Source organism: Kogia breviceps, chromosome 4 (assembly GCF_026419965.1).
Source record: "Kogia breviceps isolate mKogBre1 chromosome 4, mKogBre1 haplotype 1, whole genome shotgun sequence".
Taxonomy (NCBI): domain Eukaryota; kingdom Metazoa; phylum Chordata; class Mammalia; order Artiodactyla; family Physeteridae; genus Kogia; species Kogia breviceps.
The window spans coordinates 110335186-110559608 of NC_081313.1; the positions used below are offsets into that span (position 1 = coordinate 110335186).

At 40.5% G+C, this 224423-nt stretch overlaps 7 protein-coding genes across 24 annotated transcripts; 3 read left to right on the forward strand and 4 right to left on the reverse strand.

Moving 5' to 3' along the window:
- The first annotated feature begins 27500 nt into the window (after positions 1 to 27500).
- SOWAHA (sosondowah ankyrin repeat domain family member A) lies at positions 27501 to 31122 on the forward strand. Its single transcript, XM_059061912.2, has one exon. The coding sequence runs from the start codon at positions 27900 to 27902 to the stop codon at positions 29607 to 29609; it is 1710 nt and encodes a 569-aa protein (XP_058917895.1). The 5' UTR covers positions 27501 to 27899; the 3' UTR covers positions 29610 to 31122.
- Positions 31123 to 33270: 2148 nt separating this feature from the next.
- SHROOM1 (shroom family member 1) lies at positions 33271 to 44700 on the reverse strand. 7 transcript variants are annotated; one of them, XM_067031624.1, is made up of 10 exons: positions 44067 to 44700; positions 43487 to 43644; positions 41126 to 41277; positions 39026 to 40036; positions 38879 to 38934; positions 38445 to 38654; positions 37687 to 38244; positions 37457 to 37598; positions 37104 to 37376; positions 33271 to 33575 (listed from the first exon to the last, which is right to left on the reverse strand). In XM_067031624.1, the coding sequence occupies exons 4-10, from the start codon at positions 39992 to 39994 to the stop codon at positions 33456 to 33458; spliced, it is 2328 nt and encodes a 775-aa protein (XP_066887725.1). In that variant the 5' UTR covers positions 39995 to 40036; positions 41126 to 41277; positions 43487 to 43644; positions 44067 to 44700; the 3' UTR covers positions 33271 to 33455. The 7 variants fall into 7 exon arrangements, with proteins under 7 accessions (XP_066887725.1, XP_066887727.1, XP_066887720.1 ...); XM_067031626.1 differs by lacking the exon at positions 33271 to 33575 and adding an exon at positions 36328 to 36983 and having other exon boundaries at positions 37687 to 37803; XM_067031619.1 differs by lacking the exon at positions 33271 to 33575 and adding an exon at positions 36328 to 36983.
- On the forward strand, positions 43425 to 77470 carry LEAP2 (liver enriched antimicrobial peptide 2). 4 transcript variants are annotated; one of them, XR_010840228.1, is made up of 3 exons: positions 43425 to 43774; positions 47568 to 47790; positions 76738 to 76800. XR_010840228.1 is itself a non-coding variant. In XM_059062367.2 (3 exons), exons 1-3 carry the CDS (start codon positions 76472 to 76474, stop codon positions 77218 to 77220), a joined length of 234 nt encoding a protein of 77 aa, XP_058918350.2. In that variant the 3' UTR covers positions 77221 to 77470. The 4 variants fall into 4 exon arrangements, 1 of the variants encoding a protein (XP_058918350.2); XR_010840230.1 differs by having other exon boundaries at positions 47689 to 47790; XR_010840229.1 differs by lacking the exon at positions 76738 to 76800 and adding an exon at positions 49879 to 49985.
- Positions 65167 to 67771, reverse strand: GDF9 (growth differentiation factor 9). Its single transcript, XM_059059930.2, has 2 exons — positions 67347 to 67771; positions 65167 to 66211 (listed from the first exon to the last, which is right to left on the reverse strand). Exons 1-2 carry the CDS (start codon positions 67741 to 67743, stop codon positions 65241 to 65243), a joined length of 1368 nt encoding a protein of 455 aa, XP_058915913.1. The 5' UTR covers positions 67744 to 67771; the 3' UTR covers positions 65167 to 65240.
- On the forward strand, positions 70041 to 71327 carry UQCRQ (ubiquinol-cytochrome c reductase complex III subunit VII). 2 transcript variants are annotated; one of them, XM_059059980.2, is made up of 3 exons: positions 70041 to 70141; positions 70310 to 70477; positions 71128 to 71327. In XM_059059980.2, the coding sequence occupies exons 2-3, from the start codon at positions 70324 to 70326 to the stop codon at positions 71220 to 71222; spliced, it is 249 nt and encodes an 82-aa protein (XP_058915963.1). In that variant the 5' UTR covers positions 70041 to 70141; positions 70310 to 70323; the 3' UTR covers positions 71223 to 71327. The 2 variants fall into 2 exon arrangements, with proteins under 2 accessions (XP_058915963.1, XP_058915962.1); XM_059059979.2 differs by having other exon boundaries at positions 70043 to 70150.
- A 596-nt stretch (positions 77471 to 78066) lies between the features above and the next one.
- On the reverse strand, positions 78067 to 183547 carry AFF4 (ALF transcription elongation factor 4). 7 transcript variants are annotated; one of them, XM_067031616.1, is made up of 23 exons: positions 182710 to 183099; positions 168400 to 168453; positions 143310 to 143401; positions 142714 to 142840; positions 139499 to 140293; positions 137564 to 137608; positions 133571 to 133657; positions 115135 to 115171; positions 113409 to 113457; positions 110891 to 110945; positions 110403 to 110440; positions 109820 to 109982; positions 108248 to 109165; positions 104895 to 104983; positions 103824 to 104064; positions 99577 to 99671; positions 98905 to 98968; positions 98659 to 98795; positions 97606 to 97677; positions 89098 to 89191; positions 88189 to 88232; positions 86595 to 86815; positions 78067 to 83883 (listed from the first exon to the last, which is right to left on the reverse strand). In XM_067031616.1, exons 4-23 carry the CDS (start codon positions 142834 to 142836, stop codon positions 83756 to 83758), a joined length of 3495 nt encoding a protein of 1164 aa, XP_066887717.1. In that variant the 5' UTR covers positions 142837 to 142840; positions 143310 to 143401; positions 168400 to 168453; positions 182710 to 183099; the 3' UTR covers positions 78067 to 83755. The 7 variants fall into 7 exon arrangements, with proteins under 7 accessions (XP_066887717.1, XP_066887718.1, XP_058915889.1 ...); XM_067031617.1 differs by having other exon boundaries at positions 142714 to 142859; XM_059059906.2 differs by lacking the exon at positions 168400 to 168453 and having other exon boundaries at positions 142714 to 142859; positions 182710 to 183102.
- A 20192-nt stretch (positions 183548 to 203739) lies between these two features.
- On the reverse strand, positions 203740 to 220663 carry ZCCHC10 (zinc finger CCHC-type containing 10). Of its 2 annotated transcripts, XM_059059982.2 has the most exons (4): positions 220546 to 220663; positions 209614 to 209775; positions 205236 to 205277; positions 203740 to 204583 (listed from the first exon to the last, which is right to left on the reverse strand). In XM_059059982.2, the coding sequence occupies exons 1-4, from the start codon at positions 220584 to 220586 to the stop codon at positions 204316 to 204318; spliced, it is 513 nt and encodes a 170-aa protein (XP_058915965.1). In that variant the 5' UTR covers positions 220587 to 220663; the 3' UTR covers positions 203740 to 204315. The 2 variants fall into 2 exon arrangements, 1 of the variants encoding a protein (XP_058915965.1); XR_010840226.1 differs by lacking the exons at positions 203740 to 204583; positions 205236 to 205277; positions 209614 to 209775 and adding an exon at positions 215311 to 215637 and having other exon boundaries at positions 220546 to 220612.
- Positions 220664 to 224423: the final 3760 nt, after the last annotated feature.

Here is a 224423-nt window from a genome sequence, read left to right on the forward strand (position 1 = left end):
GCTCTAGTCCTTTTCACTGACTATATCAAATCCAGCCCCAAATTCTCTGAAACCCTCTTTTTCTTTCCCTTCCCTCTGCCTTTCTCTCTGAAACAACCCAGCCTATCCCTCTGACTCAGGAAATTGTCCTGGCTGAAGGTGCCCATAGACCATATCTGGACTTGGCACACCTGGCTTTTCACCCTGAAGTGGCTTTCCCCTCCCTTCTCTCCAGGGCAAACACTCACTAAGGTGAACTGACATCCCACTGGTCCTTTCTGACTCAGTGTGTTCACTTTGTTCCTCCCTATCGTGGTGTTTCACACGTTGTACTGTAGTTATCTACAGGAAATGGGCGAAGCTGTGGTTAACGGAGCTGAGCCTACGGCAGACCGCGTGGGTTAGAACCCTGCCTCCATCCCTTGCTAGCTTTTTTACCTTAGGCAATTTACTCACCTGTGCCTCCCTTTCCTCATCCTAAAATTGAGAATAATTATAGTACCTCTGCCACATGATTGAACACAATAAAACAAGCAAAAGTCTTTAAACTATACTTGAAATAAAATGCTTAATAAAATCTCCCTCTCTAGACTACAAAGGCCCCAATGTCACAACCCAGAGAGAGGGAGAGAGAGTGTATGTGTGTGGTCAATCAATGTTGAGTTGATTGTCCTAGACCAGATCTGCTGTTTCCTTTTTCTTTCCTGTAACTGGCAGGAAATCTGTCCCAACTACCATTTTATGCATCACAACTCTCTGGGATCTGCCCTAAATTATCTTTAAAATGGTCTTTTCCTCCCAGTTGGACATATTTCAAAATGATCTACCTCTAGCAGCCCCAGCTGCTGGCTGTGAGAAGGAAAAGCCCAGATTACAGCAGACTTCCTTCTCTTTGGATATGTTCACTCTGCTAGGAAAATTTACATCTACTCGTGAAACCCCAAATTTCTTTTTCTTTCTTCGTCTTCTCCATCTCCATCTCCTTCCTGTTCCTCTTCTTCTCCTCCCCCCTTCTTCTTCCTCTTCTCCTCCTATCTGCCCCCATCTTCTCCAATGCTGCTGCTGGTCAGAATTACTGAAGTAGGGAGAGTTACCTGTGGGGACACAAAGGTGAATACAACAATCATTTCTCACAGGAGGCAAAGTGTTATTTCTCATGGCAGCGTTTCCTAGTGTTCCTTATACACCTAGGAGGACTTCATAACTGTTACACACACACACACACACACACACACACACACACACACACACACAGTAGTCCCATAGTTAGATAACTGTATTATGGAAAACTTAGTTCCATACAGGAAAAGGTTTCTGTAGAAGTTCTCAGAGCTTTTGTTAAGGTAATATGCATTGTCATTATCTTAGAGGTAAAGGAAATATGCAGCCTTCCTCAAACTTAGTTGATCACTCCCCTGCCCACACCCCACATACACACCTAGCATCACACTGAAACTGAACTTGACAGGCCTCACTGTTGCTTGTCTTTTACTTTTGTTTATAGTTTCTTTTGTCATGCAAAAGTTCAAAATGTTGATGTTGTAAAGTTTACCTCTTATTTCCTTTATGGTTTTCACCATAAAATCTCCTTTAAAAAAATCCTTCCCTGTCTCAGATTCATAGCGATATTCTCTTTGTATCTTCTTATAAAATGTTAAAAAATTTTTTTCACCTTTAGGCCCACCAGTGATTTGTTTATGTGCATGCCAAACCAATTGTTTCATCATCACTGATATACAATGCAAATAGTATCAGAGGCTAAATTTCTATGTGTGTATGTGTGTAGGCCTGTGGCTCAGTTAGGATAAGATTTAGTTGCTTCAACAAGATAGAAGCTTCTTTCTTTTGCACATTATCCAGATAGGCAGTCTTGGTGATGTGACATTGAGTCCATACCTCCTATGTTACTTTGCTTTGAAAAGCCCTGACCTCATGGTCCCATGTGGTGAAATCAGCATTCCAGACAGCAGGAGGGAATGAAGGTAATAAAGAGAAAATGAGCAAAGACTCTCAGATGGTTCCAGAAACTGCCACATGGCACGTCTGCTTATATCCTATTGGCCACAGCTGAGAAATGGGGTCTTTATTTTGGCCATCACGTGAAAAGCTAAAAATTCCATAAAATGTTAGAAAAGTAGACATTGGTAGATAGTCGCAATCTCTGCTATAGCCTGTTTTTGAACGATTTATTCTGTTCAGTAAGATGCCTGAAATTTTTTTCTAATGCTTTAATTTTTTAGTTTATTTACTAGAAAATTAAAATATTAAAAAATGACAAGCAAGGAAATAATCAGTTATATACACCTTTCAAAATCAACCACAGAAATGACCATTACGTTACATCATTCCAGAAAGCTCTCTATGCATATTTACAGACAGGAGAAAATATCATAGAGATATTTTGTAAGAATTGGACAATAATACAGGTGCCATTTTAATTAAAAGTATTAAATTTAATTTTACTTGAATTTAAAAGTTGAAGTGAAACTGAAGGAATAGTTGAACTTCAAGTAATGCTTCTTGACCACAAGAGATATTACTTCCTAAAAGTAATACCTCTGAGGTATACCTCAGAGTAATACCTCTGTAATACCTCTGAGGGTAAACAAAAATTGTGAAAAACATGAAGAAGTTAGAGTCAATTTTTTTAAATTATGCATTTTAATTGCATGTTTGGGTATGTGTGTGTGCATTAGCTCTCATGATTCTTTCCATCTTTCCACCTCCCTTGACCCTGCCTCCTCACTTTTGTTACTTATTATTGTTACGTTGTCCAAATTTATGATAATCGTATTCTGGGGGAGTCCCCTGGTGGTTCAGCAGTTAAGACTCCGCATTCCCAATGCAGGGGGCCCGGGTTCCATCCCTGGTCAGGGACCTAGATCCCGCATGCTGCAACTAAAGTTCCCGCATGCCACAGTGAAGGTCCTGCACACTGCAACTAAGACTCGGCTCAGACAAATAAATACATAAACATTAAAAGAAAATAATCAGGGACTTCCCTGGTGGCGCAGTGGTTGAGAATGCGTCTGCCAGTTCAGGGGACATGGGTTCAATCCCTGGTCTGGGAGGATCCCACGTGCTGCGGAGCAACTAAGCCCATGTACCACAACTACAGAGCCTGTGTTCTAGAGCCGGCGCCACAACTGCTGAAGCCCGTGTGCCTAGAGCTCGTGCTCTGCAACAAGAGAAGCCACCGCAATGAGAGATCCGTGCACTGCAGCAGGGAGTGGTCCCCCGCTCACCACAGCTAGAGAGGGCCCATGCACAGCAATGAGGACCCAACACAGCCAAAAATAAATAAAATAAAATTTTTTAAAAAAAGAAAAAGAAAATAATCATATTCTGTTCTAGTTTCTTGGTATACATTCTAGGCTTAATAAATTCCATGCTTATCTCTGGTCCTTCTATCAAGGATTCTGCATTTGTAAGGTCTTTATTTCAATTCTTCTCTTTGCGGTACACAGGCCTCTCACTGCTGTGGCCTCTCCCGTTGCAGAGCACAGACTCCGGACGCTCAGGCTCAGCAGCCATGGCTCTCGGGCCCAACCGCTCCGCGGCATGTGGGATCTTCCGGGACTGGGGCACGAACCCGTGTCCCCTGCATTGGCAGGCGGACTCTCAACCACTGCGCCACCAGGGAAGCCCTGGGTGGGAAGCCCTGGGTGGGAAGCCCTGGGTGGGAAGCCCTGGGTGAGAAGCCCTCAATTCTTCTCTTAATGGGTTGAATTTCATTGTTAAGCTGTTTTCTCAAGAAGCATTCTGGATGTTTAAGCACGTCTGTCTGTTGCTTTTACACTGGAACCATATCTTGGCTGGATAAAATATACTTGGGTCTCACCTTCTTTCCCATAGAATGTAGTAGGTTTTGCTCCTTTTTCTTCTGGGAAAAAGTCTGAGGCCAGCCTAAATTTACCCCATTGTGGGTGGCCTTTTTTTCCTACTTGCATGTCTAAAGAAGTAACTCGTCTTTTTTTTTTAGTTCAATAACTTAACTAAAACATAGCTTAGTAATAAGCATGCTAAACAAAGCTTTTCTGGAACATAATGTCTTTCAACCTGCAGTTTTAGTTTTGCTTTTTCTGCATTAAACATCTTTTTTAGCTCTATTTTTGGTTTCTCTTCTTCAGTGATATCAATTAATCCTTATATTGGATCATCTTTGTCTGTATTCCATTTCTATTAATTCTATTTCTTAAATCTCTTTACCTTGTTTAGCTGCCCCAATTCAGTAATTTGAGCTTCAGTAGGGTCAGTTCTCTTTCTTGTTAGTTCTTATTTATTTGTTCTATAATGATGATGTTTTTGTCCTCAGTTTGTTTCCTTTCCATCAATTCTCTGGTTTTATCATCCCATCTTTGAGCCTCCAGTTTAATAAATTCATGTTCTTATTAAGTTGCTTTATATATGAAGCAGTTGTAAGAAATTTCCTTTTGTGGGGGAGGGGAGGAGCCCTTGTCTTTTGCCCACTGTTTTCCCTCTATTTATCATTTATAATTTACTGCCGTGTGTTTGCATCCATTTCTTTTCATCTTGGTTTGCTGGCTCTGTCCAGAACTTCTTTATGCTGCTATAACATGATGGCTGGAGAGGGGTGCTTACTGACCATCTACCCAGGTTTGAGACCAGTCTGTTTTTCCCTCTGACCTAAGCTGGGGATTTAGAGCTTGTACACTTTTTGGTAGTCTGAATGGGAGGAGGGGAAAGAGGAGCACTCAGCCAAAGCAGGGTGCAGTCTTTGCTGGAATAGCTGTGCATGCTCCTGTCCTGAGGTTCTGATTAATATCCAGCACAAGGCTCAAGTCACCTGATTGGGGATGGAGAGGGGGACACCATACACCTTTTCCAAGGAAGGAGGATAACTCAGGCTTTGGATCAGTTTCTCAAGTTAGAGTGTTATTCTGGAGACTTTATTTCCACTGGCTGCTGAGTCAGCTCCATGGATCGTGCTCTAAGCTTCCCTCATTTCTCCCCAGCACACTTTGTAACACTGCTCATTCAGAAAAGGAAGAACATAAGCGCATGACTCATATCTGTTTCTTTTCAGATTCAGGAGCACTGGGGAGGATGTTCAAGATTTTGTCAATCTCTGAGCGTTGAGGACAGGGTAGAGAGCAGAGATGTGCTGTACCACTCCTTGCCGCTCCAAAATCTTCTGTATTTTTCTTCGGATGCCAAATTTGAAGTTTACTGTATGGGAGCTGATAGTAAATTTCCCCTGTGATTTTTATCTACTTTATTTTATTTTGTTAGGAATTGAGAAAGAGAAATCCTGTAGGGAGAATTTCATTCACTGTCTCCATCTAGAAGTGCCCCTACACATTTTTAAAGCAGCATTGGCCATCTCTGACTTTCACATCTGACTTGTTATCAAGGTCTGTGAAATGATCCAAAGCAAGAGCATCCAAGGAGCCTCCTGGGTCCTAGGCACTGAGTTCACAAGTCCCAAGTTGTCTCAATCAGGCAGGCAAACTCTCCCATTTTGCAAAACATGACTCTTAAAAGCCAGATTTAGGAATTATAGTCAAATGGCAGTACTGCCAGGTTGACGCCTAGACCAGGAGTCCTGGCCTGATGGAAAAGCTCTCCCAGAGAGAAGGAACCATGTTCCAATTTCTTCGGAGACCGGTCAGGGTTTGCACCTAGGCTGGATGCAGGAGCTGTGTGGCACAGGGAGAACAACCAGCAGAAAGCAGCCCTTCCCTGGCCTCACGGGTTTCTGGCTGTCCTCTGCCTCAACTTCCACAGTGGAGACTGCATGCTGCAGATGGGACAGGAAGCAGGTCAAAACTGAGGCCTCCCTGCCTTCCACCAGAGCATGTGGCATGGGTGTCTCATACACAAAGTACTACGAATGCCTTGGATAGCCCTGGAGATTGCCTTTTAAAACAGAAGAGCCTCCCGTAGCACATGAGTCCCTGAGTCCCCTGAGAGAGTCCCCAAGACCATGGTTCCCAGGAACACATCCTGGGAGGTTTTGTAGATCCTGAAGCTTATAGAATTTGGAAGGCTTTCTTTGAGAAAAAGAATACACAATTATAGGGCTTCCCTGGTGGCGCAGTGGTTGAGAGTCCGCCTGCCGATGCAGGGGACACGGGTTCGTGCCCCGGTCCGGGAGGGTCCCACATGCCGCAGAGCGGCTGGCCCGTAAGCCATGGCCGCTGTGCCTGCGCGTCCGGAGCCTGTGCTCCGCAGCGGGAGAGGCCACAGCGGTGAGAGGCCACAGCGGTGAGAGGCCCACGTACTGCAAAAAAAAGAAAAAAAAAAAAAGAATACACAATTATAAATACAAGATTGGGTATGGAAGTAATTATTTATTTAGAATGAGAAAAGAACAGGACTTGTAAGGTACCCATGCAAGTGAGAGGCCTGGAATCTTAAGCTTCGTGTGTCTCAGGAGATCCAGGGTGTCCTTAGTAAACGGGCCACAGAGACACCCATGGGTGCCTAGTCCCTGAGTCTACAGCGACTTCTGAAGCAACCCCCATGGCCCAGAGCTGCCCAATGCAGAGGAAACCCCACTCCAAACCTGGCCTGGAGGGCCCAAGGAAAGGGGTTGATACCAACTTTACAAGGGACTCCATGTGACTTGTCAGAAGATCCTGCCCGTGGCTCTGCCCCCAGCCCACCCCCTCCCCCCAATAGGCACAGGTCACCCTACGGTGGTAGGTTTTCAGCTCCTCCAAGGTGGTTGTGATCAAAAAGAATTCTCTGGGGAAAAAATATGTGGACTGTCCAGTAACTAGAGAGCTACAATCTATACAAATGGAAGACTTAAGCTGCTCACAGATGGAGAGGCCAGGTGATGTGCAGCTGGTGGCCAGACCATTTCAGCATGTTCTCCATCCCTGCAGCCATGAACAGGTTGGATACAAGCAGGTGAGAGGCAGCTCCACATGGTGACAAGCTAGGCAGAGATGAGGAAGTTAAAATGTTTTGCTGTTTTGGAAAAATATGACTTTCAAAGACCATGTGGGAAGTGGAGAGAGAAAGAATGCTTCACTCTGGCCAAGGTGCCAAAGGAAGCCTTCAGGAAAGCAGACAGTTAACTCAGGAGAAGCAAATGGCAGGGCATGGCTTAAAGTGGGAGAGGTCTGCAGAGCAACAACTTTCAAATTGGGCCCAGAGGGACCATGAGGAAAGTGGGGAAGAGAAGGGCTCTAGCCCCTCCCCTAAATGGCTCCATTCTATCTGGTTTATATATTGGGTTTTCAGTTCAACAAAGGATTCTTCTGCAGCTAAAAATAAGTCTGAGAAACACATCTCTGGGGGGAATTTATTCAGACAAAATGGGTCTAGAAAAGGCTGCTGGTGATGGGATCCAAGGAAACAATTGAGTATGAGTTAAGATAGCTGAGAAGTAGAGTTTTACCTGGAACCAAGGGATTGGCCAGGGAGATTGGAAAAATGAATCCAAAGGAGCTGAGAGAAATTACTATAACTTGAATTAGGAGTAGAAATAAGAGTAAATTAGCAATAAAGAAAACACACACAGAAGGATGGGGCCAGCTGACTGAGGAATGAAAATAGGACAAAGGACTTGATTAATGCATAGAACCTAATCCATATGAACCGATGACCAAGAGGCCAAGGCCCCATAACTCAGCTGTTTGGTTCTGACTGCTCTTTTACTAGGTATTCATACCCTGCTTGCAGGGTGGGGCAGGTTGGGCTGGGGGGAGGGGACAAGACAGAAGATTTTAAGAAAGCAGGCAAAGGTTTAAGGGGATACTCCTCCAATCCATTCCATTGCTCTTGTCTTTCGTCAGGAAGAAAATCTTTCCCAGATGGCCCCCTAAAAACTCCCCCTGGGGTCTCATTGACCCCAGAAATGAGTCACAGAGCCACACAGAGGTTTTGGGATTGCCAAAGGTTGGCTCACACTAATGTAATATGTGTTGGCTGTATTGTTGAGAATATTTAAATCTGTTGTAGAAGGCAAGAAAAACAACAACAACAACAACAAAAGCCATGCAAAATTCATAAAACCTGTTAAGTACGGATAGTAAGTTGGTAACTTGTGAGACATGCCAGACATAGAATAAATGAAACATGAATGTTGAACATAGATAAGAAGGATACAAGAACACAGGAGTGTTATTTGTAGCTAGAAAGGGATGGAAAAAGCAAGTTATAAGGTAAGGATCATGTTAATTCCAGATTGATAGCTGTCGTCCCCAAATTAGCCCCCTTGGTGATGCCCATTATGATCCCATTCTGGCTCCCCGTGTGCTCTTCCCCAGCTGCCCAGAGGGTCATCCGCGTGCTATGGTTGTAGCCAGGGGTACTTGCCTGTGTTTCTCTGGTAGAGCATGTGTTGGCTCCAGGCACCTTTGTTCAATCTCAACTCTGGTTCTCATAACCACACTGTCAGTGGGGAAGGATGCTGGGGGAGAGAGAGAGAGAAGATGTGAACACTGTGGAACACAGGATTCAGACAGTGTGCTCCTTCCACTCCGCACACACGGTACCCTAGGTGAATTCACCTACCCCACTTCTTTCCCCTTGTTTGTTACTGCAAGCTTTAAATTGCATCCTTAAGCTGGGTAATTTGACCATCTTAAATTGGTCTATGAGCCCTTCTGTTCATGACCTCCGGAGAGCTTGCCCAATAGAGCACTTGGAAGCTACACGGAGTAAAGATAATTTCCCACATGACAAACAATAATGATTCATCCCCAAGTGCTGAGTGCATTGCTATCTAAACAAAATTGTAGTCCTGTTAGAAAGAAGGGGAGAATGGCTAAAGTCAGGTGTCTGAAGCCACAAGAGTTCACTTAGTCTGGCCTTCTGACTCCAGGTCAGATACACTGAGTTCATTTGAGATAGAGTCCATTTTTCTGATAAATTGCAGATACGGGGCCTTTATAATTTATTGTCATCTATGAAATCCTCTTGGAGGGAAGGACTTGTTCACCTCTCAGGGTCCTGCTGGTCCAGGCTATTAGATTTTATAAGTTCCTAGACTGGCTAAATACTGAGGTCATTTCATCATTCACACAATAAAGATTCCCTGAGCACTTCCTGTGTGTCATGGGCATGAGGATAATAAGGCACAATTACTGCCTCCCAGAGTTCAGAGTTCAATAGGAAAGCAAACAAAACAAGTGTTTATGAAAATAATATACAGCCAAACTTGGCCACCCCTTTAAGAATCTGCCCTCAGCAAAGCAAAACTTGTTGGGAATCCATTTAAAGGCACAAGCACCAGCATCATGAAACCCAAAGCCTGTGCCACCTCGTGCCAGCAACATGCTCCAGTTTCTCACTGCCAACCTCTGCCTTGTTCCCATTTATATTTGTCTCACTCACCTGGCTTGCCCGTTGTGACATGAGCGTTAGTTTTCTGTTGTCCTCCAGAACCCTGTGTCCTGGCTAACACCATTGTTCCTGCTCTCCTTGGCTTGGCAATCCTACTGAAGGCCTGCTAATGGACACCTGATGGCTCAGTCTGGCTCCTGCCCTCCCAGCATGCTCTCTGCCTGGGCAGATACTGCACTCTCAGCCCAGGCTTCCTAGTGGGACTCGTGGTACCCCATGCCAGGGATCCAGAGGAGGATGCGAGGACGGAGAGGGAAGGAGAAGTCTTCCCGGGATGACATTCAGACACACGAATTTGTTCTGGTCACGGCAGCTACTAACACAAAGAATGAGCCCACCCTAGACAAGCACACTCTCTAGGAATGAAGCTAGGGCCTTGGGGAGCTTCATTAGCTTTTCCAGGCCTCCACTGAGAGGATGACAGCAAAAAACCCATCTGCTTTCTCAGCATGCTCCTGCACTGCTTGGAATTGTACAAGAGGAAAAAAGTATCGCAAGTCTTGCTGCCTGACAGCACTAGCTCCTGATGGTTCCATGCTCAGCAGACCGCCCAGAGCTGCTTAGAAATCCTGTGCCTGTACCTAGTCACCACCCTGGCCCATTCCCCATGGCAGCCGCTCCAAATAGCAATCACTCTTCCCCACTCCATCCCCCTTCACACTCAGCTCACACTCTGACCTTTTCTTTACAAAGCAAATCCATTTATTCAGTCAACAAACATTAACTAAAGGTCTACTGTGTGCTAGAGCCGTGGGGACTAATCAGGTGTGGTTCCTGCCCTCTCAGGACAGTGGAGTCAGAGAAACACAGGGGCAGACGACAGGCTACACCGCAAGGGAGGCTGCTGGTCAGTTCCAAGGACCTACCGCAGCCCCAGCCTCCAGCGTTCACCCAGCCCAACACATGTGTCTGCCAGTCATGCCTGGACCACCTTCTCTCTGGAATCCAAGAAAGTAGGCCCCCAACTCTTCCGTGGGGCATTCCCTTTTATATTGTCAGCTATTCCTTCCTTTTCTCACATCTTAAATCTCTCCTCCCTCCCTTCTCTTAACCTCTTTTCAGCGAACACCCAGAAGTCTCCTCATCTAAAAAAGCCTGTCTTGGGGCTTCCCTGGTGGCGCAGTGGTTAAGAATCCTCCTGCCAATGCAGGGGACACGGGTTCAAGCCCTGGTCCGGGAAGATCCCACATGCCATGGAGCAACTAAGCCCATGTGCCACAACTACTGAGCCCGCGAGCCACAACTACTGAAGCCTGTGTGCCTAGAGCCTGTGCTCCGCAACAAGAGAAGCCACCGCAGTGAGAAGCCTGCTCACCACAATGAAGTGTAGCCCCGCTCGCCGCAACTAGAGAAAGCTCACATGCAGCAACAAAGACCCAACGCAGCCAAATATAAAAACAAATAAATAAATTTATTAAAAAAGAAAATAAAAAAGCCTGTCTTGACCTTGCTCCCGCCTCGTGCCTCCTGCTTACTCTCTCCTTCCCTTTCCTGACCAACATCTGGAAGGAACAGTCTACTTTTCAACTCACTCATGTGTCTTTTGTCTCCTGTCAGTCTGTCTTTCGTCTCCACATCTCCAAGGAAACTGTTCTTGTAGAGGCCACCACTGACCTCTTAATGGCCAAATCCAGTGGCTTCTTTTCCATTCTGATCTTACTCTTCCCCCACTGCGCTGGGCTCCTGTTACTTTCTCTGTGATATTGTATATTCTCATGGAGAAAAAGAGCCAAATATATCAGAAGTACATAAAAAGGAAAGAGTGGGAGGCCCCTGTCCCAGCCTCCCACTCCATTCCCTGGGTTGATGCATGGCTTTCCAAATATTTGCCCAGGTATAAACAAAAGTAGAATTCACGCACATTTAAAGTTTGGATTTTAAGAAAGACAAACAACAAAAAAAAAAACATGAGAAACTGTTATGTCTCATTCTACAAGCTCCATCCCAGCACTGATTTCCCACAGTGGGCCTGGCTCTAGCCCCCCAAACTTGTGAGAAGTTTTCTTTTTACCCCTTGGCACTTCACAAGAGCCAAGCTCCTGGGTATCTCCACTGCATCTGGACTTTGAATCCATCAGGTCTGTGGCTTGAGTCTCTGGGTTTATGTTCTGTTTCTGGTCCATGGAAAAGTTTATCTTGTTTCAGTGCAGCTCCAACTTCTGAATTTTCTCCTCCTGTACCTTATCTATCATTGCGTTGGGCTTCAAAGCATGAACTCTCAGTGCAAGTTCTCTTGCTTAATGAGTGATCCTGTTGAAGTACAAGTTAGATCCTGTCACTGCTATGCTCATCAACCTGTAATGGCTCCCACCTCCCTCAGAGTAAAAGCCCAAGTCCTTATTCTGCCCTGCAAGGTTGTATGTGATATAAGCCCTCCACTACTTTTCCGACCTCTTCTCTTGCTCTCTGTGAGCCAATTACACTAGACTCCTCATCATCCCTAGAGCACGCCTAGCCCATTCCTTTCCCTACCTGGTATGCTCCTCCCCCAGATACCTATGTGGCTTGCTTCCTTATTCTTTGAGTCTTTTCTCAGTGATGCCTTCCCTGGCCACCTTATGTGAAATCTCAGCCCTTCCTATATCTCATATCTCTCTTCCCTGCTTTGTTTTTTTTCCTCTCTCTTTTGCCACCTCCTAATACACCAAGTATTTCATTTTTCTTATTTGTCATCTGTATTCCCCATATACTGTGAGCTCCATGAGGACAGGGATTTTTGACTGTTTTGCTCACTAATTAATCCCCAGTGCCCGGAACAGTCCCTGGACACTTAGTAGTCCCTCAATAAATGTTGGTTGAATGAATAAAGTGGCTAGGTTCATTTAACAAATATCACGCATGCACTTTGCTCCTGGTCAGTACATACGTCTCTTCTTCGTTCGTGTTCCAAAGGGATGGCCACACTACAATTTAGCCATTTCCCTATGTCCTTATTTCTTGAAACCCTTTCCTCCCTTGGCTTTCCTGCCTCTCCTCCTGCCTCTCTGTCCATTCTTTCCTCTTCCCCTCCATGGATTGCTCTTTACCTGCCCCTTCAGGACTCAGATTCCCCAGGGTTCCACCCGCTCGTTCCTGCTCTTCTACACCTTCTCCCTAGATGGGCTCACCCACACCCTCATGTCATCCATCATCTAGAAGCTCATGACTCACTCCTGTGTCTCCAGCCCAGACATCCTCTTGAGCTCCAGATCCTCATTCCCAGCTACCTTCCAAGTGACACACAAACACCTCTTAACTTAAAACCTCAACTTGTCCAAACACAACTTGCACCTTCCCCTTCTTTAATCTTCCTGTCGCAACAAACAGTGACACTATTTTCCTCTTCTCACAAGACAGAAACTGTGGAATGATCTTTGAATACTCATATTCCTTCATCTCTGTTTGTAGGGTCACCAATTCCTGATTTTGCCTTAGAAACATCTCCTCAACCAGGCTCTCTTCTCCACCCTTCATCACTGCCCTAGTCCAGAGCTTTTCATCTCCTGTGGGCTCTAGCAGTGGCTCCCTCATTGGTCTCTCTGACCCGGCTCTCTCCAGTTGATCACCAACATTGCCACCAGACAGCTTGCTAGGAGCCACACTGGCCACACATTGACTCCTGGCTGCCCACTGAGAACTTCTCTGAAACAGGATTACAACCCTGAACAAGGCAGATGAGCTCCTGCCTTCAAGGGGCTCAGAGTCTGAAGACAGGCACTGAACAAGCAATGACTGTAGATAGGGATGTGTGGTGATGGGGAAAGTACAGACTGTGAGGGGAGCAAATAAGAGGGCACCTGATCTAGCAAAGGATCCAAGGAGACCATGTCGAGGAAGGGGTCGAGATGGAAGATGAACAGGAGTTAACCAGGCACAAAGTCTGTGTGGGCTGTGAGGTGGGGAAGGAAAATATCCCAAGATTATGAAAGAGAATTTAGAGAAAGAGAGACCCATTCCAGGAACTGAGAGGAGCTAAAGCTCAGAAGAAGAGTGCTGAGGGACAATGCCGAGCCTCTCAGTCCATGTTTACCATCTCCTTCCAATTTACAATAATTGTAAGGAAATTTTTAATGTATATTTCTTTCTGCTACATTACAGAAAAGAAGAGGAGAAGATATCTGCAAAGAAAGGATTTCTCCTTGAGGAGGAGGGGGGAGGAGGAGGAGACCACACACAAGAAAAATGTCAGAATGGTATTAGACATCTCATTAGCAACATTGGTTGCTTAGAAGAAAATGGAACAATAGTTCTCAGGGAGAACTATTTTCAACCCAGAACTCTATAACAATCGAAGCTGTCAATTCAATGAAAGGGAGAATAAAGAAGTGTTCAGACATTTAAAAAGGTATAATGCTTACCTCGTGTTGAGTGTGAGAGAAAGGAGATATAAGATCCATGAGGTTAAGTAAAATTCCTGTCTTCAATTTGATTTAGAAGTTTTAGTATGAATTTATGATGTATTTTTTCTCTTTAAAAAATGTATTTCCAGCCCTGTCTACTGAAAAGAGCTTAAAAAAATGACCAATCCAGTAACAATGAGAAATTGTTTACTCCAGGTCTAGGATAGGAAAATATACAAGATGAAACTGAAACATCTTATTTCAGACATCAAAGAAGAATGAAGTCAAGAGGGTTAGGAGCCAACTGAACAAAGTCTCCACTGGCAAATAAGAGAAAATGTGAGCATTGTTAACTGTAATAACTGGAACGAATTGAAACTCATCAAATACATTTAAATTCATGACTAAAAATTGTAAAGCTCACAGGTTGTCTTTGGAAGATGCTAGGGACCCATTATTTTGACAAATGGTAAAGAACGGGAATTTATTCAACCTTTCCCATAGAAACCTCAGGGTAACTAAATAATAAATGAGGGGAAATTTCTCCCTAATATAGAAACCTTCCAGCTAGTAAATGAAGGAGTGACAAAATATCACCATGTTGTAATCCCCAATAAAATAATGGATCTAGGCAAGGATCATCAATAGCTGCTCACTCACGTTATAAAAGAGAGAAAGGCAGACATGATGTGCCTCCTTTTGGAAGCACAGGCTACCATCCATGAAGGTGCCTCCACAATAACCAAGCTTGAATCTGCTCAAGACTCTAGATTTAATTACTAATCCACAGAAAGTACAGGAGGTAAAGGACTATGTCGAATGTCACAACAGGAATGCAAGGAGCAAAATCCAGATTGTGGGAAACTTTACAAGAAAAACAAAAAAGTTCTTTTTCAACAAATAAATTGTAAGGAAAAAAGAGACAGGGGAACCGTAGATTAAACAAGACTCAAGAGACAGACATATCAAACAACTGTAATTGGATTCAATTCAAACCAGCAAACATTTATATACATCAGGAAAATTTGAACACTGACTGATTATTTGATGATGCTAAGAAATTATAGCCTATTTTTAGGTGTGTTAATGGTATAGTGATTATGGTTTTTAAAAGAGCCCTTACCTGGGAATTCCCTGGCAGTCCAGTGGTTAGGACTCCGCACTCTCACTTCTGAGGGCACGGGTTTGATCCCTGGTCAGGGAACTAGGATCCCACAAGCTGCACGACATGGCTGGGGAAAAAAAAAAAAAAAAAGAGCCCTTACCTTTCAAGATATATACTTAAATATTTACTGGTGATATGATATCTGGAATTTGCTTCAAAATAATCTGGGAGTGGTAGGAAGTAACTAGGAATATAAGTGAAATAAGATTGACCATCAGTTGACAATTACTGGAGCTGGTTGATGGGTATATGAGGGTTCATTATTTTATTTTCTCTCCTTTTATACGTGTTTGAAGTTTTCCACAACAAAAAGATAAGAAAAAATTACTGCTTAAGCATCTTTTCTTAGGACGTTACTTTATACCATGCTTCAGCAGGTACCAAGAGAAAGAGAAAGATATGACATTCAGAAACAGTGCATCCAAGCCAGGACAGCAGTCAAGGAGAGTCCCGGGATAAGGGCTGACAGCTGTACAGTAAGCCTGGAGCCACCAGCCAGACTGACCAGAGGGCTCTCAGAGAGAGGTTGCAGGGAGTGATCCAATAGGATAGAGAGTATGACTGATATCCTGGGAAACCCACAGAATGCAAAAAAAAAAAAAAAAAAAAGAAGAAGAAGAAAGGCAATTATACTCCCAGGAAAGCAAACAAACAAACAAAAATAGACAAAAAGGCAGGACTCAAATATGAAGCAAGATAAAACATAGCACAGAGGTAAGTTTCAGTGAATGGGTTTTCACGGTTATTATAAAATAAAAAGTGTTTTGCCTTTTAGAATCAACTTAGAAAGCACTTATGGAAGATTTCACTATGGTTAAATGGAATATAAATGTCTTCAAAGTGCAAATGTATAAGTCAAGGTATAGGCAAGGAATGGCTGGGCAATGGAAGGCAGATAGTAGGGTGGGAGCGCTAATGTTCCCATCTTACAAAGTGGTAAGTTAGGGGTAAATCTGCCCTAGATTGATAAAGAAAGAAATTAGGGCTTAAGTATATTTTTTGAGGTTTCAGAACAGACCTGAGAAGGAACTAGGAATAATCTGGGGATGGAGAAGGGAGACAAAAAGTAATAGAAGTCAATTAAACCCTTATTTATTATATTAAGACATTCAAGATTGATAAATCAGGAGACTTCAGTACAAGCATAATACCTGGGATATGGATGTAACCACCAGAAGTACCAAAACTTAGAACTAGCCGAAAGAGTTTCTGTAGGGAGAAGGCCTGGGGATGGGGTATGCCATGTCAGGGTACAAGTGCTTCCTGTTATAAGCTCTTCTGTGCATGTGTTGCGTTGATTAGAAGCTATATCGTAGAGAGTCTTGCAAGCCATTTAAAATAGTTTAGCGTTTTACAAAGACAGCCAAGTGATGTGATTAGATCTGTGTTCTAAATGGCTTGCTCTGGCTGCAGATAGAGAATGGAATGGAGATGAGGCCGACTGGGAGCCAAGGACATTGAGTGCAAGGGGACGAGAGGACCATTGCAGACATCTAGACTGGAGATGATGGCAGCCTGGCATAGGAATGGAGAGAGCTGGATGGATTGAAGAAGTACTAAAGAGGGTGAGGAAGAATCATGCTGCATGCCCGGCGGGGTGGTTGATGGTCCCTTTTATTGGGGAGGGACAGGAGGGTTAGGGAAGAAGATAACCAGTTCAGCTTAGACACATTGGTTTGAGTTATTGGGGTTGTGTGAGGCCCTTAATAGTCTGGCCCCAATCACCTTCTCCAGTCTGTGTCTGCACTCATTCACCTCCATTCTCATCACCACCATCCCCATTCTCTGGCTACCCTGAGCTTCCTGCTATTTCACAAACATACTATATGCCTTTGCTTATGCTGATGCCTCTCCTGAGAATGCCTACCTCTCCCTTCTCAGCCTGCAGAGTTCCTGGTCATTAGCTCAAATATCTTGTCTTCTCAGGAAGATTTTAGCTTCTCCCAAGGAGAAGTGCTCCCTCCCCTGGGTGCCCCAGGAGGCTAGGAGATCTCTGTCTGGCCCTAAGCACATCCTCCCATAGATCTCCATTTATAAGTCTATTTATATGTCTATCTTCCCCACCAGGCTACAATTTATAGTATAGAGGAACTGTCATTTATTATCTTTATATTTTTATCTCTTAAACTAGAAGTATGAAGATATTTCGTCTTCTTTGCCAGCGCTCTTAGCTTGGTGATAACGACATGGAATGCCACACTGCAGATGACTCCAAAGGAATACAGGCACTGCAAGGTGGTGGCGGTTTCTGGGAAAGTGAAAGTCTGTCATGGGTGGAGGAGACAGAACCCAGGAGTTCAGTGAATGAACTAACAAGAAACACACCTCCCCAGCAGAGTGAAAATACCCTGCTGGTCTACCATCTTGCCACATAAAATACCTCACAGAATGAGGAGCCTTCCTCTGGGTCTGGATACCTTTATACTGTCAAGGAATTTTTGCTCCCAAAATTTGATGTACACATCAGGACTCTCCAACATGCAGCTACAGCCATGGGTTTTAGTTGAGACATGCCTAGGCCAGATCTTGTCATAGCCTTGGGTTATCTGAGACCTAGGGACCTGAGGAATGCTACTTCAGGATGGAATCTTCCATTCCAGTAATATTTGGATAAATCTCCTATGTCCTCCTATCCTTCTGTATTAGTTTTCTGGAGCTGCCATAACAAATTATCACGAACTGGGTAGATTAAAACTGCAGAAATTTGTTCTCTCACAGCTCTGGAGAGCAAAAGTCTAAAAATCAAGGTGTCGGGAATTCTCCAGTGGTCTGGTCCAGTGGTTAGGACCCCGCGCTTTCACTGCTGAGGGCACAGGTTCAGTCTCTGGTCGGGGAACTAAGATCTCACAAGCTGCGTGGCATGGCCAGATAAAATTAAAAATAAATAAATAAATAAAATCAATAAATAAATCAAATAAATAAATAAAATCAAGGTGTCATTAGTCTGTAGCCCCCCCCAAGGCTCTAGGGGAGCCTTGACTTGACAATCCTTCCTTGACTCTTCCAGCTTCTGGGGGCTGCAGGCAATCCTTGGCTTCCTTGGCTGCATCACTCCAATCTCTGCTTCTGTCTTCACATAGCCTTCTCGTCTTCTGTGACTTCTGTCTTTTATAACGACACTTGTCACTGGATTTAACACCTACCTGGATAATCCAGGATGTTCTCGTCTTGGGATCCTTAATTTAATTACATCTGTGAAGACACTTTTTCCATATACAGTCACATTCATGGGTTCTGGGATGTAGACATATCTTTGGCGGGGGGGTCCACTATTCAACCCACTACATCTTCTGAAAGGAAAATAACAAAGAGGACATCCAATTTGTTAACTTTGAGATGTAAACAATTTGTCTTAATGGAGACATACACAATGTTCTTTAAAAATTTAGACTGAATAGTGAAAAACTACCACAGAGAAGCAGCAGCAAAAAAGCCCAATCCTAAACAACAACATGAACATGACTGTTTTTGTCTTCTCTGTCACAGCCACACAGAAGGCTCTGTGCAGACTGTGGTCTTATTGTCTCTGCCCTGGAAACTTTCTAAGGCCCAGTATGTTGAGCTCCGAGAACATTAGGACATCGTGACATTTTGCCAAAAATTTTCCACTTAAAAAGGAAAGGATTATTTCGTCCAGGAAATTCTATCATCTCTGCCAAAGAAGAGAAGATGAAAGAGGAAGGAGAGAGGAAGGAACACGGCGCCATGTGTGAAGAGCCAACTTGCAGACTCCATCCTTTTTCCACTGAGAGAGAAACCCTCAATAGTTTGTGTTTCAGAGACTGGATGGGAAAGCAGAAGTTTTCCTCTGGCTGAGCTCCCCAAGCTCCTCTGTATTTTTGTTCCTTGCTTTTGCTCCAGCCATTCTATGTGGAATTGAAGTCCTGCAGGGTCAGCATAGATGTTTCTGTTGCTTACTATGCTGTGCTCACCTCCATTTGATCAACATCTGAGAAGGTAACCAGAAGTTTACATTTAGAAAAGTCCAGGAAGGCAGACCTCTCCATGGCCTCACTCCTAGCTCTTGAAATTATGGGGCTATTGAACCACGGTAACCTGTTGTAACATATCCAAGCTGTTTACTGACACCATTTTTGAGAAGGAACAAAGTGATGAGAGTCACTACCTCATGACAAATCGTTACTGTTTTGTCATTATCAGTAGTTATTGAACATATTGAATAACTACTGAATAGTTACTGTAGACAATGCCCTCTAGCCCATTCTGAAAAAGAAAAATCAAAGCAAAGAAAGTCACTATTAGTGAAAAACTGTTGCCATTTTATCATTATCAATATTAATTCAACATAGAGCTATATCTTAACTGATGAGGACACAGCATCTTGCTCCTGGGAGCTCGAGCCATTGTGGGAATAGGTAGATGAAAAGAGACCTATATCATCCTTGTTTTCAGTTAGCGCTGCTAGTATTTTATTGATGCTTAATCCAATAAGTAAAACCAGTACTGCCAATGACTTCTTCCCCAGACCACACAGCCTCAGAGTTACAGTTCATCTTACTGTTTCTTGCTCGTTGTTCAGTGTCACTAATTATTACTCTGAGGGCTGTTAATAAAACTGTTCAGGGTTTCCCTGGTGGTGCAGTAGTTGAGAGTCCGCCTGCCGATGCAGGGGACACGGGTTCGTGCCCCGGTCCGGGAAGATCCCACATGCCGCGTAGGGGCTGGGCCCGAGAGCCATGGCCGCTGAGCCTGCACGTCTGGAGCCTGTGCTCCGCAACGGGAGAGGCCACGGCAGTGAGAGGCCCGCGTACCGCAAAAAAAAAAAACAAAAAAAAAACCTGTTCAATATTTACTTGGCTGATAGTCTCAAAGTGGCAAGCAAGCAGATCTTCTGAGGACCCGGAACTAGCCCTTTACTGCCTGCCCACATCACCTCTTGCTGTTCCCTCTGTTACACAGACCTCAGCTAGACTCCTCCCTGCAACACATTCCCTTTAGAAGGGAGGGTCTCCATCAACATATAACTCTCAGTCTTTTCATATAACTTACTTCAAATTATTGTATTTTGAGCGCTCTGTTAATGAGCTTTTAGAAACGTTGAATAGGAAGTTGGATAAGTTGATATCTAAGGATTCTTTCTCCCTTTACCCATGTTGCCACATGGAAGGCAAGATAAACACAGTATGCTAGTGCAACAAGAGTTTAGGGAAGAGTTGAGCTATTTCCACCTGTCCATCTCTAAAGCCAGATGCTGTTGGTAGATTTCACATATCCAAATATTTGGTGCTGTCAACTCCAAGCCCATCTGAATGGGTAACCATAATAGAATGGAAGGCCAGCCTCTGGGTTGCTGATTTGTCCACCCTGACCCAAGCAGGGACTCTACTTTACAATTAAGGAAAATGTTTAAAACTACATTTTGCAGTCCTCTCAAACTAAGCCGTCCTAATGTAGACATTGACCCAGGTGAAAGCCCCAAAAGGTCTCTCCGGGGGTTTAAAAATATATATAATTTTTTAAGTCAAAACTCGTCTATGAGAATAAAACAGGCCAAGAAGCGATGACTAAAGGCAGCAAAGGGCATCCTCTTGTGCTACACCTGACCAGGACACAGCCCTCCAAGTCTTCAGGGACCAAGTCTCCTGTTCCCTATCAAGCAACCAAGCAACAGTCTGAGGAGTCAGTTAAGCCTGCAAAATGAATCACAGATATGAAAACTCAGTTTATAAAAGAGGCAAAGGATCTGACATTTGTCACCAAGATTTAGACATAAAGACAGTCCCTTTGACCTCAGAGAGGACTGGCTTAACAAGTCACAGGCATGAGAAAAAAGAGGCCCTCTTGCTTCCCCTGGGCTGGTAAGCAAGAACAAAACATGATTTGTTCCTGAAGTCAGGACTGCAAAAGCTTGATATCCGGACAAAGTCCCTTTACAGCCATTCTGGGTAGCCCATCCCCCTCTGTCCCTGGCACCCCTGCCTGGTGGGGACCCAGACACTCCTCTTCCTTACAGGCATTGGTGAGTCTGCAGGGGGCAGAAGAGACAGGCTGTGGTGGACTAAGCCTAATGGAAGGGGCCTATTCACACCACCATGACAGGGACAAGACAGTTGGAAACATAAAGCCTCCACTACGGTTTTCTATGAGGCTCAGGCATGGGTTTCAGAGCAGATTGTGGGTTGGAACAGGCAATGCAATATAACATAATATAACAATGTAACATAACATAATATCATAGTTATGAAGGGTTTTAATTTTGTATATTTTTTTAAATGTGCCTTTAAAAATGCAAAGGGCCATCTTCCCTGACCTCCTCCAAATTTAAGTTACTGAGATAGAAAAAAAATGTCCTTGTTGCTTTCTCCCATGTTCAAAACACATTATAGAATTTTACCCTTGCTATAAATATACATTTTACGTTTGATTTTCTGAATGTTTACTGGCAAACTTCTGGGTCACTGGAAGAATTGATTCAATGGCCTCACTGGCAGCAGGGCACCAAAATTTAAAAGCAGCCTGGGGAACTGGATGTCATTGGCATCCTCATCCTAATGTCTCTTCAAACTATAAACTAATCATTTAAAATATTAAAGCAGAGTACGTTCACATGCACAAGTATAAAGGTTTAAGCTAGATTTTTATTTGACGACTTCTTCCCTACTTTATTTATTAAACATACAGAACATCAGTTTTAAGTACTGGTGATCCAGTTCTGCACAGTGAATGAGCATGAGCTTTGGAATCAGACAGGCTGGGGTTCGAGTTTGGGCTCGGCCAAGTATTAACTGTGACCTTGGGCACATTTCTTTGTATAGCTCAGAGCCTGAAGCCTGTTAAGCATTATCAGTAAACTTTGCTTGTACCAGCAATTCAGTACAAGCAAAGTATTTTATTTATTTATTTATTTTGCGGTACGCGGGCCTCTCACTGTTGTGGCCTCTCCCGTTGCGGAGCACAGGCTCCAGACGCGCAGGCTCAGCGGCCATGGCTCACGGGACCAGGCGCTCCGCGGCATGTGGGATCTTCCCGGACCGGGGCACGAACCCGCGTCCCCTGCATCAGCAGGCGGACTCTCAACCACTGCGCCACCAGGGAAGCCCCAAGCAAAGTATTTAATCTCTTGACTATTCTTAGTGATCATAGTCAGAATGAGTTCAAACCACAAAAATCAAAAATGATCTTTAACAGGGGAATCTTCTCCCTCATCCCCTTGGAGAGAGCGGGCAGTAAAAAAATTCCAAGTTGATTGAGGCTCCACTACCTATGAGATCATGGAAATGATTTTTCCAAGGGACTCAACAATTTGTCCTGAAAAAGCTAAGAAAATAAAATATAAAAAGTAGCTATTGACATGAAAATGGCAATGAAGGAAATGTGACTTTAAAAATGAAAACAGGCAATATAATGCAAGTTCTCCTCCTGAAACTTCTTTGTCACCCATACCTGTCTTTCTGCCCTAGCTGGATGACCCTCACCATCTCTCGCAGGGACCCTGTCATCACCTCTCCAGAGCCCCCTCCTCCACCCATTCACCACATCAGCACTGTTTACAACAGGCTAAGGGAGCATCAGTTATGGAACAATTAGTGGTCTAATTCTATCTGTGTAGAACGGTATATATGGCTGTTTATATATATATGGATGTAAATAGAAAACCTCAGAAAATAAACCAAAAAATATTAAGAGTGGTTCTCTCTAACATGTGATCTGTTCTTTCCATATTTTGGAAACTACTGGGAATTGGGAAAACATCATTATTAATGTTATAATCAGGAAATAATTAAAGCTACTTTTTAAAAAGAAAAAAGAAGAAAGGTTTCCATGGCATTCTACTGCAAACAGGATAAAGTCCAAACTAGCATATAAGGTCCTCCATCCATGACCCCAGATTACTTTTCAAACATTATCTTCTTCTGTGTCTCTGACACATACCCTAAATAGAAAACACACTAGACACTCTTTACCCTGAATTCAGCCTTCATAGTCCAACTTCCAAGCCCTCCCCTATCTTGTTCTCACAGCCTGTCTCTTGAAGATTTTCCCAGGTGCCTCTCTTAGAATCTACCTGCTAGAAAGCACATAGAGCATTCACTACATCTGGACATGTAACACAATTAGTTGTGCTTTTCTCTCCACTAAGCAGTAAGCTGTTCAAAGGAAGGTTGTGTCTTCTTCCCAGAAGACTTGGATCACTGCCTTGCACCCAAAGATAGCCAATAGATGTTCATTGAAATAAACTACAGAAGAGTAAAGAGGATAATACACCTGGAGCAGTTGCAGAAGAACTGACCGGGGTGGGATTTGACTTGGATTTAAAGAAGGGGTAATATTTAAAGAGAAATGATAGCTGATTACATTTATAATTCTATGGTAAAAACACAAGGACTTTTCCCAAGGACATTGTTGTCATTCTGTTGTAGACTGCTTGATGCTACAGGGTAAACTGATGCTAAAAGTTTTTTAAAAGGGAGATGTACCTTTGTATTTTTCACTTATATTCTTAAGCTAAAAGGATACAATATTTGCAATTAAAAACTAGTTGTCTAAAAATGAAAGTGTCATCAGAAAATAAAATTAAAGGACAAATGACAAAGTGGGAAAATATTTACAAACATATATAATAAAGGGTTAATAACTACATATCAACAAGAAAATATGGGTAAATGGGGAAAAGGGCAAGTCACAAAAGAACAAAGACAATAAATACAAGGGGAAAAGTTTAACTTCATTAGTAATAAAATAAATGGAAATTAGAATGAGATACAAATTTTTTGACTTTCAAAATGACAAACAAAAAGATACTACTCAATGTCAGTGAGGGAAACACCAGGGAATTTCATGGGGCTGTAACTTTTCTGGAAAACAACTTAGCAAAAAGTTTCCAAGAGTTTTAAAAATAATTAATTCCCTTTGACCTAGTAATTCTACTTGTAGGATTCTATCCTAAGGAATTAATCAGAAATGTGCACAAAGTTTTATATACAAGCAACACCATCTGTAAGAATTAAAAACCAGAAACAATGTAGACTATTAAATGTAAGAAAACAATTAAAGTGTATTACTTTGGAGATATGTCTATTTAGGTCTTCTGCACATTTTTGGATTGGGTAGAAGACCTAAATAGACATTTCTACAAAGGAGATATACAGATTGCCAACAAACACATGAAAGAATGCTCAACATCACTAATCATTAGAGAAATGCAAATCAAAACTACAATGAGATATCATCTCACACTGGTCAGAATGGCCATCATCAAAAAATCTAGAAACAATAAATGCTGGAGAGGGTGTGGAGAAAAGGGAACCCTCTTGCACTGTTGGTGGGAATGTAAATTGATACAGCCACTATGGAGAACAGTATGGAGGTTCCTTAAAAAACTAAAAATAGAACTACCATACGACCCAGCAATCCCACTACTGGGCATATACCCGGAGAAAACCATAATTCAAGAAGAGTCATGTACCAAAACGTTCACTGCAGCTCTATTTACAATAGCCAGGACATGGAAGCAACCTAAGTGTCCATTAACAGATGAATGGATAAAGAAGATGTGGCACACATATACAATGGAATATTACTCAGCCATAAAAAGAAACGAAATTGAGTTATTTGTAGTGAGGTGGATGGACCTAGAGTCTGTCATACAGAGTGAAGTAAGTTGGAAAGAGAAAAACAAATAACGTATGCTAACACATATATATGGGATCTAAGAAAAAAAAAAGAAAAGGTCATGAAGAACCTAAGATGGGAATAAAGACACAGACCTACTAGAGCACGGACTTGAGGATATAGGGAGGGGGAAGGGTAAGCTGTGACAAAGTGAGAGAGTGGCATGGACATATATGCACTACCAAACATAAAATAGATAGCTAGTGGGAAGTAGCCGCATAGCACAGGGAGATCAGCTAGGTGGTTTGTCACCACCTAGAGGGGTGGAATAGGGAGGGTGGGAGGGAGGGAGACGCAAGAAGGAAGAGATATGGGAACATATGTATATGTATAACTGATTCACTTTGTTATAAAGCAGAAACTAACACACCATTGTAAAGCAATTATACTCCAATAAAGATGTTTAAAAAAATAAAAAATAAAGTGTATTACTATATATACGTGATCCTGTCATTTTAAAAATCATATATTTTTTAAAGAATAGTTACTGTCTTTGGGGCAAATGCTCACAATATAGTATAAAACGAGGTTACAAAGAAGATTAAATTGAATGCATTCTGGAAACAGAACTGAAGACAGAAATTGGGCTTGCCTGTTGGCGCAGTGGTTAAGAATCCGCCTGCCAATGCAGGGCACAAGGGTTCGAGCCCTGGTCCAGAAAGATCCCACATGCTGCGGAGCAACTAAGCCCATGTGCTACAACTACTGAGACTGCACTCAAAAGCCCGCGAGCCACAACTACTGAAGCCCGCGTGCCTAGAGCCTGTGGTCTGCAACAAGAGAAGCCACTGCAATGAGAAGCCCGCGCACCACAACGAAGAGTAGCCCCTGCTCACTGCAGCTAGAGAAAATCCATGAGTAGCAATGAAGACCCAACGCAGCCAAAAAAAAAAAAAAAAAAAAACCAAAAACAGAAATTACCTCTGGGAAATGGGATTGGAGAGAGGGGGACCTTTCACACGTTCTCTCTCTCTTTTTGTTTTTTTTAATATAAATTTATTTATTTATTTTTATTTTTGGCTACTTTGGGTCTTTGTTGCTGCACGCGGGCTTTTCTCTAGTTGTGGCGAACAGGGGCTACTCTTCGTTGTGGTGCGCGGGCTTCTCGTTGGGGGGCTTCTCTTATCGCAGAGCACGGGATCAAGGCGCACGGGCTTCAGTGTGTGGCACTCGGGCTCAGTAGTTGTGGCTCGTGGGCTCTAGAGCGCAGGCTCAGTAGTTGTGGCACACGGGCTTAGTTGCTCCACAGCATGTGGGATCTTCCCGCGCCAGGGCTCGAACCCGTGTCCCCTGCATTGGCAGGCAGATTCTTATCCACTGGGTCACCAGGGAAGACCGTTCTCTCTCTCTCTCTCTTTTTTTTTTTCAATGAGTAAGAATAATAGTAGTGGCTATACTACTACCAATAATTTGAACGTTTACTGTGGGCCTAGCATTGTTCGGAGTGCTTTATGTTTACCTTCTCACAGAATCCTCACAACAACTTGTTGAGGTAAGTGTAATTATTGTCATTCTCCCCTTTCACAGGTAAGAAAATTGAGGCACGGAGAGGTCAAGCAAGTAGCTCAATGTAGAGCTAAGACTCAAGTGTGGCATTTTGGGTGGGATGAATTGGGAGATTGGGATTGACATATATACACTACTGATACTATGCATCAACTAGATAACTAATGAGAACCTAATGTATAGCACAGGGAACTCTACTCAGTGCTCCGTGGTGACTTAAATGGGAAGGAAATCCAGAAAAGAGGGGATATATGTGTACGTATAGCTGATTCATTTTGCTGTACACTAGAAACTAACACAACATTGTGAAGCAACTATATGCCAATAAAAATTAATTTTTAAAAAAAGTGCAAGGGCTTCCCTGGTGGCGCAGTGGTTGAGAGTCCGCCTGCCGATGCAGGGGACACGGGTTCGTGCCCCGGTCCGGGAAGATCCCACATGCTGCGGAGCGGCTGGGCCCGTGAGCCATGGCCACTGAGCCTGCGCGTCCGGAGCCTGTGCTCCGCAACGAGAGAGGCCACAACAGTGAGAGGGCCACGTACCGCAAAAAAAAAAAAAAAAAAAAAGTGCAAGAGAGCAAGATTCCAGAGTCTTGCTCTCTTCAAATACTACGGTGCCTCTGATTATATATTTGGAGTACTGTGTTTGTAAATTAAGAAATTGATCCCACCTTTGCCCTGGCTGGTCCCTCTGCTGAAAGTAGAAGCTGAAAAAGCTTCTTCTCCTACGTAGCTACTTAAGTCTCTGATCTCTTCAAGTCTTTGCTTAATTGTGGCCTTCACAGTGAGTCTTACCCCCTAAACACAGGGTTCAAACTTGCAACCTGCCCCTCTATTTTACTCTGCTTTATTTTTTCCATAGTATTTCTCTAGCATATTATACAATTTTCAGATTACCATATCACTTCTCTCTGTCCCTCCCCACCTTCCCCCCAGCCCACTATGGGAGCTCCATTAGGTCAGGGGTTTTTATCTGTTTTGCTAATCAATGTACCACAGTCTGAAAAAGTACTGGCACAAACTAGGTGAGCAACAAATACTTGTGGAGTAAGTGAACTTTTAAAAACATAGCATGATTCCAATTTTAGTTTCGTATTTTAAAGCATAAACATGTATATGCATGTGTATGGGGGAGGGAGAAGAAAAATAGTCAAAATGTTAATGGTGATTTCAAGTGATATTTTTCCTTCTTTATGTTTTCCTGTGGTTTTATTCCCCAAACTCAATGTGAAAATGTATTATTTTATCATAAGAAAATTCTAAACCTCGGGTGACATGCATTGCCACGCACAGCAAATTGTCTTTACTGCAAGTTGCATGAAGCCGTTTTCCTATGTGAAACGCAATCAACAATTCAAGAGGTATTGATGATCTTTAAATAAATTATTGCTTTTAAGCAATCGCCCGGTATTTTGTGGTGGTTAAATATTTCTGGAAGGAATAAAAATCCTTGCCTCGCCTGTCGACCGCGGCAACCCTAGGGAACACACCCACCTAGCAACCCGGAGCCGAGCCTGGCACTGCGCCTTTAATTCCCGAGTTGGGAGGGGCGGTGGAGAATTTCCGCTCCCCCACTCCCACCGCGTCCCTGGTGGCAGCTGTCACCGGTAAGGCGAGCACCGCGCACGGGGGATGGAGCCCAGCGCCCATTGGACAGAATATAAAGGCAGAAACCTACCCCCGAAGACTGGGAGCCCGGCGGGGCGGCGGCGGGGGTCGCGCGCCGCGGCCCCCAGCTCCTTTTTCCAGGAGACTCCCGGGCCCCGCGGCGCAGGCATGACCGAGGTCCAGCTTCAGGGACACGCCCGTTACGCCTCGTTGAAAACGATCAGGTGAGCCTAGCCGAGGCGGACGTGACTCCTGGAACCCCGGCTCCAGTGCGTCCCAGCTGGCGCCGCGACGTCCACCTGCCCAGCAACCGGGAACAGCTGGTCGGTGGGAGGGGGAGGCCCGGGTTCCCCTGCGACCGGACTGACCATGGCGCTGGCCGCGGTTGCGGCCGCTGCGGCCGCCGGGGTGAGCCAGGCGGCAGTGCTGGGCTTTCTGCAGGAGAACGGCGGAAAGGTGCGCAACTCTGAGCTGCTGAGCCGCTTCAAGCCGCTGCTGGATGCCGGCGACCCACGCGGCCGCGCCGCCCGCAGGGACCGTTTCAAGCAGTTTGTCAACGACGTGGCCGTGGTAAAGGAGCTCGACGGCGTCAAATTTGTGGTGCTGAGGAAGAAGCCGCGGCTCCGGGAGGGACCAGAGCCCCTTCCCTCCTGCCTCCCGAGCACCCCGGGGGCATCAGCCCCGCCGTCGAAGATCACCTCCATCTCACAGGGCGAACCCGCTGCTTCGAGGGCTCCATCCTTGGCCTCGGCGCAGAGGGCAGTGGAACCACCTGAGGACCCGGCTCCGCCATCAGAGCCACAGGACACCCCCGGGGATCAGGCCTCTGAGCCCACTCAGCTGACTAAGGGGCTGCTGTTAGTCCCAGCCCGGCAGTCAGGGATGCCCTCGGACCCCCAGGTTACAGCCTTTGAGCTGGCTCAGCCCTCCGAGGGACTCTCTGCAGACATGGCCTCACCGTCCACGGCACCGTCGGAGGCAGCTTTGCCCCATGCAGAACCGCCAGACCCGGAACCTGCGCCTGGGCTGACAAAAGGGCCGCCACCACCACCTCCGCGCGCGCTGCCGCAAAAGCCCTGCATGCTGCCGGTGCGCTGCGTCCCGGGCCCCGCGGCGCTCCGGATCCGGGCGGAGGAACAGGGCCTGCGTCGGCAGCTGTCGGAGGAGCCCAGCCCACGGAGCTCCCCGCTGCTGCTGCGGCGGCTCTCAGTAGAGGAGTCCGGCCTGGGCCTCAGCCTGGGCCCCGGCCGCTCCCCGCACCTGAGGCGCCTGTCGCGCGCCGGCCCTCGCCTGCTGAGCCCGGACACGGAGGAGGTGCCCGCCGCACCGCCGCCGTCCGCCGTCCCCCTGGAGCCGGCCGAACACGAGTGGCTAGTGCGGACTGCCGGGGGCCGTTGGACCCACCAGCTGCACGGGCTGCTGCTGCGCGACCTCGGCCTGGCGACCAAACGCGACTTCATGTCTGGTTTCACGGCCCTGCATTGGGCCGCCAAGAGTGGCGACCTCGAGATGGTGCAGCAGCTGGTGGAGATCGCGCGGCGTGGAGGCGCGCGGGTCGACGTGAACGCGCGCTCACACGGTGGCTACACGCCGCTGCACCTGGCGGCTCTGCATGGCCACGAGGATGCAGCGGTGCTGCTGGTGGTCCGCTTGGGTGCGCAGGTGCACGTGCGTGACCACAGCGGGCGGCGCGCTTACCAGTACCTGCCGTCCGGCGCCTCGTACGCGCTGCGCCGCCTACTTGGCGACCCCGGCCTGCGAAGCTCTACCGAGCCCGATGCGACCGGTGGTGGTAGTGGCAGTTTTGCGGCCCGGGGTCCGGTGCAGGTGGCCGCCACCATCCTCAGTTCCACCACCAGCGCGTTTCTGGGCGTCCTGGCCGACGACCTGATGCTCCAGGATCTGGCTCGAGGCATGAGGAAGTCAGGCTCCTTAAGCAAATTTTTGGGTGCCTCGCCCATGGCTCCTCGTAAAAAGACAAAAACCCGCAGTAGTGTGCAGGTCTTTTCAGAAATCTCCCGTCGACCCACTCCGGGGCCCTTGGCTGGTCTAGTTCCCAGCCTACCCCCAGCAACCTGACAGTTCCTGAGGCTACGGCTTAGTTGCTCTAATCAGGCCTGCCTCTCACAGTCTAAGCCTGCCCAAGACGGCGGTCCAACACCTTTGGCTCCATCTTGTTTCCAACTTTGTCCACTGCAGCCTGTTTTACCCAAGTGGGCCTACGCCTCCAGCTTCTGTATGAAGCTTGATCTTTCTCCAGAGATGGGATTCAAGATCTCAGTGAGAGCCTCCTATGAAGAACTACAGAAGTCAGGATTGAACTTGGGAGGAAATTTGAAATTTAGGATCAAAGGTTAAGGGGAAGCAGCTGGTCTGGCCCCTGAATGATTTAACCCGATGCCTCTGCATCTATATACTCCCAAGCCAGAATTAGAGCTTTGTGTGACAATGGATTGTCAGCTTTAAGATATGTAGTGCTCTTGTAATTTGATGCTTTTATCCTGTTTTTAAATTGAAATGAGGTAAAACAACTTTCATAAAAAAACCTTTTGAAAGTATATTTTTCCAAAATGCTCAGACATTTTCAATCTTTTGCTAAATATTTTGGAATTCTATTAAAAACAAAAAAGATGATCAAGATCTAAAGGAAATTAGTCCCAACCAACAAAAACCTTGAATGGTTATCTACCTCATTTTAAGGCAATCAAGATTCCAGAGAGTCTTGAACACAGAATGTGACCATTGTGAATGTAATTCATTTCAGTTGTACTGAGAATGCTAAATATTAGGAAACAAGTACATCTTGGGAGTAAAAGTGATTTAACAATGAGAGAAAAGAGACACTTTGGCAAATACTTTTAATTTGTGGTTGTCTTTATGGTGAAATATAAACATGTCTTTGGCACTGGTGGCTGGCTACTTTGATATGGCATGAATATTTAATTTTTTAAAGTGTGATTTATTTGTGAATTGCACCATTGTGCCATGTTTCTGAATCTGTGGCTTTCAAATCCGGCTGAGCTTTTCAGTGCAGTAGGTGAACATTCAAAGAAAAAAAGTCATAGCATAACACTAGAAAAATCACTGGTTAAATAGTAACAGATACAATTAAGGAGCAACTATTTTATATGAAAGTTCTGTACAAGCAAAAGGTACGTGATATCCATTTTAAAAAGCCATCTGAAAGCAAACAACTTATTCCAAAATAGCAAATGCAGAATCTCTTTGCTCAGTGACCTTAGAGAGGGGTGGCTTGATTCATCTGTATCTTTGCTCCTATTTGTAATTGAGAAGGTTTTAAGTATTGCCAAGATTTCTCAGGTTCAACACAGTGTAATTAAAATGGCTCTTTTCCCATTTTAAAGATGTGGAATCTATTTGCTCAACCAACCTTTTTATACCATATTGTAATAATGCTCTGCTTTTGCAAATTGGGTTTGCATGTCATTAGTTATACTAAATAGTTTTTGTGGCACAGGGTACTGGGGCTCGCCTCCCATATATGTATCAGTGAGGCCTCTGAAATTATTTAAGGCAGTCTTTCATGGAATGTTTTGATTTAAGCAATGAAATAAAGTCTCCCATTTTGTTCCTGCTTGTGTGATGATGTACTTCCCTTAAACATTCTACAGCACTTGCTACTGTATTTTGCTTTTCTTTTCACTTCTTTTCTTCTCATCCTTCTGCCTCTTTGAAGCATTCTACTATTGAAAGAATTTGGATTTCTCTGCAAAATAAAGGAGTCAACCGAACATGGATATGGTAGCCAAAAACTGTAGGTAAATGTAGGCCCGGAACTGACCTCTTCCACCTTCCTTGCTTGGAATTCTAGCTAAGCTGCATAAATTATTTCAAAATGAAAATTAAAGTCTTCTGCCTCTGCAAAAACAAACAAACAAAAAGACAGGAGACAATAATTAAAGCAATCTCAGTAGCTGAAGGTCTAGGACAGGATAAAATATTAAGAGATTTTTCATGGTAAAAGAGAGGCTTGACTGAGATGGGTAACAAAGGTCACACACACAGGTATGACCAGCTCTGAGAAAGACAAAATGTAAACCAGCAAAGTAGTAAAAACAATAACTAATGTTTATGGCACACTTAAATCAGAGGAGGGTTCTTGAACTGCCAGAAGAATCTTTGTGTTTCAGAAGAATCTTTGTGTGCTGCAAGCCTGCCCAGTGAAGTAAAAACATTTGGCAAGGGTTTAGGATCAATAAGCCTAAAACTCAGGTGTTAGAAACCACTGCTTTTTCCTTGCAGGCTAAAACTTTCTGAAACTGTAAGTCAGTAGGAAATTACAGTTGATATGCATATGGAAAGTTTTCAAGAACAATATCTAACAGGAGGTACACCTGTGGAAGGATATTTCCAACAAATGACAAAAAAATAGTTGTTCATTGGTTAAGGTAATTTACCTGGTTAAAATTATCACAGGGAAGAGAATCACTCCTCTTAATGGGGGAAGAGTTAATCGCTGATGTAGATGTGTATGAGTCATGTCCACAGCAAGCTTTTTATTTTTATTTTTATTTTTATTGTTTGGCTGCACCGGGTCTTTGTTGCTGCGCGTGGGCTTTCTCTAGTTGCAGTGAGCGGGGGGGGGGGGGGGGGGGGGGCTACTTTTTCATTGCGGTGGCTTCTCTTGTTGAGGAGCACGGGCTCCAGGCGCGCAGGCTTCGGTAGTTGTGGCTCACGGGCTCTAGGCATGCAGGCTTCCATAGTTGTGGCGCACGGGCTTAGCTGCTCCGGGGCATGTGGGATCTTCCCATAACAGGGCTCGAACCCATGTCCCCTGCATTGTCTGGCGGATTCTTAACCACTGCGCCACCAGGGGAGGCCCCACAGCAAGCTTTTTAATACAATTGTACATTTCCTCTAAGGAGGATGGAAGCTGTTCTTTTTTTAAAAAAAATATTTATTTTGGCTGCACTGGGTCTTAGTTGCAGCACATGGGATCTTTAGTTGTGGCATGCAGACTCTCAGTTGCAGCCTGCATGTGGGATCTAGCTCCCCGACCAGGGATCGAACCTGGGTCCCCTGCACTGGGATCTTGGAGTCTTACCCACTGGACCACCAGGGAAGTCCCTGGAGGTTGTTCTTGAGCATGTGTTACTTACCTAATGGAGACCAGGGTATGGGTAACAGACATATGACCTGTGTTTACTGAGTGCCAGGCACAGTTGTAAACACTTTGCAGGTATTAACTACCACCTTACAAGGTATGCACTGTTAGTATCTTGATTTTTAAAGTGAGGAAACTGAAGCTTAGAGAAACTGTAAGTAACATGTACAGGCCTCACAGCTAGTAATTCTCAGAGTCAGGATGGCATCCTGTTGCTCTTTTCCATTACAGTGTCCTGTTGCAGAAAAGCAAGGTGGTCTCATCTCAGCTCTTTATTCATTTAATGACCTTAGGCAAGTCACCCAAGTCTCCAAGCTCCATCTCCCTCTCTGTGAAACTGGCAGTACATATCCTACAGGCTGTGGAGAGGAAGGAACACAGGGAATGAGAAGGTAAAGTCGTCTGTGAACTGCAACACCATCCTGAAATATTACCAGGAGTGCCGAGTTGGTCCCAAAGGGATATCTGGCTGCATTCCAAAACCAAATATCTCTGATTCGTGACGTTGTTCTACATGATCACCATTCTTTTACCATGTTAGTATCTGTATATATAAACAACAACATTGACTCTACTAGGAAAAATGTTTCCCCACAAAAGGAAAATATCGCTTTATTTAAAATATCACAATGCCGTTCTTAATGCACTTTCCTCTAGCATCCCTGCCCCACAACTTCCAGTCTTAAACAAGCAGTCATTCAGCCTTCTGGACTGAAAGCACCCTTCCACACACAGTTTTAAAGCTGGGCCTACCCAGGACCCATATTTCCCCCCTTTTCTTTGCCTTTTCCTGGAAGAAATTATTTGACCTTTTTAAATGGTTTAATAAATAGACTCTGTCGCTCTCCAGATAGTTTTTTGCCTTGAACCTCTATGGCTGGCGTCACCTTTCCAGAACTGCCACACCTCTGGACTTGAACCTGTGGAGCAGAGATGAACTCAGATATTACTGCAGGAAAGAGGAAATAAGGAAGAGATAGTGAGAGAGGGAGGAGGAGGAGAGAGAGAGAGATGTCTGGACCTCTCCTCAAGAAGGGGAGGAAAAAGTCCTCCTAGTGAGAAGTCAGTGCTGACTTAAGTTTCAAAGACAACAGGTAAACACCCAGCATGACTGTCTGTCTAAACTGTAGCTAGGCTGTGACAGTAACGCTACGGGGTCGTTGGGAAGACTGCTTTACAGCATTTCACCTCTTCTCTCTGCGGTCCTCAACCACATTTGACCTAAATGTCCTCATAAGCTTCTGAATTACACGTGACTGAACAGCAAGATAATTTGTTCCCGTGAGGATTCCTGAGGTTCACGCCAGCCTCTCGCCGAAGTACGTGGTGTGAGGAGCAGGCTGCTCCAGCCAGACTGCGCGTCGCTTTGGGCACCACGGAACCTTGCTTCCCTACTGTTTCCAATTTACAGTCAGAAGGTAAAAAGTGCACTAATTGCATCCATATTAGGAACGGCGGGGGGGGGGGGGGGCGATGAGGCGAGTAGGAGAGGCGGGAGGCCCCGGGGCTGCCAGTTGCCAGGCAACAACCGCGCTCTGCTCAATCGGGGCGGGGCGCTGCAGGCCTCAGGGCTGGGGGCGGGACCAGCAGGCGGCGGGGCGCAGGCTGCTTGGGGAGGTGCGGACAGAAACCCCAACAGAGACCCAAGAAAGCCTCTTTTCCACCGTGGGGAACTACGTAAGGCTCTTTTTGATACTGATCCTCGAGATCAACACCCCCAGCCTCCCCCTCCCCACTCCTCATTAGCCAACGACTTTCGAACTTTCGAAGGCCTAGTGGCAAAGGAAAGGGAGCCAACCTTCCCATAACTGGCGGGCCAGGATTTCTTTCTGACAGACACAAAGGCTTAGCTCCAGCCTTCAGGTCCAACAGGGACACTGCTCAGGACAAGGCAACGTCCCTGTGGCTAGCCCAGAGGGCCTGGTAGCTGGGGAGGCTGCGGGTGGTAAAGCGTGGCTAGAAGCTTTCATCATGAGGAAAATAGTGCCCTCTGCTGGCCGTGTCCAGGAGGGTGGAATTCACCGGACTTCTGGTACTGGCCCCCACCCCACCCCTAGTCTTAGTCTGTGGTGCCAATATCGAACACCTATGCTGAGCTCATTCTTGCCCTCTGACGGAATAACGTGGTGTGGAAGGGAGATAAACTGGGGCAGGAAGGAGAGAGGCAAAATGGAAGGACAGGCGCAGGAGTTGTGGCCCTACTTTTGTGGGCTCTCTCGATCTGGTAGAGACAAGCACAGAAGCCTCATATTTCCCCATGGCAAAAACCAGCAAAGAACCAAAGTGCAGTTTAACCAGACAATGGCAGACGCTGCTTCTCATGCCCATCCCGGGCTGGGAGTGTTTTGTCTGAAATACACAATTTCCACTGGCCTAATGGACGACGTTAAGTGTGTTTCTATGTATATCACAATGGGAGAATGCAATGGGGGCTGTACAGGGCAAAAGCCAGAAATAAGTAGATTCCATCCAGAACGCGTCTTGAAGCGAGCTGCCCTGCTAGGCAGAGGATCTTAGAGCGGAGGCCCCGCCCACAGCGTTCAAAGGAGAAAAGCAAAGCATAATGTTAGAATCAGCAGGAGCCCCATATGTTTTTTATAAAAAGGCACAATGTGAGCATTGTTCTGTGCTCAATAGCGCGACTGTTTATAACTAATGCTTTTGGTATGAATACGACCATTTAAAATTCCCAACCAGTTGCACTTAGTGACAATATGCATCAGAAAACGAGCCCAGAAGCAGAGATTTCTCACTTTGAGGTCTGCTGGCTTTAGATACACATACACATGCCTATCAATGTGCCCAGCTTCCAAAAATACACTGAACATTTACATGAACAATGTTCTTGTCCCTGGCCTTAGCAGCTACAAACACTAAGACAGATTTTCAATGTATATTTGAGAACTGAAAATTGATTCTATGTACACAGGAATGACACACAAACAGAGGGGTGTGTCCTGTTTCATACCACTCTAGCCCTTAACTCCCAACCTCCCAACCGTAGCCCATCCCCAAACTGGCATCTCCAGAACACAAGAAAAGCTGCCTCTGCATCTCCTCAGCACCACCCCCACAATAATAGGTCTCCAGGTCCCCCGTGACTCACCTTCAGCTCCCATCCCCCCAACTGCCCTCCTTAAGCCTGGGTGACCTACTGGGGACTCCAAAGGAAAGGCGGATAAATTCAGTTTATCCAATTATCCAACATAATTGGAAGAGGAAGAAAGTTCTTTCTGGGTCTTGGAATGAATGTCCCCAAATGTCCAAGTGTACTTGACATTCACCAGGGTTTTTAGGCAGCAAAGCATCTGAATCCATTTTCCATTTGGGGAAGTTCCCTATCCCTTGAGTCTTGAAGGGAGGCAGTCCCCCACTTCCACTATACTACTCATGTCGGGGGCTTGGGTAAAAACCAGCAAAAGAGACCTGGCCTCAGCCAATCAGGCCTAGGCTTTCGTGGTAATAATGCAGTCACCAGAATAGTTAGGGACTACTGGTGACAACATCTGCTTGGCCCCTCCAGTTTTCAAGCCTGTTTCTTCAGTCTTTCTAGGGATCCCCAGGCCTGAGTGATGTCCTCCAACAAATCTCTCTTCTGCTCTAGTCTGGCAGGTGTCTGTAGTTTGCAAACAAGATCCCTCCTCCAAGCCAGGCTCCAGGTGATACGCACACTTCTCACATCAATTTTTTATTGAGAGGAAAAAAGTGGCCCTTTTGCATCTTAAGTTGGAGTGCTCCTCTGACTTGTCTCCTCTCCCTCCAACCAACACTGACCGAAAAGGGGGAATACTGCAGACTTTAAAATTCATAAGTTAATTACCAAATAATCCGCAAGACTTGGGCAAGGCCACATGAGAACACTCGGAAAAAGTACCTCAGGAGGGCCGGGCCTTGGGTCCTCCCCACCCCAAGGGAAAAGCACCGAATAAACCAGAGTCATCCCACTCACATGGGTGAGAGGCAGGGACAATGCTCCTCACCCTCACCCCCTGTAACTAGATGAGGGGAGGGGGGAAGGGCGGTTTATCCGGAGGACGGGTGGCCGGCGGCCAGGCCGGCCTGGGAGTCGCAGGACGACGGTCAAGGTTGGTCCTGACTGTGTCCAGTTGGTCCTGAAGGAGGCGGACCCGCTCGTCCACGCTGCGCTGCTGAGCCAGGACAGCGGCCTTGCCGACCAACAGGGCGCGATAGGCGCGCAGCTTGTCGGCGGGCAGTGCGCGCGCCAGCACCTCGCGCAGGGCCCGCTCGCGCCGCGCCACATGCTGCTTCAACTCCTTGGCGTCTTCCTGCTGCCGCTGCAGGAGCCCCAGTCGCTGCAGCAGAGAGGCCTGGAGCCGCGGGGCGTGGGCGCCGTGAGCGGGGCGAGGGTGCCGCCACTCCCGGGAGGCTTCCAGCCGGAGCCCTCAAGGCCCTCACCGCCCCTCCCTCCCCCAGCCCAAACCCGTTACCTGCTCGTCAGGGTCGCCGTCTGCGCCCGCCCGGGCCAGGGCACGGTGCACGCGGTCCAGGCGACTGCCCAGCAGCAGCAGGAGGCCAAGCACGCGCTCTAGGTCTGCCATGAACCGGCTGAACCGCTCGAGCTCGTGGGGTGCACAGGCCTGGCCGACCGCGGCCTCCAGAGCAGCCCCGCGCCTGGCCCAAGCCTGGGCCGCTCCCTGCAGCTGCTTCTGCTCTGCCTGAAGCTCCCGTAGCGTCTTTTGGAGGAGGTCCGCCAGCTCCACCTGCAGGGAGGGCATGGGTACTTAAGTCTGGAGGCAGGGCCCTGACTTAGCCCAGCCTCTAATAGTCCCTCCACACTCACTTTCTTGGCTTGGATGCTGTTATTTGGCTCGGGGAGACCCGGGCCGCATGGCTCGTCAGGCACAGTGTGGGTGGTAAGGTTTTCAAGGCTTGTCTCCTCCTGAGAAGCTGGCAGGCGCTGGGTGGAGTTAAGTAGGTAAGAGCTGGGGACAAAACCAGAGTTTCTTAGGTCGTCCTGCCCCAGGCTGCAGGGGCTTAGAATCCCCTGAGTCCCTGGTACCCCTCACTCACCCTGACTCAGAAGTACCAGCTGCTTCCTCTCCAGCCTCTCCACAGGCTGGTGTCATTGCAGCCCAGACCTCAGCTAAAGGAATCAGCCCATCCAGCAGGCCCAGGGATGGCTCTGGGCTGGGATAGGAGGTGAGAGTGTCACTCAGAGAGGGATCCAATCTGGCCAGCTCCTGAACCAGCTCCTCAAGACGTGGACTGGGCCATGTTGACCTGGAACCAGTCTGGCCAGTGCCCCAATCCAGGGCAGTGTGGTCAGAAGGCCCTGGGGTATCATTGCCTGGAGGTCTCAGGGCATCACCTGGGAGAGGTTTGAGGGGGTCAGTCTCTGCAGCTGTGGGGGGATCAGTGGTCAGCAGTCCAGTGGGGTCCAAGCTTGCAGTCCCAGGGGGACTACAGCATGTAGGCCTGGAGACACTCACAGAACTGTTTACCCCCTGCCAACAGTCATCCGCCCCTGCAGTCTCTGGGTGCTCGTGGAGGGGCTGCTCTGAGGGGATTATAGCCTGGTCAGCCCTCTGACCCAAGCCAGCTCCGTACTGCTGGTCAGAGGCATGGACACTGGAAGTGGAAGAGACACTAAATCAGAAAAAGCTCTAGCCAAAGATAAATGGTGGCCTCCAAGGGCCATCCACCTCCCCCACCTCACCACCCTGGCTCCCAACCACCAGCCAGGAGAGGGTTCCCTGCTCCTCCAGCATTTTGTAGATGTGTGTAGGAAGGGGGTATCTCACTCTGCTTGAAAGCCTGAGGGAATTCACCTGTTTGGGAGCCCCAGGGGAGCATGGGAGTCTGCAGGTAATCTCATTCTGACCAGTGGGGCTTCTTCCAGGAAAACTTCATCATCAGGAAGGGATGGGAGCCGGGCAGACACAATGCAGTTCTCTGAGGCCCTCTGCTCACAGTCAGAGGGACTGCTCTGGGGGCCCTCTGAAGAACACACCACTGCAACTTCCTTCTGAGTCAGGAACCTGGAAGCAGGGACCCCACACTGACCACAGGGACCAGGAAGGAAGATTCTGGTTCTGCACCAGAGAGACAGTAGGTTGTTGGGGGTGGGATTAGGGTAAGTGGTTTGCAAAAGACAGAAGGCTCAAACTGAGGGTGAGTGGGAGGCCCTCTTCTTTCTTGAGCAAGAGCTATGAAAGCTGCCTACCCCCAGCTTTCAGTCCCCAGAGTGGGCCATGTCTCTCACCTGGAAAATTTGGTCTGAAACAACGGTCTGGGGGTTTCTGCTCCTTGGGGAACAGCCTGGAAAGGCAAGCAGTTGGATGAAATGTTGCTCAAGTTTTCAAGCTTCTGGATGCCCCCAAGCCAAGCTTGCAGCCCCTATCTTCCATACCTGGGCAATGGGCATGACCCCTCCTGGACTTCCCCAGGGGGACAAGACTTCCCCCGAAGCGCTCCGACTCCGACCGGCAGGCCTATAGGCATTGCTGAGCCTCAAGGACCGGGGTTTCGGGTCCTCTATGCTTCGGGGCTGGGTCGCAGGCAGCCATCTGATCTGGTGACCTTCGAACTCTGCCAGCGTCCGCTGCTGCCATTCCCGGCGCTCCGGCCTGGCGAGGCCAGAGCTGGAGCGGGCCTCCCCCGAGCATTCCCCAACCAACCCACCGCCCCGACCCACGCGATCCAGCTTTCCCGGCTCTGAGAAGCACCACTTCCGCTGCTGGTTGGCGAGGCGTCCCCTGCCGGCGGTTCCCGGCGCGGGAGTCCCGGGGCGCGCCGGCTCCGCTTGCCCGCCGGGGTGGCTGAGCAAGGCGGAGCGCGGGTGCGCGGCGGAGGGCCGCGCGGGGGCCGCGGGCCGCAGGCGGGCGGGCAGGCTCATGCGGAGCTCCTTGCGCTGGAAGGACGTCTCCCGGAGCACTCGCCGCTGCGCGCCCTGCAGCCGCTGGCGGTAGGCGGCCCGCGACGCGGGCGGACTGGGCGGCTCGGCTGCCCGCGCCGCGGCCTCCGCCTCGGCCGCCAGCGCGTACAGCAGCGGGGTGGTCTGGCGGCTGAGCGGCCCCGGGGTTCCCCGGATCTCGGGGGGACGAGGCCCACTGCGTGCGGCGGCCGCGGGCCGGGGCTGCGGGGAGGTACGAAGCCCGGCGTTGGGGGCCGGGCCGCCCCACACCACGCGCACGTAGTCCCAGTCCAGGTAGGGAAGTTGGTGGGTCGCCGGCGACGGCGTGCGCGGCTCAGGACCGCCTGAGGCGGCGGAGAAAGAGCTGTAGGCCGAGTCGACGCGCGCGGACAGCCGCCGCAGGTCCAGGCTGCGAGTGGACGAGGCCGGCGAGGCGCAGTCGCCTCCAGGACCCAGAGCCTCCATGGCTGCACGGACGCGGGCAGAGGCTGGCCAGCTCTGTGGGGCCTGGAAAAGCATAGACGGGGTGGTGGGTGAGGCGGTCCGGGTTAGAGTTAGGACAACCTTCTGTCACCTCCAACACGGACATGCTTACACATCCCCTTCCTAGTCTCACGACCCTTATTAGCGCTGGGACACACACCGCCCCCCCCAACCTCCCTAGTCTGGAATGGCAAGGGCAGTAGGACCAGGGGAACAACTCTGGAGATTGAGGGCCTTAGCTCAGTCGAAGGAACTGGCGACTAGCGCATCCCCCGCTGGGGCTCTTCTGGCCCGTAGCCCCGGCCTCTACCCTGGCACCTCCTGGAGCTCCGAGAATGTACCCATGCTCCTGCCCTCCCCAACCCTGTCCCACCCTGGCTGCTTCCTGGCTGCTTTGTTAGCTTCTCCATGTGATCTTTCCCTGATAAACAATGGTCAAGAACGATCTGAGATCACAGGGGAGACAAGAAAGGATGGGGAAAGACCCAGGTCAGGTGGCAGGGGCAGCTTCACAGCCTTCCTCCCTCCCTCTGGGCCAGTTATGTTCCAGGTGCTTTGAATAAATATTTATCTTGAACCGCACAACTGCTGTCTGCATTTTACAGATGAGGACACTGAAGTTCTGAAGGGGGAATGATTTGCCCAGAGGCACACAGCTGGTAAGAGGCAGAGAGCCCTGCCTGGAATCTGGGCCTGCCTCCAAACTTACTGCAGCCAGAATCAATTTCCTAGAAGCAAACCCTGCTGAAAGGCAGTTCACCTCCAGCCCCCAAGGGCCTGAGCCTCCAACAAAGCCCAGCCTCCACTATGGGAAACAATCGCCCCCCACCCCTTCAAAATACTGGCAGATTCCAGGATAATATGGCCCCTGCTTGGGAACCTCTCTGCCTTTTGTCTAGGAATGACGGGCTCACCCCCTCTTTGTCCTGCCACTCTTGCTCCTCCTATAGGGCTCAGCTTAGAGGTCTCCTGACCCTCTGGAATCCCTACAGTGTCCTGAGCTTCCTGCATCACAGCACTCATCGCCCTGCATTGTGATTGTTGGCTTGCTTTGATTCCCTCTCCCCATTCCCACCCCTGAGCTTCCTGAGGACAGGCCCTGCACTTACTCACCTCTGTACCCTCGGTGCCTGGCACGTAGTCGATGTTAAGTATTTGTTGAATGACAAGGAAAGGAGCAGCCTTTCAGGGAGTAGATAGGGGTGGCTTTGGTTGAGAAGGTTGAGGGCTTCTTTTCTTCTACCCACTTTTCTCTCCCTATTAGTCTTTTTGAGAAAGGGGACAGAATGGGTGAGGCAGTTGCCACCCATGGACACTGACCAGGTTACTCAGGTTATTAGGAACCAAAAGAGCAGGCAAGCACAGCTTGGAACAGGAATGGCCAGAAATCAATACTTCCCCAGTGGAAGGAGGGGGAGCAAGGGGAGGAGCTAGGTGGGTGTGCCTGGGTCAGGGGTGAAAGCAGCTTTGAGTCTTGGGAACTGAGGGTTCCCTATGGGCTATAGGGACTTTGGGGGTGGGGTGGGGGGCGGGCTTGCCTTTCCTGAGCTGCTTGGTTGGGACTGCAGAGGAGGGTGGCCCACAGTTGGGTGGAAACTGAAAAACAGACTTATGTGAGCCTCTAGACACTTTTTGGAGCTCAGGATCACCCTCTACCCCATTCCCTGAGACCCCAGATGCTACAGATTGCTGGATAGGGCAGGTAGGGAGGTTAGTGGTGGGAGGATATGATGTTTCCTAAAAGGGCGAAGCGGTACCTCCAACATTCCCAGGAGGGGATCTCAGCTGACCTGGTACCAGAACATCTTGACATCACCCACCTGGAGGCATCTTTGTGCCCACTAAGGCCAGCCCTGCAGGCTGGTCTTCACTCAGGCTTGGGGACCATTTTTGCAAAGTAGTTTATACTCCCTGAACTTCAGAAAGACAAGAAGCTACTCTGAGTAGCAGCCCCTGGGAGGACAGTCACCTCCTCCTGGTAACACCCCCTAGCCACCCAGACAATAGCTCTTTCTCTTCCTATCCTTCTGAGCCCAGCTTGGGAGCACTGTTTATGCTGGCTCATGCCACCCATTCTTGACTTTCGCTGCACCTATAGGCATGGGTAACTGTTCTAATACAAAGATGTTTCCTCAAAAAAGGCCTTGACAATTCTATCTTATTTGTGAGTTACTGACTGATAAAGGATTCCGAGTTCACCAAATAAAAACAGCTCAAATGGACAACTAGAATGTGTGTGCATTTTCTTATTGTCCTTAACTTGTCTCGAGGATGCTTTTGCAGTGGTTACCCAAGCACCTGATACCCATGCAGGATGCTCACACTGTGCCCTTTGTAGAACCTGTTATGCCAGAAGGGTCCAGCTCCTTTAGTGTGTTTTGGGGCCTCAGCCCAAAAAGCAAAGAGTTTTCACACTTGTCTGGCTGCAGTTCTTGCAGTTCAGCCAGTCCTTGTGGCTGGGAGTAGCCAAACCCCAGGAGCCCTAGCACCAGCATTAGTGTCAACTGTGGGCTGGGCTGCAGAGCCAGTGCCTGCATTGAATATAAGTCCAGAGGCTAGAACTCAAAGAACCTTTTGCCAAGCCCCGTCAGAGCAGGGGGAGCAGCAGGGAATTTCTGCTAGAAAACCACCAGATTGGTGTCATGTGGTATTGGGGTCATTTGCGATAAACTTATCACCTGAATCAAAGAACAAGAGAGGAAAAGGAGACAAGGATGACTTCCGTGTTCAGAGCTAGGGGCTGGGGAGGTGGAGGTGCCGGTCCCAGGAATGAGGAAGCTGAGACGGGGACTAGCCAAGGGATCCAGTACTCAGTCTGGGGCCTGTGGACTTTGCAGTGTTTGTGGCAAGTCTGGCAAGCAGGTGGTAAGTTGAGATCTGTGTCTGGACCTCAGGAGAAAGATTGGACCAGGCAGGAAAGCAGACCCAGGTTTTTAATTAGAGGTTCTTGGGGAAATCCACGAAGACAGCTTCCAGTGGGTAAAATCACACAAAGGCAACGGAAGCAGATCTAGGTAAGGTGACCAGAAAGGCAGACAACCTCAAATGATCAACAGTGATCAGGAATTAAATCATATCTTTCCCAAAGTCCACCTCACATCTGACCTCTCATGAAGAGGTTGTCCAGGCCACCCCACCTGGATGCTACAGCAGGGAGACTGCCGCGCTGCCTGCACGGCAGTCTCCCTCACGGACTGAGTTTCTAGGTCCTGGGCCGTGTCTTGAATTCCACCACTCCAGACCAGGTCTAGAAGGGCAGGCATTTTGGTAAGTTCCGTGGCTCTCCCAGTTCCCTCCGGCACCCCATTCTCCCGGCTTGTCAACACCACAGTTCACGTCGCGAAGCGTCTGCTCTCAGCTCTCTCCCGCCCACACAGAGTCTCCGTAGACTCTAGCTCTGTGCCACCGTCAGGAAACGCGGGATGCTGGCGGCACTTGGGGAGAGGAAACCGCGGTCGAAATCGTACTACATACCTGGGGCTTCAAGCTGAGTCGAGGCGCTCCAGGGAGGAAAGAGGCGCAGGCCTGGCGGCCACAGGGGGCGACAAAGTCACGCGGTGCGGCTGTGGAGCGAGGCCTCGGGGACGCTGGGAGAGCGGATGGCCCCTTGCTGGCGCATTTCTCGGCCTTTCCTGTTGGTTGGGTTCACCGTCGGGGAAGGAGAGCTCAGAACGCGCGCAGGGGACCGCGCGATTGTGGACCGGAGAGGCCAGGATTCCCCAGTGGCTGCGCGGTCGAAAGGCGGGAGCCGGAGGTTGCAGGGTGAGCCCCACTGCGTGCTCGGGTCCCCCGGGCGCGCTCCCCAGCAGCTCCCGCTGTTGCCGGCTCTGCGCCCCCCACCCCTCTGCGAAGGGGCCAAGCGCGCAGGGCCTTGACTCGCGCAGACCAGACCCCGCGCGGAGCCCAACCCCTCCGGACCCAACGACGCGCGGGCTGCTCCGCGGCGCCCCAGCCACCTCACCCGCTCCTAGCGGCGGGGCTCGCCCTACCGCCCCGGGAAGGGCGATTCCGCTGCCCACTCCTGGCCGTCCGGCCCCCCGGCCTCACCGAGTACCTGAGCTCCAACCCGAGACGCGCTCCTGGGCGCCCGCGGCCGCGCGGTGACATCAGAGTCCCGGCCTCGGGCTCCCGACCCCACCTCCAGGCTCCGGCTGCCGCGGGGGAGGCGCCACGTCCGGCTCCCGGGGGCGGGAGCGCGGAGCTGCGGCGCTGCCCCGGGAGCCGCCCGCCCCTTCGTAGTGTCCGCTTGCCGGCCTAGACCTGGGTACAGGGGTTGGACGCTCGTTCCCCCGCCGGGCACAGACCTCTTGCTCCAGCTGAAGAAGCTGGAAAGTAGGGGAAGGGCCACCAAGGCGCTCGCCCGCCCGCCCGCCTCCTCCCAGCGCGTTCTTACCGCCGGTAGCGCGCGGGCCCGAGCTCCAAGGGTCCAGACCACACCTTCTGTGGCAAAGCCCAGGCCGGGTGCCCAGACGGGCACCCCATTCCTTTCAGAAAGTTTGGCCAAGTAAGCAGACCCGCCACTGTCCTTGTCCCTCTGAGTACAGTTCGGATGCTAAGGCATCATCCCTTGACCAACTGTCCCTCCAGATACTCCATTTCCAAAACTCTTCCAGCTCTTTGATTCCCAGCGTGGGCTCTTTTTCTCCCATGTTTGCCCGTTTTCTTTTCATTTCTCCCACTATCCCACATAGTCTGGGCCCTTCCGGCCAGCCACCTGAAAGGGGAGGGAGAGGAAGGAAGGAGAGGGGAGGCTTTGCTGACGTGTGTGTTCACTCCCGCTACCCTCAGTGGGTCCTTTAGGTGCTGGACTATGCTTATCCCCTGTGGCCTCGATAGGGTTTACGCCAGCCAGAGTCTGGCTCTTGAGGTTTTCACCTTTGGGGATCTCCACGCTCCAAAGAATGCTCTGAATTCATCTGCCACTGTGCATTCCTCACTGCTCTGTCCTCAGCCTTCCTTGCCCCCGCTTTCCAAACCTTTATCCTATGGATACTGGCTCTGCCAAGAAATGCTCCTTCACTGGAAGGGGCTGGGGGCCTTTTGCTGGGCCTTCAGTGCTCGTCTGACTTGAGCCCCAGCTATTGCTGTGGCTGCCTTCACTCTCCCACAGAAGCAGCATGCCTGGGGGCAGGGACCATATCCCCCTATCTTGGCATCCTCGGCTGACAAGGTTTGTTGTGGTAATAACCAGGACCCAGAAACCCAGACCGGGGGTCAAGGCTGCCGCTTTCTGGGGGCACTAAGAGCCTGGGGAACCCTGAATGCTTGGGTCTTCTAGGGGATGGAGGCAGCAGGCACCTGAGCCTGGCTTCTGATTGGCACCCTCCTGGCTCTGGTTCTTCTTCAAACACCATCCTGACCCAGGCATCAGCTTCAGCTGGAGCTGGAGCTCTGGACTCTTAAGGCAATGGCTCAGAACTTCTTGGCTTTGAATACCTGCCCTTTTAAGATCTCGATCCGCATGGTTGGTCTCAGAGCAGAATTACAATGGAGGGGACACAAGCCAGCAACCAAAAACCAATTCAAAATAGTTCAAGATTTTAATTTATATTTTTTTAAAGTATATTTCTTGACAACCATGAAGTGGACACATCAATTCTTGTTAACCCGCTCGTCCTCCCGCCCCCTTATTTCTGTTGCACACGCTACAGAAACTCTCTGCCTAACTCCTCCAAAACTGAAATCCCACCCACCCACTTCTCGGCTTGCCTCTTCTTCCCGTCTGAGAAAGAGAAAGCAGCCCCTGACATCTGGATGTTGGCCTGGGACTATCAGCTAGACCTTGGTGTTGTAGAAGTTGATCTGACATTCACAGCCAAGGCCTTGGAGTTCTCCTGTTGCACATAAGCAATTTCACAGGACATCAACATCGGACAAGGCCATCTGTAACCATGATGGGTCAAGACAAAAACAAGACCATTCTGTAATTATATCCAAACACAGACAAACCATGAATGTTGTCCAAGTCCCAAAAATGACCAAATGTCTTTCTATCCTTGATAATACGCGAGTGCTGTTTCCTTGCCAATTGCAGCTTTAACTTTGCTTTAGTTATTCCTTTTTCTAGATAAGATTTAAGGTACCCCATCATAGAATTACTCTTGCTTCCTGACAGCATCAAACACTGAGAAAAGTCCTGCTTCTTTAATTCTCTCCAAAATCACTAATACAAGCCCAAATCCTGTAAGTCCTCTCTAATGCCCTCTTACCAAGATGCTCCATGGTTCCCCATCCTGTGTTCCCCTCACTGCAACAAGTAATATACTCCATTCTTTTCAACTATAGGTGTGTTCCTCAGGGTCTTTGACTGGAGGGCATTTCATTATTGCAAAAGCCCAAAGAACCTTAGAGGAGAGGAAGGGGATGAAACTGCTGCAAAGTTGGAGTCTCCTTTAGTGGTGGCAGTAGTTGGGAAGCAGGGGCCATGGAGAAGATGGACACATGCACATATTAATCATGTTTTTCTACTACATAAAAAGACATGCCTGTGCCCCTCAGTATCTCAGTACTTTCTCACGCCTGGGAGAGTTCAGCTAACATTATACGGGTCAGAGAACCACCACCCAACCTAGCCTTTCCTCAATTTCACAAGCAAAATAATTGTAAATGGGAAAGCCACTAAGTTTGGGGGTAGTTTGTTAAACAGTAATAGATAACTGTAACAGGGTATGTAAATTTTCAAATTTGGTTAATCTCAAATTTCTTACAACGAGTTTGTACCAATTTGTATTCCCATTAATATATATGAGAGTGCCCATTTTCCTACATCCTCACTAACACAGTACATTATCAGACTTTTGACGTCTGGAATATGAAAGGTGAAAATAATATGTTTTAATTTACATTTCTTTTTTATATATAAAATTGCATATCATTTTGTACATTTAAAAGCCATTTGTATTAACATCTGTGATCTGTCAACTTTCTTTGCCCATTTTTCTATCAAATTATTGGTCTTTTTTATTGACTTGTAAGATCTCTTTATATATTAAGGCAATTAACTTTTTTTTTAACATGTGGCAAATATTTTCCCAAGTTTGTGTCTTTTGAATTTGTTTGTGGTAGCAGTGAATTTATAACCTGTGGTTGAGGCAAAAGATGTTTCTTTCTTGTAGACAGTAAATACATAGCTGTCTTGATAATTCAGAGACTGTCATGTATAGGTTAAAATACACTAAAGGCCAGAAATCATTCAACAAATCATGTTGTCTATTTTTGGAGATCCAACAAAGCACGAATCACTGTTTTTACACAAGTGTCTACTTAAATTGTAAGTGTTCCCTTAGAGCAAGTTTGTTTGCTTTTTAATTATGCACTGAATTCACCACACTTGTTCCTATAAGTAGGAAGGCAGCCACAAGAAAAAGTACAGGGAGAATGGAGCACCCCCTCTTCTATGGGGCCATCTGGCAGGAAGGCCTCTGGGCGAGCCTGAGTAGGAACTGGATGTCCCAGGGATTGAACCAAAGTTCCCTTTGAGATCAGAAGTTCCCGGGGAGGAATGCTGGGCCGTCACATTCCTACTGAGTACACATATATCACCTTTTCCCTACAGACACTGGGTGACTTCTCAGCCTCTGTTTGATTTGGCCATAAGAACTCAGCTTTTCTTCTCTAGCCTGGTCCCAAGCTCCAGGCCTGGGACCATTCCATCCTCCTGGTCTTCCCTCATTCAGATGTTACCAACACATCCCTGGCCAAGAGACATTCAAGGAGATAGCTGGATGCAGGCCTCTCTCCTCTTCTACCTACTCCAGTGGACTCAAGACACGTAACTGGTAAGTAACCAAGTGAGCTTTTCCACTTTGCTTTGCTGGCCTCCCAGGACCCAGATGAAAAATGTCTCTTACACTTCATTTTGGTCCCCAAGAATAAACTCAAGACTATGAACAAGACCCCCAATAGCATCCCCAGAGAGGGCAACAGCTGGCTCAAGCCCAGGAATGGCCAAACTGCCCCTTCTGTGTTCAGGCACTAACAAAGGGATGAGATGGTCTCCAAAGGCCCCTCTCCTAAAACTGCCTTCTGTTTGAGCTAAATCCACCAGGTCTCTGCTCACCAAGGAGTCATCTGATCAGCATTAGCAACGGGAGGCCACTCTAACTCTAGAGCTCTGGGCCTCGGGCTGCACACAGAAGCATTAGTGCAGGATTGGGTCACAGCATGCCACATGTACGTGGGATAGATTTTGGTCATTAGCTATGGAAGCAGATAATGCACGTTCTTAACATTCACTGAGAAAATCTTGCTGATTTTAACTGATGTGTCTGGTCAGTTACTCACATGGAAGAGACTTTGTTCTAAAACCTGAGGGTGCATATGTCTGTCATCCATCATGGTTCATGAGGTTTTGGGACCCTGCCAGGAGTGAATGTGACAACACACACACACATACACACACACGCAGTCTAGTTGGCAGTTTTTTGTGCTTCAAGGGAAGCATTAAGAGAAGTTTTAAAAAGGAGGACAGGGAGCTGTATCCCGGGTATAAGAAAACCAGCAGTGAGAAAGCGAGCGTGAGTCCACAACCTGGCAGACCTAAGTATGAATGCCAGTATGACCCTGGAGATATCCCAACCTTCCTGAACCCTCATCTCCTCATCTGTAAAATAGATACTACTATATGTTTGGCAGGTAAAGATGAAATGAGATTTCATCAAATATACTCAACAGTGGGCTCACAGGAGACCATCAATAAGTGGTGTTAGTTGTAATTCCTCACTTCAGCTTCTCTTGTAGGGAAGACAATCTTGACTAAATCCCAGCCTCAATTTTATCTCTAAGGATTGGTTTATACACCAGAGGTCTCCAATGGGTGTTGGTCCTCTCCTAAGCTTTGTTTACTGCTCCCCCAGACAGGGCCGCGGTGGGCATCTGAACTCTTCCTTCCTGGGGGAACCCACATTGTGTAGGTCTTGGGGAGACAGAGCCCCTCCTCCCACTTGAAAGCCAGCTTGCCACAGTGCAAGCCTTCAGACCTGGCTTGACCAATGTTATGCTCCTGCCAGGGACTGGGACTCTCATGTGAGTGACATAGTGATGCAGGGACAGGTGAGAAACCATCAGGAGTTGGGGGGGGGGTGTGGTGGTGGTCCTAACCTGTCTACTGATCTTGCTATCCAGCCTCCTTTGGTTCCTGTCTATTTTCATAGGCTGGTCCTCCTGCCTTTTAGTCAGTTCTGTGGGCCACCAGACCTCCTTCCAATGCATCCCTTTTTTGAGTTGCAAGAGCTGGTTGCTGCTGCCTGAACCTAAGAAGTTTCTGATATCGAGCCAAGACACCTTTTAATACTGGGATGCTAGTGTTAGACTGGAGGAAAATCTGGGAAGACTTGGATGTTCAGAGGTACTCTTTCCTTGGAAGAAGCAACTGCTAGGCAAGAGGGCAAGAGCTGCTCTGCTCCTCCCATAGCTGCTCTGGGGCTAAGGGGATGCAGTCCCTGCCCTTTGATGTGTCAGGAGATCCTCTAACAAGGCTTACACAAGCTCAAAACTAGCAACTCAGGAAACAGGATAAAGCAGCACAGGAGAAATACAAGGCAGGCAAGTTCCTAGTTCAAAGTCATACATTTGCTATGAAAATTAAAACAAGATTTCCCTTAATAAACGTAAAATCAAAGATAAGAAAATTTGGAGATCAGTTGCTTTTTCCTATTCCTACACTAAAGAGAGTTGACCTGGATTCTACCTGTTTTTTTTTTTTTTTTTTTTTTTAAACACTAGCATGAACCAAAAGACTAAGCTGATGTCAGGACAAGGTGGGCCTGGCTGGAGACTCTGAAGCATAGGCTCCCGTCCCATAGCCGCCCCCCCATAGAGGGTTAGGCATATGCTGAAGCTTCTTCTTTTCTTCCCTTTCCTACTAGCAAACATCCATGGGAAGAACCCGTCGTGACACTGAGTTATACAACCCTTGAGCCAAGTGCCACCTCCTCAGTGAAACATCCTTGTTATCCCTAGGCAGAGTTCATTGTTCCCTGCTGCACCTAACATTATATTGTAGAATATATACTCATTTACTTGTGTGTCTGCCCCATAAGACAGATTGTGAACTCTTGAAGGAAATGACCATGCCTGGCAGTACCAAGCTCAGAACTACTATCAGTGATTGTTGAATGAATGCTAGTGGGAGACCAGACCCCACGTGAACATCTGAGTCACTCCTCTATTCTGTGAATTCACAGCTGGTAGCAACATCCTAAGGATGGCCTTGGTCCCCAAGACTCAGTGATTAGAGTGTGTGTGCACGCTTTAAAGTTTACCTACGATTCTTGTTTCACTTTCTCCTGTTGGTGGTTTTAACAAAACGATGTCACTTACCATATTAGAAGGGGCTACTTTCTTTTCAGAGTAGACTGCTTCAGTCACTCACTTGAGCACAGCAAACAGAGGTCTGGGAGCTGCTGTCATGGATGGAAGCAAGGATTTCTAAGAGTTCATTTGGGTTTTCAAATCCTTTGCACTGGTTCTTAGAAGTAGATTAATAATCTTTACTAGTGATGGCAATAAGTCCTAGTTCACAGTCTGTGAACAGAGGTTCTTTTGGAAAATGTAGTAAGTGCCTGAAAAGAATTAAAAATGAAGCCAAACTGCAACCCTCTGGTCTTCCTGGAGCAGTGAGGGCTTTATCTAAATTAGCTTCACCTTAGCATGCTAAACAGCTTACAATTCAACAATAAAAAGACAATCCAGTTTTTTTAATGGGTAAAGGAATTGAAAAGACATCTCCCCAAGAAGATATACAAATGACCAATAAGCACATGAAAAGATACTCAACATCAAATACAAATCAAAACCACGAGGTACCACTTCACATCCACTAGAATGGCTATAATCAAAAAGACAGACATTAAGTGTTATCAAGTATATAGAGAAATTGGAATCTTCATGCCCTGCTTCTGGGAATGTAAAATGGTGCAGCTGCTTTGGAAACATTTTGTCAATTCATCAAACAATTAAACATAGTTACCATATGAGCCAGCAAGTCCACTCTTAGGTATATAACCAAGAGAATTGAAAACATATGTTTCATGCAAAAAACATGTACATGAATGTTTATAGCAGCATTATTCATAATAGCCAGAAAGTGGTAACAACCCATATGGCCATCAACAGATGAATGGATAAACAAAACGTTCCATATCCATTATATGGCATATTCTTTAGCCATAAAAAGAAATTAAGTACTGATACATGCTACAACAAGCATGGACCTTGAAAACATTATGCTAAGGGGAAGAAACCAGACAAAAAGACCATGTATTGGGACTTCCCTGGTGGTTCAGTGGCTAAGACTCGGTGCTCCCAATGCAGGGGGCCTGGGTTCTATACCTGGTCAGGGACCTAGATCCCACATGCCGCAACTAAGAGTTCACATGCTGCAACTAAAGATCTCACGTGCCACAACTAAGACCTGGAGCAACCAAGTTAAAAAAACAAACCACAAAATGTCTAAAAGAGGCAAATCCATAGAGACAGAAGACAGATTGGTGGCTGCTAGAGGAGGAGTGGGTGTGGGGTGTGCGTATTAATTGATATGAAGTTCTGTTTGGGGACCATGAAAATATTCTGGAATTACTATAGATATTGGTGATAGTTGCACCACCTTGTGAGTATACTAAAAATCACTAAAGTGTACACTTTGAAGTGATGAATTTTAGGGTATGTGAATTTTTCTCTCTGTATGTGTATGTACTACGGCTGCACAATGTACGCATAGAGTTAACAGTTGTTGCTGACATTGGCCCATTCTTGCTCAAGATCTTCATATATAAGCAAGAAATGGTCTTTACTAAGGGCTGTAACCTCTCTGACATTTTAAGTGTGTGTCCCTAAATGCATAAAGAAAGCTCGTGTATTCTTGCACTAATTTACCCACTAGCTCAGAGCACCATCTGCTCACAGACCTAAAGCCATCTTGCATGCCAGGAGATCTCAGGTTTATCTGTGGGCCACAAGTCTCAATATTCACATGCATGGATGTCACGTCACTTAAATTACTATTGAGGATGAATTAAAGTCTACTGGTTTTTGTTTTGTTTTTTTTAAAAAGAGTCTTTAGCAGCAATCCAAAAGGAGTCTGATCAAAAGTATATAGCCTAGGGACTTCCCTGGTGGTCCAGTGGGTAAGACTCCATGCTCCTAATGCAGGGGGCCCAGGTTCAATCCCTGGTCGGGGAACTACATCCCACATACCCCAACTAAGAGTTTGCATGCTGTAGCTAGGAAGTCCACATGTCGAAGCTAAAGATCCCGCATGCCGCAACTAAGACCCGGGGCAGCCAAAATAAATAAATATATATTTTAAAAAGTATATAGCCTGGGCTTCCCTGGTGGCGCAGTGGTTGAGGGTCCGCCTGCTGATGCAGGAGATACGGGTTCGTGCCCCGGTCCGGGAAGATCCCACATGCCGCGGAGCGGCTGGGCCCGTGAGCCATGGCCGCCGGGCCTGCGCGTCTGGAGCCTGTGCTCCGCAATGGGAGAGGCCACAACAGTGAGAGGCCCGCGTACCACAAAAAAAAAAAAAAAAAAAAAAAAAAAAAGTATATAGCCTAGTGCTACCTGTTAACAAATTTTGATCTGACTTGAAAATATAATCAGAATACCTAAATTATTGTCAGGACCTATTAAGTGAAGGCATATTCCAATCTGACACCATATGTGTATCTACATGGTAGTTCTCAGTTTCACACGTGTGGTTTCTTCAAAGAAAAAGAACGTCAGCAGAACTAGGTCCAGGGTCTTTCTGGTGGACAGAGTTTATCAGTTCCTCTGACTTGGATGGGGCAGATAATCAGACAGCCCCTGAGAACTAGACTCCAAAGGTAGCTACAAAAAATTAATGCAAGCTTCCGTACATATCAATCTGTGCCTCTCTCCTCAAGTTATTGTCACTGTTCTCATCAGTAAGAGCTGTGACTCATCTTTTACCAACAGTGATTCTACCAGGCTTGGGCAGTTCCATAGTGGGAAAGAAGTACATTCGAGTATCATTATTCAAAAGACAGCTAGGAGGAGTAACTGTATCAGATTAAGTGATAAATGTATAGTCGTCCCTTGGTATCAAGGGGATTGGTTCCAGGACCCCCTGCGGATACCAAACTCCATGATGTTCAAGTCCCTTATATAAAGCAGTGTAGTACAGTCAGCCCTCCCTATCCACAGTTTGCACGTCCCGAGGTGGGTTGAATCCAGGTGCAGAACACCATCCATACTGAGGGTTGACTGAATAATGTGTGTACTTTATAAGTGTCAGGAACTCTACCTTGGGGTGGGGACAATATCAGGGTGGAGTTTAGAGTGAAATCACATGAGGAAGAGGCTGTTATGTGGTCCAGGAGAAATAGAATGAGCCACGAATGTAGTCTTAAGTTATCTAATAGCCACATTAAAAAGTAAAAGAGAAACAGGTGAAAGAAATGTTAATATATATTAAATATATATATATATTTAATATATCCAAATGTATTCAACATGTAACTAATATAACAACATTAGGTGTTTTACATTTTTTCATACAAAGTCTTTGAGATCTGGTGTGTATTTTACCTTCACAGCTCACCTCAGTTTTGATAAGCCACCTTTTAAATGTTCAATAGCCACACGTAGCAAGTGACTACTGTATTGGACAGCACACCTTCGGAGCATCTTAGTTATGGTGGTATTAATAAAAGCAGCACTTAGAGTCTGTTTGCATGACATCGTTCTAAGCTCTTTAAATGTATTAACTTAGTTAATCCACATGACAACCCTATGAAATAGGTACTGTTTTTTTCCCCATTTTACAGATGAGGAAACTAGGTTCACAGAGGTTAACTCACTTGCCTGAAGTTACAGCCAGGGTGGTTCCAGAATTCATGCTCTGTTCCCTGGGGCATGCCTACTGTCATCTCTGGAATATGACCTGATGAGTAGTAATAAACCAAGTACTGCTCTCTTGGGGATTCTTTTTACCTCATCTGCCTATAGTTTTGTTGGAGAAGGAGCTGGATAAGATGAAGCCATGAATTACAGGAAGTGCTCAATGTGTGACATCAACTCAGAAAATCCCCAAGATTCCTTAATCTCCACAACCCTGCTTTAGCCCTTTACAAATATTTCACAAACTGGTAATGGTCAAGGGTATGAACACAATGAAAACTTATGATCCTGATTACTTTCTTCTCCAATCATGCAATGATCTGCAAGGTTTGAAGTACAAATTTTCCTGGCAAATGATGCAATGGAAGCTAGGCACATTCACCTTTATTTCGACTTTAATAAACTCTTAAGCTTGTTTTTCCCTTTTCTACAGGTACAATTGAACTCAGTTTTCCTACATTTAGACAAAACTTCAGGTTATTTATTGGCAGGTAGTTAATACTAGTCCTGCTAGTCAATAGTATCTAATGAAGTACTTTTTTACGTTAAATATGGTATGCATCCCAAATATTGGATGTTCTCCTGTTTTAGACATACTTCCACTTTCCCTAACCAAAACTGACTAGACCAGGATTAGATGGTGAAGTTTATGGAAGCCATCAAATAGAGACACGTGGAAAGTTCTTTTCAGGTCACAAAGGGATTACAGTTTGCAATAGAATTTTTCTTACCCACTTTCTCTAAGCAGAGGTTTGAACAAGGACTTTACATGCTGCTTAAAGATGTACCCATTTTTGATTTGGAGAGCTGAGCACATGCACTGGTCTCTAGTCCCTCCCACTAACATTAGAAGTGATTATCAAAAATACCCATAGGGCAAAGAACAGGTAAGGAGAGCACAGCAGGTGTGTGAACAAAGTTTTGGAATGAAAATTGTCTGGAAGAGTGAGCAGAGCTAATTAAAAAAGAAACCTAAAGCTGCAGGGGGTGGGGATGTCATTGAGAAGCTAGGTGAGTCACAGCAGAGAATGTTGGGAAGCTCAGGAAATGAAGATGCCATGTGCTATGGAAGGCAGCTGTGCCAGTTACAACTAAGTGGGTATTGCCCGAGTCTGTAGATGGAACAGTTGGACCCAGTGTGTACTCCCCCACCCCAAGCAGCTAGGGGATCACCTGCCACCCAGCAGGAGACTAGGTTGACTTTGTGGAAGAGTTGAATCAAAGATGCTCCATACAGAAGAGTTGAAGCAAAGAGGCATGGTGGAGGTTGGGGGAAGAGATGCAATATTGGGATAAAAAGGGATTAGGTAAAATCTTATAGCCCTTTGCACTGCGGGGATCTAAGAACACCAGCAGCTAAGTGTACATCTTTGCCCCATCTTCCTCCCACAAGAAGACTGGATAATTCTTTTGTGGAAAAACTTAAAGAAACAGAGGAGCCTCAAACTAAAGAGCCCATTAATTAACACATCCTACCCTCTCATACAGAGCTTCCAACAGCTTTCTAAAGCCTTACACTTACAAATGGACAACAAAAAACATTTGAGAAAAGCCTCCAACATGAAAGGCAAAGACTGAAACAAACAGAAACAAAACAAAACTCAAGAAATAATGCAAGAACAAACAGAACTAAGAAAAACTATAATTAAGAGGTAGCTCATGTGGATGGGAATATGAAGCCAGGGAATGGGATAAGTTTTATCCTCTCATTTCACCATAAGAACCTAAGTGTCTTCTCTTAGTAGAAGGTTGCCATCCTACAACCTTAGAGAAATAGGCCAAGTAACAAATGGAGAAGCCACAAAAATAATTTCCAAGTTTATTCACATCTCTGCATCCCCATCTAAACTGCCATACTCCAAGGCAGCATAATCTCTCCCCTGGACCATGACAATAGCCCCCTAACACCCAGAAGTTCTCTCTGTTTCAGACTTATCTCTGCCAAACAACACTACGTAGAACACTGAGATGATATTTAAAGAAATGAATCTGACCATTTCAGGCCCCCAATTAAACACTCTCAAGGGCTTCCGATCGAACCTAGCATAAAAATCCAATCCCCTTGTGCTGGCCAACAAGGTCTTGTATCATCTGGTCTGTCTGCTTCTTCAGCCTTATTTCCTCCCACTCCACTTGCCCTTCCACCCATTCTTTCTCCTTTCCCACTTGCAATCACACGCAGTTCTTCCTGTTCTTTGAACACAAGTTTCTTCTCACATCCATTTGCTCTGCCTAGAAGTTCCTGTATATGGCTACTTGTGTTGTTTAATTGTTTTCGTCTCTCTTCCCCACTGTAATAGACGCTCCATGAGATCAAGTGCCAAGACTAAATTGTTTACCACTCTCATATCAGCATCTAGAAGAGTCCCTTACATGTAGTATATGCCCAATAAATATTGAATAAATAAAACTGTAGTTTAAAAGTCTCCAAGTTTCTGATGAATATAGATACAAAAATCTTCAACAAAATACTAGCAAACCAAATCCAACAATATGTTAAAAGGATCATACATCATGATCAAGTGGGATCTATCCAGGGATGCAAGGATTTTTCAGTACCTGCAAAACAATGTGATACACCACATTAACAAATTGAATAAAAATCATATGATCGATTCTATACATAGAGAATCCTAAAGATGCAACCAGAAAACTACTAGAGCTAATCAGTTAATTTGGTAAAGTAGCAGGGTACAAAATTAATATACAGGAATCTCTTGCATTCCTATACACTAATGACGAAAAATCTGAAAAAGAAATTAAGGAAACACTCCCATTTACCACTGCAACAAAAAGAATAAAATACCTAGGAATAAAACTACCTAAGGAGACAAAAGACCTGTATGCAGAAAACTGTAAGACACTGATGAAAGAAATTAAAGATGATAAAAACAGATGGAGAGATAGTCCATGTTTTGGATTAGAAGAATCAACCTTGTGAAAATGACCATACTACCCAAAGCAATCTACAGATTCAATGCAATCCCTATCAAACTACCAATGGCATTTTTCACAGAACTAGAGCAAAAAATTTCACAATTTGTACAGAAACACAAAAGACCCCGAATAGGCAAAGCAATCTAGAGAAAGAAAAATGGAGCTGGAGGAATCAGGCTCCCTGACTTCAGACTATACTACAACGCTACAGTAATCAAGACAGTATGGTACTGGCACAAAAACAGAAATATAGATCAATGGAACAGGATAGAAAGCCCAGAGATAAACCCACACGCATATGGTCACCTTATCTTTGATAAAGGATGAAAGAATATACAATGGAGAAAAGACAGCCTCTTCAATAAGTGGTGCTGGGAAAACTGGACAGCTACATGTAAAAGAATGAAATTAGAACCCTCCCTAACACCATACACAAAAATAAACTCAAAATGGATTAAGGACCTAAATGTAAGGCCAGACACTATCAAACTCTTAGAGGAAAATATAGGCAGAGGCAGAACACTCTATGACATAAATCACAACAATATCCTTTTTGACCCATCTCCTAGAGAAATGGAAATAAAAACAAAAAAAATCAAATGGGACCTAATGAAACTTAAAAGCTTTTGCACAGCAAAGGAAACCATAAACAAGACCAAAAGACAACCCTCAGAATGGGAGAAGGTATTTGCAAATGAAGCAACTGACAAAGGATTAATCTCCAAAATTTACAAGCAGCTCATGCAGCTCAATATCAAAAAAACAAACAACCCAATCCAAAAATTGGCAGAAGACCTAAATAGACATTTCTTCAAAGAAGATATACAGATTGCCAACAAACACATGAAAGGATGGCTCAACATCACTAATCATTAGAGAAATGCAAATCAAAACTACTATGAGGTATCACCTCACACCAGTCAGAATGGCCATCATCAAAAAATCTACAAACAAAAAATGCTGGAGAGGGTGTGGAGAAAAGGGAACCCTCTTGCACTGCTGGTGGGAATGTAAATTGATACAGCCACTATGGAGAACAGTATGGAGGTTCCTTAAAAAACTAAAAATTAAACTACCATATGACCCAGCAATCCCACTACTGGGCACTTACCCTGAGAAAACCATAATTCAAAAAGAGTCATGTACCACAATGTTCATTGCAGCTCTATTTACAATAGCCAGGACATGGAAGCAACCTAAGTCCATCTACAGATGAATGGATAAAGATGTGGCACATATATACAATGGAATATTACTCAGCCATAAAAAGAAACAAAACTTGAGTTATCTGTAGTGAGGTGGATGGACCTAGAGTCCTTCATACAGAATGAAGTAAGTCAGAAAGAGAAAAACAAACACCATATGCTAAATGGAATCTAAAAAAAAAAATCGTTCTGAAGAACCTGCGGGCAGGACAGGAATAAAGATGCAGACGTAGAGAATGGACTTGAGGACATGGGGAGTGGGAAGGGTAAGCTGAGATGAAGTGAGAGAGTGGCATTGACACATATATGCTACCACATGTAAAATAGATAGCTAGTGGGAAGCAGCTACATAGCACAGGGAGATCAGCTTGGTGCTTTGTGACCACCTAGAAGGGTGGGACAGGGAGGGTGGGAGGGAGATGCAAGAGGGAGGGGATATGGAGATATATGTATGTGTATAGCTGATTCACTTTGTTATACAGCAGAAATTAGTACAACAATGTAAAGCAATTATACCTCAATAAAGATGTTAAAAAAAACATATGATCATCTCATTAAATGCAGGAAAAGCTTTTGACAAAACTCAATATCCATTTATGATAAAACTCTCTAGAAAGTAGGTATAGAGAAACATACTTCAAAATATAATAAAGGCCATATATGACAAACCCAAAGCTACCATCATTCTCAACAGTGAAAAGCTGAAAGCATTTCCACTAAGATCAGGAACAAGACAAGGATGTCCAATCTTGCCACTCTTATTGAACATAGTTTTGGAAGTCCTGGCCACAGCAATCAAAGAAGAAAAAGAAATAAAAGGAATCCAAATTGGAATGGAAGAAGTAAATCTGTCACTGTTTGCAGATGACATACATAGAAAATATACATACTATACATGGAAAGTAAACATACAATACATATAAAATCCTAAAGATGCCACCAGAAAACTACTAGAGCTCATCCAAGAATTCAGTAAAGTTGCAGGACACAAAATTAATGCACAGAAATCCCTTGCATTCCTATACACTAACAACGAAAGATCAGAAAAGGAAATTAAGGGAACAATCCCATTTACCATTGCATCAAAAAGAGTAAAATACCAGCTCCCTTGGTGGAGCAGTGGTTAGGAATCCGCCTGCCAATGCAGGGGACACGGGTTTGAGCCCTGGTCTGGGAAGATCCCACGTGCCACAGAGCAACTAAGCCTGTGCGCCGCAACTACTGAGCCTGTGCTCTAGAGCCCGCAAGCCACAACTACTGAGCCCACGTGCCACAACCACTGAAGGCCATGGACCTAGAGCCCATGCTCCGCAACAAGAGAAGCCACCGCACCACAACCAAGAGTAGTTCCCACTCGCCCCAACTAGAGAAAGCCCACGTGTGGCAATGAAGACCCAATGCAGCCAAAAATAAATAAATTTTTTTTTAAAAAGTAAAATACCTAGAAATAAACTTACTTAAGGAGGTAAAACACCTGTACTCAGAAAACCATAAGACACAGATGAAAGAAATTGAAAACAACATAAACAGATGGAAATATGTACCATGTTCTTGGATTGGAAGAATTAATATTGTTAAGATGACCATACTACCCAAGGCATCTACAGATTTACTGCAATGCCCATTAAACTACCAATGGCATTTTTCACAGAACTAGAACAAATAATTTTAAAATTTGTGTGGAAACACAAAAGACCATGAATAGCCAATACAACCTTGATAAAGAAGAACAGAGCTGGAGCAATCACACTTCTTGACTTCAAACTATACTACACAGCTTTGGAACAGAACAGAGAGCCCATAAATGAACCCACACATGTATAGTCAATTAACCTATGACAAAGGAGGCAAGCATATACAATGGAGAAAAAAGTCTCCTCAAAAAGTGGTGCTGGGAAAACTGGACAGCTACGTGTAAAAGAATGAAATTAGAACATTCTCTAACACCATATACAAAAGTAAACTCAAAATGGATTAAAGACCTAAATGTAAGACGAGATACCATAAAATTCTGAGAGGCAAACATATGCAGAAATCTTTTGCCATAAATCTTTGCAATATTTTTTTGGATCTGTCTCCTAAAGCAAAGGAAATAAAAGCAAAAATAAACAAATGGGACCTAATTAAACTTAAAACTTCTGCAGAGCAAAGGAAATCATTGAGAAAATTAAAAGACAACCTATAGAATGGGAAAAAATAATTGCAAATGATATGGCCAATAAGGGGTTACTATCCAAAACATATAAACAGCTCATACAACTCAAAGAAACAAACTCAATTAAAAAATGGGCAGAAGACTTGACTAGACATTTTTCAAAAGAGGACACGCAGATGGCCAACTGGTACATGAAAAGATGCTCAACATCGCTAATCATCAGGGAAATGTAAATTAAAACCACAATGAGGTATCACCTCACACCTGTGAGAATGGCTATCATCAAAAAGAACACAAATAACAAATGTTGAGGATGTGGAGAAAAGAGAACCCTCAAACACTGTTGGTGGGAATGTAAACTGGTGCAGCCACTGTGGAAAACAGTATGGAGGTTTTAAAAAAAACTAAACATAGAATTACCATATGACCCAATGATTCTGCTCCTGGGTATATATCCACAAGAAACAAAAACACTAATTTGAAAAGATAAATGCACCCCAGTGTTCATAGCAGCATTATTTACAATTGCCAAGAAAGTAAAGTAAGCACCCATCAACAGATGAGTGGATAAAGAAAATGTGGCATATATATATATATATATATATATATATACACATACACACGCATATATATACATACATACACACACAATGGAATACTGCTCAGTCATAAAAAAGAATGAAATTTTGCCTTTTGCCATAACATGGATGAACTTGGAGGGGATTATGCTAAGTGAAATAAGTCAGACAAAGACAAATACTGTGTATCATTCACATTTGGAATCAAAAAATACAACAAACTAGTGAATTAAAAAAAAGAAACAGACTCACAGTTATAGAGAATAAACTAGTGGTTACTAGTGGGGAGAGGGAAGTGGGGAGGGGCAAGATAGGGGTAGGGGATTAAGAGGTACAAACAATTATGTATAAAATAAGCTACAAGGAGGTACCATACAATACAGAATATAGCCAATACTTTATAGTAACTGGAAATGGAGTATAACTTAAGAACTGTAACCTACTATATTGTACACCTGTAACTTACATAATATTGTACATCAACTATACTTCAATTTAAAAAAGCTCAAAATTTCAAAGGTAGAGATGAAATGGTGTAAGACAAAAAAATGTCGAACCATTATTTCCACCCAGAGATATCAAAACTTTATTGATGTTAGGGTCAACATTCCCCTTGACCCAAGTAGGTTTCAATGTGTGAAAAATTCTAACCTAGTGTATCAATGTCAATATCCTAGTTGTGACAGTATGCTATAGTTTTGCAAGATGTTATTGAGGGGACTGGATAAAGGATACATGTGATCTCTCTATTATTTCTTACAAGAACATGTGAATCTATAATTATCTTTTAAAAGTTTAATTTAAAAATTCTAAAGGTAAGATAATTTAGTATTCATTCAGCCTGCTTATGTAGTACCACCCTAAAATGTATTCCTCCACAGAACGTTCTGTGGTGCTGAATGCTCACTGATGGAACTTAGGGTAATAAAGGAAGTCTCCATTTCTGGTAGATGATATATTTTTCCCGGAGCTGAGGACATCAGACTCTGTTCTTAAGCACACACAGCACCTGCCCATAGTCAGTGTTCAATAAATATTTATTCAATGAGCTAATTATTTCTGAGAATGCCAAAATGACATCCAGGCACAGGCTATGAACTCCTAACACTGCCTGTCATAGCACTTCAATGTGGAAAGACGCCAGCACCACAGACAGGTCTGTAAATGACTCTGAACTGTTCACAAAGCACTTATTCTTAATAAGATGTCCAAAATGTACAGCTGACTCTTATCCACATTTATCTAGTTACTCAATTCTTCCATACAAGTTGTATTACGTAGTAAGGTAGAATGAAGAAATTACTGTCAGGCCATCTATAAAATCCTGTTCTTTAAATGGATATTGAAATAGTCCTAGTCCTACTGACAAATCAAGCCCCTTTCCAAAAATTGACTAGTATAAATGGGGTTTTGGAAGGACATCTCCATCAGGAAGTAATTAACCACATGAAGAGAACCTACTTGGCTTGTCAATTCTAGTAAAGGATGAAGTGTCTAAATCTCCAGGTTCTGTTTATTTTTCCATCTATTTAGAGAACAGTTACTGTATAAAACAGCATACTTTTCCACTCATAATCCATTCAGCCAATCTCTATACTTAAGGAAGGTTTTGGGGACTTACATCCTCTAAATATTCTAAAGAGTATTTTAAGTGTTTTAATTTCATTTCAATTATCATTTTATAAGTTACAATCTCTCCAAAGTTGCAAATTGAAATCAACTACTTAATATTTTGATAAAAACCAAGTTCTTCTGAGCATTTTTTCTTTTATCACTTACATAGTCAGGAATATTTCCTCCTTTACCTCCTGAAAGAGCAACTTAATTTTTCCCACAGGCTGTCTAAATTGAGTTCTAAACCAACTCGAGCAGCTGCTGCTCCTGAAGCTGATTAGTAAAACAAAGTATTCAGCGTAACATAGGAGTTGATTTAAACCGATAAAGAGCAGGAAACTCAGAGCTGAAGGAGAACCCAGCTCCTGACATGGCCCATTGTTCCTTGGTACACTAAGGCACTCATCAAGTTAGGTGACCTCGTATCTCATCTGGACTAAATACCAAAGCTGAATGCACCTATTTAAGGCAGATGAAGCCTCATCCTTGAATTTCCAGATCTAAATCACCGTGGTCCTTTCTCATTTATTTTCTAAATTGGCAGCTTTTATAAGAGTAACTGAAGAAACACAGGTTTCATATGGAGGAGGCAGTTGGAAGACTAGTGTATCCTCCTCGATTGTGTAGAAGTGAATCTTTGAAGTTTAAATTCAGCAGATATAGAAGCCCTGCATGTTAACCTGTCCTCTGAATGAAAGAGACTAGATTTACAAATAAAGCCTAAAGGGATGGGGGAAGTAAAGCTTATGGTTTTCAAGCTATCATTAGTCAGCTATAGCATCAAAACACTGTGCAAAGGTGTTTTAAGTCAGTCAATCTTAGAACTTACCTATACAGATGAGCTATAATGTTTATCTACTCCTAATTTTGGCACTGACCCTAATACTTAACTTCCATCAAAACTACCCCACCATTTTCTTCTTTTCAAAACCTCTGATTGCAGACTATATTACATACTCAGCCACAGAACTAGGCCATGAAAAAAAACACCCCAAAACAACAATAAAGCAAAACAAATTCCCCTGTTTAAGGGGAAAAAATGTCAGTTTAGTGCATTTGGGGAACTATGAGGAATCCTTAAAGTTGATGTAGATTTCATGTGGTCCATTTGAAAACAGCCATATTTAAGGGAGATTTACCTTTAAATAAGCTCAGTTGTACCTTGCCACCATCACTCGTGCCCTGGCCATTCCAAATATTTTTTTACTCCTAAGAATGACAGAGAATGATACAAAACCCTGAAACACCATTTATCTCTTATACTTGCAGCTTCATTTACCCAAGAGTAATGACTCCTTCAAGTTATACAACAAGATGGCAAAGTTATTTGGAAACTAGGCCACCTAAAACTTTCAGTTCCATTTTTTGGAAAAAATGTTTTTTAGAGGGAAAAAAATCATGAGCAGATAAATAGAGCATTTAGGACAGAGTGTGCAGGTTTGTAAGGTGTATGCAAGATAGCACCAGGAAACATTTCAAAAATAAAGCTAAGAAAACAATTTCATTCCCAACAGCGTCAAAAGAGAATACTTAGAAATAAATTTAATAATGTAAAGTGCAAAACATACTCAAAAACTACAAAATATTTTCTAAAGAAATGAAAGATCTAAATAAATGGAAAAACTTCTCACACCTGTGGACTGGAAGACTTAACATTGTTAAGATGGCAGTACATCCCAAACTAATCTATAGATTCAACACAATCCCTATCAAAATCCCAGCTGACTTCTTTAGACACTAAGCACCAAGCCAAAATAATTTACAAGAATGAGAAGTACTTGCATCTTGGAGTTACTTTTAGTTTGTAGATGAGGGTTTTACAAACTCTGAAACAAAAAAATCACTGCATCAGCCCCGGACTCTGCGCCTCCAGGGCTTTCTCAAGGTAGGTTTACTGAAAACCCACATAAAAGCCCTCATATCCAAACAAGGCCTGCTCTGTAATATAACCTAGTCACTGCCAGCTTAATTTAGTGCTAACAGTGCTATATCCACCTGGAAAAAAAACCTGTCGGGGTGGAGTGATAGGAGCTGAGGGAAAGCAGCAAAAACAAACCAACCAGCCAAGAAGAAACACTTCTTGACCTCCTTGCAACGGGTCAGAGTTTTAAAATATATAAAGGAGAAAATACGTTTTTAAAACCTTGAACTCTGCATTTTCTTGGGAAAATCTGCAAGGCTGTTTCCTTTAAATAAATGGGACAAATGCTATTGTTTGACATGAGTCAACCAATTTATACAAGCCATCTAAGGAGCAGAGTTAGTACCAATCACTAATACAACAGAAATGGATTATATTGCATACTCTAGTCTAATGACTCTCACTTCATCAGGATATAGAGAAGTTAGTCTCTCTCACTCCAAAGAAGGGATAGTAAGTGGAGCTGAGACTATCTTTTAGACATATTTCCTCTCCTTCTCAAATGACCATTTAAAAGCAAATCTAATTAAAACCACACACACAGAAAATTTATGCCACTCACAGGAATTTATTGTTCCATTAAATAAGACTATAGCTATCTGAATTGTCTATTTAGAGCTGCAGTTCCATCCAAGATTTATGCTAATTAAACTTTTTTTTCTTACATCAAAAACAAGACTCCTACAAAAGAAAAAAAATAGTCACTCAGGGGAAAAAAATTTAAAGCTTTCCAAGAGAAGTACATTTCATTTACATTTGGAAATGAGAAAGGCAGCTGTTATCCCTTTACAGTGATAGATGCCACAGAATGTGCTAATCTACACAGGCTCCTCCTTACACAACACACTGCATTACATTTAGAGATTTGATACATGAAACTTTCTCCCAAAGGCACAGACAGGCGCATGGCATTTACTATGGCAAGGAGACTCACGGTTTTACTTGAGAGGAGCCTACGTTAACGACAGGTGCACTTAGTGGCTATCATATCTTCATATTCTTTATAAGCGATTGAGCCATCAGGCTCAATTGCCAAAACACTCAAAGGGCTGTACTTGGCAGGTACACAGGATGGCCTCGGCACTGAGGAATCGAGCTTCTCATGGATGATGTTCTGCACCATGGTGTGAACCGGAGAGCCATACCGATGTCCGACCGCCCTGGGACAATCCCCTTTACAGTATCGAGGGTTGTATTTGTGTGGAGCCACAATCCAGTTGTCCCACTTCAGCTGACTAAAGCTGAGTCTAAAGTCATGGAGCTCACACTCATTTTGGGGAAAAAGAAACTGTTTGAAGTATTCACTCAGATTGAATGAAGCTGGCACCAGAGGCTTCTTCAATTTAGAGCTGACAGTTTCCCGATCTCTCCGGTGACGGGACGATCTTACACCCTCAGCAGCAGCCTCTTCTCCCATGGGATAGGCAGACAGCTCTCTCTTCTGGTCAGGACCCTGTGAAGGCCTCTTTTTATAATGGAGGGAATACCACCTGTGATAAGCCTGAGCACTTGTGTCATTCAGATATAAAAGCAGTGAGGGGGCTACCAGAAGAGTCATGTTAAGTGGACTGTCCTGCACTGAAGGATGCTGCAGCTGGTCTTTCACACACGTAACGTTTACAGACATGTGAATACTCCTCTTGTTGGAGGCCACTAGAGGCTGAAGGAGAGCCGTCACGTCAATCTCAATCCATCTGTATTTCTTTCTAAGTTCAAACTGTGAGTGAAAGGTAAATGAGTATGGAACTCTTGGGAGAGTCTTGCTAGAAAACTCTGGCTCTTTTATCACCAGGTTGCACACACATTTAACAGGAGAGGGAAAAGAAATGGAGTTGTTGAAAGTGTATAGCAAGACTGACTTGAGTAAATGTTCAACAGCAGTAACACGATCCAGGTTAAACAGCAGGTCCACTGATGATGGAAGGGTACCTGAGGAGAAAAAATAAAGCCACCAGTAATGCTCAATACAAATCAAAAGCAATGCAGAGTCAGATCAAGGAATTAGTGCCTCAGAATGTGCTTCCACCCTTCTTTTCCCACTTTCTCAAGTTTCAAAACAAAAGTTGGGGTGGGATGGGGTTATAAAAAAAAAAGCAGGTAACCAGTACCATAACTAAGTCTCAGCACTTACAGCTGGATACTTAATCACCAGCAATTCAGAACAGCTCTGGTGGTGAATTAAAACGGGGAATCATTACATTCTGAAGTTTCAGAATCTTAATAATTTGCTTCAAACACAGAGGAAGCTAAGAAGGAGAGCAGTATCTTTCTCTTGAAGAGTCTCTAAGGGGAAAAATATAATAAAGGCACTTGCCAGGCTTGTTAAGAAAACATTCAAGTCCTTATGGACAGAATCAATAAAGAAAACATAATTGTCTAAGTTAATTTGGAACACTTGAGACCGACAACAAATGGAGGCTCTAAACCCACTAACAAAACAGGACATCGAGGAAGGAGGAAAGGTTTTAAATAGCCACAAAGGACCTGCTGAGTTAGAAGGGTTTTCTGTAAGTTATGAGCTACTGAATATAGATTCTGTTTTTTAATAGTGCTGCTCCCTTCTCTCACACACACAAGATTGTTGACTAATGCTTTGTTCTTATAAGGATCTACTATTCCACATAGGTACTTAAGCTTTCTTCTCACAGAAAGCAACAAACTTGGGTAAATATCCTGTTTCATAAAACACACCAACAGCTGAAAGAGATTCTTTAGGCACATATCCAGGCCAGAATTGGTAGAATGAGAAGAATATACAACTGGAAGTCAAAATACCTCTTTTCCAGTCTTGATTTTGTGACCTTGGACAAGACGCTAACCTCCAGCAGCACTTTCCCAGCCTTTAGGGCCATTAAGTCTCTTCTGTCATACTAGCCCAGCTTAACCCATGAGGGCATTAGGAAGAAACAATGAGATCAAGTACCAGATTTGTTTGGAATTTGATATTGAGTATCATGCAAAGTAAAATGTAAGTCAAGAAGCAAGGGCCAGATCCTTTCTGTAACTGAAATGCAGAAGGTCTATCTTCTTCCCTCCACCCATTAACCAGTCTGCTCCTACACACCTGTCACCTGGTCCCCAGGAGCCTGCTTGTGCTGGGCACAGGGGGTGAAGAGCCGAACAGTGTTGTAGAGGTGACTTCTGTTGGATTTGGGGATCCCCTCCTTGGTAGCACATGCCTTATAGAGCCTCTTCATGTAGTGCAAAGCTCTGTCATCTGGCTGCAGCCTGGGGGCCTCCGTTTGCCCATCGTACAGAACCTTAAAGAGAGGGGAAAGGAGGCCAGGTCTGTGTCTCCCATCTAGAGGCTGCAGAGAGGACTGAGGCTCAGCCTCAGTTTCCAATGGAGCACTAGCTGCAATCTGAGCTTCTCCCCTAGAAGCCTGAGAACCAAAGCTAATAGGAAAACAGAGCCAGGCAAAGCAGCAAAAACAAAGGAAGAATTTGCTGGGAAGTGCCATGGCTTGGAAGAATTAGCAGGAAACACGTTTCTCCATGCCAGTCTTCTTCCTAAAAGCCAGGAAGAGCCTCTGTTGGTCTCTTAAATAAATTTTAGGTGTGTGCGTGGGCTAGGTTCACTTCTGTAATCAGACATCAAGGATGCCTAGCTGAAGGTAATTTTATCAGCTGTATGTCAAACAGCTGATAACACCCTATTTATCCAATTTCTCCTAATTAGATACAGATTTACTTGGTTATGTAGCTTTCCTTTTCCTTTTCCCTGGCATTTATTTAAAATCGTTTAAGTTAATGGACTAGTTATGTAGCTGAAAGGCTAAGAGGAATTGAGGAATGATCTTAAAACAAAACCACCCATTTTCTGAGAGAGGTTAGTATTCTTAAAGTGTTCCTTAGGTGCTTGCTGAAACTTCCAAGGGACATGGAAAGGCTAACTAATTATTCATGATGATACACAGATCTGTTGGTATGCAACCTATGGTATTCGGTTTACTCTCCCTCTCTATTCTCATCACCTCCCCCACTTCCAGGTGCTTAGAATAATTCGCTGCATGTTGATTTGGAGGGTGAGAGAAAGTCACAATTGGCATTGAAATTCCAGAGAGCACAGAACTATTAAGTTGCCTAGTTCTCTCAGGTAGCTTAGTAAGGATATGTACGTGGAATACTGCAATATGTTTTAAAAAGGAGGACATCGCCTTTAATCCTGACTCATTTTAAAATATAATTATCTTGATGCCTTTACTTTGGTCTGCACATTCATCTATCCATACTTTAGTTGAAAGGTTTAGAGATGTTTTCAGGTGCTAGAAAATAAATGAAAGTTTTATTATTTATTAATCACTCAAATGGTGGTAGAATTTGCTAGGATATTTTTGTTCTTAACTGTTATAAGTATTTATGTTCTTGCCTCTGAGCTAAAATCAGGTTAGAGATTATGTTTTAGAAAAAATGAGATGGGTGCACAATGAAGAGCTGAATATACTCATGGTATAAGATACAGACCAGTCTATGCAGTAGCCAGGCTGATAAAACCGAGGTATATTTGTAAATTGTTTTTAATAAATTATTTATTGTTTATTTTTGGCTGCATTGGGTCTTCATCGCTGAACGCGAGTTTTCTCTAGTTGCCGCGAGCGGGGGCTGCTTTTCCTTGTGGTGCACTGCCTTCTCATTGCGGTGGCTTCTCTTGTCTTGGAGCACGGGCTCTAGACGTGCGGGCTTCAGTAGTTGTGGCACGTGAGGTCAGTAGTTATGGCTCGCTGGTTCTAGAGCTCAGGCTCAGTAGTTGTGGCACATGGGCTTAGTTGCTCCACGGCATGTGAGATCTTCCTGGACCAGGGCTCGAACCCGTGTCCCCCGAATTGGCAGGTGGGTTCTTAGCCACTGCGCCACCAGGGAAGTCCTTATTTGTAAATTTTAAGTTCATTGCCGGCCAAGCCTCCCTGGCCTGTGGTTGGTAAGCAGGATTATAAAACAGCCAAACTGTTGAATGAGAACTTAGTCCTAGATTACACGTGGCCAGCAATTCCATGAACAAAACATTTACAGACATGCTTCATCAAGTGGATAAGTCAGTCAGCTGTACAGGACAGCGGCATCCTTAAGCAGACAGCACTTTTCCGAAAAATGGAATCGCCTCCCTCCTGGGAAGTGGAGTGAACTGTGGGCAACGTGACATTCCGCCCGCGGCAGAACCCTGTCCGAGAGAAGCCGGCTGCTGTGGAGGTCGCCTCTTTCTTCCCTCCTACCACCACTAACAGATGTTCATCAGTTGCTGGACTATTACTTGAGGACTCCTGTGGCTAAATTTGAGGAAACATTTTTATTCTCTCTTGGGAAAGTCTACACCCTGCCAGTGGATTCTAATCCGGTGGGTGCCAAAAGAAGTCCCAGATCCGTGTCCCTGATTCGGGGCCTGGGGTCGCTGAGGGCTTGAACATAACCGATTCCTGTTCCAGCTACTGGACAAGACCCTACAAATCCTCGCGTGGCTGCCGGGCGGCGGCCTCAGGGTCGCTCTCCACCGCGGGACACCCGACCCTAAGCGCGCGGCCAGCGCGGCCCTCGACGTCGGCGGGCCCCTGGCTCTTCAACTCTTAGTCCTTGCGGCTCCCGGGAAAGGCGGGAACCGAGGAGAAGCTTGAGAGGCTCGAGAGCGGGCCACCGGGCCCCAGTGCCCACTCGGTCGCGCTTGGCCCCACCCCCAAGCAGGCACCGCCCACCTCACGTCACTCGGCCTGGGCGCTCCTCTCCCGCCCAGGGGAGGACGGCGCCTTCCTCTGGAGACAGCCAGGAACTGATCCTCCCGGAAGTGACCTCACTGCCTCCTAGAGCGTCGTCCGATCCTACCGGAAGTGGCGGGCGGAGGCGGGTGGATTCCGTGCTGCGGAGGGCGAGGTGACCTCGGTGCGGGAGTGGGGTCCCGTAGTGCGGTCTCGGTGGCCCTGGGGGGGCGTGGGGGCGCCGTCTAGGCTGGGAGGGATGAGGAGCGCCGGGGAGAGTCTCGGGTTGGGGGCGGCATGTCCGGGGCCTGAGTCCAGCGTCTTTCCATCCTCCGTCCTGCAGGCGCCTCCGCGACCATGGGCCGCGAGTTTGGGCATTTGATGCGGATGCGGCATGTGATCACCTACAGCTTGTCGCCCTTCGAGCAGCGCGCCTTCCCGCACTACTTCAGCAAGGGCATCCCCAACATGCTGCGCCGCACTCGGGCGTGCATCCTTCGCGTCGCGCCGCGTGAGTGCTCTGGCCGGGCAGGGGGCTGGACTCCCATCCACAGTGGGCACTGCGGGTCCCTCACAGAGCACTCTACAGCTCGCCATGCACACGTTTTCTCATTGAATAGTCCTGAATGCCGTTGAACTGGTCATATTCTCCCTATCTTACAGATGAGGGAGGTGAGTCACAGAGAACTTAGATGACTGGCCCAAGGTCACTTGTGTGACTCCAGCATCTCCCTCTGAGGTCATCTTTACCCACTTCTGAGCGATGAACTGTTTTGTGTTAAAGGTGCAGCAGATAGTGATGATAGTTGCACAACATTGTGACTTTTCTAAAACCCACAGAAGTGTAAGTTTCAAAATGGTTAAATGATGAAGTTTATGTTATGTGAATTTGATCTCAGTTATCTCATTAAAATACTTTAAAATGTGCAACAGGGGAGGGATACGGAAGAGTTGGTCACAAATTTTCCTGGGTAAACCCCTTTCTTGTACACACCTGTAAAAATGGGTTTCTAATGTAACCTTTCTTGATCGTCTTGTTTAAGAGTGGTTTCTTAAAAACTAGAGACAGGTAGGCAGAATATGTTGTGAATCAGAAAAGAGGACTGAGATCCATGTGTCTTTTAAGTGCTCACTGCTTATTTTCATTTATTATTTTTATAGCATTCGTAGTGTTTTATCTTGTCTACACATGGGGAACACAGGAGTTCGAGAAATCCAAGAGGAAGAATCCAGCTGCCTATGAAAATGACAAATGAGCAATTCATCTGGATAATAGTTCCTTGTCTCTGAAAGACCCTTCTCCGGGAGAGGAGTCTACATTGTAGTGTCTTGAAGACATAATAAACTTATTATAGGCTGCACTGTTGTGATTTTGCGTTTTGTGTGAGCAGAGTCCTTGGATGTGACTGCTACTTTTCAAGTTCATGAATTCCCCTCCCCAGCATGAGTCCTGAACTGTTTTGGCTAGTCTGAGTTTGGTGAAGGATTGTAGCTCGCTCCTTGTTCTATAACCTACAAGAATGTAGCTGCAGCTACTCCTGTAGCTGAACAGTTGTGGATGGCATCGACTGTGGGTAATGTTGACTCCCTGCCCAATATTTCCATACTGACAATAAAATCTAGTAATTACAGTGTGTCAGGTACTCTTCTTAGCCCTTTACACAAATAAGTTCGTTTAAACCTCACAACTACCTTTGGTTTTTTGGGTTTTTTTCCTTCAAAACTACCTTTGAAGTATCACTATTACACTCATTTTGCAGATGAGGACACAGGCACAGAGAGGTTAAGTAATTTGCCTCAAATTATACAGCTAGTGAATGGTAGAGCACTAACGTTTGTGCTCTTAAAGCTGTGCTGTACCACATAATAGGAAGTCAGCTATGAAAGGAAAGGGTGAGGTGACCCCTTTGCCTCTAGAGCTGGGGTCAGCAAGCTGGTTGTGTTTGTACCAGCTTGCTAACAGTGCTTTTTAGCTGTGTATGGCCCACCCATATAGCCTAAAATATTTACTCTCTGACCCTTTATAGAAAATGTTTACCCATCTTAGAGCCTCTGAATTATCTTTCTAGTAGAAAAGACCCTTTTCCCTTCACCAGGAGATGGTGCAGGTAGGTGTTGGCAGTTTTATGCTTCTGGTTCCCCTGCTCCATTTCTAGAAACTTCGTCTCTTCTAAGGAGATTTCCTGCTGGTCCAGAGCAGCAACTTTCACAGGGCAGCCCAGCATCTGGCCCAGGCCGTGTCTTTCCTTCTTATTCTAATGATTGTTCCTGCCTTTCAGGAACCAAAACTACCTCAAAACAAAACAAAAATCAGTAAGATGGCACTGATTGTGAGGCAGGAGGAGGTACAGCTGAGACTGACAGACTTGGGCCCATATCCTTTAACTGTTGCTTCCGCAATGTGTGATAAAGGCAAGAAACCCTCATTCCTTAGCTGTGAGATTCACATCCATTAAATCGATGTATTAAGACAAAGCCATAGGTCTGAGGTAACAGTGAAATGAGTGGCATGTAAGAGTCTGGCAAGGTGGCACAGGCTTAACAAAGGACAGCAGTGTGATGAAAACTTGTCTCACCAAACATAGTCTAATTTTCCTGTTTGGCTTTTTGTCCAAGTTATTCCCAGGGCTTGCTGCCTGATCTGCAATGTATATGGGTTATAGACTCCTTTGAGAATCTGGTGAAAGCTGTGGACCTGAAGAAGGTGTAAATGCATCCTTAACCTGGCATAGTTTGAACAGGTTCACCGGCCAGGGGAGGATCGATCACTGCCTTGGCAGGCCATTGATCTCTGTTTCTTTTCCCTCCAGTTTTAGCCCCAAGCTTCCTAGGGACTATGGCCACCCTTCCTTGTCCCATATCTTGGCTTCATTTTACCCTTAGACTTTTATTCTGGTTCTTTTGAGTCCTTTGAAGATATCAGCCCGAAATCAAACTTACCCTTTCTTAGCCCAGACCAGGCACTGAGCTTCTTGGTCTGAAACCTTTTATCCCAGGAGTGCTCTACTGAGAAGACTGTCCTATAAGCCCTTGCACGTGCTAAGCTTCTGCTTTTGGATAAAATTGTTGAAGGCTGCTTTAAGCCTGTCCCTCACCAAGAGGCTTCCCTCTCTATGCTTGGAGACCCAGAGCTCTGTGTAGCAGGGTCCTGGGGGGGGGGGGGGGCGGCGCATGGGGCTGCTGGATGATGTGGAATGTGAGTTATAGTTCAGTTCACCTGTACATGATATGTATGGGATCTGGGATCATTTTATGGTTTATTCTATCTGTAGAAATGCATAGAGAAAAGGAAAATGGGTGAAGTCTCTTAAGAGGGATCACAGTTGTGGGCCTCTGTGCCTATAACCCATCCACCTGGAGCCTCCAGCCAGGGTGTGGCTCCTTCGCCTGCTGCTGGGGCACAATCACGTGTTCATTTAGCCCTTTTCCCCAGCGGTGCACCTGCTCCCACAAGGGCTTTTATCTCTGGTCTGCAGAATGCGGCAAAGGGGACTCTTCCGTCGGCCAACACAGCCCCAGAGATGCAGGCCCAGAAGTCCGTGCCAGTTCTAGCCAGCAATTGAGCAAATACACTTTGACCCTTTGTTGAAGTTTTACCTGGAAAAGGCTTTCCATTTCAGAGACTTTCATTTTTCATTAGGCATCTCCTGCTCAGGGGCAGCAGAAAAGTTTCCAATTACTGTCAAGCCCTTCATGATCTCCCCTCTACCTGGAAGGTGTTTCAGATAGCTGCTCATGTAGCTACACACTCTGTCTCCCATTTCACCCTAGGCACTTAACCTCAGAAACAGAAAATCCCTCAGAGTTGTATTCAGTTTCCAAGCTGTAAGCTATCAAACATGCTTCAGTCTCACTTTCTTCTTCTAAATTAATCATTTGAACCCCCAAATGTCAGTGCCTGAGGGGCCTCAGAGATATGCTCCCATCACATTGACAGAACAAGAAACTAAAGCCCAAAGAGGGGCAGGGCTGGAATCTGGTCAGCTACCCTACCTGGGCCCCCGGCTCCTGCCTCCCAGCCAAGCATTTCTCCTTATGGCCACCTAGACCTTTCTGCTGGAGGAAGGAACATGTACTTTGGGTTGATTCATTCAGCAAAATACTTGATTGTAGAGAGCCCCTGGACTTTTACAATTTTTATTTTTTAATGTCAGGATTAGGCCTTCACAGCTATTCAAGTGATATGGGATGGCTGTGGACAACTTCTGTCACTTCAGTTTAATGCTGTTTGGATGCTGCTTTGCTTTTAAAAGTTTTGATTTTGCTCCATATTATTTAAATAAAACGACAGTTTGTGGACACATGAAATACTCTCCCTCACAGTGATTCCTTCCACAGGCAGTAACTAATGGATCTTTTCTTTTGGGAGGAGGGATGGCATACAAGATAGAGGCTTAAGGGACTTCCCAGACGGTCCAGTAGTTGAGACTCTGCGCTTCCACCGCAGGGGGCGCGAGTTCCATCCCTGGTCGAGGAACTAAGATCCTGCATGCCTTGCAGTGAGGCCAAAAAAAAAAGAGAGAGAGGCTAGAGCTACAAAGGCTTCTGCAGTGTTGTCACACCCATGATGATGAATAGTCCTTCTTCTCCCCCATGATGAATAGTCTTTCTTCTCCCCGTGCACAGAGGGGGCCCAGAGCCTCAGGCCCTTATCCTTGGCTGTCGTATTGGCTTTATAATACAAAAAGCTACTTTGATTTTCCTTGAAATACAGGAAGGCAGAAATGGAGGATTAGGAGAAAGTGTCCGTCTTTGGAATCAGCACTTTCCAAATCCCATTTGGCACATCAGTCTAGGCTAGTTAACGGGAAGCTGGCACTCAGTCCACAGACCCAACTGGCTCTTGGATATCACGCTGTTCAGTCTTTCACTTACTTAATCAGATTTGTGTTCTTACCCAGTGTTCACTAGGTCACCACACAGCCTCTTCCCCACCCCACAAAAGTTCTAGTTAAGCCCCTACTTGGGGTCATTCTGTATCAAAGCTCAGGAGTAAAGGGAAGGAACAGCTAACTAGCCTCAAAATTGCAGGACTGCTTAGGTTAGTTTGGCATAGTTCTGCTTCTCAATGTTCCTTAAGTGCAAGCAGTGGTATCTCCCTCCAGGCCTTGCCTGGTCCTGAGAGGACTGGAACCAGGCAGACAGATCTGTGGAGTCACACCCCACCCAATCCCAGCTCTGAGGCCCACCATACCACCCTCTTCTCCCTTGGCAAGAGGATTCATGACTGTCCTGTTCCACCTTCAGCTATGCCACATCTCCTCCACTTTTCCTTGGGGAACAGGCAGGCCCTCACCACATAGCCAACCTGTGAAGATGAGAAGGGCTTTGGGAAGAGGTAACAGCCAGGTGTTCAGGGAGACACAAGGCAGAAAAAAAATCTTGTTGCATTTGTCTTCTTGACTTTTCCTTCCAGGTTATAAGAAAATCTGAAGTCCTATATATCTCCTTAGAATTCACACCTTTCCGCACAAATTTATTAAAATGTCTATGTCATTTAATAAGTACCCATAACTACTCATGGTTTAGGTACATGCTCTTTCTTGGTCTAGAAACTTGTGTTGGTTCCTACTTAAGGTGACAATGTTTGGGGCTTTGGAGAGATCTCAGCCCCATGCCTGCTTCCCTGAGGCTGCTGGAAGGATGTGCTCTGTAAAAGGCACAGTCAGCTACTGGCAAGAAAGCCAGTAATTCAATGTTGACAATGTTAATCACCACCATCAAGCTCTCTCACTGACTTAGGGGCCCCTGCTATCTCCTCATTCACATTTTTAAAAAGGAAACAAAGTCAACCTATACTTATTAATTCAATTCACCCATGATTGAAACACCACCAGTCAGTCCTGATTGCCCTTCCCCTGGGAGATGGCAGGTAGGCCAGACTTTGAACTTTCTGCAGCTGGGTTTCCACTCTTTACAGAGATGATGTGGAACAAATAATTAGGGTGATAGTCCATCTATACAAATGGGGATCTGGGGCACTTGTAGACCATGCTTGCTGAAGTATCCTCCCACAGAAGGGAGATAAGGGCCTTATCCAATTGCCTGTAACAAAATAGGTCAGTGCTTCTTTCCTAGACAAGGCTGAAAGGGGTCAACACTATTTCTGAAGACCTCATTATTAGAATTCTGTTTTGACTAGAGTGATCTCACTGAGCTATTTTGGAATCAAAACGTGGCCAGGTGTCTGGTCTCCCTCAATGGCTTCATGTGGCTTCTCAAAGGGGAGGAGGTAGTGCCGACTTTTGGCAAAATGGGTGAAAAGGTCCATGCCAGCAACACGATCACTCAAAGTCCAGATGAGGGATCAGTAAATACTACGTGCCTGAAAGGCAGGCCTTGAGCACATTCCACTCTGGTAGACATTAACTTATTAAATTGACCCTGACTGCAAATATAAACTTTGCCCCCATCTCACTTGGCAACCATAGAAGAGGCAGATCTATCTATAAAAGGAAGTGGGAACTGTCCCCAGCCTTCAGGATCCAATATCCCATCTATTGAGATGTGGCACCTCAAACTCTTTGCAGTACTCCTGGTCTGCCTGTTGCTGTTAGGCCAGGTAAGAGGGATACATACGTGGGTGGGTGGGGATGGTAGTGGTGGTGGAAGAACTGTAAGCAGACCTTGAGTGCCAGACTCAGTCCTGAGGAATGGACCCTCTGCTCTGAGTCTACAGCATCAGGTGGGGTGGGGGGGATCATTATTCCAAGTTGTACAGCAAGGCTTCAACTCTTCCATACCTGAGGTGAATCTGTCTTTGTCCTACAGGTATATGGCTCCCCAATACGAGAACTGAGTTCAGCAAAGAGAAGGCTGAGGAGAATGACCCCATTTTGGAGAGGGGTTTCCCTCAGGCCCATTGGAGCCTCCTGTCGGGATGATTCTGAATGTATCACAAGGCTATGCAGGTACTCCACAAACCTGAGCCCAAGAGGCCTGGGAAGCTGTGCAAAGGAGAGATCAGCACATACACAGACCTAAAAATAAAACTGGGGTGGAAGAGTGCCTGGGTTGAGGTGGGAGCTCCATGGGGGAGAATCCCTCAAGAGTTAAAAGCTAAGAAAGGCTCCACACAGGTACCATGAAAGAGTAGTTCCTTTCCTTTCTTCACTCTACCTTGAGATTGGTATCAAGCAGAGGAAGGAAATGCAGTAGAGGTGGCTCTGGGCACTGCTAGACCTCTGTCTTAAAAATCACCTTTTCTTTTCCCTTAGACAAAGACGTTGTTCCTTAAGTGTGGCCCAGGAATGATGTATATACACCAGGGGAAAAGAGGACAGCACTTACCTACAACAATGCTCCGTTCTATGGAATATTGATTAACTGCATTTGGTTGGAGGCACTTAAGTGAAACAATGTTGTGTTTTTAGATGTTTAAAGACAGGTGTATGCTTTAAATTGGTCTCCCTTTCTTCTTACAATGTTGATATGCAGATAAGCATAACTAAACTTGTCAACTTCAGAGTTTATTTTTCTATGTATACTATTAAATGTCTCAAACTGAAATTCTGGCAGCCTGGAATTCATGCTTTTGAGGGGAAGAAGAATTTATTTTGTATCCTATAGAAAACCCAGCATTGCCTAATAATAACATGTTAACTTCTCAATCCGGAAAGCGCAGTGAGAGTTAACATTTCTTGAAGAAATAAAGAACACAATGGCAGGCTAAAGGCAAAAGTTTACTAATAGCTAGTGATTAACCTTGGCAAGTTCATATACTATGGCCCTGGATCCTAACCCTTCACTCCATGTAAAGAACATTTCAGTGAGGTGTCAAAAGATAGGCAATATTGGGACTCAGTATGTGACGATGTGCCCTAGTTTGTCTATGAACAGAGAACTGGAAGAAAATGAAACAATAAAAGCCCAAGCCACCAAGAATAACAAAAAGGATGTGTTTGACATTTCTGTTGGAGCAGGGTGAATTCTGATCTATGCAGAAGGACCCATGGCCAGCCAGTTCAGAATTTCTATAATCAGAAATTAAGACCTGGACTGATGGGACCAGACTTTTAAAGAAGCATAGCACTGGTCCCTAAAATACAAAACAGAAATTACACAAAAAGGGCAAAGTAGGAGTTGAAGAAGTATAGAGAGCAGTGTTTATAAACTTTAATACAGAAAATCTATTTGATATTTATTAAACTTCGTTTCTCCAGCTATGGTTTGGCATTATACAAAGCATCTTAATGACACAGTAGAGTTAAAAAGATCTTTACAAATTGAAATGTGATACCCTTGTCTCCAAATATTTTAATTGCCATAAATTTGTTTAAAAATACACATTAAACGCATGTTTGACACTCTAAACTTTCTATAATCTCAATACCACAAAATACATATAATATACTATACAGATGTGGAAAAATCTAGTTAGTATATAATACTTTGCTCACCATTAACAGCTTTGTTATGTGAAATGCAGATACTGACTTAGAAATCCTAGCTTTTGAGCCCCAAAGTACCTCTGAAATTTTAATGTATTACAACAAATAAAAATCACAGTATATAATTGAAATTTTGGTTGAACATGTCAGATGCCTAAATATTTTGGATAAAAGAAATGTAAAACAAAGATTTGGATCATGTACAAAACAAAGGCATTCTATCAGACATTAACAGTACCTTTCTGTAGAATCAACAAGGCTTTTTATCAGCGGCATTACCTCCCCTCCAAAACCCTCCCCAAATATCAAACCATTATTCACCAAATAATTTTAATTTCAAATAAAAGGATTTTCAATAAATATATAAGTATTTCCATCCTCCATATACAAAATTTCTTAAAACCATTCAAAACGGAGGCTAGATAGAAATTTTCATAACTGTGCTTACCAACCCTACATCTGGTCTTCAAGGGTGATGCCTTTTCAGGCACTACCACCTGGGCCAGCTCTGTTGGTGAGCCCCATCCCGCCCCGACCCCAGTACTGCTGAATGCTCATGTCAATGATTTGCCAGGTGTGTGCATAAAGTTGTAAAATGGGGACACTTCTTGAACAGCAACAACAAACTCAACAGTATGGATAATCATGGCATTGATTTGAAAGGCAGCATTTCCAAATAGATATTTTCCAGAGAGGAACACAGCAGGTAGAAAATTCCAATGGATAAAAGCTGAAAAGAAACCCTATGTGGAAGCAGTAAGAGGTCAAAACTGAATATTACTAGAATTTCTGGGTGAGAGCTTTTTTCCCCATGCTCATTTAGAGAGCTTTTTAGCTGTTTCTTTTTAAAAATGGGAATTTATGCTTAGCTGAGCAATGGTGGCAAGGAGAGGTCCAAGCTGACATTCCTGAAAGTCAACTTCATTATATGACGATTACTTAGGTTGCTAAAAGATTATAAGACTTGGTCTAGACTTAACTCTAATGCCTTATTCTGTGACCAAATTCTATCAAACAGAAGAGACTGAGATATTCTTTCCATTCGCTTTTCTGGAGACTGTAAGTTCTTTTTAATTAACCATATGGTTCGAGTAAATAGAATCTGTATCCGCCTTACCAACTGTTAATAACTGACTTCCTATCACTTGCCGGCTTAGTTACAGGGTCTAGGGGTCTAAAATGAATTTCTCTATTAGTGAATATGTGAAAGATATGCTCACAAACATGAACAATTTGGCCTCTTGTCACTACATATTCTAAGTCATTCAATACTTATCTCTTCTTTTTACTGAATAGCAACCTTAGATGTGCAATATTATTTATTATTGGAAAAAAGTCTGCCTCTCCAACACATAGATACATGAAATTGAAATGAAATCTGTGTTCCACATAATTAGGGAATATGAGTTATAGGAATCTATATGGATTTGAAATGTTTTGCTTCCCAATTTATTTAGGAAAAATAAAAAATCATCACAATCTGCCTAAAACATCATTCCCAGTAGATGTTCGTGGGACCCAGAGGCAAACTTCTATAATTCAAAATACATTATGAGGCCCGTTTGTTCAATTAGCAACTGGAAAATTAAAATCCTTCCCACCCTGTAAGAGCCCTATTATACTACAGAAGGGCTCAAATATATTTTAAAAGTTAATTTACTACAAATCATAGTAATTAAGCTTTAACAATCTAAAAGGAATATACATTGCACCCTTGAACATTAATATTCAAGGTGTCAATAAGAAAGTGTCTTAGATCAATTTAATAAATAATGTGGAAATAGTTGCACTAAGCTAAAATACTAAACACACACATTTTTGACAAACTAACTTCATGTTTTCATACATACATACATACATATATATAAAGTGTGTATGTGTACATAATTTTAAAATCCAAAGTCGCATACCCTCACACTTAGAAGAGTGCACAGCGTACCTCTCCCCTACACAACTAGGCATCACTGACGAGCAATCACGGGCTGTGCTGAAACTCGCAGAGTGCTGCTGGCCTCCAGCCAGAAATTTCACTTAGAACAGGTGTGTTTTGTAGGCTCTTGCTTCACAATGCAAGCTTATTCAATAAGGTAATTTCTCGAAGTTACTGTCATTAAATATAAAAATGATGCTGTCTGATCTAGCTGATTAAACCTTTCTTTAATGAAAAGAAACAAACAACAATTAAAAAACAACAACAGCAGCGAACCTAATAAAGCCATAAGTGTATCGTTCAAAGTGCAACCCAGATGCCTGTGGATCCACCAGCGTGAGAGCCCCACAGAGCACAGGCATGTGTGGGCACGTGCACACGTTACTCTAGACAGCTTTTACACTGGAGAGTTAAACTAGTGATGATCAACCTTCTCTACTCTTCAGCAACTACAGCTGTAAATTTATCTGAAGTACTCGTTGCTTATAAAGTCAGTTCTTAACTACTTGCCCAGAAAAAGGTGGCACTGAGGCAAGAAATGGGCTGAATGCCCCCCAGCCAGACTGGACCTGGGCTGGACTGAGGAAGCTTGAATCACCTGGAGGGGAGTGCTCCCCACAGCCCAGCCTAGGCCGGGCAAGACTATACCATGTGACAGCTTCATCCACCATAATATGTTCGTTGGTTGCCTGTAAAGAGTCCAGTGGGGTAGGCTACTGCCTCCTGGCATACAAGTGTGGTCTTAGAGAAGTCAACAGAGTAATTTTTTAAATAGCTGCTATTTTTATAATTAACTATATTAAATACAAGTCTCAGACTAAGTAAGTTTCTAGCTATTTGTCAAAATCAGTTGTAAATAGAGAACACTGAAGACACCTACTGAGGAAGAAGGAATGGTCGCCTGTGAAGGAGTGCAAAGTATGTGCTGGAACAGATGAAGACAGACAGAACTTCTGAGGAGATGGACACAGAGGAGGGGGAGTGGTGTTTCCAGAGACTATTACACTGAAAATTCAATTATTTAGAAAAGGATTTTGATCCATTGCCTATTACCACCTGGTGGGAAAAACCCTTAACAATGAAAAGCTTGTAGAAATTCATTTTCCAAGAATTAACACAGTTTTAGAGAAAGCGTACTTTTAGCACAGCACCAAAAAACATGCGGGAAATTCTGCTTTAACAAATTATCACTGTGATCTGGGAAATGCTCCTACTACCTCTCAGGACCCACAAGAGACTAGAACATACTGGAACTCAGAAGTGCCCCACTGGCTGCTGTTGCTGGAAGTCTAAAAGCTCAGAGGATACTTTTTCCATTTCTAAGATATCACGGAAAATTAAGGAATCAGAGTCAGAGAAATCAGAGAAGAACAGGACAAACATCTACTTGATTAACTGTGGCAAGTTTCTTACTGAATAACGATCACTGAGAAGCTGTCCTCTTAAGGAAAACTGTTCCTAAAACACACTAAGATTAAGTTAGCAAGGTATCAGAGGCAATTTCTCCAAGGGAAAATTGTTAAATTCAGCATAATTTGGAGATCTGAATCTTCAGTGATATGCAAAAACAACTTGAGGTACAAAACCATTAAGAAGCTCTATATGAGGCCACAGGACAATGAAAGTTCACTAGCTTCATAAGTAAGTGTAGACTCAGACACAGAGGAGTCATTATACCACTGGTCTTGGAGATTTTCTATCCCTTCTTTCCCATTTCAAGCCTTAGCAATCATCTATAAATAGCAGGGCAATCCTTTTTTCTGATTGGATGGATTCATTTTTGAAATTGGGAGAAGGACAAACTATCTTTTGAAGCAGCATTACCCAACAGGTTAGACTAAGTCATGTACCAAAGCATTAGCTTTTCTGAAAGAATTAATCTTTATGTGACCCTAAAGGACAACTGAAAAGGAAAGAAAATTTAACATTATTACTACAGAATACCAACCATATGGGTGATCTGCAACTAGTGTAAAACTTCATCTGTAAACAATCCATAGACTCTTCATTTAAAGGTAAGATTTAAGGCACACCAGACATGATAGGGGCACTAAAAACAAAAGATAGAAGGTATTATTTCTCACTTTTGACTCCTATATGCACCTTATAGGGAAATGTACTTTGATATACAACTCTTACAGAGCTGGCTTCTCAAGCTCTACCCCAGCTTCCCTCCCCTTCCCAAGAGAATTCATACTGAACCAAGTTAGGTACTTTTCTAGTGTGAATTTTCTGATCCCATCAGAAATATACATCATTGATGAGGGCCTTCATAATACAAAGGTAGTAAACACAAGACAGGTTTAAAAGGAGAAACTGATCATCTCTACATCAGGCATTAGAGCTCTAAGTTGTATAGTAAAAGCACACACACCAAAGCTCCAGCCCATTCCTACATCAGTCACTGAATGCTCCTATCAGAACACCACAATCTAGTGTGGGAAAAAAGTTTTAAATTAGAATTCTGAAGAGAGATTTTACCCTACAAACATCATCAATGCAAGAGATATAGGCAGCAACGCTCAGGAGTTAGATCAACCTTTGTTCGACAGTAACTTATTCTGTTTCAGTTAAGTGTCAAATTATTAGTAACAAAAACCCCCAAAAACCAAAAAGCATGGTTTTAATAAAATCCATAAGGTTCAAGATTGTCCTTTTATGAAACCCTTCACATGATATGCTTCTCCTAGAAAGTCTGCCTGCCCTCTTTCGTAATGCATTAAATGCAAGTTATAGTCACCTTGTGATTGCTATAGTGTTATTAACACATGTTCACAGTTCTTGAAATAATGCATACCAAATCAGACACATTTCATTTTACATCCATGTAGAACGCCATCTTCTCATATTTAAGTGATTTTTCATGTGTAGAAGAATATCCTTAATACTAAGTATAAATTCTGCAATAATAAAATTGTACTTAAGATCTGAAGTAGTATCAGGTAGTAGGTGTAGAAAGAACATGTCCACATTCTAGATGAACCAACTCTTACTCTTAGAAGAGTTACCACAAAAAGACATTATTTTTAGGTAACAAAGCTCCCAAAGTATATAAATAAAAATGCCTACATTAAATTTACACAAAATATTCAACAGAGTAAATTTATAGGCAGAAATAACTAAGTTTTAAACTAGCCCCAATCTGGGCACTTAAAAAAATTAAAATAAATAGAATTTCAACTGATTAGTTATGAATTGCAACCGAAATTTCAATCTTATTACAGGTCATTGAAACCAGCTTATCAACGTGCTGCAGATTTAAAAGCATTTAAATAATTTTTCATATTGGGAATATTGAAGGGGTCAACTACATGATGGCTTTGGGTTATAAAAAAACAACACATGAACCAGGGAGGAGAAAACCATTCCTCATTCTTAGTGTCGACTAGGTGGTATGTTATGGCAGTTTTCCTTCATGATGTGACACAGTGTTGTGGAGAAAATCAGAGGCAACAAGAATGTGTTCAGTTCAGGATATCAACTTGGCATCCTGGCGAAGCCAGTGCAGTCCCTGCCGGGTATAACGAACTAGGTCTGTCATGATGCTTGCGTTAAAGATGAGAGGACCCATTACTTTATCCAGTTCAGCAAAGAATTCTAGAAAACCAAAAACACTTATTAAATGATGCACACTCTTTTGAATCAGTGCTTTATAAAATTTTTAGTCTAGACTGTAAAATACTATTCATATAAAGTAAAAAGCACTCCCTCCTGCACTAAAATAACTCTTAGTGTTTTAAAACAAATCATTCCATAGTCTCTCAAGTTATATTTTTTCCCTAAGTCATGAAACATTTTTAAAAGACTATATGGTCAGGAATTAAGTGTTATACATATAAACAAAATGTCACTGATGGAAATTGCTAGTATGCAGCAAACATTATTAAAATGGAGACCTAATTCTACAATGTACTATTACTCAAAACATTCTCTGTGAACTGTTTCTGTATAAGAAGCAAGTGGTACCAAAAAGGAGGATGTTATCTGCATTTTTTCCCGTAAGAGCCACTGTGAGGTTAGACAACCTTTCTGCTATAATCATATGTCATGCAACTTTGATACATTAAATCTCATGCTTTAGACAGTAGTTTTAAAATGTAAGAGACAGAAATGAAAGGATTCTTCCTATGCAAACAAATACAGACTGATGTGCATGTAAGGTAGGGTACAGAGAGGAGGAAGGAATGATAATATCCTGACATTTGATCCCAATGCAATTTTGGAAGAAGACGGACGTAGGACTCAGTAAGGAGAGTTTTTACATGTGCAGTGATGACAAAGACCTCAGTATACTTAAACAAGATAAGAAGTAATCAAACAGTTGAGGAGAAAAGAATCTTCTTTATAGAATTCCAGCTAATAAATTCCTGATGAATTTTCTGTTTCCTAATGGAATAGCACATGTAGGTGATGACCATCAATGGACGCTAAAAGCCTAAGTTAAAGTTTAATAGGGAATCTTAACATCAAACTGAGTCAGGCTGACACCATCTGTATGAATCAATGGTCAAATCTTACTGACACTAAAAAAGGGATAACCATTACATGCCTCGTGATATGATGTAATAGGAAATATAGAGTAACACCTATGAAAAGTTCTTATCTAAAATAATGAACTTGAATCTAATCAAGTCTCAAGATATAACTATCAGCATGAACGAAATGAGGGGGACAGAAGAGCAAGCTAGATGTACCATGAAGAAGTGATCAGCCAAATCTAGACTATGACACATTCTATGCTGCAGTTTCTCCTTGACATCAATGGCATGCCCGACCCCCCACCCCCCCCACAAAAAAGTGGAGGAGAGGGAGATATTTAAGAGACTGATTAATGAATGTTTGGATCTTGTTTGAAACAAACCCAACTGTTTAAAAAAAAAGGCATATTTGAGAAAATAGGGAAATCTGATGGGAGACTATGTCTTAGACGACATAAAGGAGTCATTGTTAATTTTGGTGGCTGTGATAAAGGCATGGTGGTCATGTTTTTGAAAACTCCTTATCACCTAAGGATGCACACCAAAGTATGTTCAGGTGAAATGTCGTTATCTGATACATGCTTTAAAATACACAGGGTAAAGAAAAGTAGGATGGGGGGCGGTGGGGGGCGGTGGGGTGTGGGAGATAAAACAAGATTAGTAAAATATGTTGTTGAAGCTGAACTTGAGTAAAAGGTACATGGGGTTCATTATACCATTCTCTTTCCTTTAGTCAATGTTTGCAAACTGCCATACAATAGGTAGGAAGGTAGGCAGGCAGGCAGGCAAGTAAGTGTGTAAGCAAGGAGCCGGGAAGAGAAGAAAGAAAGTGAGGGGGGAAGGGATGGTGGGAGGGAGGGAAAGGAAAGGAAGAATGATGCTAGAAAACTGGCATCAGGGAGAAGAATGTAAAGTAGGGATGATTTAAGAAGAATTTCAGCTTTGTAACCTTTCCTGAGTAGCACTGACAATATTTAAAATTTTAGAAACAAATTAGGTTTTCAAAAACATTACTTTTTATTGCATGTTGGGGTTCCCCTTCTACCTTTCTCCCACCATTATCCCTCTTTAGGGATAGGAATTTTTCACTTTCATCTGATTACCTGTTCATGCTATAAGTATTTAAATATACTCTGTGACAAAAGGACACTTGATTGATTGGCTACTTCAAGTGTTTCTCTACAAAGGAACTGCCTGAATACATGCTACACACACATATTTACTAAAACATCTACTAAAATAAGATGGTGTCTATCTTGTACTTTTCCAAAGATCTTTAATACTTTCCAATTCTCAGTGTTCTTAGTTTTGGAGGTAACAAACATGGTGCAAGGCCTCAAATGACCTAATATTAAAGAATGCTATAAGTCTATTCATTTTGTAGTCTCTTTTATCATATAAGTTTCTTCCAATATACCTAAAAATCCAATATGAAAATGCTTTCTTATACATTAAACATCTCATATGTACAAGATGTCTGGATGTAATCCTATGCCCATAGCCAAATTTACTGTTAACCATCCCAGAGTAGAATATACATTTTATTACTTTTACAGTATAAGCTGTAATTAAATTTGCCTGAACAAAGGCATATTTGTCTTAGACCAAAAACTATTTTTTGTTTAGTTTGTGTCACCACTATAGTGAAAGGTATTTTTTGACTGAATTCAGTAAATTCACGATTGGTAAGCAACGGCAATCAGCAAACTGACTGTCATTAACTCTAGACTAGATAATAAACTAAATGCATACCAGAGACTTACTTAACTATATCATAAAAGCTCTTTTTAACAATTCCATCATTCAGAGTCTCTCCAGAGACCTCCCTACCTTTCTGCTCTTTGGAAAGCTGTTCAGCTTGGTCCCAAATTTCGGTGGCATAGAGGAAGTTGGATGTAACCTGAACATAGCTGGCTGCCATGTGGTGGATCCTCTGTGGAATGGTCACTGAAGAACCACTTGCTGAAGCACTACTGGCCCCAGAAGAATAATTTCCTGAATTGCCTGGTGACAGCTTTGGAGAAACAGGGGAAGGCATCCCAGCAGCTTTGCTATACACAGAGAAATAGGAAGTTTATTCATATGAATATGGTGAATGTGAGGAAATCAATGTACTACTGGCTCTTCCTACATGAAGACTTTTAAAATTTAAAGATTCTTTTAAACTAGAAGAGTTTCGAGAGAAGTACGATTTCTTTTAAATAAATACTTAGCTCACTGAAGACCACTGCGAATTATCATTTTATCTAGACTCTTTCCTTTAACAAACGGCAACAGAACAAAAGATGGGAAAGAAGTGAGGAAGTCATACATCTTAGTACTAGCGGTTCCAAGACCTAGAAGCTACATCATCTCACTCCCAGCTCAACACACTTTCCACCTATTTGGGCACATAATTAGGTACTTTCCAACTGTTTCATAGAAAGCTGGGTGGATTAACAATTAACACACACAAAAATGTGGTAGTAGATGGAAACATCTTATTTTGAACTCCATAATTTCTGGTACTTTCCTAGTTTAACGCACTTATTCAGAGTTGACAAAGAACAGCTTTCTCAATCAACTGCAATCATCTCAAGCTTCCTGTGAATTAAGCATTTCCTAGAAAACACATGTTGAAATCTGGCAAGTTCATTTCAGCAGTACTAAAATTTCTGAAAAGGCCCAAGACCATAAAAAAAAGGAAAATCAAACAGTAGTTGAGGGGAGAAAAGCTATTTGTTAAGAATATTTTTATCTGCACTTTTCGCACTTTAAATGTGGTTAAGAAAATACATAAAGGCAAAAGACAGACTGTCGATTAGCATAAACAAAATAATTGATGAAATAAACTTATAAAAAAAGATTTCATGGTGTTTTTCCTCCTTTTTGTGGGTGGGTGGGCTGGGAGTGCTGTGGGAATGGAGGGGAAACCGTAATCATGCCACTGTTATTAAATTCGTGTCAAAACAGGAGTAAAGATAAGCTCAAGGTGATAAAAACCCAGCTAGCCACAGAAATCAAACTGTGAGAAGGGTTGAGGTGCTGTAAAAAACTTAGACTTCTGCAGGTGAAATGTCCCCTCTTTAATCTTTCTAAGATCGTGTTCATGATATTTTCAACTTAAGAGTCCGCCTGCCGATGCAGGGGACACGGGTTCGTGCCCCGGTCCGGGAAGATCCCACATGCTGCGGGGCAGCTGGACCCGTGAGCTATGGCAGCTGAGCCTGTGCGTCTGGAGCCTGTGCTCCGCAACGGGAGAGGCCACGACAGTGAGAGGCCCGTGTAGCACACACACACACAAAAAAAACATTATTAGAATGGCCTTAATTTTTTTTTTAAGTTGTCATATTTCCATTTTTGGAAAGTGGCCAAACCCATTCCACTTTTACATAAAAATAAATAAACTTGTCATATAATATTTTATAGAATAAAATTTACCCACCTTCCCAAGCCTGGTGATGGTGCTTGAGAATTATTATAAGAATTCTGTGGAGAAAAAAGAATGTATTTAATAAAAAACAAAACAAAAAAACACTACTTATGAAGTACTAAATATATTCAAAAGCATTGGGCCAGTACTGATCTTAAGAAAGTTTATAAACTTAAGAAACCAAAATGTGTGTGTGTGTGTGTGTGTGTGTGTGTGTGTGTGTAAATATGCAACAGAAGGAAGTTACTTAGATGGGAACTGGGGTGTTCTGGAAAACTGAAAGGGAGAGACAAAGAATGAGTAACATTCAGATGGATAAAAAACAGGGGAGAAGGCAAAGAGAGGTAAGTCATACTATGTACAAAGGCTGCAGAAAAGAGAATGTATATGACCCATATAGTTTATCTACAGCAAAGGTTTAGAAAAGGAACGAGAGAACGACAGAGAGAGAGAGAAATCTTGAGGGGCTTGCAGGTCAGGGTAAGAATCTTTGACTTGACTTGACCCTGCAGGGAATGATAAGCTACAAAAGGGTTCCAAGTCATAATCAGGGCAGAATTTTAGGAAGACTTATGTAGTGCTATCATGAAAAAACATATGAAGATATTTTAGGAAACTAAGGGAATAGTTTAAGGAAGGATGGTAGTGAAAACAAAAGACCATTTAAAAAGTATAAATTAGGTTTTGTGTTAAAAATAGGCTACATCTACTGAAATATTATTAAGAGCTACTGAATATGGCTACACAGGTTCTACAATCAGATTCGTGTGCAGTTTAAACATCAAACTATTTGAAAGTTCCCAAACAGTAGCTTCTCCTCTGCTCTGGTAGGGAAAACATGAGGGCACTTCTGGGGTGGAGATAGGAGACTTCATAAATTTTGTCCCCTGGGAAAGAGATACTCCTCTTTTGCAAACTTACCTTCAGGTGCTCTGTTAGTGTCTTTGAATACTTCAGAGCAGTTTCCTTCTTCAGTTTGAATAGCCTCAGGTACAGCAAAGACTGGCATCGCAGGCTAGCCAATGGAAAAGGGCAGCTTATTTACCAGGACAACTGACTCTGGTCACATCTGTATAGACAACCTTTGCGTCGTGCCAGACTACATGACTGGCTCATGTGAGCAGACCATGGCATAAGGACAACAACACTAACTCTTAGGCAAAACCAAAAGATGTGATCTTCTTATGGTACATACCCTAGGGAGAGGAAGGAAGGGGAAGAGACCTAGGACTAGCCTCCTATTTGTTGACATTCAAAAATCAAAACCTCACCCACAGGACACCAACATGCTATTATAACATATGGACTAAAAAAATCCCTGCAGGGAAATTCCCTGGCAGCCCAGTGGGTAGGACTCAGTGTTTTCAGGGCCACAGTCTGGGTTCAATCCCTCATCAGGAAACTAAGATCATGCAGGCCACGTGGCGTGGCAAAAAAAAAAAAAAAATCAATCACTTCGGGGCAGAATCTCTACATCAAATTACAGTATAAATAATGTAAAATAGTAAAACTAGGAACTCAACTATGAATATCACAATTCTTTCTTTTTTATACATCTTTATTGGAGTATAATTGCTTCATAATGCTGTGTTAGCTTCTGTCGTACAACAAAGCGAAATCAGCCATATGCATACATGTATTCCCCATATACCCTCCCTCTTGAGCTTCCCTCCTACCCTCCCTACCCCACCCCTCTAGGTCATCGCAAAGCATCGAGCTGATCTCCCTGTGCTATGCTGCTGCTTCCCACTAGCTAAATATTTTATTTGGTACATATATATGTCAATGCTACTCTCACTTTGCCTCAGCTTCCCCTCTCCCCCACCCCATGTCCTCAAGTCCATTCTCTATTTCTGTCTCTTTATTCCTGCCCTGCCACTAGGTTCATCAGTACCATTTTTTTTTAGATTCCATATATATGCATTAGCATACAGTATTTGTTTTTCTCTTTCTGACTTACTTCACTCTGTATGACAGACTCTAGGTCCATCCACCTCACTACAAATAACTCAATTTCATTTATTTTTATGGCGGAGTAATACTCCATTGTACATATGTGCCACATCTTTTTTATCCATTCACTGTCAATGGACATTTAGGTTCCTTCCGTGTCCTGGCTATTGTAAATAGTGCTGCAATGAACATTGGGATACATGTCTCTTTTTGAATTATGCTTTCCTCAGGGTACATGCCTAGTGGTCGGATTGCTGGGTCATATGGTAGTACTATTTTTAGTTTTTAAAGGAACCTCCATACTGTTCTCCATAGTGGCTATATCAATTTACATTCCCAACACCAGTGCAGGAGGGTTCCCTCTTCACCACACCCTCTCCAGCATTTACTGCTTCTAGATTTTTTGACAATGGCCATTCTGACTGGTGAGAGGTGATACATCATTGTAGTTTTGATTTGCATTTCTCTAATAATTAGTGATGTTGAGCATCTTTTTATGTGCCTCTTGGCCATCCATCTTCTTTGGTAAAATGTCTGTTTAGGTCTTCCGCCCATTTTTTAATTGGGTTGTTTGTTCTTTTGATATTGGGCTACATGAGTAGTTTGTACATTTTTGAGATTAATCCTTTGTCCATTGTTTCATTTGCAAATATTTTCTCCCATTCTGAGGGTTGTCTTCTCATCTTGTTTATGGTTTCCATTGGTGTGCAAAAGCTTTTAAGTTTCATTAGGTCCCATTTGTTTATTTTTGTTTTTATTTTCATTACTATAAGAGGTGGGTCAAAAAAGATCTTGATGTGGTTTATGTCAAAGAGTATTTTTCCTATGTTTTCCTATAAGAGTTTTATAGTGTCTGGTCTTACATTTAGGTCTTTAATCATCTGGAGTTTATTTTTGTGTATGGTGTTAGGGAGTGTTTTAGTTTCATCCTTTTACATGTAGCTGTCCAGTTTTCCCAGCACCACTTATCGAAGAGGCTGTCTTTTTCTCCTATGAATTTTAAGATTTTTTATTCTAATTCTGTGAAGAATGCCATTGGTAGTTTGATAGTGATGGCACTGAATCTGTAGATTGTTTTGGGTAGTATAAACATTTTCACAATATTGATTCTTCCAATCCAAGAACATGGTATATTCCTGCATCTGTTTATGTCATCTTTGATTTCTTACACCAGTGTTTTACAGTTTTCTGAGTACAAGTCTTTTGCCTCCTTAGGCAGGTTTATTCCGAGGTATTTTATTCTTTTTGTTGCAATGGTAAATGGGAGCGTTTCCTTAATTTCTCTTTCTGATTTTATCGTTGTTGGTGTATAGGAATGCCAGAGATTTCTGTGCATTAATTTTGTATCCTGCAACCTTACCAAATTCATTGATTAGTTCTAGTAGTTTTCTGGTGGCATCTTTAGGATTTTCTATATATAGTATCATGTATAGTATCTGCAAACAGTGACAGCTTCTTTTCCAATTTGTATTCCTTTTGTTTCTTTTTCTTCTCTGATTGCCATGGCTAGGACTTCCAAAACTATGTTGAATAAGAGTGGCGAGAGTGGACATCCTTGTCTTCTTCCTGATCTTAGTGGAAATGCTTTCAGTGTTTCACCAGTGAGTATGATGTTTGCTGTGGGTTTGACATATATGGCCTTTATTATGTTGAGGTAGGTTCTCTCTATGCCCACTTTCAGGAGAGTTTTTATCATAAATGGGTGTTGAATTTTGTCAAAAGCTTTTTCTGCATCTATTGAGATGATCATATGGTTTTTATTCTTCAGTTTGTTAATATGGTGTATCACATTGATTGATTTGCGTATATTGAAGAATCCTTGCATTCCTGGGATACATCCCACTTGATCATGGTGTATGATCCTTTTAATACGTTGTTAGATTCTGTTTGCTAGTATTTTGTTCAGGGTTTTTGTATCTATGTTCATCAGTGATATTGGTCTATAATTTTCTTTTCTTGTGATATCTTTTTCTGCTTTTGGTATCAGGGTATGGTGGCTTCATAGAACGAATTTGGGAGTGTTCCTCCCTCTGCAATTTTTTGGAAGAGTTTGAGAAGGATCGATGTTAGCTCTTCTCTAAATGTTTGATAGAATTCACCCGTGTAGCCATCTGGTCCTGGACTTTTGTTTGTTGGAAGATATATATATATATATATATATATATATATATATATATATTTTTTTTTTTTTTTTTTTTTTTTTTTTTTTTTGCCATATGCGGGCCTCTCACTGTTGTGGCCTCTCCCGTTGCGGAGCACAGGCTCCGGACACGCAGGCTCAGCGGCCATGGCTCATGGGCCCAGCTGCTCCACAGCATGTGGGATCTTCCTGGACCGGGGCACGAACCCGTGTCCCCTGCATCGGCAGGCAGACTCTCAACCACTGTGCCACCAGGGAAGTCCCGCTGGAAGATTTTTAATTACAGTTTCAATTTCATTACTTGTGATAGCTCTGTTTATATTTTCTAATTCTTCCTAGTTCAGTCTTGGAAAATTGTACCTTTCCAAGAATTTGTCCATTTCTTCATGGTTGTCCATTTTATTGGCATATAGCTGTTTTTAGTAGTCTCTTATAATCCTTTGTATTTCTGCAGTGTCAGTTGTAACTTCTTTCTCATTTCTAATTTTATTGATTTGCGTCCTCTCCCTTTTTTTCTTGATGAGTCTGGCTAAGGGTTTATCAATTTTGTTTATCTTCTCAAAGAACCAACTTTTACTTTTTAGTTATTTATTTGTTTGTTTATTTATGGGCTGCATTGGGTCTCTGTTGCTGTGTGCAGGCTTTCTTTAGTTGTGGTGAGCGGGGGGCTACTCTTTGTTGTGGTGTGTGGGCTTCTCATCGTGGTGGCTTCTCCTGTTGTGGAGCATGGGCTCTAGTTGCGCGGGCTCTGTAGTTGTAGCTAGCAGGCTCTAGAGCATAGGCTCAGTAGTTGTGGCACACAGGGCTTAGCTGCTCTGCAGCACATGGGAACTTCCTGGACCAGGGATTGAACCCATGTCTCCTGAATTGGTAGGTGGATTCTTAACCACTGCACCACCAGGGAAGTCCCCAACTTTTAGTTTTATTGATCTTTGCTACTGTTTTCTTCATTTCTATTTCATTTATTTCTGCTCTGATCTTTATGGTTTCTTTCCTTCTACTGACTTTGGGTTTTCTTTGTTCTTCTTTCTCCAGTTGCTGTAGGTATAGAGTTAGATTGTTTATTTGAGATTCTTCTTGTTACTTGAGGTGAGACTGAATTGCTATAAACTTCCCTCTTAGAACTGCTTTTGCTGAGTCCCATAGGTTTTGGGTTGTCACGTTTTCATTGTTATTTGTTCCCATGTATTTCTTTATTTCTTATTTGATTTCTTCAGTGATCTCTTGGTTATTGAGTAGCACACTGTTTACCCTCCAGGTATTTGTGCTTTTTACAGTTTTTTTCCTGTAACCGATTTCCAATCTCATAGCATTGTGGTCAGAAAAATGCTTGATATAATTTCAATTTTCTTAAATTTTCCAAGGCTTGATTTGTGACCCAAGATATGATCTATCCTGGAGAATGTTCCGTATCCACTTGAGAAGAAAGTGTATTCTGACACTTTAGGGTGGAATGTTCTATAAATATCAACTAAACCTATCTGGTCTATTGTGTCATTTAAAGCTTATGTTTCCTTATTTATTTTCTGTTTCCTTATTTATTTTCTGTTTGGATGAGCGTCCATTGGTGTAAGTGGGGTGTTAAAGTCCCCTACAATTATTGTGTTACTGTTGATTTCCCCTTTCATGGTTAGCATTTGCGTTATGTATTGACGTGCTCCTATGTTGGGTACATAAACATTTATAATTGTTATATCTTCTTCTGGGATTGATCCCTTGATCATCATGTAGTGTCCTTCCTTATGTCTTGTAACAATCTTTATTTTAAAGTCTATTTTATCTGATATGAGTATTGCTACTCCAGCTTTCTTTTGATTTCCATTTGCATGGAATATCTTTTTCCATCCCTTCACTTTGTCTGTATGTGTCCCTAGGTCTGAAGTGGGTCTCTTGTAGACAGCATACATATGGGTCTTGTTTTTGTATCCATTCAGCCAGTCTGTGCCTTTTGGTTGGGGCATTTAATCCATTTACATTCAAGGTTATTATTGATATGTATGCTCCTATTACCATTTTCTTAATTGTTTTGGGTTTGTTTTGTGGGTCTTTTTCTTCTCTGTGTTTTCCACTTAGAGAAGTTCCTTTAGCATTTGTTGTAAAGCTGGTTTGGTGGTGCTGAATTCTCTTAGCTTTTGTTTGTCTGAAAAGCTTTTGATTTCTCTGTTGAATCTGAATGAGACCCTTGGTGGGTAGAGTAATCTTGGTTGTAAGTTATTCTCTTTCATCACTTAAGTATATCCTGCCACTCCCTTCTCCCCTACAGAGTTTCTGCTGAAAAATCAGCTGATGACCTTATGGGGATTCCTTTGTATGTTATTTTTTGCTTTTCCCTTGCTGCTTTTAATATTTTTTCTTTGAATTTAATTTTTGTTAGTTTGATTAATATGTGTCTTGGTATGTTTCTCCTAGGGTTTATCCTGTATGGGACTCTCTGCGCTCCCTGGACTTGGGTGACTATTTCTTTTCCCATGTTAGGGACGTTTTCCACTATAATCTCTTCAAATATTTTCTCAGATCCTTTCTTTTTCTCTTCTGCTTCTGGGATCTCTATAATTCAAATATTGGTGCATTTAGTGTTGTCCCAGAGGTCTCAGAGATTGTCTTCAATTCTTTTCATTCTTTTTTCTTTATTCTGCTCCTTGGCAGTTACTTTCACCATTCTGTCTTCCAGCTCACTTATTTGTTCTTCTGCCTCAATTATTCTGTTACTGAATCAGTATTTTTCATTTCAGTTATTGTGTTGTTTATCTCTGCTTGCTTGTTCTTTAGGTCTTCTAGATCTTTGTTAAACATTTCTTGTATTTTCTCAATCCGTGCCTCCATTCTATTTCCAAGATTCTGGATCATCTTTATCATTACTCTGAATTCTTTTTCAGGTCGATTGCCTATTTCCTCTTCATTTATTTGGTCTTGTAGGTTTTTACCTTGCTCCTTCATCTGTGACATATTTTTTTTGCTGTCTCTCTTTTTTTTTCTTTTGATGGTTGGGATTGTTTTCCTGTCTACTGGTTGTTTGGCCTGAGGCTTTCAGCACTGGAGTTTGTAGGCTGTTGGGTAGAGCTGGGTCTTGGTGCCAAGATGAGGACCTTTGGGAGACCTCACTCTGATGAATATTCCCTGGGGTCTGAGGTTCTCTCTTAGTCCAGTGGTTTGGACTTGGAGCTCCCATAGTAGGAACTTTGGCCCAATCCCCAGCTCGTGAACCAAGATCCCACAAGCCATGCAGGGTGGCAAAAAAAGAAAAAGAAAAAAAGAGCAGAGCAATAACAAAGAGTGAAAAATAAAATTAGACCAGGAAACTAACAGATATGTTAGAAAGAATATAAAAATAAAAATACAGACGAAACAACAATCAGAAGGTAAAACAGAACCACAATAGTAAAAAAGGGGGGAAAAAAAAAGGAGAAAAGGCCTTGGTTGTGTGGGTGGGGCTTAGGCAGGGGTGGGGTTTTTTAGGCTGTGGGTAGGGCCTATGTTTAGGACCCACAGGGCTGGAAAAGGCCCTGGGTGGGGGGAGGTCGGGCCTAGGCTCAACAAAACAGAAGGGGCCCAGGCGTGCCTCTGGTTTGCCCTAAGTGGGCAGGGCAAATGCCCTCCTCACCTCTCCTGCTCCTCAGGTCCTGCAGGGTACCTCCCACTTGCCTCTCCTGTTCTCCCCCACATCCCTCCTATGCTCCCAGGACCCACAGGGCCCAGGAGGGGGCTTTGGAGGGTGAGGGACCCAGCCTGGGAGCCCAGCAGGCTTCCCAGGCTGAGTGGGCAGGGCAAAGCCCTCTGCACCTCTCCTGCTCCTCTGGTCCTGGAGGGTCTTCCCCACCTGCCTCTCCTGTTCTCCCCCACCCTCCCTCCTATGCCCCCAGGACCAACACAGCCTGGAGCAGGCCTCTGAGGGCACAGGACCTGGCCTGAGAGCTGGGCAGGCTTCCTGGGCCAACTGGGCAGTGGAAACGCTGGGTGCACTCCCCAATGATCCAAGCCCCCAAGGGGCCCTCCAGGCATGGGAACCCCTCCCCCATCCCAGCCACCCCTCAGTGGCGTGGTCCTGTCCCGCCTCCACTTCTCCTCTCCCCTCAGTACCCCCCACGTCCTACCCGGTCGCTTGGGGGTTCCTCCTGTCTCCTTGGGCGTCAAGGTCTCCCGCCAGCGTCCGGCAGGTGCCCTAGTTGTGGGGAGACGCTAACTCCGCGTCTTCCCATGCCGCCATCTTGACTCCTGGCTCTGAATATTACAATTCTGATGTAACATATATAAACCCAACGTGGCTTACAAAGGCCCTGCATGATCATCATTGCCTACCTCTCCAGGTACTTTCACTTACTTCTCCCTGTCTTTTAGTTCCTTGACAGAAAGCTTCCAGTTCCTTTCCACTATCCAGCTGTGTACATGTTTCCTCTACCTAAGGATTAAGTATCCCTACATTTTACAGTTATAGTTACATAAACTTTTGCTTCAAAGTACTTAATTCATATACTTGTGTGGTTATTTGATTAATTCTGTTTTTTCACACTAGACACTAGACTCCATGGCAAATACGACCATGTCAGTTTTTCCCAAGGCTGCACTCCCAGTTGTTAAACATGTGCCAGGTAAACTATATACCCACAACAAATAAACGATCTCTCTGGGAACAAGCAAACAAACCATATTCTTTATCCTGAACAAGCTAGATGTTTATTCCCTAAGGTAAGGTGTATGTATATGTAAATGGAGAGAGAGGCTACCAAAAAAAGAGCCTGGATTTTTTATAGTGTCCACCTTTACTTCAATATACAACAGAAGTCTGAGAGTAATAAAAATAAACTATAGGGGCTTCCCTGGTGGCGCAGTGGTTGAGAATCCGCCTGCCGATGTAGGGGACACGGGTTCGTGCCCCGGTCTGGGAAGATCCCACATGCCGCGGAGCGGCTGGGCCCGTGAGCCATGGCCGCTGAGCCTGCGCGTCCGGAGCCTGTGCTCCGCAACGGGAGAGGCCACAACAGTGAGGCCCACATACCACAAAAAAATAAATAAATAAATAAAAAATAAACTATAGTTAAATATTTAAAAAAAAAACACAAAACCCAGAGCCTGAAAAAGTGACCACTTAAGACAACAGAAAGTTCTAATATCAGTCCCCCTCTACCAAGGCTTTTGCCAAGAGGGCAATGGATCAGAGACTCACAGCAACTAAAATATTTCTGTAGGAATTCTGAGTTATTTTCTACTTTACCCATCAAGAACAGATTTATGACTGAGTTATGGAAGGAAGATTCAAGGATAACTTTCAGAAGAACATAGCACAATTCATTATGAAACTGCTTTGTCATCTAGCAGAGGCTAAAACACACAACACTTACCAAAGTACTGTGAGTCTTTTATCTGCAGCTGTAGCATCTGGTGCCAAGTAATTCTTTAGCTTCATAGTGTATCTGTGAGATAATATAAGAAACAAATGACACAAAATATAATACTTCATCTGTCTTATGACCTCCTTAGTCCTCTAAACATTAGAATCAAACCTAAATAAAGGCAAAAATACCCACTAAAGCAGAGGTCCCCAACCCCTGGGCCATGGACCCGTACTGATCTGTGGCCTGTTAGGAACTGGGCAGCACAGCAGGAGGTAAGCAGTGGGCGAGTGAGTGAAGCTTCATCTGTATTTACAGCTGCTCCCCATAATTCGCATTACCGCCTGAGCTCCTCCTCCTGTCAGATCAGCAGCAGCATGAGATTCTCATAGGAGCATGAACCCTACTGTGAACCACGCATATGCAGGATCTAGGTTGTGTGCTCCTTATGCGAATCTAATGCCTGACTATCTGAGGTGGAGCTGAGGCAGTGATGCTAGCGCTGGGGAGTGGCTGCAAATACAGATTATCATTAGCAGAGAGGTTTAACTGCACAGACACCATAATAAATCAGTTGCTTGCAGACTCATATCAAAACCCTATCAGTGAGTGGCAAGTGACAATTAAGCTGCATCTTACAGAGTAGACTGGACATAAGCAACACACTTTGGGTGTCACTCTCTCCCATCACCCCCAGATGGGACCATCTAGTTGCAGGAAAACAAGCTCAGGGCTCCCACTGATTCTGCATTATGATGAGTTACATAATTATTTCATTATATATTACAATGTAATAATAATAGAAATAAAGTGCACAATAATGTAATGCGCTTGAATCATCCCAAAACCATCTCCCACCCCTGGTCCATGGAAAAACTGTCTTCCACGAAACCAGTCCTTGGTGCCAAAAAGGTTGGAGACTGCTGCACTGAAATGTCTAGTTCTCCTTATCCAAGGACAATAAAGGACTAAGGATCCTCTTTAGCATTACTGTATACATCAGTCTTTTCCTAGAAGGACCACAGAAATATTGCCAGTGATGTGGCAAGTCTTCCCACTTACTTGATGAGCTCCACTGTCTCTGAATACATAAGGAATGGGGATTTGGATTCCTGAGCATTTTTCTCTAATGCATTCCCACATTCAATGAAAGATACCACAGCATCAAGATAGTATACAGCTTTCTCAAACCTATCAGACTGAAGAAAGGAGAATAAAGGTAAACGAGAGCCACACTGATGTACTATGAGAACAAAGATTTAAGTTAATTTGATTAAATATATAAATGTGAGGAGAATATTTACATACCAATGCATCTGCATTGTGCTTTAGCTTTTTTGCTTCTTGTAAATAATGGTCTGCTGAATAATTTCTGCAATGTAAATTTTTATTATAAGAAAAATGGTAAATATTTTCATGATACTAGTTCACTTTAGTCTCTAATATTCCTCAGTTTTCATGTCCTCAAGTAAAGAAAATGAACTATTGCTAAACATTCAATTCATTTTTTTCTGATGAATGTTTAAATTGGGTTAAGAGCATAAATCATTTTGGCCAACTTGGCAAATTTTCTACTAGGAAAACAGAAATCAAACTCCCTAGTATTAACTGCTAACTTACCCAAGTTGTTTGAAAGATTGAGAGTGAACAAAATGTGGGTAGGATAACCTTTTATCAAAATGGAGGGAAAAAAACCAACATTGCTCTTACTTATTTAAGAAAACCCTTATTTTAAACAGTAAAGTCAGCAGCAGTAAGATTCTACTGGAAGGTACATTATTCACATTCCCCATGAGAATCATGGAGTTAATAAGTTAAAGGAGCAATACTTGGACTAGTAGGTGCCTTTCAAATTAAAATCTGAATATTCTGTGATCACAACACAATCAATTCTTCTGGTCACTGACAAATTAAAATGAGTTTTTAATATGCTGACTGGAATGATTTCTTGAATGCATAAAAAAATCATATTTATCTCACCTGTCGTCAAAGGCAAGCTTCGCTCTCCGAGGCTTAGAAGCATCAGGAGTTGGTGTAGATGGAGGACAGTTAGAAGAGCTATTTGGAGCCTTTTCCTGACCAAAAAAAATATATATAACTATGTTGAAAATTGTGAGATTAAAATTAAACTAAAAGTATTTGAGCCAGTGGTTAAAAAGCAAACAAAATTCCATTGTCTTTGGTAATTAATTTCCTTGTTATAAAATACTAAAATTTCAGAATGTAAATGTCCTTTTTATGGAGTGAGCCCATTTTATATAACCAAAAATATTCTTTATAATATCAGGGGTCTACTATGTGCCAGGCACTGACCCTGGCACTTGTAAAAACATAAGGAAGACACAAACCTATTATCAATATAGCAGTACTACTTAAGACAAAATTTACTGGTAATAACCGGTTGATGAAAACAACAATAATATCTAACATCTACTATGTGCCTACTACTTACTAGGCACTCAGTTAACCAAGTACTTAGCACAATCATTAATCCTTCAACAACACTATGAAATATGTACTGCTATTAGGATAGAATAAAAAGTAGTCTCAAGGAGGCTGAGTAACTTGTCCAAGTTCAAACAGCTTTTAAGCAGTATTCCTGGAAACTGGGCTTTAAGTCCAGATCTGTCAGATTTTAAAAGTCTGGACAGGGACTTCCCTGGTGGTCCAGTGGCTAAGACTCCATGCTCCCAATGCAGGGGGCCCGGGTTTGATCCCTGGTCAGGGAACTAAGATCCCACATACCGCAACTACTGACCCCGAGTGCTGCAAGGCTGACCCAGTGCAGCCAAAAAAAAGAGCCTGGACACTTTCTTAAATTTTATTCTGCCTCCTATCAACATGTCCATCCTGTGTCCTATCAACACAGATCTCTATGCAATGGCTATGATCCTGTCCTCCCAACCGCTTCCCCATCCAGCCCTATGACACAATGATATATATTTTATTACTTCTGCTTAAAATCTATTTTTAAAAAACCATGTAACCATTTTTTTTTCTTTTCTTGTAAAAGAGTCCTTCAGTTCCACCCATTACAGCTTCCTTCAAGAATGAAAATAAAAGCCCTGAGATTTGAGAAAATGCTAAGCTCTTTACGCAGTCTGCATGTTTATGAAATGGCTTCCTAAATACTGTTGCAATCTAACATTACTTGGACAGCTTTCCCTCTGTGTTTTATAAACAGATCTACAACTGCCTAAGTTTAAGTTTATTGATGGAAAACTGAAGTTTCTGAAAATAAAAAAAAATTACTATGTGTGGTAAGAGATGCTAACTAGACTTACTGCAGTGATTGTTTTGCAATATATACATATATGTAATCATTATGTTGTACACCTGAAACTAATATGTTATATATCAACTACATCTCAATTAAAAAAAAACTGGAAGAACTTCTCTCTGAACAATAGGACAAACTGACAAAATATCAGTCAGCATATAGAAGGTGTGAAAACATGATTAATCTAATTGAATTATATAGCTCTCTGTCCCCAATTCATGTGGAAGACAGTCTTTTCAAACAAATATAGAACATTACAAAAATCTACCATATACTATGCTCTTTTATAAAGCAACTCTTAACAAATATAAAAAGACTGCTCATGCAGATCACTTTCCAGCCCCATTGCAACTAAGGTAGAAGTACTAACCAAAAGACAACTAGAAAATCTCTCTGTTTGGAAAGTGAGTAACACACGTTTAAATAACTCTTGGATCAAAGATGAAATCAGAAAGGAAATTTAAAAACATTTTAAACTGAGTTATAAAAATATTATATACCAAATTTTGAAGATGCAGCTAAAGCAGTATTGAGGAAAATATATAGTCTAACTGCTTATATTAGAACATTAGAGAAAAAGGACTGAAAATTAATTTTAAAAAACGAGCTAGGTACCCATCTTTAAAAGTTAATAAACAGCAGCAAAACAAAAAGAAATTAAAAGGAAATTATAAAGCATGTAAGTTAATGAAACAGAAAACAAAAATAAACTATAGAGAATAAAGACAAAGAAAGGTTGTTTTTTTTGAAAAGACAAGTAAAAGTGATAAGCCTCTGATGAGACTGATCAAGGAAAAGAGAAAGATGGCACAGAAAACTAATACTAAAAATAAAAGAGGATCATAAGTAGCAATATTATAGATATTAAAAACATAAGAGACTATAATGAACAAAATTTATGCCAACATATTTCAAAAATTTGATATCAGCAAATATCTAGAAAACAAAATAAAAATTGTATGTAATTTTGGTTTTTCACATTCTCTTAATTTTTCTTTAGTTGATATTAGAAAGCATATTGTCTAAGTTAATTACAGAATTTTCTTTAATAAACCGATATATAATTGCCTAAACTGGAAACTACCAAGACTAACATAATTTTAACAACTGTTAAGTGCCACAAGATCTTGAAATCAAAGGGGTCAGGGCCAATATATTTTATATTTTGTTGATAACAACAAAGTACCAAATAACTACATTTGATCCAAATGTTTCCTCATTATCCAATAAGTTAAACACTGGATAAAACACAAAACAAGTAAGATACAAATTCCTGCTTTCAAGAACCTGAGAAACCAATAAGGAAGAAACACAGAGTGTTACCTATGAGCTAACAGAAGCCAAATGAGCAGGTGAGCTCACTTAATGAGTGCATTTAAAGTGTGTGCGGTCTATCCACCTCATTACAAATAAGTCAGTTTCATTTCTTTTTCTGGAATCTGTCATACAGAGTGAAGTAAGTCAGAAGGAGAAAAACAAATACCGTATGCTAACACATATATATGGAATCTAAAAAAAAAAAAAAAAAATGTCATGAAGAGATTAGTGGTAGGATGGGAATAAAACACAGACCTACTAGAGCATGGACTTGAGGATATGGGGAGGGGGAAGGGTAAGCTGTGATGATGTGAGAGAGTGGCAGGGACATATACACACTACCAAATGTAAATTAGATAGCTAGCGGGAAGCTGCAGCATAGCACAGGGAGTTCACCTCTGTGCTTTGTGACCACCTAGAGGGGTGGGATAGGGAGGGTGGGAGGGAGGGTGACAAAAGAGGGAAGAGTTATGGGAACATACGTATATGTATAACTGATTCACTTTGTTGTAAAGGAGAAACTAACACACTACTGTAAAACAGTTATACTCAAATAAAGATGTTAGAAAATAAATAAATAAATAAAGTGTGTGCGGGAGCGCGCGCAAGAGAAAGAGAGAGAGAGGGAGGGAGGGAGGGAGGGAGAGGGAGAGGGAGAGGGAGAAGAGATTTAAAGAAAGAAGCACACAGGCCTGAAATCCTACAGTTCCAGGACGGGAAATGGAGAAAGAGCCAGTCAGGAGGTAGACAGAACTGGGACAGTGAAAGAGGCCAAGAGGACAGGTTCCTCGAGGGCACTAGGACTAACTCTCTAATCTACTATGGAATGGGGTCCAGCAGGAGAAAAAGTCTTCTGTATATCTCAATTGAGATGTTCACCATTTAAATTACCTCAAAATTTAAAAGATTTAATTACCACATTTAATAAGCACAACTAACTGCCTTTAACAGTCAATTTTTTTCAACTTAAGTCACAAATAATTCAGTAAATTATATACTTAAAAATCTAGGTATTTTCTTAATTTTGTCAGGTAGTTTGCTCCTGATCAGAACACTTTAGAAAGCAATACAAATAACCTGGTAAACAAATTCAGGGTGAGAGCCTAATGTATAGCCTTGAAAAAGCTTCTTTGATCTAATTACATACCCACAAACATTAACAGTATTCCCCTACATTATGATCATGCTCTAGAAATAATTCCAGTGGTAGCTCAGCTAAAGAAATTTTTTCTTCTTCATGAAGCCATATATTGCTTTATCATTTTATAAGTAGTATAACTTGCTTGTAAAATCTAATTCTAAAAAATCCAAAGTCCATTTAAAACCATAGATAAGAACCCAATCAGAACTGGAGCTATTTACAAATTTGATCATAATCAACTGTTTTTCCATAATCAACTTTTCCAATTATGGGTTTCTATCCTAACTAATATGCATATGGCCAGATGACTTCATTCCTTTCATGGTCTCAGATCACTGCACAAGTTTATTAACAAGATTATGACATTTTGAAAATTAAGGGTCTATAAAATTAAGATGTTTACAAAATTTTCAAAGCACAGTGTCACCTTGGAGAAGTCACATGGCAAGGAGATTTTTCTTCAAAAGGCTCAAGCCCCCAATGCCTTACCTTGACCTCCTTAGAGCTACTGGAAGTCTTCCCTTCAGTCCTCTTCTGCTTTGATGTAGAGGAACTGTTTTTGCTGCTGCTGCTATTTTCCTTGTTGCTGTTATTACTTGACTTTAAAGAAGAAGACTGACTAATAGTCCTCTTCCGAGAGCCATGCTCTGTTTTTGGATCTTTTGAAGGAACAGGCCCAGCAGGAGAAGGCAACAAATCTTTTTCTTTAGCAGCACTCTGTTTAGATGACCTGCCAAACCAAACAAATGCCCTCATTTCCTCACACGGTCATACAGGAGTGATGGATTTTTTCCACTTGACTTTGCCTGCTTTCAAGACAAATTTGTTTTTCCCTATTTGATTACTAGAACACATGATTTCTGCAAAACAAAATAAAACTGTAAAATTCATGAGGGCAGACATCTTGTCTGGTGTTTCCCCCCATCATGGTTGTATACCCAGTGCCTAAACCTTGGCCTGCCACACAAGTATTCATTAAATAGTGGTTGAATAAATTAACAAAAAGATGAATGGTGAATGATGATATTAATGCTCATAAGTCTCCTGCAAGTTATACCTAAGCTTGTCACCAACCTGAAAGTGGTAAAGCTTTACTTTAAATTTTATCCTATAAATACCTCCTATTCCACTAAAAAGAGGAGAGAGGATTATGTGACTGAATCTTTTTTTTTTTTTCTTGTGGTACGCAGGCCTCTCACTGTTGTGGCCTCTCCCGTTGCGGAGCACAGGCTCCAGACGCGCAGGCTCAGTGGGCACGGCTCACGGGCCCAGCTGCTCCGCAGCATGTGGGATCTTCCCAGACCAGTGCACGAACCCGTGTCCCCTGCATCCGCAGGCGGATTCTCAACCACTGTGCCACCAGGGAAGCCCACTAACTGAATCTTAAAATTGCTTTTCACCCCAATTAGCTAAAAGCAAAACCTCCCACTATTTGGTATATGACTGTGTATAGATGTGTATGACATATACTTACTAAAAGGAACATTCTAAGAGCATGTTAGAAAGTACCCAATAGCAAATAACAGATTGACACACATGTAACATGTTCTGCAAACGTACTCTTTGTTGCTGGATGGCTTGTGGCCTGCCGAATTCTTGTCTTCCGTTTTGGGTTTCTTGCTCTCATTGGCTCTGTTATCATCTTCATTCTGCATGAAAAATAGAAAAAAAACAGCTAGGTTTGATTTCTATTCATCAAGTTTCAGTTTCCAGTACTAGTTACCCTCAAACAGTTTATCTCTGATAAACTTCAGAAAGAAGAAAAATGTGAAGTGAAAGAATTCATTTAAATGATGTTTAATAAATTAGGTTTTAAGTCTGAGAAGGAGCCTCCTATTTTAGGTAAGAAGAGCTGAAATGCTGCAACAGTCTTTTTAGTGGCATCTTTTCAGTCTAATGATTTGGGGAGGGCTGGGGATGAGATTATAATTCAGATATAATTCACATACCATAAAATTCCCTTTAAAAGTACACAATTCAATTGCTTTTAGCATATTCACAAAGTTCTACAACCATCAACACAATCAATTTTAGAATATTTTCATTATCTCAAAAAGCACCCTGCTCTGCATTGGCAGTCACTCCCCATCCCCTCCACCCCCAGATCTGGCAATCACTAATTTATACATTTTGTCTTTATGGATTTGCCTATTCTATACATTTCATAAAGTGTAATCATACAATATGTGTGGCCTTTGTGTCTGGCTCCCTTCACTTAGCATAATATTTTTAAGGTTCATCTATGCTGTAAGATTTGTCAGTACTTTATTTCTTTTTATGGCTGAATATATGGTGGTATGGACATACCACATTTTATTTATCCATTCATCATTTATTTATCCATTTATCATCATCCATTCATAGAAAAGATTCTACTTTTCAAGTACAGGATTTTGTATGGACATGTTTTCACTGTTCTTGGGTATATACCTATGAGTGCAATTGCTGGGTCATAAGGTAATACTACATATTTACTTTGTGAGTAACTGCTAAACTATGTTCCAAAGTGGCTACATCATTTTACATTCCCAACAGCACTGCAGTTCTCCATATCTTCACCAATACTTGTTACTGTCCATCTTTTTGCTTATAGCCAAGCCTAATGATTTTTTTTTTGCGGTATGCGGGCCTCTCACTGTTGTGGCCTCTCCCATTGCGGAGCACAGGCTCCGGACGCGCAGGCCTGGCGGCCATGGCTCACGGGCTTAGTTGCTCCGCAGCATGTGGGATCTTCCCGGACCAGGGCACGAACCCGTGTCTCCTGCATCGGCAGGCGGATTCTCAACCACTGCGCCACCAGGGAAGCCCCAAGCCTAATGATTTTTTAAAAACTTTTTTGCTGAAACAAAAGCTATGGGCCTGTCTATAATCCCCAAGCTACTTGCTTGGTGAATTTAAGATTTCCTATTGACTTAAATATCAGGGCACGAATATTGCCAACTTTCTGCCATAACAAAAGAATTTGTTCCCATACACAAATGATTAAAGTTGGACATGTGAAAACATGAGAAAAAGGAACCCACATTCTTCATTATCCTTGGCTGGGTCTCTTCTCAGTACTATCTGCTTTATCTTCAGGAACTGCCCCTGACACTTAATTTTACCAAAGCAGCAAATCTCAAAAATCATCACTGGGAATTCCCTGGCAGTCTAGTGGTTAGGACTTGGTGCTTTTAATGCCGGGGCCCAGGTTCGATCTCTGGTCAGGGAACTAAGATCCTGCAAGATGTGGGATCATCACCCAGTTTCCTGGTGATATACATACATTTTATAAAATCAAAATTTGACTTATAGGTATTGATATAAAAAACCTGTGAAGAATATATGCCAGTGAGATGTGGCGGAGGGAAGGAGATATGGGCCACTTCTTTTAGAGGAAGGGGATTTTTTATTGTAAGTTATATATATTGTAAAATTTTAAACAAAAGAGTAAAAAAGACTCACTTTCTATATTATATTTTAAATGTTTGAAAATTTTACAAAGAACATGTAATATCTTTTAAAGACAAAAGGACCATTTTTTTTTATTCCATAAGAAACACCTTAGTTTTTTAAAGAGCAGAATCTATCATATACAAGCTCTTATTTCATGTAATTCTATTAATTAAATCCCATAACCAAGTCCAACAACCTGAGGCTGTGGGCTCTAGAGTCTAGCAGGTCTAAACAGCTTACTAGTTGAATAAAACATCCCTTTACTAAAATAATGGAAGCTCATTAGCTATAGCACTGGAAGTAGTAAGCTTCAGTTTTCTAGAAATTCAAATTTTAAAAAACTCTTCAACTTCTGAAGATGCAAAAAAAAAAGAAGTATTATTCTCATTTGTCCAAATACACATCAGCAGCAGCACATAGTACTGTGGTTTTAAGAAAAAAAAAGAGAAAAAACCTCTGGCTAACTTCATTTTAAGAAAATGCTATATTCTTCCTATACTCCTACATGAGATTCTCAAGGTCAATTGGGATTGGAGTTTTGTTCTGAGTCCACCTGGCACAGCCATTCAGGTATCTATTCTGTCCACCTGCTCATGTTTTCAGTCTTCTACAATCATATTCACACATATATATCAGGGGAAATTATATTATTCTTCAATACAGATTATTAAAATATACTCTCCTATAAACATGGCTCACTAGAGCTGAAAGATCAAGCTGTTTTTTTCAAAGAATCTTTATCTATATAAGCTCTTTTCATTATGTGTCTATTATCCTCCAATCACAGATATCCATGAGTTTTCACATTTCCTGGGTCTAAAAAAAGCTGACCTTAAAATATATACCAAGCTTTGTCTCTAAACCCAAATTATCCTGGAAGCATTTAGGGATGAGAGCTGGCAATGTGTCAGCAGATGTTTTTAGTTCTGAACTTGCAGAAATGGGCGTTTGAAAGGTAAAGAAGCTACGGCATAGCTATGTACAATGGATTGGTGAAATTCTTAAGAACATGTTAAAATTGGTGAGTCAATTTACTAGCTGGAATTAGTAATTTAAAAACTGTGACTTGGTCTGGGTGTAAGAGAGAAAAATGTGTTAGGGGCTGTGACAACCTGAAGAGTAAATAATCCCAAGTAAAGACATTGAAAACCAAAATTTTAAGAATGTTGTGAAGGCCAGCTTGCAATCTCTGCTTCACTCTCACCTCTATACTGGCCAGCACACATTATGAACAGAAGCACTGGCTCATTTCTTATTTGATTAGAAACTATAATTCTTTACTATAGGAGACAGGAAGAGGCAGAGTGATCTTCAAGAGACTCTTGTGTCTGTAGCTTCATTGGGGCTTTAGGCTCATCTCTATTTTCCCTCATAGCTGACTCAACTAGCTATTTTTTGGCTTACTGAGATTTCCAATGCATTTTAGATGCTGATGTTCAAAAAACAACAACAACAACAAAAAAGAACCCTTTACAAACCTTATGTTTCCTTTTGCCTTTGTTGGAAACTTTTTCTGAGGCTTGTTTCTGAGCCTCTCTTGTGTGCTTTTCTGGAACATTTTTCTTTTCCCCCTTGGGTGTCTCTGTTTCTTTGTAAGGCTTTCCTGGTATTCTAGTCAAGAGATTCAGGTCAATCTTCACAATAAGTGGATACCTGTCATCAGGCTCACTGAGGGGTGAAAGAAGTTCCTTCTCTTCCATAGGAGAGAACATTCGTTGCCGAAAAAAGCTATCTTCTTCCTCCACCGAGGAGGGCTTAACGGGAGTCCTATTACTCTCAGGGTACTTAGGAGTTTGTGAGGAAGGAGGAAGGCTCTCGCTTTCATCCGAATCTGAGGATGAGGTATCTGTTTCTATGATTTCCCTTGATTTCTGGGAAGATTTACTTGTTGACTTGTATTTCTTTTTCTCTGCTGAAGGTCGAGGGGAAGATTTGGACTCCTTTTTTATATTGGGTTTCCTTGAGCCTTTGGTAGCTGCTTTGTGTCTGCTGGAGGGCATGCTGGTAGCCATGTCTACAGGGGTTTCACTCTCTATCTTCAGGCCTCCGCGGGGCTCTTCAGCAGCTGCCTTCTCAGTCTTTTTGGGTTGTTTTTTGCCTACAGTTCTCCTCTGTGCTGTGCTGTCACTCTGTGCAGGAGACTTCTGCCTCCCACGCCCACTCTCTGATCCCTTTTGGACAGTTTTGGAGTCTCGTCCAGGAGTAGCAGAACTTGTTTCTTTAGGACCACCTGGATCAGTATAGCTATTCCCTGTGCCCTGTTCTCGGCCTTCCTTTTTATAGCCTTGAGATGATGGGATATTACTGTCCACAGAAGAAGCTGGTGACACTTTATGTGGGTTCACTTTATTCAGCCAATTATCAAGTTGCCATTTGTTTGTGGGTGGTGGTTCAGGCTGAAAAACAGAGAAAGAAGTATGCTTTTTCAGTACTGAAACTTTCTCCTTCCTTTAAAATCTCAAGGAAGAGGGAAAAACATAACACCTAATGCCACAAAGGCATTTGTTTTTCATTGTTCTGACTGAACCAAAGCAAAAGGCTAAAAATACTGACTAATAGCTTTAACCACTTGAATGAGAAGGTACGCTTAATGTTATATATAGCCTTTAATTACTGAATATCCCTGTCAGGAATCCAAATGACCATACAGTACATTTAATTCCAGAAAGTAAACAAATGATGTAGGTACCATAGAGATTTTTAACAACATTTTATCAACCTACAGTGAAATTATGCTATTTAAGACTTTTTTTTCACCATAACTAAATAACATTACCAGGTTGAAACAAAAATAAAACCCCAAGTAAATAAATCCAATATTTTAGTGACCTGAAATATGACTGCAAATAGTCCCTAATCTAGACCAAATATGTTCACATAACAAGGACACTGAAGTATCTAAATTTCCTCCAAGATACACAGTTCAGTTTCTTTTTGTCAAAATATGTAATCTTCTTTTCTTCATTTTTATATTTGAAACTAGTCTTAACTGGCCATCACCAGGGGCCTTCAGAGGGCCTATGGAAGGCACCCCCTTGCCCCCCTCTCACCTCAGGAGATGCACTCTGGGATGGCTCATTTGCCTCACTGTCACTGGAACTACTTTCACTCTCTGAGTCAGATCCAGAGCTGCTTTCAGATCCACTGTGGCTGCTAGAATCATCCCTGGAGTTATCTGCCCCTTCACTATTATGGTGTGAAGGTTCAGAGTTACTAAAAGAGATAAAACATATAAATGACCAAAAGTTTTTTTTTTAGAGAGACAACAGGTAAGCATTCAAATCTGACAATGAACTTTATTTAAAATGTTTACTATTTGTTAAGCTCTTACAATTCTATGAATCTAGAACTTCATTATAAATGAAATAAATACTTCCTTAAAAAATATCTGAAATGCAGCTCAGCCATTAGTACTTACCTTTAAAAAACTGTTTTACTGTGGTATAAATTACACACCATAAAATTCACCCATTTTAAATATACAATCCAATGATTTTTAGTTAATTTACAGAGTTGTAAAACCACCATCACAATCGATAATATTTACTTTATAAAGTCAATTACACTATCACTATACTGTTATCAGATTGACCCTTCCACTCTAAATAAAACAAGAAATAAAAGGATGCCTACCTTCCAGGTGTACTCCTTGGCATTGTCTTATCACAATCCTAAAATTAAAACATGGGAGGAAATCTGTGAATGAATAAATAGTACTCTATCTGCTTGATGTGAACAATATCTGAAATCTTAATAGAAAAACTGGCTTCTCTAATGTATGCATTAATGGTCACTTAACACTTATAAAAATACTGTTTTTACCTAAAGAATAATTGCCAGGATAAGATTAAAAGCTGTGTTAATAGTTCTTGTCAACAATCTCATGCTTCACGAGTATATTCTGATATATGATAAGTAATAAGAAAAAGCCAGTTTTTTTAAATAAGAAAAAAATGGAGGTTTAAAGACAAAGCGGAGAACTATAACATTCTAGTGTCAGACAGCAGGAAGGAACTTATTTTAAATAACTGAATCATAAATGTATTATTCAATTATAACTCTTATAAAATACAATGAAAACACTGTATGAAACTGGCAAAATTATATAGCAGTAGACACACCTGTTCCCCATCACTGTCTTCACTGCTGCTTAGTTTTAAGTCATCTTTTAACATACTAAAAGGAAAAGGCAGAAAGGATTATTATTTTTGGAACTTCATCATGGCATACCAGAGTATTAAATATCTATCAATAATTCTAGGAATAATCACTGTGGTAGCCAAAGATTTACTTGAAAAATAAAGAAAACAAAAAGTAAGTCTTACTCTATCTGGTTTGGTGCACATCTAGAGTAAAAAATTAAGAAAGGTGGAATTTAACAGTTTTGGAAGCTCACTTTTCCATAAGTACAATATTCATCTTTCTTTTCTAATTAAACAAAAGCTACCTTCCACAAACTCTTATACTCACTTCTCTTATCTCTAGCTTTTCTCTAATTGCATACACACAAACTCTTTCATTATTATAACAAATGACCATACAATATAACTCCTAAAAGGAAGGAAGAGAGAATGAAAGCATCACCAATTCTCCTTCACTGTCCCCAATGTTTCATGAAGAGATATGTACACTTGGGTGATTGTGAAAACCAGAACACACAGTCAAAGTTCTAGTTCATAAACGCCTTGCTATGAAAGATGACTGATCCTTGCAGATGTAACAATTTTGGGTGAGAACCTTGGTTATACAAGAGAAATAACCATGTATAAATTAAAAATAAACTCCAGTCTCCAAATCTTCCTTGATCAAAAACACACAAATAAATACTATAAGTTGATAGTTTCTGGAATTAGCTTTTGAAAGTAAAATTACAGATTTAAATTTTCCTTAAGGCCATAAAATCAAAATTAAAAACTGAGTAATGAACCACAAAACACTCCTTGCCTTTTTACAAGAAAGGAAAAATTAATACAAAGCTTAGGGAGAACTACAACTAGAAAATGTTTAATTTCTCATTACCATTAGCTCCATTTACCTTTCTTCTTAAAATTTCACGACAGTCTCCAATCAGTGGAAAGGAAATCTTCTTTCACTCCAACAACTACTTATACTCTCCCCTCAAAGCTTAACCTGAGTTTCTAAATCTGATCCCAAATTCAGAGTTATCACATAAAAGATCACCTTGAAACAAAGTAACCACATGATTACAGAATTACGAAAAGTGTTCTAAGGATGACCAATTAAGTAGGACAGAGAAAAAGAGTTTTTTCTTTTGGACAAGGGCTTAGCGCATCTTTATGACTGATTTCCTATAAAGAAATGTACTTACTCTGAATTCTCTCAGCCCTTACGCTTTAATAATGGCAGCTCAATGAACCTGTTTACACATGTGAATATGTCAAAGCTTTCACCAGACCGCTCAAGGTCCTTCATGCTTTTGTTCTGTCAGCAACCAAAGTGATATGCACATACATGGTAAGCTCCCATCAATTTTCTGCTCAAGAATAAATATGATACATAGGAATTTACATAATTTGAATTCTTCAACAGTGAGGCTAATCTTCTTGCATTCATTTATTTTCATTCTCAGCTCCCACTATGTTTAGCTGAAGAGGCTGAGGGTATCAGTATAGACTGTGGTTATGCTATAAAGCTAGCACTGTGGCCAGTTTCTTTAGAATTTTGTTTTAATCATTGGGTTAACTTGTGGTCTCAGGAATTCAGTAGTTAGTTCATTCTTTAAGCTTGGAATTTATTATCATCCAATATACCACCCTATCATATTTTGATTTACTGGGCTGGCCAAAAAGTTCATTCAGGTTTTTCGTAAGATGTTATGGAAAAACCTGAATGAACTTTATGGCCGACCCAATAATTCCTGGGTCTACCTACAAAATAAAAGTAGGAAAACTTAGACAGTATGAACTATGTTGCTTTAATATTCTACACTTACTGGTCAAATGGAGGGCTTACTAAGAAGAATCCTATATTTTCTCATGTTTTTTTAAAAATTAAAAACAAACTATCAACACACACAAACACACACACACTTCTGAAAGATGAGAAAAAAGTGTAATCGCAGAGCAGGGGTAGGCAAACTATGGTCCACAAGCGAAATCTAGACCTATTTTGTTTTTTGGGGTTTTTGTTTGTTTGTTTGTTTGTTTTTTGCGGTACGCAGGCCTCTCACTGTTGTGGCCTCTCCCGCTGCGGAGCCTCCGGACGCGCAGGCCCAGCGGCCATGGCTCACGGGTCCAGCCGCTCCGCGGCATGTGGGATCTTCCCGGACCGGGGCACGAACCCGTATCCCCTGCATCAGCAGGCAGACTCTCAACCACTGCACCACCAGGGAAGCCCTAGACCTATTTTGTTAAAGAAAGTTTTATTGGAACACAGCCACACCCATAGTCTATGGCTGCTTTCATGCTACAACTGCAGAACTGAGTAGTTGAGACAGAAACCATTTGGCCCCTGAAGCCTAAACTATTTCACTATCTGGCCCTTTACATAAAAGTTTGCCTACCCCTGCCTTAAAAGATTAAGTACATATTTCTAAGTGTTGTTCTAAATATCGATACCACACAGTTAGACTTTTAGCAAAAAAAGACAAACATTAAACTTACTAAGCAATAAACTTACGATTTAGACTGGTGCCCATTGGAAGTTTTAGAAGAAGGATTATATCTTTCTGGAACAAAAAGGAATGCAGAAATCAGCAACTATAGTATAGCTATTTATATTTTAAAATATCAATATAACCTCAAATAAATATAAATCAAAAAATTGGGATAAAATTCTTCATCCATCAAGTTGGTAACACCTTAAAATGCGATAATATGAAACAGTGGTGGAAACAGGCATGTTCATATGTTATTGGTAGGGCTATAAACTCATACAATCTTTCTGGAGGGCAATCTGATAATATTATCTTACCAATACTGTAAATGTACATATCCACTGACCTAGCAATTATGAGGAAAGGAATTTACCTTACAGGTATATCTAGAGGAATACATAAACACACAGAGACACACAGACACACACACACAGTTTATTACAGTATGGTTTGCAACAGCAAAAACTGGAAACCAATGTCCATCTACAGGGGACTAGATAAACAAATTATGATACTTTCAACAATATAACACAATTTTGTTTTTAAAAATAATGAACTAGAGCTTTATACTGATATAAAAACAGTTCTAAAATAAATTAAGTGAAAAATACAGGTAATAAAGAGTAGTTGCAGCTTATGAGCCCAGTTGCCAATAGGGAGCTTTGGAGAGAGAGAACGGGGGAAGGGGAGAAGTAAGGATGAGACATTCTTAAAAGATTTTAAGAGAAAATGTAAACTTTCTGGCCTACAGCTAGCTATTTAGTGTATATCAACAATGTTGGGTCCTTTTTTTCCTGTAACTGCAGCTTTAAGGCAGAACGAAGAAACAGATACATAAAAAGTTTGTTAACCTTAAAATGGATATTCTTCTAGTTTTGTCTCTGCTTTAAGATCACTAAAGACAACTAAGGATTAAAATGCTCCACATATTAATCTCCCAAAATAGCTTATTACGAGTAAGTCTATCTGAAAAGTTATTGCTCTTGGCAAAAGAACATTTGTTTTGTTGGAGAGCTATATGGTGAAGCCCAGACATTTGCAAGGTTCCTGACCTTACCACTACCAATTCACACAGCCATCAACTCTTTGAATCACACTTGAATTCCCCAAAGCTATCTTCCCCTCAAGTTCTTTTGAGTGGCCAAGAGAGTGGAGGTGGAGGGGGGTTGTGTAGCAGACAGCAGACTTTCTTCCCAGCCAAAAACACCCAGGAAGAATAGATAAATATAGATACAGGAAGAGAAGAGCCATGGTAAGCTACAATGACCCCTTCTTGCCTGGAGTTTTACCATAATAGAACCCAGTATCTTAATGAAGGAGATGGAAAGACAGAAGTACGGCTCTTAGAGTTAAGAGGTGCCCATCAAATTGAATTCATAAACTCTGAACTATTAGTTCAAATACTTAGTAAAAACAGTTAATTCTGATCTCCAATAATCTTTAATGCTTCATCTTTCAAGCCAAGATTCAGTTCAATCCATTACTGATCATCAGATCATAAATATTGGGATAAGGGACTTCCTTGGTGGTCCAGTGATTAAGATTCCATGCTCCCACTTCAGGGGATGCCAGTTCAATCCCTGGTCGGGGAACTAAGATCCTACATGCCATGCAGTGTGGCCAAAAAAATTGTTTTAATTGGGATAAGACATACAAAAGAATTATTAAAGAAATACATGATGTGACCATGAGAAATGAATGCGCAACAAACAGCTTAATTTGAAAACCAAGAGGAAAAGAAATACTCACTTTGTTCTCCAGGGCCAAAATTGGACTGCTGAGACTCCTAAGAAAACGGGACATAAAATTATATAGTGACATTAAGAGAAAAAGGTTCATTAGAGAAAAATGCTTCAAATTAAACTATTCAATTCCAGCTAATTCAATGAAAGATCCTGTTGAGTTCCTAAGAATGCATAAAAGAAAAAAACACCAAAAGAATTTAATGATTCCATCTGATCAGCCTCAGCAATTTTGTGGTCAATAACAGTTTCCCAGAGATTAATACAAAAAGCATCAAGCTATGTAAGTCTTTCTTTATCATTCATTTCTATTCAGCAGCATCCATGGTACTCATATCCTAAATTTAATTCTTGGTCTTAAGAAAATGTTACTTTTAAAAAAGCAATACTAATAACTGTATACTAGAGTGAAAATAGCTGTACAAACTATATAGACTCAAAATATACCACTTTTATGAACTAGCAACTCCTACTATGTTACTCCCATGTCATTTTACTTCCTCTCCCTGCTCCCAATATCTTACAATTAGCAAAATGAGGAAGAAGAGATTTTCCATACTCGTTTTATATACTTCTTTGTAAGCCCTATACTAGCACAATGTCTGGCATTCAGAAAGCATCCATAAAAAGAAAGCCAAAAAGAAAAGAAAAGAAAACCAAAATGTCACTGTCCTTGAAAGAAACATGACTTACCAAACTCAACTTTCAAGATCAGAACAGCTGTTTCACAAGTGCAAATTGTGCATTTTTCTCAGTTAAGTCTGTGGTACACAATGTAGTACTAAGATTACACAAACATCCCTAACATCTGTAACAGCTTACTTAAAAATAAGCACAATCTTCCTTTAATGACAGAATTATCTGTGAAAGAGAAATCCAAACAATATCTAAGCTAAAATATAGTTTTGGTGTTAAAAAAACCTGTAAACCTACATCAGTTGTCAACTGATTTTCAACAAGGGTGTGAAGACCATCCAACAGGGAAAGAATTCTCTTTTCAACAAAAGGTTCTGGGACAAGTGAACAGCCATATGCAAAAGAATGAAGTCGGATGCTTACCACAGACAATATTAAAAAAATTAACTTGAAATGGATCAAAGACCTAAATGTAAGAGATAAGAGATAAAACTACAAATCTCTTAGAAGAAAATGTAGTGCCCAAATCTTAATGACCTTGGATTTGGCAAAGAGTTCTTACATGACACCAAAAGCACAAGACACAAGAGAAACAAACAGGTAAATTGGATTTCATCAATATTAAGAACTTTTGTGCTTCAAAGGACACCATCAAGAAAGTGAAAAGACACTACCATAAAATAATAATAATAATGCCAATAAAAACAAAATATTCTAAGAAAAAAAGTGAAAAGATAACACACAAATTGGGAGAAAATATTTGCAAATCATATATCTGATAAGAGACTGGTATCTACAATATATAAAGAGCTCTTACAACTCAATGATAAAAGTCAAGTAAACCAATGAAAAAGTGGGCAAAGGATCTGACTATACGTTTCTCCAAGAAAGATATACAAATGGCCAGAAAGCACATGAAAAGATGTTCAACATCATTTGTCACTGGGGGGCAATACAAATCAAACCCACAATGAGATAACCACTTCACACTTACTAGGATGACTAGAATCAAAAAGACAGATAATCACAAGTGTTGACAAGAATGTGAAGAAATTGAAAGCCTAATGGGAAATACAAAATGGTGCGGCTAGCTGCTTTGGAAAACATTCAGTTCCTCAGATGATTAAACATAGAGTTACCATATGACCCAGCAATTCTGCCCCCAGGTGTATAACCGAGTGAAACAAAAACATACGTCCACACAAAAACTTGCGTACAAAGGTTTACAGAAGTATTATTCATAGTAGCCAAAAGCTCAAAACAACCCAAATGTCCATCAGCTGATGAATTCAGAAACAAAATGATATACATCTATACAATGGAATATTATTTGGCCATAAAAAAGAACGAAGAAACTGATACATGCTACAACTTGGAAGAACCTTGAACATTATGCCAAGTGAAAGAATCCAGTTGCAAAAGACCATATATGATATGATTCCATTTACATGAAATATCTAGAAAAGGGAAATCTATAAAGAGAACAGATTAGTGGTTGGGTAGCACTGGGAGGGGAACAGAGGGGAAAAGGTTGATAGCTAAACAGTAGGGAGTTTCCTTTTGAGGTGATAATGTCCTAAAAAATATTTATTTGTTTGTTTGTTTAGTTTTGGCTGTGCCATGTGGCTTGTGGGATCTTAGTTCCCTGACCAGGGATTGAACCCAGGCCCTCGGCAGTGAAAGCGCAGAGTCCTAACCACTGGACCACCACGAATTTCCCAAAATGTTCTAAAATTGACAGTTGTAATGGTTGCATATGTCTATAAATATACTCAAAACCATTTAATTGTACACTCTGAATGGATAATTTGCATGGTATGTGAATTATATCTCAATAAAGCCATTCTGAAAAACTCTTTAAATATAGCAGTGGCCAAGAGGTCACTCCTGTGAATCTTATTAAAAATGAAAAGAATTCTCCACCCTCCTTGAAAGGCTAACTGTCTTATACTCATTTACCTAGTAAATGGCCTAAAAGTTTAACAGCCCAAGCTCTTAAGTAATCTCTGACTCCGTCCCCTCACCTCTGACAATAGTCAGTCAGCCAGTTACCAATGCGATTGGATTCTGTCTCCAGACCATCTACTACATGCAACACCTTCTCCTCTCCATCTACACTGCAAAGACTTTAGGTCCTCACCTTTCTTCATCTACAATGGCCATCTAATGGATTTTCCTGGCTCTAGTCTCTCTCTCCCTCACTCACCTATAGCCTCTAGCTGACCTTTCTAAAGCCCAAGTCCTACTATATGTCATCATTACTCCTATTTTTCACAGAGCCTCCAATGGCTCTTTGTTTTTCCTAGGGATGAAACCCAAACTCCTTGATAAAACATTCACTCACATATCTAAGTACTGGAAAAACAGAATTAAGCAAAAACTGACATGGGCCTTGTCCTCATGGAGCTTAATGTCAATGAATATCTTTGCAACCACTCATGCAAATCAAGGTAAAATAGCAATTGCGTTAAGTACAATGAAGGCCAAATGCTTACACAGCATTATAAAAGAGCTTACAATTATGTGTGTGTGTGCACATGAAACAGTGCACAGTGTATGCGCGCACGCACACACACACACACACACACACCCCTGATCGGGAAAATGAACAAAGGCTTCCCTGAGTAGGTACTGTTCAGTATGAAATTTGATGGTTATGTAGGAAGTAAACTGGGAAACGAAGGGAAAGGTTAAGTGTTTAGGGTAGAGAGAAAAGTATGTGTAAAGGCAAGAAAGAACAGGAGCACAGCTAGTATAAAGAACTTAAAGGCAGCCCACGGGAGGAAAAAGTACAGAAGGAAGAGGATTAAGAAATTAGACTCAGGACCAGAGAGGCTAGATCACATAGTTTATAGACTTTATAGACCAAATTAAAGATTTGTGTGTGTGTGCAATTTACTAAGCAGAAGAATTATACAAGCACATCTGCATATTGTGATGATTACCTTGGCTATTAAGTAGAGAACAGCTTTGAGAAATCTAGAATGGAAGTAAAGATATTTGTTAGGAGATAACTGCAGTGGTACAAATAGGAGATGACAACAGCTTAAACAAACTGGTCTCCACGCTTTTTTGATCATGTACCCCCCACCACTAAGAAATTTTTGCATTTGTATCTCCCAAATACGTATATTGTATGCGTTGTTATTTAACTAGTATATATTAGGCAAAACCAAAATATTGAAATTTTACAGGGCTCAGATAAAATATTCTAGAGTAATTTAAAAATTATATTTATCAATGACAACAACACTTTTCTTACACACAAAAAGAAATATATAGTGCTTCAAAGATCTGACACCAAAACTGGCTTGATATTTGGTTTCATTAGACATCACAAAGACACAACTATACAAATAGAAGTGCTATACTTACTAAATCATGATACCAAAATTTCAATCTTACACCTTAATTATGCAAAGGTTTCTACTGAAATTGAGCTAATAGATTTCCAATGTTCAATGATACAAAACAGGTTTTCAAGAAAATAAATTAAAAGGTTGTGGTTTAATATTTTTAGGAAATAGGTTCAAAACCCACTGAAGTTAGAAAATTCTGTTTCTAAGTCTTTAAAGTTTGCACATATGACAATCATCATAGTTTCTGTCAACAGTAAAATATACATAGTAATGACATTATTATTATTATTATTTTTTTTTTTTTTTTTTTTTTTGCAGTACGCGGGCCTCTCACTGTTGTGGCCTCTCCCGTTGCGGAGCACAGGCTCTGGATGCACAGGCTCAGCAGCCATGGCTCACGGGCCCAGCCGCTCCGCGGCATGTGGGATCTTCCCGGACTGGGGACTGAACCTGTGTCCCCTGCATCGGCAGGAGGACTCGCAACCGTTGCTCCACCAGGGAAGCCTGACATTATTTTTAAAATCTTGTTTTCCTAGCTTGAGGCAGTTACTTTTTCATTCATTAAGACATCACTTTTATTCTAAGAAGAGGGTTTAATTTATTATTATTATTTTAAATATGTTACGAAAAGATCTAATGTATTTGGGACTTGTGTGTGAAAGAGTGAGAGGAAAGGGGAGAGGGAAAAAGGAGTGAGGGAGGGAGGAAGGAGAGAAGAGGGAGGGAGGGAAAGGAAGGGAAGGAGGTGTCTAATTCATTTTTTTAGCTTGAATTATGCATTTATATAATTCAAGATAGAGAGGTACAGATACTACATTTATTTTTGATGTGATTATTTTCAAATACTAACATTGTAGTGGTTTGGGGGACTAGGTCAGAGCCAGATATTCTTCAGCATCATTATGGATCAAGCGCTGCCTTTCGAAGAATTGTTTTCTTTTTTTTTTTATAAGTGAGCTAACTTCTTATGTCATTAAACAAACAATCAGTGAACTTCTTCTGCATTAGTATAAAAGGTATTTGGGAGTGCCACACAGGTTCTCCATGAAGGAAGGAGGAGGAAAAATTATTTATACTTTAGGATTTAACTTCTGTTATATCTTTCTTTGAGTGGTACACACACACAAAAAAATTGCTTTTCAAGTATTTTATAAAAGAATCTAACAATATCATAAACTGATACTACCAGAAGCACCTGTACTTTCATCAATCTATATATAGCTAACTTTGTACACTGCATGATTTATTCTAATATTTGTTTCTTGAATCTTTAGCTTTGTTTTCTAAGCCTGTTTCAATAGTGTTTCCTAACAAAGGAATGCATTTTAGTATATTTTCTCTGTGTTCTCTCTGCGCTGGATTTCAGTCATTTTCATTGGAGTAAAAAGACTGAGTTTTTAAACAAAGGTTACAGAACACTGGGAGAAACATCAAAAGAAGTTTTTAATAAAATTTTATTAGGCCTGATTTATGTTTAAGGACTGAACTGAATATCACATAATTCAAAATATCACCAAGTAAAAATTATGATACTTTCAGTTTCATCAGTTACTATTCTCAAGGCACTTGCTATATACACTAAAAGCAAGGTTAATGATAAACATGCATGCTCAAACTACTATTGATAATCTGGACTTTTTATTTTTTTCTTTTTTCTGCTTATGGCATCTTTGTTTCTACTTTGTAGTGGCAGATGAAGAGCTCATAACAGGAGAAGGACAATCTCAACTCTCCCATTTTCTTGTTTGGTCAGAAATGCATTTTAGTGTTATTTTCATTCAGTAGTTTCACTGCAGGTATGTCTTTTAAGCCATTTGTGCATTAGTGAAGATTAGTTTAATTAAGACCAGTTAATATAATCTGTAAAACATCTTAACCAAGCACACTTAAAACTGCAATATGACACAGCTAGGAAGAACAAATGAATGAAAACAACTCTATCAATTTTCCATACTGAAAAGACCTAAACTTCTCTTGGGATACCTCACATACCAGACATAAAATGTGACCATCTGCCATTCAGATCAAGAGACAGCAAAATGTATGTATTTGATTTTTCTTTTAAAATTAAAAAGCAAATAAATTGGGATTTTTAGAACTAAAAAATAAGAATAAACTTTTCATCCCCCACCCCCAATTCTCCAATGCACACCACACTGGGGTATATGTTTTCCACTCTGGAGACCACTGACTTACCACAGCGGTAACAATAAAGACGGAGAAAAATGAATGAAACTGAAATGCATTAAAGGAATTAAAATCATTAGGACTTGGTGACAGTCTATGAGGTGTGATGAAGAGGAAAGTGACAAACATAACTCCTATAAGGTTTTCTAGCTTCACTAAGATATGGAACAGTAGAAGAGAACCATGCTTGTTTTTCTCTTTGCTTTTTGGTTGGGAGAATAATGACATCTCCTCATGTTTAACTGTGTATCCAATTAAACACTAACATGTAATTCTTTTTTCTTTCTTTTGTATTATTTCATTTCCACAACAAAATGTTTGACACACTGGCAGAACACATTTCTTCTTTTGTATTCTCTTATAGTACTCAACACAATGCCAGGAAAACTTACTTTTAATGGTAGAGGGAGAGATAGAAGAGAAAAATGAGCAACTGAAGAAACAAATCTGGATGAGAAGTGTATAGTGGGAGACAAGGAAGAAATAGGTTAAACAACATTCAATGTTCATGAGAAGCTCAATGAAGATAAAAAATGAAAAACATTAATTGGAGTTGCCAAAATGGACCCCTGGTGATCATAATGGTTTTGGTGAGACACTGAGAGTGAAAGCAAGATCAGCTTGGACTGAGGATTAAATGGAGGAAAGTATACAGACAGCAAATATGAACCACTATTTAATAAGATTAACTCTAAAGTGGACGAGTAGCTGGAGAACAACACAGAACAGACTGGATTTTTTTGTTGTTGTGTTGTTTTTAAATGGGACAGATAAAGAATGCTTAAGCAAATGATAGTGATTCACTAATAAACTAGCTCTCCAAATATGTACTTAAACTCAACTTCTCACCCATGACTGTGAACTGCTCTTTCAGATCTGTTAATGGGTAGGAAATCCGCTCTTTTGTGCTCCTCATCTTCCCATGTGCTTCTGGCACTCCTATACTTCCCGTTCTAATCCCGATTGTTGTCATCTTCTCTAGGATGCCATCTCCAAATTCCCTGAATATCAAAACTTTGTCCCTTCTCTGTCCGCTCATTAGACTTAGTCCATATGGTTAGTGCACAAGGAGAATAAATACCTATTAAAGCTTCATATAAAGCTTTAAGCTATATCATACATGAGGCTATATTCACTGAAAATTCAGAGCATGAGACAAGCTATAAAAGAGCAAAACCCTGTAAAAGCAACCCAACCAAAGCAATAATCATTAAGCAGCTAACTGAGCTGTTTCATAAATATCTAAACACAGTTACCTGAGTATATATACCCAAATTCAGTCAATAAACATTTACTGAATAGCTATAATGTGCCAGAACTATTCTACACATTGACACCATCTAAATGATTCAGTGCTGTATGTATAGCACCTAGAACACTGCCAGGGATTGTTCAGAACATACAGTGAATATGAGTAAAGGCAGTCAAAAGCTTTAGTTTGCTTGAAACTATCACTGGAAAATCTACCAACCTATCTCTAACTCACCCATTCACTCTGCTTTCCCTCCTGTGAAAAAGAATGACCTAATTGTGCTCTATTCTAAGGCCAATCTTCTCTACTTGGGCATGAATGTCAATCCCTCTTGTGGAGATTTCCTAAGGTTACCTTTTCTCTTTCCCATGTATCACTTGTTTTTCCTTTACAAAATCATTTTCATCAGCATATAAATACAATAAAATGTCCTCATCTTATAAAAAATACCCCCCTGATAATATCACCATACCCTTTTGGCACCACCACACTTCTCTGCTCCCTTTTACAGACAATGCCTCAAAAGAAAATCTCCATTTATATAATCATTGTCTCCAATACTTTTGAGCCCACTGCAATCATTCTTTTGCCCTCACCTTTCTAACTAAAAGTGTCACCAGGGCTTCCCTGGTGGCGCAGTGGTTGGGAGTCTGCCTGCCGATGCAGGGGACGTGGGTTCGTGCCCCGGTCTGGGAGGATCCCACGTGCCGCAGAGCGGCTGGGCCCGTGAGCCATGGCCGCTGAGCCTGCGCGTGCAGAGCCGTACCACAAAAAAAATAAAATAAAATAAAATAAAATAAAATAAAATAAAATAAAATAAAAGTGTCACCAATAAAGAATACACTGTCGGGGACTTGCTGGTGGTCCAGAGGTTAAAAATCTGCCTTCCACTGCAGAGGACACAGGTTTGATCCCAGGTTGGGGAACTAAGATCCCACATGCCGTGGAGCAACTAAGCCTGCATGCCACAACTACTGAGCCCTTGCGCTCTAGAGCCCGTGCGCCACAACTAGAGAGAAGCCTGTGTGCCACAACAAAGAGCCCACACACCACAATGAAAGATTCCACATGCTGCTACAAAGATCCCACGTGCCACAGCTTAGACCCAATGTAGCCAAATAAATAAATAAATAATTTTAAAAAAGGATACACTGCCAAATACCATATGATATCACTTGCATACGGAATCTAAAATATGACAAAAATGAACTTACCTATGAAATAGAAACAGACTCACAGACATAAAGAACAGCCTTGTGGTTGCCAAGGAGGAGGGGGTGGGAGAGGGATGGATTGGGAGTTTGGGATTAGCAGATGCAAACTATTATATACAGAATGGATAAACAACAAGGTCCTACTGTACAGCACAGGGAACTATATTCAATATCCCATGATAAACCACAATGGAAAAGAATATGAAAAAGAATGTATATGTATGTATAACTGAATCACTGCTATACAGCAGAAATTAACACATCGTAAATCAATTATACTTCAATAAAATTTAAAAAAAATTTTTTTTAAGCTGGAAAGAAAGAAAAAGCATTGCAATAAAAAATACATTCTCGGGAATTCCCTGGTCATCCAAGAGGTTAGGACTCGATGCTCTCACTGAAGAGGGCTCAGGTTCAGTCCCTGGTCTGGGAAATAAGATCCCACTAGCCCTATGGTGTGACCAAAAAGACTGTAAATTAAAAACAACAACAACAAAAAAAAACCCCCACAACATTGTCAAATTTAGTATCTGAAACATAGTAAGAACTTGGTATCTGTTTGACAAAACACATAAACATATCAGGTTTACAGAGATGAAAACTAAAATATCTGAGATTAAAAATATGTCAAATGGGATTAATAGCAAACCAGACAATGCAGAACAAAAGTTTACTGAACCTGAAGATACAGCAATAGGAACAACTCAAAATGAAACAACAAAAGTTAAAAGATTGAGAAAAATGAAGAGCACATTACTACACTGTTGAACAACTTCAAGAGGCCCACTATACATGTAATTGGAGTCTCTAAAGAAGAGGGAAAAAGGTAAGAAGTGAGTACACAAAAATATTTTGAGTTAGTAATAGAAAAATTTTTCCAAATATGATGAAAACTATGAACCCAAAGTTCCAAGAAGCTAAAAACAAACAAACCCAAGCACAAGAAAGATGAAGAGAATCACATCAAGACACATCATAAATGAACAACTTAAAATCAGTTGCAACCAGTATACTCTTAAAAGCAGCCAGAAAAAAAAAAGACACATTATACACAGATGAAGAAAGAACAACAATAAATTACTTATCAGAAACAATGCAAGCCAGCAGACAATGGATCAACATCTTCAACCTAGAAATCTATATTTAGTGAAAGTATCTTAAAAACAAAAAAGAAAAGGTGAAATAAAAATTTATTTCAGACATACAAAAGCTAAAAGCATTTATCACCAGCAAATAAGCACTATAAAGAAAAGTTAAAGAAGTCCTCCAGGTAGGAGGAAAATGATACCAGAGAGGAAATCTGGATTAACACAAAGGAAGAAAGAGCAAATGAAATGGTAACTATATGGGGAAATACAAAAGCCTTTTTTTCCTATTATTTAAATCTCTTCAAAAAATAATAGACTTTTAAAATGATTAACAATTTTGTGGGGTTTATAACTTACATGAAAGTAAATGTATGCAACAACAGATGCAGAGAAAAACGCAAGGATAATGTTGAGAAATTTTTATATGATAGAAAAGAATAGCTTAGTATTTGTGATAGATTTCAGTAAGTTAAAGATGTTCTACAAACCCTAAAGTAAACATTCAATAACAAAAGAATTACAGCTAATAAGCCAAAAATGATACATAATAATAAAAAATACTCAATCCAAAAAGGAGGCAAAAAGGACCAGATGGGGCAGGTAGATATCAAAAAGCAAGATGGCAGAGATAAACCCACCCATATCAATAAGCACATTAAATATAAATGGATTAAATACCCCCCAAAAAGAGGAGTGTCAGACTGAATACAAAAAAGCTCTAGACAAAATTATGTTACCTATAAGAAATGCATTTTAAATGTAAGAACACAGGTTAAAAGTAAAGGATGGAAAAAGGTATACAACTTAACATTAATCAAAAGAAAGCTAAGTGGTTATATTAATATCAGGCAAAGTAAATTTTACAGCAAAGAATAATATCAGGATTAAACGGAGGGAGGTCATTTCATAATGATAAGGGGCCAATTCATCTAGAGCTAACAATCCCAAATGTTTAAGCATCTAAAAGCAGAACTTGAAAAAGTAGGAATGAATAAGTAAGGACAAAGAGACAAATTCAAAGTAATAGTTAGAGATTAACTATAAATTAATAATTGGCAGAACAAGAATTAAAAAGAATAAAAACACAGAAAACTTGAATAATATCATAACTAACTTGATCTAATTGACATTTAAAGGACACTCCACTTGACAACGATACACTCTTTTCAAGGGTACACAAAATATTTACCAGAAGAGACAATATTCTGGGCCATAAAATAGTCTTAACAAATGTAAAAGGATTCAAGTCACACAAAGTATGTTCTCTGACCACAGCGGAATTAAACCACAAATCAATAACAGAAGATATATGAAAAAAATCTCCAAATATTTGGAAACTAAATGACACTTCAGAATAACCCATAGAACAAAGAAGAAATCAAAGAAATCAGAAGTTTATGTTGAGGGAATTCCCTGGTGGTCCAGTGGTTAGGACTCTGTGCTTCCACTGCAGGGAAACAAGTTGGATCCCTGGTCAGGGAACAAAGATCGTGCATGCCATGCATGATGTGGCCGAAACAAAACAAAACAAACACAACAAACACAACAAAAAAGTTATGTTGAACTGAATAAAAATAAAAACATAACACATCAAAATCTCTGGGATGTAAACAAAACATTACTTAGAAGGTAGTTTATAGCATTAAAATCCTATATTAGAAAGTGAGAAAGATCTCAAATCAACAACCTTAGATTCCAGTTTAAGAATTTTTTTAAAAGAAGTGCAAAATAAAGCAAAACAAAGCAGAACAAAAAAATAATAAAGATCAGTGTAGAAATCAATGCAACAAAATTGTAAAACAATGGAGAGAGGGAAAAAAAGCAGTTTTTTAAAAAGTAAGATCAATAAAACTTACAAACCTCTAGACAGATGAAAAAGAGAGAGGAGAAACACATTACCAATAACAGGAATAAGAGAAGTGGCATCACAACAGATTTTTAAAAGTATAATAAAAGAAAATTATCGAAAACTTTACATCAATAAGTTTGACAACATTTGACAATGAGTGGATAAAATGGACAAATCCCTTGAAAGACACAATTGCCAAAGCAGACACAAGGAGAAATAGATAACATGATTGTAAATTCAATTTTTACAAAAGTGTCCTACAAAGCAAACTCAATACTCACAGGGCTTCACTGGTTAATTCTAGCAAACATCTAGGAAGAAATAATACCAATTCTACACAAACTATTCCAGAAAATGGAGAAGAGGGAATTACGTGCCAACTTATCCCATGAGGTCAGCATTACTCTGATCCCAAAGCCAGACATAGACAACAAGAAAAGAAAATTACAGACCAGTATCCCTCAGGAACATAGGTGTAAAACTTCTGAAAAAAATTTTTTTTGAAAATCAAATTCAATACTACATAAAGCAGATAATACATAATGACTAAGTGGAGTTTTTACCAGGAAATGTAATGTTGATTTAAAAATTTAAAGTTAACCAATGTAGTCACCATTTTACAGACAAAAAAAAGGAAAATCCTCTGACTATATCAATAAATTCAAAGAACACATTCAAAAAATCCAAAATTCATTCCTGATAAGAACTCTCAGGTAAATAAAAATAGAAGGGAACTTCCTCAACTTAATAAATGACAGCAGGCTTCCCTGGTGGTGCAGTGGTTAATGCAGGGGGGACATGGGTTCAATCCCTGGAATCTGCCTGCCAATGCAGGGGACACAGGTTCGATCCCTGGTCTGGGAAGATCCCACATGCTGCTGAGCAACTAAGCCCATATACCACAACTACTGAGCCTGAGCTCTAGAGCCCGCGAGCCACAACTACTGGGCCTGCATGCCACAACTACCAGAGCCCATGTGTGTAGAGCCCATGCTCCGCAACAAAAGAAGCCACCACAATGAGAAGCCTGCACATCACAACAAAGAGCAGCCCCCGCTCACCACAACCAGAGAAAGCCTGTGTGCAGGAACGAAGACCCAATGCAGCCAAAAAACAAAAAACAAGATCCAGTCACGAAAGACCACATGTTGCATGACTCTATTTATATGAAATGTCCAGAATAGGCAAATCTACAGAGATATAATGTAAGATTAGTGGTTGCCTAGAGGCTGCGGGGTGGGGAGTGGGGCTGGAGGAAACAGGAGCGTGACTGCTAAAGGGTACAAGGTTTCTTTCTGGGGTGACGAAAATGTTCTAAAATAATTGCGGTGATGGTTACAAAACTCTATAAATATACTAAAACCCAGTGAAGTGTATATTTTAAATGGATGAACTGTATGGTATGTATATTACATCTCAATGAAATAGTTACCGAAAAAAAGGAGAAGTAGCTATTAGCCAGAATTACGAACTTATATCCAAAGTCTTCTGATAAACTCAAGCTTTAACTTACAATTAACAAAGAGGTATAGCTATTAAATAACATGAGACAGAATATTAAAAAATAATTATTTAACCCAAAAGCATCTCAAGAAAGGGAACAAAGAAAGAAAAAGCTGATGGGACAAATAGAAAACAAGTAGCAAATGGAACATTTAAAGCCTACAACACTAATGATTACATTAAAGGGAAATCTTTTGAATGTGCCAAGATTACACACTACATGGGCAGAGTAAATAAAAAATCAAGACCCAATTATATGCCACCTATAAGAAATTCACTTTAAATATAAAGGCACAAAAAGATTAAAAATAAAAGAACAGAAAATGTTAAACCATGTTAACCATAAATTCTTAAAAAGCTGGAGTGGCTTTTATATGAATATCAGACAAAGGAGCTGATTGTCAAACGAAATAGCACAGCAAAAGGAACCATAAACAAAATGAAAAGACAACCTACAGAATGGGAGAAAATATTACAAACAATGCGACCAACAGGGGCTTAATTTCCAAAATATACAAACAACTCATATAACTCAACAACAAAAAAATAAACAACCCAATCAAAATATGGACAGAAGACCTAAATAGGCACTTCTCCAAAGAACACATACAGATGGCCAACAGGCACATGAAAAGATGCTCAACATTGCTAATGATTAGAGAAATGCAAATCAAAACTACAATGAGGTACCACCACACCCTGGTCAGAATGGCCATCATTAAAAAGTCTACAAATAGGGACTTCCCTGGTGGCACAGTGGTTAAGGATCCGCCTGCCAATGCAGGTGACACGGGGTTGAGCCCTGGTCTTGGGAAGAACCCACATGCCGTGGAGCAACTAAGCCCGTGTGCCACAACTACTGAGCCTGTGCTCTAGAGCCTGTGAGCCACATCTACTGAGCCCGCATGCCACAACTACTGCAGCCCGCGTGCCTAGAGCCTGCAACAAAGAGAAGTCACCACAACGAGAAGCCTGCACACCACAACAAAGAGTAGCCCCTGCTCGCTGCAACCAGAGAAAGCCGGCACACAGCAACAAAGACACAACACAGCCAATCAATCAATTAATTAATTAATTCATTCATTCATTCATTTTTTAAAAGTCTACAAATAACAAATGCTGGAGAGGGTGGGGAGAAAAGGGAACCCTCCTACACTGTTGGTGAGACTGTAAGTTGGTACAGCCACTATAAAAACAGTGTGGAGGTTACTCAGAAAACTAAAAATAGAATTATCATATGATCAAACAAAATAAACTTCAGAACAAGCATTATACCAGATACATAGAGGGAAATCTTATAATGAAAAAAGGAGATCAATTCATCAGAAAGACAAAGAAATCCTAAATGTATATGTACCTAAGGACAAAGCTCCAAAATACATGAGCCCAAAATGGACAAAACTGAAAGGAAACATACAAAACCACAAATACAGATGCAGATGTCAACACTCTCCTTTCAGTAACTGAGAGGAAAAGTTGATAGAAAGTCAATAAAAATATAGATGACTTAACCACTCTCAACCAACCATATCTAACTGACACATATAGAACATACTGTGTCTGGTGCACATGTTAGTCACCAAGAGAGATCATTTACTAGACCTTAAAACATTTGAATAAATTTAAAAGGACTGAAATTCTATGGCATATATTTTCTGACAAGAATATAAATAAATTAGAAATCAGTAACAGAATAATATCTGGAAAATCCTCAAATACTTGAAAATAAAACATACTTCTAAATAAAACAAAGAAGTCACATAGGGAATTAGGAAATATTCTGCACTGAATGATAATAAAAACACAATATATCACCATTTGTGAGGTACATTTAAAACAGGGCTTAGAGAGAAATTGATAGTTTTATATACTTAAAACAAGAAATGTTTACAATCTATGATCTAAGCTTCCAACTTAAGAAATCAGGAGAAAAGCAAATGAAACCCAAAATAAGTAGAAAGGGACTTCCCTGGTGGCACAGTGGTTAAGAATCTGCCTGCCAATGCAGGGGACATGGGTTTGATCCCTGATCCAGGAAGATCCCACATGCTGCGGAGCAACTAAGCCCGTGTGCCACAACTACTGAGTCTGCGTTCTAGAGCCTGTGAGCCACAACTACTGAGCCTGTGTGCCACAACTACTGGAGCCCATGCACGTAGAGCCTGAACTCTGCAACAAGAGAAGCCACTGCAATGAGAAGCCCACGCACTGCAATGAAGAGTAGCCCTCACTCACTACAACTAGAGAAAGCCCACATGCAGCAACAAAGATCTAATGCAGCCAAAAATAAATAAATAAATAAAAATTTTTAAAAAAAGAATCTTCAAAATAAGTAGAAAGAAGAAGATAATCACAGTAAAAGCAAAAATCAAAGAAACAGAAAACTGAAAAAAAACTAAAAGATGGTTCTTGGAAATGACCAACAAAACTGATAAATGTCTAGCTAGACAAATCAAGGAAAACAAAAAGAAAGAGAAACTACAAATCACCAATAGCAGGGAAAAAAGGACTTCACTATAGATCTTACAGACATTAAAGAGTAAGTATTGATTATAAATAACTGTGCCAATAAATTTGACTGAAACGAACAAAATTACCAAAACTGACATAAGAAGAAATAGAAAATCTGAATAGCTCTACATTTAATAAAGAAATTTAATTTGTAATTTAAAACCTTCCAATATAGAATACTAGGGGTACAGATAGCTTCACTGATGAATTATATTAAACATACAGGGAAGAATTAATACTAATATTTCACAAACTATTTCAGAAAATAGAGATGAAGGGAACATTTCTTTGCTCCTTTTAAGAAACCAGCACTATCCTGATATCAAAGCAAAGACATTATTAGAAAAAAACAGAACAAAACTACAATCATCACCCACCCAACTCTGGCATCACCATGACCACCACACACACAGCAAAGGCCAAAATTTGAACTGATATTTCAAAGAGAAGAATGGCCAATAAGCTCATAAAGAGGTTCAACATCATTAGTCATAAGGGAAATACAAATTAAAATCAATATGAGATACCTCTACATGCCCACTAAAATGGCTAAAACTAAACAGAATGACAATAGAAAATGTAGGCAAGGATGTAGAACAAATGAAACTATCATACACTGCTGGGAAATGGGAGTGGGATAAGGTAGGAGTGTGATACAATCAATTTAACACACACTTAACACATGACCCAGCAATTCTACTTTTTTCCATGTGACTATTTACCCATAAGAAAAGAAAATATAAACACACAAATGACTGTTACTGAATGTTTATAAATACTTAATTCTTAATAGCCCAAATCTAGAAACAACCCAAATGTTCATCAACAGGTGAATGGATAAATAAATTTTGGTATTTTCATACAACAAAAATAAAAATGAACTATGAATAAAAACAAAAAAATTACTGATACATTCAAGAACATGGAAGAATTCCAAAAGTATATACTGAGCAAAAGAACGCAAATATATATGCCAAAAAAGTATACACTGTATGGAGTACATTTATATGAAATTCTAGAAAAAGCAAAACTTACCTATAGTAACATCAAATAGGTCAGCCATTGTGTGGGGCCAGTGGTGGGGGTGAGGGGGACTGGAAAGGAACTTGAGGGAACTTTGTGGGGTGACAGAAATGTTCTAATTCTTGATTAACATGGTGGTTACACAGGTACATATGTTTATCAAAACTGAGGCTGTACATTAAATATATGTGCATTTTTTATGTGTAAACAAAGTTGACTTAAAAAAGTAAAAGAGTGGTATGGCACACATATAGGCATATGTGAGTGATATACCCCACATCACTCACAAAAATAACCTGGGCTAAATATAAACAAAGAAAACAAAAATGCAATCACATTAAAGGAAAAATAAGATATGTTTATGATCCTGGAGAAGGAAAAGCTTTCTTTAACAAGACATTAAAAAGCAAAAGCTTTATAGAAGAAAAAGATAAATTTATTCATCAAAATTAAAATCTTCTAGACCATAAAACTTAAAAGGGCTCTAACTGGGAGAAACATTTGCAGTATGTGGAACAAATTATTTGAATCCAGAATTCAAACAACACAAAACAAAAAAAGAAATTCTGCTGAAACTTATTCAGTGAAAGATGTAGCGCAAAAGGGAGAGGAAATAGTCCAATTCATCCACATAAAAGTTAAATGGACTAAAGATGATGAACCTCACTAGCAATCTAGGAAATGGAATGCCATTTCTCACTCAAAAGACTGGTACTTAAAATAACAAATAGTGGTGTGCATGTAAGGAATAATGGAGAATACAAGTGGGAGTACTGACTAGTACAATCACTATGAGGGGATTTGAGAGAATATATTAACTACATACTCTCAATATCCAACAATTATACTTCTTGCTCTTTACACAAAAGAAACTCATATGCACACAAGAAGGCATGAACAAAGTTATCCACTATAGCAATGTTTACAATTTAACTTGGCAACAAGTTAAATACCAACGGGAAATGGCTAACGTAAGATATACTTATAAAATGGATGCAGTTAAAAGAACTGAAATACCTCTATATGTAATATATTATCTATATAAAATCTCCCTCTCTCTCTCTCTCTTTCTATATATAAATATATATATATATAAAAAATAACATGAAAAAAAAACATGAAAAAGTCTCTAAGACCTATTGCTGACTGATGAAAAATACAGTAGACTGTATCTGTACAGAAATTAAACAAATGAGAAAATGCATGTATGTAACAATTACATTACATGTGTATTTAAATGCATATGAAAAGACTTGTAAACATATGTATGAAATAGCTCTGGTGAGATGTAGGAGACAGAATATGGGGAAGACTATTATTAGGGGTCCTGCCCAAACTTTCACAAGGAGATTATATTTTTGCATTATTTGTATAAGTATAAATTAATGTAAAAAACACAAATCTGCTGATTTTAGATGAGCTTGGAACTGCTGTCTGAGGAACCTTTACCGTATGACATTAGGTATGGTTGTTGTGTCCTCTGGAAAGGAGTTCCTCATACAAACAGTTTGGGAAGCTCTTATCATCTGTGGCCTAGAATATCATAATAGTTTGCAACAAACATTGATGACTTCTAAGTCTCTTTCCCATGTTGCCTTCAAAGATTTTCCAAGTATCTCTCAATCCAAGTTAATCTCGATTCTATGTTCTAGTTTTATTTTCTTCATAGTAATATCACTATCCAAACTTACCTATTTATTCACTTATTTATTATCTATCTCCCACTAGACTGGGAATGGCAAGATAATTCTGAATTCACATGATTTTAGTCAAGCCATTTAGAGTTTTCTTACAGTATAAAGACACACTTCATTTACTTACCTTAGTTGGAAAAGGAAATTTGGAAGGCTCGGTTTTGCATGGTGTATGAATAGCCGTTAGAGGGGGAGGCCATGAATGCGTCATCTCCTGAAATGTAATTATTACAGTTTGTTTTCAAGCAGGTCAAGGATAAAAATTACACAGCTAAAAACCAGATCTGTATTATAAATGCTGGTTTCGTGAATGCTCCTCCAAAAGTATACATATTTAATCAATCAATATTAATTAAGCACAGTCTGTGCAAGGCACTATGGGGTAGGTAATAGGAAGATAAATAGTTTACACTCTCTAGCTTCAAGGAGCTTAGAGTTAAGATGGTAAGACCTGTGAACAGTTATAGAAATCAGCCTGTAATCAAATACAAGGCTAGTAAAATGCTACTGAGGAAGAGGTTGCTGTGGGAGTGGGAGGAAGGGAATAACAGTAAGAAAAGCAGCCAGAATTTACTGTGTACCTTTAATGGGCCAGATACTGTTATTTTGGTCAGGTGGAAGAAGTAAGAAGAGAGCTGTCAAAAGCACACAAAGAGGAAGACAGACAAGAAAGGCCATAGGTCTGATTTCATTCAATGCCTTCCGTCTAATCATATGTCAAGGATGTCCAAGTAGAGGTTTGGATACAATCACAATGTATATGTTAGAGAAGCAGGAGAGAGAGAGGTATCAGACTTAGAATAAGGAGGGAGTGTTTTATCTCTGGCATTTAGTTCAAAGTAAGCCATCGAGTAGTCTGAGAAAATACAATAAATTAAAGGTGATACAACTTTTAGGAATTTACCCTATAGCTATACCCACACAGTTATGTAAAGATACATATTCAAGGGGTTCACACTTCTAAAAAATGAAAACAACCTAAATATCCAACAACAAAGGATTAGATTACCAGACATTCATACAATGGAACACCAAGCAGACAGAAAAATGAGAAAGTTACCTACTGAAATAAAATGATATCCATAGTTACTGTTAAGTGGCAAATACAAATCATAGTGTATATCCTCGTAAATGTCTATGGATGAAAAAGTCTCTGGAAGACAGTTAACAGTGGCTACCTCTGGACAACAGAATGACTGAAGGAGGAAGAAACAAGGGCACTTGATGCAGCTTCTACCACTTCAATCTCCTGAAACAGCCACCTGCACTAAACTTGCTCTTTATCCTCTTACAAGGCTTTATTTTTTAATAGCATTTCACTTTCTGAAGTAATTGTATATAATTGATTATTTCCTATATCCTGCTCAAGAATGTCAGCTCAAAGAGTGCAACACTATCACTGTTATCACCACTATGTCCCTAGTGCTTGACACACAGTAGGTACTCAATTAGTAAGCTTTGAATTAATACATCATTTTTTACAATAAACATATATTACTTTTAGATTAAAAAAACTTTTTTTCCTTTAAGTTCGTGATGGGGTTCCCAGAAACAATATGACTACAAATATCAAGAAAACACGAAGGGGGACTTCCCTGGTGGCACAGTGGTTAAGAATCTGCCTGCCAATGCAGGGGACACGGGTTTGATCCCTGGTCTGGGAAGATTCCACGTGCTGCGGAGCAACTAAGCTTGTGCACCGCAACTACTGAGCCTGCGCTCTAGAGCCCATGCACCCTAGGGCCTGCATGCTGCAACTACTGAAGCCCGAGCACCTAGAGTCTATGCTCCGCAGCAAGAGAAGCCACCACCATGAGAAGCCCACGCACCACAACGAAGAGTAGCTCCTGCTCACCACAACTAGAGAAAGCCTGTGTACAGCAACAAAGACCCAACACAGCACCCCCCAAAAAAAAGAAGAAAAAAAAAGAAAACATGAAGGGAATGTAGACCTGAACTTCCTTGCACACTGCACATAGGGGAAGGGAAAAGAAACAGAAATTCATATGCCCCAGGTTTTCAATGTTGGCATTTTACACTCAAATACCAAAATACCCTCAATAGAAAATCTATTTAACGCCCTACCATCAAATGACTGAGCACCTATTACACCCAAGGCCATGTGCCAAGTCCTGCATATACATAAAATATAGAATAAATGGTCAGTAACATCAAAGATATAATTAAATATAAGAAAATCTAAGATTTCTTCCAGGTATTAAAGTGCCATGCATTTTTGAGGATTTAGGAGTAAAGATATATGCTCCCTTAAACTTTTTATGTACATGGCAACTGAAAAATGAATGCAATATGAGTTATCACTGTGGTCTGACAGCCTGATACAGGAGTAATAAGGATTTCAGTGGGATTCTAAGAAAAAACAGAATCTATGTATAACTGAAGAGGAAGGAGAAACACATTCCATGAAAGTTTACTTCACAAAGATGAAAGAGCAAGAAAGTGTATGGCTTAGGGAAACCAGTTTGGCAAAAGTGGTCAATCAATAGTGCGAGAGGGTGAAACTGGCCTGTGGACAGCCTAACATTTAAAATGTTAAATTTGCACACTATTCTTTCGAGGGGCCTTAGAGAGCCACTGAAAACTTCTAAGAAGGATATCACTTTATGAAGACAAAGGATTAGAGCAAATAATCTGGCAGCAATACAGAAGGCAGAGGAGCAGGGAGACTCTGGAGACAGAAAGGCAGAGTGAGGACTGTATATTACAATTACTGAAGCTCAAAGTGGCAGAAATGGAAATGAAGGAATGAACATTTTCAAGGAATTTTCAAAGTCTACATGAAGTTTTTGTGATTAAATAGAACATGAGAGAAAGAAGTGGAAAATAACTAGGATTCTAGGCTTATAAGCAAGGGAGAATGGTGATACTATTAACAGAAGTTAACTCTGATAAATACGGCTTTAGACATGTTGAGTCTGAAGAAGCAGGGAGAAATCCAAATGGAGACCCGGCTAAGAAGCAATTGAGAGACACAAACCAAAACCCAAAGGAGGCCAACGCAGGAAAGACTGAATAGCTGTCTAACAGGTAAATCCCAAAGGATGGAGGAAAATCACATCAAAGAGGAGAAAGAAAAGAGGAGAGGCTAGACAATGCACCCATATTTAAGAGATAAGAGAAGACACAAGTGTTCCCAAAGGGCAGAGAATGTGAGACAAGAAAGGTGTGTGGAAAATAAAAACAGTGAAGCATAACAACAGTCAAGGAAGAAAGAATGATGTTTTCTGAAGAAAAAAATAAAAATTCTTTAAAACAGCAGAAAGAACTCAAATGAAGCCTCTGATGACATGGAAGATAATGACCTTGGAGAAACAAGTTCAGCAGAATGGTAGAAGTAAAAGAGATTTTAAAAGGCTACAGGAAGGAAGGAGAAAATAAAGTGGAAGCAGCCAATGTAAGTAGTCTTTCAAAAGTATCCATAGTGAAATACAAGTACAGACACAAAAATTCAAGAGTGTACACAAAAAATACAATATGTGACTGATGGGTTTTGTCTATTGAGCCAAAAGCAATCACTGTCACTCAGTTCACTGGACTTTCTCTTTTTCCAAAGGACGACGTTTTCTTTTCCCAACAGAAGAATGTACTCTTCGGTCACGGGTCAAGTTTAAACATATTCCATTAAACACTCAAAATGTGTAGTATTCAGAGAAGATCTTTCATTGTAGGATTTGACCAGTATATACAGATGAGCTACAAAACAAGCTATTTTCAACACAATGGTTTGACTGATAACTACTGAGATTTTTAGTACTTCAACTTATTAACCAATAAACCTGAGAAGGTACAGTTTATATTCGGTTTCTTCCTCTTTTCAAAGCAAGCTGTTAAGACTAGAGTTTGTTTTTACTTACAAAACAAAAAAACAAACCAAAAAACCCCAGCTTTTTGAGGGCAAATAGTACACAAACCAAGTGATTTAGAACTTAAGTATGAATATAAGTAGAACAGAGTCATTTTTGATGGCCATAACCAGGTTATACATGTAAGCAATCTGCTGCAGTTTCAGATACTTTGTGAAATACAAGGGGGAGGAGGGTAAGAGGGTAGCAAAGCATCATAATTAAAGAGACTAAAACTATTTTTTTTTTAAACTTACTTTAAGAATTTCATCCACACAGCTCACATCACCAGAAGCAGATGCCTAAAGAAAGAGGAAAAGAAACACACATTAGATCTGGAGTCATTTCTTATTAGATTTTCATCATTTGTTGCACAGCTTTAACATTATTAGAAATGAGATTAAAATTAAAGGCATATTTAGTATCCCACTACTCTAAGTCAGAACACTAATTAGAATCTTTGGACTAATTTCCTTAAAAACAAATTTTCAAGCAGTAAAAATTTTAATCACCAAGCTGTACATGACTGGAAGAACTTTATATTTAAAAAAATTTTTTTAATTAATTAATTTAGCTTTGGCTGCATTGGGTCTTCGTTGCTGCGCGCAGGCTTCCTCTAGTTGTGGAGAGTGGGGGCTGCTCTTCATTGTGGTGCGCAGGCTTCTCATTGTCGTGGCTCCTCTTGTTGCAGAGCACGGGCTTGAGGCACGCAGTCTTCAGTAGTTGTGGCAGACGGGCTCAGTAGCTGTGGCACATGAGAAAAGTGTGGGACCAGGCAAGTCCCAAGATAAGATTTCTTAAAAAAAAAAATTTAAGGACTTCCCTGGTGGCGCAGTGGTTAAGAGTCCGCCTGCCAACGCAGGGGACATGGGTTCAAGTCCTGGTCCGGGAGGATCTCACATGCTGCGGAGCAACTAAGCCCATGTGCCACAACTATTGAGCCTGCGCTCTAGAGCCTGTGTGCCACAACTACTGAGTCTACACGCCCAGAGCCCATGCTCCAAAACAAGAGAAGCTACCACAATGAGAAGCCCGTGCATCGCAATGAAGAGTAGCCCCGGCTCGCAGCAACAAAGACCCAATGCAGCCAAAAAAGGAAAAAGAAATCTTACCTTTCTTACACTTGGATTAGAAATAATTTTTTAAATGTACGTTTTTCAGGTGAACAATTTGTCAAAAATTTAAAAGCTGGTTTATATACAAAATATACCATGGTACTGAGATCGTCGTTTTACATAAATAACAAACGGAATAAAACCAGTATTACTGAAAGATTAGTTATCTGGAACATGCTGGACATTTTACATAGTATTTCTTAAATCTCGAAAGTTAATTTTATTCTAAAGTACAAACAGGAACTGTAGAGCTACAGTGAAGTCTAATTCTAAGGATCATGTTATATTGTTTGAAGAAAGAACAAGTTACCACTTTACTGTTCTCTTGAGAGGAGTAATTAGATGACAAATGCTACAAACAATGAGTTTCCCAAGGCCACAAGAAAGATTTTAAAATGTCCTTAAGACAGCATTTTACCTATTCCTGATCCCTTCCCCCAACGTTTTAAGCTATGATTTTCAGCTACTGATATTACTTAAAATATTTTTTATTGCAAAAACTAGATTAAAAGATAAAATTTCAGCTATTTCACAACAAATGCTCACTTCTTTGGTTATTCTGAATAGCATGTTTTGGTACATAGTTACAAATACTGTAAATTACAAACCACCATTATGCCTGGAGCAGCTGCCTCAAACCTTTAAGTGTAACCAGAGAAAAGGATCATGGCATCCAAACCATAAAACATTACCATCTTCACGTACCCAAAAAAGTTCCAACATTCTCCACAACGAACCATGCCCACATCTCATTGATAAGTATCACAATGAGAACAGAAGTAACTTTTTTAAAAACAAAAGAACACAAGATGTATTACTTCATAAAATCAAAATGAGAAAATCTAAGGTATTGATAGACCATGTTTTAATTCTATAACTGACTTGTCATTTTCTCTACTGCTCAAAAGAGGTAGCTAAGAGCTCTACAGATTCACTTGGGAGTCAATCACAAGTCTTTCCTTAAACTTTTACATTCCTTACTATTAAGACAAAGAGACAGTTCAAGTTCAAACATAATTTCAGGGTGAATTGCTTCATATAGTTACAATGTTTAAAAGCTCTAAATGTGTGACTTACATCCAATGGTTGGGAAGGTATTTTCAGCTTGGTGAGATGAGCTTTGCTGCTGGGCTTTAGTTCAGTCATACTGTTGCCATGAGATTGGCTGCTGTAGTGTTCAGAGGACAATTTTGGTTCCATGGATTCCTGTCCATCCATAGGCCGCACATAGGCAGTGGGTTTCTGTAACATTGAACTGGACTTTGACATCAATGACGGTGGGAAAGACTGATTTGAGTGCTGCCCACTTGAAAAAGGTACACGGGAAGGAGAATCCCAGTTTGCATCAGGGTCCCGAGGTGATTTGGAACGCTGATGTTCCTTGCTATGGTGATCATTCCCATGAGACCTGGAATGACTGGAACTTAATGAAGAAACAGCCTGGGGTTTTCCAGGGCTGGAAGAGCGTGATTTGGAGTGTTCTGATCCATGCTGGCCTTTTTTCCGGCTACTGCTCCCACCACTGCTGTATGAGTCACGGTCATGCCTCTGGCCACTGCTATTAGCGCCACTACTGGCACCTGCACTGGCCCGCTGGCTACTGTGTCCACTCTGTAAGCCTGAGGACCGTTTCTGAGACTGAGAAGTGCTGGGTGCAGGTCCTACTGGAGTCCATTTGCTACTCTGATGAGAGCTCCCATGTCTCTGTTCAAAGAAATTTGGGTTAGATTTTTCATCTGCTGTCGGCGGTACTGTAGGCTTGGGAATTGCAACAAGCTTTGGTATAGATCTGTCTCCTATGAAATCCTTCATTTCATCGTAGTTTCCAAGCATACTCTGAATACGACTTGACAGCTTATCTTCTTTGCTAGTCTACAAAAAAAATTATAAAATAAAATTATAAAATTAGCAAAACTAGAAATACAAGATGCTTCTAAACTAACTTTACAAACTTCAAATGGAACGGGACTTTTCAAAAGGAAGTCTCATATCATACCTTAAGGTTAAAATCTCAAAACAAACTCCAAATATATATATATATATATATATATATATATATATTTATGGTGAAAAAAATGAACTGAAAGTGAAAAACCTTGTGTTAAAACACAAATATCCTAGAGGACACTGAGAAATATACACAACAGACTACAGGAGATTTTTTAAAAATCCAAATTTCACCAATAAATATATTGGAACCATAGTAAAATCTTTTGAAGAGCAGGAAAATTATGCCTTTGTGTAATTAAGTTCCAAGTCACAGATTAGCCAATTACGCACATTTTGGCAGTCTAAGAAAACATCATATTCCTTATAATTCAATGTTATAGAGGCAGAAATAAAAACTTAGTTAAACAAAGTTATACGCAAATGACTTTTCAGAATTCCTTCTGCTACTGTGACTCAACAAGTTAATAAAAATCAACAAATTAAGCATGGAAAATCCAGGAATAAAGTTTTAAATCTTGGCTATTAATTCTGACCATCAAATGCTCCAACTTTTGAAGTCAATAATACATACTTTAAGTTTCAAGAATTATTCTTGAATAATAAGATCCAAGATGTCTACAAGCTTTAGGACTCTTTTGTATTCATATACATGAAAGAAAAAAAGTTTATTGATTACATTAAAAGGGAAATCAAGGGCTTCCCTGGTGGCGCAGTGGTTGACAGTCCGCCTGCCGATGCAGGGGACACGGGTTTGTGCCCCGGTCTGGGAAGATCCCACATGCTGCGGAGCGGCTGGGCCCGTGAGCCATGGCTGCTGAGCCTGTGCGTCCGGAGCCTGCTCCGCAACAGGAGAGGCCACAATAGTGAGAGGCCCACGTATCGGGGGAAAAAAAAAAAAAAAAAGGGAAATCAAGACTTTGAAACAAACAGAAAAGCCTGAACCACCTCTATTTATTTTGAGGTTGGCAGCAATCAGTAATGACTTTAGATTACTTGAAAATCAGTCCGAGAGGTAAATCTAGAGCAATTTATTGACAACATCAAGATCAGAAATCAAATCCAATTCATTACAATATAATTACAAAATAAATTGTAGTATGATTCAAAGATTTTGGACCAAACTCCTGTTCTTTTTCAAAATGTCTTTAATCCCAAAGTTTTGTGTTACACTCACAAATGATGTCAGTATAACTGCCCTTCATTGGACAATCCTTATAAGTTCTGAATAAATGGTTTTTTATAGAGCTCCCAAATGGTTTCTACAAACACCAAATGTCATAAAGGTAAACCCAGGATATGTCGTTACATTCGTATTTCATTAGAAAAAAGTCTAACACACTCTTAATCTCATACTATAAAGCCAACAATCTCACTAGTGCTACAATACATAGTATTACAACTATTATACAAAGTACAAGCCTCTAAATTATAATAATACTTCCAATGAAATCCAAAGCCAAATCAAATATTAGAGAGACATTTGTGGCTATTACAGCTATAATAGAGTCATCAGATTCAGTGTTTTATGTAATCCCATATCAAGTACAATGCTAGTTATTAAAAAAAAAAGCAATTAGTTCAATTTATTGAACATGTCTGATAACATGCTTTAATCTAAATTTGATATTGTTAATTAAGCATTAAACATATAGAAAACCAGAGAATTTAGTATATGATAAAAGAAAAAGAATCAGATTGATGCTGAAGACACATTTATTCAAACTTACTAATAATCACTGAAACTTCGTAAACTAAGTAAGCAAATGGCAAGAAATAGGGAGAAACAAAAGAGAGAAACAAAAGAATCTATGAAATATTTGTCTTTGCTGTTATACCAGAATGGTATACCAGAATACCAGAGCCAAGGAAACAGCAGACAATGCATGGTGATTCACAAACTTTTAATTTAATTCAAGGTCCAGAAAGGTGAAATGCCTGCTCAGGGTTAGCTGTAGAGCCAGGAATACAGATATGAATGTTTGAGCTACTCCAGACCATATTTCAAGAGTATAGGGTAGCAACAGGGGTGGGGGTGAGGGGTTGTGAGGATGACTTTAGGGCACTAGTGATGCTGTAGTTCTTGATTTGGGTACTAATTATATGAGGTTGCTTATGTGGTGAAAATTCTTTCATTTGTAACACTTACTTTGTGTACTTTTCTATAGTATGTTATACTGCAATGAAAAGTTTACACCAAAAAAGTATATTCTATTATGAGAAAAGGAAAAACTGTTAAAAGGTGTAACATAATAACTCTTTCTAATATAAAAACTCAAGTTAAAAATTTTTTAAAGCAAAAAATGTTATGTTACAGGGGAAAAAACATTCAACGGACAACTTACAACTTTGTATGGCTCAGCAAAGAGAGGAGAGCTAGGTGGGAAGGCGTCGTCCCCCTGCTGAATTTCTTGATTCCGCCTTTCCCGTTCTTTCATACGCAGCACATTCCGGTCTTCACGGTTCATGTTGCTATGAAGAGAAACACAACCTTTACATCACAAAAAGAAAAGGAAAAATTAAATGTTCTGTACTCATTTTGTCAGTTTAACGCTTCAATCAGAGATTCCCTTTCAACTTTCAAGTAATAACAGGCATTAGTACTGAAGTTGGGTTTTGGCAATGGTTTTATCAACTAAACCGACAGTGTCTTCCACAACTATCCAGACAGGAAACACTAGCCCAGAATATTAGGATCCACCCCACTGAAATACTTAACCTTATGAATTTTTACGTGTTCTGCTAGCTAAAAATCAACTAAAACTTCTATATTCAAAGGGAAAGTAGTACTTAAACCCATAATTCTTAATATTTCCTATAAGCCTTCTGTGGTTTCCTCTTCAGAAATCTAGCTATTCTTTGCCATTAGAGGCACACAACCCACTCCCACCTACCACCCTCTCCCCCCAGGGTCCAGTGCTTTTCTCTACTTTGCATCTACCTTATCTTGATTTCTTTTTGTCCCAAACACAGCTTCCTTGGTGTCCATCCTTATGGCAGTTTGACCTCAGCTTTGCTGTTGCTCTAGATTCCCTAAAAAACGACATTTCTGCTCTAAATACATTAATATTTCAATTAGCACCTCAATAAATGGCAAAACTGAGGCTTTCAGCAATAGAATCTAAAATTAACTTGGGTTAGTAACAGTAGTCAAAATTGTATGGAAAAAGAAAAAGTCTTTTGGGAAAAAGGGTAAATGAGGGTGTCATTTCTATAATCATGACAGTATGTTGTCATACTGTTGTCACTAAGAACAAACCAAGGAAAACAGTTTATTTAAATAGTTTATTTATAGCAGCGGGAATTTTGGTTAAATAGATAATGAAAAACGTTGTCAACACACTTTTCCCAGGAGATAGATTTAATCATCTGCCCTGGTTATGTTTTGTTTTGTTTTGAAAGTCCTGTTGGAGGCCAAAGGGAAAAAACAGGTTATACTGTGGAGTATTTCCAGCCTTATGACTCATAAATCAAATCAACTCAGAAAATTAAAGTCAATCAAGACTGGGGGAAACTATAATCATAAAATGAGAATGGACAGCAAAACCAATATATTCTTGAGGACTTTTATAAGTGCAAATAAACATTCAAAGATAAAACATCCTGATTTGCACAGTTTAATATCATGCAAATAAAGCAATTTAGTGTTTAAAAAAATGTTCTAAGTGTCCAAATGTGTATTCAAGTTCTTTCTTATATGCACAATTTTCTAATAAATTTATTTAAAAATACAAACTATTTTGAGGTTATGGAAATAGTGGGTGCTTGCTTTGGTCTCCCATCAGAACCACAAAAAGTATTTAATTCTTTCTTTAATAAATACCATAAAACATCTACACTTTGGTACTCAAAAATAAAAACAAAGAACATCTATTATCCTCCAGCGCACTTGAACCAACTAATAACTGTATATCACCAATAATCAGGTTTCAAATAGACCTCTAGAGCTATGGTGCTGCAACATACAAACTTATCTGTATCTGTTAGGGTCTACGTTAACAACCAATTTCCTTATGTTTCCCTAAATTTAATTCTTGAAAGATCAGAAAACAACAGAAATGCCTTATTTAAACTATGATTTAATTTTATGCATTCAACAGCACTAAAATAATCATGCAAGAAACACGTGAACATTTACTTCAAAAATGGATTCCCACAATAAAACTCCTCCTGTAATTCAATAACAAAAAACCTTTTCTTAAACAATAAGTCATCACACTGAATATTTCCTCTTTTAAACAAGGCTGCCAAGAAGAACTAAATAGACATTTCTCCAAAGAAGATATACAGATAGCCAACAAACACATGAAAGAATGCTCAACATCATTAATCATTAGAGAAATGCAAATCAAAACTACCATGAGATATCATCTCACAATGGCCAGATTGGCCATCATCAAAAACTCTAGAAACAATAAATGCTGGAGAGGGTGTGGAGAAAAGGGAACAATCTTGCACTGTTGGTGGGAATGTAAAATGATACAGCCACTATGGAGAACAGTGTGGAGGTTCCTTAAAAAACTACAAATAGAACTACCATATGACCCAGCAATCCTACTACTGGGCATATACCCTGAGAAAACCATAATTCAAAAAGAGTCATGTACCAAAATGTTTATTGCAGCTCTATTTACGATAGCCAGGACATGGAAGCAATCTAAGTGTCCATCAATAGATGAATGGATAAGGAAGATGTGGCACATATATACAATGGAATATTACTCAGCCATAAAAAGAAATGAAACTGAGTTATTTGTAATGAGGTGGATAGACCTGGAATCTGTCATACAGAGTGAAGTAAGTCAGAAGGATAAAAACAAATACTGTATGCTAACACATATATATGGAATCTAAAAAAAAAAAAAATGTCATGAAGAGATTAGTGGTAGGATGGGAATAAAAAACAGACCTACTAGAGCATGGACTTGAGGATATGGGGAGGGGGAAGCGTAAGCTGTGACTATGTGAGAGAGTGGCATGGACATATACACACTACCAAATGTAAATTAGATAGCTAGTGGGAAGCTGCAGCATAGCACAGGGAGTTCACCTCTGTACTTTGTGACCACCTAGAGGGATGGGATAGGGAGGGTGGGAGGGAGGGTGACACAAGAGGGAAGAGTTATGGGAACATATGTATATGTATAACTGATTCACTTTGTTGTAAAGGAGAAACTAACACACTATTGTAAAACAGTTATACTCAAATAAAGATGTTAAAAAATTTAAAAAATTAAAAAAAAAAACAAAACAAGGCTGCCAAGAAGCTCATAATGAAATTAAATGATTGCTTATAAGAACTAATATTCTAGTTGTAGCTCTTATTCTCTAATTTTTTTCTGATTTGACTTACTTTCACATCTAATACATCAACTCTATTTTTTTCTCCTGTGCCTTTCCAATATCAGTATCTCTGCCTAAAATAAAGTTTTCCCCAAAGCAGTAATTCCAGTAATTCCACTTGAGCTGCCCTAAAATTATTATGAAATTTAAGTATGACACAATTTGAAGTGTATTTCTGTTTGTAGAGGCAAAACTATATTCCTCAGGACATCTGCAACTGTACTGTAACAGAATTCAGTAAAAAATAACAAATTGCTGTATCTAACAAAATCTGACTACTAAATAAAATAATTTTTAAAAGAAAATTAGCAAGTAGAAAGGAGGTTCTCCATATAAAATTTTTAATTACTTAAGGTAAATTGTTTAAGTACCCATCCGGTACTTATTTTAAGTTGATATATTAATAACAAACAAATTTTTTCTTCCAGTTTTACTGAGGTATAATATACAGGACTATACAAGTTTAAGGTGTACACTATAATGATTTGATATATATCATGAAGTGATCATAACAGTAAGTTTAGTGAACATCCATCATCTCATACAGATACAGAATTAAAGAAATAGAAAAAAATTATTTTTCTTGTGATAACTAATGATTTACTCTCAATTTTCATATAAAACATAAAGCACTGTTAATTTTATTAATCATGTTGTACAGTACCTCCCTAGTACTTATTTATAACTGGAAGTTTGTACCTTTTGACTGCCTTCAACTGATTCCCCGGACCCCGACCCCAACCCCCCTAATCTCTGGTAAACACAAATCAGATCTCTTTTTCTGAGTTTGATTTTGAAGTATAATTGACCTACAACACTATGTTAGTTCCTGTTACACAACATAGTGATTTGATATTTCTATACATTTGAAACTGATCACCACAATGAATCTAGCTAAGATATGTCACCATACAAAGATATTACATAGTTATGACCATATTCTCCACACTGTATATTTCAAACCCTTGACTCACTTTACTTTGCAGCTGAAGTTTGTACCTCTTAATCTCCCTCACCTGTTGCTTTCCTTCCCCCCAATCCCTTCCCTCTGGCAACCACCTGTTTCTTCTCCGTATCTAAAACTGTTTGTTTTCTTGTTTGCTTATTTGTTTTTTAAGATTCCACATATAAGTGAAAGCATACAGTATTTGTCTTTCTCTGTCTAATTTATTTCACTTAGCATAATACCTTCTAGGTCCATCCATATTGTTGCAAATGGCACAATTTCATTCTTTCTTATGGCTGAGTAATTTTCCATTATAAATATTTATAGATCACATCTTCTTTATCCATTCATCTACTGATGGGAACTTCAGTTGCTTCCATATCTTGGCTATTGTAAATAATGCTGCAATGAACATAAGGGTGCACATATCTCAAGTGTTTTTGTTTTCTTCAGGTAAATACCCAGATGTGGAATTGCTGGATCATATGGTAGTTCTATTTTTAATTTTTTAAGGAATCTCCATATTGTTTTCCTTAGTGGCTGTACCAATTTACATTGCCACCAACAGTGCACAAGGGTTCTCTTTCCTCTACATCCTCCCCAACACTTTTTATTTGTTGTCTTTTGATAATGGTTATTGGGTGCGGGGTGACATCTCATTGTGCTTTCGATGTGCATTTCCCTGATGATTAAGGATGCTGAGCATCTCTCCTGTGCCTCTTGACCATCTATATGTCTTCCTTGGAAAAATGTCTACAGATCCTCTGGCCATTTTTCAATTGGGCTGTTTGTGGGTTTTTTTTTTTATGTTGAACTGTATGAGTTCTTTTACATTTTGGATATTAACCACTTATCTGACAGAGCATTTGGAAATATCTTCTCCCACTCAGTAGGTAACCTTTTCATTTTATTGATCATTTCCTTCATTGTGCAAAAGCTTTCTAGTTTCACACAGTCCCATTTGTTTATTTTTGCTTTTGTTTCCCTTGCCTGAGGGAATATATCAAAAAATATTACTAAGACCAATGTCAAAGAGCATACTATGTTTTCTTCTAGGAGTTTTATGGTTTCAGGTCTTACATTTAAGTCTTTAATTCATTTTGAATTTATTTTTGTACATGGTATTAGAAAGTAGTCCAGTTTGACTCTTTCGCATATAGCTGTCCAGTTTTCCCATCACCATTTACTGAAGAGGCTGTATTTCCCTCATTGTATATTCTTGTCTCCTTTGTCATAGATTAATTGCTCACGTATGTATGAGTTCATTTCTGAGCTCTCTGTTCTGTTCCACTGATCTATATGTCTGTTTTTGTGCCAGTACCATATTGTTTTGATAGCTGTAGATTTGTAGTATGGTTTGAAATCGGGGGACATGATACCTACAGCTTTGTTTTTCTTTCTAAAGACTGTTTTGGCCATTCAAGGTCTTTTCTATTTCCATACAAATTTTAAATTTATTTGTTCTAGTTCTGTGAAAAGTGCCACTTGTATTTTGATAGAGATTGCATTCAATCTGTACATTGCCTTGGGTGGTATGGTCATTTTAATAACATTAATTCTTTTAATTCATGAACACATTATCTCTTTCCATCTATTTGTATAATCTTCAATTTCTTTCATCAGTGTCTTATAGTTTTCCAAATACAGATCCTTTACCTCCTTAGTTAGGTTACTCCTAGGTATTTTATTCTTTTTGATGCAATTGTAAATAGGATTATTTTCATAGTTCATTGTTAGTGTATAGAAATGCAACAGATTTCTGTAAAATAATTTTTTATCCTGCACCTTTACCAAATTCACTGATGAGCTCTAGTAGTTTTTCGGTGATGTCTTTAGAATTTTCTATTTATAGTATCATGTCACCTGCAAAGAGTGACAGTTTTTACTTCTTCTTTTCCAATTTGGATTCATTTCTTTTTCTTACCTGTTTGCTGTGGCTAGAACTTCCAATACTATGGTGAATAAAAATGGCAAAAGTAGACATCCTTATCTTGTTCCTGATCTTAGAGGAAATGCTTTCAGCTTTTCACCATTATGTTGTTAGCTGCAGGCTTATCATATACGGCCTTTATTATGTTGAGGTATGTTCCCTCTAAACCCACTTTGTGGAGAGCTTTTAATCATAAATGGACATTGAATTCTGTCTGAGGCTTTTTCTGCATCTATTGAAATGATCATATAATTTTTATTCTTCAATGTGTTAATGTGTATAACACTGATTGATTTTCAGATGTGGAACCACCCCCTTGAACCTCTGACATAAATCCCATTTGATCATGGTGTATTATTCTTTTAATGTATTATTGAATTCAGTTTGCTAACATTTTATTGAAGATTTTTGTATCTACATTCATCAGTGATACTGGTCTGTAATTTTCTTTTTTTGTGTTGTCTGTGTCTGTACCAACGTAACGCTGGCCTCAAAGAATCAGTTTGGAAATACTCCTTCCTTTGCAATCTTTTGGAATGGTTTGAGAATGATAGGTGTTAACTCTTCTTTAAATGTTTGGTAGGATTCTCCTGTGAAGCCATCTGGTCCTAAACTTTTGTTCGTTGGGACTTTTTAAATTATTGATACAACTTCATTACTGCTAATTGGTCTGTTCATATTTTCTATTTCTTCCCAATTCAGTAAAACTCAAAACAGTTTTAAATGAAATCCTAGGGACAAAAAGAAATGCAAAGAAATATCTGTAACTTTAGTTGGTTGGTTGCTGGTAAAGATAATGATGTAGCAATTTTATTGCTATAAGACTGAACAAATAAGTAAATGTAAACATCCTGAAACTTTTAGGGAAACAGGGACCTTACTATGAGAAAACAGATACAAATATAGAGTGGAATAAGGAGAAAAAGAACCTTTGGGGATTAGGAAGTAGTACTATGAACTCATGCTTATATTAAAAATAAAATAAATTATATCTAAGTATATATACACACACACATATGGTGTCTCTAGCTCCATCCACTGAAAGAGTCTAGAAGCAGTGACAATTTGGCAGAAAGAAGCACCATCAGCAACCAAATTTTGTTTTCTAATATCATTCCCTGCTAAAATGGAACAGGACTTCTTGGGGAAATAGCTAATTCCAGAGCTATAGCAAGGAAGGTAAAAAGTGAGCCTAAAATACCTTGTTGTAACAGTAAGAAAATGCTCAAAAACAGATGGAGACATATCAAAAGGACACAAGAACCAGCTTGAAGGGGCTCTCACTGGTTAAATTTTAAAACATGAGCATCACAATGAACAAGCAATGGAATATAACAAATTGAATAAAAAAAGAATCCCTGAGAACTATACCCAATATCTTGTAAAAACCTATAATGGAATATAATCCTCAAAAAAGCCAGAATCACTATGCTGTACACCTGAAACTAACACAATATTGCATATTAACTTTACTTAAAAACAAAAGAAAAACCCCTGAATCCGCAGCAATAATAGTAAAGAATAAAATTAAAAGACAAATAAGTCAGGGAGCAAATGCACTTCTTCATAGAAGAATGCCAACTAATAAATGTAGAAGAAATGAAAAAAATTTAAAAATCACTTTTCTGCAGCCACTAAAGTAATAATTGAGGCAAAAAACATCAATGGATGCTAAAACCATTGGGTAAAAATTTGGGAGGCAATGGAATATTCAGCATCACCCCCACAGAATATCAAGTATGAAGAAAAAAATCTTTGAAGTAGAGAAGTAAACACTACCCATAATCAAGTGATCAGACATATCAATAATGGGGCAAACTGACATCATGTGCCTTCCAATGTGATGCACTAAAGACCTATCACTACCTCAGTATTCTACCTGCTAAAAATATTTAACCTGAATCTAATCACAAGTAAGCAGACAAACCTAAACTGAGAAACATTCTTCAAAACTGGCCTGGACTCTTCAATGTCAGAGAACAAAAGGAGAGACAGACAGGGGCAGGCACTGGAGATTATGTCTATATTCTACATTCAAGATGACACAACAGGACTTCCCTGGTGGCACAGTGGTTAAGAATCTGCCTGCCGATGCAGGGACACGGGTTCAATTCCTGGTCCAGGAAGATCCCACATGCCGTGGAGCAACTAAGCCCATGAGCCACAACTACTGAGCCCACATGCCACAACTACTGAAGCCTGCACATCTAGAGCCTGTGCTCCGCAACAAGAGAAGCCACCACAATGAGAAGCCTATGCACTGCAACGAAGAGTAGCCTGTGCACTGCAACGAAGAGTAGCCCACCACTCGCCAGAACTAGAGGAAGCCTGAGCACAGCAACGAAGACACAACGCAGCCATAAATAAATAAGAAAGAAAGAAAGAAAGAAAGAAAGAGAGGGCTTCCCTGGTGGAACAGTGGTTGAGAGTCCGCCTGCCAATGCAGGGGAGACGGGTTCATGCCCCGGTCCAGGAAGATCCCACATGCCACGGAACAGCTAAGCCCGTGAGCCATGGCCGCTGAGCCTGCGCGTCCGGAGCCTGTGCTCCGCAACGGGAGAGGCCACAACAGTGAAAGGCCCGTGTAAAAGTAATAAAGAAAGAGGACACAACTAAATGCAATGCATGATCCTTCATATCCCAGACCCTGGATCTGAGGAGGAAAAAATGGTTGTGAAGGTCAGTAATGGAAAACTTGGGAAAATTTTAATATGAATGGTATTTCAGATAGTCATAGCAATGTGATAACTGTTTATGCAGGAGAAAATCTTTGATTCTTACTTAGGACATACACAACACACAGGCGAAATGTCATGATGTTTGCCAACTCTCAAATGGTTCAATGACCACTGGAATATATATTTATTATGTATAGATAGCACGTATATAGATAGTAAGTGTGTGGAGGGTGGGAGAGACAGAGAGAGAGGCATGGATAAAGGAAGGAGGGAAAGACAGAGGGTGAGGGAGGGAAAGAGTCAGGAAGAGGAGAAGGAAGAGTAGCAGCAGCAGCAGCAATTAAATGTTCATAGTAAAAATGTGAACAATCTAGGTGAAGGGTATACAGATGTATATTATACTTTTCTTATAGGTGTGAGATTTTTCAAAATAAAAGATGGAAGGATAGGAGTGATAAAATTTACATATTAGAGCACTATGGGTGCTTTCCAACATTTTTCAGCCTTGGGATTTACCATCAAACTGTCTCTTCTCTAGGGCTTAAAGTATTTCTCTCATGACTAAGGTGCATCCCTGTCTCCAAATTCACACCGATATCCAATTCTCCTCAACTCCTCCTCTGTGTCACAATTTATTACATTTCAGAAAGAAATTACATTTATTACACTGCTAGGAGGGGACAACATCCACATGCCAAGCTCAGCTCCCTAAAGTATATGGGCATCCAAAATTTATCTAAAGCAAGATTTAATGTTTATTATTAAGTGTACTATTAACTTAATATGCAACAAGCATCTATTAAATACTTAACATTGGGGAGAGAACAAGAAGAATTGGCCACACTAGATTAAAACTTACTATAAGCCATCACCATTATCAAAATAGCATGGTAGTGCACAGAAATGAACAAACTGATCAGTAAAACAGAGGGAAGAAATAAACCCTAAGATATATGGGATTTTAATAGTTAACAAAAACCAATTCAATAATAAAATGTTTTGGGACTTCCCTGGTGGTCCAGTGGGTAAGACTCCTCGCTCCCAATGCAAGGGGTCAGGGTTCAATCCCTGGTCGGGGAACTAGATCCCACATAAATGCCGCAACTAAGAGTCAGCATGCTGCAACTAAAAGATCCTGCATGCCACAACTAAGACCTGACCCAGCCTAAATAAATAAATAAAATTTAAAATAAATAAAAATTTTAAATAAATGTTTCATTTAATAAAAACCATGTACTTTTCTAAGATGACAGTTACAAAATGGTGAAGACATTTCAAACTCAGCCAGAAAAAAGACAAATCCTTCAGCCCAGTAACCTCACTCATGGGACTATATTCCACAGAATTAAAAGCACAGCCATAAGCTACGAAGATGTTTACTGCAGCACTGTTTTTAGCGGTAAAACAACTTAAAATAACTGAATGCCCAAGAACAAAGAAATGCTTAAATAAACTATTGTTTATTAAAACAAATGAGGTAGATCACTGCCAGTTACCTTGGAGGAATTTCCATATATGCTGTTTTGTGAGGAAAAGTAGATGCAACACAATGTATGCCATATGACTGATGACCTCATTATTTCTTTAGGGTAAACTCAGAAGTAGAATTGTTAGGTGATGAGTATATAGAAAGAATGAGATACAACTAACTCAACTAATAGCAAAATATGCCAACTACTATTCTCATAGGCTAAACACAAGAAAACTGAAATCTGAATATCCAGTTTTCACACATAATATGAAGGATGTCTCTCTAGGTAAATCTTCTTTCTTGTCCCTAGTAAATATTTTGGCTGTTCTTGTAAATGTTAATAAGGAACAGTCTTCCACTTTTGTATTTTCCAACAGAGGGAAACCTTTCTAAAAAAATTTTTATTGAAATATAGTTATTTACAACATTGTGTCAGTTTCAGGTATACAGCAAAGGGATTCAGTTATACACATATATATGTATATATTCAGAATCCTTTCCATTATGGGTTACTACAAGATACTGAGTATAGTTCCCTGTGCTATACAGTGGGTCCTTGCTGGTTACCTATTTTATATATAGTAGTGTGTATATTTTAAACCCAAACTCCTAATTTATCCCTCCCCCCTTTCCCCTCTGGTAACCATAAGTTTGTTTCTATGTCTGTGAGTCTATTTCTGCTTTGTAAATAAGTTCATTTGTGTCATTTTTTTAGATTCCACATATAAGCAATATCATGATATTTGTCTTTCTCTGATGACTTATTTAGTATGATCATCTCTAGGTCCATCCATGTTGCTGCAAATGGCATTATTTCATTCTTTCTGATGGCTGAGTAATATTCCATTGTGTATATATACCACATCATCTTTATCCATTCATCTGTTGATGGACACTTAGGTTGCTTTCATGTCTTGGCTACTGTAAATAGTGCTGCTATGAACACTGGGGTGTATGTATCTTTTTGAATTATAATTTTCTCCAGATATATGCCTAGGAGTGGGATCACTGAATCATATAGTAACTCTATTTTTAGTTTTTTTAAGGAACCTCCATACTGTTCTTCATAGTGGCTACACCAATTTATATTCCCACCAAAGTGTAGAGGGTTCCTTTTTCAAAAGAGATAAACCTTGATGGGTCTGTTTTTCCAATTACACAAGTAATGATCGCTCTTTGCTCAAAAACTCTAATATGATTAACATAAAGTAGAAAGTAGAAGTCACCAATAGTTTCAGGGAAGTTAAACTTCCCTTTAATATTGCAAAGAGTCACACATTAGTCGTGTAGAAAACTGTCACACATACAGTTCTTATTTCATTTAATAAGTAATGAACATAGTTCCATATCAATACATATGAATTTTCATTCTTTGATTGACTGCATAGTATTCATTTAACCAGAAAGCCCCTGATAGTTAGGTTGTATCCAGAATTTAGTATGATAAACATTATGATTGTGTGTGTGTGTGTGTGCGCGCATGTGCGCGCCCCCACACTATTTCAGTTTCAGATAAATTTCTCCACGTGAAATTGCTGAGTCAAAGGATATATGCTATACCATTTTAACATATATCACTAAACTGCTTTTTGAAAAGATTGTGTTAATTGACAGCACCCCAATGGAGTATGAAACTGCTCTTTAACCATGCCATTTTCAATCCCAGGCATTATGAGTCTTTTTTAATCGTGCCACCAATCTAAGAAGTAAAAAGAAAAAAATTATTCCAATGTTATTTGTTTATTTCATTCATTCAACAAATACATGAGCCTGTCTACTATTTCTAGTTACTGTCCTAGAAGCCAGAGATAAAACGGAGAATGACTCACGGTCTTTGACCTTATAAAGCTCATAGTCAACTGCTTTCTAGTCAATTTCTCTGATAGTTAAACCACACATCTTTTTCATGTTCTACTTAGCCATTCATATTTCTTCTCTTGTGAACTGCCTGTTTACATCTTTTGCCCATTTTTCTATTAAAGTGATAGTCTTTTGATTACATAATAACTACGCTTTCCCAACCTACCCTGTATCTTAGCTGAGGAAAACAAGGTTAGGATTAAATCTTATGCTAAACTGCATCCTAATTCTACTGACCACCTCCTTCAAGTGTCTGCCTCCTCTTTCAGGACCACTCCCAAACTACGGGAAGGACACACATAAACTCTCCTCAATCTAAGATGCAAACTTCACACTGTGGTTTTCAAAGTTTGTCAATACTCTCTCCAAGTCTCTTGATTTGTTTCTGGGCTCTTTTTTTTTTTTTTTTTTTTTGTTTGGCTACACCTGGGTCTTAGTTGCGGCACGTGGGATGTTCAGTTGCGGTATGTGGGAGCTAGTTCCCTGACCAGGGATCAAATTCGGGCCCCCTGCATTGAGAGCATTGAGTCGTAGCCACTGGACCACAAGGGAAGTCCCTCTGGCTGGCTTTTTGACTTTCACCTTGATCTGTATCTGTTTAGCCTCTCTGGAGTTTTCCATTCTTTATTTCTGTGGTGTAACTAAAATCAATCTAAATAAATAACTTTAAATGTCTATACTACAGATAATGCGCTATCTGTATCTTTACTTCTCAGTTACCTAGTATCCAAAGAGACTAAAAGTGAATTATACTATGGACTACATGGGATTGAGGTACTAAAGGAAGGAAAGGGCTGGCTTTGATAGGCAGCCTCTGCTACCCATTGCAGTTATTCTAAGTCTTATCCACCCACTACTAGCAGCTCTGTCCAAGTGAAACTGCATTTATAGCGGAACTGGGCAAATTTGAAAGCGGTTATTTCTCAGTCATTTATATTTCTCTGAAGATCCTTAGGACCTCCTGGGGAGAAAACGGAAGGAAATGAGAGAGAGGTTAAGAATACCAAACTCAGGGAATTCCCTGGCAGTCCAGTGGTTAGCACTCAGCACTTTCACTGCCGGGGCCCAGGTTCAATCCCTGATCTGGGAAGACCCTGCAAGCCGTGCGGTGAAGCCAAAAAAGAAAACAAAAAAAAGAGAATAGCAATCTCAGAAGAGCATCAAAAATAACTCAGAGCATATGGTACATGTGCAGTAACTATCTACTGGAAGAATATTTGGGGGAAAAAGGGATGTGCTCCCTTATTTCTCCATAATTAATATCAAAGAGGCTAAGGTATTAATTCGCAAGATGACCCTCTATATTTCCTAATACACAGTTCTTCAAATCGTAGTGATTCAGGTGGTTTAGTTACAAGCAAAGACTATTGGATAATCTTGATGTAGAGTGGTATCCTTGCTAATAAAAACGCTCAAACATAAAACATTTAGTAACCAAAAACCAATACAGGCAATTACCTCTTTATTAACTTAACTACCTTAACAAAGTAACGTAACTTCCAAACTTCAATTGAGCTGTAAACAGCTGAGGCACCATAATTTTATAAATGGGACAATTAGGGATACCTATGTTTAGTTGTGATTATATAACATACTAGACATATGATTTAGGCAAATAATCTCCCTAAACCTCAGTTTTGTCTTTTATAAAATGTCCATACTAATCTGATGGTAAGGATTAGATGAGAGAACTATTTGAATGTACTTGAGTATTTAACACTATACAAGAATAAAGGGGGGACTTCCCTGGTGGCACAGTGGTTAAGAATCCGCCTGCCAATGCAGGGGACACAGGTTCCATCCCTGGTCCAGGAAGATCCACATGCCACAGAACAAATAAATGAAATGAAATCAATGAAAAAAATAAAATAAAATGAATAAAGGGGTGGTCCAGTGGTTAGGACTTGGCACTCTCACTGCTGGGGCCCCAGGTTCATTCCTTGGTCATGGAACAAAGATCCCACAAGCCACGTGGTGCACCCACCCCCGCCGCCATAAAAAGAGTAAAGGGTAAAACAAAGAATGAAGAGTGACTGCAAATGGCACACAGATCTTTTTAGGGTGATGAAAATGTTTTGCAATTACATTGTGGTGATAGTGGCACACTCATAAACTGATTAAAAATCACTGAATTGTACACTTAAAAACAAGTGAATTTTATGGAATGAAAATTATTCCTCAGTAAAGCTGTTTTTGAAAAGAGAATAAAGAAACCTTATCTTTGTCAACTCTTCCTTTATCTTCATGACCTTATTAATGGGCTTCAGACCAGTGCATTCTTTTAAATAATTCAGACTCCCAACCTTCTGCTTAAACTGCCATTTCTCTATCAGAAACGACTGAGGTCTAGTATCATTAAAACAATCTGGTGTTATTCAAGAGATAAAGGATATGAATAGAACAAATATTACAGTCTCTCAGGTTCTGATACACTAAATTGAACAACACTGTAATAATTCAACTAGATCTAACAGATATAGAACACTCAACAAAAGCAGAATACACATTCTTGTCAAGTACACATGGAACATTCTCCAGGATAGACTGTATGTAAGGCCAAAAAACAAGTCTAAATAAACCTAAAAGGACTGAAATCACACCAAGTATATTTCTGGATCACAAGGAGATGAAATTAGAAATCAAGAGCAGAAGGAAACTTGAGAAATTCACAAATACATAGAAGTTAAACAATACACTCCTAAATAACCAGTTGGTCAAAGAAGGAATCATAAGAGGAAGGAAACCCTTTAAGATAATAAAAACAAAATCCCATACCAAAACTTATGAGATGCAGCTAAAGCTGTGCTTAAAGGGAAATGTATAATTACAAACACAGTTATTAAGCAAGGAGAAAGATCTCAAATCAGTCTTAAGAAACTAAATAAATTAAAAGTCAATGAAACCAAATGTGAGCAGAAGGGAGGAAATAAATGAATATTACAGTAGAAATAAAGGAGAACAGAAAAATAGTACAGAAAACTAGCAAAACCAAAAATTGGTTCTTTGAAAAGATTAAGAAAATTGAAAAACCTTTAGTTACAATGACCAAAATAAAAAGAGAGAGAGAACTCAAATTACTAAAAGCAGGAATGAAGAGGGGACAATATTACCAACCTTACAGAAATAAAAAGGATTATAAGGGAATATGACGAAAAACTGTATGCAAAGTAGATAACCTAGATAGAATGGACAAAATTCCTAAAAAGACACCAAATTACATAATTCAAGAAGTAACAGGGGGACTTCCCTGGTGACGCAGTGGTTAAGAATCCGCCTGCCAATGCAGGGGACATGGGTTCAAACCCTGGTCCGGGAAGATCCCACACTCCTTGGAGCAACTAAGCCCGTGTGCCACAACTACCAAAGCCTGTGCGCCTAGAGCCTATGCTTCGCAACAAGAGAAGCCACCACAGTGAGAAGCCTGCGCACTGCAATGAAGAGCAGCCCCTGCTCACCGCAACTAGAGAGAGCCCACACACAGCAACAAAGACCCAATCCAGCCATAAATAAATAAATAAATAAATAAATAAATAAATAAATAATTTATTTAGGGGAAAAAAAAAGAAGTAACAGGAAGCCTAAATAGACCCATAACAAGTGAAGAGACTGAATTAGTAGTCCAAAAACTGCCAATAAATAAAAGCTCAGAACTGCATGGCTTCATTGCTGAATTCTAAGGATCGTTTAAAGAATTAACACTAATCCTTCACAAACTCTTCCCAAACAATAGAAAGGAGGAAACTCCTTCCAATTCATTTTGCAACGGCAACAGTACCCTGATATGAAAACCAGACAAAGACATTACAAGAAAAAAACCTACAGATCAATAAAAAGCTTATTATATATACATAAAAATTCTCAACAAAATATTAACAAACCAAATCCAGCAATATTACAAAGGATTATACACCATGACTAAGTGAGGAATGCAGGATTGGCTTAACATCCAAAAATCAATTAAAGTACTACACCATAACAATAGAATATAGGACAAAAACCAAATGACCATCTCAACGGATGGAGAAAATGCATCTGACAAGTTGCGACATCCCTTCTTGACAAAAACACTCAACAAACTATGAATAAAAGAGAAGGGAATGTCCTCAAGCTAATAAAGTGCATCTACAAGGAAAACACAGCTATCATATTTAATGGGGAGAGACTGAATACTTTTCCCCTAAGATCAAGAACAAGACAAGGGATAGGGGAGCGAGAAGATGGCAGAAGAGTAAGATGCGGGGATCACCGTCCTCCTCACAGATACATCAGAAATACATCTACACGTGGAACTTCTATAGAACACCCACCAAACGCTGGCATAAGACCTCAGACCTCCCAAAAGGCAAGAAACTCCCCACGTACCTGGGCAGGGCAAAAGAAAAAATAATAAACAGAGACAAAAGAATAGGGACGGGACCTGCACCAGTGGGAGGAAGCCGTGAAGGAGGAAAGGTTCCCACACATTAGAAGCCCCTTCGCGGGCGGAGACTGCGGGTGGCAGAGGGGGGAAGCTTCGGAGCCGCGGAGGAGAGCGCAGCCACAGGGTGCGGAGGGCAAAGCAGGAGAGATTCCTGCAGAGGATCGGTGCCAACCAGCACTCACCAGCCCGAGAGGCATGTCTGCTCACCCGCCGGGGCGGGCGGGGCTAGGAGCTGAGGCTCAGGCTTCAGTCGGATCCCAGGGAAAGGTCTGGAGTTGGCAGAGTGAAAACAGCCTGAAGGGGTTAGTGCACCACAGCTAGCCAGGAGGAAGCCCAGTTGAAGTCTGGAGCTGCCGAAGAGGCAAGAGACCTTTTCTTCCCTCTTTGCCTCCTGGTGCTCGAGGAGAGGGGTTTAAGAGCACCGCTTAAAGGAGCTCCAGAAGCGGGCACGAGCCGCGGCTGTCGGCATGGACAACAGAGACGGGTGTGGGACGCTAGTGTTGCTACTGCCGCCACCAAGAGGCCTGTGTGCAAGCAGAGGACACTCTCCACACCACCCCTCCCGGGAGCCTGTGCAGCCCGCCACTGTCGGGGTCCCTGGATCCAGGGACAGCTGCCCCGGGAAAACGCACGGTGCTCCTCGGGCCGGTGCAGCGGCCTCTGACATCGCAGGCTCACCCCGCATCCATCCCCTCCCTCCCCCCAGGCCCATGCCAGAGCCCCCGAATCAGCTGCTCCTTTAACCCCATCCTGTCTGAGCGAAGGGCAGACGCCCTCTGACGACCTACACGCAGAGGCGGGGCCAAGTCGAAAGCTGAACCCCAGGAGCTGTGCGAACAAAGAGGACAGGGGGAGGTCTCTCCCAGCAGCCCCAGAAGCAGCGGATTAAAGCTCCACAGTCAACTTGAAGTGCCCTGCATCTGTGGAAAACCTGAATAGACAGCAAAATATCCCAAGTTGAGGAGGTGGACTTGGGGAGCAAGATATACTATTATTTTCCCCTTTTTTCTTTTTGTGAGTGTGTATGTGTGTGCTGCTGTGTGAGATTTTGTCTGTATAGCTTTGTTTTCACCATTTGTCCTAGGGTTAGCCCGACCCGCTTTTTTTTTCTTTTTTCTTTAATAGAAATTTTTCTTCTTAATAATTATTTTTTATTTTAATAACTGTATTTTACCCTACTTTATTTTGTCTTCTCCTTTCTTCCTTTCTTCCCTCCTTTCTTTCCTACTTCCCTCCTTCCTTTCTTCCTTCCTCCCTTCCTTCCTTTCTTCCTTCCTCCCTTCCTTTCTTCCTCCCTCCCTTCCCTCCCTTCCTCCTTCCTTCCTTTCTTCCTTTCTTGCCTTTCTATTTTTTTCTCCCTTTTATTTTGAGCCGTGTGGATTAAAGGCTCTTGGCACTCCAGCCAGGTGTCAACGCCGTGTCTCTGAGGTGGGAGAACCAACCTCAGGACACTGGTCCACAAGAGACCTCTCAGCTCCACGTAATATCAAACGGCGAAAATCTCCCAGAGATCTCCATCTCAACACCAAGACCCAGCTTCACTCAAAGACCAGCAACAAACAGTGCTGAACACCCTATACCCAACAAAGAGCAAGACAGGTCTACAGCCCCATTCATTAGCAGAGAGGCTGCCTAAAATCATAATAAGGCTACCAACATCCCCATACACACCACCAGACGTGGACCTGCCCACCAGAAAGACACGATCCAGCCTCATCCACCAGAACAGAGGCACTAGTCCCCCCAACCAGGAAACCTGCTCAACCCACTGAACCAACCTCAGCCACTGGGGACAGCCACCAAAAACAACGGGAACTAAGAACCTGCAGCCTGCAAAAAGGAGACCCCAAACACAGTAAGATAAGCAAAATGAGAAGACAGAAAAACACACAGCAGATGAAGGAGCAAGATAAAAACACACCAGACCTAACAAATGAAGAGGTAATAGCCAGTCTACCTGAAAAAGAATTCAGAATAATGATAGTAAAGATGATTCAAAATCTTGGAAATAGAATAGACAAATTGCAAGAAACAGTTAACAAGGACCTAGAAGAAATAAAGAGGAAGCAAGTAATGATGAGCAACACAATAAATGAAATGAAAAATACTCTAAATGGGATCAATAGCAGAATAACTGAGGCAGAAGGATGGATAAGTGACCTGGAAGATAAAATAGTGGAAATAACTACTGCAGAGCAGAAGAAAGAAAAAAGAATGAAAAGAACTGAGGACAGTCTCAGAGACCTCTGGGACAACACTAAACGCACCAACATTTGAATTATAGGGGTCCCAGAAGAAGAAGAGAAAAAGAAAGGGACTGAGAAAATATTTGAAGAGATTATAGTTGAAAACTTCTCTAATATAGGAAAGGAAATACTCAATCAAGTCCAGGAAGCACAGAGAGTCCAATACAGGATAAACCCAAGGATAAATATGCCAAGACACATAAAAATCAAACTGTCAAAAATTAAATACAAAGAAAACATATTAAAAGCAGCAAGGGAAAAACAACAAATAACACACAAGGGAATCCCCATAAGATTAACATCTGATCTTTCAGCAGAAACTCTACAAGCCAGAAGGGAGTGGCAGGACATATTTAAAGTGATGAAGGAAAAAAACCTACAACCAAGATCACTCCACCCAGCAAGGATCTCATTCAGATTTGATGGAGAAATTAAAACCTTTACAGACAAGCAAAAGCTGAGAGAGTTCAGCACCACCAAACCAGCTCTACAACAAATGCTAAAGGAACTTCTCTAGGCAAGAAACACAAGAGAAGGAAAAGACCTACAAGAACAACCCGAAACAAATAAGTAAATGGTAATAGGAACATACATATCGATAATTACCTTAAATGTAAATGGATTAAATGCTCCCACCAAAAGACAAAGACTGGCTGAATGGATACAAAAACAGGACCCATACATATGCTGTCTACAAGAGACCCACTTCAGACCTAGGGACACTTACAGACTGAAAGTGAGGGGATGGAAAAAGATATTCCATGCAAATGGAAATCAGAAGAAAGCTGGAGTAGCAATTCTCGTATCAGACAAAATAGACTTTAAAATAAAAACTATTACAAGAGACAAAGAAGGACACTACATAATGATCAAGGGATCGATCCATGAAGAAGATATAACAATTGTAAATATTTATGCACCCAACATAGGCACACCTCAATACATAAGGCAAATAGTAACAGCCATAAAAGGGGAAATCGACAGTAACACAATCATAGTAGGGGACTTTAACACCCCACTGTCACCAATGGACAGATCATCCAAAATGAAAATAAATAAGGAAACACAAGCTTTAAATGATACATTACACAAGATGGATTTACTTAATATTTATAGGACATTCCATCCAAAAACAACAGAATACACATTTTTCTCAAGTGCTCATGGAACATTCTCCAGGATAGATCATATCTTGGGTCACAAATCTGCCTTGGCAAATTTAAGACAATTGAAATCGTATCAAGGATCTTTTCTGACCACAATGCTATGAGACTAGATATCAATTACAGGAAAAGATCTGTAAAAAATACAAACACATGGAGGCTAAACAATATACTACTTAATAACGAAGTGATCACTGAAGAAATCAAAGAGGAAATCAAAAAGTACTTACAAACAAATGACAATGGAGACACAACGACCCAAAACCTATGGGATACAGCAAAAGCAGTTCTAAGAGGACAGTTTATAGCAATACAATCATACCTTAAGAAACAGGAAGCATCTCGAATAAACAACTTAACTTTGCACCTAAAGCAATTAGAGAAGAAAGAACAAAAAAACCCCAAATTTAGCAGAAGGAAAGAAATCATAAAGATCAGAACAGAAATAAATGAAAAAGAAATGAAGGAAACAATAGCAAAGATCAATAAAAGTAAAAGCTGGTTCTTTGAGAAGATAAATAAAATTGATAAACCATTAGCCACTCATCACGAAAAAAAGGGAGAAGACTCAAATCAACAGAATTAGAAATGAAAACACAGAAGTGACAACTGATACTGCAGAAATACAAAAGATTATTAGAGATTACTACAAGCAACTCTATGCCAATAAAATGGACAACCTGGAAGAAATGGACAAATTCTTAGAAATGCACAAGCTGCCGATGCTGAATCAGGAAGAAATAGAAAATATGAACAGACCAATCACAAGCACTGAAATTGAAACGGTGATTAAAAATCTTCCAACAAACAAAAGCCCAGGACCAGATGGCATCACAGGTGAATTCTATCAAACATTTGGAGAAGAGCTAACACCTATCCTTCTCAAACTCTTCCAAAAGATAGCAGAGGTAGGAACACTCCCAAACTCATTCTACGAGGCCACCATCACCCTGATACCAAAACCAGACAAAGACATCACAAAGAAAGAAAACTATAGGCCAATATCACTGATGAACATAGATGCAAAAATCCTCAACAAAATACTAGCAAACAGAATCCAACAGCACATTAAAAGGATCATACACCATGATCAAGTGGGGTTTATTCCAGGAATGCAAGGATTCTTCAATATACGCAAATCAATCAACGTGATACACCATATCAACAAACTGAAGGAGAAAAGCCATATGATCATCTCAATAGATGCAGAGAAAGCTTTTGACAAAATTCAACACCCATTTATGATAAAAACCCTGCAGAAAGTAGGCATAGAGGGAACTTTCCTCAATATAATAAAGGCCATATATGACAAACCCACAGCCAGCATTGTTCTCAATGGTGAAAAACTGAAACCATTTCCACTAAGATCAGGAACAAGACAAGGCTGCCCACTCTCACCACTCTTTGTGTGTGTGTGTGTGTGTGTGTGTGTGTGTGTGTGTGTGTGGTACCTGGGCCTCCCACTGTTGTGGCCTCTCCCGTTGCGGAGCACAGGCTCCAGACACGCAGGCTCAGTGACCATGGCTCACGGGCCCAGCCGCTCCGCGAGATGTGGGATCTTCCCGGACCGGGACACAAACCTGTATCCCCTGCATCAGCAGGCGGATTCTCAACCACTGCACCACCAGGGAAGCCCTCACCACTCTTATTCAACCTAGTTTTGGAAGTTCTAGCCACAGCAATCAGAGAAAAAAAAAGAAATAAAAGGAATCCAAATAGGAAAAGAAGAAGTAAAGCTGTCACTGTTTGTAGCGGACATGATACTAATCATAGAGAATACTAAGGATGCTACCAGAAAACTACTAGAACTAATCAATGAATTTGGTAAAGTAGCAGGATACAAAGTTAATGCACAGAAATCTCTGGCATTCTTATACACTAATGATGAAAAATCTGAGAATGAAATTAAGAAAACACTCCCATTTACCACTGCAACAAAAAGAATAAAATATCTAGGAATAAACCTACCTAAGGAGACAAAAGACTTGTATGCAGAAAACTATAAGACACTGATGAAAGAAATTAAAGATGATACAAATAGGTGGAGAAATATACCATGTTCTTGGATTGGAAGAATCAACATTGTGAAAATGACTCTATTATCTAAAGCAATCTACAGATTCAATGCAATCCCTATCAAATTACCACTGGCATTTTTTACAGAACTAGAACAAAAAATTTCACAATTTGTATGGAAACACAAAAGACCCCGAATAGCCAAAGCAATCTTGAGAATGAAAAATGGAGCTGGAGGAATTAGGCTTCCTGACTTCAGACTATACTACAAGGCCACAGTAAATAAGACAGTATGGTACTGGCACAAAAACAGAAATATAGATCAATGGAACAGGATAGAAAGCCCAGTGATAAACCCACACACATATGGTCACCTTATCTTTGATAAAGGAGGGAAGGATATACAGTGGAGAAAAGACAGCCTCTTCAATAAGTGGTGCTGGGAAAACTGGACAGCTACCTGTAGAAGTATGAAATTAGAACACTCCCTAACACCACACACAAAAATAAACTCAAAATGGGTTAAAGACCTAAATGTAAGGGCAGACACTGTCAAACTCTTAGAGGAAAACATAGGCATAATACTCTATGACATAAACCACATCAAGATTCTTTTTGACCCATCTCCTAGAGAAATGGAAATAAAAACAAAAATAAACAAATGGGATCTAATGAAACTTAAAAGCTTTTGCACAGCAAAGAACACCACAAACAAGACCAAAAGACAACCCTCAGAATGGGAGAAAATAGTTGCAAATGAAGCAACTGACAAAGGATTAATATCCAAAATTTATAAGCAACTCATGCAGCTCAATAACAAAAAAACAAACAACCCAATCCAAAAATGGGCAGAAGAACTAAATAGACATTTCTCCAAAGAAGATATACAGATTGCCAACAAACACATGAAAGAATGCTCAACATCATTAATCATTAGAGAAATGCAAATCAAAACTACAATGAGATATCATCTCACACCGGTCAGATTGGCCATCATCAAAAACTCTAGAAACAATAAATGCTGGAGAGGGTGTGGAGAAAAGGGAACACTCTTGCACTGCTGGTGGGAATGTCAATTGATACAGCCACTATGGAGAACAATATGGAGGTTCCTTAAAAAACTACAAATAGGGGCTTCCCTGGTGGCGCAGTGGTTGGGAGTCCGCCTGCCGATGCGGGGGACACGGGTTCGTGCCCTGGTCCGGGAGGATCCCACATGCCGCGGAGCGGCTGGGCCCGTGGGCCATGGCCGCTGAGCCTGCGCGTCCGGAGCCTGTGCTCCGCGACGGGAGAGGCCACAGCAGTGAGAGGCCCGCATGCCGCAAGAAAAAAAAAAAAAAAAAAAAAAAACTACAAATAGAACTACCATATGACCCCACAATCCCACTACTAGGCATATACCCTGAGAAAACCATAATTCAAAAAGAGTCATGTGGGGCTTCCCTGGTGGCGCAGTGGTTGAGAGTCCGCCTGCCGATGCAGGAGACACGGGTTCGTGCCCTGGTCCGGGAAGATCCCACATGCCGCGGAGCAACTAAGCCCATGAGCCATGGCCGCTGGGCTTGCGCGTCCGGAGCCTGTGCTCCGCAACGGGAGAGGCCACAACAGTGAGAGGCCCGCATACCGCAAAAAAAAAAAAGAGTCATGTACCAAAACGTTTATTGCAGCTCTATTTACGATAGCCAGGACATGGAAGCAACCTAAGTGTCCATCAACAGATGAATGGATAAAGAAGATGTGGCACATATATACAATGGAATATTACTCAGTCATAAAAAGAAATGAAACTGAGTTACTTGTAATGAGGTGGATAGACCTGGAGTCTGTCATACAGAGTGAAGTAAGTCAGAAGGAGAAAAACAAATACGTATGCTGACACATATATATGGAATCTAAGAAAAAAAAATGTCATGAAGAGATTAGTGGTAGGACGGGAATAAAACACAGACCTACTAGAGCATGGACTTGAGGATATGGGGAGGGGGAAGCGTAAGCTGTGACGATGTGAGAGAGTGGCAGGGACATATACACACTACCAAATGTAAATAAGATAGCTAGTGGGAAGCTGCCGCATAGCACAGGGAGATCACCTCTGTGCTTTGTGACCACCTAGAGGGGTGGGATAGGGAGGGTGGGAGGGAGGGTGACGCAGGAGGGAAGAGATATGGGAACATATGTATATGTATAACTGATTCACTTTGTTGTAAAGGAGAAATTAACACACTATTGTAGAACAGTTATACTCAAATAAAGATGTGAAAAAAAGAAGAACAAGACAAGGATGTCCCTTCACCACATCTATTCAATTCTGTATGGAGGTTCTAGTCAGTCAATTAGGCAAGAAATAGAAATAAAAGATATCTGAGCTGGAAAGGAAACGTAAAATGATGATGTTGTACCTAGAAAACCATGAAGAATCCACTGAAAATCTGTTAGAGCTAATAAAAAGAGTTCAACAAGGTTGCAGGATACAAGATCGATACACACACAAAAAAAAGGATTGTATTTCTGTACATTAGCAATAAACAAACCAAAAAAGAAATTAAGAAAACAATTCCATTTACAATATCAACAAAAGGAATAAAATACTTAGAAAAAAATTTAACAGAAGAACAGCAAAACTTACACTCTAAATACTACAAAACATTACTGAAAGAAATTAAAGACCTAAATAAATGGAAACAATCCTATTCATGGAATGGAAAATTTATTAAGATGAAAATACTCCCTTAATTGATCTACAGTTTCTACAGAATCCCTATCAATATCCCAGCTGACTTCTTCACAGAAATTGACAAGTTGATACTAAAATTCACATGGAAATTCAAAGGATCCAGAACAGTCAAAACAACATTGCAAAAGAACAAAGCTGGAAGACACACACTTCCCAATTTCAAAATTTACTACAAACCTATAGATCAAGAAAAGAGAACTGGGAGTCCAGAAATATACCTCACTTTTTTTTTTTTTTCCTGGCCGCATCATGCCTCATGAGGCATTGTAGTTCCCTGACCAGGGGTTGAACCCAGGCCCCCTGCAGTGGAAGCGGAGTCTTAACCACTGGACCACCAGGGAAGTCCCTATACCTCACATTTGTAACAGATTTTCTACAGAATGCCAAGACAAACAACTCAGTCAAAAAATGGGAAAAGGATTTGAATAAGTTTTTCTCCAAGGAAAATATACAAACGGCCAATAAACACATGAAAAGATGCTCAACATCATTAGTCATTAGGGAAATGCAAATCAAAACTAAGAGATACAACATCACACCCATCAGGATAGCTATTATCAACAAATTAAAATCTAAAAACACAAACAAAAAACAAGTGTTGGCAAGAATATGGAGAAATTAGAACCCTTGTGCAGTGCTGGTAAAAATGTAAAATGGTGCAGCTGCTGTGGAAAACAGTTTGATGGTCACTCTAAGAGTATAACACAGAATTACCATATAACCCAGCTACTACACTCTTATGTATATATGGCCAATGAAAACAGGAACTCAAACAGGTAGTTGTACACACCATGTTCATAGCACCATTATCCACAACAGTCAAGAGGTGGAAGCAACCAAAGTGTTCACCAACAGATGAATGGACAAACAAAATGTGGTATACACATAAAAGAAATATAATTCAGCCTAAAAAGAAATGAAATTCTGACACATGCTACCATGGATGAAGCAGTCACTTACCTGAGGTGTGCAGAAAAGGCAAATTGACAGAGATAGAAAGTAGAATGGTGGTTGCAAGGGGCTGGGCATAAGAGGGAATAGGGAATTATCGTTTAATGGGTATGGAACTTCTGTTTAGGATGATGAAAAAGTTCTGGAAATGGACAATGGTGATGGTTGCACAACACTGTGAATGTAAATAATGCCACTGAATTGTACATTTTAAATGACTGCAATGATAAATTATTATGCATATATTACAATAAAAAAAATTACAGTACTCACAGTTCAAAAAAAAGTGTGCATTCCCAATGAACCAGAAATTCATCTCCTATAATCCTTTTAATAAAAACATGTATTAGTTTTATAACCTTTTAAAATTTAAAACTTCAAAAATAAAGAGTAAAATGTGACCTTTAACTTGCCCCTTTCAAGTGTTCAGAACCTGTTACAATGGCTTTTTTTCAATTAGTATCTTAGAACTATCCTACTGAAAAATGAAGCCATTCAGCTACCAGATTATTAAATGATTTACACTCCAAAGACTTAAGCTAAGATTTCAATTATTTTAGAATCCAGTTTATTACAACTGCTATTAAACTGTAACTTTAAAGTACACTATATTAAAGCAAAAAGCCTTATAGGTAGAGAAATCCCTCTTGGCCTCATTTGGCAGGATTTCTCTACCCATGAGAGTCTGAAGAGGTCAGTTCCTACAAGGTAGGCAAAAAGAGGTTGTACACCTGGAGATCAAAGCCAACAATAACAAAACATCAGGTCCCAAAATGGTATTTTGCATAAAAGTACCTTTCACCCAAAGTTAGTCATGAGATTTCTATAGCCTTCAGGTTTAAAATAACATAGTAAAGGGACTTCCCTGGCAGTCCAGTGGTTAGGGCTCTGTGCTTCCAGTGGCGGGGGGGGTGGGGGGGGGGTTGTTTGATCCTGGTTGGGGAACTAAGATCCCATGTGCTGTGTGACCAAGAAAAAAAAAAGGTAGTAAAAACATGAAAGCAAAGATAATTCCATACCGTTTTTGCTTTCTTCATCGTACCTTTATACATTATCTAATTTCTCATAATCATGTTTCATGAATCACTTTCAACTAGGCCCTCAAAGTTTCCCAGAAATTTACTATCCTTCTCTAATGAATGCTCTTTCCTATTCCTCACAAGTATTTTCATGGAGTTCTATGACCCTTCCTCTTAGCTTCCATTCCACAAATGACCTTATCTTACTGGACAAAGATTACAAAGATTAAAGACCAGAGAGAAATCAACTATCAACTTACTATTAACATTGCATCCATTATCTTCTTTCCTCTGGCTAAAAAAGAAAAAGCATCTCTCTATCAAAGAACAATTATGCCCATTTTGCTATCTTCTCCTAGACCTTTATCAGTTACTGCCTTCTCGCCAGCAACTTCAACTTTTCTCTCTTTAATGAATCCCTTCCATCATCATTCAAACATATTCTTCTATTAAAAAAAAAAAGTCTTCCCATATCCCATAGATCTCTCCAGCTATCACTCTATCTCTCCTCTATTCTCCTTCACAGCCAAAAGGACTCTTGGTGATTCCCCACTTTCTCTGCAACCATTTGTTTGATAAAAAGTGACCCAAAAAGATGTAAGGAGCAATATAGTAAACACTTGTGTTACCCATGAACTGCCTTGGGAAATATAGCATTGCCAATATAGTGGAAGGCTACTGTGTACCCCTCCTGGATCACATCTCCTGTGCTCTTTTCCCCTACAAGAGATCGTCACTATTCTGATTTTGGTGTTAATCATTCTCATAAATATTTTTACTATATATGTATGTATCCCTAAATAAGACACTGAATTGTTCTGCATATTTTTCAACCTTTAAAAAGGGTACACTTTAAAGACTCTGAGCCTTTTAAATTCTCAGCATTATGTTGAAGTTAATCCATCATGATACATGTTGCTGTAGTTTGTTTATTTTCACTACTGTGTATCCACACAATTTACTTATCCACTCTCCAGATGATGGATATTTAGGTAGTTTCCCCTTTCTCTGCCATTACAAACAACGCTGTAATGATTTTTTATATAAATTTACTTTATTTAACTATTTAATTTATTTATGGCTTTCTTGGGTCTTTGTTGCTGTGCATGGGCTTTCTCTAGTTGCAGAGAGCAGGAGCTACTCTTCTTTGCTGTGCACTTGCTTCTCATTATGGTGGCTTCTCTTGTTGCAGAGCATGGGCTCTAGGCATGCAGGCTTCAGTAGTTGTGGCACATGGGCTCAGTAGTTGTGGCCTGTGGGCTCTAGAGGGTAGACTCAGTAGTTGTGGTGCACGGGCTTAGTTGCTCCGCAGCATGTGGGATCTTCCCGGACCAGGGCTCGAACCCGTGTCCCCTGAATTGGCAGGCAGATTCTTAAACACTACGCCACCAGGGAAGTCCCTGTAATGATCATTTTTATACCCTTCTCTTTGTACCAGTGAGTGAGAGTTTTCCTGGAAGAGACACCTACAAGTGGAATTGCTAGGTTGCAGGGAATGAGCATCTTCAATTTTAACTGATATACACAAACTGCTTTCCAAAATATATCCAATCACTATTCCACATTGTTTCCAACCCTCCAACATTGTTTCCAACCTTCCAACATTGTTTCCAACTTCTCACACTCTACTCCTTTGCCAAGATCACACTGATTTGCAAGTTGCTAAATTCAAGACACTATCATTTTAGTCGACCTACTGTTCAACATATTCAGCCACTCAATGGCTCCTTAATATACTTTTGGCTTCTATAACCCCAGACCTCCCAGTTTTCCTAGCACCTCTGGCTTCTCCAATTCTATCTACCAGACTTCTTAAAATTTGGTGCTCCTCTGCACTCAGCCGTGGGTCTTATTCAGACTCCAATTAAGTCTTTATTCAGACTCTGATTAACTCTACATTCTTTCCGTACATTCTCATGGCGTAAAATACCATCTATATGTCTATACTACAAATACCAAAATATACTCCACATCAAGCCTGTTTGATCATGTCCTTTGACTGAGGAATATCAATCTTAATACATCCAAAATTGATTTCTTGATCTCTTTTCCCTACCGTCAACAACTTCTGCTCCAGTGATCCTCATCCTACCAACCACCTGCTCTTGCTGAACCCTTCCTTCAATCTCTCTCCACATCCACTCCATAACCGTGGCCTCCAAAATATATTTTGAATTTATCAGTTCACTTCCTTCTCCACTGCCACTGTTCAAAACAAGCCATAATTTTACCTCAGACTTAGACAAATGCTACAGCCTTCTAATTGGGACTCCTAGTTCTTCCCCTCATCTCTCTCTAATCCATGTTTCATACAGCAGCTAAAGTGATCTTTTTTTAAAAAACTAAATATATTTTATTTATTTATTTTTGGCTGCGTTGGGTCTTCATTGCTGCGCATGGGCTTTCTCTAGTTGTGGTAAGTGGAGGCTACTCTTCGTTGCTGTGCGCAGGCTTCTCACTGCGGTGGCTTCTCTTGTTGCAGAGCACAGGCTCTAGGCACACGGGCTTCAGTAGTTATGGTTCGCAGGCTCTAGAGAGCAGGCTCAGTAGTTGTGGCACACGGGCTGTTACTCCGTGGCATGTGGGATCTTCCTGGATCAGGTCTCAAACCCACATCCCCTGTATTGGCAGGTGGATTCTTAACCAATACACCACCAGGGAAGTCCTAAAGTGATTTTTTTTAAGTGATCTTTTTAAAGCACAAACCAGATCATTTCACTCAACTCCTGCTTTAAAAATTTTAGTAAGCTTTCCACTTGCCTTAGGATAAACTTTAAGGTACTTAACATGGCCTACAAAGCCAGGATTTGACTTTCTACTGATGTGACTCCTGCCTATCTCATCAGATTCATTTTATATCTCACTGCCCTCCCCTCCCAGCTCCCACCAAGGGCCGTTTTTAGGCTTCTTGAACTGTGGTGCTCTTTCCAGCTTAAAAAAATTCATGTAGACAATTCCTGTTTCCTTCAGAGTACCTGATCACAAATATATACTTATTTTGATGTTCATTAATATTTCCTCTCCCACTAGACAATAATCAGGGAATGTGCTTATTTTTCAGCATTGCATACCTAGAACATAACCTAGTAGACAATCACTTAAATGAGTAAACTAATGAACTTCACAACTTGGTTAGAAAGTAGAGGTTCTCTCATTTACTAGGGGTTATCTCATTTACTACCTCATTTCCTGCATTCAATATATTATCAACCCAATAAAGCATTAATATTGATACTAAATGAATTCGGTTGTTTTTAAAGCAATTTCTTTAAAAGAGTTTATCTAAAAGAAAAAAAACAACATATGTACAAGAAAAAAAACCACTTGCACAGAAATGATCAATTTCTATTTTTACTTAAAACCTACACTCTCAAATGTTCACCAAATACAAGTGCTAGACTGTAAAATCTCATAATCATACTTGGCAAACTGAGACGGTATAAAAACTGAGTGTTTCAGTAACAACACCCAGAAAGAAATGATCTGTTCAAAAGAGTACTGCAAGACTGCTTTCATTTATAGTACCTGAGAAAGCCAAGAGAAAATAACACACGTCAAAAAGGCAAAATAAAGGCAACTTCATTACTTAAAAATGCATATAGCAAATTAAACAAAAGTTTAAAAGTATTACACAGCAAAGGTTCTTTAGAGTTTACACTAAAAAGGAATTATTTCTGATTAATTTCATCTTCATCTGCATAGGTGGAAGACAAGTGATAATAAAGTATATGGGTTTCCTAAAATATATTTAGTGCCTTAGACTATTACAAAAAAGGTTAGAGAGAAAATGCTAATGTACTAAATGAAGAAGGCATATACTCAAGGCTTGTGAACTTAAATCAGCCCCTATCCTAATTACCCTAACTTCTTGTTAATAAGGTTCTATTAAAATGTAAATAAGAATATTGCTTTAAAAGGTAGTTAAGGTCATTTAAGGCTATTGCTCTTTAATCACCGAATACAAATTTATATATTAAATGAGTTATTATGGCAGAGAGAATATTTACTTTGAAAAATCAATTTATAAAGTGATAAGAATAAACCTGTTGTCAAAATATTTTCTAATTCAGACTTGTAACATATTTAAACAGAACTCAGAAGGAATTCTGAAGGCTTTATAACTCTGATTTTAAAATCTGTCTCTTCAGTATAGACCAATATTATATATACAGGACAACATTAATACTGTAGTTAACCAGAGCATATGTTGTGTCACACACTGCACTAAGGCTAAGGATATAAAAATAAAAATTACCTATCATCTCCAAGATTTGCTTGCAGCTAGACCAACTACAGAAAGGTGGCAGGAGGATAGGAGGAGGGAAGGGAAGGAAGAAGAGGAAGGGATGGAAGTTAGTTCTGAGCAGAAAGAATACCATGTGGAACAGCCCTGAAGAGAGAACATAGCATACACCCAGGGAATAGAGATAGATAAAGAGTAATTGGAAAAATAGGGTTGGAGGAGTACAAAATGAAAGGTAAGACTAGAGAAATACATGGGATCAGACTAGACCTGTGGGTTTGTTTCTGAAATCTGAAAGACATAAGGATACCTTTTCAGAGAAAATTAGTATCTCCCAGATCTTGAGTGATGACCTTTTTAAAATTATAATATTTAGAATCTGGTATGGATATAAAATTAGGTATGAACTCATTATGTTATATAGCTCTTATGTAACCGTAACACTAAAACAACTTTAAAAATTAACTACAAAACAAGAATTTAAATGACACTAATGTGGGACTTCCCTGGCGGTCCAGTGGTTGGGACTCCATGCTTCCACTGCAGGGGGCACGGGTTCCATCCCTGGTCAGGGAACTAGGATCCTGCATGCCACGCAGTGCAACAAAAATAAATAAATAAATTTTTAAAATGCTAATGTAACAGATTATGTTGTTTTACATAAACTAGACCAATGATGTATTCAATCCTGGCAATATGTAGTCTCAGGTCTAGTTTTATACAAACACACACACTTTTTAATTTTTTTTGGCTGTGCCACATGTCTTGTGGCATCTTAGTTCACTGACAAGTGATTGAACCCGGGCCCTTGTCAGTGAGAGTGCAGAGTCCTAACCACTGGACCACCAGGGAATTCTCATAGTTCTATATTTTAAACCACTTCTGTAATTTGACTTCAATAACAGTAGTGCATAAAATGCTTATAAATATGTAAAACTAAACATATTTAATAACTGCAAGTGTTTATTTGCTAATTTAGGGAAATTCAACCTTATATATACTACCATACTAGCTAGCGGTCCTTAAATGTCAGTTTTAAAGAGGCCCACTTGTTAACTCTGGCAATCTTTCTTGTTTATTTATGGTTCAGTACCTTAATGAAAACTACATTAAATGTGTATCTAGTATAATCACTGCTGAAGTTTGGAATAAAACACTCACACTGGGCTTCCCTGGTGGTGCAGTGGTTGAGAGTCCGCCTGCCAATGCAGGGGACACAGGTTCGAGCCCTGGTCTGGGAAGATCCCACATGCCGCGGAGCGACTGGGCCCGTGAGCCACAACTACTGAGCCTGTGCGTCTGGAGCCTGTGCTCCGCAACAAGAGAGGCCGCAAGAGGCCCGTGCACCATGATGAAGAGTGGCCCCCGCTCGCCGCAACTAGAGAAAGCCCTCGCACAGAAACGAAGACCCAACACAGCCAAAAATAAATAAATTTTAAAAAAATAAATAGGGCTTCCCTGGTGGCGCAGTGGTTGAGAATCCGCCTGCCGATGCAGGGGACACGGGTTCGTGCCCCAGTCTGGGAAGATCCCACATGCCGCGGAGCAGCTGGGCCCGTGAGCCATGGCCGCTGAGCCTGAGCGTCCGGAGCCTGTGCTCCACAACGGGAGAGGCCACAACAGTGAGGCCCGCATACCACAAAAAAAAAATAAAAAAATTAAAAAATTAAAAAAATAAAAAAATAAATAAATAAATAAAACACTCACACTGCAAACAAACTATTTCACGTTGATTAATTACAAGATGGGCTCTACCAGATATATCTCACAGTCAAAATATGATACTAACTACTAAACCGGGGTTTGGCCTGCCTATACTAACGTATACCATGACATGATCCAATTTAACTCACCATCTTTCCCTGTCTGAGCATCAGTACAATGCTTTATAAGTTGGCACAAACACAATAATAAACAAAATCTAAACACAGCAACAAACTCCCAAGGGATTACCAGGCTATAAAGCAGTCCTTTAGAAGTTACATAAAACTCATTAATGTACAAGAATGCCCAGTTAGAAAAATACTACAGAAAATACAACATTACTAAGGAGTTCTAAAAGAAGTGAATTTGCAGTTTAGAGGGGAAAAAAATCACTTTGGTACAGGATGAAGTAGATTATAAGGAAACAAATGAGAAAACTGTTGAAGTAACCCAAGTAAAAAATGAAAGCCTGGATTAAGGCAGTAATAGTAGGAGTGTTGATAATGTAGATACAGGGTTTGGATTCAAAGATGTTAAGGAGGCAGAATCTTGGGGCCAAACAGATGTGAGATGTAAAATGGAGGAATAAAGGACAACTTGCAGGTTTCTAGTAAAAACCAATGATAGTGGTACATCCTCCAAGGCAAGGAAAATAGCAGAATTTAGGGGTGAGGGGATTGAGAAGTAGTAGAATAGTTAACTTGAACATGATCAACACTTATAGGGACTATTTGTTCATCTTCTAGTCTCACCTCACTCACCCCCAGCTTTTCTCAAAATTATCTCCCCCATTCACATAGCTGTACTAAGAGCAACCATGTTACAATGTAACCTATAGTGTGATCCTACCTTCAGGGTACAGTTGACAGATAAAGTCTGAATCCTTAACTAAAGCTAGGCCAATATGCAGACCCCACCTGTTTTATTTATATCTCTATATGTATATGTATATGGGTATGTATACACACACATATGTATACACATATATGTATACCCACATCTACACATACATACACACAGAGATACACACACACACACACACACACACACACACACACACAATCAAACAAAAAATCCCCTAACAACCACCACAGTAAACAGGACCTTGTAACTAACTGCTCAACCCTAAGGCAATCCTCAGACTCAAATATCCACTAAGGGCCATTTGATCTGCTAAGACAAAAGTTGACAAACTTTTTTAAAGCCACACAGTGAATATTTTAGGCTTCACAGGCCATAAAGTTAGGACTACTCAATTCTGCCACTGTATCAGCAAAAGCACCTACATACAATAAATAAACAAATGGGTATGTTGTCTGTGCTCCAATAAAACTTTATTCATGGACACTGAATTGTGAGTTTCCTATAATTCTCACATACCACAAAATATTCTTCTTTTGACTTTTTCCCACCATTTAAAAAAAATGTAAAAACCATTCTTAGCTCTCAGGCCATACAAAAGCAGGCAGCACTGGGCCTACTAACTGTCGTGTGTCAACCCTTGTGCTAAGGTAACACAGAACTGCCCTCTCCTATTCTTTCAAATGTCCTCTAAGTGTCAGAAAAGGAAAATCTTTCTGGTGGACAGAATTGAAAATCTTCATTTGGCTGCCAAAGAACTCACTTCATTTGCAAGAAAGTAAGTCAAAAATGAAGGCCCATGCAATTTGCTGGTTCTATCATTTACCTTCTACTGTACCTGTCCAGCAAGATACGGTGTTAAGTTTCGGAACAATGATACCTTCCTCTCCCCTCCCCTCATAAGAGTTTTAGCTATTTTTTTTTTACCTACCACTGTGTATCCGTTATGTTGCGGATGGTTAAATTCAGTATTTAGTCCACAATTTTCAAACATGTGACAAAGCATATCTAGGCCTGATTAACAAAGAGTATCACCTTTAGAATCAAGACTCAGAGAACAATGACCTCTGGATGTGCTAAGCAGAATTTGGGTTGTTTCCATAGAAGAGATGAGAGTGTTTGCTGGTATAATAGAGATAGTGAGATTATGTTAAAGAAAATATTTAATATATATAAGAAAAGTAGGTCTCTGTGTGTGTACGCTAAATAGCAATGGAATGAATGAACTGGACAACTATGTTTTAGAGTGTCCTTTACTCCTCTTCTCTCTGGAATGTAGCCCGATAGCCACAGCTGTGGTCCAAAGCTGGACATATAACCTAACGAGTCCCTTTCCTGAGATTTGAGACTGAGAATCAGTCTCTCTGATGGCAGAAGCTAAAAGATTTAAAACTCAAAAGATATTAGTAAGTGTTAAAAACTGACCAGCAGCAAGAAAGAACTAACTGAACACACAAAAAGTATCTTGTGTGAAAAAAAGAAAAAAGAGTATGTTGTGAGACATAAAGAGATACTCCTGACCACATATGGAGCCCCTGGATCTAGCTGTTCCTGAGTTCTAGCTGTCCTCCTATGGCTTGATTGCCTTTCTGAGAATTCATGGGATACCCGTATGTTTCCAAAAAATTCTTCTTTTTGCTTCAGTTAGGTATGTGTCACTCTCCTAACTAAAACAAATTACCTATTGGACAATCTAAACAAAGATATTCAGTTGGATCAAAGAGTTCTGGTGAGTTTAAAACACTTAAAGATGGTAGCTACAGCAACAAAAATGGAAGAAATCACCAGGAAGAGTGAAAAGAGAAGGTCAAGGTGGAAATTCATAAATATCAATAAGATTAGCAGAGAATTAAGAGTCTGCAAAGAAGCAGCTAGTAGTAAGAAAGGCAAGAAAGGGACAAAGTCATAAAAGTCAAGGAAAAAAAAACAGTATCAAGGAGACAATAGTTAACAATGTCAAGTATAGAAAGAGGTAAAGGAGTAAGTAATGATTATACAATTTGTCAATGTAGAAGTCACAGGTGGCCCTGATAAGAGTAATTTCCCTGGCATGCTAGGATGAGAAGCCAGACTGAGGGTTTAAGAATACATAGGAAGTACATAACTCTACCTATGAAGTATGCTTCCCATTGAAAAAAAAAAATTCAAACCTGAATCGGAGCAAGCTTCTAGATGTAATTACCAATTTACAGGAAAAACAGTGGACAGAAGAACATATTACATGAAACCACAGGGATGCAATCAGCAAAATCCAGACTCAGAAATCTCATAGGGCAAAGGCTTGGTTTCTTTAACAAACCAATTGTATAGGAACAAGAACAAAAAGACAGAAAGAAAAGAGGGTTGAGACACACATCAACACAATATAATGTATGAACCTTATTTGGATCCTAATTCAGACAAACTGTTAAAACAAAACAAAAACTGTAATCGGGGAAATTTGAACACCGACTAGAATACGTGATGATATTAAGGAATTAGTGTTAATTTTTTTAGTAAAATCTTAAATTGGATTATTGTTTTAATTCTTAGAGATATACAATAAAATAGTATAACACAGTCTTTATTCTACTAGTGAGTCTTCACTGATTGTGCTCAAAGTCATCCACCCTGCTAGAGTCCCATAGTTAACTGCAAAACAAATATTAAGAGAGATACAAAGTGATACAGGGATTCAGAGGAGATAAGTCACTATTGGGGTAGGGAATCAAGCAAAACTTAAGGCAATGGTATTTGCACTGTGCCTTAAAAGATGATGAAATGTTAAGAGATAGGGAACGACAGGAAAAGTGATATTCCAGATGGAAGAAATGATAGCAATTGGAAAGAGGTGGGAAGGCCTATCTATGAAGAGTATTGACTCTATTCACCTTTCCAAAAAACTGTCCCTACCCTAGTGATAACAAAAAAAGGAAAAGTCAAAGTGAAATGTCATAACCCACTAGGCAGCTCCAAGTTGACAAAATCATGCGAGATCCATTCAGGCCCAAAGCAGACCAAGGAAGCCCAATCCCAGGACAGATCACGACAGTATCTGGGTAGCCAAACCATACTGGCTTTCCAGAGCAATCTATTCATGTCAATCTCTGGGTGTGGGGAGTTACTGCAAGTAGGGGTGCTCTCCTTAAACCAAAGGGAAAAGCAGCAAGGTAACAGGTCAGGTTAGCTTTAAGCAATTTTTAGTCACTGACTACACCTTATTTCACAATTAACTGAGACTGGCAAACACCCTCCCAGAAATCAATATAATTGTTCCAACTTTTCAGAGGAAATAAAAAAGGAATGGGAAAACCATAATGAAGACTGGGGGTTCAAAAGCTGGAAATCCTTTACATTATACAGGAAAGTTTCTATAGTAAGTTATCTGTAGAATAGAGCTGAAATAAAAAATAAAATCTACCATATGATCCAGCAATCCCACTCTTGGGCATATATCCAGACAAAACTATAAGTCAAAAAGATACATGCACCCCTATGTTCATAGCAGCAGTAATCACAATAGCCAAGACATGGAAACAACCTAAATGTCCATTGACAGATGAATGGATAAAGACGATGTGGTACATAAATACAATGGAATACTACTCAGCCATAAATAAGAACAAAATAATGCCATTTGCAGCAACATGGATGCAACTAGAGATTATCATTCTAAGTAAGGTAAATCAGAAGGAGAAAGACAAATACCGTATGATATCACTTATATATGGAATCTACAATATGACACAAATGAACCTATCTACAAAAGAGAAACACACTCAAAAGACATAGAGAACAGACATGGGGGCAGGGGATGGGCTGGGAGTTTGGGGTTAGTAGATGCAAACTATTACATACAGAACAGATAAGCAACAAGGTCCCACTGCATAGCACAGGGAACTATATTCAATATCCTGGGATAAACCATAATGGAAAAGAATATAAAAAAGAATGCATATATGTATATAACTGAGTCACTTTGTTATACAGCAGAAATTAACACAGCACTGTAAATCAACTATCCTTCAATAAAAAATAAATTTTAAAAATAGTAAAATAAAATCAAATCTAAGTTATCCATTTTTATAATACACACTGCACTTCGGGGTCACTGTCCAGGTGTGCCTTCGATATTTAAGACTACCTCTTTTGGGGCTTCCCTGGTGGTGCAGTGGTTAAGAATCTGCCTGTCAATGCAGGGGACACGGGTTCAAGCCCTGGCCCAGGAAGATCCCACATGCCGTGGAGCAACTAAGCCTGTGCGCCACAACTACTGAGCCTGGGCTCTAGAGCCCGCGAGCCACAGCTACTGAGCCCGCGTGCCACAACTACTGAAACCTGCGTGCCTAGAGCTACAAGAGAAGCCACGGCAATGAGAAGCCTGGTACCGCAACAAAGGGTAGCCACTGCTAGCAGCAACTAGAGAAAGCCGGCGCACAGCAAGGAAGACCCAACACAGACATATACATAAATTTATATTAAAAAAAAACTACCTCTTTGATTTTTATGAAAAATACTATGAAGAGAAGGCCTCATACATGTTGGACTCCATTCTAAACCAGTAGATGGCCACAAAAGAAGAAATACCTGTTTTCTTTGTTCCTCTCAGGTACACATAAAACCATGACATTTACTTTAACTCTTAAAAAAATGTAAGATACATAATTTTAGAAGGCTTCACCTTCTGTCATCTTCTGTAGCTGATAGCTACTTTTTCCCCTACAAATAAATACTGATCACTTGTTCATACAGCTTTTTTTTTAAGAGTACCCTGTTGTGAAATCTTGGGTTGGATATCACATTCAAATTCAACCTAGTAATTGTATAAAATACTGGGGAGGACACAAAGAGGTATAAATATAGTTCTTGCTCTAAAGACATGACAGATCTATAAAAAAATTACAATACAAAGCAGAATGCATCAACTGTCACAAAGGGGGTACAGTATCTCAAGAGCACAGATAAGGGAACGTACATCATCTGACAAGCAGAAACTGAATCTGAATGAAAATATGCTATCTTTAAGAATGCTTAATTACACAGCTTCAAAGCACCGTAAAATCACCTTTACACCTCAAAACTGTAGATCATTTTCCAATAATCACAGCTAAGCTCTTTTTTAAAAAATCAAACAGTAAAAGTTTGGTCACTCACAAACATCCTATCTTGCCTCCACTTGACATAGAATTTTATTTAAAGCAAAATCTGCCTACTGTTCCAGTAGAGCTAACAAAAACCAAAGCCGTCAGCCTGCAAGCCACCACAAACTGAATGAAAATGCTGGTGTTAAAAAAAATTTTTTTTAATTGCCTCAGGTAAGTTAACGCTAAAAGATAATTTAAAATAACTTAAGATTTTTTTTTTTAATGTTTGGAGACTGAAGGAGGCATTGATGAATAAGTAAAATAAACCTGAGCAATTTAAAGAAGCCAGCTTTGTTAAAAACCAGATGGCCACTTGCCAACACTTCTTCATGCACGTAAAGCCAAAGATGATTCTAGGCAAGATTCACAGGCCACAGAGGCTCTTTATTAAATGGCAAATTAAGAAAGTTCTCATATTTCAATTTTGATAAGTTAAAGGACAGTTAAATAAAAGGAGCACTTTACAAAGCTTTGCAGAATCAATATGGAAACAAAGCTTTGCGCTTTTAACATCTGAACCCTCAAAAACAAGACATTTTAAACGTCACATTTACAAACATCCTATTCACAAGGAACTATAGCCTAGATTCTGTAAGGAAAAACAGTGGTAACTGAAAAAGGGACTGGCCTTAGTTTAAAATCTCCAACAGGCCAGCAGAAAAGAAATCGCACAATTCTTAATTGCAAGTGACTATGAGAACCCTAAATCGAACTCTTCGTCTTAGTTTGAACTCCATACAAAAAAAAGCATTTCAGATTTGTATCTCTGTACAAATTTGCACCTTTGTATCATTCCTACAAATGATACCGTTTGTGAAAGAAAAGGCAATAAGGATACTCCTCAAACTCCTATATCCCATGATCCATCCTCAAAGAGTGGAAGGAACAGCAAAGTGGAAGGAACAAAGCACTGACGTCAATTACGAGATTAACCCCGGGCACAGGCAGCTGGAGGAAAGGCCTACACATCAATATCCAAATGCAAGCTATCGGGGTAACTAGCTAACCGATTCAGAAGTTATGGGGGGGTATTCAAGTATTACACCCCCACATTCCCATTTTTAGTCAACCCCCTTCGCCAGTCGAAGGCGGAAATTTTTTTTCCTTTTTTTTTCTGCGGGGGGGGCGGGGGGGAGGAGGGGGAGGGGGAAGGAGGGGGGACGAGGGGGGGAGGAGGAGGAGGAGGAGGAGGAGGAGGAGGAGGAGGAGGAGGAGGAGGAGGACGTACGCAGGATCGCGAGAAGGAAAGCGAGAACTAGTTGGGTAATGATAGCCAGAACCTAGGCCTATTTTCTCTTTAACTAGAAATAACTTGAAATTGAGAAGGGTATTAAAAAGTAACAGATCAGTCGATGGAATTTCTGAGGAAAGGAATGGATTAATGGACGAAAGGGGAAAGGAGAAACAGTGAAAAGATTGATTTCTGGGAATTTTTGTTAGGACTGGGTTAGCCTTTTTAATTAATTTATATTTTTGAGGGTCGCGGGTGGAACGCGAAGACGAGGGAAGCCGGATCGAGCAACCCTAGCCCGGAGGATCTCTCCGAGCCCCCAAACGGACCCTGTCCTCCCCTCCCCCCGGCCCCTCCCCGCGGCCGGGCCCGGCCCTCAGTCCGTCTGTCTGCTCTTCTCACCTCCAGTCCCGGCTCCGCTAGGCCCGAACCATTTCCCGGCTGCGGCAGAGGCGGCGCCGGGCCTGCACCTTCACCGGACGCGCATTCGAACCCGCTCGGGGGGCGGCGACAGACTGCCAAGGGCGAGGAGCTCCGGGCGGCGGTTGGGGTTCGGCAGGTCTCGAAAAGCGCAGGCGGCGGCGGTGGCGACGCACCTCACACAGTACAGACGGAGGTTCCGCCCCGCTCCATGACTGTCGAGCCCAGACCGGGACGGCTGGCTAAGGAGGCAGGGGCGGGCTGACGAGGACCTGGCACCGGGATCCCCCGCCCCGTCCGCTGGCGGCGGCGGCAGCGACGGCGCTCGACTCCCGCAGCCAGGACAGCGACTGACGCAGCGGCCGCACCACCCATGTGATCAGGGCCGGGCGGGGACAAGACGTCACGTGGCGACGCCGCGCCCCTCCCCGCCAGAAAAGCAGAGGGCTGCGGATCCTACAGCGCCGGGAGGTGACGCTTGAGGTGGTGACGTGCGCGGCGGTCAGGTCCGACGACGCCGGGCTGGCCGGGTACTGGCCCAGGTGGCCTAGGTCCGAGCCCCTGAGCCTGGCGGCCGCGTCTGACAGAACGAAACAGGCAGGATCGGGCTTCCACACTTCGCGCGTGCACACTTCGGCGCGCACACCCTCCAGCGCGTAGCCGCTAGCGAGGTTCAGAAGGGCGGGGCCGGGTGGAGCCGGATCTACTGGTTCTGGGGCTAAGGAGGTCAGGCAGTCCGCCCCTCCTGAGGGTGTGGCCGAAGCCCACAGGCCTGTGGTGCGGTGCTGCTGTCGAAGCCCGGAGTCAGTGCGGCAGCTCTCGACAGGTCCGGCCGGAAAAGGAAGTCTGCTGGGAATTTCTCTGCTGGAGGCCGCTTAGAACCTCGCTTGAACTTCTCAGAAGCCAAGCCGGCCCTTTTTCTTGGTCATCTAAACATCTTATACTGTTAATACTTTTTTTCAAGATATTCCCAACACTTTTCTTCAGTTCTTAACATCCTGCAAGTCAGGGCAAGCTATAATTTAATTGAGAGTAAAGCCATAATTATAGATTAGACAGGATTTTCAAAGGGTCTCATAGAACCCAGTACGGTAACTGTCCAGAGAAACTACTTGGGGTTCATTATTTTGGAAAACATTTTATAATTTCCTGCTTCTTATCTGTTTTCTTTCCATGAAGGAGCCTCATGAGGTGTTTTTTTCACTCTACTAATATTGAAGCAAGCATTTTAAAGATTTTTAAAAATAAAATTCAAGGAATTTGAGGAGCTTATGATAAACTATAAAGTGTGCATATGAAAATATTTTTATTAGCCCTACAAGCTCGTAATTCATCAGCAGCAATAGTAGTATATTTTTCTTTTTAAAATTATGAAGTGTCCACATATTCTTTTAAGCTTAACTCTTTATATAGATTTTATCTATCTATATAAATTAGGAAATGATTTCATGCAAAACTCAAAACGAACTATGACAAAATATAGTGAAAAATAATTGGCAGTCCCATCCCTGCCCTTCAACGACTCCAGTTCCGGAGGCAATCACTTAGCATTTTCTAATGTAGCCTTCCCAAGATATGTTGTAAATATATATTAAAATACACTTATATGTACCTCTTTTTATACAAAAGATAACGTACTATATACATTGTTAAGTTCCTTCCTTTTTTCACTTAAAATATCCTGGATATCTTTCATTATCACTGTGTAAAGAACTGTCTCATTCTTCCTAGGGTCAGTATAATATTCCATTGTATGCAAATATCAATTTATTTTAACCAATCTCCTACAGGTGGACATTTAGGTTGTTGCCAAGCCATTACTAAATTACAAACTAAGCTGCAACTAATAGTCTCATAAAATGGATAAGTATACCAATAACTCATTAGACCGCAATCTTTAAATCAAAAGGTATTTTCAGTTTGGATAGAGATTGCCAAATTGTCCTCCATAGATGTAGTGCCAATTACACGTGTTTTCTTTTGTATTCTGCCTTGGAAGATTTACAAGCCTGTATTGGAAGGGGTGAAGATGGAGACTGACAACAAGAAAGATTATCATTTTACACAATTTAAAAAGTATTAAAGCATTGAAGATATGTCATAAACTTTACAAGAAGATTCCTTTACTTATTTTGGTGTAAATGTTACTTGACTAACCAAAAGATAATATGCTTTTTGTTCCATAAATTATCACGATAATTTTTCAATATAAATGAGACCTTACTTAAAAACCAAAAGAGGGGACTTCCCTGGTGGCACAGTGGTTAAAAATCCGCCTGCCAGTGCAGGGGACACGGGTTCGATCCCTGGTCTGGGAAAATCCCACATGCGGAGCAAATAAGCCCGTGCGCCACAACTCCTGAGCCTGCACTCTAGAGCCCACGAGCCACAACTACTAAAGCCCGTGTGCCTAGAGCCTGTGCTCCACAACTAGAGAAGCCACCGCATTGAGAAGCCCACACACCGCAACTACTGAGTGCCTGTGCGCAGCAACGAAGACCCAACGCAGCAAAAAGAAACAAACAAGGGGGGCTGGGGTGGAAAAAATAGACTTTCCTTTGGAATTATTCTGCAAATAGGAATTTCTTTCCCTTTTAGCAATGAGAGAAAAAATTCCTAATTATATATTTCTCAACTCATAACATTTTAATACTCTGTCATTTTATTTAATTAGATGCATCCATTTTAACAAAGTAAATTTTCTATCTCTAACTTCATGTTCTAGAACAATGTAAGTCAACTGCACAGTTTGGTGTAATATCAGAAAATACCAACCATAGAACTTGAAGAGAAAAAAAATCTCAAAGAAAAATATGACTTTTATTAACAGGCAATATTTGAACAAAGTATTCAGTATATATTGTTACAGCAGCAATTCTCAGTAGAGTTCTGGGGTGTTTTCAAGTCAGATTTTTGTGGAGGTATAATTTACATACAGAAAATATATATACATATGTATATATATATATAACTGAGTCACTTTGCTGTACACCAGAAACTAACACAACATTGTAAATCCACTATAGTTGAATAAAAAATTAAAAAGTAATAATATTTACATACAGTAAAATTTTTCTTTTTCAATATATGGTTCTATGAGTTCTGACAAATGCATACAGCTATGTGACCACCACCCCAATCAAGATATAGAACATTTCCTTTATCCCCAAACATGCCCTCTTGCTCCTTTGTAATGAATGCCTCACCTCAACCCCAGTTCCTAGAAACCACTGATGTGCTTTCTGTCCCTATACTTTTACCTTTTCCAGAATATCACATGAATAGAGTCATACAGTATGTAGCCTTTTAAGTCTGCCTTTATTCACTTAGCATAATGCCTTTGAGATCCATCTATCATTGTTGCATGTCTCAATAATTTATCCCTTCTTATTGCTGAGTAGTATTCTATTACTATAACATAGCCTGTTTAGGCATTCATCAGTTGAAGGACATTTGGATTGCTTCCAGTTTTTAATGATTATGAATAAAACATATAAATATCCACGTACAAGGTTTCACTCAGGCTTTAAAATGATTTTCTGAAAGTCACTTCTAGACATAGGAATTACTAAGTCATCAATATATCTACATAAATATTATTCCATGTTATTTTAGAAACTCAGATAATTTATTCATTATGTATCAAATGTTTATTAAACATCTACTATATAGCAGGTACTGTTCTAGGCATGTGGATAAGACAGTCGTCAAATGCTGGCACCAAAAAAAATAGCACCAAAATGGTGTGTTGATAAGGCAAAGCTGAGTTTATTACTTACTGATAAAAGAGACTGGTGCCTTGATGTTTTCAGTAGCATTCCCAAGGGGAAATTGGAACACTTACAAGGTTGGGGTCTGGTCTAAGGGGGTTTTTCAGTTTAGGGGGCTTGATTAGGATTGGATAAGAATCATTGTATAATAGGTTAGGATTAGCACACACAGCAAGGTAAAGGTTTTAAAGAGTCTTGAGAGGGTGTTAGTTTTTATTGCCACTTTAACAAATTACCACAAACTTAGAGGCCTAAAATAACACAAATTTATCATCTTACAATTTGTTAAATCAGAAGTCTGACACAGGTCTCCCTGTGTTAAGATCAGAGTGTTGGCAAGACTGCTCCTTTCCAGAGGCTCTTTTCCAGAGGCTCTTTTCCATCTTCTAGAGGTTGCCCACATTCCTTGGCTTGTGACCCCTTCATCCATCTTCACAGTCAGCAAGGGCTGGTTGACACCTTCTTAAATCACATCCTCTGACCTTCTGTTCTGCCTCCCTCTTCTGCTTTTGAGAGCCCTTGTGATTACTGTGGACCAACTCAAATAATTTAGGATAATCTCTCTATATTAAGGTCAGCTGAATTAATAACCTTAATTCCATCTGCCACCTTAATTCCATTTTGCATGTAACAGAGCATATTCAAAGGCTCCAGGGATTAGTACATAAACACCTTTGAGGGGCCATTATTCTGCCCACCACACAGTGTACACTGTCATTTAAAGTCATCTATTGAATGGAGAAGGGATAGGTTGGGAGTTTGGGGTTAGCAGATGCAAACTGTTGTCTGTAGAATGGATAAACAAGGTCCAACTATATAGCACAGGGAGCTATATTCAATGTCACACAGTAAACCATAATGTAAAAGAATATGAGAAAGAGTATATACATGTATATATATATAACTGAATCACTTTTCTGTGCAGGAGATACTACACAACAAAGTAAATCAACTATACCTCAATAAAAATAAATAAATAGGGAATTCCCTGGCAGTCCAGTGGTTAGGACTCTGGTCTCCCACTGCAGGGGGCCCGGGGTTCGATCCCTGGTTAGTTGGGGAACTAAGATCCTGCAAGCCGCGTGGTGCAGCCAAATAAATAAGTAAAATTAAGTCAACTATTGAAAAGTTGACTAGGTTTTTGTTCATTTAAATGAGACTTTGAGAAGTTTCTGAAATGAAAAGTTGCAATTTTTCTGTTTCTGGTCAAATGTTCCTGGAATAGTAGTAATGTTGATGATGACAATGAAATAATAAAATTATGTTAATGTTGACAGTAATCCATGTAGATATTTAATGTTGACAGTAATCCATGTGGATACAGACAGTTTCAATTCTCAGTGTCTGACTTTGCAGCCATTTTTCAGCCTGAGTTGGAGAACATTAACATCTAGAGCCATGATCAGGCCAAATCTTCACTGTTACATGAGGTGTCATGATTACAGATCGAATTTCTGGGGGATGGTTGTTTCAAATTGCACAAGTACCAGGTTTTCCCATTCGTAATCCTTCTGGAGAACACTGGAGAACATATATCTCAGTTACCACATCTGAGGGGCAAGGAAGCTGGAGTATTTTTTAAATTATTATTTATTTATTCATTTATTTGTCTGCGCTGGGTCTTAGCTGCAGCACGCGGGATCTTCCTTGCCGTGTGCAGCACCTTCGTTGAGGCACACAGGATCTTTTAGTTGCTGCATGCAGGCTCTTAGATACGGTATGCGGGGTCTAGTTCCCTGACCAGGGATTGAACCCGGGCCCCCTGCACTGGAACCCTGGAGTCTTAACCACTGGACCACCAGGGAAGTCCCTGGAGTATTTATATAACTACTCCTGTTGATCACTGTTGAGGGCTTTCCAGCAACTCCGGCCTGTTGCATGTAAGTAGAGCAAACTACAGCAGCCAGAGACGTTTTTCAGGCAAATAAAATCAGGAACATCTGCATAATTCAAAGTTACACTGATATTCCTGAAATGGTAAAGATGAGGGACATGGGCGGGCAACATCCATGTCTGCTTCAATGATAATTACTGTACATACTATATGCCGGGCACAAAGCTAAACATTTTCAGATGCATTATTCAACTTTTTTAACCTTTTCCTCGCTATCTTTTCCACTACCACCATGCCACTGAAACTACTCACCAAGATCATCATCAGTTCCCACACTGTCAAATCCAAAAGTTGGATATTTGTCTTTACCTTACTAGTGTTTAACACAATTAACCATTTTCTCTTGTTTGAGACACTTTCTTCTCTTGGTTTTTGAGATGCCACACTCTCCAAGTTTCCCTCCTGGCTGCTGCTTTTCAGTCTCATTTGCAGGAGATCCTTTACCTTTCCCTGACTTCTGCATAGAGGTGTCTCAAGACTTGATCTTTAGCGCTTTTCTCTCTCTTTCTTTCTGGGATTGGCACTTTTTCTGTAAAAGCCAGATAGTAAATATTTTAGGCTTTACAGGCCAAGTGGCAAAAATCAAGGATTTCATGTAGGTACATAATAGATTAAATTTTTTTTCTGTCAATTTTTCATGAAATTCAAAATGTAGTAATTAAGCTTTGTAATTCAAGTCTACTGATGAGAATAATAATTTTTATTTTTTGGCAGAGAGCAGGGATAACATTTCACTTACTTGGGATTCAAAGTTAATATTTCCTATCATCAAATGTGATTTCAGGTATTCTTCTGTTAATGCTTATCTGTTGTAAAGTTTTATGTATTTCATTTTGAAAACATCTTTTCACACAGATAGGTACTGCCAAATACTGATATCAATCCACTGGCAAGTGATATTAGTTAAGAATATTCATTGCTGGGAATTCCCTGGTGGTCCAGTGATTAGGACTCCATGCTTTCACTGCTGCAAAGTCCAGAAACCTCCATAGGCACTGTAGTTCAAGCTTAGAAAAGATATATGCTGCAAATCTGTATGGAAATAGACATTTTATTTGTAACTTTGGACAGCACAGGAGGTATACAAAACACCTTGATATTGTGATTCAAAAAAAATTGTTGGTGAAATGACTTGTCTGCAGTAAAATTTCACATATAAACAGTTTGCCTTGTAACTTAGGTTGAACTTGTTAATAAGCATTATAGAGTCTTCAGTAAAAGCTAATTTCCAAGCCATTTAGTGTTCAACAGTCATTGAGGGCACTTATTCACAAAAACTTTCAGCTGACAACATTATTCCCAATAGCCAAAAGGTGGAAGCAACCCAAGTGTCCATTGATGGATGAATGGATAAGCAAAATGTGGTATATTCATTAACAAAATATTATTCAACCTTAAAAAGGAAGAAAAATTTGCACATGCTACAACATGAATGAACCTTGAAGATATTATGCTAGGTGAAATAAGCCAGTCACAAAAAAACAAACACTGTATGATTCCACTTATAAGAGAAACCAAGAGTAGTTACATTCATAGAGACAGATAGGAGAATGCAGTTGTCAGGGGCTGGGGTGGAGGAAATGTGGAATTATTGTTTAATGGGTAAAGAGTTTCAGTTTTGTAAAATGAAACACGTTTTGGAGATGGACAGTGGTGATGATTGCACAATAATGTGCATGTACTTAATACCACTGAACTGTACATTAAAAATTGGTTAAGGGCTTCCCTGGTGGCGCAGTGGTTGAGAGCCCGCCTGCCGATGCAGGGGACATGGGTTCGTGCTCCCACATGCCATGGAGCGGCTGGGCCTGTGAGCCATGGCCACTGAGCCTGCGCGTCCGGAGCCTGTGCTCCGCAACGGGAGAGGCCACAACAGTGAGAGGCCCGCGTACCGAAAAAAAAAAAAAAAATTTTGTTTAGATGTTAAATTTTATGTTATATGTATTCTACCACAATTTTTAAAATTTCTGTCTCAGTCCAGAGCTCAAATAATTACAATAATACTTTACCATTACTAAGCCATCAAACTACTGTGTGGTACAGCAAGTCAGGATATTCAGGTTTATTTCTAAAAAAATTCCTGGAACATATGGTGGTTAAGTCCAGAAGAGCAAATGAAATTCACTGTTGCTACTGTTGGTTTGATGACACAAGATAAATTCAAATATTTGCAACAGGCTTTAAATACCTTACATTTTCAAAAGCTTTGTAAATCTGTCCAACTAAGCTTTTTCTCCTCCACACATATTGGTACCACCATCAATTATAACACATCTTATTCAGCTCAACTGCAGGTTATACTGAATTAGGGTTTCCTCAACTTCTTTGAAAATATTCTCATGTGTAGTTTTCCCACACAGACTACTCTTAGTGGTAATTCTTCAAACTCAACATTTATTCCTTGAATAAACAACTGACTGGTATCAGTATCTTCTGTGTACTCATCAAGAGTCAAGTACATATATATGAATGGAATAGGATTGAAAGTCTAGACGTAAGTCCTCATATTTATGGTCAGTTGATTTTCAGCAAGGATTCTAAGACAATTCAATGGGCAAACAATAGTCTTTTCAACAGATCATGCTGGGACAACTGGATACCCACATGCAAAAGAATGACATTGGACTCCTACTTCACAACATACAAAAATCAGCTCAAAATGAATCCAAGCCCTAATTGTAAAAATTAAAACTATAAAACTTTTAAAAGAAAACATAGACATAAATCTTCAATGGTTTATTAGATTAGATATGACACCAAAAGTATAAGCAACAAAAGAAAAACATAAACTGGACTTCAACAAAATTAAAAAGTTTTGTGCTTCAAAGGACAGCATCAATAAAGTGAAAAGACAAAAGACAAATACCCGGTTTCTGAAAAATGCACAGAGGTTTTATTTTGTTTTACTTTGGCTTTCCTCAAAAGGTTAAGCATAAAGTTACCATATAACCCAGAGTCTTAAGAATACACCCAAGAGAATTTTTAAAAGTCCTCAAAAAACTTGCACATGAATGTCCATGGCAATATTATTCATAATAGCCAAAAGATGGAAAACAACATCAATGTCCAACTAATGAATGGATAAACAATGTGGCATGTCCATACAATAGAATATTATTTTGCTACAAAAATAAATGAAATACTGCTATATGCTACAGTATAGATGAACCTTGAAAACTTTATGTTGACTGAAAGAAGTCAGCACAAAGGACAATACACAGTATGCTTCCATTTATATGAAATGTTCATAATAGGCAAATCTACAGAGACCGAAACAGATTAGTGGTTACCTACGGCTGGGTACTTGGGGGTGAAATGGGTAACGACTGCTAATGGGTACAAGGTCTCTTTTGAGGGTGATAAAAATGTTCAAAAATTGATTCTGGTGTTGATTGTACAACTCTGAATTGGGTACTTTCAGTGGGTGAATTGTATGGAATGTTCATTATATCTCAAGAAGCTATCACAAAAAAATTAAAGAGTCTAGGAAAACCAGTCGATATGACTTACCTTATGTCTTAATTGACTATTGATGTTGCTCTCAATGTCTTCAGCTCTAAGTAACTGGTCTCACAGAAAGGCTAATAATCTAAAACAAGTTTATTTTCTCTGGATATATTTCTTTGGCTGCTACAATCAAACATGATTTAATGAACCTGACATCAGTAAATGACTTTCCTTGCTTGCATAATGAGTCACTCAGAAACTTTGGTTAAAGCCTCTTTTTCATTTTTTAAATTGTTTGAAGAAATTCAGTTGTAATGAGATATTCCATTTAAAATTTCCAATGTCTTTTATGACCAGAAGTCCCATTCATTTCTGCAATATTCTATTGGTTGTACAAGTCAGCCCTATCCAGTGTGAGAGGGGACTGTACAAGGACATGAATACCAGGACTCAGAAGTCATTGGGAGCCATTTTAGAGGCTGCCTACCACAATGCCTTGTTAAGAAAAGGGAATCAACAAAAAATGTTGCTGTAAAAATGATCCTAATGCAAACATTAAGAAAAGTAGTTAGTACAAATTCACACATAGCTCATAGTCTCTATACATATCTGCATCTCCGAAATAAAATCCAAGTATACTATTAAGGCAAATGAGAATATTAATGATTTTGTTATTATTAATTTATTCATTCTTTCAACAATTATTGGTAGAGTGCCTATGATATACCAGGTAGCGTTCTAAGCACTCTCGGTCTTAGGGGCAGTAGTGAACAAAGAGTCCTTGTTCTCATGGGGCTTCCATTTTAGTGGAGAAGAAAGACACACACAGACACACACAGACACACACAGACACACACACAAAACTCTAAATTTCTGGGAATAAATGTAAAGAAGAAAAAGCAGAGCAAAGGGATAGAATGAGTTCAGGGGTTATTTCAGCTAGGTTGTCTAGGAAAAACTTCTCAAAGGAGATGAGCAGAAGCTTGAATGTGGTCTTTGAATAAATGTTTACTTTAAAATATATGAGCATTAGGTTTTTAAAATTATTGCATAACAAATTGCCCAAAACTTAGTGGCTTAACACAACAATAACCATTTGTTATCGCTCACAATTTCTGTGGGTCAGGAATTCAGGTGTGGCTTTGCTAGACAGTTCTGGCCTGGGTCTCTTAAGAGGCTGTAGTCATATGAAGACTTAACTCCGGATGGAGGACCTCCTTCCCAGGTGGCTCCTGGATGTGACTGACAAGTTGCTGCTGGTTGTTGCTTGGAGGAATCAGTTCCTCTCCATATGGGTCTTTCTACAAGGTTGCTTGAGTATCCTCATACCACAGAGGCTGGTTCATCCTAGAGTGAATGTTTCAAGAGACAAGGCAGAGACTGTAATGCCTTTTATGACCTAGCCTCTGAAGTCACACACTGTCACTTTTGTACTGTTCTACTGGCCACAGAGGTTAGCCCTTATTCTATTTTTTGTTGTTGTTAGCCTTTATTCAGTGTGGGAAGGGACTATACAAGGGTATAAACAACAGGAAATAGGATCTTTGGGAACCATCTAGAAGGGTAGTTATACCAATCCAAACCATAGTTTTCCTTCATATGATTTCAAGCAATTTACACAGGAAAAAAAACTCACTAATGAACAGTAAAGTCTACACTTTTTTTATATTGGTTCAATTTCATTTCCAGTCCTTATCCACATGCGTAACCTGTGTACATTAACACTTATAGAAGGCTCCACCAAACAATAGCAGAATATACATTCTTTTCATAGTGCACTCAGAACATTTACTAAAGTGTATTTACTAAGGTAGTCCATATTCCAGATCGTAAAACAAGTCTCAATAAAGGTGAAAGGATTCAAGTCATACAAGATATTTCCAGGTATTATATCTGACCACAGTGGAATTAAACTAGAAATCAATAACAGAAACATCTCTGGAAAATCTCCCAATATATGGAAACTGAATAATACACTCTATATAACCCATGGGTCAAAGAAGAATTCCAAAGGAAAAATTAGGCAATATTTTCTATTTCATTTATAAATTTAAATGTTTATTAAAGTACAAAATCACATTTTTGAAAATGTGAGTTCTCTTTGTGGGAAGATTTTTAACTAAAAATTCAATTCCTTTATAAATATACAAGTATTTAGGTCATCTGTTTATTCTTGAGTGAAACTTGTTAGTTCGGGTTTCAAGGAATTTTTCCATTTTACCTAATTTATTAAATGAGTAAAGTTGTCTTACTATTCCCTTAGTGTCTTTTAATATATGTGGAATCTGTAGTGATAGCATCTCTCTCATTTCTGATATTGGTAATTTGTCCCTTCTCTCTTTTTGTTCTGAGCTGTCTGGCTAGAGATTTATTGATTTTATTAATCTTCTCTTAGAACTACCTTTTATTTTATTTTATTTTATTTCATTTTATTTATTTATTGGCCACACCAAGGGGCTTGTGGGGATCCTAGTTCCCTGACTAGGGCTTGAACCCAGGCCCTCGGCAGTGAGAGCGAGGAGTCCTAACCACTGGACCACCAGGGAATACCCATAGAACTACCTTTTAGATTCATTGACTTTCTCTATAGTTTGTTTTCTATTTCATTGATCTCTGCTCTTGATCTTTATTATTCCCTTTCTTCTGTTTGTTTCGGGATTTATTTGCTCTTCTTTATCTAGTTTCTTAAGGTGCAAGCTGAAGTCGTTGTTTTGAGAACTTTCTTTTTCTCTAATATTTAGTGCTATTAATTTTCCCTAAGTATGCATCAGAAGCATCCCACAAATGTTCTGCTTTCATCTTTGGTTAGTTAAAAGTATTTTTTTTGGGAAAAAAGTATTTGGGGGACTTCCCTGGTGGTCCAGTGGTTAAGACTCTGTGCTTTCACTGCTGAGGTCCCAGGTTTGATCTCTGGTCGGGGAACTAGTATCCCACGAGCTGTGCGGTGTGGCCAAAAAAAAAAAAAAAAATATATATATATATATATATATATATATATATATATATTCCTTTTGAGTTCATGAGTTCATTTTTTAAAAATTAATTTATTTACTATTTATTTTTGGTTGCATTGGGTCTTCGTTGCTGCACACGGGCATTCTCTAGTTGCGGCGAACGGGGGCTGCTCTTCATTGCGGTGCATGGGCTTAATTGCGGTGCGCAGGCTTCTCTTCGTGGTACGCAGGTTTCTTATTGCGGTGGCTTCTCTTGTGGCGGAGCACGGGCTCTAGGCGCTTGGGCTTCAGTAGTTGCGGCACGAGGACTCAGTAGTCGTGGCTTGTGGGCTCTAGAGTGCAGGCTTAGTAGCTGTGGCACACGGGCTTAGCTGCTCGGCAGCATGTGGGAACTTCCCGGACCAGGGATCGAACTCGTGTCCCCTGAATTGAATTGGCAGGCGGATTCTTAACCACTGTGCCACCAGGGAAGTACGAATGAGTTCATTTATGATCTGTGAGTAATATAGAAGTGTTGTTATTCAGTTTCCATATATTGGGGAATTTTCCAGAGATGTTTCTGATATTGATTTCTAGTTTAATTCCGCTGTGGTCAGATATACCTTGTCTGTACTGTAAACAAAGAAAACAAAAGAGCATTTTTGCTCACCACCCAATTCTACAGGGATTAACCTGCTGCAGACACTCACAGACAGTGCAGTCCATGCTTCAGACAGAGGAAATGACGATATCAGGAAGCTCTGCGCTTTTGACAAGGAGGCCCCTTAGATGTATATCTCAGGAAGAATTTTAATGAACTCAGATTCTTGCATCTTCCCACACATAGGAAAGCACTAAAATCATATAGATATCATGAGATATCTATTCTTTGTGACTAGCAGTAATCTTTTACCAAAATGTATACTTGAGTGCCAAAAATATCACATATAAACTGGCTTCTCTCCCACCTCTTTGGAGCAGTTTACTCAGAGCTACTGAGTAGCTGTCTGCTGGGCTATAGTCCTCAGTAAGACCTTGAATAAAATGCACAACTCTGACTCACTTTGCTGTACGTCAGAAACTAACACAACATTGTAAATCAACTATACCCCAATAAAAGTTAATTTTAAAAAATTTCTTTCAGGGACCTCCCTGGTGGTGCAGGGGTTAAGAATCTGCCTTCCAATGCAGGGAATGCGGGTTCGATCTCTGGCCGTGGGGCAACTAGGCTCAAATGCTCTAGAGAGCAGCAACTGGAGAGCCCTCATGCCGCAACGAAAGATCCCGCATGCCACAGCAAAGATGCTGTGTGCTGCAACTAAGACCCGACGCAGCCAAATAAATAAATATTCAAAAAAAATTCTTTCAGTTGACGTGAATCCTTTTAGCTTTATTGAGACTTGTTTTACAGTCTGGAATAGGGGTTACCTTGGTAAATATACCTTAGTAAATATTCTGGATGCACTTTCAAAAGAATGTGTATTCTGCTATTGTTGGGTGGAGTGTTCTATAAATGTTAATTATGTCAAATTGGTTGGTTGAATTGTTCAAGGCTTCTATACCCTTAGTGATTTTCTGTCTACTTGTTCTGCCAGTTACTGAGTATGGGTATTGAAATCTTTGACTTTACTTGTGGATTTGTCTATTTCTCATTTTATTATTTCCATCAGTTTTACTTCACATATTTAAAAAATCTGTTATTATGTATAAATGTTTAGGATCATTATATTCTCCTGATGAATTGACCACGTTGTCATACACAGTGACTTTCTTTGGCCCTGGTAATATTCTTTCTTCTGAAATCTACTGGTCTGATATTATTATAGTCTCTCTAGTTTTCCTTTTATTAGTGTTAGCATACCTATGTGTGTGTTTATATTTAAGGTGCATTTCTGGTTGGCAGCGTGTCTTGCTCTTTTATGCAATCCAATAATCCCTAACTTTTAATTGGAGTGCTTAGATCATTTATATATAATGCAATTACAGACATGATTAGGTTTAAATTTGTCATGTTGCTATTTATTGTCTATTTGTCCCATTTGAGTTTGTTTTCTTTTCCTCTTTTACTTTCTTTTTTTTTTTGAATTCCATTTATTTCCTTTGTTGGGTTATTAGCTATAGTGCTTCCTTTTGTTATTTTATTGGTTTATAGGGTTCATAGTATATTTAATCATTCTCCATTAGGACTTTCCCCAAGAGAAATGAAAGCATATTATACATGAATGTTCATAGCAGCTTTATCTGTAATAGTCAAAAACTGGAAACAGTCTAAATGTCCATCAATACATGAATGGATAAACAAATTTGGTATAACCATAGAGTGGAATACTACTATCAATAAAAAGGAATGAACTGTTGACAGCCATAAGAACAAAAATGATTCCCAAAATCATTATGCTGAGAGAAAGAAGGCAGACCAAAAAAGTACATACAATATAATTCTATTTATATAAATTCAAAAAATGCAAACTATTCTATAGTTAAATAATCTATATTTGTAGTTGTCTGTGGATCGGTGGGGGATATGGTAAGCAAAGAGGAATGGGTGGGAAGGATTCCAAAAGGGCACATGGACACTTTGTGGGGCAAGGTTTAATTATCTCGCTTGTGGTGATGATTTCATGAGTGTACACATATGTCAAAATCCATCAAATTATACACTTTAAATATGTGCAGATTATTGTAGGTCAAGTGCTCTCATAAAGTTTTAAAAAGAAAATTGAAGTGAATTTCCTGGCAGTCCAGTGGTTAGGAGTCGGCACTTTCACTGCCATGGCCGGGGTTCAATCCCTCTTTTGGGATCTGCAAGCCACAAGGCAAGAAAGAAAAAAAAAGAGAGAGAGAGAGAGAGAAAGGAAGGAAGGAAGGAAGGAAGAAAGAGAAAGAAAGGAAGGAAGAAGGAAGGAAGGAAAGAAAGAAAAGAAAATTGGAAAGTAAGGAAATAAGTGTAATATATAATCTTACCACCCAAATATGATAACTATTAGCAATTTGGTCACTATCAAACGCTATAGACACATTTTCAGATACCCAAGTAGTATCTGAAAATTTTCACAAACTGTAGTATTCCATTATGTTAAAAATAGTTTGACATTTCTCCCATTGCTAGCATCAGTTTATATTTGCCAAGGTAGTAGTTGCTATTATTGTTATAATTATACTGAAATGAATACTTTTATTACCCAGTCATCCAAACAACAGATCTTGAAACCTTCCTAGGTATACCTCTCTTACCACCAAAATCAACCGATCACTAAATTCTGTCATTTCTACCTTCTCAATATCTCTCATATCTGTCACCTCCTTTCCACTCTCATCTTTAATGTGTTAAGTTAGTATAATTGTGTTAGGCTTGCATAAATTACAAACAAGAACACAAAAATCATACAACAGAGATTCTGCTGTAAGGGGATGTGTTCCCTCTGGCCTTGTAGAGAGTGATGGGGATGAGTAGCTGTATCAAGGCTCTGAGGACCAACGTCCCCAGGAGTGACTCTCATTTTTCTTCTGAAAAATTGAAATAATATCTCTCATTCTTTTATCTTAATGTTAAAGATATTAAACCAATAAATCTAGTAAAATGTGAAAAAACAATTTTTCTTGGACATTTAAATGTTGATTACAAGCTGATCAATTAATTAAATAACTATATTTTATATATCCGAGTATTAATCACACACACATATATATTTGCATGGGCTCAACAACTCTTTCTCAGCCAAATATACTTCCCTTGAAAGGCTTTACCAAACTCTCCCTGCAGTTGTCTACTCTAAGCTCTCTAGTGACTTAAGCTTGCACCACTTAAGACACATCTGTAAGTGTTTATTAATAGCCTATGAATCCTCAGAGGACAAAGACAGATACTTAATACTAGCTGTTAAATTTTATGTGAATGAGTGTTTTCTCCTTTGTCCACATACTCACTGATTCCCCTCAAGGCAGCTAACTAGTTAGGGATGATTTTCTTTGTGCAAGTATCTAGTTGTGTTGGCTTATATGTTTAGTGATCTTATGGATTTGCCTAGTACAGAAGCAATCTTTTCAGAGTACCCTCAGGACTTCTTAAGGAAGGGAATTGTTTTATCAAGTGTATACCACAATGTCCATGTAAAAATGTTACCCAATAGTTCCATGGTTTTCCATTCTTGATTATGTCCAGAATTTTGGGGAGAGTAAGATCCAGTGCTGGGGATTTATCAGCGAGGTTTAATAGCCTTTATTATCTATAACCCAAGTGGCTTGTAGCATATGGCAACTTGTACTATGTCTTAGTTAATTTTAAATTAACATAGGATTCATTAATCATAGCAGGTTGAACCCAGGTATATACTACTGCTAACTCACAATATGTCACATTCGAGTGATAAAAAATAATAATAATAAAAATAAACCCACTGAAACAGCACAAACAGGAGAGGAGTACACAGGGGCACAGTTTCTTACATAAACTTAGCACCACTCTTTCTGTCTTCAAGCCCTCCCTGCACCTTGGCTGACGAGTGCATGGTACCATCAAGTTTGGAGCCTTTGCAAAGTTCTGTGGCATAAATTGGTTTGCTTCCTGTTGACTTTCTGTCACTGTAGACTTACAATTTGGCCTTGTTTTATTGTTTAAGTCGCATTCAGGATTCTATCAACTTTCCAGCTTCCAAAGGAGTTGCAATTTCTCATGTTTCATCTCTCCTTTTCTCTTTGCCTTATAGGTTTATGCTTGTTTCTTTTCTACCATTTTAGTTAGGTGTTGGGAGGAATGGTAATAAACATGGGTTCAATTTGCTACATTTCAATGAAAGTCTTCTTTCCATTGTTCTCAATGTTTTTGTGTGTCTCCCCAACGGATAGTGAACTCCAAGGAAATCACTGTTGAAGTGTTATTTATACATCGTGGTACAGTACTTTCCAAATAGGAGTTATACTACTGTTTGTGTTTATTACTGATTACCTTGAATAGCATGCACAAGTGTCTTTGGGGGTACACAAAAGACTTTTCAAGGACATTGGCAATTTCCAGGTCCTCAACTTCCATCTGTAACCACTCCTAAAATTCATCTGAGAATGTCTGCAACCCAGGTATTGTACTGGCTTTCCTTTCTCTCTTCCTCTCTCACACTGCCTTTCTCCCTCTTTCACACACACCACTACCACCACCACCACACCTACATCTTTTAATTTATTTATTTATGGCTGCCTTGGTTTTTCACTGCTGCACGCAGGCTTTCTTCACTTGTGGAGAGTGAGGGCTACTCTTCGTTGTGGTGCACAGGCTTCTCATTGAAGTGGCTTCCCTTGTTGTGGAGCACGGGATCTAGATGCGTGGGTTTCAGTAGTTATGGCACGTGGGCTCAGCAGTTGTGGTGCACGGGCTTAGTTGCTCCACAGCATGTGGGAATCTTCCCAGACCAGGGATCAAACCAGTGTCCCCTGCACTGGCATGTGGATTCTTAACCACTGCACCACCAGGGAAGTCCCCACACCTAAATCTTTTTATGGCACAATTTTCCCAGAATGTATAAACCCACAGGACAGCATATAAAAATACAATTTGAAATATTACTTTGGGCCAATTTCTTTCAATTAAGGCACCATAACCCAAGGTCTGAATATGGATATATATTTGGCCTCTGTATAGTGGGGGATGGGAGGAAGTAATGACAAATTTTTTTTTTTTTTTGACTGCATGGCGCAGCATGTGGGATTTTAGTTCCCCGACCAGGGATCGAAACCTTGTCCTCTGTCCTCTGCATTGGAACCATGGAGTCTTAACCACTGGACCACCAGGGAAGTCTCTAATGGCAATTTTTAATTAAAGACTTTGTCTCTTCCACCTGTTGTCAAAGAGCTTTGCTGCTGAGGAAGAGTCCTGTGAAAGTAAAAAAAGCTAAGCTGAGAAATATTGAGTTAACTAATTTCTTCCTGCTAATGGCAGGTCTCCATGTCTTAACTACTTACCTTAGAACACTATTATACAAAATGTATAAGAAACCTACTAAGACAGCATCCAGATCATGGATTCTAAACACCATTCTCCAATTAAACATCAGGGCAGGCCCCTTGGAGAAGTGGTTGCTTCCAAAGATGGGGCAAGGAGTCCACAAGATGAACCCGGAACATCTTGTGGTCCCAGAAAGTAAGGAAGTCCTAACAAAAAGATGAGGATTTGTTGAAAGAACGAAGGAGCCTACCTGAAGAAACTCTTCTAATAATAGCCAAAGGTGGAAGAATTTGAGCAACAAAGCAACACTATTATTGAATTTTAACCCACAGAACAAAATAAACATCCAGGAGTCCACAGTACCACTGATTAAATGAATGAGGGAGAAGAGGCAGCTCTTCCTTAAGAGTATAATTCCAATTAGTGTAGAAGTAAAGACGGAAATGGAAAATCACCATTTGCAAAACATCACAGTAATAATTGTTCTAGACAAGATCCACTAAAAGTAGTGGCTGACTGTAAGGACAAACAACTTGCAAAGTCTCAAAGTATCTCCTCCAAGATATCTATCAACTAAAAGGGGAAAGACAGTAACTTTGCAATGAAGAAACCTGATGAAACCACCCTCACCAAGTAATCAAGGTCAACATCACCAATAATAAATGACTTATCGACATTGGGAATTCTTCATTTCTGTGATATTCTTCCAAAAAGCATAACATCAGTTCAGTCATGAGAAAACACTAGGCAAACCCAAATTGAGGGACAATAGACAAAATAACTGATCAATACTCTTCAAAAGTGACAAGGGCATGAAAGACAAGGAAAGACTAAGGAACTTAGCTTCAGACTTAGAAGTACTTAATGTACTTAAAGTACTTAAAGTACTTAAGTACTTAAATGTACTTTCTGGGTAATATAATGGAACAGAAATAGAACATTACTGGGAAAGCTGATAAAATATAAGTAAGGCTTTTAATTAACAGTAGTTTATCAAATATTAATTTCTTGGTTCTGATCATTGTACTATTATGGTTATATAAGATGCTAACAGGGCTTCCCTGGTGGCGCAGTGGTTGAGAATCCGCCTGCCGATGCAGGGGACGCGGGTTCGTGCCCCGGTCCGGGAAGATCCCACATGCCGCGGAGCGGCTGGGCCTGTGAGCCATGGCCGCTGACCCTGCGCGTCCGGAGCCCGTGCTCCGCAACGGGAGAGGCCACAACAGTGAGAGGCCCGCGTACCACAAAAAAAAAAAAAAAAAAAAAAAGATGCTAACATTAAGGGAAGCTAGGTGAGGTATACACGGAAATTGTAATATTTTTACAAATTTTCTGTAAATTTACAGTCAGTTCAAAACAGCAAGTTAAAAAAGTAAATAAAACCATGACTATAAAGTACACCTCCTCTGTACTTTTTTCCATTTCCAGTGCTAACTTGGCCTAATGCCATATTTTGATACCAAGACAAATTTACTATATTATATAGTCATACTAACAAATGTTTGTGGAGTGAAAATCTATGATCTAATTATGTCTCCTTTTGATATGTTTGTGGCTGTGGTTGAGAAATAATACATTTATTACATTTGCCAGGGATTCAACATCCAGAGCTCTGCTTTTAGGCAGGATGGGGAGAAACTCTTTGGAAGTTACTCTCCACTTTGCCATTGATTCTGTTGTTTTGAGTAAACTGTGTGACTAGAATAAAGTTCCTGTCCTCTGTACTTTTCCAGGTATACCTTTTAACATCTGTAATAGTAAAAATAATTAGAATTTAAAAGCTCTTACCATGTAAATGGATAAGAAGTGGCATTAAGTACAACAGCAAAGAGATAAAAGCAGGTTATTAAGCTCGTCAGCACAAACTGAGCTTTATTTAATTGCAAGTGATGTAACCTATGTACACATTTGTTTCCCTTCCAAGTTTAACTGCTTAAATTGCCCTTACAGAGATTACATTGTAAATTGTATTTCGTTAGTAATTTATTAAATTTGCCTGTCAATTGACACATTCTGTATGGAGCCTTAAAATGATGTTTTGAGAGTTTATTTACAATCATTGAAAGCAACGATTCTGTAAAACAGGTAATTACAGCTCTTTAAACTCACAACATACCTATATTCAAACAATTAAACAGAAGTCCATTTTCTTCAAAAGTAATTTTCTACTGCTTTTTCATAAAAATATAAAAAGACAACATCTGTAGTTTTAAAAACCTATATTTAACCCAAATCAAGATTTTTCTGCAAATAATACCTCTTTCCAAAAAGTTTAAAAGACATCACAAAATAATGTGATGTTAAACCAAATAATTTCACCATGGCCTGGTACTTTACTTTTTTTTTTTTTTTTGCGGTACGCGGGCCTCTCACTGACGCGCAGGCTCAGCGGCCATGGCTCACAGGCCTAGCGGCTCCATGGTATGTGGGATCTTCCCGGACCACGGCACGAACCCGTGTCCCCTGCATCGGCAGGTGGACTCAACCACTGCGCCACCAGGGAAGCCCTGGTACTTTACTTTTAAGAAATACTGTGCAATATTTCTTTTTAAACTTTCATGCTAGGTTTCAACTGTGTATATGCTATGTCAATACACCAGATTAATCCAAGTCATTCATATTTATGCAGTAGACTGTCATATACAACCAGTTACCATATAAACTGTCATACCACAACTGCAAAATGGTAAAAGGCAATCTTTATGAAAACTTAATATTTTAGTAAAAGGCAAGCAACATCACTCTAATTTTCTGTAAAAAATTACCTCTCTTCCTCCTACCATTTTTTCCCCTTTGTGAATGGTACCTTTTATAGCATATCAACACACAAAGGTATTTACATCACTTTTACTTAAGTTAGCTTTTTAAATGACTGTTTCCTTTTCTGATACACTGAATTTATCAAAAGGCACCAAGATTAGAGTCCTATGTAGTTTCAGAATTTTGTTCCTTTTTAAGTTCCTCTAGAATAATTTTTGTCATAAAAGGGTAACTCTAAGAACCAGAAGAAAATGAATGATACAACACAGTAACTTGAAACTTGTACCATCCAAAAGGTATAAATTTATTAATAGATTCCTTGAACTTTTCACTTAGGACAAGAAGCAGAACAACTTTCTGAACACAAACATAAAAATAGAGCACATTTATTAACAGTAGGAAAACTCTAAGCTTATAGAGGTATTAAATCTTACATAATAACATACAGCCAAAAGCATTAGAAATTCACTGCCAGATAGATATTCTGATGCATTATCCTGAAAACATGTCTGATACATAGCACTAACATATAACAAAGTATGGCATTTATTTCACAGGGAGAAAAGATAGGTTTTATCACAAAAAGATTTACTAGATTTCAGCTTTGATTAATTTTAGAGATATATTTTAAAGATTAAAAAAAACAAGATTCACCCCTAAAATAAAAGTCTTTATATATATAATCCATTATTAATACTCTTTATGCTCTTACAATGCAAAACATTTAGAAACTTCTGAACTCTAAAAATTTTGATCAGTTAACCTATTTGGTCTTAACACATTCTAAATTCCCTTCTGAGAATCGCATTAATGTTTTTAGTACATCAGTCCAACATGGATGGAACAATTCTATTTCTTTTTCTTCTTCTTTGGTGGTTCATCCTCAGAGCTACTATTTGTGCTGCTGCTGCTGCTACTGGAAGAGCTGGAATCTGAGTCTGAATCGGAGGATGAGGAAGAGCTTGTGGAGGAGGCTGAAGATGATGAACTGGAGGAGCTTTCATCAGAGTCACTGTCCTCTGAGGAGGATGAGGTAGAGGTCTCTTCACTCTCTGATGAAGAATCACTGGCTGAACTGTCACTGCTATTGCTACTGGAACTGGTTACACTCTTAGACCTATTAGACAATTATATGCATGAGAAGCTGACATTTAATAGAATGTTTAAAAGCAATTTCACTTGAGTATTATGTATATATATACTGAAGATTTGCTAGCATGTTATCTCTAGATTTGATGTTTTGAGGATTGCCTAACTGTAATAACCCCACCGTGCCCACCCTCTCCCCCCAACCACAAGGTCTTTTACTACAGCAATTTAACTCTCTTGGATGGAGTCTGAGATAAGTATACCTACTATACTATGCTCCAGAGTGAATGATGTTAGAATAAAGTTGCAGTTTAACAACTGGGTTTATTTAAACATCATGTAGAGTGGTAAATGCTTCATAACCTTAACTACTTTATACCAGATACAGCTGGTCAATAATTTCTTTCCACTCTAATAACATTTCCTAATCTAAGACAAGAGAAATTACTTACTACTTCCAGGTATAAGGACTCTAGAAAGTTGGAGAAAAAGGATAAATGAAGGAAGAAACTCCAGATAGGTAAACAGAGGAACATATCAGAAAACAGGATGATATTTAATCATGAATTGCAAACAAAAGACTTCAGATCCAAATCTTTTAACTATTATTTTAAAATCATACACCCCATCCCTCCAACTTGTATTATATATTATCTATATAATACTAAAGCCACACATACCTTTTTTTCTTGGTCTTTCTTTCTACATTAGTTTCTCCAATGCTGATAAATGTGAAGGAGAAAAAGCTCCTGTTAATACAGTGTTTATAAACACCTCAGACAAACGCTTCTGCTATCCCCAAAACTTTTTTCATTGGAGAAACACTTTGTCTTTTGTAACATGTACTGAGAGTCCAGTGTTTATTGCTATAATCAAGAGGAAAGTTTCCTGTTGCAGGTGTATATGGTACATGCAGTCAACTTAACCAGCACTTAAGTAAGACAAATGTTATCAACTGTACTTTATTATTATTATTTTTTGCAGTACGTGGGCCTCTCACTGTTGTGGCTTCTCCCGTTGCAGAGCACAGGCTCTGGACGTGCAGGCTCATCGGCCATGCCTCACGGGCCCAGCCACTCTGCGGCATATGGGATCTTCCCAGACCGGGGCATGAACCCGTGTCCCCTGCATTGGCAGGTGGACTCTCAACCACTGTGCCACCAGGGAAGCCCTCAACTGTACTTTAGAAGCCAGGTAAGTTAGTAGTTAAGATGACCAAATGCACCAATTTGATTGTTTTTTAGTTTTTTCCCAACTCATCTATTTTATTTATTCATTCTTGGTTGCACTGGGTCTCCGTTGCTGTGCACAGGTCCTCTCCAGTTGCAGCGAGCAGGGGCCACTCTTCTTTGCGGTGTGCGGGCCCCTCACCATGGTGGCCTCTCCTGTTGCGGAGCACGGGCTCTAGGTGCATGGGCCCCAGCAGCCATAGCACTCAGGCCCAGTAGTTGTGGCTCACGGGCTCCAGAGCGCGGGCTTAGCAGCTGTGGCGCACAGGCCCAGCTGCTCCGCGACATGTGGGATACTCCCAGACCAGGGCTCGAACCCGTGCCCCCTGCATTGGCAGGTGGACTTCCAACCACTGTGCCACCAGGGAAGCCCCTCTTTTTTAGTTTTGAACTTAGGTTGACATGGCTAAATCGACTATTTCGTGAACAACAAAACAAAGCAAGTAATAGCACAACAGCTGTAATTTATAATTTGGGTTTCTAGAATGGTATTATAAATGGCCATTTCATATAAAAAGAAAAGCAACCTTTAATTTAAAAAACAATTTCTTAATTGATTCACTTTGCTGTACACCTGAAATGAACACATTGTAAATCAAATATACTCCAATAAAAATAAAAAATAAAACAAAAAAAATAAAAAACTATTTCTTGTGACTTCCTTGGCAGTCTAGTAGTTAAGACTCTGCGCTTCCACTGCAGGGAACCCGGGTTCCATCCCTGGTCTGGGAACTAAGATCCTGCATGCCGCGAGGAATGGACAAAAAAATTTAAAAACTAAAAACAAACAAAATATTCTTTTTCTGCATGTCCCCCAAACGTTCAGCTATTTACTGCTTAAGAACCAGAGACTTAATACTTCAAGATTGTGTTCCCTCACATTATTTATAAAGAACAAAGTCTGGAGATTTCTGAGTGAAATACACAAATGGCTTGCTGCTATACAGCTGCCAAACAACATGCATACTAAATCAGGCTTTCAAATTACAGATTTACTTCTATTACTATATACTGTCCTGTAAATTTAAAATTTTTATATTCTGAACTTCTTTATATTTCCTAGATAACATTATATCCTTATTTCCTGGGTCCTCAAATATAAATATGTATTTATGTAAAGCTGTTTTACATGATGGAATTACTGGAGAATTGTAATTTTTGTAGTAAAATAAGTGGTAGAAGTACATTTGTTAAGTCACACCACAAGAATGCAGGATCACTGAAATTCACACACTTCCATAATTTTATTATTGAACCAAAAAATCAGCAGTCTTTACGTAACAGAGCCAAAACTAAAATTCTTGTAGTTCTATGTATTTTTAAGACCAAGATACTTGTGTAATACAACTAGAAAAACAAAAGTAAATGTTGAAATAAAATTATTCATAACTCTTATATTTTATTCTTTAGGACAGAGGTCTTCAAACATTTTTTGCTTACATTCCTAATAAAAGAAGTTTGAAAAATTATGTTTTTCCCCTCAAAGGGTATAAAGTCTGGCATATTATATATTAAATATTGATATTTTAAAAAGAAAATCGTTACATCATTTTGGTAATTGTAAATACCACAAAATTTGATATGGATCATAATTAATTTAAAAAATATAAATGAACAAGCTTATCTTTAACAACTGGTACTTTTACACTGTCCCTTTTCCTCTTTGAACTTGAATTTTTATTCTCCTTTCCCCACAGAATGTATCCTAATATATTTTCATGCCTGAAAATTTTAGTGATCACTTACATTTCTCTGCAATAAAAATATAGACATAACTTGATATTGTATCTTTTAATTACTTGTGATCATAAGGTTTTAAAAGTGTTTAAAAATTCTGAGTTGAATTACCATTATCATTACTACTATACAAATTGATTAAAACAATGTAAAATATATTATAAATTTTAGTAACTATTATACATAAAAAAATTTCACTGGAATTCTACCTCTTAATGACATGGATTTTTTTTTCTAGTTTATGTATTCATGGATCTTATTGCTTGACTATGACAGGGTTCAGTATCAATTTAATTCCTATATTTAACTTTTACAGATTTAACCCTGAGAAAGCTTGTTAACCTGGGGAATTGAAAGAGTTTTGCTGTAGCAATGTCACTCAGTTCTCTGAATTCCTCCCATGTTATATTCCACAAGTCACTTAACGATGTATCATTAAAATATACTTTTAGAGCTTCCCTGGTGGCGCAGTGGTTGAGAGTCCGCCTGCCGATGCAGGTGAAGTTAGGCCCATGAGCCATGGCCGCTGAGCTTGCGCGTCCGGAGCCTGTGCTCCGCAACGGGAGAGGCCCGCGTACTGGAAAAAAAAAAAAAAAAAAAAAAAAAAAATATATATATATATATATATATATATATACTTTTACATTGACAACTCAATTAGATCCTCCTTCAATTTTGCTGGGAAAAAAAATTACAAAAGAACTTGCTCCCAATAATTTGGGCCTTTTAACTTTCTTACAAACACCAGTATTTTGAAAAGTCTCTAGGATTTTATACATGAGCACAATATACCAAGGTAAGATTAGAGATAGGCGAGAGGTATGCCTTTCTTTTGTGAAATTAGAGAAGGGTAGGCAAGGTCTCATACAGATTTATTTTTGGAAGAAACACATATGAATATTGATAATCTAGAAACTGATTACCTTTCTATTCCTGTATAACCCTTGAAGAGCCTTCCTGTCCACAAACTAGAAGACTGCTGCCTGGAAAATCCAGATGTTTAAGACACTATTATATTGCTAACGGTCCTCATGAAGGTGCTACTTCTAATATGCAGCACTAAGGAGACCTGACACCTTCCTGTTTCAGTTTCTCTGAAACACATAAGCTTACTTATTTCATGGGAATTTATTTATTTATTTTTTATTTAAAAATTTATTTATTTTTGCTGTGTTGGGTCTTCGTTTCTGTGCGAGGGCTTTCTCTAGTTGTGGCAAGTGGGGACCACTCTTCATTGTGGTGCACGGGCCTCTCACTGTCGTGGCCTCTCTTGTTGTGGAGCACAGGCTCCAGACGCGCAGGCTCAGTAGTTGTGGCTCACGGGCCTAGTTGCTCCGCAGCATGTGGGATCTTCCCAGACCAGGGCTCTAACCTGTGTCCCCTGCATTAGCAGGCAGATTCTCAACCACTGCGCCACCAGGGAAGCCCTCATGGGAATTTAAAAAGCTTTATTCAAAGGGCATAAAAGGATAAATAACAATTTTTCCCTTCTACCCAGTTCTCCTTCTAGAAAAGAACCACTATTATCAACCATTTATATTCCCCCCCCCAAAAAGCTCCATTATTCCTTTTTTCTTCCTTTTTAACATAAATGATAGTACATTATATATACTGTTCTCTACCTTGTTTATATACTTAGTATCTTGGGTACTTACTTTGGATATCTTTCCATATCAGTTCATATAATCTACCTCATAGTATTCTGCTGTCATTTCATTGGCAGTTGAGACAAGAAAGCAAAGTGATTAAGAGCATGGACTCTGGAGACTGGCTAGTTGGTTTAACACTTAACTTTTCCACTTACTTGCTGTGTGACACTGAGCAAGTTATTGAATCTCTCCATGCCTCAGCTTCTTCATATGTAAAATGGGAATTATAATAGTACTTACCTTAACGGTATAGATGTGATGCTGAAATAAGCTAATAATTGTAAAGACCTTAGTCCGGTGCCTGGCACATAGTAACACTCATTAAACATTAGCTAATATTACAATATAATCTAAATCTGGATAACCACCATAAGATACTTAGTCCCTTAATAAATTTTATAAATACAAATAAATATTCCTTTGGATACCATATGTAACCTTACCTTTGTTGTAATAATAATCTGTTTTCTTTTTCTTTTAAAGCTTTCTTTAGTTCTGCTGTTCTTGAAGGCCTATGTAGGTACTTTCTTTTTCCTGTGCATTCATAAGTCCAATGCCCAAATTCCAAGCATTTCTGACATCTTACATGTTGTTTATTTGCTTCACTACAGAGTAAAAAATAGAATACAGGCCTTAAATTTTTGACCTGACATTTTCTGTCGTGAGAAGCATAAACAATATAAGCATAAAATGATGCTTATGTAAAGGTACAATTCAAAAATAAGCATCATTTTACACTTTAAATTATTTGTTAGATTTAATCACAAAGCAGTATAGTAAGTGGTTAAGAGCATGGACCTGGGAGTTAGACAGAACTGAGTTCAAATCTTCTGTCCTCAATTCCATTCCAGCAATGGCAGACTAGGTAACTCAGACCAACTCTTCAGCTCAGAACTAGAAAAGACAGTCAAAACATTTTTAACAATGTGCTCGAGGTATCAGAGAACTAACAAGAGATTAAAGAATAACCAAGCCAAGATATGGAAGAAGCTGGAAACCCAGAGTGGTCAGCCCTACATTTAAGTCAACTCTTGTGCTGGATTTTTTTCCCAACTCAGGAGGGTAAGCAAACATCACTTATAAGGAGCAAGGGAGACAAATTATGCATTCAGAGTTGGGACTCTGAAGGGCTTTACTCTAAGAATAAAGCAACTGCTTATCAAGTGCAGCCCAGCTTCTAGTCACCTAGGATACTAAGAAAAATCTCAGTCCCTGAAATTGAATTAAGGTGTGGCAAGTGAAGAAAAATAGATAAAGGAATTGGAAAGGAAGAAATAAAATTGTCATTCCTTACTGATGATGTATCATGTAAATGGCAAATCCAACAGACTCTACAGATAAAAAAAAATTGTTTTTGGCCTTGCCGTGCGGCATGCGGGATCTTACTTCCCCAACCAGGGATCGAACCCTTGCCCCCTGCATTAGGAGCATGGAGTCCTAATTGCTGGATCACCAGGGGAGTCCCAAAACATTTTTTAATAATTAGAATTCATAAGTGAGTTTAGAAAGGTTTTATATTGGGGTCAGTAAACTTTGTCTATAAAGTGTCAGAGAGTCAATATTTTAGGCTTTGCAGACCAAGAGGCAAAATTTAAGATATTACAAAGGTATTTATATCACAAGAGAGAAAACAAATTTTTTTTTTTTTTTTTTTTTTTTTTTTGTGATACGCGGGCCTCTCACTGTTGTGGCCTCTCCCATTGCAGAGCACAGGCTCCGGACGCGCAGGCTCAGCGGCCATGGCTCACGGGCCCAGCCGCTCCGCGGCATGCGGGATCCTCCCAGACCGGGGCACGAACCCGTGTCCCCTGCATCAGCAGGCGGACTCTCAACCACTGCGCCACCAGGGAAGCCCGAGAAAACAAATTTTTACAAATAGTTTGTTAATGAAAATATTTCACATAAAAGAGGTTTATTAATGAGAAGAATGGAATTCTTTTCTATAGGATAACATTTCACTCAATTGAGGTTCAAAATTAGTGTTCTCTATCATAAAATTGATCACATATATACAAACATATGTAAAAAGCATTCTTAGTTTGCAAGCCTACAACGGGCAGCAGGCAGCATTCAGTGGACTATCGTTTGCCAAACTTTCTATTAGATATTAGGTCAACACATAAAAATCAATTGAGTTTCTACTTAACAAAAACAGTTAAAAATAAAATTTTAAAAGGTGGTATTTATAAGATCCTGAAAAATAACAAGCACTTATAAATAAGTGAAAGAAAATATGTGCAAGAATTCTATGCAGAAAACAAACATTACTGAGAGAAATTAAACATCTAAATAAGTAGCTAAATAAAAGGATTACCATGTTCATAGACTGAAAGACTCAATATTGTAAAAACTGTCCATTCTCCCCAAACTGATCTATAGATTCGAAGCAATGCCAATCAGAATCTCAACAGGTGTTTGTTTGGTATGGAACTTAAACTTATTCCCGAAAATGTATATGGACATTCAGAATGTCCAAATACTATCTGCCAAAATACCCTTATAAAGGAACAAGTAGGGAAGACTTGGATTAAAAGAAATTGACTTGTGGTGATCATTTTGTAATGTACGGAAATACTCAATCTCTTTGTTGTACACCCGGAACTAACATAGTGTTGTAGGTAAATGATATTTCAAGAACAAACAAAAAAATCATTAAAAAAAGAGTTCAGATTTGTGGTTAACAGAGGTTGGGGATAGGGGGAGCAGCAACCGGATGAAGGCAGTCAAAGGTACAAACTTCTAGTTATAAGATAAATAAGTACTAGGGATGTAATGTACAACGTGATTAATGAAATTAACAGCTGTATGTTATACATGAAAATTGTTAAGAGAGTAAATCTTAAGAGTTCTCATCACAAGAAAAAAACTTTTTTTCTTCTGTTTCTTTAATTTTGTATCTATGTGAGATGATGGATGTTCACTAAACTTACTGTTAACAGTGACTTCATGACGTATGTAAATCAAATCATTATGCTTAAACTTATACAGTGCTGTACATCAACAATATCTCAGTAAAACTGAAAGAAAAAAATAAAAGACAGTGACTTATGATACAGCTATAATAACTAAGAATGTGAGATTGGAGCAAATATATACAAATATGCCAGTGGAACAGAACAGAATGTCCAGAAATAGACTAATGTATACATGAACAATTTATGACAACCATGGCATTAAAGAGCAGTGGGGGGAAAGGTTAGATTATAAATGATGTAGGGACAACTGGTTATGCATATGGTAAAAATAAGACTTAACCATAAGCCAACAATGATTACAGACTTGGCCAAACAATAAGGTTTGAAAGACAGTATAAAAAAAGTGACATATTTGAGTTAGGAATTCTTAAGAAACAAAAACAAAGCACTAAGACTTCCCTGGTGGTGCAGTGGTTAAGAATCCGCCTGCCAATGCAGGGGACATGGGTTCGAGCTCTGGTCTGGGAAGATCCCACATGCTGCAAAGCAACTAAGCCCGTGTGCCACTACTGAGTCTGCACTCTAGAGCCTGCAAGCCACAACTACTGAGCCCACATGCCACAACTACTGAAGCCCGCATGCCTAGAGCCCATGCTCCAAAACAAGAGAAGCCACCGCAATGAGAAGCCCGTGTACCGCAACAGAGTAGCCCCTGCTCACCGCAACTAAAGAAAGCCGGCGTACAGCAACGAAGACCCAACGCAGCCAAAAATAATAAATAAATACATTAATTTTTAAAAGCACTAATCATAAAAGATTGATAAATTAGAATTACTAAAATTGAGAATTTTCAAAAATTAAGAATTTCTGTTCATCAAAATATACTATAAAGAGAGTAAAAAGAGAAGCCAAAGAGTGGGAGAAGATATTTGTAACACATTTTGCCAACAGCTTCATCTTAAGTATACAAAGAACTCTTATGAATCATTAAGGAAATGATGTATAATAGAAAAATAAGATAAAGTGGAAGATGGAAAGGCAATACAAAAATGGAATTGGGAAACAAATTAATAAACACAAGAAAAGGTGCTCATTACTAACCTAAGAAAAAGCAAAAACCACTATAGGTGAAGAAATGCATACTCTACAGTCCAGCAATTCCACTTGCAGGTACTTACACAATAGAAATCTACACAAAACTATACCAGATAACATGTATAAGAATATTGGAATATTGCTTTCCTTTATGTAGCTTTTAAGTTTTGAAATAATCACAACCTTATAGAAAAAACTGTTAAGTACAGTTCAAAGAACTATTTTTCCTAAATCATTTGTGAACTGTTTTTGCTGAGCCATTTGTAAGTTGCCAACCTGCTGCCTCATCAAACCAGAATACTTTACTGCATGTTTTCTACAAACTAGGACATTCTCATATACACAATGTAACCATCAAAATCAGGAAGTTAATGTTGATACCTTCAAGATCCCATTTAAGTTTCATCAAATGTCCCAAAAATGTTCTCTATAGCAAAATCCAGTTCTGCATCAATGTTGCACATGTTGTCTTGTCTCTTTAGTCTCCTTCTGTCTGGAAAAGTTCCTCAGTCCTGTGTCTTGCTTTACATGACCTTGACACTTTTTGGTGATTACAGCCAGTTATTTTGTAGAATGTGCTTCAATTTGAGTTGGAGGATTTGAAATGAACTCATTTCTCTTTCTATTTAGACTGTGCCACCCCATACCAAATTATACCTCCCCTCCCCCATGGAGACATTCTCCCCACTAGGGTGACAACTTGTGCTAAATGGCTCTCCCTGTGTGGAAACCCCCCTCACTCTGCTTGGGATCTGGTGCCCTTCATTGGACCTTCCCTCAACTGGATGGCCTCTGCACCCTGCTGGCACTGCAAGCCAGTTCACGTCCCTATTATGTGGATGCCCTAGTTACTCCCCTTCAGCTCTAATACTCCAGTGCCAGGTCACTCCTCTGCATGGATCCATACCACCTCATGGCTTTAGGACTGACTTGTTCAAGTAGGGAAGAGGAAGAGGAAGAACTATAACAATATTCTTAACAACAAGATTTGTAAAATCCTCAAAATTGGAAATAATATCAAAGAATGGATGATCTGTGGTATAGAATACACTGGAATACTTCACAGTAATAAAAATGGACAAATTCCAGCTTAATTTAACTCAGATGGAGCTTAGATATAAGAAGCTAAACTCAAAAGAATCTAAATTGTCTGATTCTGTGTAAAGGTTAAAGACAGGCAAAATTAAACTCTAGTGAATAGTTAGATGGTAAAAGCACAGAACAGAAGCAAGTAAGTAATTACCATAAATGTTAGGATAGTGGTTACTTTAGGGAGGGAGGAGGTTGTGACTGGGAAAGCGCCTTGGTGACATCTAGTATATTGGCAATTTTTTATTAAATACTTGATCTGGGTAGTGGTTACATGGGATGTTCTCTTTATAATTACCTATTAAGGACATATTTATGTTGTCTGAACTTCTTTGTAGATGTGTAAAAATTTTTAAAAATCTTGGCTCTTTCACTGCATAGCTTTAGGCTCATTAAAGCCAGTTTTTGAACTTCAGTTTCTATTCTAAAAAATGGGATAATATCTACTTCACTAGGTTATTGTGAGAATTAGATTAAGACCATAACCGTGGTTTATACTTACTGTGTGCCAGAAATTTAGCTAAGTACTATTTATACAGAAATACATCTAATCCCCACGACAACCCAGTGAGTTTGAGAACAATATCCCCATTCTACAGACTGGAATGTTTGTATAGAAAGCAGTAAGGAATCTGGCATAAAGTAATACACAAATAAATGGAAGTTGTGAATATCAATCCACACATTAGGCTAATCAATTATCTGGACTAACAATACATGGCAATTTACATTTTCTCAAAACATGGTTGCATGATGGGATGCTGGATTCTTAATTTCGACCTAGAGCAGTCACCTTTATATCCCTGGAGAACACATAACTGGTGTTCAGTAAATGTTTGTAAAATGAATGACTGTTTAAATAGGCAAGGGTTTAAGAGGACATATATTGTTTATAGTATGCTTTCCATTAATGAATTCCCACATCATCAGCCAGCTTCTATAATTTTGACAGTAATTTATTTTTAGCATTTGTTCAAAAATTAAGCCAATCCTAATGTGAAGAACTAATGTTTCAAGCAAGGAAATACTACTCAGTAGTAGTTGTTTTTTTTAAAATAAATTTATTTATTTTTGACTGCGTTGGGTCTTCGTTGCTGAGCAGGGACTACTCTTTGTTGTGGTGCGCAGGCTTCTCATTGAGGTGGCTTCTCTTGTTGCAAAGCACGGGCTCTAGGTGCACAGGCTTCAGTAGTTGTGGCACGTGAGCTCAAGTAGTTGTGGCTCGCTGGCTCTAGAGCGCAGGTTCAGTAGTTGTGGCGCACAGGCTTAGTTGCTCCGCGGCATGTGGGATCTTCCCGGACCAGGGATTGAAACCGTGTCCCCTGCATTGGCAGGTGGATTCTTAACCACTGCGCCACCAGGGAAGTCCTGAGTGGTAGTATTGAAAGATAATAAAGAAGAGTCAGCTTTTTGCCTAGTAATAGTTCATAAATTTCAGTAAGCAACTGCCAGAACCATGACTATAACTTCAGAGCTTATCTGAATGTGTAATGTAGCAAATTTTTAAGGCTATCAATAATAAAACACTCTATGGACTTAATATTAAGTTGTCCACTTTTCAGACAAAAAGAACCACTAACACATTTAATATATACATAATTGTGATATGCATTCCAGAAATAATAAATTCAAAAACATTAAAGGATAATTAGTAAAAAATGTAAAATCATGACTCTCGGGGCTTCCCTGGTGGCGCAGTGGTTGAGAATCTGCCTGCCAATGCAGGGGACACGGGTTTGAGCCCTGGTCTGGGAAGATCCCACATGCCGCGGAGCAACTAAGCCCGTGGGCCACAACTACCGAGCCTGCGCTCTAGAGCCCGTGAGCCTCAACTACTGAAGCCCACACGCTTAGAGCCCGTGCTCCACAACAAGAGAAGCCACCGCAATGAGAAGTCCGCGCACCGCAACGAAGAGTAGCCCCCGCTCGCCGCAACTAGAGAAAGCCTGCGCGCAGCAACAAAGACCCAACTCAGCCAAAAATAAATTAAAAAACCAAACAAAAAAACAAAAGACAGTGAGGCACAGGCCCTCACAGAATCACTAGCCAGGATAGGGAATTAGACAAATCAGCCAGTAATCTATTTTTTAAATCCATTTCAAAGCCTTTCACAATATTTCCTAACAATGAAAATATGGAGGAAGGTGGAAGCCTCTAAGAATTAAGGAAATAAAGTCTTCTCCAACTCATAGTTTGTTTTCCCAATATTAAGAAATTTATAACCTGGGATCCCAGCCATTAAAAATATTATCTACCAGCACTGTGGAGTTTGCTTTTTGTTGTTATAAACAAAACATTCACCAATATCTAAAGCCCACCTATGATGTTCTAAACATTAACACCCCTAAAAATACTTAAATCTTCCAGATAGAATACTGAATGAGACACACCTATCATTTCAAAATAAACAAGATCAGCATTTACTTCTTTTCAAATGAATACCCTATTTAATAATATTCCATTTCTATACTCTAAGCTAAGGCTTAAGGAAGTGTTCTAATGGTACAGCCTTTTTGGGTGAAACCACCTTCTTTGATACCATTTCTGTCAGACAGGCAAAGCTGTTTTTTTAAGCCGATTGTTGGCAAAGATGGAGAATGGGCACTCTAAATATAGTAAGATACACATTCTTAATTGCTGGTAAGAATGTAAGTTGCAGATACTTTCTGAAGGGCTATTTGGTAATATGCAACAAAAATCTTAAAAAGGTACATACCAAATAAACAAAAAATATAATATAAATGATGATTATCTATCTAGAAAATCCCTAAGAATCCAAAATGGAGCTACTAGGACTAATAAATGAGTTTAATAAGGTCACAGGATACAAGGTCAATATACAAAAGTCAATATACTAGCAACAAACAATTGGAAATTGAAATTTTAAAAAATACTATTACAATACTTACTTTTACCCTTGTTAAATTTCTTCTTGTTAGACTCAACATAGAGTTTCAGCCTGTCAAGACCTTTCTGGATTGGGATTTCGTCATCCATTGTATTAGTTATCCCTCTCAGCTTTGTGTTAACTGCAGGTTTGATAATCACGCACATGTGTCCTCATCCAAGTCATTTATAAAAATGTTGACAAGACCAAACTGAGGACCAAACTCTGCAGGCCACCACGGGATACCTCTATATATTTACTTAAACCCATTAAACAATACTCTTTGTCCATGATGTTCAACTGAGGTACCTTATTGTTCTGTTTTCACAAGGATATTGAGAGAGACTTTTCAAGATGCCTTTTTGAAATCCAAATACCTAAAAGGCAAAAAGGGTATCAATCTGTAATGACTTGATACCTGATGATCTTGGCTTTTCTTTCTGAATGTATTTAATAAATCCATCCAGAATTTTGGCTGGAATGGATATCAAGTTCACTGGTCTGGTTTGTGGAATCTACTCTTCTCACTCTGAAAATCAAAACAGCATCTGCCTACTTCCAGTCCTTCAGCACCACTCCTGTTTGCCAAAGGTTCTCAGATTACCAGCCGTCTCACCTGGAAAATCTCTGTTATGTTGGGGAGCAATCATCTGGGTCAAGTGCCTTAAACACATTCAGAGTGGATTAGGGCTCTATAACTCACTCCTCAAGTATCTTGGGCTTCAGTTCCAGTCTTCTCATTCTGCATATAATTATATGTGAGTGAAATCTGATTCAAAGTTAAGTCCCTGAAAGATCTGCTGAATGAAAAGTTCAAATTTCCCCCCTTTCCTTCTTTAGTCCAAAGACTTTTAAAAACAATGTCAATAGTACTTTCTCACTTCTCATAACCTGTAGTTTAAGATTTGTTCTTATGGAAGTGCTATATTCTCTTTATAAACAAAATTAAATCTTTTTGATGAATATAAGATGAAAAGTAAAGGCTCCTCTTCTGCTTTCCCCCCCAAAATATTCCCCAAATTCTCCTGGACTCCCCTTGCCTCTAAAGGCCCTCCCTCTCCAACTCCCCGGGAATTGTCCCAACAGTCTGCAAACCATGACAGGTTTCATTATACACCATGTTTTCTTTCCAGTAAGACTAGACGCTCCTAAAGCTAAGATTGTCTTTTACTTCTGTGTAGCTCATGTACCAAATACAAGCATACTGCAGAAATGGAACATTTGTTTAACTGTGTGATACTCCAAAACTTATGTTAAAAGCACTAGAAGTCTTACTTTCACTTCATATTTAAGTGGACATTGGTTGGTTTTGTCAATCTAGCAATCATTACCTCCTCTGACCTACCCACCCATTCGTTTATTTTTATTTTATTTTATTTTATTTTCCACCCATTGGTTTATAAGGATCCATTCAATTATGCTGGGAAGAGAATGAGATCCAAGTCAATCAAAGCTTCATAATCCTATAGACATGGTTCAGGGTAGGGTATGTAACCCAATCTAAACAATGAGATGCTATCAACTTGAAGCTGAGAGGATATAAAGGACCTTAGATACTGCAGCCATCTTAGGCCCAAAGGAGTGATCTAACCAAGTATGAAACCAACACCCAAAAGGGCAAACCTCAGAGCGATTAGACCCTGGTGACATCATTTACTGCACATCTATTAAGTATTACTGTTACTCCATTCTTGATCTCAGAACCATATGACTTCAAAGGCTTCTTCCTCCACCAAGCATACTACTACTTCATTCTGATTCCTTAAGTCTTTATCCTTATGTTCAAGGAAACTCATCAGGCATGAGAGGTAGTCTGATGAAAGGGAGAAGAGAAGGATCAGGGCTCTTAGAATAAAAAATATAAATATAAAAAGAAATACAGGGGCTTCCCTGGTGGAGCAGTGGTTAAGAATCCGCCTGCCAATGCAGGGGACACAGTTTGAGCCCTGGGTCCGGGAAGATCCCTCATGCCATGGAGCAACTAAGCCCGTGCACCAACAACTACTGAGCCTGCGCTCTAGAGCCCGTGAGCCACAACTACTGGGCCCGCGTGCCACAACTACTGAAGCCCTCGCACCTATAGCCTGTGCTCTCCAACAAGACATGCCACCGCAATGAGAAGCCTGTGCACCGCAAGGAAGAGTAGCCCCCACTCGCCGCAACTAGAGAAAGCCCGCGCGCAGCAACGAGGACCCAATGCAGCCAAAAATAAATAAATAAGCAAATAAATAAATAAATAAAGTTATTTAAAAAGAAACATAAATATACACATTAGAGCAGACTGTGAGCAATATATTATTAACGGGCAAATGGTGATGCCGTAAAAAGCTGACAGAGTGAAAATGTGTCAGATGATGTTTGGGTATGCAGAATGGTAGAATAAAAAAAAAGGTTTCACAAGAAAGGGGTATCTGGCACAAACTCCTGCATTATCTGTTCACAACAAACCTCTTGTGCTATTCCTCTCTCGCTCATTATCCACAATGGCCATCTTTCGTTTCTTAAAAACTAAGTTCTTTGCCGTCTCAAAACAATTATGCTAGTCTGGGTGCTCTTTCCCCAAATCCTCTCATGACTAGTTCCTTTCTCACATTTCTGATCTCTGTTCAAACGCCACCTCTTCAGAGATGCCTTTCCAGTCCAACCAACCTAACCTGGACCTTCTTCTCTTTCCATCACCTCTTATTTCCTTCAAAGCTCTTATCATCAACTGTATTTACTTTAAATGTTTAGTTTAGCTACTCTTTCCACCAATAGAATGTAAGCTTCCTGAAAGCAGGGATTCTGTCTTGAACACCTTTTTACTTACACCCAAATACCGGCATAGAGCGATAGGTAATGCATAAATTAATATTTGTTGGAGAATGAATGGCAGAAAGTGAGAAGAGAGCTTGGCAGAAAAGTCAGGCTGTTCCTAGGGAAGGCGATAGGAATGGGGCAGGAAAAGCCAGCTGGGCTAGAGGTTGCACAGGAAGCTGAAGGGTTTACGGCGAGAGTAGGCGGTGTCGGACGAGGGCTACAGGCTTCGCCCGGTTACGCGTGGGGTGGGCGGCCGGGTTGGCAAAGGGGCATAAAACCCTTAGCGACCAACTCCTGGGCGTTCCTTTCGCGTGAACCAAACACGAGACTCTCTTCAGGCACCCCTAGGTTCCGCCCAGCGGTCTTACGCAGCCGTCTTCCACGAAATCGCTAATCCACAGACATCAAACTTACCGCCCCGGCCCGAGCACCTCGCGGGCAGGCGACGTGGGAGAAAAACGGCCAACCTCCGCCGGGCCACGCTGAGGATCCCACACCGACCCCGCAGACCGGCGCCCGCTCACTAGCCGGCTGACGCGCTTCTCCCCGCCCCCAGCCCGCCCCGCGGCCCGACTCTGGCCCTAACTTACGCTTGTCTCCGGGCTATGAGACGATGCATGGGAGTCGCCATCTTAGCGCGGCTGAGGCCTGCCGCGCTGGGTTTTGGGAAACTCCTCGGAGGGGGCGGTGACTTAGAACCCCGGAGGCCGTAGGCGTGGGCGGGACCAGTCGGGCCTGGAGAGCTGAAGGGGCAACTTTTAGGGCAAGTAGTGGTTAGGGCCTGGTCTGTTGTGTTTCCTCTGTGCGTCTGTAGTTTGAGGGAGAGGAATGAGGCAGGTTGACCGGTCTGAATGAGGGATTTTAAGGATGGATCCACGTATATTGCGTGGAGAGGCAGGGAAGAACATTCTCGAATGAGGGATCCATCCATCTTTATATACAAATGAATATATATATAAATGAATAAAACTGCATTGTTCAGGACACTAGAAGTAGTTTGGATAGCAAAATAAAAAGGAATGAGTTCAACAAGATTGGGACCATCAATTGAAAAAGAATGACTTTAGCAAACTATAAAATGCAAATATATGTTGTTTATATTTTTATGTTTTTCATAATGATGTTATAAGGCTATATAGGTAAAGCTGCTTTTTCAACTGGAAAAAGATTATACAAATATTAATTCTTTAAGGATATTTTAGTATTTAGTGTCAGTCGTGGAAATGTATTCTCTTAAATCCAGTCTTTGAAATATAGATAACTTTTTTTAACATCTTTATTGGAGTATAATTGCTTTACAGTGGTGTGTTAGTTTCTGTTTTATAACAAAGTGAATCAGTTATACATATACATATCTCCCCATATCTCTTCCCTCTTGCGTCTCCCTCCCTCCCACCCTCCCTATCCCACCCCTCTAGGTGGTCACAAAGCACTGAGCTGATCTCCCTGTGCCATGCGGCTGCTTCCTACTAGCTATGGGTTTTACATTTGGTGGTGTATATATGGCCATGCCACTCTCTCACTTTGTCCCAGCTTACCCTTCCCCCTCCCCATGTCCTCAAGTCCATTCTCTAGTAGGTCTGCGTATAGATAACTTTTTGAAATATATATGTATGTATGTTTCTGTGTCTCCATTCATTTTTTTTTAAATTTATGTTTTTCAATTAAAATGTTTGAGGAACTGAAGGCAGAGCATTGAACAAATAAAGTCATTGTACACATGGAGCTTTCTACAGACAATAAACGCAATGTCCAACGTGCGTGAATAGTCTAAAGAAAAATAATTTAGCATAAGGGGTAAAGAGTAACTCAGCAATGGGAGTTAGAGAAGGTGATGTCATGCAACCTTTGTGCACATCTTGTTCCTTAAAAAGTGGAATCTTACTCTCTGTTCTGTTCCTCAGATTGTTTTGTTCATTCCTCACTGTGTTTATGGACATCTTTTCCCATATCAGCACATGCAGATCCAATTCATTCTTTTCATGTATTATGTTATATGGATTACATGGATATTCCACAATTTATCCAACCAGTATCCTGTTGTTGAACAATTAGATCATTTAACACAGGGATGGAATGAACAGATTTTTAAGCACTTACCCCTGTTTCTGTAACATGACTTCCTAGAAGTAAAAGAGCTGGGTCAAAGGATATGTGTATTTTTAATTTTGATAGATTATACATTTTACTTTTAAAAAAAATATTTATTTATTTATCTATTTAGGCTGCCCCGGTCTTAGTTGCTGCATGCAGGATATTTTAGATGCAGCATGTGGACGCTTAGTTGCAACACTTGGACTTCCTAGTTGCGGCATGCATGCGGGATCTAATTCCCTGACCAGGGATCGAACTCAGGCCCCCTGCATTGGGAATGCACAGTCTTAGCCACTGGACCACCGGGGAAGTCCCTAAGGCTATCTATATCTATCTATATATATATCTATATAGATATATATAGATTTTTTTTTTTTTTTTTTTGCGGTACGCGGGCCTCTCACTATTGTGGCCTCGCCCATTGCAGAGCACAGGCTCCAGATGTGCAGGCTCAGCATCCATGGCTCACAGGCCCAGCCGCTCCGTGGCATGTGGGATCTTCCTGGACCGGGGCACATGTCCCCTACATCGGCAGGCGGACTCTCAACCACTGCGCCACCAGGGAAGCCCCCTATGGCTATATTTTTAATACTAATTTTTAGTTTTTGAAACACCATTTACTACATAATTTATCACTTCTTTATTGACTTGAAATGCCACTCCCTCATAACTAAATATGTACAAATTTAATTTGTTTGGACCTTCTGTTTTCTTCCAAAGATCTGTTTGTGCCAGGATTTGTATTGCTTTAATTTCCATAATTTTATAGAATATTTTGATATCTGGTAGGGCAAGTCCCTCCTAAATATTCTTCTTTTCCTCAGTTTTCTTTATTGCTCCTAGGTATTTATTTTTCTAGATGAACTTTATTCACAAACTTTCAAGTTTTCCACAAAACGATATTAAGATGTATTTGTCAGGTAACTTTAAAAAACAAATTTTTTTTTTGGTCACACTGTGAGGCTTGCAGGATCTTAGTTCCCTGACCTGGGATCAAACCCTGGCCCTTGGCAGTGAAAGCACAGAGTTCCTGGACCACCAGGGAATTCCCATTTGTCAGTTAATTTTAAAAGAAATTGCACTGCAGGGACTTCCCTGGTGGTTCAGTGGTTAAGACTCCCCACTCCCAATGCAGGGGGCCCGGGTTCAATCCCTGGTCAGGGAACTAAGATCCCACATGCGGGGCAACTAAGCCCGCACGCCTAAGCCCGCGTGCCGCAACTAAGACCCGACACAGACAAAAAAAAAAAAAAAAAAAATCTTTGTTTTCAACGGCAAAACCAAGCCAATGTAGCTCCTTCCCATTGAGGCCCATGGACTTGAGGGACTCTCAACTTTGTCCATAGGGCCCAGGCTAAAATTCAGACACTAAGTACTGTAAACCTTAATGGGTAGAAGCTGAAAAAAATTTAAGACTTGTGAAAGCTGCAAGTAATTTCTAGCTGGCAAAAACGAACACTTTAGGAGGGAAGGGGGGAAAAGCAAGATAGAGGTAGGGGATTAAGAGGCACAAACTATTAGGTTTGCTACAAGGATATATTGTACGGGACTTCCTTAGTGGTCCATTGGTTAAGAATCCACCTGCCAGGGCAGGGGACATGGTTTTGATCCCTGGGCTGGAAAGATCCCACATGCCTCGGAGCAACTAAGCCTGTGCACCACAACTACTGAGGCTGCGTGCTGCAACTACTGAAGCCCGCGCCTAGAGCCCGTGCTCCACAACAACAGAAGCCACCACAATGAGAAGCCCGTGCACTGCAACGAAGAGTAGCCTCCACTCGCCACAACTAGAGAAAGCCCCCGTGCAGCAACGAAGACACAACGCAGCCAAAAAGAAAAGAAAAAAAAAAAAAGGATATATTGTACAACAGGAGGAATATAGCAAATACTTTATAATAAGTATAAATGGAATATAACCTTTAAAATTTGTGAATCACTATACTGTACACCTGTAACATATAATATTGTATATCAACTATATGTCAATTAAAAAAAAGGAAAAAAATGAACACTTTACTAAGACTTAAGCAGACTATTCTTTTACCCTAGGAAAGCTTCCACCAAGTGTCTTATAGTTATGTAAGATGTGGGGGAAAGGGGGGGGTGGGATGAATTGGGAGATTGGGATTGACACATATACACTAATATATTTAAAACAGATAACTAATAAGAACCTGCTGTATAGCACAGGGAACTCTACTTCACATCGCTGAACAGTAGAAACTAACACAACATTGTAAAACAACTACACCCCAATAAAAAAATATTAAAATACAAAAAAAGAAAAAGAAACTGAAATTGAAAGACTGGTTTTGAGAAGTAAACCTTACCTCAGCTAATGATTCCCCCCCACTCCCCCCGGTATGCAGGCCTC

Coding starts and splice junctions, on each gene's coding strand:
- ZCCHC10 (XM_059059982.2), bottom strand. CDS start 220,586: ATGGCGACTCCCATGCATCGTCTCATAGCCCGGAGACAAGC. Junction 209,776..220,545: donor CTCATAGCCCGGAGACAAGC/GTAAGTTAGGGC, acceptor TTTACTCTGTAG/TGAAGCAAATAAACAACATG. Junction 205,278..209,613: donor AGATTATTATTACAACAAAG/GTAAGGTTACAT, acceptor CACATTTATCAG/CATTGGAGAAACTAATGTAG.
- SHROOM1 (XM_067031622.1), bottom strand. CDS start 39,994: ATGGAGGCTCTGGGTCCTGGAGGCGACTGCGCCTCGCCGGCCTCGTCC. Junction 37,599..37,686: donor GCTGGTACTTCTGAGTCAGG/GTGAGTGAGGGG, acceptor TTTTGTCCCCAG/CTCTTACCTACTTAACTCCA. Junction 37,377..37,456: donor ACAGCATCCAAGCCAAGAAA/GTGAGTGTGGAG, acceptor CCCTCCCTGCAG/GTGGAGCTGGCGGACCTCCT.
- UQCRQ (XM_059059980.2), top strand. CDS start 70,324: ATGGGCCGCGAGTTTGGGCATTTGATGCGGATGCGGCATGTGATCACC. Junction 70,478..71,127: donor CATCCTTCGCGTCGCGCCGC/GTGAGTGCTCTG, acceptor TTATTTTTATAG/CATTCGTAGTGTTTTATCTT.
- LEAP2 (XM_059062367.2), top strand. CDS start 76,472: ATGTGGCACCTCAAACTCTTTGCAGTACTCCTGGTCTGCCTGTTGCTG. Junction 76,529..76,737: donor GCCTGTTGCTGTTAGGCCAG/GTAAGAGGGATA, acceptor TTTGTCCTACAG/GTATATGGCTCCCCAATACG. Junction 76,878..77,183: donor TGTATCACAAGGCTATGCAG/GTACTCCACAAA, acceptor CTTTTCCCTTAG/ACAAAGACGTTGTTCCTTAA.
- AFF4 (XM_059059904.2), bottom strand. CDS start 142,836: ATGAACCGTGAAGACCGGAATGTGCTGCGTATGAAAGAACGGGAAAGG. Junction 140,294..142,713: donor TTGCTGAGCCATACAAAGTT/GTAAGTTGTCCG, acceptor TTTTTTTTGTAG/ACTAGCAAAGAAGATAAGCT. Junction 109,983..110,402: donor CCAAGGAGTACACCTGGAAG/GTAGGCATCCTT, acceptor TATCTCTTTTAG/TAACTCTGAACCTTCACACC.
- SOWAHA (XM_059061912.2), top strand. CDS start 27,900: ATGGCGCTGGCCGCGGTTGCGGCCGCTGCGGCCGCCGGGGTGAGCCAG.
- GDF9 (XM_059059930.2), bottom strand. CDS start 67,743: ATGGCACTTCCCAGCAAATTCTTCCTTTGTTTTTGCTGCTTTGCCTGG. Junction 66,212..67,346: donor TCCTGGGGACCAGGTGACAG/GTGTGTAGGAGC, acceptor TTTTCTCCTCAG/GTACCCTTCCATCATCAGTG.